The sequence below is a fragment of the Crocodylus siamensis genome, chromosome 12 (assembly GCF_052110815.1).
Source record: "Crocodylus siamensis isolate JL-2025a chromosome 12, ASM5211081v1, whole genome shotgun sequence".
Taxonomy (NCBI): domain Eukaryota; kingdom Metazoa; phylum Chordata; order Crocodylia; family Crocodylidae; genus Crocodylus; species Crocodylus siamensis.
Window position 1 is genome coordinate 50,471,572 of NC_143406.1, and position 243,793 is coordinate 50,715,364.

At 47.8% G+C, this 243,793-nt stretch overlaps 7 protein-coding genes across 9 annotated transcripts; 6 read left to right on the forward strand and 1 right to left on the reverse strand.

Annotated features, from left to right (window-relative positions):
• The first annotated feature begins 24,793 nt into the window (after window positions 1–24,793).
• KDM8 (lysine demethylase 8 (putative)) lies at window positions 24,794–33,896 on the forward strand. The gene is made up of 7 exons (XM_090023511.1): window positions 24,794–25,320; window positions 25,805–25,971; window positions 27,082–27,214; window positions 28,580–28,621; window positions 30,366–30,515; window positions 33,279–33,371; window positions 33,466–33,896. The coding sequence occupies exons 1-7, from the start codon at window positions 24,835–24,837 to the stop codon at window positions 33,628–33,630; spliced, it is 1,236 nt and encodes a 411-aa protein (XP_089879637.1). The 5' UTR covers window positions 24,794–24,834; the 3' UTR covers window positions 33,631–33,896.
• Window positions 33,897–34,863: 967 nt separating this feature from the next.
• Window positions 34,864–51,824, reverse strand: NSMCE1 (NSE1 component of SMC5/6 complex). Of its 2 annotated transcripts, XM_090023514.1 has the most exons (8): window positions 51,426–51,824; window positions 41,495–41,658; window positions 41,248–41,369; window positions 39,768–39,845; window positions 38,209–38,355; window positions 37,017–37,133; window positions 36,043–36,163; window positions 34,864–35,596 (listed from the first exon to the last, which is right to left on the reverse strand). In XM_090023514.1, the coding sequence occupies exons 2-8, from the start codon at window positions 41,580–41,582 to the stop codon at window positions 35,511–35,513; spliced, it is 759 nt and encodes a 252-aa protein (XP_089879640.1). In that variant the 5' UTR covers window positions 41,583–41,658; window positions 51,426–51,824; the 3' UTR covers window positions 34,864–35,510. The 2 variants fall into 2 exon arrangements, with proteins under 2 accessions (XP_089879640.1, XP_089879638.1); XM_090023512.1 differs by lacking the exon at window positions 41,495–41,658 and having other exon boundaries at window positions 51,426–51,821.
• A 3,845-nt stretch (window positions 51,825–55,669) lies between these two features.
• On the forward strand, window positions 55,670–78,447 carry IL4R (interleukin 4 receptor). Of its 2 annotated transcripts, none has more exons than XM_090024149.1 (10): window positions 55,670–55,758; window positions 61,941–62,050; window positions 66,476–66,617; window positions 67,344–67,513; window positions 69,930–70,084; window positions 72,409–72,565; window positions 72,983–73,082; window positions 74,242–74,320; window positions 74,449–74,522; window positions 74,617–78,447. In XM_090024149.1, the coding sequence occupies exons 2-10, from the start codon at window positions 61,990–61,992 to the stop codon at window positions 77,189–77,191; spliced, it is 3,513 nt and encodes a 1,170-aa protein (XP_089880275.1). In that variant the 5' UTR covers window positions 55,670–55,758; window positions 61,941–61,989; the 3' UTR covers window positions 77,192–78,447. The 2 variants fall into 2 exon arrangements, with proteins under 2 accessions (XP_089880275.1, XP_089880274.1); XM_090024148.1 differs by having other exon boundaries at window positions 55,681–55,971.
• Window positions 78,448–92,727: 14,280 nt separating this feature from the next.
• On the forward strand, window positions 92,728–111,348 carry IL21R (interleukin 21 receptor). Its single transcript, XM_090023737.1, has 9 exons — window positions 92,728–92,823; window positions 97,096–97,170; window positions 101,602–101,716; window positions 102,407–102,594; window positions 103,712–103,863; window positions 104,299–104,479; window positions 105,583–105,700; window positions 106,496–106,580; window positions 109,431–111,348. Exons 1-9 carry the CDS (start codon window positions 92,814–92,816, stop codon window positions 110,295–110,297), a joined length of 1,791 nt encoding a protein of 596 aa, XP_089879863.1. The 5' UTR covers window positions 92,728–92,813; the 3' UTR covers window positions 110,298–111,348.
• Window positions 111,349–115,074: 3,726 nt separating this feature from the next.
• On the forward strand, window positions 115,075–125,238 carry LOC149855198 (interleukin-9 receptor-like). Its single transcript, XM_090023200.1, has 9 exons — window positions 115,075–115,142; window positions 120,088–120,177; window positions 120,451–120,562; window positions 121,019–121,209; window positions 121,891–122,027; window positions 122,318–122,494; window positions 122,795–122,898; window positions 124,001–124,085; window positions 124,687–125,238. The coding sequence occupies exons 2-9, from the start codon at window positions 120,099–120,101 to the stop codon at window positions 125,236–125,238; spliced, it is 1,437 nt and encodes a 478-aa protein (XP_089879326.1). The 5' UTR covers window positions 115,075–115,142; window positions 120,088–120,098.
• Window positions 125,239–138,947: 13,709 nt separating this feature from the next.
• PDPK1 (3-phosphoinositide dependent protein kinase 1) lies at window positions 138,948–185,743 on the forward strand. The gene is made up of 14 exons (XM_090023635.1): window positions 138,948–139,087; window positions 156,956–157,225; window positions 161,903–161,945; window positions 162,192–162,329; window positions 163,094–163,238; window positions 165,625–165,722; window positions 166,988–167,063; window positions 168,526–168,594; window positions 169,427–169,523; window positions 170,492–170,665; window positions 173,187–173,398; window positions 176,979–177,036; window positions 179,818–179,970; window positions 180,535–185,743. Exons 1-14 carry the CDS (start codon window positions 139,064–139,066, stop codon window positions 180,640–180,642), a joined length of 1,665 nt encoding a protein of 554 aa, XP_089879761.1. The 5' UTR covers window positions 138,948–139,063; the 3' UTR covers window positions 180,643–185,743.
• Window positions 185,744–186,067: 324 nt separating this feature from the next.
• Window positions 186,068–241,873, forward strand: KCTD5 (potassium channel tetramerization domain containing 5). Its single transcript, XM_090023636.1, has 6 exons — window positions 186,068–186,347; window positions 197,999–198,107; window positions 202,495–202,586; window positions 204,398–204,493; window positions 222,736–222,861; window positions 235,201–241,873. The coding sequence occupies exons 1-6, from the start codon at window positions 186,120–186,122 to the stop codon at window positions 235,228–235,230; spliced, it is 681 nt and encodes a 226-aa protein (XP_089879762.1). The 5' UTR covers window positions 186,068–186,119; the 3' UTR covers window positions 235,231–241,873.
• Window positions 241,874–243,793: the final 1,920 nt, after the last annotated feature.

Here is a 243,793-nt window from a genome sequence, read left to right on the forward strand (position 1 = left end):
ACCGCCACGGGCTGCAAACACGCCTGCTATCGGTGAAGGTTCAAACCTTCGGGACTGCTCACAGGGCACAGAGCTACTGTGCCACTGGTAGTCACCTCCACGCCACCCCAAAGCCCTGATCTGCCCAGGGACAGGGACCATTCACGTGGGGCCCCTTGTCCTCGGCCTTGCCAGTGCCCCTTCTTTATCACCAGCACACCCAGGTGCATGCAGAGGCTGTGTGCTTCCCAAGTGATGGCAAATGTCACCGCTCACGTCACTGAAATAAGGAGGTGCCCTGGTGGGACAGGGCTGGGAGCCCGGCGTGCTTTGTTTCGCTGGAAAACCTATCCATGGGTTCCTTCTGCGGAGGCCGGCTGGAAGCGACAAGAAGCGACAGGGCCGCAGACACATAGAGCTAGTGGCCCAGGCTCCCATTTTCTACTTGGTAAAACACACTTTATTGGCCTCTAATTACATTGGAGCAAATTGCATTAATATGTTTAGCTACCTGTTTAATTAGGCTACTGGCAACCATTTCTGAGAAGTCAAATTTAATAACAACTCTGAACATCTAACGGGTGGGAAAAAATTGTAGCATTTCAGGTTTGATTGCACACAAATGTTAATGGTTAATAAATTCTCAGAGCTTATGTATTGGAATAATTTGGGTGTGCAAAAACTCATTTTCATATCAAGAAACAATATTTGCTTTAATTATGTTAGTTTAATAGTGTGTCTACAGGAAACCTCGTTAGAAATCAGCAACGGACTAAAAAACAGACCCATATCATTGCCTCGCAGCCATGTGTCTGCTGGGCACTGCTGCGGGGTCCCGTGCTCCGGGCAGCTGAGGCTGAGCAGCAAGGCAGGCTGGGCGGCGGGCGAGGGATGGGGGGGACCGGGGCTGGGAGCAGGCGCCGGCTACCCCAGCCTCACGCAGAGGCGAGGGAGCACCTCGGACCTGGCTGCCAGTGCTGCGCTCAACCCGGCGCCCAGCATCGCCCAGCATCGCCCCGCGGGGAAGGACCAGCTCCGGCAGGCGTTCGCTGCGCCCATCCCAGTGCTCCAAGCAGCAGCTTTGCCAGCCAGCTTGCTTCATGGCAGCACATGAGCTGTGACACCGGCCCAGGACCCCTTGCACCCCTCAGGCCAGGGCTGTGGGTGCTTGTTGCAGGAACACCCAGATCCGGCGGCCCCTGCCAGGGTCCAGCCCGTGATGAGGACGGCCGCAGAGCTCCCCTCTCCCTCCCAGCCGAGGACTCAGGCGGGGGCTCAGGCCGCCTATTCATGGCTGAGCCAGGCCCCGAATCAGTCCCACAGGTGCTGGGGAGGATGCACGTCGATGCAGAGGACAGGCCGCAGAATCAGCAGGAGCCCAAACCCCTGGGCCGAAACGCCCGGGCCGGGCCCGTGCTGCAGAGCCTGAGGCCCGTCAGGTCTGGGCTCCGGGCACCGTCTCTGCCTTGCTGGCTTGGTCCCGGCCTCGCTGGCTCCAGGGCCGTGTCCTTCCCTCCCCTCTGCTGCTGCGCCGGGCAGTCTTGGGATGTCGGAGGAGGCCGGTTCGGGAACAATCTTCCACGACACGTTGCCATGCGTCATGCTGTACTGCGCCGCGAGGACCACGGCACAACAGGCCTGTTTTCACGATCAAATCAGGAATTGTCACTGCTAGCTGCCCTCGTCCCTGCCGCCTGGTCACCCTGGCAGAAAGGCTGCAGCAAAGCCGGCTGTCGCCGAGAGCCGGGTGGGTGCAGGAAGAGGGGATGCAGGGGCATCTCAACCAGCAGCAGTGGAGTCATACCCCTGGGCATCCGTGTCGCCCCACAGCCACGAGCAAGGAACCGGCTGCCTCCGCGCATCCGTATTCGATTTCCAGAACGGAAGAACTGAGCTGAGAGCAGCGTATTGATCTGGAGAGGGTGACAGCAGCCCGACCACGCTGCCGCACGATGACACGGGGAGCTCCCAGATGTCTTTACCGCCAGTCACAGCGTTTCATTTGATTTCCCCAACCGAGATCTCTCGTTAATCTGTGTCGCGTGGTGAAGGAATCATCCCGCTCAGAAGGGACCGGGTTCACGGAGGACCGCGTCAGCCATTTCATCCTCCAGTCGAGTGAGCGAGGCCGAGCGCACGGAGTGGGAAGTCTGACAGCGCCAGCGCCGCTCTGCGGCCTCGCAGACACCCCTGCCCGGCTGGCCGTGGCACTGGAGACAGAGGTCATCCTCGCACGTGAAATGACGCAACCCTTAGGTCAAATAGCTACAAAACTTAATAGTCAAAGTCCCAGTGGTGAAAGCCCAGAGAAGAGAGGGGCTCACCAAAATGCAAAGCACCAACGCAGGGAACCACAGCGCCAGTATCCAGAACGCAGGCCCGCGGTGCCTCGCGCTTCTGGACCTAGCGTGCGAGCCCAGCGCCCCGGGCCCCGCTCCCGTCTCCGAGACGAGAGCACCCGAACGAGTCTGCAGACCCTGGAGGCAGCGTTTAAGCATTCAGGTGGCAAAGAGGCACGGCGCAGCCTTGCCAGAATGTCGATTACCAGCCGCCCTTCATGCTTTGGAGGTTATTTAAAATAAAGCAGAAAGGCACACAGGGGTGGGTGTTTTCTCATTAATAAACACGCCTCTGCATCTGCAAGGCAGGGGCATGAGCTTTCTGGCCTGAAAAGGCCGACGGCATTTGTGTGCCGGTTGCTCTGGAGCAAGAGGCGGGAGCGACCTGCTGGCGGAGCGTGCCTGCCCCACTCTGCCCAGGCGCCGGCCTGGGCGCGGCGAAGCGGATAGAGCGGGGCTGCGGGGCAGGGTCTGGAGAGGACTGGGGGTCTGCGGAGCCGCGGCGTGGCGGCAGCAGGAGCAGGAACAGGGGATTCCCACAAAGAGCCGTGCCTGCAAGACACATCTGGGCTCGCGGCACTTCCCCTGCTGCCATCTGGAAGCCCCCAGCCAGAAAACCAAGAGCTGTGGAGAGGCCTGGGGATCAGCAGCAATACCGTTTTGTGTGGCTGCTTTAAGCTAGAAACGCTGGTTTCCCAGTGCATAAAACCACAGGCCGTGCAGGATTTCCTCTCAGAGAAGGCAGCTGCTTCAGTTCTGATTCTCCCCCAACATGAGCGCGAGAAGCAAAGCCCAGGACACTTTATTTCTTTAGGCACCAGCAGCAGCAGCCCTGGATTTTTAACTCATTATTCAGCCCTGACCTGCTGCAGGAAGCAGGGAGAGTGGAGCTCGCTCGGTGTCTTTATGAGACTCCCACTTATTAGCTGCACAGGCCTTAGCATGCAAAGCACATAGGCCAGGAACAAACGATCCTGGCTGAGAGGAAAGCAGCCGATACGCCTATAATGAAAATCCAATGTTTAAAAAATGCCTTGAAATTGTTTTCTTTTTTTCCTGCTTACGCTAAGAATCATTATTTTTATTACCAGCCATTTGATTTAATTTTAAAAATTGATTATAGAACTGAGAATAGTGGCAGTGTCATGTTACCTTCCCCCAGGTGGGCAGCAGGGATGGAGAGCTGCTCTTTTAGTTAACAAGACTGCCGCCGCTCGCAGCTCGCCGCAGAAACGCAGGGCGGCTTCAGGCAGAGGCCGGGTGGGCACGGCGGCGAATAGAGCCGGGCAGCGCTCAGGCTGCGTGCTGCCACGGTGCCGAGCTCCTCTTCCCTCTGCTCCAGCCCCAGCTCCGAAGACAACGGCGTCACAAGCAAGAGCTCCTGTACCCATTGCTCGCGCCAGGGCAGTGAGAGGAGAGCCAGCGCCGGGCTCCTTCTGGGCCGAGGTTGGCTGGGCCCTAACTGCAGACAGGGCAGTCTGGGGGGCAATGACGGGCACTGTGCATGAGAGCAAGCACGGAGCAAAGGCGCAGCTTTCCGAGCCGCACAAGGAGAGCCGGAGCCACGTTTCCTGAGCGAGACCCACGCGTTTCCCTGCAGTTACTGTCCCACAGAACAGGGCTGTGCCCGAGCCCCGTCGCACCGAGCCCGCCGTGCCAGCAGCGCAGACACGTGGCCCCGTCTTGCCCCGTGGAGCACAGAAGCTGCGAGGGGGAAACGGAGCCTGGTGGGGTCGGACCGTCCCCCTCCCCGTCCAGTCCCAGCTCTGTGCAGGTGTGAGGGGCCTCATCTCAGCTGACACAGCACATTTTTCTCCCGTTAAAAACCAGGCAGAAGCTTCACCCACGGGCCGGGGGCCAGGGGCTGCGTGATTCATTTGAGACCGAGGCAGAAACAAAAAGAAGTGCCTGGCCCTGCTGCTGGGACCCTGCGCGCGAGCAGGCGAGAAAGGCCTCTGGGATTCTCCCGTGCCCCGTGGCAAGCGGCCAGCTCCTGCACCCAGCACCTCTCCCCCACAGGGCACAGAGCGCGGCAACGCAGGCCTGGCACGGCTGCCAGTGACAGCCCCTGCCGTGGGGGGACCCAGGCACCCCCAGAAGAGGCGCTCCTTCTCCCTTGTCTTTTTTGGGAAGAAACTAAAGAAACTCTTCTCAAGTAATAAAAGCACTCGTGCGAGGGCCGTGCTCAAGCACCTGCCCCGCAGCAGGGCCACCCCGCCTGGCTGCCCCAACACGGCACTTTCTGCTCTGGCATAGCCCACGTGCCGCCTGGCAAGCAGAGGCAGAACGGGCCTGCCGCCGGGTTAACGCTGCTGTGGAGCCTGCGTTTGAGCTGCGCAGCCAGCGGGCTCCGCGACGCAGCGCCTGCGCGTGGCAGACACGGGAGCCAGCGGCTTCGGGAGAAGGTGCAGACGGAGCTGCGGCGAGTGGGTCGGTTCACCTGGGCGGCTGCGCCGGGTTTCTGCTTCATGGGAACCTGTAATGTGAGAGCTGGACGCTCCTGGCTCCTGCAGAACGGCTCTTTGTGGGGTGAGCTGCAGCTAAGCCTGACACCAATAGAGAGCAAACATGGAAGACCATAAAACAGGGAGGAAAATGCATGAGGGGGAGCTCAGCTGTGGGCTCCTTCCAGTTCCCCTCTGCTTGGCCTGTTTGCTGGAGAGGAGCAGGCCGGGCAGACGGCGCATACTGAGCTGTGGCAGCTGCAATCATTTTCATGTCAGAGGCAGCTCGTGGCGAGGTAGGAAACTGCTGGTGAAAGGGATATTTCCCTGTCGTTGGAGGAATGGTGGATAACTCTGTTTGCCCAACCCAGGCGTCTTATCACAGAGCCAAGAGTTTTACTACCGATTCCTTCAATGCTCTTTTACATTTCACTAGCTCTGCCTTGGACATGGCCGGAATATAAAGTAACCTGCCATGCGAGGCAGCATCAGCTAATCCACACTGCCCTCTTCAGGAGCCGGAGCCGATCCAGCCGGCGTACGGCATCCTCCCGGCTTTGGGATGCCCACAGGTGGATGCCCGAGCCTGGAGCATCCGAGGCTGAGCTCCGGCAAGGAAGAAAAACCATCCTTCCCTTGGCGAAGACACAAGCCGGCCCCTGACATGCTCCTTAGCCGCAAGCACTCCTGAAGCCACATCCCTGGCACCACTGCACTGCCCAAAGTCGAGCAGGGGGACGGCTGGAGCCTGGTGCCAGGCTAAGCTGTAGCAGGGAGGTTGTGGCTGAGGATGTGGCTGCTCCTTCATTTCTAGTGCCTGCGAGGGAGGCCGAGCTTCTCAAAGCGCATCACGCCCAGAGCACAGAAGAGCTGCAGCGCCATATCCACGTGCCTGGGAGACCGGAGGTGCAAAAGGCAGCGCCCAAGCGGGCACCCGCCCCTGGAGCACGCTCTGACCAAGTGTGGGAAGGGCATGGAGGAGACCCTGGGGCGAAAGAAGGGAGTCCCCACTACAGACTCCCGCAGCTAGAGACCGGCCAGGACCGCGTGCTCTGCTCCCTGCGTTGTGGGGGACGATGGTGCAATCCAGGTCCAGCCGACGTGGAAGGGGCTGAGGTCCGCACAGCAGAGACCGTTTCCCCAGAAGCAGCGGCAGGAGTCAGATCCCAGCGTGCAGAGGGAGGGAGGTGGCAGGAGCACTCGCATGCACAGGCCCAGGATGGCAGGAGAATCCCAGGGGCCAGCCCATGCCCGTGTCCCTGCCCCGGGAGAGGAGAGCCGGGAACAGTGGATGAGCCCTCCCGCAGGGCTGGAGCTGAGGTACAGGAGGGGGAGAAGGGAGAAGATCCCTGCAAGCTTTGACTAACCAGACTGCACTGAGCAGCTTCAAACGACACAGCCTGGAGCGTGTGGAAAGGAGCCAGTACAGCAGGCAGGGAAGGGAGGCAGAGCTGCATGCGACGGGCGAGCACCCCCATCTTGTGGCACGGGGCTGGTTGCTTGCCCCTGGCCTGCTCCAGCCCGCATCTGCCCCCGAGGTCCTGAGGCGCGGAGTCTGACTTGGTGACGGCCTGCCCATGGCTCCTGCCAAGCCTCCCGGAGCCCGTGTCTTGTGATGAGCGGTAATAATATTCATCCCTCCTAGTCCCTGGTCCCCGCCCCGTCTACCTCCCGGGGACACCTTTGCATTTTATCCTTATTTATCTCCCAGCGTCTTCTCTGCTTTCCGTCCACAGAGCCCGGTGACTGGCGCTCCCTTGTTTTTCATTCCGACAGCATTATCCACATTGAACTCATTTGTGCCTAACATAGACGTAAGATGTACTTCCTCAGGAATTCAGATGTTATTTAAAGTTACTTTCCAATATCTCATTTGCCATTTATTTATTTAGGGAGTTATTGCGGCAGGAACCTTGCTGCTGAGACACCACAACTTGTTTACCATGAGGGTCTTGGAGGTGGCTGGGAGCCCAGAGTGCCAGTCAGACAGCGACGTCGCAGATTAAAGAAGTAATTACAACAGAGAATACAGCATTAAATAAAAGAGAAAACACCAAAGACAGGGGAGGAAAAGGAAACATAAATTAGGAACAATACAATTATCTACCAGCACTTATGATAATCACAGCCGAGTGACTGCAGTGTCCTCATTAGCAAGTGCTTCTCCCCCAGGCTCCAGCGCACGGCGCTCCGTGTGTGCCTGGCAGGCGGGTGCCCAAGCGCCGGCAGGGCTGTGCACGCTCCGCGGGCTCTTGGGCAAGGGCACGTTCACCGCGGCAGGGACACGGGCTGGGCAACGGCTCCGGCAGCAGAGCTGGTGGCTGCTGGGCAGGACGTGGGGCCCCACACTGAGCCAGTGCCGTACGCCGTCATCCCACTGGCTCCAGCAGAGCTCGGGCGATGGGCACCAGGAGCCTGATTAGTCCGGGGCTCCAGTTGCCAGCGGATATGGACCCACGCCTGCATCTCGGTCTGCCCGAGCAGCCTCCCGTGGCGGGAGCAGAGGGCTCCGTCCGTGGCCCGTGCGCGTGACCCTGTGCCGAGCCAGCACCAACCTGCCTCTGCTGCACACACCTGGAGGCCCCGCTGTGCACAAGTGCCGCCAGGTTCCCAGGGTCACGCAGACCGGGACTCCCCTCGGCGCATGCATGGGGCCTTTCCCAAGCACGGGCTCTGAATCCCCGCTCACCAAGGCGCTGAGGAGCCAGGTCTCCTTAGCGCTGTGGCATGAGACCGGGCCCAGACCAGGCCACAGCAGCTGCTAACTGTTCTCCCGCGAGTGGCACTGGGTCTCCCTCCCGGCTCGTTTAATGGGAAGTAGATGGCGAAGTGCCTGAACGCTGGAACCTGCAAATCCCCCCACAGCAGGGAATATCCATTATTTACCCATAAAAATATTTCAAGGGTTATTAACATGTAAACTGTGATTAATTAAATTCAGATAAATTGTTTCTGATGCATGTAAATGAGGAGGCTCCCGTGGAGCAAGCCAGGATCCAGCTCCTTCCCCATCAGCAGCACAGCAGAGGGGGAGGGGGACGCACCCAACTCCCATCCCCTTTGCATTTCCTGGCACCGCCTGCCCTGCCACATGCGAGGAAGCAGGACGGGCAGCGCATGAGGCAGCCCCATGGAGACCGCTCAGCGGCCGGACTCCATCAGGGACACGTGCTCCTCGGCCTGGGGACGGCCCCACTCCTTGCAGGGGAGCCGGGCCCCGGCAAAGTGTTACTTTGCTGTGTGGCCACGGCTGGCGAGTGGCGCGCACAGAGTGTCACACAGGAGTGCCTAGACACTAAAAAGAGCAGAGAGCAGCAGTTTCAGGCATGTGTGAAGGGGCAGGGATGGGACCAAGAAAACAGACACATGACAGAAGCCCAGCTTGCGATGGGGGAGAGTCAGGTAGCCAGGTGCTGCAGGCAACGCCACGCGTCACACGCAGGGACCTGAGGCATGGCACCAGGCCCAGGAGAGTGTGGGCAATGCACGCAGACAGACGGCAGGCCCAGAGCACCTGAGGTGGGAGATGTGGCTCAAGAAGCCTCATGAAGATGGCCACAAGGGAGAAATCATGGAAGTGAAGGGGGCCCTGGACGAGGCCCCGAGGCAGCCCAGGGCGGAAGTGGAGAGAGGGGCTGCTTTCCAGCTGCAGCCACGTGGGAGCACCACGCGGGCTCCTTCCCACGGACTGACCCAGCGTCTCACGTGGGCTTTGCAGCCTGCACGGAGCTTACACTGCTGGAGCGGCTCTCATGGGAGCCCCTGAGCTAGCCGGGTCTGGTGGGTCTGCAGGAGCCTACAGGCACAACTGCGTCCACGCTGTGGACGTATCCCCTCTGCAAAGAGCCAGCGCTGTCCACACTTTGCTCTCTCCACGGTTTCCCAGCTGAACGGCACTGAGGACTGTGCAACATGGAAAATCTCTCCCCGAATGCTAGTGCTGCCAGTATGAAAGGGCAACCTCCTGCGTGATGAGGCGCCGCAACCTGCTCCAAGCCACACAAATGAGCCGCACAGCTCTCCACTGAACAGAACGTGTCTGATGGGCTCCTTGTGTCCCTGGCTAGCGGCTGGAGGGCTGGGAAGAGATCCAAGCCCAGCACCCCTGAATGCTAATGGCCCTTCTTTCTGCACGTCACCGGGCCAGGAGCAGCAGGGATTAGGAGCCTCCAGGTCGATCAAGAGCCATTTGTCATACATGTTGCTTAATTCCTGATAGAGAAGAAGCTGGAAGAGTGTAGGACGCAGCATCATTTTAAATTCCAGATGATGACAGATCAGCCAGAGCATTTAACAACTGAAATATACTTTACCGACAGTAATGGATACTGTTGAAGTGCTACCGGCATGTGGATTACCGAAAGCATAGTCTATCGATTTTTATTTTTGTATTGAAGTTGTTTTTTCCGTCTGTTGAAAACGCCTTTTTTGTGATTTCATAGGGCATTACATTTTATGCGTCTCATTTGCTACACCCAGAGGAATTGCACTCTGCTACATTAAAAATACCCTGGGATGCAGGCTGAGCTTTTAACTTTGCAGAACACGCTGTTCCCTTTCCCCCTCCGTCCCCACATTGCCTTTCTTCCTGCTTGTTTTTCAGATACATGTAATGCACCAGTCACGTTGCCTTTGCCACAGTGATGCGGCGCCGGCTTGGGTCCCTGTGTGCCAGCCCCGCCGTTACTCGCGGGTTCGTCATGTGCTCAGATCTGGAGCGAGCTCGGCATCTCTGCAGAGAGCTCGGCATCTCTGCAGAGAGCTGGGCTCTGGCATGTGCTTTCCTGTGGCACCTTGAAGCCTCTTGGGACTGCTTGCTGCCAAGGGAAGAACCTGCTTTATGTCCACTCACTCACTCTTGTTTGCTGCTTCTCCTGCCGATCTACCTGCAGCTCATTAGCTCGTCTCACTGAACGCACACGGCTGTGTGTGTATTGGGATGGGGGTAGTAAGCAGCCAAATCCCATGCCCATGACTACTGTCCACGAGTGCCAGTACCAGCACCACAGCTAACGCACACGTCTTCCTTCCCTCCCCTAAGCAAGGTCGCCGTCACTGCTAGGAGTGCCCGTGGGCTCCTGCCTCTCTCCCAAGCCCCATGCTGGTCCCTTTCCTCCCTGTCAGGAGCCGACATCCTGCCAAGCAGAAATCCTGCAGCTCGATCCTTCTGCCCACAACAAGGCTCAGACCCAGCCAGCAGCATCCAAAGTGCGATACCTTGCCACAAAGCAATTTCAGGGGAAGGGTGAGAGCACTGCTGCATCCAAGCTTGCACAAAGCTTCCCCCGGCTGCATTATTACTTCAAGCAGCCATTAGTGGAACCGATGAACTAGCGCAATATATGGCCTGAGCCGGCTGCCCAGAGCGCCCTGGGGAAGGAGGGCAGGAGGCCAGCAGCACACAGCTGTGCAATTTGTCAGGCTGTCTTCATAGAGCACAGTATGGTTTCAAAACACAAGCTGAGTCTAAAGCACGCCCCAGATTACTCACTGTGAAACGCAGCCCGTTCCCAGCATAAGGCGAATATTAACCCGGGACCTCGGTTTAAACCGTTACAGAGAGAGATTCCCGGACAGAGGAGAGCAGGGGAAGCTGCGTGGCACCTCCACGTTATTTGCAGACAGAGCAGATCAGGAGCCCAGGCTGTGCCTCGTTCCTCGGCCGCTGCAGCGAGGACGGCTTTTCCCCAGGGCAGCTGCACAGGCGGCCCAGGCAACAGCTCACGAGCCACGGAGGAGGTTCCTTCTCGAAGCAGAGGAGTGTCTCAAGCCCCAAGCCATTTCCATAGCTGTCTACGGCCGGTTACTCAGGTCTAGAGCACAGCGGTGCTGGGCATCGGGTTGCGGGGCGCTCAGCTCTGTCCTGACTCTGCAAGCCCGATGCAGCGAGCCTCACATCTCACGCCGGCCCGCGGCTCTGGTGCTGCAGTTGCCCAGATGAAGACAAGAACCTCCATGGTCCCGGTCAGGTCTGAAGGACGCGGGACCACACAGGGAGGGTGGAGGCCAGTGAGCATCCCCCGGGCATGAGGGGTCCCATGAGCGGGACGTCCTGCCAGGGCAGGAGAGCGCCGGCTGGGCTCAGGACCATGCTTTCCCCGGGACCCCAGGAAGGAGGGAGTGGCTATGGGGTCCCGCTCCGAGCATCAGCCGAGCAGCCGGCTCCACCAGCCAGCAGCACGAGAGCAAGGCGCGATGCGATGCAGGGCAGCGTGGGCGTGCACTGGAGGGGCCAAAGCGGCACGAAGCTCTTGGCACAGGGAGGCAGCTAGAAGCAGCCCTGGGGGGAGAGGGGAGGAGAGCAGAGGGCATTTTGCCAGGGCCTGGGGAGGAAGCAGGGTCGGGGGGGCACGTGCTGGGCCTGCGGCAAGGGTGAGGAATCTGGATTTTATGCATTTCTTCCCTGAACGCTCTGCATTTCTCTCAACTCCAATATTATTATAGTGACGCACAACACCAGAGAATATAATTGCTGTAGTGATTACTTACAGCCATTACATTAAGCTTTAAAATGCTCCTTTCAAATTGAACAATGTTTTTTCAAAGTCAACAGCTGGTTCGCAGCTTGAAAGCAACAGTTAAGATAAATTAAATAAAAAGGGTAATAAAATCACAGCCTAAATTTAATTTCCGAAGCTCATGCAAACTCCAGCAAAGCCTTTAAAACATCTTTAAAATACAGCCAGAGAATCAAAAGTCAATACACCGAATGATTATATTGTGTTCATTAACATGGCTGCGCTGTCCGGACACAAATAACAGTGTATACTTTTACATGGACGTCCAGCAAGGCACAGAAACAGGTGCAGGGCGAGACGCTCAGTCTGGACCCGGCTCTGAGAGGAGCAGGAACTGAGTGGGAGGAGAAGGGCCCTGGGACCCGGCTACTGGAAATGGCGCTTTCGCCCCTCGGCTCAACATGTAGCTTAAAACATCCCCGAGCCCAGCCTGGTCTCAGCATCCCTGAAACCCTCAAAACGGCCTCGCCACGCTCGCAGCCCCTGGCTCACGTGTCAAGACCATGCAACGTCTTTAAATGCCAGGGAACTTTCCAGGGATTTTCTCGCCTCCATCCGGTCTGCCCCGACCATGCAGGCTGCTCCTGCCCGGCTGGAAGAGAGACCTGACGGCTGGAGGCAGGCGAGGAGCTCTGTGCTGGGCCACTCGCGCTCTTCTGTTGATGAAGCTGTGCACATCCCACACCTTCCTGGCAGGTGGGCAGACACGCGCTCCTCGAGTTGCTCCTCGGCCCCTGGGCACCTGCTGAGCACTTTGAAGCCTGCTGCGCTTTGGACAGAAGTGACGCTGGAGTCGGAGCCACACGTTCCACCCTGGCTTGTGGCTCCTTTTTAATGCCTTTATTTTTCACGTCTCTCCAGCAATGGTATTTCTCATCTGTGCCGGCAGCTAAAAGGAATTCCCCAGACCTGCTTTCTTCATGACTCAATCTAATGGACTGGCTCCCTTGGTGCTGCAGTTTTACAATACAATCCATTAATAAGAGAACGGCGCCTTGCTGGGACGTGTCAAGAGGCGAATGCCACGCAGACAGGCAAGTCACTAACACGGTTCTGCAGACACCCTGCTTGAGGGTCCTGGCAGGTCCGGGCAGCCGGGAGAGACTGGCCAGGGCACTAAATGTTGCACTTTCACACTCAGCCCAGGCCTGACCTTCCCTCCGTGCCTGCGTTTTCCAGTGACGTGATCTCCAGTTCACTCCAGGTGACACACACACTGCCCGGCACATGCCCTCATAGGTGCCATGTGTTTCATGTGCCGTGGTGCAACCTGAAACAGCTGCACACCAGTGGGGAGAGCTTAGAAAGAGCTTACACAGAGTGTTACAGCTTTTACACCTACAATATGGCATTAGCAACATTAACATCCCTTGGTGCTTCTTGCAAGAGTAGGACCCTTAGGTGAGTATCTAAACTGCAACTTGGATAATTAAGTTCTAGCATTCAAAACTTTTCCCTGCAGTTTCTGTGGTTATTTTTCACTACCCGCTGTAAACTGCTGCACGGCGTTGCTGTGCTCTGTGAAGTAGCTGCTGTGATCCACCCCAGAGGTAGCCGTGTCCTGCTAGGAGGCAAAGTGATCCCTCTCCATTTGCCTAGACAGGCTCTGCGCAGAGATGAACTGTTGCTGTTCCCTGACCCTCCACCACATTCATCGCCCAGCATCGTGCTCCCTCCTTCTCTCTACTGCAGGCGGGCACGCAATCCCGGGTGGCTATTGCAATGCACCAGGCCAGGTCTGTCCCAAACAGGGGGCTCTGCTTTGTGTTGCACCCCCCATTGCATGCTGTGCCCCAGATGGGTCCTTTGCAGCTGCCTGGAGGAGATGCTGGACGCCTGTCTGACGGGCCATTGCGGAGCCGCCACCATGGAGCAGATGGGACCCGTGGACTCCGATTCCCCCCGCGTGCTGGCCCAGCCCACAGAAGAAGATTTCCAGCGCAGGGTGTCAGTGCCTCACGCAGGGCACGCAGCCACCCGAGGGGTGAGGGATGGGACAGAAGGGAAAGAGAGTGCAGGAGGGGCACAGGCCTGCCCGGAGCCTAGCAAACCTCAGGGGTGTCAGGCAGTGGAGATTCCTGCAGCTCCCCAGCACTTGTGAAGGGTGACGTGCCTGTGGTTCAGGGATGTCGGGGTTAGACCAGTGCTCCTGGCCGTTTCCTCCCTGACGTACCCAATCAGGCAGTACCGAATCAGGAATCAGGTCTGGCCTGCAGGCTCCTTGGCTCTGGGGTGTTGCCACCAACATGGACAGGACGCACCTTGGATTGCCAGTGCTTTGCCAACACAGAAGGAGGGTTTGAGTCAGTGTGGCGACTGAAGACCCCGAGTCCTAGATGCTGCCTGCGTGTGGCGGCCAGAAGGGTTACCTGCTTTTCGGGGTTCCTCCCTCTCTCCACAGGACAGGCAAAGACAGCAACTCTGCGCAATAAAATGTAGTGCTTCCTCCTTTCTTTGGAATGGTTTTGTAACCACACCATTCAGCTCCCTTTTCTTTCAGGCTTACTTCTGCTAATAACAGGTTTTAGCCTGTAACCCTCTGATTTTGTCAGACACTTTTTTAAAGGACACGTCAAAATACATGAATGAAAGCATCCAACCTTTCAATCACTAAAACCATTTGAAATAAAAGGTGCAGAAGCTCTTACTTGTGATAAACAATTACTTGGCAATCTAGAGCAATACTGGACGTTACCCTTCTTTCCTCTTTCTAAGGCTAATGCTATTTTGCAATAAAAGATTAAAAACTATCACAAAAGCTGCATATTATGTAAATCCACTTGTGAAACGGGAGGGAGGCAGGCACCTCCTGGAGCGTCACATAAATACTGCCCCAGGCTCCCACCCACAGAGCTGGTGCTGCAGGGCCTCCACGGACAACGTCGGGACCACAGGGAACACGAGGACAGCACTGGGGAGAGCCACCCTGGCCTTGGTGGCCCATTCATTGAAGGAACCCAGAAGCTTGTCCTTTCAGACCCTTCACACACACAACAGCCGGGATGCACCCAGCTACAAGCTACAGTTAAAGAGCAGGGGAGCCAAGGGCTCTGCCAGTGCTGTGCCAGGTACTTAGGGTAAAACCTGCTCGGATGATCACCTGTCTCCTCTGAGAAAGCCTCAGCCAGGGAACAACGCAGCAGGGCACAACAGATGAGCTCCACAGCGCAGCCAAGCCCAGCAGGCTTCCTGCTGCCCCCAAGAGTGATGCTGATGTCTCAGGGCAGACCCACGGGTCCATGCGACAGCACAGGGCACCTCTGCAGCTGCGTGAACGCTGGGAGTTAATAAGTCACTTTATGCACTGGAGATTATGTAGTACGATGATGGCTCTTGCTGTGTATGACCGGGAACGAAAGTGGTGGGGAACTGTACCTTCAAGAGGCCCTGGCGGTTGGCGCATGTGCAGAACATTGCATTACGCAGTCTCATCCCTTACGACTCAGGATCCTGCTAAAGCAGACCACTGTCAGGCTCCTTGGCTCCAAGTGATTTCTGAACACAGCAAAGAGGTCTTCAGTGGTAAGTTAATAGACAGGGCACCTATTGCCTGGCCACCTACAGACCACAAAATCCAATAAATAAAGTGTCATAAATCACCTGATCTGCCGTCTGGTAAACAGCTCAGTGACAGATATTCTCCGCAAGGCTCCGGAAACTGAGAGGCAGTAAATACTGCTGCAAAGATTTCTTGCTTCTTTTGAAGAAGCTGCATCAACATGTTTGCAAATACCAAGAAATCACCGAGCGAATTTGAACTGAAATAAACAAAGCAAGAGACAGCTAGTCAGCTAAACGGTAATAATAATTTTTAGTTTTCTCGCCCAACAAAGGCACTTGAGGTCTCACTTATGCAAGCAACATTAAAACATCAGCAATCCACACGACTTGCTCACCTAAAAACAGCACAGCAAAACAGCAGCAACAAAAAGGCTGTGTAGAGGGAAGATGCCTCCTGCCTGATGTTAGAGAAATGTTTTGGCAAAGTGGGTTTCACGTGATGTCGGGGAGTGGGACTGGAGAGGTTGGGACAGGAGGCTCCGTTTGCAGGGAGCGAGCGTCCTGTGTCCTCCGCGCACGGCAACCAAATGCATTCCAAGCGCCAAGCTAATGTCACCTTATCTCTGTTAAAGTTATTCCATCTAGTAATATGAGAGAAATTATGACAATATGTTGTTCTACATGAAAGTACATGACAGAGCTATTTGTGAGACCTGGCAGCTGCCACTCTCAGCAGAGCAGATGGCAGTGATAAAAACACAATGCAGGGAACAGGTTGATAAAGACATCTCCGTCATTACACTTTCACTTTACAATTACACTCGACTGCGAGATACAATTGAAATACATGGCTCTGTCACTCTCAAGCAGGAGGAACTTGCTTATCTGTGGAAAATCACTCTGGTGTGACAATTAATTCCGTACATATTATTAATCAATATCATCCATCTCCTGTCCACGGGAGCGGGAAGAGGCAGCCGGCAAAGACATATGGGATCTTCAAAGTGAGCAGAGCTATCTCCTCGTCCTCTTGCTCCTTCACTGGGAAAGAGACCATCATTTGACATCAGCAGCAAAGAACCAAGGTCGGGGACGGTAACAAACCCAGGCACCTGCAACAACGATCATGTCATGCTTCTGCACTGTGAGACGTGCGCGAGGTCCCTTCCCCTGCTGGGCTCGCGCTTTCAGCTTTCCTGGTCTTTTAATGCAATTAGTGCTGGTGGAAGGTACCAGCTGGCAGCCTTGAGGACAGACGCTCTATATCGCCTCTGAAGTGCAGACAGCCGGGCAGGCTCCCACACGAACCCCAGTGGATCAGACCTGGCCACGGCAGAGCGAGAGGGGAACGCTCTGACGGGGGCCCGCAGACAAGCAGGCCAGTACCGAGCGGGCTTCCTGACCTGGGCTCCTGCCTAGGCAGAGCAGCCTTCAGACTCCCATTTCCTTCGCGCAGGGTGAAAGAGGGACCCCCCACCCCTGCCCTGCAGGAAAGAGCATCCCACCCCTCTCGGCCTGAGGACTCGTTGGCCCATCTGTGGGAGTCACCGCAAGGACGGTGACTCTCCACTGCAGACTGTCACAGCGCTGACATCCAGCTAAGATGTCTTTGCAGGTATTTGCAGCGAGTCATCACAAGCCACCGCTGCCTAGAAAGCATCACTGGAAACTCTGAGTGGAAGAGCGAGGGAGGGGGTTTCCCAGACAGCTGCACGAGCACACACAAAAGTCCCAAGCAGCATGTGCCGGGTTTGCAGCATGGGGTAGGGCTGAAGGAGCTGGCACCTGAGGAGCGAGCCACAGGCAGTTCGTTAAGGGAGGCGCAGAAGAAGCCTGCCTGAGCACTGCCCGTTTCATAGTTTCTAGGGTCGGAAGGGACCTGAGCAGATCATCTAGTCCGAACCACTCTGCCTTGCCAGGAGGTCCTGCAGGGAAGGAGCAGCTGCGGGAGCTGAGCGACAACCTGAGAAGCAGCAGGGAAGGGCAGAGATGTGGCATGGAGGTGGTAGGGTGGGGGCGTCACGGTAGAAGTGACTCAGTAGAATAGTATGACCTTCAAAAAAACAGTTTCAATCTAGATCTCTTAGTGTTGGTCAGAAAGCTGAAAAGTAGCAGTGGAAAATCCAGACTACAGAGCACATCACACCTGGGACAAGGCGTTCAGAGGAACCCATTTGCCCCAGTACAGGAAATCATGGAGCCATAGGAAGGAGAGGCCGGTGGGCTGCATCCAGTCCAGCCCTGGCTCAAGGAAGGATCAGCCCAGCCAAGTGCGTGTCTGACCTGCTCTTGAAAATGCCCAGAGATGGTGACTCCTCACCCTTCCTGGTTAGCCCGCTCCAATGCCAAACCACCCTCAGAGTGCGAAACTTCTTCCTAATATTCAACCTACATTTCTTACACCGCAATGTAAGATCATTTCCCCTTGTCCTGTCCCCTGCAGCCCCAGGGACTCATCTACAACTACCCCCTTCAGAGGCTTGAAGACCAGTATCAAAACCTATTCTTCTTCCAGTATTTCCCCATTAGACACATTTCCTAGACTTCTGATCATTCAAACATCCCGTGTCAGGTTGTCTCCAGTGCAAAACAATATGCAGCATGCGCCCCACTCCATATTTCCGCAGTATCGTTGTTCTGTGCTCCAGCAAACCACTCAGCCGAGGCGAGCGCGGCTCCCTGCGGATGCTGTTAAGCAACAGCGTGGTCAGGCCAACTGCTGTGGGCGATACAGGGTTCGGCGCCGTGCACTGTTTGGAAACTCGGTGCGTTCTTCTGAGGGCGAGGAGGGGAGACTGCTTCTCTCTGATATGAATTCTAGATATCTCCAACCCATCTCATATAATTTTGCCAATCAACAGTTCAAGTAATTTACAAGTCCCTTCTTGGGTTTATATATTTGGGGCATCTGTTTAGTTTTTATTACTTCTGGCCTTGGCTTCCACACTCCTTCACAGATCAAATAACTGCTTCCCCCACTTGCTAATTCAAACAGCTGGTTATTACTCACCAAGCTCCTGCTATAATCGCCTGGGGAAGAATTATAAATAAATGTGTACAAGCAAACAGATGCTGTCATTTTAAAAATCGATCCATCTAGTAAAAATGCCCCACTTAGGACTTAAGTGGTGAATTGCTGAGCATGTGTCTCGATGTCATTTTAAAAAATCCAAACCCAATGGCAGAGCTTCGTTGATTAATTCAGATCCATAAATGAGGAAAGACTGTTTTAAAGGAAAAGATGACTACAGATGAGGACTCAAACCCTGAAAGCGCTGGAAACATGCATGAAGCCAATGGGGGCTGCAGCACAGAGCACACACCCTTCAGACATTTGGCCCAGCTTACACACGTTTTCCACACCTGAGTAACCATGTCAAGTAACAGCAGTCCCCAGATTCCTGGCTGACAAGAGGAACTAGAAGGAAAGGAGGCTTATTGGAGTTTTAGTTTGTTCCTTTGCGACCACTTACCCCTTTTTCTAATAAATACATTCCTCAGGAATTTCACTGCAGGTGCAAGGTGAAATCCCTGGCAAACAGGCCTGCCTGCAGAACAAGAACAACACAGACAACTCAGCAAGAGGCTCCAAACGCTGACTCTCCTGTGGGCATCAGCCCTGTTTTACAAAGACTACTTCTCTGCGCAGCTTTGGCCGTTCAGTTTCCGTGACCATTAAAACCTTGTCTCCTTCACTGAATATAGCCCAGCCCTTGTCACAGTGGCACCAGTCCACAAGAAACTGGACAGAGTTGCACAGCAAATTACCCCCGGCTGCCCGACCGCCATCAGCCGGTACCAATGGCCTTTGTGGACTGACGACCTGGGTGGGAATTGTGTCGCGGACTTGCGAGAGCAAGTGTGCTCCTCCTGGATCAGACAACTGGCACAGCAAACAGTTGCGTTTGCTATCAGATGGAAAGACTTTATGACTCAGCCTTGCAAGTCCATTTGTTTCCACCAAAATCACTCTCACCCAGATCATTAGCTATCGGACAACACTACAAGCTGTTAAGAGTTATTATTTCTAAATCAAAGGCCAAAAAGCACCACAGCAAAATAAAAGCAGATTTTTAACCATACGTTTTATGATATGTAACTTAGAGATCTAGTCAAATACTTGAATATTTCAGGATTTACCAATAAATGTCCATCGAATGCATGCCCAGTAAGGCAAACTAAGTACCTGTGCTCTCTCTTTCATAGCTCCTCTGTATCAATACTTTCATTAGCATGTAAAGTCTATGCCTCACTAGCTCTTCACTTACATAACAATTTAACAAGCTCTCCAAGGTTTTAATACCCTGACATTCTTCTAGAGACTGCATGAACAGAACATGGTGTTATTTGGCAAGGGAAAATAGGAAATCCAAATCTTTCAATGCAACATTTGATTTGTGGGGAGATTTCTGAGAATAATATTTAAGCTTTGGGAAACATAATGGCTGAATGAGAATCAGATTCTGTCAGCTTCAAGAGATGTAAAAGTTCATCCAGATGGCAAAACCAATTTGAAAGTCCATAAAAGCAAAACTTGCAGCATTTGTTTGAATCATAAATATTAAATATTGATAAATATGATCTAACAAAAGGTCTTTTTCCAGTGCAATTCATTCTGATACAGAAGCACAAAATTAACAATTCAGGTCTGAGAAGGAAAGGATGAATTCTAGATAAATGGGTCAGGACAAAGGAAAAGTGATAGCTCCAAACAACGGAGAAGACTCCTAGGAGGGGACAAAAAGGGCCAGCAATGCAACGTCAGAATGGGGGGAAAAGCAGAATTGTGAAAACCAGGAGAGCACTTTGAGTTAGATCTTGTAAATGGACAGGGACCCAGGTGGGGTAGCAGCGCTGAGGAATGAAGGGGCAGCCAGCAACTGCTTGAGCAGTCGCTCCCAGTGCTAGCAAAGATACCTGCATGAGCTTCTTCAAGAAAACCACGCTATGTAAACACTTGAGCCTAAAGGAGCTTGTTGACAACAAGGAAAATAATTATTTTCTCAGTTTTAGAGACTCTGGCCATACCTTTTTTATTTCTTTTTTGATAAACACCCCCTATTAGACCGTGGCCACGTCAAGTCACAGAATGCATGCCATCCAATCTGGGAGAACATGCTTCGCAAGGTATTAATAACCACTCCTCAGACTGCCAACATCTCAGCACTGCAGACTAATTAGTGTAAACAAAATGTTTTATTGTAACGATGGCAATCTATTTGGTTTTAACAAATAAAGTTAGGCCTATGAGAAGTTATCCTAGCCCCTTGCCCAAGGCAGGATCATTCCTGCCCAGATTCTAAAGGATCCTAACCAATTGTTCATGCAACGTGCACTTAAAAACATCCAGTGCAGAAGTTCACTCCCATAACCTCTCTCACTAATCCACTCCAGCGCTCAACGGCCCTCAGTTCTTCCTGCTATCCAGATGGTATCTCCCTGGTTGGAATGTAATAGCTTCACTTCTTTTCCCGTCCCCTGTGGACACACAAAAGAGTCTATCACCCTTCTCTTTATAACTAGTTTTTGTATTTGAAGATTTTTACCAAATCCCCTCTCAAGCTTCTCTCTTCCAGACTTCTGTTATTACATCCCAGTATGCTATTGGCTTTTTGTAGCTGCAGCAATAGCAACAGCACACTGTTGACTCATCTTCACACAGCTCCCAGATCCTTTTCTGCAGTATTGCAATTTAAGTGTTCTCCAATTTATATTTGGGCATTTGATTGTTCAGACCTAAGCACAGCACTTTGCCTTTGTTCTTATTGTACTTCATCTGATTTACACTGTGTTTTGAGAGAATACAGGTCTCTCCTTATTCAGTCCCTACTCAAAGACTTAATGAAAATCTGGAGTGAAAAAATATAAAATCTGTCCACGTAAAGTTACGATAATCTCCCTAGTACCTGCTGAGGCCAAAGGAAGAAAAGCAGCAAAACAACCAAACAAGCAAAGCAAAAACAACCAAAACAAGAGCTCCATCTCTGAGATGCCATGAGGAGTCACCATCATCCAGCAGCGCCCACCATCCTGAAACCCCCACGGAGTATCCAAGAGTCGCTCCTTACATAAACGGTGCTAGTTGTGCCAGTGTGCTAGTTTCAAACCCCGTTAGCCCCTCATCTGCTAAAACCCGTGTCACATCATGATTTTTAGCAGAAGTTTTCTCAACACCTTCAGATTATGGGTCAGATTAAATCGGTGGAAAGGCTTGGCTCACAACAAAATGGTACTAGGTGGAAACGTCTCAAAGAAAGTGCAAATGAGCAGATACCCCATATCAAGCCCTGCCTTGATACTTGTGCCTCTAAGCATGCAGTTTTGAATGTGCAATTCCTTCAGCAGACAAAGTGTTGTCTCCACTGCAGACCATGCTTTGCTTAACATCACATATTAAACACGGCTGCTATGCAAGCTCCCTTTCCCTTCAAGCTAAGCAGGATTTTGTCACCGCACAAAACTGCCATCAGCGCTGGGGGCCTTTGCTACGGGTGGGAGAATACAGTAAACTCCCTGAATGAGTGTGACAATGGTTTTGCAAGCAAACTCCTAGGGACGAGGGTTAATATGGTCAGTCAGCTGACAGATATGAGACTTCTATCAGTTTTCTGTGGTTAGATCCAGCTAAGCACACTTCTCACATTTGTGAAACATTTTGTTTCAGTGGTTGCTGTAGCAGTTTCCATGCTGAAATGGAGGTGAGCGGTAGTCTAGGGACAGGGTTCACCCATCTTTTACCATAACAAGACAGGCTACTGTGTTCCAAGAACAAGTCCAGTGTAAAAACCGTTTCCCCTCACAGATGGGTTTAATGACATTGTGGAAAATTGTCAATTCCACCCCGCAATCTCTGCTGCAACTTTTCTCCTATTATTTACAATACAGCGTGCTGGCTTTTTACCCCACATATTATTTTTTTAACAGAAAACATACCTTGTTCACTTAGCAAATATTTGGTTTTCCCAATGGTGATTTGTTAAATGCTAGAATAGGTACCGTGGTGTGAGGGAGATGGAGATGCATGCAGCTGCAGCGTGGTTGTAATCCAGCTCCCACAGGGACTGCCCCCACATACAGCTTATCCAGTGGGTGCTGAGCACCCCGCAGGGACCATGACAAAAGAGCTGTGTTTGCTGCATTTTCTAATCTGTTTCATACATACGACTACCCCAAGAGAAAAGAAAGAGCTCATCATGTGTTGAATTGAACATGTTACGGTGAGTCCAATGGAGCAAGGATGTCTGCAAACAGGCAAGAAACAGTGCCTGGGACCGAGGAGCGGATCAACAGCCAGGGGCCAGCGGACCTTGCCAATGCCTATCCCCCCCCCCCGACACGATACAGAAGAGGAAAGTTCGTCAGGGACCTGACGCATTTCTCTCTCCTTTTCTGGCCTATCTCCAAGTCTTTCTGTGGCGAGGTGCACGCAGCCACTGGTATTTAAAGTATAACGGTTTCCACATCTGATATACATTGTTTAGCTTCAGCTCTCCGGCGACAGCAGCAAATGGCCTTTGTTGCTAAATTATAGTTTTACGTTCAATGTCCTTTCGCAAAGCCTAAAACTCCCTTATATTGTGTTTGCACAGACTAATGGCCAATTTTGCAGCTTTCAGAAACCGGATGCTCACACCAGTAATGTGGTTAAAAACAAATGCTTCTAGACAAAACCCATCGTTAAAACTTCATTTTTTCCCCTAAAAATAAAACATGGAAATGAAAATAATCCTTAGTTAGCATTTTAAGCCATTTTAACTTGAATGTTAAATGTTAACAACCTGAACAAGTTGTTTTTCACACAAAATTGAAGCTTTCAAAGGTAATTTGTAAATGGCTATGTAACATTCCTAATGGACACAGGAAAAATTATGCTCCTAAATAATTCCACCTAGCTTTTTGTGCAGTTGTAAAGAAAAAATCCATTAGCCTCTACATGGCTGGCGCAAATTGGCTAAGAGCCCTGGCTCTCAGACATCCCACCACCATGTAATGCACGCTGGAAGCTGCAAATCCAAGATCCATATGGATAAATAATACATGTTTATTGTTCTGACTACAACAGGTTTAGTTCTCCACTCCCGTGCTGCAGTTGACCATAAAATACATGTTTAAAGATAATATGTTATAGAGCTACACCTTTCATTAGGAAATACTGTCAGGCAGGTACAAGATAAAACCTGTAATGAATTTAAGTCCAAGCATATACTGCGCTCCTCCCATGTTCAGGGGAGGCCAGGATTTGATTGCATCAGGGGCCAAACCCAGGTGCATAGCAGGCAAGCTGTGTGCAAGCTTCTCCTAAACATCAAGATGCCCATCAGGGCAGACCTGTATCGAACCCATCTCTTCCCATCCGAGAACCAGTACAGCTGGACCAATATTTCTTAGTCCTGACCCCACTATTTTGTATTATTGCTCTGTCAAAATCCCTCCACAATGACAATGAATGCCTCACAGCCATTAATGCCCCTGAATCCTGAGCAGTAAATCCGAGTAAAATAAGATAAGGCCTGAGTGGATTACACATGGAAAAAAACCCAAAGAAACCAAGCAGAGATATTGGCAGGACAAATCTGAAGAAAAACTCGGGCAGCGACAGAATGAGAAGGCATCTTTGGTGAAAATAGTTTAAGCAAATTCTCACGTGAAGGTGACAATGCAGGATGCTTCAATGGGAAAAGGGAGCTTTGAAGATTCAGAATCCCAGTAAAAATACCAATGGAAGTCGAGCAGGCTGGGAGCGGGCGGGGGACTTGGAAACGTAACATAGTTAAATCAGGCGAGTTGTCTTTCTTGCCTGGTGCAGGGGTCTGGACACAGTGACCTTCCCAGGTCCCTTCCAGCCTACGAATGAATCTATGAAAAAGATGTTTTCTGACATGTTCAGCATATTCACTTGTTTTGCCAGTGATTTTTAAGAAGGCACGAACTGGGGAGGTACCATCAAATGGCAGTACAAAAACTCAGTATGTTCAAAGCAAGAAGGAAGTGTCTTGTCAAACAGCCCCTTGTTGCCTTGTTAATTTGAACACCGCTTTAGCAAAGTAATGGAAGATGTATTATTTTTAAAAACTCACTAAATATCTGAAAGGTAAAAACCCATGAAGCATAAACAGCACTGGGAGGTTATAAAATATAAATCTCCCCAGACAAGTGTGATTGCATTTTTCCCCCCTTGTAGTATTACAAAAATTAATGGATGAAAGGATCACAGTTAAATGTAATATATTTGGATGTTAGTGAAGGATTTGAGAACTGCCTCATAAAATCTTAATAGAAAAACTAACTGGACTCTGCTTGCACGTTACACAGGCGGGAGGACTCAAAACTGACAGAAGAAACGTAAACACAGAAAGAAACTGGCAATGACGCCGGTTGGGGCAGCTCTGGGGCCTCTCCGCAGAAACGTGCCAGGTCCTGTCTGCAACATCCCGCGGGCGAGTTGAAGTAACCGGGGACGAGCTGCACCTCGCGGCCTGCGCCAGGGGCGAGCGACGACCCGGGGACGTCGGAAACCCTGGCTGGACGAGCGACCGACTTCCCCAAGGAGACGCATGTGGCTACAGGTTTTTGGCTTAGAAAGAGGGTGAGGGAGGGCGTGTTTGCAAAGGCCGAAGGGCGCAGGAAGCAGCGCGCGGGGGCCGCGCACTCCCCCTAGGCGCAGCGCCAGGGACAGGCCCTGCCCGAGCGCAGGCAACAGCCGGCGAGGACGACGGCCGAGCCGAGCGCCGCTCCTGCCCGCGGCCCGCGCGAGCGCGCGCAAAAGTTCCTGTCTCTATAGCGCTAGATCGATATCGGTACGTCTCTCTGCCTGCCTGTCTCCGTCTGCCTGCCTGCCCGTCTGTCTATCGCGCGCGCGTGTCTTCCGCCCCGCCCCCGCCCCCGCCCCCGCCCCCGCCCCGTAAACGGCGCGCGCGCAGCTAGGCGCGGGCTTAAATCGTCGCCGGGAGGGGCGTGGCCAGCCGCGGGGGGCGTGGCGGCGCGGCCCGCGGCACTTCCGGAAGAGGCGTGGTCGGCGGCAGTCGGGCGTTTCCGGCTTCCGGCGCACGTGGGATGGCGGCTGTGGGCGCCGAGGCGCTGTGGGGCGAGGCGCGGACACTGCTGCCGGGGCCGGAGGCGGCGCTGGCGGCGGCGCTGGCGGCGCTGGGGCCGGAGGCGGGGCCGGTGCCGGGCCCGGTGCTAGCGCTACTGCAACGCGCGCGGGCGCTCCTGTACGAAGGCGGCGCGCCGCGGGCCCGGCCGCCGCCCGCCCGGGAGCTGCAGGCGCTGCGGCGCGCGGCCGAGGCGGCGGCGGACTACGCGTGGGAGCGGCTGCAGGCGCGCGCGTGGCGGGATGTGGAGCCGGGCTGGCGCCGGGCCTTCGCCTTCGCCTGCCTCTTCCGTGCTTTCGCCCTGCTCGCCCAGCCCGCCCGCGCCCTGCGCGCCTGCGACCGCGGCCTGCTGCTGGGCGCCGCCGTCCTCGACGGGGCCCTCGCCCGCCTCGCGCGCCTACTGCAGCGCCGCCTGCCCCGCGCCCCCGCCCCGCCCCCGCCCCCCAAGGTACCCCCCGTGCAGGACCAGCCGAAACATCTCTTCTCTGCCCAAGGGTCGGTGTTGCCAGTGGGTGTCTGTGTGGCACCGCACGGTTGTTCGAGGGCAGGCAGTGCGGAGCAGGCCCCTTCCTGGGGCGCACCCCACGGTGTTTTGGGCAGATGCTGCGGGTGGCTGAGGAGCTGGTCTCCTCCACACTCACTGGCCTTCCTGTCTTGTGGCAGAGCAGGCGGTTTCCACATCTTTGGTGAGGCAGGAGTTCGTCTATACCTGGGCAGAAAATTACTTCGGGCGGAGAGCCGCTTACTGAGTTTTGCCAAGCCATCGAGGGCTGCGTGACAGCAGCCAGGGGCAGATAAATAATTACTTTTCTAAATTTTTTAGGGGCCTGTGTGCCGGATAGAATGGCCTGACAGGCCGCATGTGGCCCTCAGGCCGTATTTTGGCCACCCCGGTCTATGCATCTGGGTGCTAAACCAGCGTTTCGTTGCAGAGAATTCGGAGTGACGACCGTTCAGTTCCAGATCTCGCGTTGGAACCTGCCGTTCCTCGGGTTCGCTGCCCTTCTCTGGAGCATTTCAGGGAGAACTATTTCATCCCACAAAAGCCTGTTGTGTTGGAGGGGGTTGTTGACCACTGGCCATGTATGAGAAAATGGAGGTGAGGAATTGAAGCTTGTCCTGATTAGCAGCAGTTTGTGCATCGGTTAGTTCCAGCCCGAACTCATCCGACTCCCTGAGGAATGAAGCATGGTACTAACTCCAGCAATACACGTGGGAAGTATCATCTTCCTACGCTGTTTGCTCCATTTCCTATTGCTAATAGGACTCCAGCATAATAGATGCAGTTTAGCAACTTGCATCCTAATAGCTCACAGTTTACTAATCACAGAATATAGAAATCAGATGTTGGAGCAGATTATTCATCCAGGCCATCCCTGCAGGGGCCAGTCAGGGAATTTCTTGGTGCAAATGTTAGTGGTTTACTCTATTTAATTTTAAACAGGAGCTGCATATATACCACCAAGGACTCGGTGGGCATATGGTTGAATTTTCTCGACCACATCCATGACCGTTACTTATTTAGGTATTCTTGTGAACATGACTTACTAATATTTAACACGAATTTCAGTTTCAAAGCTATATGTACAAGTAGTATTGGAAACCACTTTTTTCATTCAAAAATGCAAATATTGCAGCCACATTCGGAGAAACTTACCCAGTTTAAGGTAGAGGTTATACTGTGCAGCTCATCAGACCGCTGGCAACTAAAATTTCCAGTGTTGAGTATTGCATCTGTACAGCAAAATGTTTGTGATGAATACACAGGGTAAAATTTGCAAAACAAAAACCCCTCGGACTTGAGGAAACCATCCGGTTGCCAATATTTCAGAAGTACAGGGAAAAGCCATGTCCACTGAATAAACTGCAGCTCATTGTTCAGCTCTTCTAAGTTGGCAACACATTTTTTAAAAATGAAGAAAGCTTGTAGTATTTTGATGCAGGCCAGTGTGGCTGCCTGTCCCCTTGCTGTTGGCATCTTTAGCCTTGCTGGGGGTACAGGCCTTTCACGATTGCATGCTACTGGAATAGTCGGGATGTTTCTGTATTCCTCCTAAGGAGTTAAACTATCCAAGATAGCTGCCTTGTGTGTTGAACATTAGCACTGCATAAACCCCCCTCTGAAAACTGATTTCCTAGCTAGATTTAAAGTAGATAAAAACAAGGATGTTATATGAAATCTAAAAGTAATGAACCTGCTTTGTTTCAGTGTGGATTACCTCCGTGAAATTGCTGGGTGGCGCACAGTGCCCGTAGAGCTAGGTTTGCGATACACAGATGAAGAATGGTCTCAGGAACTCATGACTGTGGATGACTTCATCAGTCAGTATATTGTGAACAAGGTCTGTTGCTTCCACATGGTTTTATCTCCACAAATGTGGCAGTAGCCTACTGGACTGAAGGATTTCTCCCATAGTGGTCTGGCCAGAGCTTATTAGAACAGTTAGCTGCTTGTAGAGGATCTTGAGTGAGCTTGGGGTTTATAAACAGGTCTATGAATTACTGTACCAGTTACACTTTCAGGCTGATTGCAGCAGTGACTGCTTGCTCCTTGTTTAGGCCTGAATGTGCAGCATCAGAAGTTTCAGGAGTTTTCCAAGAGCCAGATGTAACACCAGTCCTGTGCTGGGGAGTACTGTGCTACACATACCTATTACTCTGCCTCTTTAAGGGGTGGAGTGGGGCTGCCCATGGGGGGATTTACCGCTCAGGTGGTTTTGAACATTGCACAGTCAGTCAGGAGACTCATGCGATGAATATTCGTTGCAGTCTCTACAGTGGACCTGCTTTCTGCATTTGCATCTCTGCAACAGAGATGCTGGTGTGACTAGAAACCAAACTCTTCTCACCACTTTTAGGGTTGTTATGAAAAAGATGGGCGTGCAGTTGCAGAGGCCTCAGCTCTCCTGCTGCTTAAATCTGGTGCTGTTGCAGGCAAAATGGGGATGTTCTCCTACTGAAAGATCATTTGAATTTTTCTTTGCCCTAGCTAGTGTCTGTTTTTATGTGGCCTGACCCTGAAACAGCGGAGTCTTCTGCAGGTCAGGAACATCAGGCCAGCTCCGTAGCCATAGCCAGCAGTATTATTCCTCTGGTCGATGTGTAGGGTTTTATGAGTTCTAAGACTAAGTTCCGACATTACTGCATATCAATCATGGGCAGTGAAGAAACGAGACGGCTGATGGGCGACACAGCAATCTGTACTGTGGATGTCAGCTGAGAAGCTTCCTGGTTCCTTAGCCTTCTATTTGGAGGATCGTATTCCCCTTCCCCCTTCTAGTTGGATAATAGTCCCCTTCCCCCTTCTAGTTGGAGGATAATAGCAGTATATTTGGTTTGCAGACTGCACTGTAGTGTAGAGGCACCCAAACCTGCTAGCATGGGTGCAGGGTGCTGCCTGGCTGCAGGAGCAGCAAGTTGTGTGTGGGCAAACTTACCTGGCTTTTTATTATGGTATATTGGCCCCTGCCTCTGTCTGCAGTCCCTGATCAGCTCAGGTCTGTCCACGCAACAGTGCATGCACAGTGGAGTCTTACCCTCTGCCCAAGTGAAAGGGACCTGCTTCCAGCCAAAGCAGGCGAGAAGTGGGTTCATTCTAGTGTTTTGAAATAACAGCTGTCAGAAATTGACTTTACCTGGAAGTGATGGGGAGCCCAGGCTCTATGAATCACAATTCATTCCTTTTTGTTTTCTCATCGTCATTCCAGAACAACGTTGGATACCTTGCCCAGCACCAGCTGTTTGATCAGGTAAATCTAAGCATGGATATTCAACTGGCCATAGTTGCTTTTTTCCCTTGCAGCAGTGGGTCCTGCCTGGGGTCTCGATCACAATGTGGACTCTGTTCAGTGGAAGAACACTGTGTGTTGTCCAGAGTGTTTTAGTGTTTGTCCCCTGTGCTGTGACTTGGAGCTTCTGGCTCTGTTTTTATTCTGCTCTGGCTAGCGTGCAGCTTCTCCTAGGCAGTGGGGCGATTTGGCTTGCAATGTTTTGGCACCATGTAATGTCACTTGCTTGCACAAGCTGGACAGCAGCACTGCTCCTAGGAATTAAATCTGTCAGAATAAGATTTGGACAGACACCAATCTTCCTTGGAGAGGAGCTCAGCTGCTCCACAGCTGACAAACAGGCATTTTCTCACCTGCTACCTCCTTTCTATTTAAATAAATAGAGCTGGTAATGTGATGCAGTTGTGTTGCATAGTGACACTATTGGCATGACCATCCTGTGTACAGCTATTTTTCATGGCTCTCAGAGAGGCAAGACAGCAGAGCAGAATGGTCACAAACTGTCCTCTGATGTGCAGCCAAGGATTGTCTCTTTTGTACTGTTGATCAGAGCTCCCTGATTGCTGTCGCTGCAGTGAGACAGGTGAGTCTCTTTCTGGAACTGCGACAACTGCACCCTCTGCCTGTCTCCCCTCTCTGTGTGTAGTAACCGCTGAGCTTTCACACCAGTTCACTGCGGGAGTAGGTTGGGTTGACATGAGGGATCAGAAGGAAGGTTAAGGGCTGCCTGATTCATTCTTGAAATTCTTGTGCTCTGGCTTCCTCTGTCTCCCTTGTTTTGTTGTCCCTTGCCTTGTCCTGCCTCTGCCAACAGACAGCTTCTGGCAGGGGCGGTTGGTATACTTGTACAGTGCCCAACACAGGCTTTGATTCTCCCTGAGGCCTGTGGGTAAAAATAATAAGCAAGCAAGGCTTTTGAGCAGAAATGCATCTAGTACTGATTCAGCAGGGCAGCTGATGGAACAGGAAAAGGAGGAGTAATCAATAGAAGTAGAAATATTTAACTGCCTGTGAACGGGTGGGGAGAAAAAGTAAACCATCAGCCTGCCTTGGTTAAGTATTTGGAGACATTCCAGTGCTGTTACAGGGATGGGCATAGTATGCAAACCTAGACACAGCAGGAAAAACAGAGGCAAGTCAGTCACCACTGTGGTTACAAGACAACAAAAAAGAATGGCAATTTCTTTTTTAAAGAGTGGATTAAATGCATTAATTTTATTTTGTTACGTCATGGCTATTTAGATCCAAAAAATGTATTAAAGAATTAGATCAGCATTCTAATATCATATATTATTAGTGAATTGCTTGAACTTTCATGAGGATGTGATGCTAGGTTTTGAGTTTGAGTGCAGAAAGCAAAAATTTCTTTGCAGAATCTAAAAAAAGAAAAAGTCCTTACAGATGTCTGGCTTTAAATTTCAGCAGCAGGGTGACATTTCCCACCGCTCCTCAGTGGCCTTCCCTGGCCCTTTTGGACAATCCAACCTTTATGGTTTATTCACCAGCTGGTTTATAACTTTATTCCAGCTTGTACCTGCTGCCTATATTATACTGGTTTGAGTGACACGTATGCTCCTTTGGCTAGGTCCTGATCGTTTGCTCTGCATATATCATCCAGGTGTGTACTACCCTGTACATTGTCCTGCCTGAGCTAACATAGGTACCCTCTTAATGTGTGTGTACTGTTTTTGATTACTGCTAGTAGATCCCAGAATTGAAGGAGGATATTAACATCCCTGATTATTGCTGTCTGGGGGAAGGGGAAGAAGACCACATCACCATTAATGCCTGGTTTGGCCCAGAAGGAACCATCTCACCTCTTCATCAAGATCCACAGCAAAATTTCTTAGTCCAGGTCTGTACTCTACTTTCATGACTGCTTAACCCCACTGTTACTTTAACAATACTGTTCATAACTACTGGGTACAAGGGCAGCCCCAGACTTGATTGAGAAGTCAGAAGAGTTCTTGCAAACATTTTATGATTTCTCCATTACATTCATCACCTTTGCATGGGCCCATGACAAACATTTAATACATTGATGTTCTCAGCCTTCTCCCAGTGAAGTAGGGAAGTAGCAATTATTCCCATTTTACAGGTGAGGAACTGAGATGCAGAAAAGAAGTCACTTTTCCAAGAGAAGAGGGGAGTCTGGGACAGGAGGAGCCCATTTTTTTCAGCTTTCTACGTACAGCATTAGCCTTGCCCCTTGCCAAGGTGTGACAAAACTGTGGACAGATGTATAGCCCCATAGTACATACCATGCCCTTAATTATCTGATGAATTAGCCATTTGCACATACCTTTTAATCTCTGTTACATAGTCTCACCATGATCAAGTTAGTAGGACACAGTACACTATGTCACAAGACTGATTGATTACAAACTCTAGGTACTGCACAAACACTCCCAGCCAGACTGTGCGCACTCTAAAATGTTCAGCAGTGAGTTCCTTATTGGCTGGAGACCTCCAAATTGCTCCCTTTGAGCCCTGACTGAGGTTTGTATTCAGAGTTCAAAGTCAAATGCAACTACTGCAGTTTCCCATGTGTCTTCTACCTGAGCCATTAAACTGAAGCCTGAGCTGCACATGTTTGTTTGTATGGGGGTATCAGCCCTGTTGTTCTGGTCCCTTGTCACCCTGCACTTTCAGCTGGAGATCTCATCCTTTGCCACTTAATCTGCCCAAATGACTGTTTTGAATTGTCATGCAGGTGAACAGCTGCTGCCTCCTACCTAAGGTGGGAAGAGTTCCCCAACGTGAGCAGTTTCTTGCTATTTTGCTGCATGAAAGGCTATTATCTGTCGTTGAGGGGATGATACAGCCAGCTGTGTGCCCTTCTACCCAGGAGGCCACATCTGGAGTCCTGTGTCCTGTTTTGGGCCCCCCATTACAGGAAGCATGTGGACAAATTGGAGAGTCCAGTGGAGGGCAATGAAATTGGTTCAGGGACTGGGAGATATGACTGATAAGGAGAGGCTGAGGGAACTGGGTTTGTTTAGTCTGGAGAAGAGAAGACGGGGCTTTGATAGCAGCCTTCAGCTCCCTGCAGGGGGGTTGCAAAGAGGATGGAGCTGGGCTGATCTCAGTAGGGGCAGATGACAGGAGAAGGAGCAATGGGCTCCAGTTGCAGCAAGGGAAGTTGAGGTTGGATACCAGGAAAAACTCACGAGGGTAATAAAACACTGGAACAGGCTCCCCAAAGCGGTGGGGGAAGTCTCTATCCTTGGAGGTTTTTAAGGCTCAGCTCGACCACAGCCCTGGCTGGGATGATGTAGTTGGAGCTGGTCCTGCTTTGAGCAGGGGCTTGGACTAGATGTGACCTCCTGAGGTCCCTTCCAAACCTGATTTTTCTGTGATTCTGCCTCAAAAAGGAAGAGTCCTCAGTTGCTGGTGCAAAGGCTGAGGGAGGTGAACAAAAGGAGTTAACATGCCAGTGTTAACCCAGTGTCCCCAATATTTGCTAAGGAAAATATTAGTCCCTATAGCAAAAATAGATTCAGGCCTGTTCTAAAAAAGGAAAATCCAGGAAACCAGCAGTAGTACTGTGACTAAGCAGCCTTAGTAGTTTGCTTTCATGCTGACTAAATGGGAATATCACTTGACAAGCAGTGTCAGTCACCATAACCCCTCTGAGGTGAAGAAGCCCTCTTGCCCGTTTACATATGGGGAAATGGAGGCATCAAGCAGCTGTGTGCAGCGGAAAAGGGGGAGTCAGAGCAGAGAGTGTGGGGACACAGAGTTTTTTGGGGTGGTTCCCACAGTGTCAGTCTAGGGCGTTGTCAGCTGTCAATCAGGCAGAATGCCGGTCTTGCTCTTATTTTTATCAGCGCAGCAGATTCAGGTGGGGTGGATGCCATCCTAATTCAGTGTTACTTATGACTGTCTAGGGCATCCTGGCATCAACAGGACTGATCACTTCCTCCTGCACATATATGTGCAGGGAATTTCTATTGCTAGCAGAGAGCTCAGGAATCAGCGCAACTTAAATTAAGCAGTAAGCTAAGTGATGGTATTGCCTAAATTGGCTTCTGCTTCAAGAAGTTCAGGTCAGTCATTCCAGTTGCCACCTTAATTTTTCTGTCCCAGCTGAAGATTACAATGGAGAGAACAAATTTCACGGTGATAGAAAGCAGAGACCTTATGGAGTGCCAGCAAGCTTGTCTGTACTTGTTGATGCATTGAAGTCCCCTGGCTGGTGTCTTGAATGTCCTGCCTAGGGACTGGAGCAGTGCTAGACTTGATGGTTTTAATTCACTCTCTTGCTGACGTGGCCACCTGGTTCAACAGCACTGTAGAGACTGGGTGTCACAACACTGAATTCAAAGAGGAAGAGCTGCTCTCTCCCTTCCCCTAAAAGCATTTCCCTGCTAGTTTGGACTTTTACCTGTTTAGCATCTGCTTTGTTTGATCTCATTCAGTTCATTATAGGAAGTACTTCTTCCTCAGCAGCAAAATCTTGATCTGTTATGCAGCTGTATTTTACTGTTAACTGCTTGTCATGGCCCTGAGGGGAAGTCTGTTAGTTTGAGTACTAATTAACTGAAGTTAGGCCTTATTTCAGCAGGTAACGTACAGACTAATGACAGATGGAACATTTATATCCTAACACCTGTAGGTAATCGGAAGAAAATATATCCGTCTGTATTCTCCACAAGAATCAGAAAACCTGTATCCACATGAAAACCAAATGCTTCACAACACCAGCCAGGTAAATTGCTATTTGAAATCTAAAGCCTGATTCTTCCCACTTAAATTCCCAGGCTATCTTTGGAGATTAAAACAAATTGTATTTGTTTTTGTAGGTGGATGTGGAAGATCCTGATTTAGTTAAGTTCCCCAAGTTTGAAAAGGCTGCCTTTCAGTCTTGTATTCTGACACCTGGACAGATTCTGTTTATTCCAGTTAAATATTGGCACTATGTCCAATCCCTTGATATCAGCTTCTCTGTCAGTTTCTGGTGGTCATAACTATGACTGGGTGTGGATAGAATCTCTAAAGCTAAGATAATAAAAAGTACAGCCTGCTTGCTTAAAAAATCCTCAAAGAGAATTGTCTTTCTAAGAAATTGTTCTTGTTTTCTGCCCAAAGCATAGAGCTGAAATAGAAACCTGAATTTCTTGCTTCAGGATCTGTGAGAAATCTAAGTTTTAAAAAAAGAAAGTAGCAGCTACAACAGTCTGTTTGGTTTGTGGATGTTTCTAGTGCATATTCCTAATAAAGAGCATGTATCCGATCATCCCGTCCTATGTATATGCAGTGAAAACAAGACTATATACGGGCATCAAGACACTGGGCCCCAAACAGGCGTTTCCCAGACTGGAAAGAAAGGAGCATGTGATGAAGTTAAGTTTACCCCCGTGTGTGGATTTAGTCAAAGCAGGGCTGTTCTTATGATGGATAATAAGTTTCTACAAAACCTGAGTAAATAAAAGAGTTGCCAACCTAAAACAAGGTGATATTTCTCCGTGCAGTACAAACTACTTATAGGAAGGCCTGGAAGTACAGTCCATTGTTGACAATTCAGTTAAGAGTGCAGCTGCACCGCTAATGCTTTGCCTCTCTATGAAAAATGGATTATATTCCTCACGTGGTAATGGATCGTTTCCTAGTGAACACCGTCTCTATTGCAGTTCACAGAATAGTAGGACCGGAAGGGACCTGTAAGATCTTGTCCCTGTCTGCACCAGTGTCAAAGAAAACAGACCATTATAATACAATTTTTAACTACAGCCACAGGAAAAGTATTCATATTTAAAATATGAGCACTTCAGTCACCTCTTCTCTGCTGATCTAACAAAAATCCCATTTGCTCAAGGAGTGGTTGGTGGACTATGGACTGAAGATATAATTTTATTAAAGCTCTGATACTACTAATAATTACAGATGTCTAGTTATCACTGTGTTATGCAAACCTGAAGTGCACGTTTGCTTAGAATGACGTTTCAGCATGAACTCTGACATGCTGAATCGGTGAGGGAGCCTGGGGTTGTTCCTCCTTCTGGAGTTCTCCCATTACACACCTGCTTCCACCCTACACAGATTTCTGGGGTATTATGTGAAAAAATGTAAGAGAAGGAGCAGTAAACAACTTCCAGTCCCTGGCACACTGAGATGAGAAGACCACTTACATGTGGCTCTTCCCCAAGAAGCTGTAAGGCTGCAGGAAGGTTAAGATCAAAGAAAAGAAGATGCAGCAAAAGTGCGTGTCTTGCAATTTATTATAACCAGAAAATATCAGGACATTGAGAGATTGAAAAAAAAAAAACTTAAAACAAGTTCCTAAACCTTGAGAAATCCCAATCTGTGCACCCTGTCAGGTTTGTAGCAGTTAAGGAGTGCAGGAAATAGGGAGATTGGGAGTGAAAGGCCCTGGAGTGAAGGGTTGGAATTCAGAAGTAGATGCACTAGCCCTGCCAGGGACATAGACAGCATTTCACAAACAAAGTGCCTGGATTTCACCTACTTCAGAACAGTTACAGCGTGTGTGCAGCATAAGCATGGAGCCCAGCTTGGGAGATCTGCACAGAACATGCTGCTGCAGGTCCATGCCACTTGACTGGACAAGGCTCCCCATTCAGGCTAAAAGGACTCAGCCTCCAGTCTTCTTCTCTTCCCCAGACACAGGGCCCTCACCAACAGCCATGTGGCTACGGGTGCTTAACAAGAGCTGCACTGGTGCTAGCACCGAGCTGGACCGTGGAACAGGGAGGCCAAAGTGGAAGTTTTATTTTCAAACTCTGGCAAGGTTTTTTACAGAATAAAATCTATAAAGCAGCAGCTGCCTTTGTCCCACAGGCATTCCTGCTTGCAGAATGACATCGTCATGCTAAAGCAATAGTTGCTCTTTCTAACGCCGCCTTGTTCCTGAGGATGAGACTCTCCTTCTCTCCCCAGGGGAGTTGGAGGGCAGGTGGGAATCTGTCCAATTTATCTCTGTTGAGAAAAATAAATTGCAAAGTTAGTGAGCAAAAAAGTAGATTGTTGTAGACTTGAATGTTTCCCTGACAATGCCCTTGTGTGACCTCCAAACTCTCAAATGCTTGGAAATATGCTGGTGCTTAGCTGCTCATGGTTCCATTTCATTGGTTAAACAGAGGGATCCTGCTGATTCTTTTTACATCATTCAAGATCTTTTCCATTTAACATGCTGCTGGCAGCAGGGGACATGAGGCCCTAGCCATTAGTGAGGACAGGGCACAGCCCTGACCCTTACAGTTGTCTAAGAAACAGCCACTTGCTGAAGCTTTTAAAGTTTCTAGTCAGTATGAACCTTCAACCACAGACACTTCATCATGAGTACTATCACTTAACACTGCTATTAAATACCACAGTCCACTCCAGTGTCATTGTACGAAATTTTCAAATGAGTAGCTTGATACCTGGAATTTCATGAGGCCAGAAATCATTACATTGGGGACAGCGTGGCTCAGTCTGAGCTTTGAAATATTTTCCAGCACAAGGTAAGTGCATTCTAATTCCACAGGTTTCACATTCTTGACTCTGAAATCAGAAAGCTTTTTTAGTCTCCCTCAGTATCGCATAGCACAGTCTTTGGAAAGAGCTGAAGATCAGTCTTTCCTCCAAAACAGAAGAGCTTTAGCTCAAACAATGTTACTTAGCTTCCAGCTAGAGAATGCCTGCAAGCAGAAGCTGGCAAGCACAACAGGGAAAAAGCCACGTGGAGGCTCAGAGAGGGACATTTCTTGGGGTGAAAGAATCGTGTAAGGACGCGAGAGCCACAGGATGTTGGGGCATGTGCCTGGGAAAGACTGGCCTGGGAGAGGAGCAGTAGCTGCAGGAGGTGGGCACAGACTAGCAGGGGCTTAGCAGCTGTAAAAAAAGGAAGCTGGGCCCCAGCCACTTATCACAGAAACCTTGACTGCATGCTTGTGGGGTGCCACTGCGTGCCATCTCCATGCAGTTTGTGGAGCAAGTGTACTTATGCCCTGGGACAGTCAACTCCAGCATTTCCACCACAAGCAAGACAGCTGCATGCACCAGCCTGGGAATTGTTATTTACAGAGGCTAGGAACAGTTGAAGACCTTTTGCCCATTTAAGGATAAGAAAGGTTAACTCCAGTCTCATCCAGCTTTGGGAAATAAATCAGTGTAGTAGATGCAGGCGTCTTGCTGGGTGAGCTCACTTTCACCAAGTTCAAACAGTATCTTCCCAATGATAGAAAACCAACAAAAATATCATTGTGTTGGTGTAGGTACTTATAGACTGTGGACTCTATCATTAAGTTACAACAGCAATTCTAGAAGTTTAAACAGGAAAAATGCTCAGAAAGAAAAATACATGCTTTAGCTAAGAATGTCCAGGATGTCTAACAAGCCCAGTCAGATTTGTTACCTGAATAGCAAGGCTGTGACAGATGTTACACTTTCTTGCCATGCTTTGGTAGTTGTTAAGTATGTATTGCTCCATCTCCATTATGCAGCGAGTGTGCAAAGTGTACTCCCCTTCTCTCTAAGGACGCAACAACAGTACATGAGACTTACAATTCACTTTCCCTTTTCATGAACTCACTCCACCTAGCATAATTTTGGCATCCCCTTATTTCCAGGCATCTGTACCAGTTGGGTACTGCCAAAAGTCTGGTTAAATGGTAGCATCTAATATGCATAAACCATCGGGAAAAAGCTGCATCATCTCTAACGTATGTGGCCCTCAGAGCTTAAGAGTCCCCAGAATACGTACTCATCCAAAGACCCCAGAAGAGGCTCACCATTGTATGTTAGGCCACTAAACTTAAGGTAGGACTCTGTGCTAGGTACTTTTTCAAGTGGGGTTTTCTTTACCACAGCATTAAGATACTAAGAAATATGGGAGGAAATCTGGCAACAATTTTTTATATACATTATAGGCCAGGTTTCCTCCCAACACAAAGGGATAAAGGAGGAGAGATTTTTCAAAAGCACAAGTAAGGCTCCCTGAGATTCTGAAAGTCAGGCACATGATCACACTTTTTTTTTGTCTTTGGGAACCTCTCCGGCTGTCCCAGCACAAGGAAGCCTTGGATTGAGGACAGTTGAGAAATTGAAGGTGCAGTGGCTCCAGAAGCAAGAGGGGCACAACATCTATGTACAGTTCAGCTCTGCAGGCCAACATGAGGGCAGAATCACCACTCTGGGGCTGGCACCAGCAGTGATAAGCTGGAACTCATCAGTCTGTCCTGCAGTCAAGAGCAACATACATGCAGTACCCCATGCACAGGGACTGTGGGCATGGTTCAGCATATTTCCCAGTTCTACTCGGTTATACCCATATGTTGCGATTTGCAGTGTAACTGGGAGTACTGGCTTGCAATGTCTTCTACTGGGTGAACATACTGGAGAAGAGCTCTGCCTGGATCTCAAATCTTAGACAGCCTGTGGTGCTGCCAGTCATGAGGAACAGTCTTTGCTTGTACAGAGACAAATACACTCACACAATACCATATCAGTCATTCTTTAGAGTACAGATCCACTTTCAGCTGTTGAACTCACGAGAAAAGAACAGTCAAAACCATTGAAATGCAAACTCTATGCAATCAAACAGTTACCTCAGAAAGCCACTTATCTTGCACCAAGTTTTTCAGCACTTGCTCTGCTTCCTTTTTCTTCATTTTCTTTGTTTGAAGTTCGTCAACAAGGTTCAGAATGTCTGTGGAAGATGCAAAGCCATTTGCTGAGCAGATAATCAGATCCATCTACAGAAATAAAAATGTATTGATATGGGGAAAAAAATCAGCACATAAATATGTAAAAAAAAATACAACATCCTGTTAGTGCACATAAAAGACAAGCATCAAAACTCAAATCAGGAAACTAAAACTCACTTGTCTGGGAAGACAGTTCCACAAACAGGACTCCATGATATAAGCCTTCAGGAAGCAGCATTCAAAGACCTCCTAAACGTACTGTAGTGGACATGAATCTATCGTGCCCCTTCTGCATCAGAGAAGAATCTACACTGCAAGGTCACCAGTCCCACTGGCCTCTGCAGTACAGCTGAATCTAACTGACTTTCTTCACCTCTGTGAATATTGTCAGTGTTTGAAAATTAGCCAGGCAGGAGATTAGTAGGGATCCTGCTGACAGCAACACGGGGAGCACTAGTGTAGGAAGGGGGTGGACATTTGTGACCACTGTGCTTTGCACAGCTCTAGACAACAATGGCAGCAGCCTGTGCCCTGATCTACCCCGCCGCCAAAACAGGGAAGTGGCACAAGTCCCAGACCTGCCATGGAACAATTCTGGAAGCTGTTGGTGTGGACAGGACATGGGGCACTGACAGGGCTTGAACAAATGCCATGATTATAGAAGTGAAGATCTTGAAGGCAAGCAACATACCATCCCTCAGCTGGCTATAACAAACAGCTATCATTTTCATGTCAAAAATCCAAAAAGATAAACAATCCCCAATTGGGCAGAGACACCACACCAAACTCTATGAACAGAACAAAACATTACAACAAGAAACCAGCCAAAAGCACAAGATGCTGAACTCTCGTTACAGCTTGTGCTAAAGACAATCCAGGCGATGCTAGACACTGCATATCTTGAGTCCAGAGAATAGATCTGGAACTCTGGAAAGTGTTCAGGGGCTGTAAGCCATTATTTTTAGATAGCAATTCACAGTGCTGCCTATTATTGCAAAGAATTCATTGGCTAAACCAGCAAAAATATTATATCTACTTCACAGAAAGCTTTAAATCTAAGCACTAGGTTATTCATATCAAAATCTAATGTAGGTTAAGGGGGTCCTGAAACCAATTATGATGAGGGTGCTTCTCTCCCCAGACAGGACTCAACAGTCATTGCTGGGAATGCTGAGAGAAAGAGCTGCTGAAGAAAGAAAATTATTAAACTAAAGTAGGTCTGCCGATTTTCTAGCCCTAAGAAGCACTCCTTCACAAGTCATTTTGATTTAACAGTAACTTATGCCCAACAGGGTATTTATACCACACTGTTTTTTTGCTTGATTTATGGTGCAATTAACCATTTTAAACTAAAACAAAATGGCAGCTGATTCTTCAGGATGTCAGGGACAATTTTTTTTATTTTAAAAAGGACACTTTTCCCCAATAGTCTTGATTTGCTAATGAGATGACATACTTACAGTTTTTCTGAACAATTCCAATTCATTTTCTGCATAGTCAGATGCCATTTTAGTTATTTCAGTTTCTGCCAGATTAACCTATAAAAAAAGTTACAATAAAGTAAAGCTGCCTTTGAATTTACATCCGAACAAAGCAACATGTTCCTGGTTCAAAACGCTGTCACACAAAGTCACTTCCTACAGCCATGAGAAGATGGCAATACTTTTTATTGTAAAGGCCCCTCTCTGTGCTGCCCTTGGATCACCTCTCTAGCTCTACCCCTTGGTCCCCACACCTGCCCTGCCAGTGCACTTCAGTCCTGGCCTGAACTGTTCTCTGTTTTCCAGCCACAGGCCTCTCCATGTGCTGGCTCTGATGTATATGTGTGTGAATTGACGTGAACTTGTCCTGCACGCTCAGCCAGTACCTGAGGTGATGGGTTAGATTCTGAAGGGAGGTGATAGGACATGAGATACAATACAGCAGCACTCCAAACACGCTGTACCAGACTGTAATGATGAGTGATTAATAATGATTTTTTATGATCAGCAGACAGCCTTACTGCAGTATGGAAAACCACAACTATTCATTCATAGTCCTTTTATACCTTCCACCATTATGCATTATTAGCTCCATTTTACAGATTGGAAAGGAAGCAGAGAAAGGGACCGACATTGACAAAGATCACAGGGATTCCCCAACCCCATGCAATCACCAAACAGTGCTTTCCACCTGCTGCTTACAATCCAGAACCTGCACGGCCATTATTTGTACATTATTTCTTATCTGATCTTTTCCACTGGAAGGATTTTTGATTAGCAGAAGAAAACCACCCATGCTGGAGAACTCTGGGAGCTTTCCAACTGGAAGCTCTCTTGAAAATGAAAGGTTCCTTTAAAAATTGTCGTTCAGCACCAAATCTTAAACAATATTTATGCAAAATACATCAGACACTAATACAGTCCTTGCTGCCATGTTCCATTCCCACGCACCTATCGTGTTGACAGTTTATCCTCCCACTTCCCTGTTCTACATGTAGATCCTATAGCAGCTGTCAGCATCAGATTGGAGGAGCCCAGCAAAAAGAAAACAAGACAGTGCTAAGTGTGAGAAGCCTGCTGGCAGATGCATCCCTCATTTGTAAGAGTCTGTATGTTTGCTCTAAATAGTATTCCTATTATAATCTTTTGTTACAGCGTTTCTATAGATAACTCCAACTGCATGGCAGCCAAAGATGGCATCTGGAGCCTGGAGAGAAATTATAAATTACATTTGTTCCATGCTGGCAAGATTGTGGTCCCTGCTCACAGGAGCTACTAATGTGAAAATGGAAGGATGAATGCATTTTTCATTGGCCTGTTCCCCACAATAATTAATTTTATGTCCAATAATCAGGTAACTCTCCCCGCTCCCTGGTACACCTCTGAAATGCAGCGTGTTGTGAGCAGGAACTTCTGGTTAATGCGAAATCCACAAGATGGCAGCACGTCACATACTCACCAGCGCGTAATAGGTTCTCCCATCATCTTCAGATATTCCTTTCCGGATCTGCATAAACAGAGGCTGCAGACAGGTGTTTATAATATTGATGAAGTCATCCAATTTATCATGAGCATAGTAGACTGGAAATTTAAAAAAAATCTGGTTATCTAATGAGACAGGCAATCTTATACTTCACGCACAGAAAAACCAGCCTTGGGCAAGAGGACTTTTGTCAAAGACAGTTTGTAACATGCAGTGTGTGTACCTGGCACATATTTTTCCTGTGCTCCTCTTATATCATTGTTGACTGCAAAGCCATACCAGCTGGCAGAAAAATCCAGCTCTTTGGACATCAGTAGCTATATTCAGGGACCCCGTGTTTGTTGCTTGACTCTTCAGGGGTCCACAACATTAGTCCATTCCAAGTGGCTGGTTTGAACATGGTAAATTGAATGAAATGAAAAATTACCATGTAAGCTTAATTCTTGTGTTAAATGCAACAGTAACTTTGCTCTCTTCCTTTTCCCATGCTCTCTGTTTCCCAATCTGTCAGCTTTCCTGGTATTAAATTCTGGCCTCACATAGCTGTCAGGTTGCATTTTGAGCCACATCCTGTGTGTAAGAAACTTGGTTATAGGAGCTACATCAGTGAAATGGGCTTTCAGATGATACTGTAGCAGTCTGTAGGAGGCAAGGATTTTTCAGGGGTGATATCTTTTATTGGACCAAGTGCATGGTTAGGACTCAGACCTGATGAATGAGGCTTTGCATTCAGAACTTGTCTAACTTTATCCTACCCAACAAAAGACATCGCCCTAAAAAAATCGTTGCCTCGCGCTTAATTCCTGGACCATCACAGCTACCTCACTCCACGCTACCACACCACAGAAGAAGGCATTGCAAGCATTCCTGGTGCCAAGACAGAACTCGCACAAGCTCTCAACAAAGGACTCTGTCCACACTGAAATCGCAGCTTGTTCCACCAAATTCAACAAAACTCCTATTTACGTCTTCAGAGTCAGGATTTCACCCTAAGTGTTTAGAAGCAACATTAAATAACTTCCAATATTCTTTTTGCCAAATGTCTCAAAAGCACATATGTGGGAACCAACTAGAATTTCTTCTCTCTCCTGTAGGCAAACGATCCCTAGCCCTGAACGTGCCACTAGTGTGTATGCAGACAAGAACGGGTGGCAGCATTAGAAGCTGAGCTCATTATGCACAGGCTGAAGTCAGTGCAGTAGAGAATTTCTTTAGTAGAAATTGTTAGCTCAAGGATAGTTGACAGACCAGCATAGTAAATAAATTGAATACTGTCATGTTTTCCAAATCTCATTTTAAGCCTGAGATAAGTTTTTAACACTAAACCATTTGGCATGTAAGTGAACTGGACCACTGGCCATGACAAACCAGAGATTCCCTTGGGAGCCAAGAACCATGTCTGTACTGAAGTCCCTCTGCCCACATAGATTGTGAGCAACAGAGCAAGCAAACTGCTGCTTTGCCTTTTGATTAATGACCACTTTAATGCAAATACCATCTCAAAGTAGTAGCAAAAATATAACAGGGACAAAGACCCAGGGATCGTTATCCCTAACCTGCAGCTAGGGCAAAAAAGGTGGGGGGGAGTGTTAGTAAGGGCTTCAAGGAACAAGTCAATCTCTGTATTTATATGTCTCACTTAAAATCCAGACATGTGGCATAGTCGTAAAAGTGTATGAACTTATTCTTCACTTATCCACTATGTAGAAGTTGGTTTTGCATGGGCAAGATGAAAGGCAGTTCTACTCTGAAAACCTGACTCTTCTACTAGCATTTTCTTATTCTAACCTCTTCCCACTTCAACACCAGACAGATGTACTGTCAAACTCACTGTGAAACAACAGTGATGTAGTATTTACAGTCTGCTTTCAGAGTACAACTGCATTAAGGAAAATGAACTGCGTGTTGAAGATTATTGTACAGGTGTCATCAGCTTTCAAGGGTTAGCACTAAACAACATAAAAATCAGAATTCATTGTGCAGAATGAAGCATGATATGACTTTGGGTTTAAAAGCAGTGGCATTCAAGTTTAGATCTCACCACAGCCTGGCCAAAAGGAAGATGACCTTCAGTAAGAAAAGCCTGTTTTCCACTTCATCATTTTCCTAATACAAACTGAAAAAGGTTTTCTATGAAAAGCTCCCTATTTAGACTTAAAGATCTTGCCAAATAATTTAATCCATTTTTAAATGTAGAAAAGAATGAAACTTCAAATTTCACAGGTAACAATTGCATTTCTGATACTGGCTTATTCACAAGGCCGTCCCTAAGAACACTTTTCAGTAACTTCCTTGCATTTTCCAGGTTTGGCCTTCACGCATGCAAAGATCAAACTACATCAGTGGGTATTTATCATTTTCATCTGATTTTTAAGTTATCATTTTTATTACATCAGCGACTAGGAACCAACCAAAAACGCCTCTCATTTTGCTAAGAGTACATAGAACAAGAGACAAAGAGTGAACTTCTGCTTCAGTCTGAATCAACTTCACCATGGATTTGCTTTGAATATGAATCCTATCTTTTATTATTAATAACTAATATTATGAACTTAGCACTTCACCACACAGCTGTGTAGTACTAGCTTCATCCTACAGACTGAGGGCCACGGGGAGACAGACCAGGGTGCTGTGTTGGATAGTACACAGCAACACAGCAGTACAGAACAAGAACAGGAGGAAGCAAGGGAGGCAAAACATAACTGCTCAGTTTTGAATTTGGCCAAACACCCAGAGTTAACCTGCTTACAAAAGTGCCTTCACATCTGTAACAAGAACAAGCTGCCAGGACTTTGGTTTTGCTTTGTAACCGAAGGCAATACCCATCACACCCTAGCCCTAAGCCAGTTGCGACCAAGAGGGAAACATCATCACCAGTCCCTCAATATGAGGATGAGTCGTCCAGTAAATAAGGAACTTATCAGCAAGTCTGGAGACGACTAAAGAGACTGATCCAAAATCCACATTTCAACTGCAGACATGGCCAATAGTTCTAAGAGGAATAAGTAAATCCTGGTGATGGCTCTTTCCCTTTGTCTCTCTCATCTACCCATCTCCATAGTAAGGCAAGCTTGCTCAAAATTATAACTGCGTTGTCACACATCACAGCATGATTGGTGACAGTTCGGTGCACAAGTCTCCCCCTTTAAATCTCTTTTTGGGCCCTTCCAGAGTGGCAACCAGCAGTGAGTTGAGAGTGGAGAACCCGTTTTGAGAGCTTGGTAGACAGGCATCCTTATGAGATGTCCTATCCAACTGAGCTGGTGCCATATAAACATGGCTTTGATGCTGGTGGTGTTTGCTTGAGCCAGAATGCTGGCATTCGTTTTTTCCTGCCACTTGATACTGAGGATTTTCCAAAGATATCACTCATGGTAACTTTCCAAAGCTTTCAGTTATTTCCGATATGTTGTCCAAGTTTTACACTCATACAACTGGGTAGAGAGGACAACAGCCTGGTAGAGAAGTTTGGTCTGGGTACTGGTGTCATGATTTCAAAAGGCATAGAAAGGCAGTCTTGGCAAATTTTATCTGGTGTTCAATATCATTGTCTACGTTTACTTTTTGGAAAGATGGCTACCTTTTCCAATGCTCAATATTTTTCAAAGCCTGCCTCTAATTGTAATATGTGGAGGAGCACCTGGTTGATAAAAGATCCCATTTCTCGTGATCATTACAAAACAGCTGCAATAGAGCTGGAAAAGCGTTGGTAAAATCATGCATCCCTGCTTGACCGGTTCTAATGAGGAAGGGGTCTATTTCAATGCCATTGCTTAGGACAGTTGCTGTCATTTTGTTGTGAAGAAGTCTGATAATGGAAACAAATTTTGGCAGGCATCCAGCCTCATCAAGATTTTCCATACGGCCTCTTTGTTGATTGAATCAAAGGCCTCAGTCAGGTCAATGAAGGCCATGTAAAAGCTTAGTGTTGCTTGCAGTACTTCTCGTGAAGCTGTTTAGCAACAAAGGTCATATCTGTTGTACCTCTGAGTGGTCTGAAACCACTTGGGTAGAGTCTCCTTGTCAAGGAGAGGGAGACTACTCAGGAGTGCAATACCATGGTAATTGCTGCAGTCTGATCCATCTCCTTTCTTGATTATGGTAATAATTCTGGCATCCAGTCACTGGGAATGTTCATGTTTCCAGAATAACTATGTGTAGTTGGCAAGAGAGCTCTTTTCCACCTTTTGTTAAGTGTCAGCTGGTATTCCATCAGGACCACGTGCTTTATTGTTGTTCATTTGCTTAATGGCTTCCAAGGCATCTTGATAAGGTGGTGGATCTGCAAGGCAGTCCTTAATGGGGTGTTGTAAAATGGCTCTTCTGGCATGGTCTTCAACATTAGAATTTCAACAAGAGCTCTTGAAAGAGCTCCTTCCACCACGTATGGATGGTGGACTTGTCTTTAAAGAGTGTTCTTCCATCTTTTGGCCTCAAAGGGACAGGACTTCATGTGCTTGGTCCATACAGTGTTTTGGTTGCACTGGAACTATGCATGTCTTAGCTGTCAGCAAATTTTTACATCTCTTTTGCTTTGTTGTCCACTTGTTCTTTCATTCTCAATATGGGAATGTACACCTACTCAATCACTATTAAAAGTGGAAATGAGACAGATTATTTTAACAATTGAGCTAGTTGACTACTAGAATAGCTTCTCAAGTGATAGGGTAAATTTTCTACCACTAAGAACCTTTAAAGCAAGTCTGGATGGCTGCCTCTGTAAGATACGTTCTAGTTCAACCACAACTCATCCGACTTGAAGCAGGAACCACTGGGTGGAATCTATGGCCCCTGATATGCACAGCCACCAAACAGATTGTCACAGAGATCTGTTCTATCCTTAAACTCTGTGAACCTGTAGATAGTCTGCCTTGAAAATAAGATGGCCTCTAGATAGACAACGCTAAAACAATTAGTCATGGGCCACAGCATGACTCAAATAAGGGGAAGAAAAGCAGTGGTTCTCTAGTCACTATGCCCCCCATCCCCTTAATCAGATCCTTCTTTGAGACCCCCTTTCCCTGCAGTACCACTAAGAAATGACTCACAAGCATTTATATTATTTGTAACTTAAAAAAACCCAAACATTTGGAAACCAGTGCTGAACACCAGGCACTACTGAAGAACTGCTTGCTGAAAGTACTTTCTTCTCTAGCCTCTCCCTAGCACTTCATGTTGCCGTATCTAAAAATGGCTAGTTCTTTGTGGCTGGGACGATATATGTTTGTAAGGCATCTACCATGATTTCAGGTACTGTAAAGTGATATACCATAATAACACAACAGACAGGGTATTTTATCTTCTACACAGGTACAACTCTGAGGATATAAAACTTAGACTTCAAACAGATGGCTATTTACAAATTCCACCACAAATTAAAAAAAAATTCCCCATAACTGTAACTAAACTTTGCAGGCAAGATATTAACACAATTAGCACAATATGTCACATGCAGAAACACATGCTGGGGCTTTTTCCTAGAACACCACATTTAAAATAGCACAAAGGGCAGTAAAGCAAAAATGCTTCAGAAATGGAAGGTTTGAATCCACTCTTTTATATAAATTCCTTACGGCACAATAAGTCTCTCTGCAAATCTAGCACCAAATTTCTTGTACCCAAGAAACAAAGAGCTAAACAACAACACTTGCTATTATGGTTGTTTCTTTTGAGCCCCAGCCACCAAGTCTAGTTAAACAAAACAAGTTTAGTATAATCAACATGAGTCTCTTTTTAACCCAAGATACTTCCTTTTGAGCATCAAGCAGAAAAAAAGCAATTTTCTATAACCTTCGCTTTTGTCTATTATCAAGGGTCCTTCATGGGCATTTATCAAAGCCTTTTTATATTAAACATAAGGGTAAGTCAGTATATAGTTACTTATTTTCTATAATGCATTCCGGAACACTGCATAGGGCAGCTGTTTATTAGCACCTGTCTTTGGAAGTTTACTTGTAGATTTGTCAGAAGTAAAATGGAAAAAGGGGAAGCTGAAAACTCTTCTGTCCCTGCAGTTAGTCACTCAATTTAAAAGGGTCTAACAGAAGAAATATTCATGACTGCACAAGTCTTTAGAAGATAAGGAAGGAGTCAGTATAGTACACCCACATATATTCTGAGTACACATCAAATTCAAATATATTAAAGCACAGAAAATGCAGGTTTCATGGGCCATGAATCTAGGCAGGAGAAAGCAAGTACTCTTATAGAGAAAGCTGTCTTTTCCAGGGGGCTGGGAGATTTAGGGTCTTTCCAGCTAAAATTGGAGAAGATTAAAAACACTGTGGTATCTGCATCTCCCACCTGTTAAGGAAGTGCAGGAACCATGAGAAGGCAAGAAAAAAGGACAGGGTAAACTATATTATCTTTGCTCCGTTTTCTGATTTGGGGCAGCTGGAAGGATCATAGTTCTTGTCACAAAATGAAGCTGTTCCACCCATTCTCCTGGCAAAGTCAGCACCTTGATACAGGTTCACAGCTGATCCCACATACCTGCTAGCAGCATGGTAATATATGTAGATATACTAGTTGGTACAACTGAGGTCACCATCCCTAGTCAAGGCTCCCCCAGGAAGGTGCTGAGGACGCTGGACAACAAGAGGAAGGCAGAGTGCTGTGGGTGTCTAGTCTTGCTCTAGTTTGCAATGATATGCTTTATGCACTGGAGGGGTCATACCACTAGTTACGGCTTTAACAAAATATAAAACACAAAACCAAAACATCTTGAGCTATCCTGCATATTTGAGTTATAACTGAAGTGTTAGTTGTTAAATACTTCTCAGCAACACATGGCTTCTAGGAGCGTTGCCTTCAGAGGTACATCAGTATAAGCACTTTATTGCAGTTTTATGGATGAACATATAGGGGCATTATGCACTTATATTCATATCCGTGCTGAAAACCTATTCAGGATCAGAGCCCCTTCTGACAGGTACACTGCACAACACACAGGAAGATGGTCACTGACCCAAAAGGCTTACAAATTTGAAATGTTTAGAACAAGCAAATACGATGACCATTAGGAAGAACCATGGTCTCATAATTTAGCCCAGAAGCTACACAAATTAATTATTCCAAATCTTAGTTCCAAGTTATCTGAAAAAGTGTTTTTGTTCTCTTGAACTTAATAAAGCCATTTTTTTAGCTATGTCACAGCCCTCAGAATACTGTGCTCTAATGACATATAGATACAAGAGGGGTAGTCAGGTATTCATTCATTCAGTTAAACTTCTTTAGCACATATCCTTGTAATTTCATCAGAACTAATTATTCTCATGCACTGGCTTAGGTGCATCTGGCCTCAGTAAAGGCTGTATGCAGGAATACAGAGAATGTAGAACTGAGACACTGCACAGCTGAGGCTTCAGCAGCAGCACTCCAATAATAGGTACACATGGACTGGGTTTCTTCATAGACTACCTAGCAATATCGCAATAGGAAAGAGCATCAGCACATCTTTGCCATCAGCAGCGCAGCTCTGACATCATTACTCCATTTGTTCACGACATGACTACAGAGAAAATAAAAGTGTGTTCTAGTTTATGAGTGACATTCAAGGTCCTTTACTCCTCAGAATCTCCTGACTTGACATGTGGCCTTTAAGGCAGAGGATTTAATACAGTTATAATATTTAAGCTCTCACACTATCTGAATAATTTCACAAACTGGTTCGTTCCATATTAGAACACGCCATATAAGTAGACTAAATACAGAGTACTTTGAAGGAAAGGAGTTTCATGACTGCCACACAGTTTTCAGGAAATCTTCCTGTTAGATGATCCCTCCTGATAGCTGTTTGATTAGCCCTTACCACCATGTAGCTCGCTGGCCCAAGCTCCCATAATGTTCCAAGTTACTTGATCCAGGCCCCAGTTTGGCCAGCTGTACTCTTTACTGTATGATCCTTTACCAAACATGGCACAATGACTTGCTTAGGTGTCTCCACTGTAAAAAAACTTTAACTCTCTTCCAGTCATAAACCACTGAGAAACCAAACTGGAAGCATGCACAGATGTTCAACTGGGCTCCTTTGTCCCAGCTCCCATTCAGAGGGGTGTCATTACGCCTGCGGACTCTCTCAGGCTCATTCTGATGAAGGAAGATAAATAAGAAGGGTTATTTCCTAAACGGTACCCTGTCTGTAACAACAAAGAGATGTAGTTCCCAGTAGACTATGCAGATACGTGAACTCTCCCTGTCCTGGCTCACATGAGGAATGCAATGTTTGTCGACGGTGACACCTGAATTCTTTTCATTGGGCAGGGTGCTCTGAACAGGATGGTTTACCCAGCTAGCAGTGATCTTTCCAGGCTCCCTACAGACTTGTGTAGATATTTCTGCATTGGTTATACTCAGTTCACCAACTTGAGGCTTTCTTCGCAGTCATTATCAGCTGAATATATGTATTTTTAAGTAAAAAGGTGAGATACTGGGAAACAAAAGGATACCTTAAGGGAAGCGCTGGTAAATTATAGTACCACGTAGCAAGTCAACGTAAGCTAGGAATTAGGTCACTCGATATTTTGAGCAATTTGTCTTTCAACTTTATTAACATTATTTATTGTATCCGTATTTGAAGATTTTCCTCATAAATAAAACACAAAAATCACCTTTAATATACAGTTTTTCCAACTAAAGATGACTTATCTTGAAAATATTTTAAAAGTTGCCTTAGGGTCCAATCCTACAAATACTTTACTTACATGTCATACAGTTAATCACACACAGAAGTGTTGGCAGGGCTGAGCCCGCAGATATTTCCAAACTAAGTCCTTGCCAATTTCAGTTTTGTTCAGAAATATGTACAAGATGAAAATATCTGAAACTCTGATGTTTTCAGAGGTGGTTTTATAAGCAGCAACTGAGTTTCTGTTTTGTATTTTATCAGGTTATATCAATTACCATTGAAAGCTAAAAATTACTAATGAGCACTAAGAAGTTGCTCATTTCATCTTTATTACACTTTGTTCCCACCACATTTTCAAAATTAGTGAATGTCATACAGATAACAAGCTGTTCTTGCTAAAACATCATAACTGAATTGATTACACATGTCTGTACCATTTACCCTTGAAAATGAGCTTCAGTTAAAAAAAAAAAAAAGGCACACACAGCCAAAGTTCCTGTTCAATACTCTGTAAAATGCAATGTATTTATGCAAAGGGAGTAACCTCAATGCAACTTCCCTATAAAAGAAACTTAGCAAGAAAAGATAAAGTATAAAATTACTTTAATCTTCCTAAAATACAAAAGGTGTTCATTACAAAAGTAAATCAACCTTAAAATACATCATTCTAAAGATAGCACTTCTGCTAAAAGTCCCCGACATAATTGGTCTGGGGGGTCTGAAGTGGATTTTTAGCTGTCCTTCGAGCTGCGGTGGCAGTGTCACCTGCGCAGCTAGCTTGATTTTAATATAATTTTCTATGAGGCACGTAACCGTCTACAACCATTTGTTCACTAGAGCGCCCCAAGGGATGACTAGATCGAACAGTCACAAACTCCTGCAAGACCGTTTCAGGCTGGACATAAGGAAGAATTTCTTTACTGTCCGAGCCCCCAAGGTCTGGAACAGTCTGCCAGCGGAGGTGGTTCAAGCACCTACATTGAACACCTTCAAGAGTAAATTGGATGCTTATCTTGCTGGGATCCTATGACCCCAGCTGACTTCCTGCCCTTTGGGCAGGGGGCTGGACTCGATGATCTCCCGAGGTCCCTTCCAGCCCTGATGTCTATAAAATCTATGAAACCGCAGCTGTTTATAAAGTGAGGCTGATGCACATGGCAGGGACACGGACAGATTTCATGTTGCAGTCCTGAGCAAGGGAAATGTCACTTGGAGAAAGATGCGCTTGGTCGTCAAGATTACAGATCTCCCCGACCTATTGTGACCTACAGGCGACACGATAACACCTGGGATTCCTGTCATCCACAGACCTGACAGCGCGGTTCTGCTGTGTGTGCATTTACGGTCAGGTTGCTTGGCCTGTCTCAGGCTCGCCCCTGCCCTCCTGTGCAAGCGCCGCGCGAGGTGACCTGGCGCCCAGGCCGCCCGCAGCAAACCAGCCCCGGGGCAGGGTGTGGCAAGGCGGGGCACGCGCACCCCGAGGTGACCGCGCACGGGGGGGACGGATGCCTGGTGCGACAGGACTGACCTTTGTGCACTTCGCAGCAGCGCCTATGCAGCCTTCTCGCCTCCGACCCCTCCACGATCCCATGCGACATCAGCGCCTGCAGGAAGCGGCGGTGCCCGTCGCTCATCGCTGAAGCCATGGCGCTGCAGCGCAGCGGACACAGCGCGGGCTCAGCCCGAGCCCGCCCCGCGCTGCTCCCAAACCCGCCACACGCCTGAGGGGACCGCTCCGCGAGCGGGGGGGCAGCGGGGCCCAAACGCGCCAAGAGGCCTAACTGGGGGGTGGGAATGATCGGGACAAGCCTACGCGTGCCCGGACACCGGAAACCAGGGACCGTTACCGGGGTTGGGGGAAGGGGGCCGCCTGCAACAGCTACGGCGGCCGGGCCGGGCAGGGCCTGGAACGCGCAACCGCCACGCCCCTCACGCCGTCCGGCGGGAATCGAGGATTCGGCGCTCACCCGCCCAGCCCAGGCCAGCCGATCGAGGCGCGCGGCGCTCCCCGGATGTGCGCCTCAACGCCAGCGGAAGACGCGCGCGGCCGGGCACGTGTGCACGCCCGCTCCAACGCGCCCTTGCTGCTTTTAAAGCGCCTTAAAGTGTGATGTGAACCAGCCGCCTGTAAAGCAAGCGAATGTGCTCTGAGCAGCATGTAAAAAGCCAGCTCTTTCCTGTGAAGACAGGCAGGATTGTCTAGGGAGTGTGCTGTCCCTGGGGGCGGTGCACTGAGGCACAGGCTGCCAAGCAGAGAGCCTTGCAGGCAGGGGGCAAAGCAGCCTGCGGCGCCCTCCCCAAAAGCCCTGGCACGGCAGAACGGGTGGTAGCAAAGAGCTGCCCGTACTGCAGCTACAGCTCCACCTGGCTCTGCGTGCCCCCAGTGCGTGGCGCTGGGGTGATTGCCCCAGTTTGCAGCACAGTAATTGCCACTTCCAGCAGACTCACTTAATCTGGGGATTATCACGGAGATTAACTGAGTCTGGTTCCATGTGTTGGGCCAAGGGGCCAGACCTAATGTGCATTAACTAAAGTTCATTAATGCATCTGTAGTGCTAATTACCAGGAGCAGATTGGAATTTTTTCCAGTCTGCCATCATACTTCTCATCCACCCATCACTAAAACATGTGATTATCAAACTGACTTTGTGAGGACAACTAGTTTTAGGGCAGAGCTTCTATAGTCTTTCTCTGCAGACAGTATCAAATGTCACAATCAGTCAAAGACAGTGCTCTGCTCTCTGCATTTCTCTGGTAATTTCTTTACAACAAAGACACATTCTGTTGCTCCTGGCTTCTCAGAAACCATGCCAGCTGACAGACAAAAAATCCTCAGCTGCATGGTAAGTAAAGTAGATGAGCATGAGTCCTGCAAGAGCCTTGGCAGCAATCACTAGTAGGGAGATTCCCTGATGACAAAAAATAGAACCATTTACCATCTATAGCTATATCTATCTCTATATATAGATATATATGTATATGTGTACATAAAAATATGTATACACACACATCTATATGCATGCATGCAACACACGCATAAAATGCTTCAGTTGCTTCTCTCTCTCTCCATCTATATATATATAAGGTTAATGGTTTAAGTATCTTTGTATTTGTGACAGATCTGTCCATTATACCACATAACCAAAAGATTATGGAGATGTATTGGATCAAGTGTCTGCCCCACTTAGAGCCCAGCCACAATGGTATTAGAGCCAGATCGATTGCCATTTGAGAGTCATGCTGTCACGTTTTCATTCCCTGAGATAGTAAATTTAGTAGCAAGAATTTCACTGATGGCATAGAAAGGTAGCTGATCAATAGCCTCTTTGCTGATGCTGGATGCCACATTAAGCAGCTTTTTAAAGCAGTAAGCCTAGCAGCCCTTTAGAATTCAGTTCTTTTCAGTCAGAAAGATTTATACAAGATAAAGAGAAGCCAAGGGTGTTTGTATCTGGATTTATAACAGGTGGTGGAGCCACTGGGGTGACCCTTATGCCCTGTTTCAAGAGTGTTGCGAAAATTCTCCATGCCGTTTGCGTCAGTGTTGCTGTAGCTCATTTGCTTTCTTGCTCCACCAGATATGCACAGTTCTTCATTTAGACTGAAGTGTTACACATTGTAAAACATGGTTGTCGTGGGATGCTGATGTCATCCACGCAGTATGGAATGTTTCTCATTAAGCAATCTCTTTACATACCCAGCATTCTCATCCAGCCAATCTTAAGTTTTCCAGCTATCAGGGGCTGTGTAGATAGCTTCCTTACAGCACTGCCTCTCAATTTTACTGTCATCAGAGGGTCTTTCAGCAATATTCAGCTGGCTTTCCAGTGCTTTGCATAGCTCTTCTTAAACAGTACCATCCTTTGAGCTGTTGAGATTTCACTTCTTCAGAAGCTCTTTTGTCTTAAGTCTGGTAGGTGGCTAGACATGGGTGTTGAACTTTAAGACAAGATGAAGGTCTGTTCAGCAAACGGCTCTTTTCATGGAACTGGTGATCCCAACACCATTGATATCTTTTTGTGTGATGAGGCTGGAATCAGTTGCATGCCAGTGTCTGGAATGGCAGTGTATCCAGATAGATTGGTTTGCTAGGTGGAAGCTGGAAGATGGTGTTTGTAATTATAAGATTTAATATATTAGACCAAGTCTATCTTGCAAGAAGAACCTCCTTTCTGTGAGTGCTTCCAGTGGTCAAGAAGTCCTAAACCTTTCCCATAGCACTGGTCTTTGAGTCATCTGTCAATCTTCTTTATTTTGCCATGCCTTCACCCTCCTTCTCCATGGACCAGAAGGTTTCCATTGATCACTTACGCCTCCATTTCTTCTGCAAACATCATCTCCCATGAGTCACTCTTCTCATCTACCAGGCTTTCCTTCCAGGGTCTCTTGTTTGTCAGACATCTGTAAATCCTAAATAGTCTCTGTAGCCTCCATCATATTTGGAATCCTCTTTTCATCTTCACCATCAACTCTGGCTGTATCTCTAGGCCTTAGCTGTTCTCTTTCATGAGTTACATCAAGTGACATTTCATACAACAACAGCTTCTCCCACATGCACACACAAGGAGTACATATTTCCAGCAGTTTCTGAATCCAGTTACCTTCAATCTCTCTCTCCCTGCCCCTACTCTTTGGGTCACTTGTAGTGCTGCCTCAGTTGCCATTATCATCTTTTCTTCCTAGGAACTATCTTACCTTTAAACAAAAAAAAAAGGACAAAAATCCCCCAAACTCTAAGTTTACCTGCTCCTTGTTTGCTGACTTGTCTGTTGCTGAACTTCCAGGTGTTTGGAAAATGACCAGTACACTATAGATACTAATTCAAGTAAACAACGTGATTAAAAGATGACAGGTGTCCATGTAATAAAATCAGACATCACAGCTTAGGGTTAGGCTTAGGGTGTTAGCAGAAGGGTCAAGGCCAGCGTGAACCACAGGAACTGGCTTCCCACACACCCCTAAAGAGGGCCCCTCCAGTTCAGATTTTAGACAATACTGAACATGTCTTCACTGCAGAGCTAATTCCAGATATTTGCACATAACTTATTGCTCTCACTGTAATAATCTGCAAAGTAACACTTGAATTGCTGTTTCCACAGTGCTGGTCAACTCATTCACATGTGGCACTCAGACTTCAGGGGAATTCACTACTTAGTGCTGCAGTGAGCTAAATTGCACTCAAGTCTTTCTAGGTAACTGTGGGAAATTTTGTCTGTTCTTTCTCAGCACACAGGGCATTTCGGGAAGGGCAGTAGTGAATCCTGTACAGCTAATATCATGCTGCAGCTGTCTGTGGAGAACCAGATTTTTGTCAAACTTTCTAATAAATATCTTGGGGCTGAGAACATACATGAGAGAGTTCAACACAAAATAGCAGTTACAGACCAAAGAAGAGAGAGGATTGGAATGGAAGGTGCTGTCTCTGATTTAATAAAAGAATAAGTTAATTCCAGCTGGAATGGAAATTGCAAAGCCTGATGTGATGAGTGCTAAATGTGGTCACTTATCCAAATGATATCTCAAAAAAGCTGAAGTTGCTTAACATCCACAAAGCCTCACTGAAGCCACACAGTTCCACGCACCTTTCTGAGGTTAATTTCCAGAGCTCTAATTGTAAATAAAACTGAGATGTCATGGGCCTGTGGCCATAAGTTTAAAATGACAAAAGATAAGATTCATTGCTAGCACTGGCAATAGCTAAGTCCAATGTGGGGAGGAGAATGAAGAGAAGGAAGTTACATGCTCTGTGGGTGTTTCCATTTAGTCACAAATTATTTCCTTCTGCTCACTTGGTAGTCTCACTTCTGGGAACTGTGTCAGGCAGAGTGTACAATGTAGAAGAAGGTGTTTGTTTGCCGAAGGTAAATGAGTGGGCTGAGCATGCAAATTTACTCTGTTAGTGAGTGCATGTGATAAGGAAATATGCAGTAATGTTTACCCATTGAAAGAAAGGAGTTCTCACAATGCCTGCTGTGAAAGTGAAGAACAGAACAGATCTTCCCACTCTCTGTTTGGGACAAAGTTACCTGATAATGAGATTCATTCTCCAGCTCTGAAAATGTGATTTGGATCAGGCAAGTTATACAAGAGGGGTACCATCCCTCCCACCATTTCTCTCTGTGTCTGTCTGTCTCTTGTATCTTAAATTTAGCTGAAGAATGTTTTATACTTGTCTCACTACTTACTGGGGAGAGCTTTTTGTGAACCGCATCTTCTACAAGGTTGATATTATATATATATATGCACTCATCTTCACTGAAAATATTTTTACTGAATGTATAGCCTCATAATGTTAGTTGGAGGAAAGAATATTTTGTTTTGCTGTAGCTGGAACAGTTCGGAGTTATGCTCACTTGTTACTGGATAGAAATAGACCAGGAAAGCACAAGTGAAATTCCAGTTATTCCTACTGAACTTTCCCTCATCTTTCCTGGAAAGTTGTAATAGTTCTTGTCACGTCTGAGAACCGGAGATCCATTGGAATGTGAAAGGTATAAATCTGGTTGAGTAGTTGTAGATCGCTTCTGGGGAAGGTACATGCAGAGTTAATGCTGAAAACCTCTCTCTTGTTAGTGCAGTTCAGCTTTAACTTCAACTCCTACTGTAATTAAATTATTTTGGAAGAAGGTTGAGAAGCTAAATTTCATACATCAGAACAAAATTTGCCATTGGCAGAAATCCATTTCTTCCCTAGGACTATTTAATTCAGGGAAGCCTGTTGAAATATTTCTGTTCCATGATTTGTCATAAAATTCACAAAAAAAACCCTATCACTACAGGAACTCCCCCACAATGCATGTACAAGCCGTTAGTCCCCCTGTTTGTACTCATGTCTGAGGCCGGGTTAGCCAGTCCGCAGTATATTTCACAATCATGCCATTTGGCACTGAGTTCATTCCAGCATGCAGAACTGGTCTCCACAGCCTCAGGATTTTACTCTTAAAACAGAATTATATCTTAGTGTTTATGATTTGGAAGAAAACTTAAAAAGGTAAACTGAAGGTAAACTAATGCCTATTCTGAGTCCACAAAACCCCCGAGTTAGTAGCAGCAAGAGGACAATGCTGTTCTAGTCATTTTGGCCTGGGACCTTGGAAGACTTGGGATTGTGTACAAGTGGTATATACGGTTTTACCAAGATACCACAGAACTAAATTCAGCATTTTTGCTGAGGACTGAATCAGAACCAGGAGGACGCACGTGTAGGAGTATAGGAGGGATGGGAATAAAAGATAATTGATGGAAACATAGTAACATTACAGAAAGCGCTCATACATTCTGTGGAATAATATGGTCTGCCGTGCTACATGTGGCAATAGGCTCCGGTATCCTAAATGCCTGTATCTCTCACCTATGCCCTTGAAGTCATTTCTCAATTGAGTAAAGTACAGATAAAAAGCAAAGATAAGCACCTGCAGATTCTTTCAGACTAGGTTATGCAAGAAAATCCCTTATTGCCTGCAGACAAAGGACGCCAGATATTTTATACCTGTTGGTGCCATATGTGCCTTAGGTATAAATGATGATCGTAGCAGAGGCAAAATGGGGCAGCGGCGGGTGCTGCGCTGCTGATGGCAATGGCAATGGCAGCTGTAGCAGCAGCTGTTTTTGCGCTCCCCAACCCCGCAAGAGGTGGGAGCTGCTGTCCCCATTGCCTCCCTCACTTACATGGCTGTGTCATAGCACCCGTAGCTTTTCTTCTCGTTTGCAAAGGTTCATCCTGGAGTGCACAGACCTGATCCTGTTTGCCATCTTCATCCAATCAACAACAAAACAACTTGTTTGTATTTTTCTGATCCGCTTTTGATAGGAAGCATCTGTGCCCAATGTATTAAATATATATCTATATATCCATGTGGGTATTTTCCTGTGCCTGAGACATACACATCTTTTTTTTTTTTGCAGTCTTGCTGAAGGACACTTAACAATCAGGGCGTAAAGTGTTGTGCTGTGCTGTGCTGTGCTGTGCTGTGCTGTGTTGTGTGAATGGGCCATGCTATTGAAAGGAATCCACACAAAGGTGGCACTGAAGGAGCAGACAGGAATGATTCACTTGCAAAGAGCATGTGATCAGCCAGTCTGAAGTAAAATGTCTTCTTCCTTCCTCTCAATATCAGGCTTAGCATGAGGAGGGAACTATTATTATTTCCAGTGTACTGCAGATGTGGATTGCCCTTTACAGAACAAAAAAAGACACACCTCTGCCCTGGGCAGCCTACAATCGAGGGCCTGATCCTGCACCTAAGTGCAGTAGTGCAGCCTCCTGGCAGTCACAGCAAACAGACACGGTGCAAGGGGGGACAAATCAGGTGACAAAACAAAGGGAGAGGAGAAAAGAGCTTAAGGGATACAGATGTATTTGGCTTTGGATGCCACAAGGTAGGAGGTGGGGGGCTGATAATCTGCGTTATCATTTCATGTTTCATAGAAATAGTAAATGAGGGGGAATTGAGGTCTCCCCTTTGTTCTGCAGAATTCCCCTCACACATGCACTCACTCTTTACATCCCACCCTTCACTTGGCTGGTGTGATCAGTGCCACCGGTTCCCAGTCCTAAACATATATCTTCCTGTACTTTCCACTTCTGATCCTAATGCACAAAACTCCCTCCCTTGTGTAATGCAAATTCCTCCAAAAAATAACTTCTTCCAAGAGGCCTGCACCCACTGGCTTATGTCTGTATTGTGCAATCATCTGCCATATAACACCCTTCCCATCCAGACACGAACACTAGAATTTCTCTGCGACTTACAGATCTTCTCTGGGTCCCCTCTCTGTACAGGCATTTAGCAGAAAACTTGTTTAAAAATAACAATAATAATAAAGCAGTGCACCAAATCTATTTCCTGCGGGTTTTTTCATATTTGTATATCAAATGAATTGGCTACGAGGATTTTATTCAACTGCTCAATGGATGATAAGCGAGGTTTGGCTCTACTATAATTGTTTTTTCTGTACTGTCATTTGATTTTAGGCTTTAAGTTACAACAGGCTAAAGGATGAGACAAGTTGTTCTTTAAAATTGTAAGGCTCAGTTTTTAAACAAGTTAGGTGCCCTTTACATGCATTACATTACATTGCAAATGAAAATTGGGCACTTTTGTGTGGAAATAACCATAATTAATCATTTGCATTTGCAGTTAGTTGTTATGTGTAACAGCCATTCTAACTGCACATGTACGTTGGATATAAACTTGTTCATCTAATTTACTTATACGCCAGGATTCTATTTGTTATTGATTCACTTAATATTAAGAAAAATGTCTGCCATCACATCACCACTTTTCCAGTGGTCTAAGCATTGAACCTAGACCCAAGAATCTCTGACTGCTACTCCCAGCCCTGACTTTCCTCCACTGTCTTGAGAAAGTCACTCAGAGCCTTTGTGCTTTATTTCCACTACATATAAACCAAAATATTGGTGTTCACTTGGTGGGGGGAGAGGGTTAGTGTTTGTAAAGCATTTTGAAAATATAATTTGTATATTTATTTTCTTATTATTAGCTGGTTCTATGAAAAGATGTCAGAGGATGTGGGACAGCTTTTGAGATTTAGATAAACTTTTCTTAGCCCATGAGCTTAGTGTCATAACCTACTGCTTCTATTAAAAGTTAAAGGGAGAAAAAAAATGCCGTTTTATTAGAGTAGCAGATTGCATCCATTTTCTTCAAAGCACAGACGTCTTTCTTGCGAGGGAGATATTTTTGCTTGGGGGCCTGCCAACTTATACATATGTTTGCAATACAAGATTCTTTGCCAAATCTGGTTAGAGTTTCTTGGAACACTGGTCATGAGACACTATTACTCAGCAGTAAACTGGAAATCTGCCATTTCCTGTCTTGAGAATGCCAGTAAAAGGAGGAGAGAAAGAGGAATTCATATCTTGGAATAGTTTGTCTTACTTTTCAGCTGCAGAAAAATCCATTCAAATCCAAAGGCATGTGTGTACTTTTGTCATTTTCTGTTATTCTTCATTCACTCATGTTTTGCTTCTTTTCACATGTTGATCATTCTATTCCAGACTCACAGTTCCCATGTCAAATAGATAGAAACGCATGCCCTTTATACTCAGATAGACAATAACTGCTATAGTTAGGACCATAAAACAGTTTCTATTCTAGCTATTTTTCAGTCACTCATACTCTCTGAACCTTTAACCTTTAACATGAAAATTTCCCATGTTTATTCTGAAGAAAGATAATCTTGTTTAAAGTCTGAGCAAAGATCTTTACTTTTTTATTGCATATGAAACAAGTGGGAAAATTATTATAAAAAATCATGATTTTTGAACAGCTGAACAACATGGCAAAGGAGAAGATGAGCACAGTGCAGCCTATCCTATAGTGGGGTGCAACTTTTGCCAAAATAAGTAACAGTTCTTATTGTAATGAGTCTAGATGTAATGAGTGCCAAAGATGTGGTTTTCTTTACAGAGAGAAAGAGATTGTTTTTTCCTTTTGTGGGACTAGGGACCTTACTTACCTGCAAAGGATGAAGAACGTCACATGTACTGAATTCCCTGAAATGGACGGCAAACAAAGCACTAATCACATTTGCAAACCTTCCCAGCACTTGATAAAGCCAGTGCTTGGCAGAACCTGGCTGCAGCCAGCCTCACCTTTAAAGCTAGATACACATGTACACGCATGTATACTGGCACGCTTCTAAAATATACAGGAAAATAATTTCTTAACTATGGCAATCATTTAATGAGTTAATTCTAAAGCAGAATTGTGGCTCTCTCAGGCAGCTTGTTCTTGTCTTGTGCTGTTGATGAAACTCAACCCCAGTTTATTCTACTTTGGCAGTGACATGAACAAGAGAGGATACTGAACTATCAGCATCAAAAATGATTCCCTTGTCGTCCTAACTTCTAACTCAAAGAACCCTTGCAAAATAAACCTCCCCCACCAAATGATTTATTCAAAGAAATTCTCTTCCCGCAAACATGTCACGCAATGGAAAGCAGGAGACTAGGAACAGAAATAACCTGCCAACTATGGCTTTTGCAGTTGTCAACAGGGCAGCTGCAACGCACAAATAGAAAATGTAAGAACATAAAAAGCACAATATTCAATCAGCCTTCAAGTTCAGTATCCTGTCTGTGCCAAATGCATCTGATCGAAAGGACAAGGATTTATTCTCAAGCAACTAACATGACGTTGAACACAACTTGTCCCTCTGTGTACCAACTGCAAAGTCATGGTCAACACTATGTTAGTTAACATGATTCCTCATGACTCTGCTCATACTCTGATGAAAACAAGTCCTCACCATTTCTAATCCAGAGCAAGACCTTCTACTCCACAGACTTAATTCCTGAGCAGCGTCTTGAAGGATTTGTAAAAGGCTTTTTGAAAGTCCCAATAAATGATGTCACCTACTATTTAATTTATAACCCTGTAGAATTATAACATTTTCAGAAGGCATGTTTTTCCTTTTCAGAAATGGTGCTGTTTTGTACCTATCAAATCACGATCAGGTGTTTAATAATGCTATACTTAATTGTTGTTTCAATCAATTGCCTGATACTGAAGCCAGAGTCAGTGGGCTGTAATTCCTGGGATCAGTCCTGACCCTTTTTTATAGACTAGTGTGATAATTGCTTGCTTGCAGTTCTCTCAGTTAGTAGTGGATTTGCATGTTTTTGTAGGTAGATCTGCCATTTATATTCTTAAATCCTTTCAGGACTCTGGCTTGAACCATGTAGCCCTGTAGACTTGTTTATCTTCAGTGCACTGGCTTATTTCAGTATACTCTCTTTTGACACTTTGGTTTCAAACATTGCCTCCTTTTTAGTACCTGAAAAGAGCCAGCCCTCTGTAGAAATATCTCCTACAACTCTGTGGCAAAAACTTTTGCAGAAAAAAACAAAACAAAACTCTTGAGCATTATGTTTGTCATCCTATTTTGCTGCCTTTTATACAAAACAGCAGAAGACAAGGAACACGCTGGGTGTGCTAAAATCTAACACCAGGATAAAGGTAGAAAGAATTGACCGCTTTTTAAACTTAACTAAACTTTTATTGTTCTATTTTGGCAGCGTCCCAGAGCTGATCCTCCTTCTGGACAGGATCTGACCAGTGGTAACTATGGCTAAAAACTTGAATGCTGCAGTTTGGACCCTTTTCTTGTCATGTGCAGCATATAATGGTATGTTTGCCAGTATTGTTACTTAATGCATTTTAGAGTAATTTATCTATCAATAGTATTTAAAAGTGAGTAAAAAGAATTAGCAAGCATATTATCACCACAGATCAGTGGCATAACAATTAAATAATCAAAGTCTTAATAAAATGCCTGATTGCACGTATTAGCAACATTTATAGGTTAGAATAGATTCCCAGGTCTTGTGCATTTTTCTTCTAAAATTTTCAGTATGCAAAGAACAAACTCAGGAACTTAGGGCAGAAATAGAGGTTTGAGTGGCCGCTGTTTTAGTTCCCCTGTTATTGCAACTGCCTTGCTGATCTAATCCGTCGTGTGTGTTACGTATGGTGCTCGCATTCCTGCAGTCTGAATCTCCACAACATTGTCCCCTGCTGGCCCAAGGATAACTTCATGGAGATCTGCTCCAGAGAGAGATGGCTTTAAACTCCCGACGAGTTCTCTCCTGACGAGGATGGCTCAGCGTGTGACAATGCAGCCTGCCACCAGCAGCACAAATTTAGAGGCAGATGTACTGACCAGGAGGAGAGGGAGCCAACAGCCCCTGCCTAGCACAGCGGCTTCAGATTATGTCTGAGGTTCCAAACTGGGCGGTTGTGACCTTCCTCACAGCTTCTGTTTGGGGGAAATATCTCTTTTCAGTGCTGCCCAGCTCAGCCCAGCTGGTGTTACTTGAGGAAGGATAACCTAACCCCAAGTACAAGACGTGTCCGTTGTGTCCTAAACTCTTAGTGCTGCTCCCTGCTTGGTGATTACCCACCTAAGATCCTGTCTGCTTCCACAAAGGTCCAGTTGACCGAAGAGGAGGTGAATTGGCCCTATTGGTGCAAGTGTTCTTCTTCTAGATATCCGTTCTGTTATTTCACTGGGGACTGGAGTTGAACTGAAGAGCAGATTGTTGTCAGGAGCACACCTTTAATTCTCTTTAAAATCAGTGCCAGGTTTTGCTTTCAGTACAATTTTTTAGTAGCTCCACAGTTATCCATGATTTTAAAATACCTTTCTGTGGTACAAAAATTTCATTAGCTAACTTCTGTGATATCCATGGGGCCGCCTGCCAATGATATCAGTGGGAGTTTTGCCATTGAACTGAAAAGAATGATCAAACCCCAGAAGTGCATATTCTCTATGCCATATAATTGGAATAATCTGAGAATTATTTTATTTTTTTGTATCTTGGTTTTCCCGCTCTTTTTCAATGTTTAGTTTTTACAGATTTTTTCCTTTTAATTACCTTCATGTTTCAAGCTTCTTCATTATATTTTTTCTGGTTGAGGATGAAAAAAGAAGTTCAGTATCTCAGTTCCCTTTTTCAATTTTATGAACTGAAAGTAAACTTTGTACTGTATGTGGTTTCAAAAGGAAATTCTAAAAGATCTGAGGTTTTTTAAAAAAATGAACAAAAGATGGAAAAGGGGGAAGGTAACAAGAAAAGAATATGGACAGTATGTTGAGAGTTATAGGGAAACAGTAAGTATGGCAAAAGACCAATGACTCAATGCTGTTAGGCAAAGCATTTTAAGATAATAGGAAAGCTTTTTTACAACTCAAAAATGAAAATAAGCCCATTTAACATAAGTGGAGAATTAAGTTAATGAGAGTAAAACATGAGAATAAAAATACAGTTGCGACAGTGAATCCTTCTTTTAAAATTCTTTCTTTTAGAGGATAAAGAAAACAATTTAGACAATAAAAATGAAAGAAAATCCTGTAAATTATCAATAAGGTAAGGAGTAGGTAAAGAGTATTTTTAAAATCTAAACCTGTGCAAATGAAATAATATCACTTTAGGGACAGGAAGGAAATTTCTATATTTCTGATATAGTTGTTTGTGGAGAATCATCGACAGCGCAGAAATAACTGACGACAACAGGGTCGTGAGTGTGACACCGATGTTCAGAAAAGGAGGGGAAAGAGTCTAGCGATCATTTATCCATAAGACAGCTTCTACCCCAGTGCAATGAAACAAAGCGTTCTTTAGGCACTTAGAGAATGGGGCCGTGGACAGGAAGCAGTTGTGGGGTTTATAGAGCAGTGGTCTCCAAAGTGGGGTTCGCAAGACGAGCCATTGGGGTGCAGGAAGAAGATATTAGAACTTCTATTTATATTTATTTTTTGTCTAAAAAAATAAGAAAGAAATTAAGCTTTACTAATATTTAATACATGGATTGACACTGGCGCCCTCACTCGGTCCGTATGTCAAATAAATAAATATACATATACTGGGGGTGCATGCTCAAAAATTTTTTACTGATAGGGGTGCGCGATCAAAAAAGTTTGGAGACCACTGTTAGAGAGAATTAATTTTGCCAGACAAGTGAGATTACTAATTAAGTTACTATCTGTATTGAGTTAAAAAAGCAGTTCTGGATATTGTAATCCTCGCTGATTTGAGTGGTTCTGTTCAAATGAGTGATTCCCACTAAATTAAGTAGAATTACTCAAGTGATTAAAGACAGCCTTAATAATTAACACTTGAAAGACTGCACTTTTAGGAGAGGAAGTGAAAATGACAGATATGTGGATTTTAATGAATATGTAAGAACATACACCACCAGTAGTAAGAAACAGCAGAGCACCTAACTGGGTTATGTTTCCAATGAAGTACAGCAGAGTTCAGGGTTAGAGTCTTTAGCATCTTTGTTACAAATGACAAGCATGTTCATGAAATCTGAAGATTATACTAAATAAGGAAGAAGTGGGATTACTAGTTATGGCAGCAAAATAATACAGGGGGGCCTAGAGAGATTAGAAGCATGGGAAGGACATCAAGAAATGAAATTCATCTTGGAAGAATGAAACTAATCTCTGAGAGACACAATCCAGAACCCAGTCCAAGGGAGGAGTGACTGAAAGAGCCCTAGAACGTGAGAGAGGGTGACAGATTCATCCTGATTTGCAATGTGATGTAGCAGCAAGAAAAGGGTCAGTAATGTTTTGGGCTGCAAATGCCTCATGTCCTGCATGAAGGAGAAATCGCCTGTCTCTCAAACCCTTGCGAGAATACAGCTGGAATAGTTCCAGCAGGCACTGTCCTAGGAACCTCATTACCAGAAAAACTTCTGAAAAGTGGGCGAAGTTCAGAGAGCATCAGTAACAGCAATCAGGGGTCTGGAAGGGACACGTACTCAGAGTAAGGCCTGGAAGCTATATTGATATAGTGCATGTAAAAGATGACTGGAAGGATGTGATAAGTGTCTAGAAATATCAGAAAGGTCAAGTACCAAGGAAAGTGATGAATTACCTGAGGAAATTCAAGGGTGTGGCATTTACTGACTTGTTTGTCACATTTGCAAACTTCAGGTCATACATCCTGTTAGTCTTCAGGGTTACACAATCTCATGGACACGCTTGTCCTCCCAACACCTCCACGTTTTCTGTGTTCCATTCATGTAAAGCATCTCGGTTCACAGTAGACCGTTAATCTCTTTGGAGTAAGAACTATGTCCTGCTATGTGTTTTCAACACCTAACAGCACAGGTCCAGTCAAGAGCTTTGAGCACTACCACAATAAAATAATCAGTATTTATAAGAGGCATAACTAAGGAAAATGGAATTAAATTAAGAAAAATATTGTCCAGGGAAACTTCTTGCCAGGGAAGTTTTATAGTTTCATAGTTGGTAATGTTGGAAGGGACCTGAGCAGATCATCAAGTCCAACCCCCTGCCATGGCAGGAAAGAGTACTGGGGTCAAACGACCCTGGCCAGGTGTTCATCCAGCCCCCTTTTAAAGACCCCCAGGGTAGGAGCCAGCACCACTTCTCTTGGAAGTCGGTTCCAGGTCCTAGCCGCCCTGACCGTTAAGTCGTGCCTGAATCTGCCCTCTGCCAGCTTGTGACCGTTATTTCTGGTCACTCCTGGTGGTGCTTGGGGGAACAGGGACTCCCCCAGTGCCTGCTGCTCCAAAGTCAGAGGGAGCAATGAAAGACCCCTTGGTTGGGATGTTTAAAACTAGACTGCACAAAATACTGGAAGGCTTCCTGTAGGCAGTAACCTTGTTTTGACTCACAGGGAATTATCTGCATTCTGACCTGATTGATCTTGTCCATTGCTAATGTTTATAAGTTTGTTATACTGTGATCAACCTTTGATAACATGAGGCTAATCTTGTAACAATCAAACTTTAAGTTTCAGGGCCTGAAATTAAGTGAGCTGTGAGTCATTTGGAAGCCTCTGACCAATATTTCTATTGCACTGCCTTTTCTGTGGGTCTCAGAGGATCTAGAGATTCAAGAGGTCTAAGCTTTGTGAAATCTCTTTCCATTTAATCAGAAAAAAGGAGAGCCACTTTCATGCCCTTCAAATTATTCTTTTTACAAAGAAGGATTTTATATTACTGGGTACCAGACTTTGTTAATGTTTATTTATTCCGAGTGCTCCCACTACTCGGTGTTTTGTTGTCTTCCTAGTTATAGCAACAGGAGTCATACAGGGATTCGAGTGCTTCACTGACTACGCCAAAGAGCTGGTTTGTCAGTGGGGGGTACACGCCCAAGTGAACTGCTCCGAGGTGTTTCTCCTCTACTACCAGAATGAAGATTCTACATCGCTGTGAGTATTGATGGACTGATCTGTGACTGTTGCTGAAACATTACATGTGCTGTCACCAGGAGCCACTCTGCCTCATTCTCCATGGGCACAAGGCACTGGGGACACCGCAGAATCAACCTTCCTGTGTTGGACATTCCCCAACCTCCACCTGATGCACACACACCTGCAAATGACTGGACTAAGATGCCAGGGTGCATCCCTGGGGGAGTAGATTGCCCCCTACCCCAACCCTAGATCCCATCGGCTCTCCTGTGTGTACAGCCAGTGTTCCCAGGACCCAATCCTTGCTCCTACACGTGCAGCATCCCTGGTCCTCTTGTACAGAGTGTCACTTCCCCAAGTAAGGCACCATTTCCAGGCTGTTCCTCACCATCCAATTTCTCCCTGGAGGCACCCAAGTGACCTTGCTTTAGGCAGGTTGAGTGACCTACCTAAAGGCCTTTCACGACATGCATGCTCTCTCCAACACAGAAGAGCAAGGGAAATGCACTTCCAGTGCTCATGCTTCCTCTAAGAACCAGTCTGTACATTTCTGTGTTTGGTTTTTGCTGGGAGGGGCAGGGAGCTGAGTGTTTCTCACTCAGTGTGTTCTGAAAAGCATTCAGCTTCTTTATCTTTTAGGTCCCTTCACCCCGGGAGCCTTAGCCAATGATACTGAACGTGGCTTGCATGTTTGCAGTGCTGAATGCGATGTAAAGATCTTATCATTTCCTGCCTGTTTTTCAGAAAACAGGAGTGTGTCCCTAAGAATGGAGAAGACAGCCGCAGGAGCTCCACCTCCAATTGCACTTGTACAATTCTGCCTGAGTATTTTGCATTCAGCTTAAGATACAAGTTAGAACTGGAGTTTAACAGGAGGGTGGTGTGGAACAACACCATTCAACCTGCATTCATTGGTGAGACAGTTTTTTTTTAAGTTTATCATGGGTATATTCCATTCATAAGAATGTAAGAACATTAGAAGTGCCATCCTACGTTAGACCAATGGTCCCTCTAAGACCAGCCTCCTCTCCCCAACAGTGACAGTAGTGGATGCTATACAGGGAGAACATCAAACCAGGTATCTGGTATCACTAGAGTGAGCTAGTCCCTATTCAGTGCCCTCCCTGGCATCAAACATTTATTGAGTTAGAGGTGCCAGAGGAAACATCTCCAACCTTTGTGTCCAGGAGCCGTTACTATGTCTGTCATCCATGAATTTTCCTAGTCCCTTTGTGAGCCTGGCTCTGCTCTCTCTCTCCACCACCTCCTCTGGCAATGAATTCCACATGTGAACAACGCACTGTGCAAAAAAAAATGTACTTTCTCTTTGTAGCAGGACACCGAGGTGCCTGCTGCTTGTGGAGCTGTAAGTGAGGAGCCCAGCTGCGGGTTGTCAGGGTAACCGGTTGGAGTCAGCTGACAGGAAGGGGCAGGGCCTGGCTCCCATATAACTCCCAGGCTGAAGCCAGGCAGGCGGTTGCCTGCAGCAGCCATAGGGGTAGGAGCTCTGCCGGAGTGAGAAAAAGGGCGAGTCTAGAACGCACAGGCAGTTGTTCGGGTGAGAGATGGAGAAACCCGGTGACAGACTTGAAGGTGATTATGGCCAGATGGCTTAGGTTTGTGTTATAGCCAAAGGGCTTGAATTTGCGTTGACGGTTTATGACCGGAGGACCGGGTGAGGCTATAAGAGGATGGAGGAGGCCTCATAGGGGAGTCACGGCTGTGTGGAGACCCCAGAGAAGCCCCAGAGAGGGGGCAGCGAGAAGCCCCAGAGGGGGGGCAGCGAGAAGCCCCAGAAAGGGGGCTGCAGAAAGCCATAGCGCCTGTGGGGCACGTGTCCGAGACAAGGCTGCGGAAGCTGGAGCACCGGTGAGGCGCGGCTGACAGACAAGGCTGCGGAGAGCCCAAGCACCAGAGAAGGCGCAGAGAGTGAAATAGACCAAACAACGTCTGGTACATCTGCGAGGCTTGGGGCGTGGTACAGGGGTGGTTGGAGCCACGTATAGCCCATAAGGCTGGGGTGTTCGGAACCCCATTGTATAAGCAAGGATCGGGGTAGCAGGAACCGTGACCAGGAGGACGAGAGGCAGCCTCCCGTTAACTTTCGTAAGATCAAGACGTGGCGGGCCAGAACAAGGGTGCGTTAACGCAAACTTGGCATGGTAGGGGGTGCTAGGAGAGAGCACGGCAACCCTAGGATATTTCCCCCCGCCTGGTACACTCTTGTTAGTTTTAAATGTGTCACCTACTAATTTCAGCAGGTACCCCCTAGTTCCGGGAATCTGGGACTCAGAGAACAGCAGTTCCCTGTTCATTTGGTCCATTGCCTTCATGATTTCATAGACTTCTGTCACACCCCGCTCAGCCTCCTCTTTTCCAAAGTGAAGAGTCCCAGCCTTTTTGGTCTTTCCTGGTATGGCAACTGCTCAGTGCTCCTGACTATTTTGGTTGCCCTTCCATACTTCACATTCCCCAACCAGCCACCTCACCGACATTTCTCTAGTGTTTCCACTCAACTGACTTGTCTCCCTGCTGTTGCCAGATATCTATATTTGTCTTCATTTCTGTGACAAGAAAACTCTAGAAAAATATCTTTCAAATTCTTATTAGCAGTCTTTGACAGAAACTAAAAAAAATCTTCTGAGTCTTCAAGAATCACACTGAGCAGAACAACTATTATCTTCTCTGGAATACAAAGTAAAATAAAGTATCTCATATTTAAACAGCTAATGCTCATCATATTAACAAAATTCAGTCCACTCCAAACAAAATGTAGTGGAGTGAACACACCAAAATCCCTAAACAACCTGATATTTGAAGAATCCCTATAAAAGTTCGTTTTACAATCTGTATGTGAGTAAACAACTAAATTAATTAACATCCTTAACATTTTGAAAAGCAAGAGGTCCAATAGGAAAATTTATAGAAATTCTGTAGGGCTACAGAGTTTGTCTACAAACCCCCTCCCACCTCCCACAGCTCTAAAAATAGAGATAAAGCTACAAAAGTGGAAATACTGTATTATCCATTCAGCATTTTCTCATCCTCTCAGAGAAGTGTACATATAATTGAGCTGTTACGTGGAAATGGCATTTTGGGTGAAGTGGAATACCCCACTTCACATTTCTGAGAGGAACACAGAGGACCCTGCTCAGGATTTGTGGCCCCTGCACATCTCATCAGCATTTAAGCCCCATGCTAAGTGTGTGAATGCATGGCCCAGGTCATGTGTACAGAGTGGTCTGTGAATACCCCTTCTTCTGCCCACTCTCCTGGGTCAAGGTTCTCACTTTACAGTGCTCTCCCCAACATTTTTCTTTAACAATGCAGTTAAACCAAGAGCCCCAAAACTGCTTGAGGTACAGCAGTGCAAGAACAAGAACTTCAACCTGAGTTGGGAGAACAGTTATAGTACAGAAAACCTGCTCTATGGAGTATCGGTGACTTATGAAGTTAAATATTGGATAAAACAACATCCAGAAGAGGTAGGAACTTCCTGTTTCTTTGCTTTCTGTCTCTTGAGCTTGAATCCAGCAGGGGATGAGTGAGTGCTGTCCCATCAGTTTCCTACAGAAGAGCAGTAATATACAATGGTAACCCTTGCTTCAGTGATATCAGTGGGAGCTCAAATGGGGAACTAAAAGGCATGGTTCTCATCTGAGCACTGCATGGAGGATAAGCCATGTCTGTGCAAACTGTCAAAGCAAGAAGCCACTCAGAGCAGATGGGAGTGAGGATTGTCATAGGCTTGCTCTGGCTGTGTGGGCATGATGAAGCTTGACCCTGCCCTGGGCTCTGTGTCTTTGGTGAGGCTCAGCTGTGTAGCCAGTGGCTCCTGGGCTAGGGACAAGTAATAAGTATTGGCATCTCCTGAGCAGTAGCTCCTGATGGCACCAAAAGGCAGCCTCACAGAGAAAGATTGCTGTGGCGGAGCACCAGCAAGGTGCTCGCCACTTGTGGGCTGTCGCAGGCAGTGAGGGAGCCTGCTTTGTGAGCAGCAGGGAAAGCCTCCCCTAGGAACCATTTTAAGGGGGAAGGTGGATGATAGAGCACCTTTGGTGTATGCCACTTTAATGAGGAGAACAGACATCCACCAGGTGCAGGCCAGCCCTGACGAGGTGGCCATTTTACAATCCTGGCTCTCAGGGCGGTGGCAGCAGTTTGCTCCCAGCAGCCGATGGAGCAACAACACCCATCTGAGCTGCTACTCATGGAACATCTTGGAGGTAAGGGCTGGAGCTAAGGGGATGGGAGGAGGCTCCTAGTCCTGGCATGACTGAAAACTGCACCCTGCCAGGGAAGGGAGGCCTGGTGGGACTGGCTGTGGAAGGACAGTCCCTCAGAAATGCGGAGCCAGTTACCTCCCAGGTGCAAGGTGAGTAAGAGCACCTTAAAACCAAAGCCCAACCGCCCAATGAGTTATTAACATTGGAGGGGAGTAGGGCCAGGCATGCCCAGAGAGGACACCTGAGCCCAGAGTGGGTATTGGAGCCAGGTGCGCCTATCAGGAGGCACCTGAGCCTGTAGAGGTGGAAGACCCTGGAGACTAGTGGAGTATGTTACCCAGTGAGGGGCCAGGGGTGGAGTTAGTCCAGTGTCTGGTAAATTGCCCAGCTACCGTGCAGGTAAGTGTTGTGGGAGAAGCCCAAAAGGCTGTGCCAGGGCTGGCCAAGGAGTTCAGAGACAAGCCTGATGGTCTACATGATCACTCAACAGAGCAGGGCAGGGAGAATCTGGGCATGAATGCAAGAGCCCTGGTAAGAGCAGGTAGAGTGGTAGAGGTCCCAGTGACAGGGGGGTGATATGTGTGAGGCCCCAAACAGGGCAGCATGAGAGAGGCCTAACAACGTGCTGAGTTGGGCTCAGCCTCAAGCCGGAGCATAACATAACTGACAGATGTCTTCTGCAAGGCATGGGACACGATAAGGGAAGGCTGGAGTTGTGTGTGTACCACCCTTTGACATCAGGAAGCTCAAAGGGCAGCCTCCCACCTAATTAACATCCTAATTATTTAGCAAAAAGGCATGGCGGGCAAGTAAGGTAGGCGGCTTGCCCAAAGACAGGTGGTCAGGCCAGCACTGTGACTGGGCCTGGGAGTTTGCCCCTGTCACAATTGCACAGATCTGTGTGCCCCTGCCCTTCCCCATGTCAGTACTGGAATAGTTAATAATAGTGCTGTTTAAATAAGCACCATCAGGCACCACTCTTAAAGGTGCATAGGTCAGTTCTGCCCCTCCCAGCTCCTTCCCAGGCTCTCTGCAGCCTCAGGAAGATGTTGCAGAGTTGCATTTGAGTTTTGTTTTTGGCATTTTCCTCACAATGTGGAACAGCCAGAGCTCCTATTTGTTTAAAATGAAAGTTAAGATGTAGCCCAGGGTGGTGACTTCAGAGAGGTGCCAAGGCACTGTACCATTGCAGACTGGCCCAGTGCAAGTCCTGAATACCCCTGAATTGATGTTTCACTAAATTCAGAGTTTTAATGACATGCCTAGAGTATTGCAGTTCAACAGTAATAGGCTTAGGTTTCAGAATGAATCAGGTTCAGTTTGCTTTTTTTAAATCATTCAAATAAAATATGTGTGGGTGTGTCAATAGCTTTAACTCACTTGAAATTGTAAAGCAAATAATTGTATTTCTCTTCAAATGTATCTCAGTCTTTGGTTCACCAGCACATAGTAGTAAGATGGTTACAGCAGTCAAATCAGTGTCCTACACTCACAAAACTTGATACCCTGCTTGGGACTGTCGAAAACTAAACACATATTATTCCATGGTCTCCAGCAAAGTGTGTTTCCTTGCTGTTTTCCAGGCAACTGTAGAATGTTTTAGCTACCAAACAACAAGTTTTGAAATCTCTGCAATCCGGCTAAAACGAGGGCTCATCTATGTTGTAAGCATACGATGTAAATATCCAGACTACTCAGAAACTTGGAGCGAATGGAGCAACGTTGCTGAATTTCAGAGTGGTGAGTAGTAGTGACAGCAGAACCCAGCAGAAAGGTACTGCAGGAGTTACAAACTGCATGGAATGCATCCCATTGCATTCATTCCTTCTGTGTAACTCAGCACAGCATAACCAGTAAGCCGTGGGGGCTGCTAACGCAAAGATCACTGTCAGTGTTTATGGTCCAGCATTATGTATGTAGCCCAAAAGTGGCACAGACTGAGAAGAAAGATGACCCAGCTCACATTGACCTATTGCCTTCACAAAAACCCTGAGTACCATGGCCATAGATCCTCATGCATTCAGTGCCTGCATGTGGGCTTTGTTTCAAGATGGCATTATGTTAGGGTGTATAAAAGAATATTGTCCTTGATTCTTATCAGCTGTGCTTACATATTTTCATATATGTAATGTGTGTGTATATGTGTTTATTTCACAGATAATGAGATAACTTTAGAAGGCTATCTGCAGATGGTTGTTCCCATATCCTGCTCACTGATCATGGCTCTGATTTTAATGTGCTACTTCTGTTTCTCCAGGTATGTATCATTCTGCACGCAGGTTTGCAGAACCACAGCTTGCACAGATATACAGAAAAATGTCATGCACAGTAGCATGGTACCCCAACACTTTATAATAAAGAAGTACCTGCTACCTGAGCATCAACAAGGAAGCTTTTCACAAATATGAAGTAAACTTTATGTGACCTTTCAGAACTAGTAATGAATATGTACTGTTGGTTGGATTCAAACAGGGTGCATGAGTGTGGCCTCAGTAAAAAGCTATATTCTGAAAAAAATATTACCTCCTTTTACAGAAAGGAAAACTGGAATACTGAGAGGTCAAAAGGAGCTGGACAGAGCCTGGGATAGGAGCTCTGCACTCCTGTAATCACTTTACATGGCCCCTCTCCACTCACCTACCTCTGCTGTTGTTTGGTGAGCTGAGCTTCATAGGAACCTTTTGAAGCTTGTAAGAGTATTCAAAACAACCTGAAATCCTGCATGAAAGACTGACATGACTGTGAGAGAGGCCATTCACCACATTAGTCTGAAGTAAGGCAGAAAGTGGCACCCTATAAACTAACCTGTTCAGAGAGGCATGAGCTTTTGTGGTCTACAGCCTCCTTCATCAGAAGCTGATTTTATGTGATTTTAAAGGGCAATATCTGAGCTCTCAGGCTTCCTTGTCCATGCTCAGGATAAATCCTCTGCAAAACCCTCAAGATTTGGTCTGTAGACACTAAAAACAGCAAGGGCAGGCAATATAAAGTCACGGCATTATCAGAGAGAACCTCCTCATCTGTGAAAGTATCCTCCATGTCAGAAGACTATTTTTTGTCTGGGGGTACCATCTTTGTTAGTTTATCAATGGTGTTAATCTCTATTAATCTGTAGCATTAATTACACTTTATGAATCCTTTATTTGTGAAGATTATGGATTTACCTGTTTTCTCACCATATCAAACAATGTGCAACTGTGGTTGCAGGGACCAGTTAAACATTGAAATAAGCCAACATGTTTACACTGGTTTGCTGGCAAACAGTCACTCTTGGATTACATAGAATAAGTATTTCCTGCTGCTGGAACATGCAAACAGCTTGGGGAAAAAGCAAGTCATGCAGGATTTGCTTTGTGTGCATGGGTGGGACCAAGGGTGAAGGCAACTAAGAGCAAACTCTGGTTCTTGCTTTGCAGAATTAAGAAGGAATGGTGGGATCAAATCCCGAATCCGGCCAAGAGCCATTTGGTCGTAAAGAAAGTCAAGGGGGCTCAGGTATGAGATCAAAGTGTGTTACAGAAACACTGTTTCCTGTTTGTTTAAAGAATAGAAGATATAGCACAGTCTAATATTGACTGTGGTGCAGAGGAGTACGAAGATTAAGTCTATTGTGTCTGTATTAGTTTTCAGTCTTGAAGACAGTGCGCAGCATTGATGAAATTAAGGCACCTTTCCCTGACATGAAACAGAGTCACTTGTAAGTAAGATCAAGAAATTGTCTCTGCCTCACAACATAACATGGTCTCCTGTTACATAAATAGTAATTGCATTTTCCTTTTCTTCACCCAAAGCACAAGTTGTAAGAATTGTCTGACTCGAGGTCCTTCGCAACAAAGCTTTAAGGGAACAGACACTATCGGGAATACTGAGAAATCCTGCATCTGTCTAAATAAGCCTGAAGAATGGTTCCCAAAAGGATACAATGCTGTTTTAACTCCTGAGACCACTGTGGTTGAAGAGTCTCTTGAAATCTCTGAGTACTCAACAGGCACCAAGATAGAGAGCCCAGAGGAGGATGAAGATCAGAAACTGCTATCCCAGTCATGGGAAAGCAGTGCCAGCAGTTTCACAGGGCACATTGTACATGACAGTATGTTGGAAGATATGTTTATTGCCGTTTGCAGCACCAATACACATGATACTCAAGTCCCAGACTTCAGCATAGTGGAGCTTCCAACCTTTGAGAATAGCAAATTGGATAACTCATCACAACAAACTGCAGACAATAGTGAGGTCCATGACCAGCTGTCCTGTGACCCTTTCTGTGGTCTTTCCTCTTCCACTGCAATCCCACAGGATGAGTACAACTGCAGTGCAGTGAGCCACATGTCCATGCGGTCAGAAGACTCCTGTGAATCTGGTTATCAGAGCTCTAGCACAGACACGGCTTCTCCCCGGGCAAAGAGTCCTCCCAACGGGCTGCATCAAAGCCACAGTCCTGGCAGTTCTGACCCCTGGCACCACGTGTTGGTCTCAAATCAAACATTGCCAACTGTCCCTGTCCCTGAGATCACACAAGGCCCAGCCTACAAGACCTTTAGCAGCCTCCTGGCCACAGCCACGGAGCCATGTAACCCAGCCTACAAGAGCTTTGGCAACCTCCTGGCCACGATCACAGAGTCGTGTAACCCAGCCTACAAAACCTTCAGCAGCCTCCTGGCCCCAGACATGGAGCTGTGTAACCCAGCCTACAAGAGCTTCAGCAGCCTCCTGGCCACGACCACAGAACCATGTAACACAGGCTACAAGAGCTTTGGCAGCCTCTTGGCAACAACCATGGAGCTGTGTAACCCAGACTACAAAACCTTCAGCAGCCTCCTGGCCCCAGACATGGAGCCATGTAATCCAGCCTACAAGAGCTTCAGCAGCCTCCTGGCCACGACCACAGAGCCATGTGACACAGCCTACAAGAGCTTTGGCAGCCTTCTGGCTCCAGACACAGAGCAATGTAATCCAGTTTACAAGAGCTTCAACAGCCTGCTGGCCCCAGGCACGGAGCCATGTAATCCAGCCTACAAGAGCTTCAGCAGCCTCCTGCCTCCAGACACAGAGCCATATAACCCAGACTACAAGAGCTTCAGCAGCCTCCTGCCTCCAGACACAGAGCCATATAACCCAGACTACAAGAGCTTCGGCAGCCTCCTGGCCCAGCACACAGAGCTGTATAACCCAGCCTACAAGAGCTTCAACAGCCTCCTTGCTCACTCCCCCACCAGTGATCACCTGGTTCCAAGCATGGAAGCCAGGAACTCATCATTGTCCATGGAAGAAGCAGCCCATCACATCCTTGGTGACCAAGAATGTGGCACCAGCCACAAGCCTAATTTTGACAACACCTGTTCAGAAAACATGGACTTCCCATGTCCTCAGGCTCACACAGGTGACAGGCCTTTGCCTTTCCTGCCAGCAACAGAAAAGTACAAGCAATTCACAAGCCAAAATGTTCCACGCAAAACAGATATGATTTCCTCCTCCCCTAGATCTAATCCCTCTAGTTACCAGCTTTCTGACATCACCACCAGGCACAGTAACGCCAACTGTGACAATGACAGCAAGGCAATGCTTGAACCACCTTATAAACCCTTTACTAGCCTTTTGCACAGCAACCTCAAAGAAACACTTCCAGGAATCATGGCTTGTGACTCTGACCTGGAGAGAGGGGAGGGCACACATCATACCTTACGCAGTATTGACTCAGATGTTACTGTGAGCTTTGCCACTGGTCTGAATTCCAGAGAGGATCTCGCACAAGACAGCAGGAGCAGCCCTTGGATGATCAGTTCCAGTGAATCTTCTCCACATGGCGAACATGAAGACAGTGTGGAAGAAAAAACATTCTTACATTCTTTGGGTTCCGGCTGTCATGGCTGCAAAAGCACAGGGACAAGCACAGAGGAGACAGAAAGTGGTCCTGCTGACTCTACGGGTGAAGAGGTGCCAGAAAGCAGCAATAACATGTATCCTACTCCTAGGTGCCTCAAACATGGCCATTTAAGGAAGCCAGGAAATGCAGGAGAAAGTAGAGAGATGTTCCCGAACGCTGTGAGCGTGAGCTGTAGCTGTTCAGTTAACACAGAAGAAGAATCACTGAATAACAGAAATGTACCTAAGTCACCCTTAGAAAGAAATCAAACTGCAGAGCTCCTGGAACTCCAGAGCCCAAGAGAGTTCATACTACGTAGCCTTTCTGTGGATGGCTTCTGTCCAGATTTTGGTTGCCTTCACCTGGAGCCGTCCACAATGACACCTCTTGTTAAAAGAGCTCAGATGGAACTCATGAGCAAGGGCACCAGCATGGACCAGGAAATGGTGAAACTTGCACAAGCCCTTGCCCAGGAAGGCAATTGCTATATGAAGGTAGCCTAGACAAGCATAGCAAGGCAACAGCCAAGTTAGCTGTTGGGAATAAACTGGGGGGCAAATGCTTGTGTGGGCTGCCATGTCCACACCTGCTCAAAAGTTGGTCACCTGCTGGCTTGGGCTGTTGAAGATAGCTAGTTCACAACCCTCCCAGGAAATAATGACAACACAACAGAGACTGAGTGAGAGTCTGCCAGGCCTGATCCTGACCCTACAAGTAGCAGCTGCATGGGCTACAAGCTCCTGTTCAGTTTAGCTACTGCAAGACTATTCTGGCCCTGTATGCTTGCATGGGAACCATGGACACTGCAGCGCAGATTCAGATGTGGCTGGAAAATGGTTTCATGTGCAGAAGAGCTACAAGAATATGCAGTTAAAGTAGGGGGTCACTACCTTTCACTGATACATTCAAATACCCTCTGATTATCTGATTTGCAGGGGACGCAGAGGGATTGTGGCTGACCCAGCATGGAAAAGATGCCCATAGAAGTATCCTCTCATGCTCTGATGCTGTGGCTGGTGCTCTCTAGCCTCAAGCGATGATAGCAATGAGCTGGGTTCTGATCATGGAGGTGGCGGGGTCACTCCACAGTCACTCTGCTGAAGTCCATGGAGTTGCTTCTTTAACCAAACATCTTTAAATGACACGTGCAGGAAGCTGGCCCAGAGTGGGATCCAAGCTTCCTCAGCTCCATGTGTTCCACCAGCTTTGTGTACCCTGGAAATGACACTTGTAACTGAGATGGCATATGCCCCCTGCTAGATAATGATTCCCAGAGCTTCAGCTTGGACTGTGACCTCTGTCAGTGCTGTGGTATTACTGTAAATTGCACTGTACATTCCACAGGAAGGACTTTGCCATGGGGACAGTGATACAAAATAGTTCATGAGCTGCAGCAAACTATTTTTTATCTCGAGCCAGCTCATGTTGCTCAAAAATCCTGTTCCTACTCCCTCTGTAAACAGAAAGGGCAAGCCAGCTCAAAGAACATACCTGCTGTCACTGTTTAACTCTTCTCTGGAAGCACCTCGTCCTTTGGCATCCTCGGCAAACCTCAGGCAAGGTTGCCAGTGCCCCAGCTACATCTCTGCTGTGATGATAGGGGGGAGCACAGACTCAGGAGGGCACTTCCCAGTGAGGTGCACGTACTCAGATGTCTGTGTTTGTGCAGGCATCACTACTCAGACAGCCGCCTGGAAGGGAACGAATGTCACTGCTCATTGTTAACATGGTGAGGGCACATTAAAGGTCTTGACCAGAATTCCCAGGTAGACGCTGTCCTTTCACTCGATAGCTTTAATTGTGTGTGAAGTATTCTATACGTCCACCACGGGTTGAGTACAGCCCGTGTGCTGCCATAGGACATGATACCAACAAGCATTTCAGCTCATTTCTGTGCTTCAGAGATCTGTTGCCAGAAAGCCTTGGGGGTGGGAGGAAGTGCTCTGTCTCCCTCAGCCTTCCCAGAGCAACCGGGTTTGGAGCTGGCAACGAGTTCTGCCCTTGTCGAAAAAAATGGAAGTGGTTTTGTATCCTGTGCTGGGTTGGTTTCACATGCTGAACATAAAGCAAGGAAGAGAGTGTTTTTCAGGCTGTGTTCTGCTTCCCAGCATGTGAAAATTGTAAACGCACGTCTTTTTTGGTTCATTTGTGTGTTTTTGCTGCTCTAAATCAACACATCTTGCTAAAAAGGAGGCTTATACCCAATGGAAAGAAGGGGTCATCACCAGGGAGGGCTATTCTGTAGTTGCTCGGGGATGTAGGGGGGCAGTTAGGAAGGCCAGGGCAGAGATGGAACTGGGACTAGCTTCCCAGATTAAGGACAATAAGAAGTCTTTTTTTAAATACATAGGGGGTAAAAAGAAGGTTCCGGGTAATGTGGGGCCCTTGCAGGACGACATGGGTAACTTGGTCGTCACACCAGACGGCAAAGCTAACATGTTTAACGATTTCTTTGCCTCCGTCTTCCTAAGTAGGGACCAGAACAGCCACCTCCCTGCTGGGCCCCCCTCGGGCCCCGGGGGAGGCACACCTGGGCCACGGGTTAGCAAGGATTTAGTTAGGGAGCTTCTGGAGGGGTTGGACGTATTCAAGTCAGCCGGCCCGGACGATCTCCAACTGGCCGGCGTCATTGCCAGTCCCCTGGCACAACTTTAGGAGCACTCGTGGTGCTCTGGTGAGGTACCGGAGGACTGGAAGAGGGCCAACATGGTCCCCATCTTCAAAAAAGGGAGGAAGGAGGACCCAGGAAACTATAGGCCGGTTAGTCTCACCTCGATCCTAGGCAAGCTGTTTGAGAAAATTATGCTGGCACACATCCAGGAGGGGCCAGCAGGGGACTGCAGGCTTAGGGGCAACCAACATGGGTTCATCAGTGGCAGGTCCTGTCAGACCAACCTGGTGGCCTTTTACGATCAGATCACCAGATCATTAGACGCAGGGGTAGCAGTGGACATCGTCTTCCTGGACTTCCAGAAGGCTTTTGACACTGTCTCTTACCCTGTTCTCATTAAGAAACTGGGGGGCTGTGGTGTAGACAGCCACACAGTCAAATGGGTCGCCAACTGGCGGGAGGGCCGCACCCAGAGAGTGGTGGTGGATGGGTCCTTCTCAACCTGGAAGGACGTGGGCAGTGGGGTCCCGCAGGGCTCGGTCCTCGGGCCCGCACTGTTCAACATCTTCATCAGCAATTTGGACGAGGAGGTAAAAAGCACCCTGTTCAAATTTGCTGATGACACTAAGATGCGGGGGGACGTGGGCACACTGGAAGGATGCAACAGGCTACAATCAGACCTGGACAGGTTACAAGGGTGGGCGGACGAGAATAGGATGGGTTTCAGCACAGACAAGTGCAAGGTGATGCACCTGGGGAGGAACAACCGGCACCATACCTACAGGTTTGGGAACTCCCCTCTTATCAGCACGGAGGCGGAAAGAGATCTGGGGGTCATCACTGATGCCAAGATGAACATGGGCCGGCAGTGTGGAGAGCCAGTTAGGAAGGCCAACCGCACCTTGTCGTGCATCCACAGATGCATCTTGAGCTGGTCCAAGGAGGTGACCCTCCCCCTCTATGCGGCACTGGTCAGGCCACAGCTGGAGTACTGCGTCCAATTTTGGGTGCCGCAGTTCAAGAGGGATGTGGACAGCATGGAGAGGGTCCAGAGGAGGCCACTCGTATGATCAGGGGACAGCAGAGCAGGCCCTATGAGGACAGGCTGCGGGACCTGAACCTGTTCAGCCTCCACAAGAGAAGGCTGAGGGGGGATCTTGTGGCCTGTTATAAACTAGTCAGGGGGGATCAGCAGGCATTGGGGGAGTCCCTGTTTCCCCGAGCACAACCAGGAGTGACCAGGAATAACGGTCACAAGCTGGCAGAGGGTAGATTTAGGTTAGCTATCAGGAGGCGCTACTTCATGGTCAGGGCGGCTAGGGTCTGGAACCAGCTTCCAAGAGAAATGGTGCAGGCTCCTAGCCTGGGGGTGTTTAAGAGGAGGTTAGATGAACAGCTTGCTGGGGTCATTTGACCCAAGTACTCTTTCCTGCCATGGGCAGGGGGTCGGACTAGATGATTTCATAGATTTCATAGACATTAGGGCTGGAAGGGACCTCGGGAGATCATCGAGTCCAGCCCCCTGCCCAAAGGGCAGGAAGTTAGCTGGGGTCATAGGATCCCAGCAAGATAAGCATCCAATTTACTCTTGATCTGCTCAGGTCCCTTCCGACCCTACAAACTATGAAACTATGAAACTATCTCTTTGGATGGCAGCACTCAGAACTGGTCCCACACTACCGGACTTTCCCCCATGGGGTCATAAAATGCCATTAGCCCCATCTCACAGAAGGGGAGACTGGGGGAGGAAATGACCTGCAGGAGATGGTACAGCAGCTCTGTGGCTGAACTGAGGTTTCCTGCCACTGGGAGACTGCACTCATACATGGTTTTATTTGCACATACAGTACAAATAACTGTCACGTGAAGCACGTCTTTCCCCATTAGCTGTTAGTGGCTCCAGGTAGTTTGTGTGCCCAGCACTGCAGTGACACTTCCAGAGCTCCGCACAGCTTATGGGCTTGGTGTCAAGACGACTGGGCAGGATGGAGGGGACAAAGACCTTGGAGCAGCTGCCGTTTGGGCCACAGCACAAGGACAAGAGTCCTGTGGAGCTGCACACGGGGGCCAAATCATTTTCAGTTTCTTTGACCCCACAGGAGGTCCTGGTGTTTTCTAGTTGCTGCAGTTGGAGGTCCTGTCCTGCAGATGGGCTGGACTTTTCTGCTTGCTGTACTTTGCCCAGTCACAGGCAGGGGACAGAATGGCTCCAAACTCCACCCAGAGGCAGAGTCCTCCCGCCCGTCCTTGCCAGAGAAGGCAGGATTGTCACGTAGGCTGTGCAGACAGCTCTGCTCCACTCCTTCATCCAACGCGCAACCTGTTACACACAGCCTCAACTGCTGCCTGTGGGCAGGGTGGAGAGCGGGCATGCAGCTTGGCTGGTGCACTGAAAAAGGGCTCTGAGCAAGCGTTGCTGCTGCATGGCAGACACTGCTTGGTTTCTGTCTGGGACTGACTGGCACAGAGCTATGACTTCCTCCTTTGCAGTATTTTGCAATGACTTTCACTGGTATTCGGTGGGCTGGCTGCATTGCAACTGTTGGAGCTATACTGGTGCCAGTGTCCCCAGTCGACCAGTCTAAAGGATCGGGGGACAAAGTTACTGCGTTCCCAGCGCTGGTGATAGCAGCACGAGTGTGTTTGAATCAAGCAACTACAAGCACTGCTCCAGCAGCGCTGTCTCTCATCCTGGTACCAGGTCTGGCGTCACGCCAAGCGCAAGCAGCAGCCCCTAACAACAGCTGAGTGGCGGTGGAAATATCCCCCCAGCCAGAGGCTTTCTTCTCAAATTGGAGTGGCCCAGAGGACAGCAACTAAAACTGTCAGAGGCTGAAAGAAATGCGGGTTATTTAGTTTAGAGAAAAGACTGAGAGGCAATTTGATAAGTCTTCAAATACAAGAATTGTTATAAAGAGAATGGCCACCAACTTCTCTGCATGTCCACAGAGGACAGGAGAAGTAATGGGCTCAGGCTGCTGCCAGGGAGATGTGGTCGGAGCTTCCTATGAGGGGACTTGGCACTGGCAGAAGTGGGGACTCCTGCCCTCCTCTGCCCCATTGCCCGGGGCAGGAACTGGGGCTAGGAGCCAGACGGGACGGCCCCGGGCCAGGGCCTCAGCCAGTCCAAGCATCTGCCCCCATGCTGGCTGCACTGCCTCTGCCTGCACTGAGGGCCGGTTTGCTCCAGTCCCTCCCTCCGCCTTGTCCATGCCTGCCTCTTCCCTTCCCACCCAAATTAACCAGCTGGAGGAGCTCCCAGAGGTGCTGGCGCAGCGCTGAGTGGGACGTCCTGAGGGGTGGCTTGGTCCCATGCCCGCCAGCCCCCATGGTGGGGTGGGCTTCTCAGGGAGCGGCTGGCTGTAGCACTCAGCCTCGCCTTTGCAAAGGCGACCCACGGGCCCCTTGCTTCTGTTTGAGGACACTGCTCGGGAGGGGCACAGGCGACCTGCCTGCTCACGCCCATGTTGAACACCTGCGGCAGCCTCACAGGTCGCAGCTCGTATTCTTTTCCTAGGAAAGAAGTCATTCATGGCAGAAACTGAATACAAAAAAACCCCAAAAGGAGCTGCAGAAATGTAGGCCGAAACCATAAGTCACACCCGCCCCAGCCCTAGCCGTGCCATCCTTAGTTTCTTTCATTGCTTGTGACAGCCTTGGTTTTTTTCATCGCTTGTGACCTGGAGCGGTGCTGAATATCTGACGCCGGAGGTCCTTACAAGCAGTTCAAGCAGGCACTCGGCTGGAACGGGTCAGACAGTGATGATCCTGCCCTGAGCAAGGGCTGGGCTAAAGGAGCTCCCAGGACCCCATCCACCTGCTTCTCTGTCGTTCTGTACCGGCGAAGTGCTTGAGCCTGCTCAAGACAACCTCCTGCACCCGACTGTGGAAAAGCCACGTCAGTCAGACGCACCCACTCACTCCATCAGGCGCTGCCTGCACGTGCAGATCCCACGCAGTGATTACTCAACGCCATCCAAGAGGACAGGTGACAGTTCCTCTTCATTCGGTTTCTTACTGAATGTGCTGTGCTTGTCTGGGGACTCCAGCCATTTAAAGCGCATCCACACAAAGGGCTCACACGGGCTTAACACTGGTCTAGGAAAGGAGGTGCAGCTCCGGAGGGCAGGCCAGGCCAGAGGAACAGCTGCACAGGCCGGCAGAGGCACCACACAACGGTTTGCTGAAATAGGGGAACTGGAGTGGGAAGACCGAACTTGACCCACGCACCCTCTGGGGTCAGCTTTAGGGAAGTGACTTAGTCTGCCAGGCGCAGGCTCACAGCAGGGCCCTGCAGACACGAGCAACAGCTTCTCTGCACGCGGCCTGGCAGCACCAGAGTGGCAAGGCAAACCGTGGCAGTGAGGAGCCAGGTGCTGCCGCTCCTCCTGCCCTCCTCTGCCCCATTGCCCGGGGCAGGAACTGGGGCTAGGAGCCAGACGGGACGGCCCCGGGCCAGGGCCTCAGCCAGTCCAAGCATCTGCCCCCATGCTGGCTGCACTGCCTCTGCCTGCACTGAGGGCCGGTTTGCTCCAGTCCCTCCCTCCGCCTTGTCCATGCCTGCCTCTTCCCTTCCCACCCAAATTAACCAGCTGGAGGAGCTCCCAGAGGTGCTGGCGCAGCGCTGAGTGGGACGTCCTGAGGGGTGGCTTGGTCCCATGCCCGCCAGCCCCCATGGTGGGGTGGGCTTCTCAGGGAGCGGCTGGCTGTAGCACTCAGCCTCGCCTTTGCAAAGGCGACCCACGGGCCCCTTGCTTCTGTTTGAGGACACTGCTCGGGAGGGGCACAGGCGACCTGCCTGCTCACGCCCATGTTGAACACCTGCGGCAGCCTCACAGGTCGCAGCTCGTATTCTTTTCCTAGGAAAGAAGTCGTTCATGCCAGAAACTGAATACAAAAAAACCCCAAAAGGAGGCTGCAGAAATGCAGGCCAAAACCATAAGTCGCACCCACCCCAGCCGTAGCCGTGCCATCCTCGTTTCTTTTCATCGCTTGACAGCCTATTCTGCTGAGTCTGCAGCATCACTCCTAGCGCAGCAGAGACGGGCTGCATGGACAGGACAACAAAGGGCAAGGTGCCAGCGGACCTCAGCCTGCTCGAGAGCCCCGTGGGGTCTCCTCACAGACTCCTTCTGCCTAGCACGGTCACGTTCAGGCATCCCCAGGCCCTACTGCTGCTGCCTGTCAGCTGGCGCTTCACTGCCTGCTACGGCAGCAGGCCCAGGAGAAGTCCTCCACAAATGTCTGTGATGCTAAAATTGTGCTGTAGTGTGAATGTCGCACCTGGGAGTTTTCCTGTCCACAAACAGTCCCAGCGCTCACTGTTCACAGCTGTTCTGCTACGAGCAGGGTAGCCTTTCCTTTCTTTTCCTTTCCGGGCCCATTCCAGTTTCTATGATTGCCCAGGAGGTTCCAGCGGATGCCAGACCGCACCATCCTTGCTATCCCCTGTACCCAAGTTGGTCTGCTAAGTTCGGGGTGCGGCTGTAAGGCAGGATTGGCCCCAGAGCATCTGCTGGCCTCTCTGCTTTCAGGCTCCCCTGAGGAGACCAGAGGACAACCGCTCCACACAGGAGAGTGCAGGGGATCAGGAGGCCCTGAAAGGACTGAGACCTCTGCGAGGTGTGTGGCAGCCAGCACATTGGAGCAGATGCGAACAGAGCCAGGACTGTGGGCTGGGAGCTGAGCGCCCCAAGTGCGCCTTCAGGTTTTTCTCTGCCAGCTAGCGGGGGCTTGTCTGGTTTGCCGTCCGAGGGGCCCTCTACTTACCTGCCCAACCCTCAGCCCTGCTCCTGGCACCAGACAAATACTGGCCCTGGCCAGGACACAGGTCCCGCACCTTCCTCTGCCTCCCTCTCTGCCTCTCTGCACAGCAGAGCTCCCTCGACTTCGGGACCAGAACACGTGTGCACACACGCTCATGCAGACATGCATGTGCACACATGTGCACATGCACTTACATACACATGCATGCACACACACATGTGCACATGCACATGCATACACCCGAAGCCCAAAGGAGGCCTTGGTCCAGGCAGGTTGGATGCAGAGGCCGTGCCCCGCAGCCACAGCGGTAGTGGCCAGGTAGGAGACACTGCCGGTGGCAAGCAGGGCGCGTGCCCCTGGCCCGGGCTGGCTTCCTGCAGGCCCTGGAGCAGTGGTGGGTGCATGGCCACAGGACAGGGGCCGTCCTGCACAGCCTGAGCGGGGGTTTCTGTTTCAGCACCAGTGGCTTTAGCAGCTCAGTCATTCCTGTTTCTGTTTACTGCCCTGTGGCTGGTGCTTTCCTGAGAGAAAGCAAAAGCCTCTGAGCCAGATCCCCAACGGCACTGCCCGAGGAGGACAGGGAGAGCAGTGCTGCTTCACTGAGAGCAAGGTAAGCCCCTCTCCTGCCAGCCTGCACCCGCTGGGAGCCACCCCTCTGCCCAGGGGAGTGCACACGGGCCTCGCAGTGCCAGGTGCAGGCTGGTTCAGGGCAGGGCAGGGGCAGCCGTGCCCTGTGCTGAGTTCTCCAGGGTGTTGGCAGCAGAAAGGTAGGCGTGGGGCACAGGGTGGGCAGGCTGCAGGGGACAACCCTGCCCTGCCACCACTCAGGCCCCTCCATCACTGTGGCTCTGTGGCCAGGAGGCTACCGAGCCACCCCGGACATCTGTGCGCCCCTGTGGTCACAGCCAGAGGCTCAGCTCCGACACTTTCTCCCTTGTTGGACCCTGCTCCACCGCGCTTGGCTGCAGAGTTCCCTGCAAACCGGAACCCCCCCAGAGCCCTTTGCTTTGCCTCTGCTCCTTCCCGCTCCTGGCAGCCCTGGCATCGCCTGCTGCTTTGTCTCTGCTCGGGTTTGCTGACTAACACCTCCACATTCTGCCAAGCTCATTCATATTTAACCCAGTTTCCTGGACCTTGAAGTGGTTTCTTCTCTTGCTTTGCTTTCCGGTGGCAGCATGCTACTCAAGTCTCAGCTGCTCTGCGGTCATTTTGCCTTGTTATTTTTGGTAAATGTGATTATTTCCCTGATAAAGATCTGGGTCCAGTAGAAGTGGGCCGACTCCTGGGATGTAGCATGGTGAAATGCAATGGCTGGCGAGCAAATTGTTTCAGGCAGTAAATATGGAGACAGCATTGCTTTTCTACATCATGAACTTAATAATCATGAATGCTAATTAGCAGACCATTGTAGAGCAGAAAGCTGTCAAGCCTGTGATTGCACGGTTGGTGTGCGCGTGTTCTGGAGCAGGGATGTGCAGAAACAGCTGCTGGTTTCCCGTGCAGGAGGCCTTGGCTGTGACTTCACAAACAGTGATTTTCCCAGCACAGATCTTGAACCCTGAGAGCTGGGGCTGGGGCTGGGGCTGGGACTGGGGCCAGGGCAGGCATGTTTTCATTTCTTGGACCCACGCCAGCACTAATCTAATCAATAGCCGGGAAGCCACATCCTGTGGAGTTTGCGTTTTGCACTGTGACGCCCTCATTCACCCTTTGGAGAGTGACTGTGACTGTGACTGTGACTGTGACTGGAAAGTCTGATGTCACTGGGACAGAGGAGGCAGCGCAGCCCACCCGAGATGGGGATTTGCTCCAGAACGGCACGTGCGGTTGCGGCGTCTGTGGGACAGGGGCAGCGCCGCAGACAGGCGCAGTGACCATTTCCCCCAGCACTTGCCTAGCCCAGGCTGGGCGAAGGTGCGTGCAGGGCTGGGCCTGGATGTCAGAGCTGCTCTGCTCCCGGGGGGTGGAGGGGAGGGCCTGAGTCCTCACCACGCAGATGGACACGTGTGCATGGAGCCACATCTGCTCGAGCCCAGACACTTCTGTGAGTGTTGTCTGTGCGTGCCCAGCCCTGGGCGCGTCAGACAAAACCACAGAGCCTCGAAGCTAATGCTGAGAGCAGCTGTCTGCTATCCCTGCCCCAGGTGCTACCCACTCCCTGCCAGCGTTGTTCCCTTCCCTGCCCCAGTCTCTACCCCCTTATGTCCCAGCCACTGAACCCACCACCAAGCAGCCAAGGCAGGCAGACGTCTTGCCCTCGGCAGCCTAGGGCATGTGGACACGCAGGCCCTGCTCATGCTCTTGGGCACCGTATGGACAGGGTTAGCAGTGGCATTGCACAGGGCACCAAACCGCACCTGCCCCTCTCAGCACAAGCTCAGGAAATACAGCCTTTTCCACACAACTGGTTCCCAGGGACGGGTCTCTCCCAGCACCCTTCCTGAGCCCAAGCAGGCCGGATGCAGGAGGTGAGGCAAGGGAGGGAAGGAGGGAGGGCCGCGCACCTCCGCGGCGTCGGCCTGCCCCAGCACCCTCAGGCCTCAGGCAGTCGGAGCCGCCAGGTGTCCGAAGCCAACAGGACTCCTCCGTGGAGCAAGCCCGGTCCCTCCACCTGCGCCCAAGAAAGACCGGGAAGGCAGTGCAGGGCCCTCAGCACAGACTGCTCCTAGGTTTGAAGGGCAGACGGGAGTTTGTAGTCATCTGAGCTGACCCCTGCATCCCGCAGGCCAGGACACTTCTTGCAGGGGTGCCTGAGCCCAAAACGGAGCTCCCTGGTTGCGCTGGATGGATCCGGGAGACCGGCACCTCCAGCCTTGCCTGAAAGTCCCCCAGGGTGGAGAGTCCAATGCATCCCAGAGTGAGCCGTTCCCAGGCTCTTGCTGCTGAATGCCCTGCATGAGCTCAGCTCCAGGCTCCAGCCAGGGACCTCCCCTGCTGCATTAAAGACCTTTCCGCTGCCAGAAAGGAAACATTTGCAGACTGCAGCCAAGCCAACTCCCAACCCTCTCTTCAGAGAGCCGGACAGGTTTCCTGCCGGAGGGCAGGCTGTCCCGGCCTCGTCCATCCAGCCGGGCGGACAGCCCCGCGTGATGCAGTCGGCCTCGCGGGGCAGGCACAGTGCTTCCGAAGCATCAGATCAGCATTTTTTGGAACAGTTTGTTTTGTAGGAGAGTCCCAGGATTTGGCCTCTCGCCCCAACCCATGAAACGTGTTGGTGGGCATCTCCAGTCTTGCTCTGCCTCCCGATCCCAACATCGGACCCGCTGCAGGGTTCATTTCAAGGAAGACGGAGGCCCCGGGTCAGGAGGAGGCAGCAGCTCTGCCGCCCACGTGCCGCTGCGCGCAGAGCTGAGGGCGAGGCCACGAACCTGAGGTCGGAGGCCAGAAGGGGCTGTCAGACAACGCAGTCTGACCTCTTCTCTTGTCACTTCCCGTTATGCCATCGCCCGGTGACTTGGGTTTGGTCAAGTATTCTTCAGGGAGCCGTCCAGCTGTGCTGCAAAGACAAGGAGCCCCTTCCCTCGGTAACCCGTTCCAGCATATCCCTTGCTCACTTTTATGGCATATTTCCAGATGAATTTGTCTGGCTTCAGCTCACAACCGATGAACCAGACAATGGTTCTTACGATGTCTTCCTCCACTAGATCGAAGGGCCTGTGGTGCCTGCCTGGTGCTTTCTCCCTGGGAAAGTATTCGCACCACCTCTGCTCCCACATCAACCACCTCTGTCTAAACTGGAAGAGCTCCTGCGCTCTCCCGCTGGCAAACCTTTTCTCCAGCCTTTGACCCAGGCTCTTGCCTTCGCTGTCCCGGGATGCAGACACCAGAGCCATAGGCCATGCTCCCGCGCCAGCCTCATCGGTGCCGTGTACTCCCATCCCCGCTGCTTGGACAGTCCCGGCTGTTCCCTATTAGCCGTTTTCGCCACGGCCTTGCACCTGGAGCTGCAGTCAGTTGCTTGGCCTCTGTGACCTCAGGTCACTGCTTTCCAGGAGTCTCCTGTTCGGTGAGTTTCCCTTCTCTCAGGTGCATCCAGGACTCATGGCAGAGGCAATACCTTTTATTAGACCAACTAGATTTTTGCAAAAAAATTCTTTAATTCCAAGCGTTCAGGTGCAAACACCCTTCAGCAGGCATCGGAGAAAAGATTGTAGACGTTCTCCTGGGTAGAAATGAAAGTTCATATTTCATAGGGGATTTGAAGCTAGTAAAATCTCCTGTTCAGAAAAGTTCATTTTATATGCAGATTAGACTCAGAGAAAAGTTGGACCAGTCTCTTTACCTCAAAGTTGTTTCTTGCAAAGCAGGATGTAGTCATATTTCTTTCTGGTCCTGGTGGTTCATATTTCACAGAGGAGTCAGTGGATGGGATTCTCCTCCAGGCAGGAATTTCTTATCCTTCTCTAAGATGCGTACTTTTGCATTTGGCCGGGTCTCTGCCCATTTCGTCTGCACGGACCTCGGAGGCCAGGCAACCCAGATCACTCTGGAGGGCTGCCCCATCCTTGTCCTTGTCCTCCCTAATGGCTCTGCTGATTTCTGGCAGCAGCCCATTGAATCCATGGTGCTGCGTGTTGACTTTGAATTGCTGGCGCTAGGGGCAGACAGGGCTGTGCCCCATGCCAGCATTGCTGGCAATGCCCACGGACGGCTGCTTCCTGACACCCATCAGTCAGCCTGTGCCAGGCTTGCTGGCTCGGTGCCGGTGTTTTGGCCAGAGATGGAGGATGTCAGGCCGGGCAGCCTGCAGTGACCCACTTCATTGTGCACGCTCGCCATCTTCGGATGCCAGCAGGCTCCCTGCCCTCGTACAGCCCCTGGACGTCCTCCAGCAGGCCGTGATCCATTTCAAATTAACATCATTGGGCCAGAGGTTTCATAGTTTCATAGTTTCTAGGGTCGGAAGGGACCTGAGCAGATCATCTAGTCCGACCCCCTGCCATGGCAGGAAAGAGTACTGGGGTCAAACAACTCCAGCAAGGTGTTCATCTAACCTCCTCTTAAACACCCCCAGGGTAGCAGCCTGCACCACTTCTCTTGGAAGTTGTTTCCAGACCCTAGCCACCCTGACCGTGAAGTAGTGCCTCCTGATATCTAGCCTAAACCTACCCTCTGCCAGCTTGTGACCGTTATTCCTGGTCACCCCTGGCGGTGCTCGGGGGAACAGTGACTCCCCCAATGCCTGCTGATCCCCCCTGACTAGTTTATAACAGGCCACAAGATCCCCCCTCAGCCTTCTCTTGTGGAGGCTGAACAGGTTCAGGTCCCGTCGCCTCTCCTCATAGGGCCTGCCCTGCTGTCCCTGACCATGCGAGTGGCCTCCTCTGGACCCTCTCGCTGCTGTCCACATCCCTCCTGAAGCGCGGTGCCCAGAACTGGACGCAGGACTCCAGCTGCGGCCTGACCAGTGCCGCATAGAGGGGGAGGATCACCTCCCTGGACCTGCTCGAGATGCATCTGTGGATGCAGGACAAGGTGTGGTTGGCCTTCCTGACTGCGTCCCCACACTGCCGGCCCATGTTCATCTTGGCATCAGTGATGACCCCCAGATCTCTTTCCGCCTCCGTGCTGATAAGAGGGGAGTTCCCAAACCTGTAGGTATGGTGCCGGTTGTTCCTCCCCAGGTGCATCACCTTGCACTTGTCGGTGTTGAAACCCATCCTATTCTCGTCCGCCCACCCTTGTAACCTGTCCAGGTCTGATTGTAGCCTGTTGCATCCTTCCAATGTACCCACATCCCCCCACATCTTAGTGTCATCAGCAAATTTGAACAGGTGCTTTTAACCCCCTCATCCAAATCACTGATGAAGATGTTGAACAGCGCGGGCCTGAGGACCGAGCCTTGCGGGACCCCACTGCCCACGTCCTTCCAGGCTGAGAAGGACCCATCCACTACCACCCTCTGGGTGCGGCCCTCCAGCCAGTTGGCGACCCATTTGACTGTGTGGCTGTCTACACCACAGCCCCCCAGTTTCTTAATGAGAACAGGGTGAGAGACAGTGTCAAAAGCCTTCCGGAAGTCCAGGAAGACGATGTCCACTGCTACCCCTGCGTCTAATGATCTGGTGATCTGATCGTAAAAGGCCACCAGGTTGGTCTGACAGGACCTGCCACTGATGAACCCGTGCTGGTTGCCCCTAAGCATGCAGTCTCCTGCTGGCCCCTCCTGGATGTGTGCCAGCATAATTTTCTCAAACAGCTTGGCTAGGATCGAGGTGAGACTAACCGGCCTATAGTTTCCTGGGTCCTCCTTCCTCCCTTTTTTGAATATGGGGACTACGTTGGCCCTCTTCCAGTCCTCTGGGACCACACCAGAGCACCACGAGTGCTCGTAAAGCCGTGCCAGGGGACTGGCAATGACCTTGGCCAATTCCTTTAGAACTCCAGGGTGGAGATCATCCAGGCCGGCTGACTTGAATACGTCCAGCCCCTCCAGAAGCTCCCTAGCTAGTTCCTCACTAACCCATGGCCCAGGTGTGCCTCCCCGGGGCCCGAGGGGGCCCAGCAGGGAGGTGGCTGTTCTGGTCCCTACTTAGGAAGACAGAGGGAAAGAAATCGTTAAACATGTTAGCGTTGCCGTCTCAGACGGCCCTTTGGGCCTCCTGGGTGCAGCTGAGCTAGGCCTGCGATTTCAAGGTGTTTGTTCTTAGTAGATGTCATTTCACATCCTCCTTAGTTATTAATGGGCTGGGAAATAATCAATTCTCTCCAGGTGGTACAAGAGCATTGCCCTGATTGCCCGCAAGGCCCCTCGGTGTGCGTCGGGACGCCCCGCAGGACGCGTGCATGCCCGGGGAGAGGTGCTGGGCCTGTTCCACTGGGAGGGGTGTAAGAGGGGGCCCGTTTGGTCCCCACCCTGCCCAGTCCCCCTGGTCCCCACAGTCCTTGCAGCACCTCCTGCCTCCACTTGCCCGCTCCCTCTGCCACCCCCATGCCGACCCCATCCTTCCCCTGGCTCGGCTAGCCCAGCTCAGGGGCTCTCCCGGGCCACCCCCAGCCTGGCGGGCCAGGAGGAAGCAGGGTCCGCACTGCTCTGGGCTGCCCTGCACCGGCCATGGCCTGTGCCCCGCTGGCGGCCGCTCAGCTGAGTCAGGCCACAGGCTCGCTCCTCTCTGCCTGGACAGTGTCCAGACCACGCTCGCTTCTGCTTGCACTAAACCTCTGCCCTGTGGTCTGAGGTCTTTGGCTCCCTGTGTCCACGCCTCCCAGGGATCCTTCCCCACGGTTGTGCCGGCCAGCTCTCAGGCCATGGCCGGGCAGGTGGATGGTGCAATTTGAACCATTTATTATAACCCATTCTCTGGTGTCCTGGCAGGGAGCCCATCCCCAGCACCTTCTGACTGATGAACTCACTGGCATTACACACCCACTTCCAATAACCCTTCAGAGGCCTGGCCTGGTGGGTTTTTATTTGCTCTCCCACCCTTTTCTCACATAGAAAAGCAGACAGCAGAGCAAGGAGTAGTGTGGGTGTCAGAGCTCATTCACTGCCTTTCATGCCCTCACCACATCCTCCTGTATCTGCACAGTAATACTGAGACGAGGCTGACGTCAGCCACCGTTTGCCGTGTGGATTCCAGAACTGCCGCCCTGCCGCGCGCGCTGCTTTTTTGGTTTTTACTCAGTTGGTGCTGATGAGCTTCACCTGATTTGCAGCTCCTGTGCGCTCAGTCGCTGCCACAACTCTGGCCCTGTCCCCAGTCGGGCCCGATGGACTCTCTGGGAGGCTGCCAGGGACGGCTGCGAGCATGAGGCAAGGTAATGTCAATGTTTCTACCAGTTCCCACCGAGCTTGGCTGCCAGCTGGAAGCAGCGTGCCGATGCCTGGTCTCTTGGCTGCATTTTGAATCTGTCTCGTAGCTGACACTGTGCTCATGCCCTGCCTACATGCACGCTGGCCTGCGCTGGACAGACCACGGGTCACTCTGCCTCCTGGGTGCCTGACCTGTTGCTTTAACTGCATGGCCCGGGCTCTTCATCATCGCAGCACATGCTGGTCTCAAAGCTCAATGCTTGGGGGAGAATCTTTGCCTGGTTGTTTCCCTGGGTCACTTTTCACTGCCCTCTCCTCCCCGCCTCCTGTCACCTTCCTGGGTTTTGTGCTAACAGAAATTATTTTCTCTGTGCCTGGGGATTTTAGATTCCCTTCCTCTTTTCTTCTGAGTGTTTATAACTGACATTTTTTGTGAGGCTTCTTTGGAGAGCAGGGAGAAACACACGTCCACACAGCGCAGATGGCCATTTCCAAATACAGCAGACTCAAGCCCAGTGGAGGTGGCTTCTCCATGTCTCCCAGCTCAACACCAGGTATTGCTGACCGTGCCCCACTCATGTAGGCTCACGCCCACCCAGCTCCCGGCATGGAAGATCCATCCATATCTTACTCCCCATCTCTGACAGGGAAACCGAAATGGTGAAAGGAAGTGCTTTGCCCAAGGTCACGCGGTAACTCAGTGGCAGAGTGAGGAAGCAAGCCCCTGGCTTCTTACCAGTTGATCCATGCCATGCCATCCCTCCAGCTCAGCACAGAAGTGGGTGGCAGGCGGAGAGGCGTGGGGAAAGGCAAGGCTGTGTAGGAGGTTAGGAATCGGGTGGAAAGGCAACACCAGAGAGAGTGGGCAAAGGCTCCCCCAGGGTGTAGTGCCGCAGCATGCTGGGAGCAAGCGGGCTCCGGGCAGCAGCTGCCTCTGTGGAAGTCATGAGCTGGTCCAGCCACTAGCGCTGCAGGGACCCCCGGAGCTGCTCCCGCCCGAGCTCGTCCGCTTTTGGAGCGGAGTCTGTGCCCCGGGGAGACGGACCATGGCTGTGGCCCTGGCTGGCAGCCCTGCCCTGGCTCCAGGGGAGCACCGAGCCCCTCCGCCAGCTGTGCCAGGCAAGAGGCTCTGGGCACAAGGGGGCTTGGGGTGACGCGGACCTGAGGCTGTTCCAGGCGAGGACCCTTCGCCTCCGTGCTGGGACATTTTTCAGATATTCAGGCTTTCCTTTTCTTAGTCGTGTCCCATCACTGTCATCCAGGCAGGGCCCCTGAATTCCCTTCCTCAGGGTTGAGCCCTTGCACCGTCTGCACAGCACCTGTCCCCCTGTCCCCATGCCTGTCCTCTGTTGGCCCAGGGGCTTGGCGCACTGACTCCTCCCCGCAGCCCCGTGTCCTCGATGACGCTTCTCTCTGGAAGCTGGGGGCTCGCAGCACAGGACAGAGTGTCTCGCATGGGCAGCTGGGAGTGCAGCTCCTTGCACTGGCCGGGCAGAGGAGGGAGCACCCAGGCTGCAGGGCCTGGAGAGCAGCAACAGGATCTGGGGTGAGGAGAGCAGCTGGAGGGGGGACGTGACCTGTGCTGCACCTGCCCGCACACCTGAGAGGGCAAGAACAGCCAGGTACGCTGGAGGCTGGGACTGGCCAGCCATTGGGAAGCGCCTGCTGCCCCGGTCAAGACAAGAGGGACGGCAGCCAGGGGTGGTGTAAGCGGCCAAGGCAGGGCAGGAGTTTGCCTGGGCATGGGGGCAAGCTGGAGATCTGAGGAGGGGGCTGCTGCGGGTGGCCATAAGACGGCAGCAGGAGGCTGAGCCAGGCCAGGCACTGATGCAGTCACAGGGTCAGCAGCTGGAGGCCTGTGTGCAGCTGGAGGCACCAGGCCCTGGCATCATAGGGGAGATTTGCAAGAGGGAGAAGGAAGCCATGGAGGAGAGGAGAGAGCCACAACCCTGGATCAGGGCCTCTGAGCGAGCGCCCTCGGAGGCAGGGGCCTGCTTGTTGGCAGAGCTCCCCAGCTCCTGTGACCTCTCTGCATTACAGGGTCTGGGCCCCGGTGCTGGCACAGTCCGGCCCAGCCTATGGCTGTAGCACCCACAGCTGCAGGGGCCAGAGACCTGCCCAGAGCCACAGAGTAGTCGGGGGCTCCCACGGCTATAGTCATGTCCAGGGAAGAGGAAGCAAAAGGAGCCTGCAGTGGCCAGCAGAGAAGGGACTTCTCTCCCAGAGGAAGGGTCTGCACACCCAGCTGGCCGCTGGCTCCCTGTGCTGCCCCAGGGGCTGGGGGGTGCGAAGGGCTGAGCTGTGGTCTAGCTTTGGAGAACTGGGGAAAGTACCAGTAGAAACAGCACCTGCAGCAGTGACCGCTCTGTGAGGAGCTGAGAAGGAACCAGCACCCGAGGGGTGTTTTCCTGGGGGCAGCGGGTGCATGAAGGGCCAGGTGCAGGGGGAGCAGCTTGGGGAGTTCAGGCAACCTCCGCTGAGCATCAGGCAGCCCCAGTGCTGACAGTGCACGGGCCGGTCCCTGGAGCAGGGCCTGGCCAAGGGGTGCCAGCTCCCTGAGCCCGGGGGGCACCACCAGGATGGGATGGGATTTGCCCAGCTGGGGCAGGTCGCTGCTGGGAGCGGGGTCTGGTGCCACGGTTCAGCAACAGACCGTCTCAGCCCAGCTTGGGGCCAAAGGGGCTTTTCAGCAGCTGCTAAAATGATTTTGCTTTCACGGGTTGAGTAAGCTGGGAAGTTTTGACACCACGCAAATATTCCCCTGATGAGAAGTTGCTGCTGAGAGGTCGTGGGGGCTGGGAGTGGTGGGGGAGGATGGCAGGGGGGCAGGTGGTCTCAGCCTCCTCGCCTCTGCTGAGGCCCCAGGGGAAGACGGGAGCAGCTGCATCCTGTGGGGTCTGCACGACCCAGCCACGGAGCTGCAGGCTGCCCGAGCCTGCTCCTCTCCGATAGGGAGGTGGGGCCGGCTGACGCACCGCCCTGGCCCCCTGGGACCCTGTGGGCAGTCCCACGCCCACGCCTTCCCGTGGAGGTCCCAGCAGCGCAAGCTCAGAGCATGGGTCCACCAGGGCCAGGGTCCTGCCTCTCCAAGGTCTTCCTAGCACAATGTGACCCTGCACGGCGCCTTCCCCGGCACATGTCACCATGCAGCGCGGTGTGACAGGGCTGGGCAAGCGCTCCAGCGAGGCCACGCATGCTCTGGCTCCCAGCACCGCCCAGCCACAGTCCCTCGCGGTCCGTGTCAAGGGCAGGTGCAGGCAGGAGCGAGCCTGTCGCAGGCTTTGGCCGGCAGGGTAGCAGCAGCCCCAGCCCTGCGGGGATTTGAGCATGAGCACTTTCCATGTAAATGTCTGCATTTGCATAACGAGCAATGTTAAACATGCAAAAAGTCCAGGCTAAGGATGAATAGGGTAACTGGTTTGGCGGGCTAGCAGAAACATGTGTGTGTCATGCAGTGTCATGTCACACATGTTCAGAAACGATCTGATCAGCCTTCTTGGTCCTTGCTATCCACCACTGTAGACTCTCATCCAAACCCATCACAAGAGCCTTTCAAGGATTAACCCACATCCTGCAGGAGACGCTGCCTTTGGGTCTGGACAGATGGCACGGGGAAGGGCCTTGCTGTGTTTGAGCTGAATCACTGTAACTGGTTTGTCTGTCCGCTGTACCCCACGATACGTAGAATCCAAGCAGGCAACTTATCTTGGAATAACACACGGTTACATGACAGCAGCCTGGCATCGCTTGCTGCAGAAGGGAGCAGAGAGCAGAGCACGCTCAGCAGATGAGCTGATGCCCATGCGCAAGCACAAAGCCTCATCTCAGAGGAGCAGAGCTGCTTGTCTGTCCGAACGCTTCGCTTTGTTCTTGTGTGCTCTTCACCAGCTCCCCTCCCCTTGCCAAAGGTCCAGCATGCATCCCCGGGGGCCCTTGTCTGGTGTTTCAATGCACAGAGACAGGGAGAGACCCTGGTGGGCTGAATCGCCAGATTCCTCCGCTGCCCCATCGGGACATTTGTGCCATCTGCGTACCTGGCTCTGTACCCATGCAAGCACCTGCATCGGTTGCAGCAGTGTTGTTGCTCACTCTTCAAAGGCATTTCTACCCACAGGAACTCAGCAAGCAGCAAGGCCTTGGGTGTAGCTGAGAGCGGGTCCTGCACCATGGCTATCTGCTCACTCCCTGAGCCGCAGGGCAAGTCAGCGCGCACCTTGCTGCCATGTAAGACTTGCACTGTGTGGCAGTGGGGTTGAGGCTGTGTCTCCTTGTTTCAGGGCAGCCACCGGGGATCGTTATGAGGAACGTGCTGTGGCTCCCAGCTGTTGCCTTCTTCTTCTTCCTGCAGCACAGTAAGTTCCCAGCTCTCCCCCGGCTGTCACGCCCCGGAGGCCTCACATCTGACCAAGCATTGTGTCAAGGCTGGTGCCAAGCAGCGAGTGGCCCAGGCTCTGGGCTGGAGCTGGGGCTTGCTGGGTGAAGGCCTGGGCTGGGCGTTATGCTGCCCCCACCCGCTTGCCCCCTGTGTAGGCTGGGCCCCCGGCGGGGCTTGGGGGACTTGCAGGAGAAATGGTTCTTCCCCCAGGAGCGACTTCAAACCACCCCCTGGCATCCCGGCTGCAGGGCAGGACCAGGACCTGCCAGTGCTGCACCTCTGGAGCAACCTGCCAGGGTCTTCAGCTGTGCCCCAGTTTTGGGCACCTGGGTACCCACTCCCCCATGGTACGGGTCCCCAGGCAGCTGGGCCAGGGCTGACTCGCTGAGAGCATCAGCTCAGAGAGCAGCCGGCGGCACAAGGGGCTCTTCAGGAAACCGCTGCACACCGCCCCACCGCCCCCCGCCTCTCACTAGAGCCTTGGGCTTGTTTCAGACCTGAGCTAGAGCATCCATGGGTCTACGAGCCGCCCTTCCCTGCCCAGCCAGCTCCAGGGCCCAGTTACAGCCTGGGGCAGCCCCCAGCCAGAGTCCTGCTCCCCCCACCTAATGAGCATCTTCCTGGGAGAGAGCGTGCCGGTGGTCTGCCTTTGGTAGGGGGTGGCTCGCCCCCCACCCTGCTGCTCAGCTCTGTCCTCCAGCACCCGCCGTGGCAGCATCCAGCAGCTGCACAGGCCCGCAGCTTGAATCAGGGCCGTGCACTGGTCAGCTGCTCCCTGCCTCCCCTGCCCCTGGGGTTGGGCTGGGGGAGTTGCAGGAGCCAAACAGCACTGATAGTCAGTGCTGTGGTGGCATCACAGGGCTCAGAGCCCTGCTCTCCACGAGAGGCTCTGCGTGTGTGTGCATACATACGCAGCAGAGGTGGGCCCCAGGCCCCTGCTGCCGAAGGGGCAGCAAGTGGATGAAATGTGAGGAGAGCACAAGGACGTCAGGCAGCAGCAGCCAGCCTAGATTCACAGGTCGCGAGGCCGGAAGGCCCTTCTGTCAAGTCTGACCCTACTGGACACAGGCCTGGAGCGAATTCCCGGCTGAGCTCTGAATGCGGCACCCACTGGTTCCAGACCAGGTGCGGGAAGCCCCGTGCCCACTGCCTTTGTGACAATGGCTCCATTGTCCCCCACCGAGGCCTGCGTCCGGCTGCGAGGAAACAGCAGCATTCCCTCAGACAGGAGCTTCGACAGAGATGCCTTGTAGCAGGGCACCGTGCTGCGCCTGCCACTTGAAGGGGAGAAGCTGAGCAAGGACAGAAGGCAAGGCACAGAGCTGGCCAACCCAGAGATGGGAGCTGCGCAGGGCGCAGAGGAGTCCCCAGCCCAGAGGGAGCTGCTTGAGGGGCCAGAGACAGAGGGCAGAGGGACCCAGAGGGTCTGAGAGTCCCAAGAGAGGCTGAGGCAAGTAAGTGGTAATGCGTGCGAGGCATGGGTTGTGGTGTAGGGGAGGAGCAGACCACACAATCTGTCCTTCAGGCTGCAGGGACGCCGCCAGGCCAAACGAGCCTATTTAGCATGAAGGGTGCTTGAGACTAGCAGGGTCTGGGAGGGACCAATTGATGAGTTGGTAGGACTCAGGCTTTCTCAGGCCCATGGGCAGCCTCCCTTCAGTAACAACAAGGCACGGCAGGAAAGCAGTCAGGGGAGGGCATATTAGAGATAGAGCCAGGCAGGAGCCACACAGCTACCAGGGGCATCATGGCCACCCATGGCTTGAACCTGTCAAGATCCTCCTTTCTAGCACGGACCAAGTCCATGCACTGTGCAGGGAGCAGCAGTCTCCACACAGTGCCTGTTGCTGTGGGGCCACACACCCTTGGAAGAAGGCTCATCTCTGCTCCCCTCTGGAGACAGTGGTCCTCCCGCGGCTTTCTCAGGACCTGCTCACACACTGGTGCTGATGGCTCTGGAAAGGGTCACATCACTTGGAACAGCAGTGCTGCTCTGCAGGACTGTGACAATGCAGTTCGTGCTCACTCGTCTGCTGCGGTCCCTGGAAAGTCTGGCCTGAAACCCGGCTCTGCCCTTGTTGCTTCCCCAAGGCATGGCCACTCTGCTGTGATGGCATCAGATGAATACTTCAGCACCGGGAGAGGCCAACGGACATGGACTGCAAGTGGCTGCCCCAGACCCACTGACACAGCATGGCCTCAGCTGGTGCAGGGTTACCTGGGGGCAGTCTGGATGGGCCCAGCTCCAAACTGAAACCAAATGGGAGAGCAGGCGTGGGACGCTGACACTGAAACCAGAGGGGAAACTCAGACTGAAAGCCCAGGGCTGAAAGAAACAAAAATGACATGAACAAGAAACCTAGAGTGAGATTCTAAAGTCAGAATGAAACACCCAAGTTGGAGTGAAGTCAGACATGCAGCAACTTATCCACATCACTCCAAATGTGCCCAGGCCATGGTCTTGCCAGGGCTGTCCCGGTTTCACAAATGAACTGACTTATGAAGAACTGATGCTCCCCAGTCCATCGGAAAGGGCTCATCCGACTTGAGGCTGGCTCCCAGTCCTGGGCTCAAGCTGTGAGGTTGCGGTTTCTCCCTTGGTGTGTCCCCTCTAGGTGCTGGGCCTGGAGCTGGAGGTGCGTGATGACTTATGGATGGTTGTGTCTTCACTGGTGGCTGCTCTGAGTGCACCATCCACTCTTCTCCTGCCAACCCTGATGGCTATTTAGGGTCTCCCTGGCTATAAGCTGGTAGGAGAAAACAGACTGAAGAAGGAAATCAGCAGAGCAAAGTCTGTGGGAAACCTTGGACTCCATTGTTGTGTGAGCTTTTTCTTCTCCATCACAAGCTCCAGCCTCCGTCAGCTGCGGCAGCCCAGGCTCTGTTGCCCTAAGCCCTGAGCTGCTCTTGGAGGGGTTGTGCCACCCTGGAGGGCTCCTGGCTGCTGTGGCACACACAGCACAAATGCACAGGCCACTCTCCCCATTGACTGGCCTGGGGAGCAGCTGTCATGTCGTTCACACCGGTAACCCTCAATGACACCAATCCTGTGGTTGCCTTGTGATCACTTCACACCTGCACCACCCGCCCTGCCATGGGCAAGGTGAGAGGAGGCAGGGAGCCCATTCCTGCCTGAGGGGAAATGCCTGTCTGCGCTTTCCGTGGTGCTGGGATTGCCTGGGCTGACATGAGGAGCCTTTCTGGCTCCTCTATGAAGGAGATGGTGAAGCAGCCCACACTCAGGGCCACTGGCAAGGCATGAGGCTCTTGCAGCAGCTGCAGTTGCACTTGCCCATCGAGTGTCATGTTTCCTCTGTCGTTTATATCTATTTTATGACCTGCCTGAAGGCCCAGACAGATTGGGACCCCCTTAGACTGGGGCTGCACAAAGGCAGAGGAGGAGGCAGCCCTGCCCAGAGGAGCTCACAGCCCAACGGGCCCCGCTCCCTCAGCATAGACACGGAGCTTCCTTCCTTCCCATAGCCCAGCCAGGGCTGCACACTGCTGAGCACAGTGCTGCTGAGCACAGCACTGGTGTCCCCGCTGCCACCACCCTCGCCTGCACGGACCAGCGCTGGCGTGTGAACAGAGCAGTCAGCAGAGCCAGAGGAGGAGGCATCTAGGGCAGTTTTATGGCAGTTTTCAGCTACAAATAATTGCTGTAACAAACCTGAGCCAGTAACTGCTGTGACCTCCCCTGAGCGCCTGCTCACAAACTCACCCCTATTGTTCTCAGGCTTATAGGCTGTGCGGATCCCGTCCACCTCTGGACATCTGGCACTAGTTGTAAGAAGGAAAGAACTAAAGCATCCTTGTGCCAGGATTGCAGAAAAGCTTGTTGGAGAGCCCTGGAGCTGGGTTGGGGGGAGTCACCAAGATGTGAATGTCATTAATGGAGGGTGCAAAGGGATGACTAAACTGCCCCTTTTCTAAAAAAAGTAAGTCTTGGAAATGCCGCAGGAGACGCGTGCAAGACTGTTTCAGTTGCAAACCCCAGCACTCGATGTTAGGAAACGCTGAGCTGAGGCAGCTCAGTGTGCAGATGTTTCCAGCTCTGCCCTGACTCAAACACAGCCCTTGCAGAAGCAGCAGTAAGCGGCCGTGTGTCACGCAGCCTACATGGAAGAAGGTAGAGTTAAGGCTGCACGTTCAGCCCTCGCTGGGCTTTCCTCACATTTCAGGGCCTACGTGCAGCCTTGGCCAGCTGTGATAGACGGCTGTGAGAAAACCTTCTGGCTTCAAGCGAGTCACTGACCGGGGAACCCCGGTACAGGGGAAGCACAGGGCAGGGAAAGCACGCTGGGGAGCTGGCATGGAGAGCCTGGGGCCCACTGCTGCATGGTGATGGGCAGGGCTGTTCCCTGCAGCCTTGCAGCTGCTGCATCATTTTCCCTTTTTGCCCTTACAGGTGCCAGTTGCACCAACCTTTCTTGTTTTGTGGACTACGCAGAGACGCTCTCCTGCTTCCTGAAAACTAACCTCAGCACCACCAGCGGGACCTCATATAACCTCACAGCAACATGGTACGTGTGTGCAGAGGAGGCAAAGCCGGCCACAGCTCACTGGTGGGCTCTGGGGCTTGCACGACTCCCGTCACGGGCCACCCGCAGCTGCAGCCTGCCACAGCTCCCATCTCCCTGAGGCTGTTGCTCCTCTCCCCACAAAGCTCAGCTGTGCCCTCAAGGCTGAGGCAGGGTCTGCTGGTGGCTGGCGATGGACTTCATTGGTAACAGGAGGTAGATCCATGCTCGTAGGATGTTGGCTGCCCCTTCCCCTCACCAGCACCTGGATTTGCCTCTGGCCAGGCCTGCGACCCTGCAGCACCCGGCCCTCCTCTGCCTTCTCGCCTGGCGAGGTCTCGCTTACAGGGATTTCCCAGGGGGAAAGCGGCCACACAACCCCTGCCAGGCTGCACATTATCCTGGGTTCCCCTCTCCACCACCTCCCTACACGTGCCAGCACCTCAGCGCTGGCTTCCTGCTTGTTTCAGCAACAGGTTCCTTCTCCCAACCCTGCTCAGGGTGCAGTCAATGGAGCCTGCAGGTTTTCCTGCAGGTATTTATTTGAGTTCAGAAGTGAATTTCCCTGTGGACATGTCTTTGCCCCCCTTGCTTTCCCCGAGTGCCTCTGCTGCCTTGTTCTTTAGCTGCATAGAGCAAGCCAGGGACTGGCCCCGCTGCAACACAACATGTTTGTGCACTTGGTTTCTGAAGGGACAAAGACAACATCTCCTGGAGCCTGGCAGAGCTCTCCAGAAACAGCACCCATGTGCAATACGTGTGCTACGAGGACCAGACGCATTTCTTCATTGACGACACATTCACGGTGTGCGTGGCCAAGCCGGCCAAGGGGCAGCATGCAGCTTCGAAGAGCTGCAGCAAGTTTCTCCTGGGTGATAGCAGTGAGTGCAAGCATGGATGAGTCTGGTGTTTGGGAACTGCATCCGTGTGCCTATGTGTGTGAAGCTGCGAGCCTCTGCTGCGTGCATGGCAGCATCTGAGGGGTGCGTGTCCTCCTGGCTACCCCAGGCTGGTCCTGACAGGTTCTGGCTCAGACCTGACGCCGGCCGGCGGGGGAGCGTACCAGGAGGCAAGCAAGCCCCGTGTCCTTGCTGTCACAGTCCCTCGCTGTCTCTTCTTCGTGCGGTAGCAAGGAACCGTTCTCACTCGGGGCTGCTCCGTATCTGAGCAAAGCCAGAGTGGGCTTTTTAGCCAGGACCAAAAGTGACAGAGGGATGTCACGCACAGAGTGTGCCATGGACTTCCCCCTGCAAGCCTCAGCAGCCTTTCCTGTGGGGCAGCAAAGAGGAACGTGACGCCATTGCCACAGACGGGGCACTGCAGTCACACAGGCAGGCAGACCCCCTCCCCTGCTGGAGCAGGCTCTTGCTGGGGCCGCTCGTCCTCGTGCCAAGGAGGAGGGGGAGGCCGGGCTGTGTTGCCAGTTCACCTCGGAGGCAGCTTGGCTGCAAGGCCAGCGGGTGCCCAGCAGCCAGGCAGCTCTGGTATATCAGGCACATGTTGCACGTAGGCCTGGAGCTGGTAGGGTTTCAATGCCTGTGTTGTTCTGGAAAGGAAACTGGGTGATGAGTGCAGGCTGCCAGCTAGTGTCACATGCACACACATGTGGAGGCATGGGCTTGCGTGCTTGAAGTGGGATAGCGGTCTGTTTTGCTGGGCGCTCGTGATGAGGAGTTTGCACTGACCCCCTGGCCCAGCATTGCTCCATTGCACCCGGGCAGGCAGGCAGGAGCTGACCTGGGAGCCCTGCCCCGCACCTGTGGGGGCACAGGGCCATTGCACTGGGTGAGGTGCCAGGCTCCCCCTCTCCGCTGCAAGCAGGGAGGCCCAGCCGCCGTCCCCGATCCCCTCAAACGCCGGGGCCGGGTGTCAGCGGGACCCTTGCCACCATGCTGCTGGGGGTGGATTGCAGGGGAGGGGGCAGCTCTGGCATTTGCTGTGTCCTTGGGGTCATCTCAGCACGAGGCCTCAGCCTGCCTTGCTGTGCTTCCTCCACAGTTAAGCCCTCCCCACCCTTCAACCTGACGGCCACGATCTCCGACACATACAATATCTCTTGGGAAACCATCTACCAGCACCCGGACTATTACCTCCTGGGTGACGAGCTGGAGTATGAGCTGCGGTACAAGAAGAAGAGTGACCCCTGGGAGGTAGGAGGGGAGTGAGGATGCCCGCGGCACGGCCCAGGCCAGCACCCCTGCTCTGACGGGAGGGGCAGGGAGGAGACGCAATGTCCTCCGGGCATGGGCAGTGGTTTCATTCACTGGCCTCGGCCGGAAACGCTGGAAGGGGCAGGACCCGCGGGCACTGGGGCAAGGGGTCCCTGTGTCGGAAAGGAGCTGGGTTTGGGGGAAGGCTCCTGGCTCGCTTGTCTCGGGCTCTGGCCTGACTGTCACCAGACGGATGCTCCCCCAGCTAGTGCTGTGGCCCACCACACCCCTCAGAGAAGTGACTGAGCAAAGGCAGAGAGAAGCAGTCTCTCCCTCCCCTCCTGCTCCCCGTGACGCTTGCCCCCAGCGGGGCTGGCACGGGCAGCAGCCGTGCCCCACGGCAGCCCTGACGCTCCGGCACTTTCCCTTGCACAGAACCAGAAGACGAAGACGATACCTGAGGACAAGCGGAGCCTGGTGCTCCTGCCCTTCGAATTCGAGGGGGGCACCGAGTATGAGCTGCAGGTGCGAGCCAGGCCCCAGGCCAACGGGGACTTGTACCACGGCATATGGAGCGAGTGGAGCCCCACGCTGAGACTGACAACCAGCCCCCGGGGTAAATACACCCCCCCAGCCCGTGCTGCTTTTCTGCTCGTCCCTGCATCTGTCTGATGCTAGCAAGCACTTTCCAGAAATACAGTAAAACCACTTGAGAAAAGTGGTAGGTTAGCAAAACCATTCGGTGTCACTGACAGGAAAGAGCTGAACCCACGCAGGCCACGGTCACGCGGTTCACATCCCCTGCACGGGCCTCAGGCCAGGGCCCCTCAGCGCTCGTGCAGGGACGAGGAGCCATGGAGGCAGCTGCGGGGCATGCAGAAAAGCCTGCTGTATGGGGGCAACTGGGAGGGCTGGGGGGTGCAGTGGGTCTGGATAACGAGGTGCTGCTGCTGCCTGGGTGCTTTGCATGGGTTTGCTGATATATAAAGGGTGCACGGCAAGGATAGCAGACCTGGTTACTGCCAGATCTTCTTGGTCCCACTGCCTGCCCCTGGGACGCTCTAGGACAAGCAGGCCCCAGCACCAGTGCTCAGGACCCGTGTCCAGATCCCTGGGTGGAGATGGGCCTGCTCACAGCTCAAGCTCCAGGTGCTTCCCTGGCCATGCAGTTCAACGAGCTGGCAGCCCAGTGCCAAGCGCGTGGAGCTGGCTCGCTCCCAGAGTTGCTGCCAGAGCTCAGAGCCGTTGGAGGAGCCTTTGTGCAGGACTCTGCGGTCTGGTGCCTGTGAGCAGAGGCTGGGCTCCGTGACCCACCTGGCCCCTGGCAGCCTCATGCCCTGGGGGTGCTTCCCGCGGTGTTACAGAGCTGGGACATCAGCCCAGTCCATAGGACACATCTGTGCTCCCCAGGCTGCTCCCATCTCTCAGCCCATTCCCCTTTCCCTGGAGGCCTGGGCAGCTGGGAAGGAGGAGAGCCCAGGACAGCGGGGCCACGAGGCTTTGCTCTGACTCCCGCCGGAGTTCTGCTGTTTGCAGCATGGCATCCCCAGGACATGGCTGGGCATGTGGGACTTGGCGCTGCCTGAGGCCCTGCTCCAGGTGGGCCCCTGTCTCCAGAGAGCCGGCCCCTCCTGGGAGAAACCCAGGGCTTCTCCAGCCCGTCCTTTCCTGCTTGTTCCTGCCCAAGCCGCCCCCTGACCCTGCCTGTTCTTCCCTCAGTTGCTCAGACAAGGGGACCAGGATCGGAATCAGGATCAGGATCAGGGTGGCTGCTGCTGCTGGGCATCGTCCTGGTGGCCGCTGTCTCCATCGCGCTGCTGCTGACCAAGCACCGCAGGTGAGAGCATGGGGCTGGGGGCCCTGCCCCTCTGACCTGGCCTCGGGCCCCCTCCAATTCTGTGGGTCTTGGGATGCCAATGAACCCGGGATGTCCAAGGCACAGGCTGCAGCCCCCCCACCGCAGCAGCACAGCATGGGGAGGCTCCTTTCCAGGCAGCCTGATCTCCTCTGCAAAGCCCAGCCTGGCCCTGCCCTGCGAGCTGGGGCTTTGCTGGAGCCGGGCTCTGTTCTCGGGCACGCTCTGCCCTCTGCTGGAGGCTGCTCCCGGGCAGCCGACACTGCCGGGCTGCCGAGCGCAGCCGGGGTGAGGTGGGCACCGCTGCCGGAGCAGGGCCCAGCACCTGTCTTGGGCTCTGCAACCCACACCAGGCCGGGCTGACATGAGGGCCTCGGGCGCCCGGGCTCTGGGAAACTGTGGCAGGTCCTGGCACCACATCCAGCAGTGGAGTTGGGGAGACCACATTTCTTCTGGGGGCAGCAACTGCGACTTCTGGGGGTGGCCCCCTCCCAGCCTGGGTCCCATCAGCTTGGGGCACAAAGACATGTGTTCCCAAGGGGCTGGGGCCTGAGTGCCGGGGAGCGCGGGGCCAGCCCAAGCACATGGCGAGGGATGGCTGAGGTCACCCTTTCTGCCCTGCGGAGCATGAGCCTGGCCCCTTCCACGGTGTCTGTCCCAGGGCTCCCGCAGTGAGGCTGGCATGCCTGGCCCGTTGATGCCAGCAGCCAGACCCTGGGGCGTGGGGCGCTGGGTGACACCTGCTCAAAACTGAACTTGTGCTCTCTGCTGCTCCAGCCTGCAGGAGAAGATGAAGATTTTCATCCCGAACCCGGCTCCCTTCTTCAAGCCGCTTTACATGGTGCACAATGGCGATTTCAAGGTATGCCATGCCTGAGCTGGTGGGCATGTCACCGCTCCGGGGGTTTCCAGAGGAAAGCGGTGGGTGGGGAGAATGTCAAGCGGTGCGTGGGTGAGGACGGGGCCTTATCACGACCCTCCAGCTTGCAGGTTCAGGGGTGCAGAGGAGGCCAAGGGAAGCTCAAGTGCGATGTTAAGTGCCGAAGCCAGAGCAAGCCCTGCAGAGTCGTGGGCGAATGGGAGCTGTGCTGGCATCTGAATGCAGATGTCTTGCTATCTCTTTCCTGCGCAATTTCCTGTTGTTACAGCAGCTCTTATCAGGGACACTTTATGCATCTCTTGTTTCTGCTGTTTTTCTGCTTCTTTTTGGAGAAACACCTGCTCCCCCAGCAGGGTTCGTGTTTCCTTGTACTGAGCATACAGGCTTTAGCCCACCCCAAAGAGACGGTTGGGGTAACGTTTCACATCTCACGCTCTGGGCTTGTACAGCCTGCTCACAGCCAGGTTTCGGCTCTCTTGCAGGTGCCCCCAGCTCTGTATATCAGGCCTTTTGCTCTCCTCTTGCCTCCTTTACTGCTGATAACCCGAAACGGCCGCCTGCACCTCCGTGCTTCTCTGGAAGGTGGGTCAGGCCAGGGGCTGTGCTGGGATGGCTCTGGGACATACTTGCTACTGGGACTGGACAGGTGGGGCCCTGCGCACCCCCTTCCCTCTCTCAGAAGTGAGGGGCAGACATTCAGGACGTGCGCACACGGTATGTGCCACTTAAGGACACACAGATGCCTTGCTCTGCTCAGACCACAGGTCCATGCAGCCCAGCATCCTGTCTGCCACAGAGGCAGGGATTGGGTGCTGAGGGGTGGGTGCACAGGGCATGTCCAGATCTCTACCCCTGCCCCCCCATGCAGGTCCCAGCACTCACCCCAAGGTTCAGGAAGTCTTGATTCAGAGGCTGCCTCTGTCGAGCAAGCTCAACACCCACTGATGGGCCTTTCCTCCCCTTCTGATCTGGTTGAACTAGGTGAGGAAAGGCAGCACCTGTGAAGGAAGGGCAAGGGGGGTCCAGCCTCTCCTGCAAACAGCTGGTGCTGACCACTCAGAGCTGGACGCTGCGCTGCTTGGGCCCCCTGCCGGGGACTCCGAGGAGCTGAAGGAGCCATGAGCAAGCTGTTATGGTGGAGACAAATCCTCCTGCTGCCACGAGCTCTGGTCCTCCCAGAGGGCCCGCAGCCACAGCCTGGGGTGGAGCACTGCAGCCCTTCTGCCCCTGCTTGGGCTGCCCCTGCTGCGGGAGGTGGTGAGCCAGCCACTCCGTTCTCAGTCCCACCCTGGCTGAAGCTGAGGTGCTTCTGGGAAGTTAATGAATGTGCAGAGCAAAGGCAAAGTCGCCCACGCAGCACAGCTCTGGCTGCGCAGGCACAGGCTTCGGAGAGGATGTGGTGACCTTGCTAGCACCTGAGCAGGAACTTTACCGGCTGGTGCAATGCACCTGCTTTAGGGCTTGGCCAGCCACAGTCTGTAGCACATGCAGGTTGCCAAAGCATTCCTGCAGGTACGGAAGGAGGCATCTCCTGGCTGTGCAGGGGGAAAGGCGGCAACAGGGCCTGGGACTTGGCAGGTAGCGAACATGAGACTCCCGTCACCCAGCGCTGACGGTGCCTTTGGAGACTGAGTTGCAGTGACAAAGAAGTGGAAGTGGAGCAGCGCTGCCTGCTCTCTGCGCTCTGCGGTGCTAGCCCTGGGGGATAGGCAGAGATTGCTGTCAGGGAGAGGTGGGAATGTCTCCAGGCCTGGCCGAGCAGGTGGGAGAACCTCCTTGCACCCACTTATCAATAGATTAACACAAGCCAGGCACTTTCCTCTGCAAGGGAGACTTTCCCCATGGCTAGAAACACACCAGTCTGTTTCCCAGCACTGCCCCAGGTGCCTCGCTCTCCATGCAATGGGAAGCAGCTTGAGCCCAGCACTCCCCAGATGCCAGCCGGACACCTAGCATAGTGCGGTTGGTACGGCAGTAACGCCTGGCCCTGGCACAGCTCTTCCTAGCAGCAGTTATCAAAGCCCTTGACTGCAGAGGGCAGTGTCCTTGCCCCACTGGCTGATGCACAGAGACAGAAAAACTTTGTCTCAAGTTGCCCAGCAGGACAGTGGCCGAAGCGAGGACAGACCCCAGCTGTCCTCCTTCCCAGCCCTGTGTACAGCTCCTGGCTCTGCTGGCTCCCTAATACAGTGGATGCAAGCCAGGCAGGGCCATATTGCATCTCCCTGCCTTCAGACTAAGAGCATGGATTGTCACAGGCTTGCGGGAGCAATGCCCGAGGTCTGCTGTAGTTGAAAGAGTATTTTTGGTTTGGTGTCAGGAGCAGCAAGGCACCTCTCAGACCAGAGGTGTGCGCCTGGTCCTGAGGGGCTCACACACAAGGACTTACATGCAACACAACCCACAGGGACCTGAGCAGAGCGGAGGGGACCAGCTGAGGCTGGGCCCTGCCACGGGGAGCAGGCCCAGAGAAGGCTCAGTCTGCCTGATGCCAAGCAGAGCCAGGCCCAGCGCTGGCTGGAAAAGCCAAGTGCTTGGCCAGAAAAAGCAGGGGGCATTGGCTGCCCAGAGCCCAAAGGGCAGAGGGGAGAATGCAAAACCAGGGGGCCGAAAGCTTTATAGCGCTCTGTCCACGAATGCAGCACGAGTGCCGCCAGGGCTGCAGCGCAGTTGTCGCGGCCCTGGATCCCCGCTGCTCCCAGGGACTTAGGGCACTTGTGTGCAGGGCCCTTGCTCAGCCCTGCAGCCCCTGCCCAGCACAGTGGGGTGCCAGCTCCCGCTCGGCCAAGCGCAGCAGTAGTAACCTGTGTGTGTGCATGTGTTTTTGTACAGAAATGGGTCGGTGTGTCCTGCACCAAGGTGACCCTGGATTTATTTGACTGGGGCACTGTTCTCCCTGAAGTGCTGGAAGTCTACAGCAAGCACCTGTCCAGCGATGTCCCCAAGGAGGAGAAGAGATTGCTGAGGAAGGACCCCCCTGGCAAGTCCTGTGGGTCCGGCCTGGCAGTGTGTGGCCCAGACAGCCTGTCCCTGCTGTCCAGTCTGAACAGCAGCCCGGGGACCCCAGACCGGTCCTACGGCCACCTCTCCATCGACACCGTCACTGTGGCCGATGAGTTCATGCCATGTTCTTCCCAGTGCCGCTGTCACAGTGCGTCCCGGGGTCACGAGCCATTGGGTGATGAAGGCGCTGGCAACGGAGAGGATGGCTACCCCAAGCTGGACCTCGATGGCGACGGCAGAGACAGCTCCAGCGCAATGGTGGCAGCTGACCTGAGCACCCAGGACAAGGTTGTTGCCGCAGGCTCCGTGTCCATGGACTTCTTGCAGGGGGAAGGGGTGGGCAGTATCTTGGGAGCCCTTTGTCTCCATCCCAATGACTGGGACTTGGGCAGCCCCACTTGTCTGCCTTCCCCTGGGGGTGACAGCACATCCGACATGGAGGGCTATGGCTTCCCGCGCAGTGAGAGGACCAGCGATGGGTACCCAACCGTCTGCCTGGACTTGGACACTATTGACAGTGGCTTTGTGGACTCCGACTGTGGCAGCCCCGTGGACTGTGAGTTTGAGAGGAGCAGTCAGACTGACCCGGGGTCCGTCTCGCTGGACAAGGAAGTCTCGGACTTCCCACGGAGCTACGTCAAACAGTGGGTCTCCTGCCGTCCTGCCACCCCAGTCGCCGGGACACCACCAGGCTGAGTACCAGGCACGTGCTCGGGGCTGCAGTGCTGTTCCCCACACAGCTCCCAGGCAAGGACTGACCAGGGCTCAACAACACCATCAGAGCAGAACAAAGTGCATTTGGTGCGAACGGTGATGTGAGTTGGCAGACCCACAGAGATCAGCCTTTTCCTGGGGTTGTGTCACATCAGCTTAAACTCACTCAGGGGTCTGGCAGCTTCCCGAGTCCAGCTCCTGCCCATGGAGCTGTGGACCCAGTCCAGGAAAAGCAGGCATATCTCAGGACCTGCCTTTCACTGAAGCAAATGCACAGTACGTTTTGAGCCTGGCTTGTAGAGACAATGAGACTTTAAACTGACCATTCCCCGCTGTTCCCCATGAATGACAGTGGGGGCAGCTGCTGCTCCCTTGTACATGGGCTCTGCAAGTCCCCCTTGGCATGTGGCTGCTGTGATAGCTCCCACCCTTGGCCCTTAACTCCCTCAGTAGCAGCTCATACTTTTAGCTGTAGAGGCCCCGAATCACGTCCTTTTGTCAGTGAGGCTGGAGTCACTCTGCGTGGCCTTCACCCTAACTGTAGTATGCAAGGAGCTGAACACAGCCTGGGGCTCTCTAGGGCTCGGCAGCTGCTGCCCTGGGCCCTCTCCTGCTTCCAGACGCGTCCCCACCACCTCCCAAACTCCTTAGATATGTCCTGCTCAGTGTGACGTGTCCGTGGCCTTTGGATTCATACAAGCCTTCGTGGGCTGGTCGTTCGGAGGGGCTGCACTCACACAGCTTGTGCACCTTGGCTTGGCTTGGTGGGGCCCGTGGACACTGCTCTAGCGTTAACTGCGCGGGATGGCCCCTGGGCTGCTCCTGCCTGCAGCACAGGATGGATGCATCCCCTGGTGCCCAGGCAGCTGCTGGTGTGTTGCTTGGGGCACCTGTGCTTACTGCTAACGTGACGGTGCTAACGAGTGTGAGGGCCTGCTCCTGCAGTGCCTGCTGGGCACCAGTGGCATATGGACTGGCAGGAGCTGCAGGAACAGCCCCGATCGCTGTCTTTTCATCAGGGTGCACATCCTGAGTGAGGCAGGGTCACCTCCTCACGGGGTGCAAATAAATTCCTTCCTGTCTCTCCTGTGCTGGTCTCCTGCAATGTCCCGGCCCCAGGGCAGAGATGGGGCCTTAAGCCACTGTGCATGGTGTAACGCGTGATGATGGGGGAGCAGGGCCCCAGGCCTGAGACCACCCAAGCCCCCAGGGATGCCTTGGCTGAGGACCTGCCTGCCAGGGGCAGCTGCCTGGCCTGAGCTCATCAGTGCCTGGCATCAGACAAGTTTCATAGTTTCTAGGGTCGGAAGGGACCTGGGCAGATCATCGGGTCCGTCCCCTGCCATGGCAGCAAAGAGTACTGGGGTCAAACGACCCCGGCAAGGTGTTCATCCAGCCTCCTCTTAAAGACCCCCAGGGTAGGAGCCAGCACCACTTCTCTTGGAAGTTGGTCCCAGACCCTAACCGCCCTGACCGTGAAGTCGCGCCTCCTGATAGCTAGCCTGAATCTCCCCTCTGCCAGCTTGTGACCGTTATTCCTGGTCACTCCTGGCGGTGCTCGGGGAAACAGTGACTCCCCCAATGCCTGCTGGTCCCCCCTGACTAGTTTATAACAGGCCACTAGATCCCCCTCAGCCTCCTCTTGTGGAGGCTGAACAGGTTCAGGTCCCGTCGCCTCTCCTCATAGGGCCTGCCCTGTTGTCCCCTGACCATGCGAGTGGCCTCCTCTGGACCCTCTCCATGCTGTCCACATCCCTCCTGACGTGCGGCGCCCAGAACTGGACGCAGTACCCCAGCTGCGGCCTGACCAGTGCCGCATAGAGGGGGAGGATCACCTCCCTGGACCTGCTCGAGATGCATCTGTGGATGCATGACAGGGTACGGTTGGCCTTCCTGACCGCGTCCCCACACTGCCGGCCCATGTTCATGTTGGCATCAATGATGACTCCAAGATCCTTTTCTGCCTCTGCCCTGACGAGAAGGGAGTTCCCCAGCCTGTAGGTATGGTGCCGGTTCTTCCTCCCCAGGTGCAGCACCTTGTACTTGTCGGTGTTGAATCCCATCCTGTTCTCATCCGCCCACCCCTGTCACCTGTCCAGGTCCGATTGCAGCCTATTCCTCCCTTCTAGCGTGCCCACATCCCTCATGCCTGAGCGGGAAGGGGCCTTTCTGCAGGCCCTGCAGCCTGGCTTGTGCCCGACACAGAGCAGGGAACAGCCGTGTCGCTGCCCTCGGCCCTGGTGCTGGGTCTTGCTGACTGCTGCAGCAACCAGACTCTGTGGCAGCTTAGTGTTGGCCACATTGGGAGCCCCCGGTCCCCATGTCTTCCTGGGCACAGCTCATGGCTGCCCAGCTGCAGCCTTTCTGGATCCCCCTCCTCCTCTCCTCTGCCTCCTCCCTTGCCCGTGGGAAGCTGTGCCAGGAGGGCATTGCCTGGACAGGCTGCCACGCTGACCCGTGCCACAGGCTGTGGTGCCTCATGTGCCCTCGGGGAGGCAGCAGAGGCGCAGGCACATGGCTCCATCCCCTTGTCAGAGCCAGGGTCTGGCTGGCAGTCGGCACGCCTGCAAGGCCCTGCGGTGTGGTGCATAGCCTGCTCCTGGCCCATGCCAGGGACCTGCTGGCCATGCCCGCCCTGGACATTCGTGCTGCAGAGCTGTGCGGTGCCCACATCTGCTGGGCATCACCGTTAGCCCCAGGGCTGCAGACTTGACATGCCCCCTTCCCTTCCCCTCCCTGGCACGGCTGCCTGGATCCAGCGTCCGCCAGCATCCTACCGGGTGTGACCGGGACGCGGCGCCCAGCTGGGTCGGCTGCTGCTCGGGGCTGGCTCAGCCCTTGGCGGGCACCCCCAGAGAGAGCCGGTGCTGTGGGGTCTGGGCCTAGTGAGAGTCCGACCCCAGTGCCCCAGAGTGGTGCTCAGGGCTGGAAGCGCTGCCTGGCTGTCAGGCCCTGGCAGCGGTTCAGGGTCACTGAGTGTGGAGCAGCCCTGTGAACCCTGGGATCTGGGGACATGGCCCTTGCAGGGAGGCCCCGAGCAGCACGGGCCCTGCAGGGTGACGCGAGGGATCTCCCCAGGGTGGCAGCCCCAGGCAAGCTCCCAGGAAGGGCCTCAGGGCTGTCCTGCCAGGGGAGGCCGGCAGGCTCCAGGGGGAGAGCGGGAGCCAGGGGCAATGCCCAGGTGTGGCTGGAAGCTGCAGCCAGCCGGACGGCACGGGGAGAAGTTCAGCTGAGGCTGGGAAGGAGAACTGCCGTGTGCATCTGACAGCTGCGTGGGCACTGCAGAGCCCGGCGGGGCGGCCCTGGGCCACGGCTGCAGGCGGGTCCCTGGAGGCGTGGGCGGGCGGTTTGCCGCGTCTCTCCTGCACGGAGAGGCAGGACAGGCCAAGGGACTTGGCTGGGTCCCAGCGCCGTGGGGATACGATGGGGCTCTGCCCACAACAGCCCACAGCGTCTGGTGCCGGTGCCCTGCGTCTCCACCAGACGCGCCCACGCGCTGTGTGCAGGCCCGCTCCTTCTCTGCTGCTCCGCGCCCCTGGGGCTACCCACAGGCGGGGCCGGGCCGGGGCCGGGCAGGGCCTTGTGGCTGGCCAGGCTGGCGGAGACAGGTGCGGGGCTCCAAGGAGCCTGGGCAAAGCAACAGCTCCTGCTGGGCCAGGCTGCTCGGGCCTGTGTGGGGCCGCCGGCAAATCTCCTGCTCCCAGACTCCTCGGCCTGGGGCTGCAGACACTCGGCAGGCGTCCTGCTGCAGCCCAGAGGCCTGCGGTTCGGACGCCTCCTGGTTCAGGCACCACAGAAGCAGGGCTTGGTCCCGGCCCAGCCCACGTGTGCCACGGCTCCGTCGCCAGCCCTGCGGTCAGGTCCCAGGCCGCAGCGATGGGCAGGGGCCGAGGCGCGTTCCTGGTCTCCCTGCCCCAGGGCCCCGGCTGCCCCGGCCCGAGCATGCAGGTCCTTTCTCAGACAGCCCGGGCCACAGCTCCCCTTCCGGGGCACTGGCTCAGGTCTGTGCAGTAAGCGTGAGAGCGTGATCTCCTGGGGGCCGGCTGCTCCTTCACGCCCGCGGCGGGTCTCTGAGGGGCTTTGCGGGAGCCGGCAGCATGAGGCAAGCCCGGCCCTTCCTGCCGCTCCTTCGCACAGGGGCTAACGCTGACCAACTGCCCGTCCATGCTCCTCCGGCCTTGCCCCGCTCTGCCCCCGCCCCGGCTCTTCGAGGCTGCTCGGGCAGCGCCGCGCGTGACTGCGGGGTGCTGCGAGCCGAGTGTGCCAGGACGCCGCTGTTCTCGCCACCTTCCCCAGGCACGGGAGACCGCGGGAAGGCAGCGCCGTCTCTCGCAGTCATCGTCCTTTGCACCGTGCCCGGGCGCGTTGGGTGGGATGGTTCCTGGCAGCTTCAGCGAGTGGGCGTATGCGGAGATGAGACGAGCTGAGCACGGGCACAGCACGGTGGCGGTCGTGCTTCTCACATTCACACCAAGCTAGGAAGTGTTTTTAGGCCACTTATAAAAACCTTGTGTGTGTGTACGTGTGTGTGCGCGGCTCTAAAGTGATATTTGACCTTCAGAAAATAGGTGAGTCCTTGCTTGTTAACCCCTTTGCACCAGCTCCGCAGCTGCTCCAGCGCGCGTGAGTTATTGCAAATGTGGCTATTTCATATCGGCCTGATAACCTCAGAGTAGATTTTCATTGGTTATTGCGCCTATCTTTAAAATCAAGTACGGCAAGCCCTGCTTTATTATACCAGAACTGCCACTGTCTGATGAGCAAACCACACCACCTCAACTATCAAGGAACAGAGGAGGCGTGAAGGCTGAAGTTTATTCTGAGCTGGTAAGGAAGCTTAATCTATTTCTGTGCTCCATCTTTCACCTCCTCGCAGGTTTAGGCTACTAGTTCAACTGCAGCCTTAACCAGCAGCAGATAGTGGGAGGCATGGACCACGGCCACGTTTCTCACCCTGTGGGTCCATCAGGATGCTGTGGACAGAGAAGGGTCGCTGCAGTTTTGTGCCATTAGATCCCATAACAAGGAGCCACGTTTAGCGGTGCTAGGTTTGCTACCAAGCCAAGTGCAGGTTGCTCAGTGAGAGGATCTCCACAGAGGCTTCACCCCGCAGAGGGCCATGCTCAAAAGAATCCTCATCCCTAACAGTGCCATGCGGGGAGCCCCGGCTACATGAACCTTGAGGAGGGCCAGTGAATGCTTGTGCTGTCAGTGCGATGCGGGCATGCGAGACAGTATTGCTGGGGGTGGTGATTGTTTTGCTTGCACTTTTCACCCATGAAAAGAGGTTTTGCATAGCTGTAAACTCTGGGGCTTAAGGCTGTCAGATTTACTGTAGCACAACTCTCCTGTCAGACGCTGGGAACATAGCCCCACAAGGCTGACAGGACGAAAAGGCTGGCTGCTGTGTGGTCTGCTGTAATCTGTGATACTTTTCCAGTAATCTCCTGCCCCTACCAGGAGACAGGCTCACCCATCACAGGTTGGGATGTGTGTACTCCACGTGTCTGTTATATTGTGCATGTGTGCTCCATGGTGTAGGTACAGGTACATAGCAGGTAGGAATTACTCACTGAACTGTTACACCTTGGTATTAATTATCATGCCTGCCACATGTCTGGGCTACACATGGGCCAGGATGAGCAGAGGAGATTACGGTTTAATCCTATGGGGAGCAGAGCCACTGCCACCCTGCAGGGGAATGGAGCTGGGCCACACGTGCTGTGTATGTGGAAGCATGTTTTGAGATGAACATGTCTGTAGGTGAACATCTGCGTGGCGGCTGATCATGACACGGGGATCCTGAGCACAGGAGCAGCCCTGCGTGCGCAGCCCCGTGCCCCCTCTGCCCTCTGCTCTCGGGCAGGACCGAGGCACTGGGTGGAGGTGGCTCTTGAAGATGCTCACGCAGGAGCAGGCGGTTGTGCTCAGGGGTGTGTGACCCACTTACAGCTGATGTCAGCACGTGGGGAAGGAACGCAGTTCCAGGAACTAGAGCTCTGTCGCCTGCTCACACTAGGTTCCCCGGCATTGTGCACGGGGCCTCTGCTGACGTGAGTCGACCAGCAACAGATGGAAAGAAGGGAGTCCGTGCCTGCAGAAAAGCGAAGGGACGCAGACATAGGTGCATGTCAATGTCTTGTTAATATGGCAGGCAGAAGCATGGCTGGCAATAGGAAGCAAGCATCCCAGCTCCCAGCACCCATCCCATGCAGATCTTTGCCTTCCCCAGCTCTTGAGCTCATGCCCCTACATGTGCTAGGGGAGCTGGCATTTCACGGGTCCTCACACCCATGCTTCCTGCTCTTGTCTGTGCTCTCATCGCGGCAGGTCTTTGGACATCCATCCTGCCTGGGGCGTTCTTCACACCTCCCACTCCCACTGTGTCACCTCACCTCGGCCCCCATTGCACAAAGCATCACATCTGCCACCCTCCCTGTGCTCTGCTCCCAGGAGCGGGGCCAGAGCCCGAGGGCACACAGCACCGCACAGCAGCCTGGTGCCCTCTCGTGAGCCAGATCCTGCCTCAGGCAGCACGCAGCCATCCCCCGCTGTACAGAGCCAGCCTGTCTCTTATGCTGTAGAGAGCTGCTATTCTCCCTCCCCAAAAACATAGATGTGAAAGCTAGAAGGGAACGGCTGGTCTCCTGGTCTGACATCAGGCCCAGCACAGGGTGCTCAGTGTGCTCCCCACAGCTTCTAATCCAGCCAGAACAGCGCACGGTCTTCAGGGAGTGGCCGTGCTTCTGCCATTGGCACAGCGGGTGGGTGCAGAGTATGCGTCATGGTGGCACCCATGACAGCAACCGGCACGTGGCTTCAGTCTTGCCCTGCGAGACAGATTTCCCAGGCACGAGCCATCCCCATAGCTCTTTTCCAAGCCCTTTGCAACTGGGTGGACTCTAGAAGTGTCTGGAAGTGGACCAGCCACGTGTCCCTACTGGGGCGGCACTGACAATACCACCCTTGCTTCCACTCGTCTGTGCCCAGCGACTCATCCAAGGTTTGTTTTAGCTCTTACCGTGGCCCCTGCAGGAGGCCTGCGTTCATCTGGTGTCCACACAAGAGTGACCAAGAAGCCAGGTTTGCTTGGTGATGGCTCTTACTGGCCTGACTGTAGTTTGGAGACATCAGATGAGCACCTGAGCACAACATGCCTTTCCTCTGGGTGCAGGAAAGAGGCAGATATGGCCTAAGCTAAACACCAGGTACACTGACTTTTGCATGGCCTTGCCTTTAGCTGTGTTAAAACCCACTGTGCAGGTGAGCCTGGGCTACCACACACTGTGTGACCATAGCTCACAAATCAGAGCTCACTTGAGAACCTCTGCAATGTCGAGTCGACCGGCAACACCCTGGCAGAGTTTCTGCTTTAATTAGCAAGGGCTGCATGGCCCTGACTGGGGCCCTGAGCATGTCCATAGGTGCACACGTGTGCCTCACTGTGTGCGTGCCTTCATGCATCTCTCTCTATTTCATATTTAGTCACTTGCTGCATTTATCACTGGCATCATTAGCAGCCCTGATAGAATGATAAGGAAGAGGCCTTTGCGCCTCCCTCTGCTGAAGCTGGTTAATTGACATTTCCCCTCTGCAGCCCCCGCTCAAAACACATCATCAGCAGAGCTGGATCTTTACTGTGAACCTGTGGGTGGAGGGTATGTGGGTTCACGGGGGCGAAGCCCACCCACCGTTCAGCCAGCCGCACTGCAGTGCTGGCACAGGGGGTGCCTGAAGCAGGCAGGGTGTCAGAGTTTCTAGGGTCAGAAGGGACCTGAGCAGATCATCGAGTCCGACCCCCTGCCATGGCAGGAAAGAGTACTGGGATCAAACAACCCCGGCAAGGTGTCTCTCTAGCCTCCTTTTGAAGACCCCCAGGGTAGGAGCCAGCACCACTTCTCTTGGAAGTTGGTTCCAGATCCTAGCCGCCCTGACCGTGAGGTCGTGCCTCCTGATGTCTAGCCTGAACCTGCTCTCTGTCAACTTATGGCCATCATTCCTCGTTACTCCCGGTAGTGCTTGGGGGAACAGGGACTCTCTCTCTCCCATTGCCTGCTGGTCCCCCTTGGCCAGTTTATAGATGGCTGCCAGATCCCCTCTCAGCCTTCTCCTGTGGAGGCTGAATAGGTTCAGGTCCTGTAGCCTCTCCTCGTAGGATCTGCTGTTGCTACAAGATGAACACAATTTCTTGTAAATTCTGATTTGGGGCAGGGTGTACTATCTTTTGGTTGCATCTTTGTACCATACAACAATTCTCAGCGAGGGAGCCAGGGCATGCAGGGATGCCATGATATCATTTTAAAGGATGTGGTGCAGTGACAGCGTTATTAGATGTGCAAACACTTAGACGTGATTCATAAGATAAACCCAGAGATTTTAAATAGGAATCCACAGCATCAAAATCATTCTGACCTGTTGTGGTCTTCGAGTTCTTTGCAACAGAAAAGTGTCTCCGTTATAGAAAGAAGCACAGGGAGAGGCTGGAGCTGCTCCACTTGGTTTCCTTGTTTGGGACACGGGACTGACAGGACAGTTCTGGGCCCTTGGGTCCTGCCCCTGCAACGGCAGGCAGCCACATCGCGTCACCCCCTGCACGCACTGGCCCAGCGGCATCTCGCACCTCGGCAGGTCCCTGGTCCCACTCCAGCACCGCACCGCTGGCGGAGTTGGGAATCACCTCATCTCCAGCCTGAATTTATTTGGAGCCGGTGTCCCTGTTTGTCTCATGCCAGCGCTGTCCTTTCGCTTAAACCGCTCTTCTCCCTCACGGGCATTGACCCCTTGCGGCCTGCTCTCACAGGGCCAGATCTCCATCCTTCGTCCTGGGCCTCCTCTTTCGCTTTCAGCGGGGTGACGGGGCAGCACAAACCTGCTCCTCCGCTACCCCTCATGGCTTTGGTGGAGCTGCTGTCAGCTCCCTGGATCTGCTACCGATGCACTGGCTGCTCAGAACAGCGCAGGGTGGTGCCGGATCCTCTGCTTGGCCACAGAGACATGGGGGGCCCTTCTGTAAACATGGGGGCGTCCCAAAAACACCAGCAGTTCCTGACTGGAACTGGCTGGGATGTTTCACTTGAGCTCTCAGCATTGCCTGCGAGGAATAGGGCCGCTGTCCCTGCTGCTACCTGGGCCTCAGCCAGAGCCACATCCAGTTTGGGGCATCCCTGGGTAAGTAGGGTGTAAAGGAGCTGGAGAGGATCCAGGGACAAGTGGTGAAGGTGGTGAAAGGGCTGGGAAATGGGCCTGCCAGGGGAGGCTGAAGGAGCCAGGTGAGCTTCCTGCAGCGGGAAAGGACATCAAGGAGGTGGAGACATGATGGCAGCTGAAAGGCTGCTGTGAAGGAGGAAACCCTTCTCTTTCTGCAAAAGGCAGGACAGGTGGCCATGGGCGTAAACAGCAGTAAAGCAGATCCACAGCCGGGTGGAGAAAAGACTTCCCAGCCCCAAGGAGGGTTGGCCAGCGGCTGCCACGCGGAGCGGCAGGTGCTGTTCATTGGTGGCTACCACCGCATGCGGCCATTTGCAGGCCTGGCTCCAGCCGTGGCTGGCGGGGCAGGCAGGGCCAGAAGGGATGAAACGCATCGCTCAACGGCAGGTGGGACCCGGGGCACGGCGCGCACCCTGGGTGCTCGCGGCAAGGTGGAGAGCAGGTGCCACCAGGGGCCAGCGACAGGCCCTGCGTGGAGCCCTTCAGGGGCGGGGGGACAGCCAGGGCCCAGCCGGGCCGGCAGGTGGAGGGAGCTGGTCTTTTCCAGAGGCATCTTGTATTTCAGACCCCTCTGCCATGGGCCAGGACACCCAGTGTACCTACCTCCAGCTGTGCCTTGCTGCCCTTGCACTCGCCAGAGAAGGGGAAGGGACAGGTGAGGGAAGCATGGGGGCACCCACTCGTGAGCCGCTGCTCGTGCTCTTGCCCACGGCCCTGGGCGCGTCTCCCGAGAACGTGCGGTGCTCGACCGCACCGGGGCGGCACAGGAGGGAGCGTGTCCCCACGGTAGGGGAGGCGCGGGGAGGAGGGGAGCTGGTCCCCGCAGTCGGCAAGGGTGCAGTGGACTTTCTGGGGCAGGGGCGGGGGCCGGGTCTGAGCCCTGGCCACGGCCGCTGACCAACAGGACTTCTCTGGCCTCCCCCTGCAGAGGAGCTTCCGGGCAACCTGAGCTGCCTGAACAACTACGAGACCCGGGCAGACTGCACGTGGGTGACGGAGGGGCCCGTGGGGGACGGGCCCTTCTACCTGAATTTCACCAAGTAAGGCCCACGCGCGGTAGGGTCCCTGCCCGGGGCAGCAGGCTCGGCCGAGGATGGGGGGCGCATTTCCTGCACAGCTTCTAGCCACGACCCCATCAGGCCCAGCTCCCTGCTCCCAGGCCCTCACATCGGCGGGTCTGCAAAGGGGTGTGAGCAAGTCTCTGCCAGCCCCTGGCACGTGGCAGCCAAGCCTGCCTCAGCCTCAGCCGGGTAGGGCTGTGCCACCAGCCTCCCGTGCTCACCTGCTCTGCTACCTGCCCACAGCCAGCTGGAGCAGGGCGGTGGGGCTTCCCTGTGCCGTCTGCACTGGTGTGGGGTGGGGGCAACCGACCCTGAGCCTAGGCTGCTCCTGGCCAGCCTGCCCTCCACCCGGCACGGGTACAGACAGCAGAGGTTGCAAAGCCCCCGCGCGCACAACCATGGCACGGAGACAGGTTCAGCCTCTGCTTATTGCAGCGTGATGCCCAAGGAGACCACCATCTGCATGCTGACTGCCAGCGAGGACTTGCCACACTGGCATCACGGCGCCATCCATGTGTTGTATCGCTTTAACGAGTTGGACTGCTTCCAAGTGTCTCTGCACGGTGGCTTCTCCGAGGGCAATCGCACATACATCGCCTTCCAGGAGTACAAGCCCCGGCTGTACAGTGAGTCGGGGGCCTCCGGCCTGGGCCCGCCAGGCACCTGCGGAGGGGGAAGCCCGAGGGAGATGGGGCCCGAGCAGCCTGGCCTGCCCAGTTACCAGGAAGGGAGCCTCACCCAGCTAATGCTGGGGTTGGGGCAGCCACAGCCCCTCCAGCAGCCCTGCCGGGCCTGAGGGCTCTCGCTACCCTGCTCCTCTTTGCCCCGGGGAGTGAGGCCATGTCCCCTCCACACCTCTAGTCTGGGCATGGCTCCCCACAGCATGGAAGCACTGCTGGTTGGGACAGAGGAGTCCCAGGCCTGGGGACTGTGCCCAGAGGAGCACGCGGCTGCCTGACAGGGCCACGGGGATGCCCCGCGGTGGAAGCCGTCTCACACAGTCTCCTCTGCTCGCTGTCCTGCAGCTCAGGGGTCTCTGCGTGTGCAGGCAGGGCTGGAGCATGGTGCATGTGGTCACCGGCTGACAAGGCACTCCTGCCAGGACCCTTCTTTCCAGATGAGCCCCCTTCCCCTGGTGATGCTCTGACCTGCTCTGGGGGCTGAGCCAGTGTCCTGCTAGCCCCAGGATTAGGAGATGCTGAGAGCCTCCTCCACCTCCTGTGCCTGCAGCCAGCTGAGGAACATACCCTCTCCCCGTGGCTGCCATGTAAGGAAGCACTGGGAATAATGCATTTCTCTTCTTGCAGTTAAGTGTGATCCCCCCTCCAGCCTGCAGAGCAACTTCAGTGCTGACAAGTGCCAGCTCCAGTGGAGCGTGCCTGCCTTCCTGGAGCCGATTCTGCAGTATGAGCTGGAGTTCAAGGAGCAGAACGAGTCCTGGGAGGTAACTACACCAGCCTCCACTGGCAGGAGTGGTGCACAACCCCTGCCCCTGGCTTTGATGGACACCCCTGGCACTGGTATTTGGGGTTGCCTGGGCACCTGGCATCCCAGGAGGAGGTTGATGGATACCTTACAAGGTACTGACACTTCAGACAGGGGAGTGTCCCCCGCCTGAACCCCACCTGCCCCCCATAAGGTGGAGTCCACCTAGATGCAGCTAAGGAGGTAGGGTCGAGTAGAGTCTCAGCCTCTGCCATGCACTAATTGAGCTTTTCCTGTCATAACTTCCAGCAAGCCTTGCACAAAAACCTGTTCAACTCAGCAACAAGAGTCGAAATTGAGGCCACAGAGTTTCGAGCTGGCATCACTTACATTGCAAGAGTTCGCTGCAAAACTTCCCGACAGCTGACATCTTATAAGAGTCAGTGGAGTGAGTGGAGCCAGACGACAGCATTTCAGAGAGCTGCTGTCCCAGGTGCGGAGAGCGTTTTGTCCTGTTTCACTTCCTCTGATCTTGAAAGTCACTTTATTGAAAAGAGAGCGAGAGAGGGAGAAACATTGGGAACAGAAAGGCTGTGGGGACAGATTCATGAATCTGAATGGATATCTTTCCATCCTTTATACCCGTGTTGCTTTCTCCCAAGGTTTTAGCAGCTTGTTTTGTTTGCATGGGTTCTTGAAAGTATCTGGATGCATTGCAGTCTTTTTATGGATCATTTGTGAGCTGATTCTACTAACGGAATAATTTCTTTCCCAGATTTGGTACAGCTGCCTGAAGAGCTGTTTAGCACCCGTGTGTTGCAGTTTCTGTTCATTCCCATAGGTCTTAGCGTTATCCTCTACCTAGTGTTTAGCTGCAAGTTTCCCTCCAGGTATGTTTCAGACTCTCATGCAAGGTCCTGTTGCCTTTACTAATTTAAGTATAAATCACATATCCGTGTATTAGGGCCATGTCTCCCCTTCAAGACTCCAGTCTGTGAATACCTTGGGTTTAGAGGAGGGTGCTGTGCAAAGACTCCAGGACCATCTGTCTCTACATGCTTGAGATATAGCCCCCTTCCCTGGGTCTGTCTTCATTAGCTAAGTGCCTTGCAGGGAACCCAAATGAAGCCAAGGAGCTGGGTTGTGTCTCTTAAGGATACAAGAACTATTCTGAATAGGTTTTAAATGCTGGTGAAGTGGATAGCTTAGGGACGACTGGTGTGGAACAGTCGGTGAGCTCTGAGGGATCTGTCTGACAGCTGTTGAGGCTTTCCCCAGACACCAGCCACTGGGATCTGCAATAGTCAAGTGCTGAAACTCCAGAGCAGTCAGGCTCAGTGACGCAGATCCCGTTCCTGGGCTCTGGGCTGAGCTCAGGACCAGAGCAGGGAACACAGCTCGAAGCTCTGGCAAAACCCGCTAGAAGCCCCAGAAAGTCTCACAACGGCCAACAAGCCCCCAGATGGGCAGAGCAAAGCCGAGCCTGCCCCACACTCCCTGCACAGAGAGGCCAGCAGGCATCGTGCATGGGAGCAGTGGTGCGGGCAGCATCTGGAGGGGGGGATGCGGAGCTTATTGTGACCCATGCTAGATGGCAAGAGGAACAGGGCAGGTTTCTGCTACCTAAATATCAGGAGCCCCTGGCCCCCGCTCCTGGAAGGGCATGAGCTCAATGCCTACATGTGGAAGCAGCCCCGGCAGTTGTCTAATGTGGTTAAGCTGCAGTACACTGGGTCTCAGAAGACTTAGACACACCTGCAGAGAGGACTTGAAACCATAGACTTCAGCCATCAGAAATCTGGCTGTCTCCCAGCATGCTGTGCTGCCTGTTCACAAGGCACGACACACACCCCCTCGCAGTCACTCAGCCATGCACACAGACAGCGGGAGCCGTGGGAAAGGGCCTTGTGTAGGTGACCCTGCAAGCTGTTGGTACAATACACGGGGCGTTTCTGTGGATTTGAGGTAGGAAGTGTTGCTTTCTCTCCCCAGGGCAAAGAGCATCACCTGCCAGAGCATTCCCACCCCTGCTGCTTTCTTCCAGCCCCTCTACACCCTGCACAATGGGAACTTCAAGGTAACAGAAAATTCCCTTCCTTCCTCACGACCTGTCACACCATGTGGGAAGGTGGTTTGTAGGATCAGTCACTCCTGCTCCTGGCAGACAGCGAGGGGCTGGTCAGATGCCCCCAAGATGCTGACTGACCCTTGTGCCCAGCACAGAGCCCGCTTCTGGAGAGGGCTGCAGAGTCCGACTGCAGAGAGCGAGGATCGGGGCCAGCCCCTGGGAACTGCAGAAGCAAAGCACATGGGGCACAGCAGCCTCCTCACTAGTGTAGCTGCCTCCAGCCTTGTTCCCTCAGCCCCTGGCTTCCCTCGCACTCGCTGCAGGCACTGCTCCCTGCGTCCACGCAGCTCAGGCAGCAGAGCCACCCGCAGCACAGCTCAGGGCTGAAGTGGGAGGCCTGGTGGATAACACCTTCCCCTAAGGGGATCAGGGACCTGAATTCTCACTTTGCTATTCAGGGCTGGCTCTGTGGAGGTTCGGATGAGCGGCCAATTTGGGCTCTGCTGTCCACTGCCAAACCCAGCTGGAAGGAAGGGCTTAAGAGCCCCTGTGCAGGGTCTGCAGCCTGCCTCTAAGCAGGGTGTCCTGTATTTATCACTCCTTGCTCTAGGACTGGGTTGGCCCCAAGGAGGAATGTGGCCAGGTCAGAAGACATGAAGCTAGTGACCTCAGCAAAGTGTCTGCAGAGGCCGTGGCTGATCCAAGTGCTCATGAAGTGATCTCTCAGATCTCCTTAAAGTCACTGGCAAAGACCAGTGTGGCTCTTCAAGAGGATGGCTGCGCCCTTGCCTCAAGCCCAGCACAGCAATACATGGGTGCAAAAGAGGCAGCAGTGGGGCTGGCAGCATTGCTTCCACATGACCACGTGGAAGCAGGGGCCCTGGCCCCCTTGGAGGGAAGCGAGATGGAAGATGGCAGCCCTGACATGGAGGGGGGCCCTTTGCTCTACTTACAGCAGGGCGAGGCTGACCTGTACGTGCTGCAGAGGTCTTTGGAGCTGGAAAGCTTGTCCTTCTGCAGCAATGACTACTGTACCTTGTGCGATGGTGATGCTGCGGGGAGCTCGATCCCTGCTGAATGGCTGCAGCTCCTGGAAGGGGGAAGTCTGCCCAAGCATCCACCCAGCGGGGTTGACGCTGCCCTGCTGGGTCACCAGGTCTGAGGCACCCACCACCTGGCTCACCTCAGTCCCTGCTAACGTCCCGCTAGGTGCCAAAGATCCTGCTGAGGAGCAGACTGTGCCCAGCCCCTGCACAGAGGAGGGGGTCTCATGGCACCGCCTTGCTTTCCACCCACTCTGTGCAGGGGCTGAGCACGATCCCAGTTCTGTCACACGGTGGGCCAGGCACATGCCAGACCTGGGCACACACTCACCAAGGGCATCTCTCACACTAGCTCGTGGTGTCCAGCTGGGCCACGCCATGGTGCTGCGCGCATGCTGCCTCCTGAGCCAGAAGCACTGTAGCCACGTGCAGCCGAGCCAAGCAGGTCAGCTCAGCACGGCGCGAAGGCGGCTGTCACATTCTGCGCAGCAGGCAGGGCACGTGGAGCAGTGCCGTCTCTGCCAGCCCAGGAAGCCTCCGCACCCACTAGCAGGTGAAGCAGCAGGGAGGTCCCACGATGCTCCTGCGCTACAAGGCAGCTCTGCCCTGCTCCCAGCACAGGAGCACCCTGCCTGCAGCCCCTTGCAAGCCAGCTCTGTGTGGTCAAGAGCAGGGCAAGGTCGGTCAGGCCACTAAGCCGTGCACACCACTCAGTTCACAGCCTCGCTCCGAGCCAGTTATGGTGCTTCATAAAGACAGTGCCCTTGTAACACAGCTGGTAACAAGGTGCTGAGTTTTCTGCTCCTTAGCAGGATGCTGATCATGTTACACAGCACATGGTTTCACAGGAATGCCTGGTTCCAGTACTTGAACAGCTTTCAATGCTGCATTTTGCTGTTTTGAGCCTGGATGGCACTAACTTTCCAGCTCAGATTAGCTAAACTTGGAGTGTTGCTTCTAACTTTAGGGCAGATTGTTTCAGGGCACTCGGACCTGATTGCCAGCTGCAGATGGTAAAATCACAGCCCAGACAATGGCACGGCTTGGGGCTTTCTTGGTCACTAAAGGGTGACAACAAATTAGAGCCACCCAAGTCAATCTCGCTGCCCTTCCTGAATGAGCCTGGCTCCCTTCGCCTTCAGGCTTTCTGCTGGGCAGGTGCAGGAGTCCCCTCAACCCTGGGGCTCCCCGCTCCCTTTCCAGACGTGACTTCCTAAAGGGCATGCACATGTGCCTGCAACCACAGCTCCTAGAGGGGAAGGTCGCCGGGGCGGTAACAGACGTGCTGAGACAGTTGTGCACCCAGGCCAGCCACCATTGCCCACCTCCTTCCCCTCTCTGCAGCGTGTGGCTTTGCCTGGGGCTGCCCAGCTGGCCTGCATTCACACACCCAGTGTTTGCTAACAGCACTGAAAACACAAGGCTTTTGCAGCCATCCCAGCCAGCTCTTTGCTGAGAGGCCTTCATCTGGTGGGGAAAGCAGCACGAGCATTCAGACTCCATGGCCCACCTGGTTCTTGGCCTCTCTTCTGAAACAGCTGCAGAAGGAGCCACTTGAGCCTGGTTTTAGAGCTCCTGTCTCTGATGAGAAATTAGCATGCCCTGTGGGCCCTTGGCTGGTGGTCAGATTTTTCTTCTCTCCTTTATAAAAGAGCAGAAGGGGATGCCTTTTATAGCTTGCAGCTGCTCACCATGCAGGGACAGAGGGGAATTTGCAGTCCTTATGCTCTGCTCAGATGGCTTCTTCTGGGGGTTGTAACAGATAGAGGGAGACCTATAGAGCAAGGGTGTTAGCATGACTGATTCTTCATGTTTTGCAGTGTCCGTCCCATAATCCAGCTTGACACATTGTCCCAAAACTCAGGTATCAAGGGAAGAGTCAGAGAGACTTTGCCAGAGGCTGGCTGAGCCCACAGAGGCTCTCGGTTGGATCAGCTGAACAGCTCTTGGTTATAGCTGCATAAGAAACTTGCAGCAATGTAATGCAATGGTCCCTCAACCAGCTTAGCTTACTTCAGTGAGGAATCACTATGAGGCATTCTTCAGCTGAATCGCCCCTCCACAGAGGGTCTTCACCCACCTGGTTCAACCTGTTTCTGAAGGAGTTTGGTTAAGGGAGCACAGCGGTAGATCCCAGGAGGGCCCTGCCTCAGGGTGGGACATCTGTGGGGCCTGGGTCTTAAGGAGAAGGCAGCTTGCTGAAGCAGGGCAGTCTGGGGATGGAGCAGGCAACAGGCCTTCCAAGCTGGTATCATCAGGGGCAACATGGGATGGCAGGGGACAGCCGCAAGCCTTGAGGCAAGAGGGAGCAAGCAGGGAGCAGCAAAGCTGTGAAGGGGAGAGCAAGCCTAGATCTAACAGGATGGAAGCAGGGAGGCCGTGCAGAGACTGGGAACTGGCAGCTATGAGGAAGAGAGGGCAGCCACGTGCACCAGGCAGGCAAGGTGCAGAGGTCGTGGGAGCCTGGAGCTGGTGTGAGCTGCAGACACTAAGGGCTGCCCTGCCATCAGCGCTGTCTGGCACTGCGGCCCTCCGCGGGCACTCTTGCAGCACCGAGGCCACAGGATGTTTCCCTGGAGCCTGGGGGACAGACCTAAAATGTAAGAGCCAGTCACAAAGTGAGTGGGGGGGACGGGGGAAGGGGTAGGTGACTTTAACTTTTTTGCTTGGGGAAAAAGACACCAACATTTTCTATTTGGTCTTTGGCTAAGAAATCATGGGTGTTCTGGGTCTTCCAATGAAAAATTAAGAATTTTTAGAGGAAGTGCACGTACCTCCTGCAAAATTGGTCATTTAATTAAAAAAGAAAGAAAAAGCCCAAAACAAAACTTTGTCAAAAACCTGTGGATGGAAAAATGTTAAAACACACAGCCAGTCATACTGAATGGGCCGATACAGTTGGACTATACTTGAATCCTGCTCTTCTGTTGAGATACCCTGAGACTGCTGCAGGTTATTCTATTACTGATGATGTGTGAATTAAGAGCTATTAGAAACCTCTGCAGGATGACTGTGAGCAGCGTAGCTGTTTTCCATGGAGTGAGAAGTACCACAAAGCCCAGAGTAACCTCCAAAGGGGCTTGGCTACTTTTGGTTTGCTGTCTCCTCTGTTTTTCTTCGTTTGCTGCTGCACAGAATGGGAGAAGATCTCAGGCCATGGTGTTGCTTAGATTGTATTCATGTGAGCTAGTCCTACATTTGCCTTTGCCTGTGTAATGCATCACCTGCCGGGGGGCGGTGGGAAGCCTTACCCACCAATGGGGCTCTCCATCTGATCCAGCTTCCCCAACCTCAGGAGAACTTAAAACTGCCTACCAAGGCTGACTCCAGCCTCAGGCTGAATTAACCACCACTACACACTGTCCTCTGGATCAGAACAGAGCAAGTAGTTTCTTCACCTTCTCTGGGACGTGCATGAGCTCGCTCTCTGTGTTTTATGGGGAGAATGACTTGATAAAATGCATGGTTTGTAAGCAGTGGAGAATGTTGTGGTGTAACACTGGGAACATTAGCCATGAAGAAACAAAGCTTTTTTCTGTAACTTGCATTTTTTTTTCCTTGCATGCTTAAATAAATAAAGTAGAGCTAACATCTGCATGTGGTTATTGAGAAGCCAGAGCCCAAGAACATCCAAAAGATGCTTTGAAACAATACATCCAGGCTGCAAGACCACAGTGGGGCAGAAAGGAAAGGTTAGATTCTGGAAATGTCATGGTGGCAGCAGCATGTGAGGATAGGACAGTAGGTCACCTACATCTCCCTAATACCAGTTACATTTTAAGACTGGTTGGTGAGATGGTTTCTAATCCATCTAATGCTTGTCTTGTTAATTCCACATAATATACTAATATGATCTCAACATAGCTGTCAAAAGCAACAAGAGCAACACACTTCCCCAGTACTCACATTCACTCGCAGCAATCCCACTACCTGAACAGAAATCCCAGGTGATGCTACCAGTGTCTCTTGCTTGTTTCCCATTATTTCAGCCTACGTAACCCCCATGGTCTCCATGACCAGTGTCACTTCACTAGGAGCTACTTGACAACAGAGTCAATTTTGCAGCCACTACCATGAAATAGTAATCTCCCAAGTCTGTGATGGGAGGAAAAACTGTAACTGAGCACTGCGGTGTTCAGTCATCTGTGTGTTCATTTCAGAAGAGCGTGAGATGTCTTGAATCAGCATGTTCGTCCAGCATCAGGAACACAGGCTCATGCCAAAAGAAGAGTAGGCGTCTGCCTTGACGCAGAGGCAGAGGGGTTCAGCCAAGCTGCTGTATCCTCTGATGTCTTCTCTTTGCAATATGGCCTCTATCTTTTAATGCATCATTAACTTCAAGAATCAGATATTGGTGCTCAACTTTCTGAAGGCAGGGCCATATTAACCCTTCAGTGGGCCCTAGGCAAACAAATGCTTGGGCCCCTACTTTTTTCATTTTATAATTATAATATGTAAAATAAGCACAGCTGGGCCCCTTCTTTACTTAGCCAGACTAGGCATATGTCTAGGGCCCTATGTGTTAATCTGGCCCTGTCTGAAGATGTCCTAGAAAGGAGTCTCCCCATTCCACTTCCAAGAAGTAAAAGCCTGACCTGCAGCCACTTCCATTGCTTCTTCCCTGTTGTTGCCTTAGGACAGTGCCTAAAGGCAGGGCCCGTTCAGGCTGAGACAGGCAGGAGAAATCACTGGTCCTCTCCTGGCTAAGCCAGAATTGTAGAGGGGAGTGTTCTGTAAGTAGAAGAGAAGTCCCTTTTTCTTAATTTGAAGATTATAAAAGCAAAAGACAGAGAGAGCTGGCTAGTGGGACACTGGCCAGTACCAGACAGTACCGAACTGCTCCTCATGCAGGCCTGCCATGTGCCTCAGTTCTCAGGCTCTCTCTGTAATTCTGCTCAGGTGGCTCAATAATCCCCTTTCCCACCCACCCCCATCTCCAGCTCTGCTAAACCCCTCAGCTCTCCCACAGCACCTCAGTCCTGACTGGCAGTCCCTGCTCTCTTCCAGCCTGGGGGCTCCATGCTCCTCACTCCCATGTGAGCCCTTCTAGATAATGAAGTCACTGAATGTTAAAAATAGTTTACCTTAATCTTCAGTCATTAAATCTTCTCTAAAGATCTATTCGTGCTAGAGTCACTATGGCATTTCTGAACAGAGATAAGCATTAATCAGGTGAAGAGATCTAAGCTAGCTATCTGTTCTGAAAGTGCAGGCAGTGCTATCTGATGGTGTACACATTCCTGTACTGGCAGTGGCTAACAAGTGATCTGCTGGTGCTAGCAAAGAGGGTGAGCACAAGGGTTTGTAAGACATGGCTAGCCAGGGTCAAGGTTGCAACACCAAATCCAGCGTTTGTATTAACTTCTTGCTGCCCCTAGACCCAGCAAAGGCATCACCTGGAAAAATTCTCAGGGTTGCCAGGCTCAGTTCCAGAAGGGTGATCCAGAAATGAGACAGAAAGGGGGAGACCTAGAAGGAGAAAAGGGCATGAGGGAAATGTCTGGGGTGGCAGGGAAGACTGAGAGCTACTTTCTCATAGGCCTGTGCGAGTCGGCAGCTATTCGATCCTGCTTCGGATCTGGCCGCTTCAAATGGCCACGACCCGATTCAGAGCTTCAGACCGGGTTCCTGCTTCGATCCGGCTGAAGCAGCTCCGAAGCTTTGGAGCCACCTCGGATCCAGCCATAGGGTATAAGGGGGGAATCAATGAAATATCTATAACTTTGTTTTTTGTCTGATTTTGGATGAAACTTGCAGGGGTGGTAGCCTCTTCTAAGAGCATGAAGCCTGCCAAGTTTCAAGAAGATCAGTGCAGGGGTTTGGGAGGAACTGTACCCCAAACTTGAAAGCAAAACTCATGTCACTTGTATGTGTTACACCACAGGGGGCTGAAACCCACAGGGCTGGTAGCTCTTACTGAGGCCACAAAGCCTGCCAAGTTTCAAGATTGGAGCAGGGGTTTGGGGGGAACTGCACCTTAAGCTGCAGACGAGCAAAACTGGTGCCATGGGTGACCCTGTGTGTGTTAAGGCGCAGCAGGGTGACAGCTGCAGGGGTGGTGGCCCCTGCTGTGGCCACAACGCCTGCCAGCTGTGGAGGAGATCGGTGCAGGGCTTCTGGCTTCTGGGGCCCTGCACCCCGAGCTGCTGACAGACAAAACTGGTGCCACGGGTGCTTGTGGGACTGACTGTGTCCGTCTTGGGGCAGTTGTCTGTATTGACTCTTTCCTCTCCTTAGTCTGTTGTTTTGTATGTGTTAATCGTTACTAAATAACTGGTTACATTAGTTAGCAACTGTATATTGAGCTGGTCCCTGAGTGAATCATGATTGATTGGTAACTGGTGACACAGTAGCCTAGCTGCCAGGCCTGCAGTAATTTACGCCCCTCCCCCTACCCCAAGATAGACACGGTCAGTCCCACAGGCCCCCATGGCACCAGTTTTGTCTGTCAGCAGCTCGGGGTGCAGGGCCCCAAGACCCCCCTGCACCAATCTCCTCCACACCTGGCAGCATCACAGCAGGGGCCACCATCCCTGCAGCTGTCACCCCGCCGCGCCTTAACACACGCAGTGTCACCCACGTCACGAGTTTTGCTTGTCCGCAGCTTGAGGGGCAGTTCCCCCCAAACCCCTGCACTGATCTCCTTGAACCTTGGCAGGTGTCATGGCCTCACCAGGGGCCACCACCCTGGCAGTTTTCACCCCCCTGTAGTGTAGCACATAACTTGACGTGAGTTTTCCTTCAAGAAATTGGGGTGCAGTTCCCTCTGAACTCCTGCACCAATCTTCTTGAAACTTGGCAGGTTTCATGCTCTTAGCAGAGGCTACCAGGCCTGCAAGTTTCATCTAAATCAGACAAAAAACAACAAAGTTATAGATATTTCATTGATTCCCCATTATACCCTATGGCCAGATCTCTAAGGCGGCGCTGAAGTTTTTCTGAACCGCTTTGGAAAGTCTAACGAAGCCAGTGCTTCGATCCGGGCATGCTGCTTCGGACACAGAAGCATCCAAAGCTTCTCCGGATCTGAAGCACAGTCCGAAGCCTCGCACAGCCCTACTTTCTCAGTCTCCATCAGCTACTATCTGCTGCAGACACAGGCACCAGGGACCTGCCACACCTCACTCACACCTATGTCATTCAGGTGCCAGCTTTGGTATTTTTATCCTGAATGGTTTTTTTAAGCCCCAGCTTCTGGGGCCACAGGGTGGTCTGAAAAGCTCAGCTGTCATTGGCTAGCTTTCTTCTTTCAGGGAAAAGCATGAAACAAATTTCTCCTAATTGACTACAGGCTCAGAAACCACAAGGAAAACAACATGATGCACTTTGGCTTTCTAAATCTCATTATCTGAAGGGTCCTGATGCTCTGTTATGAATGCTTGGGGTTGGCTCACAAAGCTAGGAAGGGCCTTGCTGGCAGACCTATGGACCACCAAGTCATGCATTTCAAGGACAGAATGGACCATCATAACCATCTAGTCCGACCTCCTGCCATAGAAATGCCAGACCCCGGCATGGGTGCCAGAGCATGGCACACGTAGGCATTTTGGTTGGCATGTGTGCCCTGGTGCAGATGCTGGGGAAGGGACTGGGCTGCACTGCCACAACAAAGATCAGGCCCCCCGCAGCTCCCCTGACATCCACCCCTGGCATGCCAACATCTTGCAGGTCAAGGTTGTGGATGTTTTGGGCACTCTGCCCACAAACGTTGCTGACCCCTGCACCAGAGGATTTCACCCATTGGCTCCCACATCAGGGTGCAAGAATAATATGTATTTTAAGACAATAGTTTTGATTTGAGGAGGCCAAGGTGGGGAGTTACTGCAGTTCATGGTAAAGGGTTCCAGCAGTTAGTCAAGCTCTCTGTTAAAAATGAACATTTCATTTCTTGTCTGATCCTCTTTTAACTTCAGCTTCTGGCCATTGGGTGTTGTTTTGTCCTTGTTTGGTAAATTAAAAGCCCCACTAGTCTAATATCCTGCCGCTGATCATATCTGGCACTGGATGATTCAGATGAAAGCGTTAGCAATCACTAAATAAGCAGATTTGGGGTAATCTGTCTATGCTGAAATTTAACCCTAATCTTAAGTATCTGGAGATTAGTTTATGCTTCAGAGAGTGAGGTTTTATATCACTTGCAAAAAATGTTTTAGCATTAATGATCACAACTGGATTTTCTTGTTATCCATGTAGATCACAAACCCTTCTTTGAATTATGCTGAAGCCCTTGCCCCACTGTCATCCGGAGCCAGTGAGTGTCACAGTCTGCTTGCTCATTATATAAGAACGCGTTTCCCTTTTTGAGGTTTTGAATCAAACAATTTCAGATTAACTGAGCATTCCCTCCGTCTTGTGTTTTGAGACATGGAGAAGAGAAGCTTTTCTTCATTAATGTGTATGCTTTCATGGTGGCTTGGGGTCCTCTCCTTTCTGCAGTGAAAATCTGACCCTGCTCAATCTCTCTTTGTGTGGGAGTTCTTCCATACCCCTAACCATTCTTGTTGCTGGCCACTGAACTGCCTCACATTCTGCAACACCCTTGTAGAGATGGAGTGACTAGTCCTGCACAGTTGCTTTATGTGATGTATTTATTGTACTTTCTCTACTACTCTGCATTTCAGCCCTTAAGCATTCTAGTATCGTTTGCCTTTTGGCCAGAGCTGCCCACTGAGCAAAGTCTTCATGGGGCTGCCCATGCAGATGCCGGAGTCCAGCCCCTTTCCCATCAGAACCTTGTAAAGGGAACGAGCATGGAGAGAGAGCGGAGTCAACAGGGAGCAGCTTGCTTGGGGCCCTTTGCTCTGCACTATTTTTGGTTCACTGGCCCCACCTAGACAGCATGAAGATACTTACTTTCTGGTCAGGCCTCTGCCCCAGCATCTCAACTGCTTGGTACTTGAAACACCTGTAACTGGTTTGGGGAAAGGTGGTACTGAGAGGAGGAATTACTCCCTTTTTCAGAGACCTCCCAAAACAGAAGAGAGGGACTCAGTCATTCGAGTGAAATGAATGCTTCCCGGCTCCTGGGGAAGTATGTTGTAGGGGGGTTCTCCTCTCCAGGTCATGTTCAAAGACAGCTCTGTGTCCTGGTGGCACCCTGCTGCCCTCTGCTGGAAAATCTCCATTTTCACAGATTTCCCCTCAATCCAGATGCAGTAAGACCAGTCGGCCCCTCGGGCTCCCTGAAAACAGGCAGCACTCTATCTAATCCGCTGTGGCCCTTTGCACTGCCTGTTGGGGGTCTCAGTGCTTATCACCTTGCCTTTGCCAGGTGTGTGCTCAGCAAAGAGCCAGCTAGAATTCATCTATAATGAGTGGCTGTGCACTTCTGAGGATCAGGAAGATAAAGCTCCAGAACATCTGTAAGTGAATACACAAGGCAATATCTTTTCATATTGTCCTAGATGACAGGCATTCTTTGACACCGACTGCCTTCTGAGTACTGGGTACATTTCTGGTCTCCCGTGACCAAGATGAACAATTTAGGTCCAGAGAAGGGCTAAGAACGATCCCCTGTCTTATGAAGGGGAGATGAAAGGAGTTTGGCTTGTTTAATTTAGCAAAGGAAGGCTGAGATGGGGTATGGTTGCTCTATAAAGGCATCCCGTAGCTGAGTACCAGAGTGGGAGAAGAGCTCTTTGAACTGAAGGGCAACACTGGTCCAAGAACAAATTAAACCGCCATGAATAAGTTTAGTCTTGAGATGTGGTTTGTAACTGTTAACAACGATGTTCTGGAACAGCCTTCTCTTAGGAGTAATGCGGGCCAAAACCCCAGCCAGTTTAAGGTGCAGTGACATCAGCATGTGACAGAGTTATATATTTATATGGCTTGATTACCTGCAGTAGCAGGGGACTGGACTTGGTGAGCCTGCAGGTCCTTTCCATGCCTATGCCCCTATGTGCTTACTCATGAAGAATCCAGCTCTGTATTGTATGAAAGGGCTCAGCACCACACAACTGGAAGATACACTTTTTTGCAAGCATTAATATAACTATTGTGGAGAAACTGAAGCCCAGTGTAATGCTGACTTGGGGCTTGGAGCATGGAAATATATTCCAACTACAGTAGGTGGGGGTGGTTTCTCCTGTTCCTCACTAGCCAAGTAAGGGTTTGGGGACTTGCATGGGATTTAGGTGATTCGCAGATGGATTAGGTTGTCACAAAGCATATGTGAAGGTAAATACCTTGGTGGAGGCCCTTTGAGCACATCTACCTCCACTAAAGTGGAGATGCCCAAGGAACGTGAATAGCCTGGGAGCTGTGCATGGGGTAGAGCAGTTTCACGGTTAGTGTGCTAGAAGTGTACCTGGAAGCCACGTAAGTGCCTTTTGGAGGAGGGGCAGGATTTGGCTCTAAACATTATGGATCCAAGGTAGCTGGTCCTTTAAGGGAGTCCTGTGGCTAGGTTACCTGCCAGCTCATGTGAGCCAGCAGGCAACCAGGAAGCCAGACCTGCTTGGTAATATAAGGGCACCTGGGCTCAACTAAGGAAGGAGTTGAGGGGTAGTAAGGTTGTGTGAGCAGTGTTAGAAGGAAGATCTGGGCAGGAGCAAGCCTGAGCTTGTGGAAGGTTTGTGCTGGTTTGGTTAGCTCAGGCAGCAGCAGAACTTGATACCACATCAGGTAAGGCCCTGTTCCTGGTGTAATGCCTCTACAACCACAGAGTGCTTTGGGCATGCTGCTATACTGTATGCAAGTCACTAGGGATTGTGTGCAATAAGTGTAGGCAGAGCCTTGTGCTCCAAAACATGAGTCCCTTGAGCTAAAGGGAAATCACATGGCAATCTTGTGGCAGGGTCCCCAGTACCAATGGAGATGTTCTAATTATTGTTGCTAGAGCAGAGTGATGTGCATCAATACCAGTAGTAAGCAAGTGATTTGTGTTTGTTTGTGGTGTTTTGTTTTGTTTTTTTATTTAAACCCCCAGATGCATAAAGTGCTCCAGAGCACAATTCACTGCCAGGGATCTGGTCTGGAAGAGCTCACCATGCGATTTAAATGTTATATGACTGAGAGTAATAACTGCAGCGAAGAGAAAGGAATGAGGAAGGAGAGGCTTATAATAAACAAGATCACAAGTTTACTCAATTAAGGCATATGCACATCAAAATGGCTCTGCAAAACAAACTCACTTCCTCATTAAGGTAGTGCTGACTCAGAAAGAGGAGCATCGGCTTCCTAATTGCTGGCACCTCTGTCTGCAGCTCTTGGAGGAAAGACCCATGTCTGAGCATGGACTAAGCTCAGCCTTTCTTAGCATGTATGAGCTGCTGGACGCTCAGTCACCAGGTGACAGCTGCACTATAAGGAATCAGAACTCATGGTAGAGGTGATATTGTTTACCAGACCAACTGGATGTTTTCAAAAAAGTCTTTATTTGTAAGCTTTCAGGCACACTCACCCTTATTCAGGCATAGAATGCTAAAATTGTAAAATTTCTTCTAGGTGGAAAGCGAAATTTGTATTTCACAGGAGAGCTGAAGGTGGTGTAAGATCTCCTGGTTGGGAAAAGTTCACTTTGTGCAAATTAGGCTCAGATAGGTGACAGCACAGTCCATTTACCTCAAAGTTGTCTAATGGCAAGAAGGATGTTGAATTATTTTTTCTTCTGGCTATGATGCTCCATATTTTACAGGAGCATGGGTAGGTGGAAGGCTCTCCTGGGCAAGGAACTGCTCTTGTGTTGAGGCAGCTTGGTGCTCTGTGAACATGCAAATTTAATTTGAAACAAAAGGCAGAAGCAAGGGTGTTGGCTTTCAGGTTCCAGGATGTTTGAATTTAGCTTCCTTCTTCTAAAATTATGAAGCTTTCATTTAAAAAACAACTAATTTCAATGTCTACCACAGTTTTACGGACACAGGTTGTGGCCCTATTGGTCTACAGGCAAAAGGAATCCGGACTCAAGGTAGAGGTGATGTGTTTTGTTAGACCAACTATAAAGAACGTTCCCTGGGGTCTGCCTGTGTCAGAGACACTGATCAGAGGATGTGAGGTTTTCTTCTCCTGTACAGAACAGTGGCTTCAGGACAGATGCAGAGCAGTACAAAGGATGTTTTGTGAAACACCTGAAACAGGTGTTTAATTTCAAATTAAAAAAGAAGAAAAACCCAAAACAAACCCAAGGCCTTAAGTCTATGACGGCTTCTGCGGCTGGGCTCTGAGGTCAGTTGCTAATTATTCTGTAAACTGAAGCTGCTGCTGAAGCATCTCATTAAGTATCACTAGGGACATTACAAACTCAGTTGTATGAAAGAGATGGGCTTGCAAGCCAGAACAGGGCAGTCTGCATCGCAAGGACTCTGCTGGCAGATGCTATATCCTCAGAGAAGCCACTGGAGCATCTGTGCTTGACAGCTCTGCTGCAGCAGCAGCCTTGCCAATAGGATGCGCGATGGACCTGGTCAGTTGGTCAGTGTACTACTGGCAACCGGAGCAGGCCGAGCTGCCGGCAGAATGCACAGGCCTGGTTCTGTGCTGGCCAAAAGGGTTTTGCTGCCACAAGGGAACTGAATGTGTGCACATACTTGGGGTATTGTTTGTAGGACCTGAATCTTGTTCACCATTGCTCAAAGTTTGGTTGGTTGTTTTGGTTTTTTTTTTAAAGAAAATTTCTTAAAGCCCACACCTTTATAAACAGCAAAGGGAAAAATATTGCTAATTAGAAAGTAAAAATTGGGTCAAGTCTTTTAAGGAACCAAAGGTTCAGAGTTGTAAGGAGGCATTCTTGGAAAAAAAAGTGCACACGACTGAACAAGTCTTATGTGTGCTCTGCGTCCCAGGTGTTCCCCACTCTGTCACCGACACCGGCTGCAAGATGGTGATAGCCCTGGTAGTTCAAGTCACAGAACAAGTTCATATAAAAAGATGGGGGTGGTGTGTGGTCAGGGTCTATGTTTGCTGCCTCCAGAGTCTGGTCCAGTGTGAGGTTGGTTTTTCCTATTCTTGATCATTAATATCTTGCCATAACTGCACAAAGTCTAACTTGGTATTAGCAGGTATTAAAGAAAGGTTTCCTAGGAATTGTACACACTAACGCTTCTCAAGCTGTCGGGGTCTGGAGAAAGGAAAAAAAAACGCCTTCATCTGAACCAATTTTGACCAAATCCAGTAAAAACCCACTAGGGTAAATGACCCAATTAAAAGTTAAAGGAAAACACAAATGGGAAACATAGCACAGGGCGGTACCGGGGCCGGCTTGCAGCTGTCCGCGAGCACGGGGCGGGCGAGGGAGCCGCGAACCCTGCGCAAATGTCTGGGGGAAGCCCTGGAGGCTCGGGCGGCCCCGGGGAAAGCAAACACAGCCCGCTCCCGTAGGAGGACGTGGGGAGCAAGGGCGCACCGCGACCCCAGGGCAACGCCAGGTCGGGCAAGCCGGGGTAGGGCCCTGCCAGCATACCGGGCGACGAAGGACCGAGACCGGGTCGCCGCCGGGAGCTCTGCGGGCAAAAACCCGACAGGCTGCGCACTGTATGCTGGGGGCGCGCGCTAAACCCACGTGAGCCGCTTCGGACCCGCCCCCGCCGCTAACGCGGAAATGGGCGAAGCAGCGCGGCCGGAGCCCGCCGTGGGGCCGTGCCCGGAAGTGACGATTGGCGTGATGTTGACACGGGCTCCGCTTGGCCTCTGAATGGGTTCTGGCCGGAAGTGAGGGCATCGGCATCGGTGTGGCGGCTGCGCATGCTCAAAATATTCACGCATGCGCTGTGCTAGCAAGGAAGCTGGAAAATGGTGAGGGGCCGCTTCCGGCTCTACGCGTGAGCGGCAAGTAGCGAAGCCAACGGCAAGGCAGGACGAGCGGAAGTCCCGCCCTTGCTAGAGGGGGGGCGCATTGTTGTGGTGACGTCACGGCGGAGGATGCGGGCGCCCCATTGGAGCGGGCTCCGCCGCCGCGAGTTGCGCTGATAAAGGGCGCTGGGAGCCGGAGCCGGAGTGGCGGGGCCCATGGCCAGCACCAGCAGCCCTCTGGTGAGTGTGCTTCCCCGGCCCGGCAGGCAGCGGTGCTAGGCCTCGGCGCCGGGAAGGCGGGGGCCGGGCCAGGGCGCGCCTTCTGTGCCCGCTGCGCTCCTCCCCGCTCCGCGCGGGCCGGGCCCACACTGCTCGCTGGCGCCCGGAGGGGCCTGGTCGCGCCCCTGCCTCTCGTGACCTTTCCCCGGCCGGGCCCCCTCGAGCGCAGCGGCCGCCGTTGCCACGATACTCCCCCGCCCCGCGGAGAATAGTGAATAGACAGAATGGTGACACGTACCAGTACAGACTGGCCTGGCTACAGTACTACAGAGGGGGAGCTAGGGGTCCCTGGGGAATGCTGGCATGCAAGGCGGTGTGGGGCGATCCTCGCAGAGGGAACCAGGAGGGGGTTGTGCAGGTCCTGATCCTGGTCAGGTATAGGCAACCCTGTTTCACTCATTGGGCCTGTGGGACCAAAAAGTTAAGCACCTCTACAGTACACCATAAGCTGAATATGAGCCAGAAGTCTGCTCTTGTTGCAAAAGAGCCAGCACATTCTGGGTTGTGCTCCCAGAAGTGTCATTTGCACATTGAAGGGAAACAATTCTTCTGTCCTATTCAGCAGTGGTGAGGCCTCACCTGAGTTGTTGTCCAGGTTTGAGCCCCACACTTCAAGAAGGGTGTGCACAAATTGGAAAGAGTCTGGCTCAGAACAAAGATGATTAGAGACCTGGGGAGCATGACTCATGAGGAAGAAGGGCTGAAAGAGCTAGGGTTATTTAGTCTGAAGTGGGGGGAACTATTGATCAGTCTTCAAATACCTGAAAGGAAATTTTTAGTGTGTGTGCTGGTGGGCACTTATCTGTGACTGTAGGGGGCAGGACTGGTAGCAATGGCCTCAAGCTGCAGCAGAGGAAATGTAGGTTGAAGATAGGGAGGAACTTTCTGACAATGAAGGTAGTCAAGCACTGGAACAAGTTGCCTAGAGAAGTTGTGGAGTTTCTATCGTTGGAAGTTTTAAACAGTGGGTTGGACAGATGCTTGGCTGGGATGGTTCATCAGGGATGATCCTACCTTGAACAGGGGGTTGGACTAGATGACCTTATGACGTCCCTTCCAGCCCTACTATCCTGTGATCCTAATTGCTATGAACTGGGAAGGATGGGGAGAGGCAGGAGAGAGACTCAGTGTTGTATTTTTCCAGTGCCCTGCTGCTTCCTCAGCACAACCACAGGTAATCTGTTAGAGTGGCTCCTCTTTTGATGCTTTCAGCTGAGGGGCACAGTTGATGTTTTCTGCCAGAGGAAAGCTTATTATTTCTTTCTCTTTCTCTGTTCCCTCTGTTTAGGCAACCAGACTTGCAGTGTCAGAACACAGGTATAACTGATGGATCTGGGCATTTTTGCCAGCTAATCCTGGTGTAATTCTGGTTGTGTCAAATAAGGGAAGTCACTTTATTTAATTTAAAAAGTTCAGATGTGCCCCATATGAAAGATGTTATCAAAGCTTCTGTGACACAGAATTGTAGCATTTGTGGGAGATGTGGTTGTTTAGCAACAGGAACCCAAATATGTGAGGAAAATGGGGCAAATGCTTCCTTTGTAGAAGATAATAAATTTGTGTGGTGCAGAAATTATTAATGCTGTCATGTTTAAATTGGTCCTTATTAATCCCTTTGTTGTCAATACATTAGATCTCAGTATTATCAATAATTACCCCTTCCTAGTTAAAGTAAACAAACTAAAAATAAACCGTGTGTGTTTTACCGATAGTTTTGCTGGTATAGATTTCATAGACATTAGGGCTGGAAGGGACCTCGGAAGATCATCAAGTCTAGCCCCCCCGCCCAAAGGGCAGGAAGTCAGCTGGGGTCATAGGATCCCAGCAAGATAAGCATCCAATTTGCTCTTGAAGATTTTCAATGTAGGTGCTTGAACCACCTCCAATGGCAGGCTGTTCCAGATGTTGGGGCTCAGACAGTAAAGAAATTCTTCCTTATGTCCAGCCTGAAACAGCCTTGTAGTAGTTTATGACCATTCGACCTCGTCATCCTTTGGGGCGCTCTGGTGAACAAACATACCCCCAGATCCTGGTGGTCATGGTGGTCAGTTTTGCTTAGGGCTGTGTCACCTTTTGCAACAGTTCTTTAGCTACACAACAGCTTTTTTGAGCAGTTCGACCAACTTTTTCTGGGATAGTTTATTTTGCTTGGGGGACTGGTATAATATGTATTTGAGGGGGTGGGAAGCACTTTTTGCCAGAGTAAACTACATTTACACAAGGAGTGTTTGTTCCTATAGCTATACTGGCAGACTTCTAAGTTTCAATGTCATGGTTAGTTTCACTGAGAGCTATTGCAGGTATAAAACTTCTGGGCAGATGTTATTCTTCAAGTCTACAGTGTCTATTTTGGGCCCTCAATGCTGTCTTCCTCAATAGGCAGCTGTGTGTATATCACTGACCCAGCAGTCTTTATTAACTTTCTGATTGGTAAAAGATTTAGAGAAATGACCTCCACCTAGGTTCTGTATGAAAAACATAGTGAAATGATGGAGTCCTGGAGAGTTGTTATAGCGATAAGATGAATAATATAGACAACTACACAAATAAGTAAAGAATAATATGTACAAATGCTATACTTTTTATTCCTATTTAAAAGGCAGTAAAGCAGAGAACAGCTGGTTGAGAGAGTACCTTTCAACTAAACAATGCACCTGCTATGTGGAGGTGGATTATTTTTTTTTTTTAACCAAATGCTATTCTTGTTCAGATGAGTATATCGCATCTAATGTTAAGAGAGGTAATAATACTTTCACATAGCTTGTGTGACTCTCTACAGCTGGATTACTTGCATTTTTCTACTTCTGCCCTCCCCCCCAAGACCTGTAAGCTAGCTGTATAGGAGACATTAATAAACCATCCAAAGCAGGTCAACAGGAATAGAGATCATGCCTTACAAAGAGAGATTGAGTGAAATAGATAGCTGTGTACAGCTTGGGAAAGATGTTAGTTATTTAAGTACTTAAGGAGGTTTTAATAAATGGAGTGCTAAATTATTCAGAGTAATTAGAAGGGCCTGAAACTAGAAGTACAGATGTTCTGTTGAACTAGGAGAAAGTCTTAAAGGTGACTTGCAGCAGTACCAAAATAGGACTGATTTATAAGGTCTAAAATTTTAAGTCTGCTATTTTTTACTTGGATCTTTTCTGCTGTCTTTTCAGGAAGCTTTGTGGAAGATTATATAGCTAGTTCATGACATCAGAGGAACCTTTCAAGTGAGAACTGAATGAATGAGAAATTGTTTGTTTATGTCTTTATTTTAAATAGGCTAGTAAAAAGCTTTTACTGCTTTAACAGTTTCTTGTCCATTTCTAAATCCTCTGCATATGTTTGAACAATATCAGGGAATTCAAGCCTTTGATATTTAGAAAGGGAAAAAAAAAGCATTTTCAGAGGTGGCAAACTTATAGTCACTTTATATATAACAGTGCTTACAATAATGGCACCCCTCAGAAAATGCCAGCTCTTAGTTTTTCACTTACTTTTTGTCTACAGAAAAATAATAAAACTATTTTTTCTTTTGCAAAGAACTTGGAAAGACCACAAGCAGTCAAGAATCCATAGTGTTAAAAACATTCTATTTGAAATATCCAGGTTTATTTTATGAATCATATTTGTACTCCTAGCAGTGCTAACATTATATAGCACCCAGTGGCACCCCTGAAAGGATGTAAAGACATCCTGGTTATGAATCGCTAATGTGGTTGTGCCTTTTGCTGGATTTACAATTTTATTGTTGTAATTTCTTTTTAGATACCTCTTACCTAAGAAAACTTACCTGAAATTGAGATCCAGTTGTTTGTATACAAGTGGACTGAATGCAAATTTTCAGCATGTAATATAGAGAAGTGCTTGATCAGGAGGCCTGTATCAGCCTTAGTGGATCCCTGCCAAGAGTACAGTAAGCATCAAATGGCTTTGGTGTATGATTAAATGCCAAAGCAAAGTTGAGACTTGCTGGCTGGTTAAAAGACATAATAAATGTTACTTGGCTAAATAATAAATTCTTTATGGTGGGAACTAGCAAGGATTAAGTTATCATGTTCTTTTTAGAATACTGTATTACATTTGATAGGAAGTTTCTTAGTAGTTGTTCCTGTAAGAATGCAGTTGACAAAACTAATAATACAGCTACCACAGATTGTAGAAGATAGGGAGAATCTAGAAACAAACTGATCCAGTGAAACCCACCAGAGAACTAAGACGGATTCAGCTAGAGACTGAATGCAGGTGATTTGAGATGCCAGTCCCCTCCTCCATCAGATCGATTGTGTGTGCACATTTAAAACATAAAAGCTCGCACCCAGGCAACTTGAATATCGATTCTGGACTTGGCACATTTTGTATTACCTCTGACCATGCTAGGAAGCACTGCTTTGTAAACACAATCCACTTGGTTGGCTCCTGCTTTGCTGGCCCCAATGCTGAAAAACTGCGTGACGTAGCTGTTGTTTGACCCATGGTCAGCACTGCTGTCTTGAGCTTGCTTGTTGTTGCACCCAGCAGTAGTTAAACCGTAATGACAGCTACCGTTCTTGGCATTAGGTGAGGATGGGGGTGGGACCAAGTGATGGGGACCATGTTTTCATGGCAGTGTTTCCTAGCATGGCTGGAGGTGGTATTCTTTTGCTTAGTAGGTTAGAACGTAAGTACCTGCTATACAGATTCTCACAAATCTGTTCCTTGGCTTTAATCCTTACCTGAATTTGGAGTTGGAATCCTGGAAATTCACAGCAAGGAATAGCACATCTGTCTGTGCAGTAGTCCAGTTTAGAAATGTGCATTTGTACTAGCTAAAGTGTGAGAGTTTCTGAATGTGAATACTGTATCCTACATGATTACAGCATGAACAAAAACCCAATATTGCTGGTAAAACCCCTTAATTTTCTCCATCTGAGATTATTATTTTTTTAATGATTTAACAAATGTTTCCGAAGTCAGCAGCAGCGCAACTGGTAGGAAAGAGTGATTTTTGCTTTATTTGACAGTAAATACCGAAAAAGCTAACAAAGCTGACAGTCAATGGTGAATGTGATTATTATGGAAATGCTTGTTATGGTGCTGTAGCTGAGGTCAAGTAAGCTTTTTGTTCTTAAGACAAGAGTTGTATAAGAATGCATCGTTCTCCCAAGCTTGTCCACATTTTCTCACGTACAACATGCTCTGGAATAAGGCAGAATCAAGGGAAAAAACATATTTCCTTGTAATAAATAACTGAGTAGCAGCAGTTAGGAACAGAGTTTACTCATTGATCTGTTTGTTCCCTGTGGATTCTGTGCCGAATTACTTTCACTTTTGCTTGAACAGAAGAAACTGCTGTTACCATATCTCCTTGTTTATAATATGCACCCCAGTTTCCAGCAGCTGTTTTTAAGGTGCATCTTGTATGCAAGAAAAGACAGTGTACCCGTTATTTTTTCAATATAAAATGGATTTTCTAAGAATTTACCCATTTAATTTAAAGGTTTTATTTGTATTATTAAAATTAATTTAAAAACTGATCCTGAAGAAATTTAGTGCTTAGTGTTTTGTGTTTGTTTGTGGTTTGGGTTTTTTTTAGTCAACTGGATGTTTAAAGGCTTAAAAATAAGAAAGTAAACTGAAATGAAGATTCAGATTCTTGTGTAGAACAATAAATTACTTGGATGTCTGTGAGTGGATTTCATTTTGTAAATGCTTTCAGTACTTGTGTTTTCAAACATGCCTTCAGAGCCCCTGATTACTTTGAGCAGAATGGTATCTATGGGAAGGAGGTGCTTGAGTATTCATTACTATTGATGCCACTAAGGATTAAAGTATAATATCAGGGTATTAGTCACTTAATTAAGTTGATGTGGTCACTCTCAGTTTTATCTTGCTGTATATTTTTATAGGATTGTGGCCCCAACCCAGTTAAGCACTTTGGTGCGTGCCTAGCTTTAGAGCCTGAGAGTTGTTCTAGTTGAATCAGTGGAGTTACTTACATGCCTAAAGTTAATCATAGGTTGAAGTGTTGGTATTTGAATCCTGTGAAAATTACTTTTGGTGGATGTCTGTCATAAAGGTCTGTACAAATGAACTTGGTTACGTAATTCAGGCCCTTGGAGAGATGCATAGTTTATTCCCTAGTTTTTGTCTGGAGGACAAGTTTATTTTTTGACAGTTTTGAGGTTTTGCAATTTTTTGTTCCAGATTGGAATGAAAACAAGCTTTTCAGATGTTTTCATGAAATGGGTTGGTTGAAGTGGCTGGTATTTGTGGGGTGCTTAACACTTTAAGCCCTCAATTAATTTAACTTTGGTCAAAAGTGACCACAGGGTCCTGGCTCTCGAGAACCATTCCAATAGAATTGCTTCTCAGCAAAATTATTCACTTTTGATCTAAACGTACTCTGAGAAGATCTGCTCTTTGCTCTTGTATTAGGTCCCCATTATATTAGGAAGTAAGTTCTTAAGGCTTCAACTCTCTGATGTATGGATTTAAAAGAGAATCTGATGTGCCTGTAGTTGCTGAGAGTCTTGAAAGACAGCTTTATCTTACCTGAGCATGAATATTTCTCATGCTCTGTAATGAGACTACTTGCATAACTATTGCTTTATATCCTTAAAAGTGTTCAATATCTCAAGCCAATTGGAACAGATTTTGAAAGTATTTATTGGAGCTTCTAGAACTACTAGATAGCAAAAATAATAAAGATCATTATAAAACTGACCTTTTAAAAAAGGGAAGGGGGCTTCTTTTATGTTTCATATGAAATTAAATTATTTTTGTAGACCTATACCTGTGATTCCCAGAGGGTGTCAGCTGGACCATCCCAGCAGATCAGTGAGTAAAGTGTCCTGACCAGTTTTAATTCAGAAAGTCTGCCTCAAGTATCAACAGTTTGGGAAACTCTGTATAAAGCACTAGGAGACTATATCACTTTAAGTCTGTACATCAAAATAAGCATTGTTTCAGAAGATGCCATGGCTGAAACAGATGGTAGATATCTGATGCAGAGCTTGCTTCATGAAATCTGGTGACATGTCATGTAGTGGGTTAAACTAAATGAGCATTGTGTGTGTGTGGGGGGAATTGTTTTCCTGGTTTTTAATATCTATGAAACAATATTTTGTATGGATGATCCAGGGAGGGGAGAGGGGGTTACATTCCTGTAACATTACTCACTAGATTGGAAACTTCTCTAGGCTTACAGTGTTCAGTTTTGTTTAGATGGGAGCATGGGAAAATTACTCTTTTGCTTGCTCTTACCTGACTGCTGCTCTGATTCTCCTTTAAGGCTTTCTGATTCATCACTCATTTGAGGTCCATTGTTCATTCTGTATCTCTAAGGTTTGTTTATCAAGGTCTGAACTGCTGAAGCTAATATTCAGTTAACTTGTGCTATTTCAGTATTAAATTCATTTTTATCTTCATGATTAGCTGTTTAGTAAGATGGCCAAATTACTAAATTTCTTGGTTCTTGAGCCGTAGAAGGCTTCCATCACGAAGCTTTTCAGACAAGAGGTTTAAAACAGAATCATAGAAGTCAGGTTGAAGCAGAAGATTCTTGTAGATCTTCAAGTCTGACCCCCTGCCTGGGCAGGAGAAAAAACTGGGCTCAAATGATCCTAGCTAGGTAGGCATCAAGCCTCCTCTTAAAGACCCCCAGGGTAGAAGCCAGCACCACTTCCCTTGGAAGTTGATTCCAGATCCTAGCCGCCCTCACTGTGAAGTAGTTCTTGCGGATGTCTAATCTAAACCTCCTCTCCAACAACTTGTGTCCATTATTCCTTGTTACGCGGGGGGGGCGCTTGGGGAAACCAGGTCTCTCCCAACCCTTCTGGTCTCCCCTAGTGAGTTTATAGACGGTCACCAGGTCCCCCCTCAGCCTTCTCTTGTGAAGGCTGAACAGGTTCAGGTCCTGCAGTCTCTCACTGTAGGGTCTGCCCTGTTGTCCCTGGATCGTGCGGGTGGCCTCCTCTGGACCCTCTCCATGTTGTCCACATCCCTCTTGAAGTGCGGCGCCCAGAACTGGATGCAGTACTCCAACTTCGGCCTGACCAGTGCCGCACAGAGAGGAATATCACCTCCTTGGGCCTGCTCAAGGTGCATCTGTGGATGCATGCCAAGGTGCGGTTGGCCTTCCTGACTGCCTCCCCACACTGCCGGCCCATGTTCATCTTGGAGTCAATGATGACTCCAAGATTCCTTTCTGCCTCCGTGCTCTCAAGAATGATTTAGCAAATTGAATATAACAGTCTACTTTCAGCTAAGGGCCAGAGCCCAGGTAGAGAGCAAGAAGATAAACAGGAGTCGGTATGCAGGGGAGTGGTGTGAAGCTTATTTGACCCTTGCTTCTCACTGTCACAATTGTTTGTGGCAGCGTGCTTTTACTGCAGTTATCTTGGGGTAGCAATACTGGGAATGTGTTTAAAGGAAGACCAATGATTAAGCCCGAATAAAATCTTCACCAAAGTGAAAACAAACTGCATCAGTGCAGATGCCAGGCAGTCACTGTGTTCCTGCAACCCACTGTCAGAAGGGATCTAAGCCTGGAGACCTGGTTCTGTCGAAAAGCAACACCACTATTGAAGACTCTGCTAGAGGAAGGAGCTTGGGTTGGCTTTCATTCTTTTAAATCTTTTCTGTATTTTCAGTGTGTGTCTTTAATCTGAGCTAGGCTTTGCTTTTCTTGGATTTTCCTGTAGGTGTCAGATGTGTGGTCTTCTGGGTTCATGGTCGTAGGGAGGTCATGATCTAGATGCCGTTGTCTTGAATTACATTCAGCTGCATAACAATATGAAGGCAGATACTTGCCCCAAACCAAAAAGTAATTAACAAAAAGAAATAGCTCAGGCAGGGAATAGTAGTCCTTATGCGAGTGCTGCTTAAAGTAAATAAATGAACCCTATATTGTGCCCTGAGGGTTGCCAGGTTGTTGGACAAAGAGGAGAAAAGTTCCACAGCTTGAACCCCCTTCTGTGCCACTGCTGCAGACCATTCTTCCTTTTGTAGTCGTCTTGGTATAAGATTCAAATTATTTTGCTGACCATAATGGTAGTGGCCTGTGGCAGTAGAGGATAGGTGGTCTCATACTTCCAAATGACATGGGATATGGCTATAACAGATTCATAGAAGTTATGTTCAGAAGGGACCTCAGTAGGTCATCCAGTCTGACCCCCCTGTCCTGGGCAGGAAAGAGCTTGTCCAGTCTCCTCATGAAGACCCCCAAGATAGGAGAGACCATCACCTCCATTGGAAGCCCATTCCCAATTCTGACAGCCCTTACCATAAAGAAGTTCTTTCTAATGTTCAACTTAAATCTGCTCTCTCTGTTTGTGGCCATCATTCCTAGTTACTCCAGGGAGTTCCCTAGTGAATAGAGCATCTCTTCAGCCTGGCAGAGTGCAGGCTCAGGGGGGACCTGGTGGCTGCCTATAAGTACATAAGGGGTGTACATCAGGATTTGGGAGAATATCTGTTCACCAGAGCACCCCAAGGTAAAACAAGGATCAATGGTCACAAACTCCTCCAAGACCATTTCAGGCTGGACATAAGAAAACATTTCTTTACTATCCGAGCCCCCAAGACCTGGAACGGATTCCCTCCAGAAGTGGTGCAGGCACCTACGTTGGACTCTTTCAAGAAATGTTTGGATGCTGGGATCCTTTGACCCTAGCTGACTTCCTGACCCTGGGGCAGGGGGCTGGACTTGATTATCTTCTAGGTCCCTTCCACCCCTGACATCTATGAATCGGTGAATTCCCTGCTGCCCTCCCTTGATGAATTTATAGGCAGCCACGAAATCACCTCTCAGCCTTCTCTTGAAAGCTGATGAGATCCAGGTCCCTCAGTCTCTCCTCATAGGGCCTTGCCTACAGGCCTCTGACCATATGAGCGGCCTCCTCTGAACCCTCTCAAGATTCTCCGCATCCCTCTTGAAGTGCGGTGTCCAAAACTGGATGCAGTACTCCAGCTGTGGCCTGACCAGTGCTGCATAGAGGGGAAGCATCACCTCCCTGGACCTGTTTGTCATGCATCTGCTAGTGCAGTTAGCCTTGTTGATCACTTCATCACATTGACGACTCACGGCTGACTCCAAGATGAACATGAGTCCAAGATCCCTTTCCATTGCTGAAAAACAATTGGAATCATAGAAAATGAGGTTGGAAGGGTCCTCAGGAGGCCATCTAGTCCAACCTGTTGCCCGAAGCAGGACTGTCCCTAACAGTATCACCCCAGCCAAGGTTTTGTCTAGCTGGATCTTGGGAAAACCTCCAAGAGTGGAGACTCCATGTTCTCTTTGGGTAGCCTGTTTCAGTGTTTCGCTACTTTCCTAATGGGAAAGGTCTTCCTAATATGTACCCTAACCTTCCCTTGCTGCAACTTAAGCCCATTGCTTCTTGTTCTGTCATCTGCCACCACTGATCACAGACCAGCTCCATCCTCTTTGGAACCACCCTGCAGGGAGTTGAAGGCTGCTGTTTAATCTCCTGTCTTCTCTTCTCTGGATTAAATAAGACCAGTTCCCTCAGCCTCTCCTTGCAAGTCATTTGTCCCAGCCCCTGAACCATTTTTGTTGCCTTCCACTGGACTCTCTTCAGTTTGTTTACATTCTTTCTGTAAAGAAAAGCAGGAGGTACAAAACTGGACCTGGGACTCCAGATGTGTCCTCACCAGTGGGGAATAAAGGGAAAAAATCACTTCCTTCCATCTGGTAATGCTCCTACTCATGCAGCCCAGTATGTTGTTAGCTTTCTTGGCAAGAAGGGCACACTGTTGGCTCATATTCAGCTCGGGTGTGGCTGGTGAACTCAGACTGGTGGGGCAGTGCATCCCCACCATTGTTCCTAGTTACTCGATTTTTTTTTAAAATTGTTCATTTCCCCACCCCCTGCGCCTCTGGCCAAGCAGCAGACCTCCCAAGATGACAGGTCAGGCCAGCAGATGGATGCCTCTATCCCCACAGAAGGAAGTCTCCAACCTGTCACTGCTTCTTGGTGGCAGTGGTCTTGATCCTCGCAACATTGGCATTGTCTGGCCAGACCTTCTCCATGAATAGAACGTGCTACTCCTCCTTTTGCTAGGGCTCCTTAGACTCAACCCACCAATGAAAAGGCAGCCTATGCAGATCCCAGAGAAGCAGTGTACTGTGCTCCCTGTATCACTCATTAAGCAAGCTCTATCACCTTCAGCTTCTGGATTGATTTAACAAATTCATACACTCTGCTGCTGTCAAGACAAATTATAATTTATTCTGAGCTCATGCATAACAACATTTAAAACTTGCACTATTATAATATATTAATTCATTATCAAGACATGTTTGCTGCTTTGTCCTTGAGTGGAGAAGAATTGAGGGGGAGATTCCTGTAGTCTTTTATCAAACACCATGAATATGGCCATTTTCACTACACCTTTACCTGCTGTAAACCAAAATCCAAACATCATTTTTGAATACATGCATTTTATGCTAAAATGCTCTCAAATGAAGCATGGTAGAACCTGTGTGTCATTGCATGTACCCTTTTATATTTGTTCCATAACTGTAAATAAAGTTGCGAATACATACCTCGTTCACAAGTGTCCTCTGTCTCTGCAGACCTTTACAGAGGCCTGTTCTATGGCTGTTCAGATCAGTTTAACAAGATTCCCAACCTCCTCCTCCTCTTCTATCCCAAGTCTTTCTCTTTGCTTTCACGAAGGCTACATGAAACATAGCACGTGGCTATTGGGAAGGGCAGGTTATTTATTTATTTTTTTTATCGGCCTTTAGCCTTAACATCAGGAACTTTCATCTTACTCTCTTTTTCCAAATGTACATTCCATAGTCATTATGCAGCTGCTCACGGTATAGTTAAACAGCTCTTTGCTTGTTTGTGAGTCTGGTAAAAGGCAGAGAGTAATCTGAGTCTTATGGAATGAGTGCAGAAAATGTTTACAGGATGGGTGGTATTTTTATTTTATTGATTTTAAAATTGTGTCATACAGACCTTGTCAAAGTACCCTGTATCAATAAAAGTGATACTTCTTGTGATCAACTAGTTCTAGCAGCACTGTGGAGAAAATACCCCTTTCTGTTGATGAACTTTAAGGCCTAATGCAGGGACAAAGTATCTATAGGTATCCTGGCCTCAGTATAGTTTGGGGATTTTGAGCCATTTAGCATTCATGGGCAATGCATTGCCGAGCCTTATGATCCAAAGGAAAGTTGTAGCCATATGCATTTCCAGTGTGACAGCCCTCATGGATAATCTTAACTTCAAATCAACTAGCTGGCAGTAGGTAGCAAGTTTCATTATAGCAAAAGCCACATACTTTTCCACACAGCTGGGAGTGCTTTTGAAGGTAGTCTGCTGCTACAGCATGGGCCAAGGTCTGCCCATATTTCTTGGAAAATGGTTTCTGCTGCTGCAGCTGCTCATTCTGTGTCTGCTGTTGCGCAAGTTGTACATGTGCAGGTTGTGTGGGAAACTTTCTTTTAAGGAAGGTGGTTTACCAACTGTAATATGTAACAGAATTAGAAAGGACCCTGCAGAAGTTAATGGGCCTAATTCATCTGTCACCTGTTTTCTGCATGTTGAGTCCTAGTGCCCAAGATTTGGATGAGCCCAGCCTACATTTCTTGCAGATAAGAGAGGTTTTTTTTTTCATGTTTAAAAAGCAAACAACAAAAACTGTTCATCTTTCCCCTGACTACTCTGCTGAGAGTTGATGCAAATGATGTTTTGAGCTGTAATGTTATCTTGAATTTGGAAAGCTTGCTTTTTTGAGAGTCATAATTTAACTGAAAAGAGCTGGAGTAGTCAGTCTTCCTATATACTTCTTAGAGTACAAAATTGGCAACTCAATTCATTTTTTCCATTTTGGAATGAATCTTTTAATTCCAAATACCAGACTGAATGCAGGTAGGTTTTTTTCCTCTGAAGTGCATTCCTGATAAAATCCAAAGTCCTGTTGAGAGCCACATTCAAATAGAAAGACTCTGGTGCAACTGCAGAACTGAAACCTGTGAGATGGAAAATCCTGTCTTCTGTAAAACTGCAAAGCCTGTTTTCAGTGTCAACAGGAAAGATTATGATGAGAGAATTGATGAGAAGTACATGTTGTATCTGTTTGTTGCCTTGGTAGAGCTGCCCAACAAGCTGCCCTTAAGGTACTCTGGTCTGTGAATTTAAAAACTGTTTGCCTTATTACTTTTCAAAAAATCCTGTGCTTCATTACCTAATGTAGTTCATTCGTCCAGGTACCTGCACTGAAAAGGGTCTGCACCCTCTACGTGCTTGGATAGCTACAAATACGTACAGCAGAAATGTGACAGATTAACAGTAGTATGGCACTGATAGGAAAGCTAGAGTGGAAGTAGTCTCCTCTACTATGTTTCATTTTGGGAATTTAATACAAAAGTAACATTATCTAGCAGTTTTTGTTTGTGCTTTTTTTTTCCTATCTAGATTACAAAACTCAGGTTTTGTTGAAGTTTCTTGTTCTTACTTTTTTCAGTGCCGTAACTGTCTTTTAACTTTGTTTTGGAATTAAGATATTTCCTTATTACTATATTTGGAATTTAAGTATTGGAAGTTTCCTTCTGGTGGGAAGAAGCTATAAAATAGGGCATGGATCAAAAACTGTCAAGTAGGTTAGAAGGTTGAATTTCTCTTCTGCTGTTTTGCTTCCTGTGCTCTTGTATATTGATCCTTTTGTCCCTTACCCAAAAAAATCTCTATTTGAAGAGAGAGACCACCAAAAGATGGGGCTTGCATTCACATTTTAAAAGGGTGAAATACTACCCATACAAGAGCAAATAAATGTGTGTGTAGGTTTTAATAGGTTGATTTTTTGCCTTGTATGGATCTCCACAGCTTAGAGCTTTGAGCTATGACGTGCCTAGAAAGCTGCAGTTCAGGGAACTGCTGTGGACCAGGCTGCTGTTTGGTGGGGTTTACCTTCCCTTATTCATCAACTGACATCTCTAGTTTAGCTGCATGAAGTTAAGTTTAATGTTCAAAGTAACTTGCCACAGTTACTACCTTTGAAATTTTGATGCGTCAGTATTAGGATGCTTTTTTCTATAAAGGAGGGCCTTGAAAATAGTGCAAGTCGAGGTGAATGCCTTTGGATTGTTGGCTTTATTAATATGTTTGATGATGTACGTATCATTGAGGTATGCCCCAGTGAAGCTAATGGTAATTTAACTAGTTTCTCAGCCCTTTTTCTTTTTTTAATTAGGCAAGATTGTCCTTATTCAGCTTGAGATAACAGTATAACAGTAATCAGTGGCCTGAAAGAAGTATAGACTCTGTACTTTTAGGATGTGGACATAATTTCTTACGGAGCTGCACATTAGAGTCCTGTATGGGTCTTGCTGGAATAAGCTGTTTGGGGGTGTCTAAAGGGAGTTACAGTTTTTTCTCTGTACTGCCTGGTTCAGTGGTTCTGCAAAATCCTGTGATGCTGGCAGGGGCTGGTGCAAGGTGTATGTAGTAGCGGGGCAAGGGAAGGGGAAAGGGATCCTTTATTACCCAGGATAGAGGGGATGCCTCTGGATTTGTTAAGGTAGTTCCCACAGATGTTTTTAATCTCTGTGGTGGTAGAGTAAATTACTTGTAGCAGGGTGCATGGTGTTCCTGTTCCGCTAGCCTAAATATTTCACAATTATACGCTGTTGCAACATCTCTTTTACAGAGAAATTGATTTTGACATCTAATGTGGGCTGCATGGCATTATGTTCTACAGGTGCAAAAGAAATCTTGATCGTTATAGATGTATTTCAGTCTAAATCCTGTGCTGCATAAAGATTGTTCTTCTATCCAGAGCCTTTAAAAGATCTCTCTTGAATTAAACTCTTTACTACGGGGGGGGAGTTTGGTTTCCCTTGTAGTGCTTGCACTTCTCTCAAGGCCAGTAGTAGAGTTAATCTGGTCTGATTATCCACAACCAGGTGAGCCTTTCATAGCTCCGTTCAGAAGCTAATTTGCATGCAGGTTGAGTTTGCCTCCTGTTAGCTTTTGAAAAGATGAGGGTCAAACATCTGCTATAAGGATTTTAAGGAATAGCTTCCCAATAGGAATAGTTTATCACTTTCACCAGTCAATTGGAAATTAAGGACTCCTGCTTGAGGGAGGGAGTGGGGAAGAGGTAGGACTGTTTCAGTGCTTGGAGTAAAGTGGAACTTGGATTGGTAACAGCATAGCAGGTGTAGGATCCTGGTATCCATCTTAAATGGTGTAGGAGTCATGTTATGGTATGTCGAACCAGCTGGAACTTCCTTTCCTCTGTGGTGTGCATTCATTGCATCCAGCCATAGGTTTTAGGCTGCTGGTTACTTTGGTCCCATCTACGTTGATTTGGATAAGGTGGAATTTCCTTGCAAAGGGTGCATTGTTGGGTTTCTGACTTTTTGTTGTTATGGAGCTCTTGGGGCTTGGCCTTGTGTGGCTTTTGGGAAATCTGAGCAAGACCACTTCAACAGTTTTACGTCTGTGAAACTAAATACTTTGCTCACATATATCTGTGTAAAAATAAAACCCCACTTTTGATCATGGCTGCAACAAAAATGGCTGGAGTTTGCTCTGGCTGGAGTTATGTACACAACAGTTGTATTAATTCCTGTTCTTTCTTTTTGTCTGTGCCACTGCTGCTTCTGTCTTGTTTTTTGCTCCAGCTTTTATTCCATGCAGATCCATCAGCTTCCCAACGAACACATGTACATCTTCCTTGCGTCTTCCAGAGGACTTTGTAAACCTCCTTGTTCTGTGATGCATTCAGTCTCCAGTGACCCTGTGTCTCTGCGTAATTCTGTTTCAACTTGTACTCCTACACCACAATATTTTAGTAGCAAAGAATGCTATTCCATTATATTGTACAGTGATATATGAATAACTAAGACTTGAAGGTTGGCCTAACCTTTAGGAAAGAGTTCAAACTTTGCTACTTGCAGTGGACGAATCTGGGAGGTGGGGAGCGAATCCTGATCGAAATATTCTTGCTTAGCATGTTTGTGAGTGTCTAAAATGAGTGTTAAACATAGTCAGCAGGCCGGATCTAGGCCATGAAGCTGTACGCTCCAGCCTGTGGATTGCTGGACTGGCTCTGTGCTTACCCCTCCACCCTTGTCATATGGTGCACAGGCTACACACAGCACGGGGGGCCAGTATGGGGCACTAAATGCAGCCTGCACCCAGGATCCCCCATGTTGTGTGCAGTGCTGGGTCCAGCCCATGTGCCACAGGCAGCAGCACAACTCTCCATGCTGGCCCTAGGTGCACAGCAGGCTGGTGCGTTCTGCATGCTAGGCTGTGCATGCTGTAGGCAGCACACGGCAGGCTCTGGGCCGATGTGTGCTGCATGCCAGGTCAGTGGAGGGGTTGATCCAGTCTTAACCCTAGCTAGGCAGTGGATTTGGGGTTATTTTTGTTTGTTTTTTCATGAGTTTGCATTGCTATACTCCTTCAGTCTTTTTAAAATCAATTTTAAAGCTCTTTTTTAAAGTTTGGTATCAATTCAGCTACTCAAGTGCATTACAGTACTACTCAAGTGCATTACATTACTAAAGACAAACGGGAACAAAAGTTCATAAACTGGCTGCACGCTAGGAATGAAGGACTTAACACTGACATTGGCTTTATGGCAGATTATAACCTATATGACTCCTGAATGCTTCAAGGTGGTCACGACCCTCTCTCCCTTTTGATAGGCCTTGATCTCCCAGTAATCAGCTTTTCTTCTGCTAACTTGTTTGTCTGCTACTCCTGGGAATTCCTTCCCTTTCCCTTCCCTGTTTCTTATTATAGCTGTTCTGGCTTCTAAAGCTTGTCTAACTCTATTTCAGCTATGCAGTTGGTCCAATAAAAGATAGCACCCCAAAAAGTCCTAGTGTCTCTGATAATTCCTGGGTTGTTGCAGCCACACCATCACTCTAACTCTACCTTAAATTACTGTCTGGCATTTCACAGAATCATAGGAAACAAGGGTTGGAAGCAACCCCAGGATGTCATCTAGTGATTCTAGTACTGTTCTTTTGATGTACTAGTATCGTATATTTAGTGTGGAAAGTTAAAATATAAAATTGTAGAAATAAAAATCACCAAAAGTCTATTTAAATTGGCTGTATTTTTCAATCCAGCTAGGTTACTGCTTTATAGTTGAAACCCAGAGTTCTTTCGTCTTTATAATTGCCTATTAAGTAAACACTTAGAGGTTGACACATCCATCATAATGGTTTTTTTGTTTTGTTTTGTTTAAGTAATTTGAAACTGCAGACTTTGTGTAGCTTTCAGTTCATTTGGCAAAAGAAAGACAGTCATTTTAGGGTGTGAGAAATGATGTTTGGGATCACTTTTTTTATTTGGGGGCTGGGAGTGGTTGTCTGGTATCACTTAAGGCAGACTCAACATTTCCACTGGCAGCAAAACTTTTAGTTGGAAAGAATGATGGATGACAAGCCTTAGAAACCTGAAGCATTTGGCAGGATAGAGTTAAGGTTGTTTGGATGGTTGCCATGACTGTTTGCTGTCAGATCATAACTTACTGAGATTTTTTTTTTAAATATGCTTTATTTAAGTTTCTCTTGTCTGTTTCCTGCTTACTTCCATACGAACTTCCACTTTGACTAGCTTCTCCATCAGTATTTACCAGCTTCCTCTCCAAAAAATAGAGCACTCCTGAAGACTCATCAGTTTTGCTCATCACTCCAGATCTGCTTTTGTTGCATATTGTAACTTCTAGTAAATTTATACTGCAGGTTTTGGCAGTAAGAAGTCTGCATTGTGGCCTATTTTCACTTTGCTTTGTCATTTTCATTTGTGGCACTTACTTAACTCTCTGATCATGAATGTAGCTGACTATATTACCATTTTTTTTTTCCAGTATGATGCTGTTCCAATCCAGTCTAGTGTGGTTTTATGTTCCTGCCCATCCCCATCAATGGTGAGGAACCAGACGGATTCCAGCACTCCACCTGTCATTTCCACCTGTGGCAGCAGACAGGGATCTAATATGGAGAGTACTGCAGCTGAATCAAGGTCTAGTTCAAACTCTCTACAGCAACGTTCAGGACAACAGCCTCCACAGCCGCGAAAGAAACGACCTGAAGACTTCAGATTTGGAAAAATTTTGGGTGAAGGATCTTTCTCAACAGTGAGTAATTTAGCTGTTTTCAGGTCCTCAACCTTTGCAAGTTTAGTGTGAGATGCATCATGGAAATCATTTAAAAAATAAAATAGAGCTGGAAGAGACCTCAGGAGCTCATGTAATCCAGTCCCCTGCTCAAGGTAGGATCATCCATGTCTAAACCATTCTAGACAAGTGTTTGTCTAACTTGTTTTTAAAAATGTCCAAGGATGGTGTTTCTACAAACTGTCTAGGTCAAGGGTGTCATACTCAGCTTGCGCCCCAGGCTGGTATCAGACCGTGGAGTTCATTGTGGGCTGGATCCAGCCTGGGGAATGCGGCACTAGCAATTTCAGCTCTGACCCTAGGGCATGTGGTTGTGGCAGCGGCAGCTTCAATTCTGGCATAGGACATGCGATACAGCTTCAACTCTGGCATAGGATATGCTTAACGATCCCCATAGTTAGGATGTTCTTCCTAATAACCTACCTAAATTTCCTTTGTTGCAATGTAAGACTGTTACTTTTTGTGTTGTCTCTTATGGCCAAAGAGACTAGTCTATCACCATCCTTTTTATAACTACCCTTCAGGTATTTAAAGACTATTATTAAATGCTTACTCAGCCTTTTCCTCTCCAGAAAAATAATACCATTTCTTCAAACCTTTACTAGTCCTCTGAATGTAATTGCTCCTGGCTGGGCAGTTTCCAGTTTGTTCCAGTTTTCCAATTTGCATCTTTTTTGAAGTGCCATGCCCAAAACTGGACACTTTATTGCAAATGAGGCCTCACCAGTGCTTGATGGAATGGAAGTCACAACTCAGTGTGCTATTGGCTTTTTGCAACAAGAGCCCACTGGTTCATATTCAGCTTATGGTCCATTATAACCACCAGGTCCTTTTTTTGCAGTTATTTTGGTCACTGTAAGTCTAAGACAGTACTTCCTGGAAGTGGGTGTTTTTACATATTGGTGTGTTGCAGCCAGTTTGTACTATTTTCTTGTCCATAATTGACTAAAGAATAGAAAACTGAAGTATCTTCTGCCAGTTTGACTTTCTGATCATTATATTTAATTATTGCAGAAACATAGTGCAGGGAGTTGCAATGAAAACAGTTTCACAGTCTGTTTATTTAGGTTTTAATACTGCACTTATCACTGGTTGTTTCACAGCATTGAAACAATATTTGGCCTGTTTTTGTTTTTCCTAAAGTTACCCTTTACTTTGCACAAAACTCCATTAGGAGAACGTTGAAACTTAAATTGCATATGTAAATATGATTGAGGGATATCTCTTCAACCAAGTTGGGGGAAAAACACTATTATTTAACCAGTTTAACATTACATGGGTTTGGTTATAAGTATGCAATGGAAGTCTCATTCAGTCCTAGTATTACACTTAAAAATCTACAGTATATGCATGCTGTTTTTGTAGACCTACCCTTGAATGCATGCAGAAGGCTCCATTCTGCCTTAAGACGTGAAGCTTAAGGGCATTTTTATACATGCAAGTGCCAGGTGCTTTGAAAAGCGCCCACTGCTGTCTCGCTTGCAGTTGTGTAAGTGGCAAAATGTGTCAGTGCTGAGAAAATGGCAGCGGTGTGCTTTTGAACTAAAACATATTGGAGGTGTTTTAGTTCAAAAGCTCCCCGCTGCCATTTTCTTCACACTGATGCACATTTTGCCACTTACACAACTGCACATGGTGCAGCCCAGTTTGCATCAGCTCGCATGCGGAACAGACTTGATTAATCAAATCTGCTCCAAAGCAGCGGATCTCCAGCGCGTCACGGGACAAAAAGGTATGTATATAAATGCCTTAAGTTTTTAGAACATATTACCTTCCAACATATGATTTTAGCACCTTAATGTTTATGCTGCTGTAGGGTAGTAGAATCTCTAATGCTATCACAGATATTTTAAGATGACTTTTTAAAGGTAGTCATCTGAAGGATTTGAACTGGATTAGAGTTTTCTGTCACTGAGAATTAAACATGCTTCAAAACCTTATGCTTGTGGTAAGTGGAAGCTAGACTGGGGTAGTTTGGTTTTTTTTTTCCTTGATGAAACAAGGCTGTTATCACAATATAGGTTTCACGGACCACAGGGTACATGGGTAGTTATTGTGGATCGGTTGATGTGACGTGAATCCTCACCCTTCCAGGTTATTCATTTGGCCAGGCTAAAAGAGTTGTGTTCTTTTCACCAATGCAGTACTTGATTATTCTTAAAAGCCTTTTATGGCCATCTATGTGTTTTATCTGTTTGTTTCTCTCTCTCTCTCTCTTTGAATTGAAGGTAAGCATCATTGTTCAGGCAGGGACTGGATGCAGTGCTCGAATTAAGGAATTTAGTGTAAATCCAAATTTTGCCAACACTTATGCACATGAGTAGTCTAATAAGCTCAGCAGTGTCACTGACATGCATAGTGTTACCACTATGTGCAAGTACAGGATCAAAGTTTTGTTTTGTTTTTAGTAATGCTTGTGGACTATAGGCATGAGTCACATACGACAAACATAAAAATACTTATTCCCTAAAATACAGTAAGCTAGGTGTAATAGACTGCTGCCGGAGGCAGTTCAAGCACCCACTTTGAACGTCTTCAGGACACATTTGGATGCTTATCTTGCTGGGATCCTATGACCCCTGCTGACTTCCTGCCCCTGGGGCAGGGGGCTGGACTTGATGATCCTCTGGGGTCCCTTCTAGCCCAAATGTCTATGAAATTGGTTTCATATCATTGATGCCAAGATGAACATAGGCCGGTAGTGTGGAGATGCAGTCAGGAAACCCAACTGCACCTTGTCCTGCATCCACAGATGCATCTCAAACAGGTCCAAGGAGGTGATACTCCCCCTCTATGCGGCACTGGTCAGGCTGCAGCTGGAGTACTGCCTCCAGTTCTGGGCACCGCACTTTAGGAGGGGTGTGGACAACATGGAGAGGGTCCAGAGGAGGGCCACTTGCATGATCAGGGGGCAGCAGGCAGGTCTTATGAGGAGAGGCTATGGGACCTGAACCTGTTCAGCCTCCAGAAGAGCAGGCTGAGGCGGGGATCTAGTGGCCTGTTACAAACTAGTCAGAGGAGATTAGCAGGCACTGGGGGAGTCCCTGTTCCCCGAGCACTGCCAGGAGTGACCAGGAATAATGGTCACAAGCTGGCAGAGGGTAAATTCAGATTAGACATCAGGAGGCGCGACTTCACTGTCAGGGTGGCTAGGATCTGGAACCAACTTCCAAGTGAAGTGGTGCTGGCTCTTACCCTGGGGGTCTTTAAGAGGAAGCTAGACAATCACCTTGCTGGGGTCATTTGACCCCAGTACTCTTTCCTGCCATGGCAGGAGGTCGGGCTCTGCTCAAGTCCCTTCCAACCCTAATAATTCTGAAACTATGGAATCCAGGCCTGTTGGTATATTAAGTAACTGATCTTGAGAAAATCTGATCTGGAAAACTTCAAATGTTGAAATTATGACAGCATTGGAGTGATCCTATTATAATTGATGAGATTAAAAAAAACAAAACAAAACAAAAAGGCATTATGGCCCCTCAGGTTTCTTAATGGAGAATTCAGTTTTCTAGAAAATGACTGTTCTGGAACAGTGTAACTCTGCTTGCTTAAATGCATTCAACCTGGAAGATTTCTTCTTAACTTCAAGAAGGCACTTAAGAAATGTAGCCGTAGAGTCTTTGATGCTGTCACTTCATCTCACTGAGAAATGGTTACGCTGCTGTGGCATCTTGCTATCTCTGAACTTTTTGCAACAGTGAGCAAGCCTCGTATGGTGGTAAAAACTAATTCAGTGCAGAATTTTGAGAGCGCGTCATGTTGTATCCATTTATCCAACACAAATGTGAAAAAGAAAAACTTACTGGTACTTGATAGGTCAGATACTAAAGCAGAGAAAATCTTGAATTCAGGCAAAAACACGTGCTGTATGTTCTAGTTCTTAGGTTCTGTGTTGCATTCTGTGTTCATCTGATCAAACAATTCCCTTTTATTAAACTTCCTTCCCCAGAATGGCAACAAGTAAACTCACATTCTTCTAACATGCTGCTTTTGAAACTTGTTTCTCTCCACACAAAAAAGTAAACTTTGTGGTGTAAAAGGCTTTTTTCCCCCTGCTATTTCGAACTGTTTCACTCCAATTCACCAGTGAACTAATTTCTCCTCTCAAACTGTTGGGTACTGAGAGCCTTTTGACCTTAATCTTGTGAATAAACTTGATTAAAGTCATCAGGGACACTGTATATCACACCAAAAGGTAATGGTGCATTCAGTTTATGAAGACCTCAAAGCAATTGTTGGCTTCTTAAGGAAGATAATCACTGATAATTTTGACACATTATATTGTAACCAACACAATTTTTTGAAGAGGAGAATAAGACCTAATTCATTGGTTATGTGATGGTGCATATAACCCCTGCTTCAGCAATGCACCTAAATATGGGCTGAACTCTAAATGTGTGCTGGAGTCCCATTGACATTGTTGAAATACAAATGCATATATGATGTTCAACACATGCTTAATTGCTTTTCTGCTTTGAGGGTACAGTAGTGTTTATGGTAAGGAGTTCACTCTGTCTACTGGTCCAAAGCTTAGGAGGTTAATGAGAAAAATCACTGCTTTGGAATGAAGACCATTATGGCTTCCTTGCATATCTTTTTAATGAACAGTTACATTGTGGGTTCTTCCTCCTAAACCAGGTTGTCTTGGCTCGAGAATTGGCAACTTCCAGAGAATATGCCAGTAAGTAATGATTCCTTCCATTTAAGTGTTTTAAACATAACATTGAAATAGGAATCTGTAAGTATATTCTAATTATGAAGTTTGGAGATCTCCTACCCCTCTAACAATGGGAGGGAGACAAAGAACAACTGCTCATCAGGAAAGTTCAGCTTTTTTTTTTAGAATTTTAGTTGCATCTAACAAATGGCTAACGTTTTATAGTTTTGGAAGTCACTTGCATTTTCATTGTTTATCTTTTTCTCCAAGTTAAAATTTTAGAGAAACGTCATATCATAAAAGAAAACAAGGTACCGTATGTGACCAGAGAAAGAGATGTAATGTCCCGTCTGGATCACCCTTTCTTTGTGAAACTCTACTTCACCTTTCAGGATGATGACAAGCTGTGTATCCTTTAAATTAAGAGTTTATTGCAATGCTTTGGGAAAAAGCCAAAGAAATATTTCATTGCAACATTCACTTTTTTTACTGTCACAAAAAGATGGGAGTGAATTTAGTAGCAGTTTCTTAAAAATGGTAGTTTTTAGCTTTTAAGCAATGAGATTTTCACCTGAATTCTTGACTAGATACTAAACTACAAATATGTTAAATATTTTTAAATGGCAAGTATCACATTCTGTTTATGTAATAGCATATTGATAAGTACCAGTTTCAATAGATCTAGTTTAAGCCCCAAATATGATATCCCTTAACATTAACATCTGACATGAATGTTTTCAAGAAACTGTTTTTATGGGTGCTTTTTTAAATAAAGGACCTACCATATTATGGTTCAATTTGGAACTAACCAGAAGGTAGAACAAAAATAATTGACTTTTTTCCCAAACTCTTCTTCCATCACTGGTACCATAACACAAATTAAAAAGCTAAACTAACACAGTTCTGCTATTTAAGAGAAAGGAAAAAAAAATGTTTACTGTATGGACAATGACACCATGGGGGTGGGGGAATAGTTTAGCTATCTTTTAGTAAGTAAATGATCGAATAAACAAGGAGACAAGTATCTGAAAATATCTCCTCTGATGGTTGTGAGGAAATTAAGCTTCATGTTGCTGCCTTACTTTGAAGACAATAACAAAAATAAACCAGAACTAAGTTTGTGTTGTGAAGTTTTAAAATATCCCAATGATACTCCTTAACTTTAGGTGCAGACTTTGGCCTTAGCTATGCCAAAAATGGAGAGCTTCTGAAATACATTCGGAAAATTGGCTCATTTGATGAGACTTGCACCAGATTTTATACTGCTGAAATTGTATCAGCATTAGAGTACTTGCATGGGAAGGGGATTATTCACAGGTAATGCACTAATTAGGTGATCTGTAATGGAGGGGAGAGTGTTCTTTTTTGAGACAGCCTTGATGTAATTTAAACCGAATATGTGATTTATTTTTTTCTAAGAAACCTACTAAGAATATAATGTAATTGGCTTTTTTTGGAGAATTTACATATTCTGTAGTAGTATGACCCAAACAAAGCAACTTGTGTGTGTGGATTGCAGCATGTGGTAGTCTATAAACAAAATGAAAAAAAATAGCTTAGTCCAGTTTCACTTTGTTTATCTCTTGCATGTCTATTCAATTGGACACAGAGCACAGATGGTAAATAGACTGTTTAAAGTAGACTGAATTTTCTAAAGTTGCAATGACAATGCAGTTCAAGATGCACTTCAATATTTATCTGAAGTCCCTATTTAAAAATGACCCTTTCAATGCTGAATCTTCTCACATACAACATGCACCTTTTCATCAAAATCCAGCTGTTGGAAATGAGAGTGCATGTTGCGCGCGCACACAATAGCGAGAGCAGGTCTCATTTACTTCAGGTGCAACTGAACTGGCAATCTCTGGTGATACTCAGGGAGCAGCCTTGGCTCCCTAGCTGCTGCTACTCAGTTACGTACTACAAGAAAAGATCTTTTTTCTACCTTTCAAAAACAAGGTTTGTTGTAGTATGTGACAGGCTGAATATGAGATGATACAGGAATCAAAATCCAGAGGTTTTTAGTAGAATGTTTAATAAGCTCTTGTCGAAAGAAGGACATTGTTGCATGAATGAGAATCCTCTGCCATGGAAAATGAAATAGTTTGCTAAACTTAGATGGATAAAAACCTTATTTGGTACTGTATGCAAGTGAGCAAGGGTTCTTGAGAGGATGAAGACTAAGCTGTAGAAGTGCAGTTGAGGAGAGACCTATAATGGCCAGAGGTTCCCAAACAGTGGTGTATGGAACACTCTGATGGTCTGCAGAGAGCTTGCTAATCACCTGGTGCTGGTTCTTCTCTTGGTTCCCCTTGCTTAAACAATCATTGTTTTTCTATTTTAAACAGTTGTGAATGGGGAATGGTGAGCAAGAGGAAATAAGTTCATTTGACAATGAGACAATCCACACTATGAAAATGTTCAGGGATTTGTACTTTCCTTGTCAGGGCATAGTTGGTATTGTGTAGTAGGTAGATTTTGTAAAGGTTGCTGTGTTCGAGCTGTGTATAAGGGGCTTCTTTGCAATCAGAAAATTGTTTAACGTTGAGTGGGCAATTGATCCTTCTAGCAGCTCTAAACTGCTGCACTGTTAGTAGCCATCAAATTGATTATATGCTGTCATGTTCAAGGTAACCCTTAGAGGTAAGGCTCACCAAATAACACTATGACACGCCCTAAAAAGATTTGAAGGCTTGAGCACTTGCTTTGAGTAGCATTAATGACCTATGAAAAACAGCTTTCTGTGGATGCTAAAATAATTTTAAATGGTGCCTTTAATATTGGAATCAGTTGGATTTGCAAATAGCTAGTTCCATTTGCACAATATAAATGGGTGCCCACCTTGCTTGCAGGTGTCTTAAGTGACTTATACAGCACTAGATAATTGCTTAGGACTGGATAGTGAGATGTTAAGATCAGAGAAAAGTGTCAATCATTGTAATACTGACAGGATACAACAGCCATAGTAAGGTACCTGGAAGCTGTTTTTTGGTTTTCTAATTTACTAAGAAATAGGAGACCAAATAACTAAGTGTCTTAGAGTGGTAGTACCATGAAAAGGGAACTATGTAAAAATAGAACCTCCTGTCTTGAAAATCAGTTTTTTTTGTATATTCAGTCAGCTCTTACTACTTTTGGCTCTGAACAGTTAGAATACCTATGGAACAATGAATTGGACTGTCTTCTTGGTTATGCATCATTAATAGAATTATTTATTTCTGATTGCAACCTATGTAGGCCCATAGACTTCCAGTTCTGCTCACAGTTGTTCTAGGCTGTTCAAGTTATAGAAACATAGAAAATGAGGGTTGGAAGAGACTCTGGAGAGCAGCCCCCTGCTCAAAGCAGGACCATCCCCAACTATATCATCCCAGCCAAAGCTTTGCCTAGCCAGGTCTTAAAAAATTCTTGTGGGGTGGTCATTATTGAGCTTATGCTATTTCAGACTGGGTGAAATTTTGTATGAATAATCCTGGTAACCATCTGTCAGATGTTGGTTACACTTTAAAGTTTGCAATCCATATACTTTTTAGTGGATTTTGTTGAACAAGCGGTATGGGGACTGACTGACTCTGTTTTTATGATCAACTCCTTGTAATTGCTTTAGGTCTTCTAGGAAGATTTTAACAAAATGAACAGGCTAAATAAAATCTTGTAGCCTGAGTCTGTTTTAATTTTAACTTTGAGAATCCACCTTTTTCAGGGACCTTAAGCCAGAGAATATTTTGCTAAATGAAGATATGCACATTCAAATAACAGACTTTGGAACAGCAAAAGTATTATCAGCAGATAGTAAACAAGGTATGCAGTTGTTAGTCTGTTATCCTATGTCTTGTTTAATTACTTTAAATATGATGAGCTCCCTGGAAATGTAAATCTCTCAAACTTGATAAATTGTCCTCTGCTTTGACCATCGCAGTTTTCTTGGTCTGAATATGTTTTCATCAGCTAGTTTAAAAATGTTATTCCAAGTTTCTGCTCAGATTGGGTAACAAATATATGAAGTTAGGAAAAAGTAAAGTTTTGTTTTTGGAGCACTGAAACACCAAGGTATGTACCAGGTGTCAAAACCTTCAACTGATCTTGAAACAGAATAGTTTTTGTTCTGGTTCATTCTATAGGCAAAAGGAGACTAAAGTATTTCTTCAAGGTTTCTGGCAAAAGTATCCTTAAGACACTAAAATAGTGTCCTTAAGACTTTCAGTAAAATCTCTGGTCTTTTTCCAATTATAATTCCTTGGATGAAAGAAAAATTAAACGTTTTTAGGAGAGTGCAGGGGTCTATATTGTCCTTAGACCAACACAGCCACATAATCAGACAAGATTCTTTGGGTAAATCTGATATCTCTTATTCAACCAACTCACATAGTTGGAAAAATTATTATTTTCAAGCTTTTGGATATAAATACCCTTTGTCAGGCTGAGAGAGCATTTGCAGTTGGTGTGGAATGAATAGTAAAGAAGCCAGGGGCTGGTCTGCAGCAAGACGAGCAGTTAGTGAAGATGAAAATTGAGGAGTCAGCAGGTGAGAGACAGGCTGGGGGGGGAAGGGGAATGAATGTAGCTGGTAAATACTGGAGAGGTACCTGGGGAGTCGGATGTTAGGCAGGTTATAATGTGTCATTAAATCCAATGCCTATATTTAGCTGAGAGGGCAGGCATTTTGGAGAAATTAACAATTGTAGTTACTGAGAACAGGTTGTTAAGATTTAAAATGTACTAAAACCACACTTCAGGAAGTTTAAACTATATAACTGGAATTCCTCTTTCTTTGGTGGCAAATATTGCTATACTTGAGAAGGTATTTGGATGTGTCCGCTATTTGGTCATTTAATTTATATTACTAATTAAGGAATCTCTCATACACTGCTCAAGTTTGCCACACTAGTGTGTGTGACACTTCAGAAATGGAAGGGAATCTTGGATATCAGTTTTAAAAAATTACTTTCCAATTGTTACTTTCATGTCTGTTTTGACAATTTGTTGAATGTACTTTGCTTTTTAGTAGAGTTAAAAGTAAGGATTATGTAAGATATAGGTTATGATAAACTTTTTTGTTCCCTCAGCACGGGCAAACTCATTTGTAGGGACAGCACAGTACGTTTCTCCAGAGCTGCTGACGGAGAAATCTGCCTGTAAAAGGTAAGTAGTCTTTATTGTGTCTGTAGAGAATTTTACTAACTTCTGTCTAGACCGACAATTTTGTGTAAATGCTTTTAAGGAGGAAAAATGTTTACTGTTTTAAGTATCTTTTAACGTCTTTATAGTTTAGCATCTCAGATTTCTAACTGATTTTTTTTTTTTTTTTTTATCTTAACAAATGTTGCTCCATGCCTCATCCCTGATTTTGTTTGCTTATTCATGAGTTCTGGGGTCTGCTGATAGACTAACCAATTCATGGATGATAAGTCTATCAGTAGCTGTTGAACAGAATGGCTGGGGATGTTTCCTCTAGCTTCTCTCAACCCATAATGGTGGATGCCAGGGCAGGTAATGAATAGGGATAGATCACTCGACTTATATCTGGTTCAGTGCTCTCTTCCCCTAAAGCATGCATCGCTGCTGCTGTCAGAGATGGTATACTGGGCTAGAGGGACCATTAGTCTGACCTTGTATGGCACTTCCTATGCAGGACCTGAAATTTTTACCATGATAAGAAAGACAGGAGAGGGAAGTCTCAGGTGAAAAGGTTGGATGTCCAGAAAACAGAATACTAAGCAAATGCACTATTTTTTTTCTTGTACCTAAGTAACCAATACCAAGTTACAAGTGGGGATAGGAAGTGGAAGGTAATCGCAGGTAAGCTAGGTGAACTGCTCAGTTTAAGCTTGCTTCTTGCTTCTACTTATTGTGGGACAGGAGTAGTCACAAAGCAGTTGTTGCAGTAAGTTGTTATATTGCTTCCTCTCTTTCCTCCCCTCATTTTTTAACTTAGTATAATTTTACTCACTTATCTTAACCTCAAATACAGTAGACACAAATGTAAAGTGATCAATAGGCAAGTTTAAAGTCAGCTTTTAGAAGTCTTTCAGATATTGCTTAGGTTTTTGGATGTGAATGAAAGGTATGTTTTGTGTTCATAAGAGTTTTGTCTGAATTATATGGGGAAGAGGGAATTCATTCTTGAGTGTCTCACACAGATGCATCTTAAATCAGTATCTTGTTGCTACATTTAGATGCTTTGCTGTTTCCTTTCTGGACATATACATTGTGTTGGCTGGCAGCGCTTTAGGAGACAAGCTCAGATACATGCCTGAGTTAAGTAATGCAGGCTGGTTACTGTTACCTTTCATAAATGTATGTGTATATACATGTGTGTGCACATGCACACATCTATATGGAAGGTAACAGTAACCAGCTTACAGTACTTGACTTTTATTTGTATATAATTGCTAGCTGGCTCCTTTTTGCACTGAATGCTGTGTGTACATATAGTGTACAAATCATGCTGCATGGAAACTCATCGGTATCCTGACTGTTAGAAATAGAAAATAAGGTATGCTTATCTGACTCCAGTTTTATAGCTTTACCTAATAGAGACATTAACCAGTTTGTTTTTGTTTTTGTTCTTTTCTTCCCCTTCTCGTTCCTTCAACTTTTAAAGTTCTGATCTCTGGGCTCTTGGATGTATAATTTATCAGCTTGTAGCTGGATTGCCTCCATTTAGAGCTGGGTAAGAGACCTCGGATCATATTTTATGATTTGTATACAGTTTCATTGGAAGTTTTTTTCAGTTTTCACTATATATCGCACAGTTTTAAAGTAAAATTTATCTCGGTGCTCCTTGGGTGTTATTGCAACACTTGATTTTAATCACTGTTCAATTAACTGACATGATTCATTGCTTAAAGCTAGATTGAGTCCTTAGTACATCCACAAGAGTGCATAGGGGACCTGCAGGCCCTGGAATCCACAAATGCCTCTTGGGGTTCCCATGCAACTCGCATTACTCTGGTAGCCACTTTATCCCTGAACAAGGTTTCAAACACCCCCCCCTCCAACAAGAGATCAGTTTTGCCCTCATGACCCTCCCTGCCCTGCCATTTAATCCAAGGGGCACAAAGTTCATGAAAAAATAGAACTGGAAGGCATCTTAAACAGCCGTCTTGTCCAGCCTCTGCTAAAGGCAAGATTTATCCCTATCTAAACCATCCAGGATAGAAGTGTTCTAATCTGCACTTAACTTCTAGTGATGGAGGTTCCACAGCCTCTGTAGGTAAACTGACTGTCCCAATGTTTCACTAGGAAGAATTAGGAAGAATTTTCAGACTAGCCTAGCTAATCTCTCTTGTTGAAATGGCAGCCCATAGTAGAGGTTTACTGTCCTTTTGAGCATCACCAGGGAGGCTGGGGTTGAACTTGACCCTTATATAAGCTTTTAAAACGGCTTTTAAAAGCCGTTATTCTTAAAAATTCAGTATTTCTTATTCAGCTCATTTTAATATATTGGTAAAGGTACTATAGGGAACAGATGATAACTGGACTGAATATTCTTTTTCTTGCAGAAATGAATATCTTATATTTCAGAAGATAATTAAGTTGGAATATGACTTCCCTGAAAAATTCTTCCCCAAGGCCAAAGACCTTGTAGAAAAGCTCTTGGTAAATATTCAGGTGTTATTATTGTTAGATGAATAAATAGCATAGGCCAGGGGCTGGCAGCCTATGGCTCATGGGCCAGATTTGGTTCACAGACTAATTTTATCCAGCCCACAAAGCTGAGGGGGGGGGAGGGAGGGGGTTGCCTTGTATGAGGGTTGGGCAGCGGGGAGAAATAGTGACTGTGGCACTGGGGGGCTAGGAGAGTAAGCAGTGACTGGCAGTGGCACAGGCCAGGCTGGTAGTAGCCTGAGCTTAGATATGAGCTCTGTAAAGTGTCCCCAAGCTTCAAAAAATTGCTAGCCCTCCACATAGGCTCTCCAGTATATACTGAATTGATTCATTTCCCTAACTTTGTATCCAAATTGTTACAAACCCTTAAACTGATTTTACTCTACTAAGAGTCCTTAACATTCCTGACTGTGTAGAGGGAGAACTCATCATCTGGAAAATTGTCATCTATTATTAAACAGCTCTTTTAAGACCCCATGAAGAAGCTGTGTGAACATGAAGTACATCTGTTACTGAAATGGAAAAAAATGATTGTAAATAATTATGCAGTACCGACAATACAAATTTGTAGGCAGATGTTTTCAGCTATTGAACAGAAGTATCTTTGTTATTTGTAAAATATAAATTAATTTGCATTGTATTTCCGAGTACTTGCTCCATATTTCACTGCACTATTATAACAGTAGCTAAAAAAAAATTACTATATAAAATGTTACTTGTGCAGAGAGAAAAAATATCCGATTTAATGAGTATTCAGTCAGAAGTGAAACAAAATTTTGTAGAAATTCTTTACCCTTTATTTAGTAACATTTTGTTAAAGCTGAATAGGCTAACAGTAACAGAATGAAAATCAGAAAGGGATTAGCATTGGGCTGTTATAAAGTTAACATTCACTTTGAAACTAATTTTCATTATTATAGAGAAGTGTTAAGTAAGTTAAGTAACTTTAACTCCTTCAGGTTCTAGATGCTACAAAACGATTAGGCTGTGAAGAAATGGGAGGGTATGAACCTCTGAAGGCTCATCCATTCTTTGAATCAGTCTCGTGGGAGAATCTGCATCTTCAGACACCCCCAAAGCTCACAGCATATTTGCCAGCGATGTCTGAAGACGATGAAGATTGCTATGGAAATGTATGTGTCAATTTTGCTATATTCAACTCTATCACAACTCCAGATTTTTCTGAACAGTAATTATTGCCAAGCAAATGCTTCTGCTGAATCAGTTTTGGTGACAGGTCAGGGACAAAAAAACCCTGGAGCTTGACTAAGTTAATTTCTCTAGAAAGCAGGTATTTGTTTTTAACAAAGAAGAGTATTATGTTCTGCTTGACAACTAACCTATTTTAATTTGCTTCATGTCGCATGGGTAGTCCAGCTTCCCTGGCTGGATTGCAGCTTCTATGATGGACTGCCTTCACTTTGCAGCAAAGGAGACAGTATTACGTTACGGGTCTTGCTGCTTTGCTCTCAAAGAACCCACAGTATCAAGTAAACATAAACCACTTTGTGTCACCTGAACAAGCCATTTTGATGCCTTATGTCTTCAAAGTTCAAGCAGCGATGGAGAGCATCTTTTGTCCTACCATGAATAACTGCTCAGTGTTCTAGAACTTGCATAACTCTGTGCTCAGGCTGAAGATCTTTATCTAAAAATGAACAATCCCATCAAACAACTGAACTGTAGAGTAAAGCTTAAAGTTCCATTCACCTAAGCAAAAATCCATGACTTCTTTTAAGGACTTGACAGGTCATAACGTGCTACACAGTCTCACTTCCCATGAGACTGTAGAACTTGCACTCGACAAAGATTATTCTGACTGTTTCATTATCTCAGCAATAATATCTACCAATCTAATGCTAAAACACTGGGGTGAGAGTCTAACTCTTCTGGGTGCTTTACTGAAATTAATTCTATTGATGGTATTACCACAAAACAAAATGGGAACATTTTATGAGCTGATGAAAATGACAAGTTGTCTTTGTAGATTAAAATTCTTTTTGAAGTCGAGAGTACACCAGCATGTAACATCTTTCCTTTGGCTTTTGGATAACAATGTTGTAATACCAGACCAGAGAAATAGAGCAGTCTGTTTGTATTGAAGTGCAGAGAGACCAAGTTTTACAGGTGATAACAAGAAGTCAGCATTATACTGATTACATTGCAATTACAGTGAGAGTGTGTAGCATTCACCATCAAATCTGTTGTTCTTTTTTTATTTTTGAGTTTTCCCCCCTTTAAGAGTCCTACCTCTTAATTTCGGAAACTAAATAGTTGGAATGACCATTATAATTTGTCTTCCTCCTCCCTGGATCGTTTCTCTAATTCAGTTGCCATAACCTCCACCTTTTAACATGCACTTGCCATTTTGTGTTAAGCAAGTGTATACCTTCACTGAAAACACTAGGAGTTGAAGTAGTTTAGTTTCCACATTGGTGGCTGTTCTTGACAAACAATAGTTGTGCAACTGCGTTCAGTTGAGTTGCTCCAAAAGTGGTGGTGTTTAATAGAAATCAGGAATGCACGAATCCTACTTATGACATAGAATGGGGTTAGTCTTTTTGTTTCTAAAATCTTCATGCCTTCGTTTCTTGGTTCCCTCTTATTCCCTGACCAGAAGTTACTGATGGTCCCCTTTTAATTATTTATTAATTCAAAGACCATGTCTTTTCTCCTTGGGCCTCCTTGCTGTGGAACTTTCTACCTTTTACTAGGCAGCAGCAGCGTGCCTGATGCTTTCTAAGAGCAGCGTGGAGTGACATGACAAACTTGCTCTGTCTGTCATACTCTCCAGTCTGAGGGATGATAGGGACCTGCATTCCACAGCGGGAACATTAAAACATTGTGCAACCCAGAGTTCTGCATTGTGAAAGGGAATGTCTCTTGGGGGTGTTATGTCCATTCTTCAGTTTTGCAGTGCACTGAGTATACCACATAGCAAACTGGAAGGCGAGAAAAGTTGGAGGGAGCAAAAGGGTGAACTTGGCAATAGAAAACTTAGTTGAAGGACATTTATTGTAAGGAAATAATCCTTAAAAGTGTATTTGAGTATGGAATAGTCTTGGAAGCTGCGGAAGGACCGTTCCTGGGACAGCTGAACGAAACAGACTTGTTGAAAAGGGATAAATTAGATGATGTAAACTGATTTACTCCTCTTTGTAAAATGCTTTGAGACCTATTCAAATCTATATAAGAGCTAAGTGTTAATTTCGTGTTGGATGCAATGCAAACATAAAAGCTAGAGACAGAAAAAATCTGAATATGACGTTTCAATGCCATGCCTAAAATTAAGGCACCAGTACTTGCAAGTATTTAAACTGTTGATTTGTTTTGATTTTTTACATAAGAGATGAAACACTGCCAAATTGTGATTGACTTAATGTATACACATAAGGCATAAATGACCTAATTTCTTCTTCTGCTTTTGCTTTAGATATTGGTATCTTATTTAGCTTTTTATGTGTCCTGTTACAGTCGTAAGTTACTTCTAGCTTTAATTTTTTTCAAGTATATCAGTATAAATAAGTATCTGGTAAAGTTTCAGAATTAAAAGCAACTGAACTCCTTATATTGAAATGTTGAATAGATCTTTTTATTAAAAAAAACAAAAAAGACTCTAAAATTTGTTTTTGCTATATTTTTTTCCTTTCTTAGTATGACAATCTCCTGAGTCAGTTTGGTTGTATGCAAGTTTCTGGTTCTTCGCCCTCGCTGTCTGGTCCAGAAATGAGTCCACCACAAACGTCAGGTGGTAACATTGAACAGTACATTCATGATCTTGACAGTAATTCCTTTGAACTGGACTTGCAATTTTCTGAAGAAGAGAAGAGGTTACTTCTGGCAAAACAAGCTGGTGGAAACCCATGGTAAGGTGTTTAAAATGCAGTTAATCTGTGATTTTATTTATTTATTTATTTATTTTTTCCTCCAATTAGGAATCCGTAGCACAATAAACCCGCTGTTCTTGCTTCAGTTCAGGTTAATTTTTGCAATAGAAGTCCAACAGCTGAGTGGTTAAAAACTTAATTAGTGAGGATGCGTTTCTTGAATTAAACTGGTAGCATAAATCTTTACATAACAGCTCTGTGAGTTTTTGGAGTCTGAGATCTAGTGTAATTCTTCCTTTGTCACAAGGGGGCCCCCAATAATAGGTTCTTCAAACTGGATCAATCTGTTTCACTATCAGAACCTCCTTGACATCAGATTTTGCCCTTGATAATACTTTGGCATGACTATTAGTCCTCATTCCTAATAGTTATTAAGGTGCATATAAATCTATCTAGTTCATAGATTTCATAGACATTAGGGCTGGAAGGGACCTCGGGAGATCGAGTCCAGCCCCCTGCCCAAAGGGCAGGAAGTCAGCTGGGGTCATAGGATCCCAGCAAGATAAGCATCCAATTTACTCTTGAAGGTGTTCAATGTAGGCGCTTGAACCACCTCCGCTGGCAGACTGTTCCAGACCTTGGGGGCTCGGACAGTAAAGAAGTTCTTCCTTATGTCCAGCCTGAAACGGTCTTGCAGGAATTTGTGACCGTTCGACCCGGTCATCCCTTGGGGCGCTCTGGTGAACAAACGTTCCCCCAGATCCTGGTGGTCACCCCTGAGAAACTTATAGGTGGCCATCAGATCACCCCTGAGCCTACGCTTTTCCAGGCTAAAGAGTCCCATGGCTCTCAGCCTGTCATCGTAAGTTCTGTTTTGCTGACCTCTGATCATGCGCGTGGCTCTCCTCTGGACTCTCTCAAGCTTCTCCGCATCCTTTTTGAATTGTGGAGCCCAAAACTGGACGCAGTACTCCAGCCGCGGCCTCACCAAGGCCGAGTACAAGGGGAGAATGACGTCCCGGGATTTGCTCAAGAAGCATCTATGGATGCAAGCCAGCATTTTGGTCGCTTTATTAGCCGCAGCGTCGCATTGCAGGCTCATGTTCATCTTGTGGTCAATGATGACTCCCAAGTCTCTTTCTTCTGTAGTGCTAACCAACGTAGCACTGCCGAGCCTATAAGGGTGCTGCAGGTTTTTCCTCCCAAGGTGGAGAACCTTGCATTTTTCGGTGTTAAACACCATCAGGTTCTCGTCTGCCCATTTGCTGAGCTTGTCCAGGTCAGTCTGGATCACCCGCCTATCTTCTGGCGTGGATGCTTTGCCCCAAAGTTCGGTGTCATCGGCAAACTTGGCCAGTCCACTCCTGACTCCAGTGTCCACATAGTTAATGAAGATGTTGAACAGTATGGGTCCAAGGACAGAGCCTTGAGGGACCCCACTGGTCACAGGGCACCACGATGAGCGACTGCCATCAATCACAACCCTCTGGGTCCGACCACAGAGCCAATTTCCCAGCCAGCAGATCGTGGTGGAGCTAAGGCCACAACTGGCCAGTTTGGCCAAGAGGTGATCATGGGATACTAGATCAAAAGCTTTTTTGAAGTCAAGATATATGACATCAATCTGTTCTCCCTTGTCCAGATGATAAGTCACCTGGTCATAGAAGGAAATGAGATTGGTCAAACAAGACCTACCCGCAACAAACCCATGCTGGCTATCCCTTAGAATGTTAGCCTGGGCCAGTCCATCAAGGATGGCCTCCTTAATAAACTTTTCTAAGATCTTCCCCAGGATAGAAGTCAGGCTAATGGGCCTGTAGTTAGCCGGATCCACTCTCCTCCCTTTCTTGAAGATCGGCACCACATTGGCCTTCTTCCAGTCTTCGGGCACTACACCAGAGCGCCAGGAGTTTTCAAAGATCCGTGCCAGGGGCTGGGCTATGACGCTCGCCAGCTCCTTGAGTACCCTGGGGTGCAGGTTGTCAGGGCCGGCTGACTTGAAGGTGTCCAGCTTCTCAAGGTGTTCCTTCATTAGGTCAGCATTTATGGAGGGTAGGGGATCCCCATCACCCAGATCTCCCTGTCCCATAGCAGCCATGGGCGTCCCATGGGCCTGATGAAAGACTGACGCAAAGTACCTATTTAATAGGTTGGCTTTTTCCTGGGCGTCAGTTGTCAGTTGCCCCATCTGGTTTAGCGGGGGTCCAACATTGTCCGTGCTTTTCCTCCGGCTCCCCACATATCTGAAAAAGGACTTTTTGTTGTCCTTGATGCCTGAAGCTAGTTGGAGTTCAGTTGCAGCCTTGGCTTTCCTGGTTTGCTCCCTGCAGGACTGGACCAGTGCAGAATAATCCTCCTTGGAGGTGAATCCCGTCCTCCATCCTTTGTAGGCTTTCCTTTTTAGCCGCAGGAGGTCTGCTAGGTCCCTGGAGAGCCAGGAGGGCTGCTGTGCCTTCTTGCTGCCTTTCCTCCGTGTTGGAATAGATTTAGCTTGTGCCTTGAGGATCACTTCCTTGAGAAGCAACCACTCTTCTTGAACTCCCATCTCCCTGGGGTCACGGTCCCTGAGGGCCTGACTGACAAGCCTCTTGAGCTTGTCAAAGTCGGCTTTTCTGAAGTCAAGGACTTCTGTGTTGCTGACTGACTTGCCAGCTTTATGGCGGATGGTGAAGGTGATCAGCTCATGGTTGCTGTCACCCAACTTCCCATCGATCACTGGGTCGCCGATTAGGTCGTCCCCCGTAGCCAGTACTAGGTCGAGCCGCGCTTTGCCTCTCGTTGGCCCATTGACTTCTTGAGTCAGGTAGAGGTCATCCACACATGAGATGGACAGGGGGCTGGACTCGATGATCTCCCGAAGTCCCTTCCAGCCCTAATGTCTATGAAATCTATGAAATGTCTGGGTAATTGAAGTCACCCATGACAACCAAGGTCCTGGAGCAAGCGGCTTCAGTCCGTTCCCGGGCGAACTCCTGGTCAAACTCAGGACTTTGAGTGGGAGGTCTGTAGTAGACTCCCACCGTTGTCTCCGCTGTGCCGTATTCCCCACGAATTTTTATGCAGAGGGTCTCTAGCTGTCCATGCTGGTTGCCAACATCAGCTTGCAGGGATATGTAGCTTTCCTTCACATAGAGAGCTACACCCCCGCCCTTTTTGTCAACACGATCCCTCCTGTACAGGGTATAGCCCTCTATACCCGTGGTCCAGTCATGGGTGGAGTCCCACCAGGTCTCCGTTATCCCAATGACATCATAATTCTTTAGTTATCGTAAGCAAGTAACAGTTTGGGGTATGGTGGAGAGGAGGCAGAAGTTCACCTAATATTTAAAGTTAAATTTGTGGTTAATGGGGGTGGGGGAGGTGCACTGTGTAGAGAGATGCTGCAAATAATTTTTTCCAACTATTTCAGTTGGCCTAATAAACAATGCCATATTTACCAAAGGAAACTTGCCTGCCTATGTAGAGAGAAGAAGTTTTTAAAGATTCCAAGGCAGTATAGATACTGAGAAATTTCTAAGATAAATGAGGGTGAGAAATAAAATGATTAGTAGGACAGTGTTGATTACTTCCTGTGGAGGGGTTCTGGAATGACAGTGGCTTGTTCTTTTTCTCTTGTTAGGCATCAATTTGTAGAAAATAACTTAATACTAAAAATGGGTCCAGTAGACAAAAGAAAGGTAAGTCTTGATTTTCTTCTAGAAAGGTTTCAAATTATACTGCTTTTGTAGAGTTGTGAATCTGTGAGGAAACTTTCTTTAAAGTCTCTGATATTTAGGGGTTTGTAGGCTACCTCCCAGTTGCAAGATGTAGCATTTCCCAACAAACAGATCTTTCACAAATTTAATATTGTTAAGGGTGCCTGTACACAAGTGCGATGCAGCACATCGGAGCAGCCAGTTACAGTGCATCAGAACAGACGGGACTAATCGAGTCTGCTGGGGCATAGCAATTCTGCACTCCAGCAGCCTCCTGCGGCTTATGTATCAGTGTCCCCATGCTTCAAAAAGGCAGGGGAGCTTGAACTAAAGCTCATCTGATGAGCTTTAGCTCAAGCGCCTCCACCCCCTTTTTGAAGCATGGGGACACTGATGTATGAAATTCTGCAGTGCTTTAACTAGAGCGGCTTTTGGAGCAGCTCTAATTAAAGTGCCCTCCCCCCCCCCCAAACACCTGGAGCACATGTAAAAGTGCCCTAAGGTTTTTTTGTTTGTTTGTTTTTAAATGGAGTAGTCTTTAGGGCTGCGTGATGTTTCGGTCCTTGATTCGATTCAACAGAGATTTGGCCCAATTTGGTGGCTGAATCTCCAAATCTGAATCAAATCAGAGGACCCTTTAATATCTCCAAATAGATTCGGAATCCTCTGAATCGATTCAGAAAGATTTGGAAGATTTGGTGATTCAGACATAGACACGGCTTCAAATGTTTTCTCTACATACCTCGAGGTAGCAGTGGGTCATGAATGCTGTGGTGCTGGGGCACGTGGAACATCCCACAGGAGCATGGGGGCTCCCAGCATGCTCAGCAGCAGACCTGGAAATGGACTAGAAGTACTTCCAGTCCACTGGGGAGTGTGCTGGGGTGTGCCACCCTCTGCCCCCGGCTCAGTGACTGGTGCCTCCTGGATCCGGGGGGGCACCTGGGGTCCCCCCACAGGCGATCACTGAGCTCCCATGGGATGCTCCATCCACCCTAGCATCACAGCAATCACGAGCCACGCTGGTACCTCAAGGTATGTAGACAAAACATTTAAAGCTCTGCCTATGGCCAAATCACTGATTCTCCAAATTTGGCATCAAATCTTCAGATTCGGATTTGGCCGAATCAGACTGGGGACAGTGATCCACTCAACGAATTGAATCACTCTTCCTGATTTGGGCTGAATCCAAATCAGATAGGGCCCCTAGTAGTCTTTTGAGTTGGAGGAATGTTGTAATCCAGGTTTCCTAGAAGTTTTCAACTCATAAACAGCATTGAATGTAAATACCTGTCAACCCTCTCTATCAGTGTGAGTTGTTGAAATATTCTGCAAAGTTTCAGTTTTTCGGATAGATATCAATATCTAGGACTAGGGTTTAGACCATCATTGGGCCAAAGTGGAAGGTAGACTGAAATAAGCTGCCATTATAATAGTAGCTCTTCTTTCCTTCCTCTTCTGCATGTGATTTAGATTATCTACAGGGAAACGGGTGGCCTTAGGATCATAGAGTTAGAAGGAAGCTCCAGAGTTGTACAGTCACTCAGCTGCCCCCATTTTATTGTCACCACCTGCCTCCCACGTGCCCAAGTTTCTCTTCATCTTAATTGCTTTTTGTTTACTTCACCCTCTGTGTTCTTCAGAAGTCTGTTGCTTTGATTGCTGACTTTACAGAGAATAAGAGGCTTTAAAAAGTAGCTTACTATCACAATGTCTATATGATTAGCTGCTTTTTTTCCCTAAAAGTCCTGTAGAAAATTTGATACGTATCTGGGCTGATGGTAGTTTTACTAAGAGGTTAGATTATGGATTTGTACAGGGACAGGGATGACCCTGCCTCAGGCTCAGTCTTGGTCTAGATGATCTATGGATGTTCCTTCCAGCCCTACTTGCATTTTAAGTAGTCACTCATAAAAAAACAAAACAAAACAAAAAAACAAAAACAAACGACTAGTTGTATGCATGCTGCTTCGGAAATGTGTTGAGGCAAAAATGGTTAAGAATAAGAAATTGCTGTATAAAGTGCTAGCCAATTTTCAGAGACAGACTGGGTCCTTGCCTAAACTGCTTATGGTATACATTGTTTGTGACCTAGAGAAAGTGAACAGAGGGAAAATGGGTGAGGAAAGCACAAACTTGATCCAAAATGTTAATGAAGTTATTTGTTTTAATTGTCATCCTCTGTTTATGGTGATACTTATTTTGGGGAGAAGGGGTTAAAACATTTCTAAAGCAAGGTATTTAGTAATGAATGCTAGTGTAAAAAGTGATAAAGATTGCAGATGCACACCAGTGGCTTGTAGGTATTACCTTTTTTAAACATGCTCTAGAAATAACAAATAAACCAAACAACACTTAGAAACACCAGGCAAATAAGATATTTACTGGATGCTCCAGTCTCTGAACTTAATCAGGTTGTATTCATTCAGTTTCCACTGGGATGCCTTGAGAACCTTAAACTTCTAAAAACTTATCCATGTGGGAATTTTTTTTATCAATGGCCAAATAATTTAGTATCCATTAATTATCTGATGATTGGGTTGTCTGACACTTGCATGTAAAAGGATTTGAAAAATTCCTGATTAGATAAACAGTACATTGATGAAGAGTATCGCAGACTCTCCTGGATCAAAGCTATGATGAAAAGTATGTAGGCAATTGCTAAAGTCCCACTGAAGTCAATGTGAATTATGCACATGCTTTAGAAAATAGATCATTTGATAATACATAGCTTGTTCTTTGTATTACTGCTACTCTTGTCAGGGATTGTTTGCTCGTCGGCGCCAGTTACTCCTCACAGAAGGGCCCCATTTGTATTATGTGGATCCTGTCAACAAGGTTCTGAAAGGAGAGATTCCATGGTCACTAGAGCTGCGACCAGAAGCCAAGAATTTTAAGACTTTTTTTGTTCACACGGTAAGTAAATATCCTTTTAATTTTTTCAGAAGCCTTAAAATAACTTTAAACACCACACATGTATTAAACTATTGGAATTAGAATTGAATTGAAATTGTGAATAAGAATTGAATTGGAATTAGAATTGAATTGTGCAAATTGAGCTGTGGGTGTTTATACCTTTTTATGGCTAGGAAGCAGTGAAGTGTCTAGGTCTCGTTTTGTTTTGCTTTCATTAAAGAAATAGAAACTTACATGGATTGTGTGATCCAAAAAGAACTGCATAAAGAATTTTGTCTTGCTCTATTTACAGTTGAGTCCAAGCACTCTTGCATATTGCAGCTCACCAGACTTGTCAGCCTACTGTATCAGTTACTCTACATATGTACATCCACCAGTAGCACCATTTTTCAGGGATAATGCATGAAGTTGCTTTTAATTGCTAGTCAATTTAATGTGTTCTTGAAGATTTTTTTAATACATTCTGAATGATTGATTTCTTACCAGTAGCAGAATATTTATTGCTTTTCAGTTTCTTGTCTCATCTGTTCTTGGAATAGTCATTAAACTGTTATTTACTTGTAGCCTAACAGGACATATTACCTGATGGACCCAAGTGGGAATGCTCATAAATGGTGCAAAAAGATACATGAAGTTTGGCGGCACAGATACCATCAGAATGCTGCTAACTAGTAAAGCTCATCCAAAATATCCCAGCCTCCCTACTTGCTGCTAGAACTCCACGTGCAGCCGATCAGAGGAATCTTCCCAACCCACCTGTTTATCCATCTCAAGGGGAAGCATATGTCTGAAATATTTTGTTGTTTTTTTTAAAAAAAACAAACACAAATGGAATTCAGGGTCGCTTTGCTCGCTCTTTGTGCTTCTGTTGAGGCTTCCACATGCATATCGTTGCAGTGAAGATCTTGCTTTTGTGCACTTCAGCTCAATTTCTGCTGCAAACTAGTAGATAGACCTTGCATTACCAGCTTCACTTAAGACCAGTTAAAACCAATCCACACGCACACACCCCAAATTGTATACCAGCCCTGTATTTTATGGGGCTGGTTATTTTTGTGACTTTCAGATTATCATTAAACTGTATTTCATCAGGGAGCTTCTAAATGCCTCCACTGAGGTATAACTATTACCTCTCTTCCTCTCCCCCCTCCAGTCTCTGTTGCACCGCCGCCCCCCTTCTTTTCCCTAGGCTTACTGGTGTATGGCATTTGCAGTCAGGTCAGTTGCACCCTTGCATAACTCCTAATATAGTTCTGGTTGCAGGATTTCCGTGGTACTTAATTATAATTATGTGAGTGAATCAGATACATGTGTCTGGCAGGCAGACTCTGATGATACAGGTTGTAAGAGTAAAACGCTGAATTGGGCACTGAAAAAATGCGTATAAAGTTTTAAAGATGAAATTTTAATTTTAATTTGATGCATTTACATGTTTAATCAAGGGACAATAAATTTACCAGCATGCTTTTAACTAATACTAACTAAAAATGAACTTTTTAGTAAAAAAACAAAAAAATGTTACTATTGAAGTAGTAAATAGACTTCACCTTTTCAGGAGATGAGGGCAAGTAGCTTTCTTTCCAGGGTGTGCATGTATTGTGCATTTTAGTGGGGCCAACCTATTTACTTGGGTAGAGAAGGAAGAGTGAAAATTTTGTACAATAGATGACTTTTGATTTATTTGTCTTTGTATAATGAGATGTACAAATATTCCTGTCTTGGTCCTTAGCCAAACATCTCAGACCTTTTAGCAATTCTGAAAATATTTTAAACAATTTAAATATATTAGGCCCTTATATTGACTTTAAAAAATGTCAATACAGAGAACATTTATGGTACTTGAGGCATATCTATATAATGAAAATATTTTGTCCATATCGGCCGACTTCATCCTTTTCAAATTAAGTTTTTTGTGGTCAAACATTTCCTGTAACATAGCAAAGACTTCATTTCTACACATTAAAAATAACTTCTCATGGTTTTTCCCCATGTATTTGTGCTTCTGGGAATCTGGGACCCCCTGGAAAGGGTAAATCCAGGCCTGGAAAGGCATTTCTCCTTCATGTTTTATGCAGTATAAATACCACACCCACTTGTTCGTTTGCAAAGAAGTGCCTCATCTTTGCTCCTTTGCCTCTTAAATTCTTTTAGTACAATATACATCTCCTGCTCTCTTAAGGAAGAAAGTCCTGTGGTAGTGTTACGATCATAGTCGGACTCCATTTTTGTGGTTAGCCAGAATGCCCCAGAAGCAATTGGGCAATGCTAGATGTACTTAGAGAGGGTTATTGTGGGCATTAGGAGTGATGTATCACTTGCCTTGGAGGAGATAGTTCAGGATCTGTTTCCAGAACCTTAAAAAAAAAAAAATTGTGATTTACTGCATTCTTCATAATTTTTGTTCTGGAGGAAGAACTAGTATGTAGTAGGATTCTGTACCGACAAGTCTGTGCAAATACTGACAAGTTCACTACTTGTATTGTCATGTTTGAGAGGAGCTACAGTGCCTCTAAAGTTCCTAACAAAAGGCAAAAGTAAAAGATAGATCTCTTGTTACAATCAGGCTAGTTTGAAAGTAGCTTCACCCCTGCTCAAAAGGCAAAATTGCTTACTACTGAAATCTGAGTATTACAGTGCTCTTGCATCTACACCTGCATTAAGCCCCACAGACATTATCATGACCAAGACATGATATTGTACTTCAGAGTTTGTTGCTGTAGTGTCAAATAATGCCAAAGCTGTCAAGCTCCACTTGCATGTTGGCTCTCTCTGAGGTCAGTGCCACAGGTTCTGGATTAAAGGTCTTTTAGCACTGAGCTGTAGCTGGATAATATTGCTTTCTTTGGAAGACACTGATAAGGATGGGATTAAACAGAATCTCAATATATGCATTGCTGTTACTCAGTATGAAACAGTGTTGCCAAGTGGGGCATAGGTGAGAGTAACCTCCACAAATTAATCTAGGTGATGCATATGCCTTTCACTGCCCTTTCAATGGGGGCGTAGTGGTGGAAAGATTGACCATAGGGAGAAAAATGCACTTAACGTGAGAAATAGTGTCCACTGGTTTGCTGGCAGCTTAGCTACATATTGGGAAGAACTGTGTATGATAGAGGCCTGGATCCTACATGTGATAGGTACATCTCGGGGAGAATTGGGGCTCAGCAGTTAATGCCAATGCATGGAGGAGAATGCAAATTGAAGGCATCTCTAGGGCATCTCCCTTAGTGGTAGGTGGCCACTAGCAGCTTTTGCACACTCCTCGCTACAAGTATCTTCAAGAGCAGAATCTGCTCGTTCATTTTGCTTTCTACCCTAAACGCTTGCTATTTCCAGAAGATTGTGGGGGAAACGGTGTGAATCACACCAGCAGATGTTTAGCTTGACATTCTGACTCCAGAAATATGTTCAACTCCACTGATGAGTCTACTTTTTCTGTTGGATGGAATCTGATGGAAAGAAAGCAGGGATATTGCTGCTATATAGTATACTTGAGCCATCCCTTTACTATCCCTTTATTTGTTCAGTCTTTCTGCACAAGTTCAAAACTGTTTGGCTAACCTGAAAGGCTGTTTTTAGCACTGCTAACCTCTATGTCCTAAGCACAGTTCTGAGCTTGGTTAATTTTAACAAGATCATAGTAGCATCACTTTCTTAACTGTAACACAGCTCTTGTCTGTCATGAGTAGTTCAACACAACTGTGTGGGTTTTATGATTTGTTGTGAAACCAGTGGGAGTCTCAGGACCTTGTAAACTATCTAGTGTTGCTGTTATTCCCCTTAGCACATGAACCATCTGCTATGTATAATTCCCCAAAACCTCCTTTGGTCTGGATAAAAGTGTTATGCCCATGCATAATACAGACTTAAGTATTACACTTGCAAGCTGAAAAGATGTAATTTCTTCTACTAGTTTTGATGACTGGGTATGGTTTAACTTTTTTTTTCCCCATAAATGTTCCCCAGTTTTGAAATGACACTGACACCTTGTATGGTATGTCACCTGCAACCTGTAATATAACAAGCACTGAAAATTGTGTTTGCATGCATCTGGGATGGAGGGTCTTATATGAAGTCAATGCTAGGATGATCTGTGGCAGTATGGGGCAATATTACACTTATCTATTTCTGTTTTGATGAGCCATGTAAAAGTGGAGATGGGTGTTCTTGGCTCAGAAACATTGTCTATGAGGATGGTGGTAGCTACACCAGTAAAGTACAGTTCTGTCTTGCCCCTAACCCCAACTGAGAGCTGTCTTCCTACTTCAGCACACGTGCTGCACTTCTGCTTACCTCTGAATAAGGGAAATGGAGAGAGTTTCAGAGCTTTGGACTCTTAAAACTAGATGGTACTAAACCCTAGACCATATGTAAAAGGGAAAGACTGTTTCCATTGACTTTTGACAGAAGAGGAAGGTGGGACATAATGGAGGTCTTTTACTTCAGTCTTGTGAGATTTTGCTTGGCATCTTTTTATAGTTACCAGGAGAGGAAAATCAGAAATACCAACACTGCTACATACCAAGAGATAAGTGAAATGGTTTCATGAATGAAAATGATCTCAAAGAGGGATAAATTGCCTTTACCAAATTTTTGGCCCCTGTTAACTTATGGAGGCAGAGAGGGACTCTCAGTTTTAGGCCCTTAGATGGAGGAAAGGGCTTACATGTAAGTAGCTTGCTAACGATGTGCATGACATAGTCCTACTCCTCCTCTTGTCAAGGCTGGGCTTTTTAAAAAAAACCATAACCCTGAAGTTTTAACAAATTGGTGTGGTATTTATATCACTTTGAAGCATTTGGTGAATGCCTCAAGTATTTTATTTCTAGGCAGATATTTTACTATTCAAATTAGGAATCACTCCTGCAAGGCCTCATGGTCCAAAGGTCATCTGGCTCTGCTTTGACTGAGCTTGCAGGTGAGTAATTCTGTTTTCAGCTAAAATGGTGGCCATAATGAAACTCAAATTTAGCCATAAACCTATGTTTCCCATGGCCTTGTTTCCTCTGTTTTGGAAGCAATGCGACTCTATAGAATGAACATCTTTGACAAGGAAAAAACCAATTGGCGAACATCCCGTGGTCCAGTCTGTCTGTCTGTCTGAATGACAATGAATGGGGATAGTTGCTGTTTAGAAAGCATCCTATGACCATATACTAAGTTTGATTGGATGAGGCAGAGTGTACTAAATTGTGGCAGGATTTACAACTGCTGTATCTGTTTGACAACAACAATTGGGAACTATAATCAGTTTTGATAGTCGTCTGTTAGCTGTCTTTCAGGTTGGTGGCAGTCAGTTATAATGTGTGTACTATTCTCTACCTGGTTTGTAGCTGTGACTGTGATGTACAGGCAAAGCAAAAACTAAAGACCTTACAAAACAGAAGCAAATAATGCAATGATATTAGGATACACACTTTTGTATTTTTATTCTTATAAGGTTATTTGCTGGCTCTCAGTGGCCCCTAGTTTAGTCTGTGTTATTTAAATTCTAATATATGAATTATTTGGATTGAATTCATGTTCGGGGCCATGGTGTTGTATGTATTGATGTACAGCCTTGAATGTGAATAATTATTGTAAACTATATTTACATCTTTTCTGGCTTTATTATATAAATTTTCTATTGGTCGATGATTTAATCATATCTCATAATTTAATGACTCTGTTTATCCTCCCTCGACAGATCTGTGCCGTAGCCGTAGTTAGTGACTGGATGATGGATTTTCACTTATGCTCGATAGTCTTGTAATAAAAGCATGTAGGGTCCAAGGCCCGGCTCCCGCCTCCTCTTTCCGCGCCGGTCCGGTTGCGGGCGGGGACCGGGGTTGCGGGGTGCGGCGGAACTTCCGGCGGGGACACGAGTCCGACGGGCACTTCCGGCGGGGGGGGGGGAATTGCAAATCCGGGCTGACGCTTCCGGAGGGAGGAGCCGGCGCGCGGGCTGCCCGGAGCGGGTGGGGTGGTGTCCGCTCGCTGAGCTAGGCCCTTCGCCGCGACGGGGGCTGCCTGGGCCGGCGGGCAGAGCACGCTTCCGGCAGGGAGGGGCAGACCGGGCTGCGATCGCTGCCGGGCACTTCCGGCGGGCGGGGCGGGGCGGGGCGGGGCGCGGGGGCCGGATCGGGGACGGGCCTTCCGGCGGGCTGAGGATGGCGGCGGAGAACCACTGCGATTTCCCGGGTCCTGGCGGTGGCCCCGGCCCGGGCGGGCCCTGCCGGCGTTGCAGCTCCGGAGCCCCCGGCGGCGTCCCGGGCAAGTGGGTGCGGCTGAACGTGGGCGGCACCTGCTTTCTCACCACGCGGCAGACGCTGTGCCGGGACCCCAAGTCCTTCCTCTTCCGCCTCTGCCAGGCCGATCCCGACTTGGACTCGGACAAGGTGAGGTCGAGCGCGGGACGGTGCGGGCTCTGAGCTGGGCTTTGGGGGCGGGGCGCAAGCCTGGAGTTGTTCCTATGGTTCAGCACCTCTGCCTCCCACCTGGGCCAGCCTGCGTGTCGCGGGGATCCTGTTGCGGTCATCACCTTCCCCCCGAGGTCCAGCCGCAGCCGCTGCGCCTGCCTCGCTGTTCAGCTTGTTATGAAAAGAGGAAGCAGTGGCGCAGTCCTAGGAAAGGAGTCCCGCGTTGCACGTGGCCGTAGCTGGGGACTTATCTCCAATGGGGTGAATCTCCTTGGTCCCATGTGGAGCAGAGCAACCTGCTCTAGCGCGGTCTCGATCGCAGCGTGCACGGGTTGCATGGCGTTTTCAGGCTAAGCAGGTTCTCCAACTGGGGCTCGTAGGTGTTCGTGGAGGACGCAGACTGGCAGAATGGTGAAGATAGGTCAGTCGTGGAGAGTGATTGCATTTGCTCGGTAAACTAACTGCGGTTAACATGAGCTATAAATAAATTCCTCGTTTGCATCGTTCTGGGCAGAAAGGCTTAAGCATCGTGCTCAGAGGGGGGTTTTTTAAGTCGCAGAATCACCAACTGTGAGGGCTGGAAGGGAGCTCAGGAGTCGCATCCAATCCAGCCCCCTGCTCAGAGCAGGACCAGGCCCAAGCCCAACTACATCATCCCAGCCAGGGCTTTGTCTACCTGGGTCTTAAACATCTCCAAGGATGGAGACTCCACCACCTCTCTGGGTGACCTGTCCCAGTGCTTCACCACCCTCGTCTTGAGAGAGTTTTTCTTAATATCCAGCGTTGGCCTCCCTGGCTGCACCCTGAGCCTGTTGCTCTGTCTAGTCATCCTTGTATCGAGGGGTCACTGCTGCTGCCGACAAGTTGCTCTTTCTGCTTCTGGGTCTACAGAACTTCCAGGCTGAGCCCTTTTGTCTGACGTCCCTTTCTTGGGGAGTGGACTGCACAATCCAACCCTCTGGGACCTTGGAACCAGCGCCTGGTACTTCCCCAGCTTGTAGAGGCACTCTGAGCTTATAAATTCATCCCTTCAGGAATAATTTGACATGAAAGGAAGGAAGCACAGACTTTTGCAAAAGAATTTCCTAACTAATGACTTTACTGCAAAAGCAATTGAGTTACAGACAGGGTGGATAAAAATCAATGATTAAAAACAAAATTCAAAATCAGATTTTTATTTAAAACATTTTTGATGTAATCACATTTTAATTTCTTTCAAGGTGCTTTAAAAAAAATAGACCTATGTAAAGATGGTTTTAATTGAAGATATGTTAAAGCTCAAAGATATCATGGAGTAGGGATTAGAACTTCTAATTATAAGCTATTTGTGTTAATACATTCATGTAACCTTTTTAGAAAAGCTTTATAAATAGGTCACAACAGGCCATGGACTATGTTAGGGGCCCAATCTTATGGGGTTCCCAGAGGCTTCTCTAAAGATTAGTCAAGACTTAAGAAAACCACTCTACCCAATGGGACTCAGTGTTCAGTCTAGAAGATCCCATTAAGCATCTCTGTGATGCTTAGTTTCAGTTCTCAACTTGTGTCTCCAGAGGGAACATCTTTCTTAATAGCAGTATATGGGGATGAGAGGTAACGGCCCCGATTACCCACCCATCAGCCCTCTTGCAAGTTTGCGTACACACAGTAAAGCCCTTAACTCTCTCTGAAAGTTCAAAGTTTCAAGAAGTTAAATGAATAAAGGATATCAAAAAAGAATGCACTTTTTGTAGAAAAGTGATTAAATCAAGGCTTCCTGGCCAGTGATTTAAATTGCAATTATAATCATAATTTAAGCCAATTTGATTTAAATCAAATCCACCCTGGTTACACATCCTTGAAATGTAGCAGAAGTTTTGACACACTATCCCCGAGTCTGATCTTGCCCTTCCCCCGAGTTCTGCGTGGGTCAGTATTTCAAGCCGGGCAGGGAGCTTTCTGTCCTCTTCTATGGTTGACTCCTTCACCACCTTTCACAGTAGAACCCCCTCTCTTAAATACAGTGTCTTGCCTTTTGCCACGTGCTGCAAAGGGATCCTCCAGTTCCTTTCCTCAGGCATGCGTGTCCCACGAGCAGGTCACGCTATAGGAGAAATGTAGTATTCCATGGATGTAGGCCAACAGGTGGGACTATCAAAGCTGATGGCCCTGGACTGTCTTGCTGGCTTTCTGATGGTCCTTCAGTGAGGTGTCAGGTTTGTGCTCCTGGTTGGGCCTCCATCCACGGGGTCTACAGTGATGTGCCCTGGGCAAGTTTAGACATGTTCAGTGTGTAATGCAGAGCAGTATTCCTAATGCAAAATGGAGTTCACAGCTGTCAGACATTTCACTCTCACAAGCACTGTCTGCACTGGTATTACCAATGGTTTCTCAAAAGAAGAGCTCTTGAGTGTCTTGGAGGCAGGCAAACAATGCTGGTCTTTGGTTTTCCATTAATCTGCCAGGTCACTTATTTGAAATCTTGAGAAAAAAGTCAGAAATAGAGCTGTTTCTCTAAAATACCATCTAGGCAAGAACAGCTCTAACATCAGGAATGGGGGGGGAAAAAAAAGACTACCAAACTGGACCAAGGTTACCTGGAGTCAGCAAACTGGGAGAAGTGAAGTTAACCATCCTGGAAAGACGTTATAAAGTGGCAGAAAATAGTAATAGAGTGAATTATTAGGAATGGGGATAGAAAAAAATTACGAACATGCTCCAGAGTGTAAAGTGAATTATATGATCACAGATGTTTTTGTTTTTGTTAGTTACATATGTAATTGTCTCCTGGATTTAAACTATACCGTACTCTCAAATCTAGAGTTCCACTGTATGTGCTGTTCACTATGTGTTGAAATCCCAGGCATTTCTCTCCGTGAAATGCGATTAGGTAGCTTCCTAAAATTCCATTTTGTGCCATGTATAATTCTTCCTCTTTTAAGCATATTTATAAGCTGATTTGTAGGTCTTCGGATTCTTTTTTCTATTGGCCGTTCTTCATTTTGAATGTTGAACTACAGATTTCAGTTCTGTATTGTGCATCCCTGGTAGTTGTTCCCCACCTTCCTTTATACTGTAAACTGTGATTTGGTATCCAATCAGAATACCTTTTTTTCCCCCCCCCCACAAGCTTCAAGACCTGTGTCATTACTACTGGAGGATTACAAGCTTCCGGAAGAGGCAGGAATTAATGTTTATATCAGGTTTAAATTATTTGTAACTATCATGGTATTGAGCAAGTTATAATAGAAAGCCAGCTTAACCTTACCACATCCTGTACGAAATCTGGTCCCATATGGAAGAGGCTCAAAATACATTGTTTCCGTGTTTTCCAGGGTAACATTTACAATGTGCTTCATCCCTTTGCATTTAGGACTGAAAGCCAAGGACCACATTTCAGCAAATTAAACAGTGGCAATAATCCTCTTCACAATTCACAATAGTTTCTAGGGTCGGAAGGGACCTGAGTAGATCATCTAGTCCGACACCCTGCCATGGCAGGAAAGAGTACTGGGGTCAAACGACCCCAGCAAGGTGTTCATCTAACCTCCTCTTAAAAACCCCCAGGGTAGGAGCCAGCACCACTTCTCTTGGAAGTTGGTTCCATATCCTAGCCGCCCAGACCGTGAAGTCGCGCCTCCTGATGTCTAGCCTAAATCTCCCCTCTGCCAGCTTTTGACCGTTATTCCTGGTTACTCCTGGTGGTGCTCGGGGGAACAGTGACTCCCCCAATGCCCGCTGATCCCCCCTGACTAGTTTATAACAGGCCACTAGATCCCCCCATAGCCTTCTCTTGTGGAGGCTGAATAGGTTCTGTCTTCATTAGAATCTCGGTTCAAGAGCTCTTGAAAGTGTTCGTTCCACTGCTCTTTTATGGTGGAGCTGTCTTTAAAGAGTTAAATTGAATACCTGTCCCCAACTAACATGTGCACACAAGTGTGCAAACCAGTGTGTCCGATTTGCAACACATCTTAGCAATACTAATGAATGTTTGTGGTTGTGTTTAGTTCTGAAGATTGTGTCCTGTGTTGAAGTGTCTCTTCGAGAAAGTTGTGTTCAATCTCTTTGCAAAGGAAATGCTTGCAGGTTGTAGGGTAATGTGATGTCTTAGTTTATCAAAGCATTTGTGGATCAGGCCTGAAGGATTACACACACTCTAAACATCACCACCATTATACATTTAAATGGCCTACAAACAGCCAATCGAGCTGTATTTAGTCAGTTAATAATAAAAGTACTTTTTGAGACTGCTGCAGGACAGTATAGATTGTCATGCTTGTATTAGCAAGTGTGCTGTACGTAGCTCTCTGAATGACACTTCCTTAGAGTTTACGCTGGGGTCCTAAATTTCTGTCTGTCGCAGGTTTTCTCATTTGGTGAATGCTGGATTGAATGAAGTAAAATTCTACCTGAACTTCGCTAATGGAGGTGCAGAGAATAACACCAGCTCGTGGTTCTGACCACATCAGCTCATGCTGTAAGACTCTATTGATGGTGCTCTTAGCTTCACAGCTTGCCTTTGCATTGCAGTCCTAACCCATCTAGCAAACTATAACTTATCAGGATCTTGGGCTCTGCCTTCTTACCACCGTTCTTGACCTGTGTCACAGACTAGTCAGCCCCTGTGAAGCCTGGATGCCTTGCCCCTCATGCATGTGGGCTTTTAATACTGAATTTTTCTTATGTTCCCTCAGATCTGTCCTGAAGACTCGCCTCTGCCATGTTGCCTGCCAAACCCAGCCAGTTGACGGGTTGCAGATAATGAGCTGGGATTATCTTTCTTTTTTAACCTTCCACTCTCTAACTCTTAACTCATATTCAGCAGCAGGTCTTGTAACCAACAAAACTCTGCCAGACCTTCATGCATATTTGCTTCCTGGGGTAACCCTACTTCCCCCTCCTCTTTCTCTGTCTGACAGCCACACCTGACAGGGTGTAGTCACTCTGCATGTGCCTCACCTGGCTCTGTGGGCATCCAATCTCAGTGGGGCCTTTTGGCTCTACTATAATATCAGTATATACTTCTAATAATTATTATGGCTTCTGAAATACTTTAAATGTCTACAGATATCCCCTGCAGTCAGATATCTTTGTAATTAGATCAGTGCCAAGCATTTCTGTATCTACTTATACAGGCAATGCTTACATTTTACTGGTGAGTGGAAAGCTGCTTTCTTTTTTTCCTTTCCCTGTTTGAGCTCACTTTATCATATTGTATTTGTGCTAATCAGTAGACTTCTTCCAAAGCACTTTTCTGCAATTAAAAGAATGTCTAGGCTGCAGTCCAAAGGTTTGGCTGCAATATGTATAGCTATATGCTAGCTAGCTTTAAACTGGTAGCAGTCCAACTGCAGTAGAATGGGCTTTATCATGAACTGTCTAAACCTGGATAGAGGACCCTAACTGTGTAGTTGGCAGTTAAAGCAGTCTTCTTGGTGGTATGGGCAATCAATACTCAAACTATTGAGTTTGAAGCTGGGTTAGGTACCAATATATCTGTGTGAGCTGTAGCCACAGCTTTGAACTGGAGTGCAGACATAACTCTAACCCTAGTTTTGCCTCTTATCTTTACAGTATGGCAGGAGGCAGGCCAGAATGCCACCTTATAAACCAACTGCCTTGTACCTAACTTGAGACTGACATGGTTATCTGCCTCTCTCTACAGTATGGTAAAACTGCTTTATTTGAGAAGGAGAAGCTCTGGGAACTGTGTGTTCAGATGAACTAGTCCTGTGGGAGAACATATGGCTTTTTTCATTGCAGTTTAGAAGAATCCAGCCCAGATTTAGAATCCTAATGGCTGGGAGTTGGAGCAGCTGACTTGCAGGATTGCTATGTCTGCATTTACTGGGTTTATGGTTATGTAAATATCTTTAAAGCTCTGCTATAAGCTGCTTTCCTTTTTTTAAAGCAGTGATCTCAACATCCAAGTGCTTGCTTTATCTTTAAGTGAATTAGAAAATAGCTTCTGAAGAAGGTGTGAAAGTGCCTCTGCACAATATTGAAGGACAAAAAGATAGCTCAACTGTCATTTAGAGTAAGAAGGCCTTTGCAATGTAAATACGCTTAGAGCTTCCATTTTACATCGTATTTCAGCACTACTTACAGCATAGTGACACGATACTCTCCTCTTCCCATCTACTATCCTGTGGTCGGCATTTTATATCTTGGCTTGTTAGGCACCTTTAAGCAGGACTTACCTGAGCCCAAGCCTGATTGTGCATAGATTAAAGTCCAAGATGCACGTACCTTTTAGATGAAGCTTTTCCCCAAAAAGACCACCCAGCAATACATTTATTACATTTCACACCTTTGTAGTCCAGTGGGGAGAAAGTGTGTTGCACAGGATTCTTCAGCCTCTTCATGACTCACTGAAGCATTTATACAGTAAAGTGATGGCTGCCTGGTTGAGAGATTTTTGGGTAGCCATCCATTTGAATTCAAGCAGCTCTCTCTCATCATAATCACAACTGCTGGCAAAGCTTAATTCTTGGAAAGTTTTGTACCTGTGTATTTGTGTCTGTCTCACTTTGAATATTTGTTCATGTGCCACCTTGGTGCGTGCACCTAATGACAGGCACGGGGAGGCTTTGTGCAACCTCAGACAGGGACCCCAATCACTCCGGAGAGAGCCCCAGAACTCGCCTGCCATGACTTTGAATGTTTCTCTAGTGGTTGGGTCTCCCGTGGGCAGTCCCTTGAGATTGGTTGTTCTTTCTGATGGATATTTGTGGGGCTCCACCTCCCCTACACCCCCGCCATATGCCAGCCTCTGACGGGCCACCTGATCTTGATGCAGCTAGCCCTCCGGTCATGATGGTACTTACTCATTGCCTACCTTCAAGTCTCAGGTCTTCAGGTACCTCGGTGGACTACGGGACCATTGGGTGTTCCTCTCTCCTACAGGTCTCTCTCATAGTTTCATAGTTTTTAGGGTCGGAAGGGACCTGAGTAGATCATCTAGTCTGACCCCGTACCATGGCAGGAAGGAGTACTGGGGTCAAACAACCCCAGCAAGGTGTACATCTAATCTCCTCTTAAAGACCCCCAGGGTAGGAGCCTGCACCACTTCTCTTGGAAGTTGGTTCCAGACCCTAGCCGCCCTGACCGTGAAGTAGTGCCTCCTGATATCTAGCCTAAATCTACCCTCTGCCAGCTTGTGTTATTCCCGGTCACTCCTGGAAGTGCTCAGGGGAACAGGGACTTCCCCAGTGCCTGCTGATCTCCCCCTGACTAGATCCCCCCTCAGCTTTCTCTTGTGGAGGCTGAACAGGTTCAGGTCCTGTAGCCTCTCCTCATAGGGCCTGCCCTGCTGCCCCCTGATCATGCAAGTGGCCCTCCTCTGGACCCTCTCCATGTTGGCCACATCCCTCTTGAAGTGCAGCGCCCAGAACTGGATGCAGTACTCCAACTTCGGCCTGACCAGTGCCGCACAGAGAGGAATATCACCTCCTTGGGCCTGCTCAAGGTGCATCTGTGGATGCATGCCAAGGTGCGGTTGGCCTTCCTGACTGCCTCCCCACACTGCCGGCCCATGTTCATCTTGGAGTCAATGATGACTCCAAGATCCTTTTCTGCCTCTGTACTGACAAGAGGGGAGTTCCCCTGCCTGTAGGTATGGTGCTGGTTCTTCCTCCCCAGGTGCAACACTTTGCACTTGTCTGTGTTGAATCCCATCCTATTCTTATCCGCCCACTCCTGTAACTTGTCTAGGTCTGATTGCAACCTATTCCTCCCTTGTAGCGTGCCCACATCCCCCCACATCTTAATGTCATCAGCAAATTTGAACAGGGTGCTTTTTACCTCCTCGTCCAAGTCACTGATGAAGATGTTGAACAGTGCAGGCCTGAGGACTGAGCCCTGGGGGACCCCACTGCCCACATCCCTCCAGGCCCAAAATGACCCATCCACCACCAGTGCCAGCCGCTTGTCAGTTCTTGTGAGTGGCTCCTGAGATTCAGTTGTTGTACGGACCCCTCAGCACTGAGATAGCAAAGAATTAAAAATAAACCAACAGACAAAGAAAATGACAAAAGAAGAATATGCACAGGCCAGATGGTAGTGAACGGATGGACATGCAAAAGGAACATAAAGGCTGGTAAAGAAAAACAAAGAGATCAGACTGGACTGCCTTGATATATTGCCTGCACTAGAGCCTGTGCTTGGCAGTTTCCACCAACACTGTCCTGCCCTCTACCTTGGCTGTGCTCCCTCCACTTTTCTCGGGGTCAGCTCTTCTCCCCTGGCCCAGTCTCTGAGCACCCATCGCTGGGAGTCTCTTCCATCCATGGACTTCTCCCTGCTCTTTCCTGAGCGGCATTTCCTCCCACAGGCTGGTACTGCCTGTGACCGGCGTGGAGGCTTGTTGCGGCTGCCGCTGCCTGGGGCATCCCTGTCCGCTCCGGACTTCCCCCTTCTTGCCAGCGCTGTCTGCTGCTGGCATGGAGAGCCTTTGCAGCTTCCGCTGCCCCTCCCACCCTTCCCGGCTCTCAGCTTTTACCAACTTTTATCTTCGCTGGCTGGTGCTTGTCAGTGACGTCACCCGCCGGCTTCTGTATATAGGCGCAGCTGATGAACTGCACAGCTTTCTTCTGTTGGCATTGCTCGTCTGGACTCCGGCTTCCTAGAGTGAGTGAGTATTCTTGGGTTTCGGGGCTGCTTCTTTAGGGTTGCATGGCCCCCGTGTTTATACCCTTGGGTCAGTATTCAAATAGTGTAGTTTATGCTGTTTCCAACATGAGTTTTCTGTTAAAAAAAAAAAAAAAAAAAAAAAGACATGGTCTATTATTGCCAACAGACCATGAAATATAAAATTAGTCTTAACTTTAAAGGAAGACCATAGATGTCTGGGGGGAGTGGAGAGGACCAGTGTTACACAGTAAAGAACTTGTAGCTGTCCTGTCTGCCTTGAGCACTTCTTGCAATTTCCAGGCGATCCTTAGGTGAAGGTAATAAGGTGATGAGAATAAGATGGGGTTTAACACTGATAAGTGCAAGGTGTTGCACATGGGGAGGAAGAACCGGCACCACACTTACAGGTTGGGGAACTCTCCTCTTGCCAGCACGGAGACGGAAAAGGATCTTGGAGTCGTCATTGACTCCACGATGAACATGGACCGGCAGTGTGGGGAGGCAGTCAAGAAGGCCAATCGTACCCTATCATGCATCCACAGATGCATCTCGAGCAGGTCCAGGGAGGTGATCCTCCCCCTCTATGCGGCACTGGTCAGGCCGCAGCTGGAGTACTGCGTCCAGTTCTGGGCGCCACACTTCAAGAGGGACGTGGACAATATGGAAAGAGTTCAGAGGAGGGCCACTCGTATGATCAGGGGTCAGCAGGGCAGGCCTTATGAGGATAGGCTACGGGACCTGAACCTGTTTAGCCTCCACAAGAGAAGGCTAAGGGGGGACCTTGTGGCCTGCTACAAACTGGTCAGGGGGGATCAGCAGGTATTGGGGGAGTCCCTGTTCCCCCGTGCGCTGCCAGGAGTGACCAGGAATAACGGTCACAAACTGGCGGAGGGTAAGTTTAGATTAGATATTAGGAGGCGCTACTTCACAGTCAGGGTGGCTAGGGCCTGGAACCAGCTTCCAGGGGAAGTGGTGCAGGCTCCTAGCCTGGGGATTTTTAAAAGGAAGTTAGATGAGCACCTTGCCGGGGTCATCTGACCCCGGTGCTCTTTCCTGCTAAGGCAGGGGGTCGGACTAGATGATCTACCTAGGTCCCTTCCGACTCTAGCTACTATGAAACTATGAAACTATGAAACTATAAACTTAATGGGTTTGAAGAGAGGAGAGGACAGTGCGAGTCACTAATGGAAAGCAGTGGAGAGAAGAGGTGAAAGAAACCAAAAGCTTGAAAGATCATCTTGGTGTCAGTAAAAGGGTTTGAAAGTATAGAAAATAAGGACAGGACATGGTGATGAGCATAATGCACAGGAGTCGATGCAGCTGAAAATCATCAGGGGTGTCAGGGCAGGGGACACTAGGAAATGTGCAATGGAAACTAGAACAATGCATTTAGATGGTACCACAGGCTGTCTGAGCCAAGGGAGAGAGCTTGGAGAGGCCTATTCTTTCTTCCACCAATGTTAACACAGCTTGCTGATTAAAATTTTGGGGAGTATATAATACCCACTGGGTTGGATGGAATTCAGGATACTGAAGTCCATCTTCGTAAGGAATGTGGTTCTGAGTACCATTCTGTATAAGGGATTAACAGAATAGTGTATATGTTAATATCTGTAAGGTATACAGCCATAACTGTAGGAGGCTTTGAATTCAGAGAAACTGTCAATCCCAAGCCAGAAAACAAAGCTGCCTATATGTGCAAATAACAGGGATATAGGAGTTGTTGTACGGGGCAGATAGGTAGACTGGCCAGCACCCAGTCTCTCTGGTCAGTACTAGTTACGTTATTTACTTGCATAATAGCCACGCTTTTTCCGTAAATGTTGCTGCCATGAGGGTGGGGACTCTAGAGTGTGACAGAGGAGGTATTGGCGCTAAGGCTAGACACAGACGTTGCCAAATGGAGCAGTACAATTGTGCCATGATGTGTTGGGGCAATGCTGATTCCCTTTGCTGAGCAAAACTTACATTGTCTTTCGTCCTGCCCTTGATGGTGTGGATCAAGGGGCGACATGATCTCCCTGACCTATGCTGTGGGTCTGGGGCAGCAGGGAGAAGTGCGTTCTGCTCGGCCAGCCCGGCAGGGCTGAGGCAGTGGGGAATGACAGGTGTTCTGCCTCCGTTGTGGGTCTGGGACAGGCTGAGCGGGGCAAGCACCACAAGGTAATAGAGATCCTTCTCGGTAAAGCTGTAGAGTCTATTTTTACCTTCTGTTTCACCACTGAGTTTCCTGTTGTGGCGGAACAAAGGGTAAGGACATCTATTTGCTAAGCATTTGTGTTGCCTTGAAAAGATGTTGAGATGACACAAATAAGAAATCTGAGGACGTCTGTTTCCACCCTCAGTGACGGCTGGAATTGCATGTTTGATTGGCCAGCTGTATCCCCCTTGCACAGTTTTACAGGTGAGGCTGAAAGCAGGTCAGGGCCAGTTTGCTGTGTGATCAGAGTTTCCTTCATGCGTGTACTCCACTCCTTGACAAAATCACAGCTTTTAAGAGAGGTGTCTTTGAATCTGTTTCTTCAGAAATATGGGTGCCGCAAGACTCTTGGATGTTGCAAGTGGGAAACATTTGCTCTTCTAGACTCTGTCAGTCCTGGTGATCAAAGAGATGAATATTCTTTCAGGCTACCCATCCTTCAAGCCCCCCTTTTTGAGTCATGGTTCCCTGTGACTGGTTTCAGTCCCAAGTATGAGAAAAGTTAAATTGACTTAATTATTGAATTTACTGTAGGTGTGAAACATAACTCTTTTTTAATGTTTTTTTCTGTGTTTAATCTTCAGTCACAAAGTTCCCTTTTTGTGAAGGTATAGAGACTGTCCTGAGGGGGGCAAGTCCCTAATATAACCATCATAAATAAAGGTGGGGGCCTCTAGTTCCTCTAAGATGTCAAAGGCAGATGAACAAAACTTCAGCTTTCTTTTTATTTAATGGGTGTGCCTGTGTGTGAACACCCACTTGATTGAACATTTACTTCAATACACTATCTCAACTACTGTTTTGTTTTTTTTCTTTGCAGGATGAAACAGGTGCCTACTTAATAGACAGAGACCCGACCTACTTTGGGCCAGTGCTGAACTATCTCAGACATGGAAAACTGGTTATTAACAAGGACCTTGCAGAGGAAGGTAGGACTTCTACCAAATCTCTCATTTTCTTTCATCTTTCTCTGCATTGTCAGTGCTTTGAAAACTACAAAGGAGAGCTCAGTTTCTCTTTTTAAGGGATGCTTAATTAAATCAATTTGTTTTCATCTTTGAGGTACATTGCAGGCAACTCTCTACAGCATTCTGCTCTGCCTGAGATTAAACTGAGTCACTCAAGTCTGGTTAGTGCTGTGTGCTTTCACTGGAAACATGAGTCTGATTCTTGATCTCACTTGGAACAAATGGCTACGCTGCAGTACTGTAGAAGAGGACCTGGGGATTCTAGTGGACGGCAAGGTGGATGAATCAACAGTCCTCTTGTTGCAATTTTTTTTTAAGTCAGTTTATAACATATTTCACATAGCGGTAACAAACTCAAATGGGTTGGTCCATATCCAGACCATAGGGCTTCTTGTGGGCTAGATCCAAACTACAGGTCAAATGACCTACCTCTGGATCCAGATCATGGAGCTTCTTGCTATAGCTGCTGGCACTGTTGTATCAATGTTGATAGTCAAGGAGTTAACGCCATTGCCTGAACTACAAGGAAGTCAGATGAAAAGACACAGTAAAATACCTACCCAATGTAAGAAGTTTGTCTTCTAATTCTGGAAATTAATGTAGGAAAATATGTAGGTCATCCTTTCTGTCTTCATTAGAGGCCAATTTTGGATTGTTCTGTCTTCCTTCTCTGGCTTTATCCAGTCAGGTTGTTCAGAGGCAGAAATGAGAGAGCACTCCACAGGGTGTGGAGAGCACCCTGTTCAAGTTTGCTGATGACACCAAGCTGTGGGGTAAAGTGAATACACCAGCAGGCAGAGACCACATCCAGGCAGCCTTATGAGGAGAAGCTGAGGGACCTGAATCTCTTCAGTCTCTGCAGGAGGAGACTGAGGGAGGATCTTGTGGCTGCCTACAACCTTATCAGGGGCTGCCAGCAGGGACTCGGGGAAGTCTGTTCACCAGGGCCCCCCTTGGAGTCACCAGGAACAATGGCCACAAGCTGAGGGAGGATAGGTTTAGGTTAGATATTAGGAAGAACTACTTCACAGTAAGGGTGGCCAGAGCCTGGAATAGGCTTCCCAGAGAGGTGGTGCTCTCACCTTCCTGGAGATCTTCAAGAGGAGACTGGATAGGTACCTGGCTGGGGTCTTATGACCCCTGCCACCCCCAGTGCTCCTTCCTGCCCGTGGCAGGGGGTTGGACTAGATGATCTGTCTAGGTTCCTTCCGACTCATTGATTCTATGATTCTGTGAATTGATTAAAGTTAATCAACCAAGGGTGGCCTGCCTGCCTTCTCTCTTGGCTACTTTAATAAACAACAAAATTGTTCCAAGGTTGTTTCAACAACTTGAATGTAAAAGGGCTTTGTTTGCATAAATGCTAACCAAACATCACCAGCCAGGAAATGCAAAGAAGAATGGAAGGCAAAAACTTCCTTACTATTTTTTTTTCTCCTGTTACCTTCTCTCTGGGATCACAGCACACAGTGGAAAGCAATCCTGTTTATATTAAAAGTATGTTATCCATATAAGTGTTTTTATAGCTTAGGAAACAGAGGGAACCTTTCAAAGGTTCCCTCTTTTGTCCTGGATACCCAGAGAACTAGACCAAACCAGTTCTTCAGTGGTCCTTGGAAGGTGTCCTTTTAGCAAGATTTGCTACTCAGAAATATCTAGTTCCTAAAATTTTTATCTCTGAACCTGGACTGTTAATTTTCATAAGCTCTTCAATTACTTCTTTTTCTTTTATATAGCACATTTATGTGTTTTGCATTTTCACACGTTCATTAACATTACAGTTAAATTTATACTTAACGTTTACTAAACATAATATAATTAAGGTATGGCATATACTTTCTCTATGATTTCGATTGTCCCTTTTTTGTAACAGTGATTCTCAACCTAGGTGCCACAATCCTCTTCCAGGAGTGCTGTGACTTGAGTGCTGCCATGGCCAGGTTGAAATGCCCCATGCATCTCGTGCAGAGGCAGATTGGGAAACAGCTGCAGCTGGAGACCACACTATTCATGCAGCTCCTCCCAGAAACAGCAGTGCCAGGGAGGTGGGACCATCCTGTGCCCTCTGGGGCTAGCATGCAGGGTTGGACTGGAAAGGGCTATGGCAGCAGTGCATACTCTGGCTTTGCATTGTGTGTCCCAAGGAGTCAGGCTGAGCTTCAGCAACCTTTGCATGGCTCAGCCAGAGGAGTCCTGCTGTGCAGGAGCAGCCATTTGCCCAGCTGGAGATGCTAGGTTCAGGGACACCCAGGGCCTGTTAGAACACCCTCATTTCCCCCCTGCCCTTCCCTTGTGGGCACACACGCATATCTTCCCCCTCCAGTGGCTCAGGGGAGTCTTGACCAAGGCACAGTTCATTAGCTATGCCTCTGCTTCTGCCTGGTTTAGGTTTATCAGAAAACCTGGACAGGCAAGAGTGCATGGAAGCACTCAGGTAAGTGGTGGCTGTAGAACAGTAGTTCTCAACCAGGGGTGCTGCCGAATTCAAAAAACTGTGGCAAGTGCCCTGACTTTGAAAAGGTCTCTGAGAACCCCTGGCCTGTGTGTCTTAAGATCCTCAAGAAGTGAGGCTTCCACCACATCCCTGGGAAGGCTAACATGCCCTCTTGATTTTTCATCCAGTCAATTTTACTTAGTGTCTTTTGTAATAGTACTTACACTTAGAGCCCAGAAGAGCCTTTCTGCCTCATTGTCTACTTGCCTGCTATCACATCACAGATCCCTTGCATGAAATGATCAGTTCTGTCTTAAAACTCCTATATTGCTTTTCCTCTTTCAGTCAGCTTTTCAGGAACCTCACTTCTCTGGTGAAGTTTAATCTTCAATTTAAGTTTATTTGTCGCTGGATTATGCTCATCTGTTTTTGTACCAATGTTGTCCTTAGTTTACATCAGTCCTCTCCCTCTCTGGTGCGTATACTGAAAGCAGTCATAGCTCCTCTCAGCCTTCACTCAGCAAAGCTAATCAAGACAAGTTCTTCTGCTCCAGGGTTTGGCAACTTATGGCCATGGGCCAGATCTGGCCTACCAAGTGGTTTCATCCAGCCCACAAATTTTGGGTATCAGAAGCAATTCAGCAGGGGGTCATTTGGCAGCATTTTGATGATAGAGGGCTTATGCTGTTGATCGCATTCATATTGGCGGCAGTGGCAGGGAGAGATGATGGTAGCTGGGTTGGAAGCACTGACCTATCTCAGACCATGCTGCATTATTTCAGCCCACTGTTCTTGTTGTGAGCAAAGTTCTCTGTTTTTCCCAATCATCCTCATGGCCCTTCTCTGCACCTCTTCTGGTTTGCACTTTTTTCCTGAATGAGCGGTGACCAGAAATGTATGAAGTACTCCAAATGAGGTCTTGACAGTGCCTTGTACAATGACATTAATACCTTCCTCAGCTGATACAGCCTAGTTTCAGGTCTACTTTTTTCATGGCTGTGTAACACTGGTGGCTTATAATCATCCTGTGATTAATTCTCTTGGGTCTTTCTCTTCTAGTGTCATTTCCAACTGATGAACCCCAAGCTTATAGACAAAAACCTTTTTATTAGTTCCTAAAAGCATTGTTTAATTTAATCTGATTTCTCCAGTCTTCAAGGTCACCCAGTTTTTCCTATATGATATTCTAGTTCTGCTTTATATTGACAATACCTCCCAACTTTGTGTCATCAACAAATTTCATTATTACATTCCTCCTTTTCGTATTAAGCTCCTTAATGAAATTAAGATCAGTCCTAAAGCAGATCCTTTACTATTAATCTTCCTCCATTTTGTTAAATCCCCTCTCAGCACAACCTTTCTTCTCCTTTTTAACCAGTTCATTACTGCCTTAAGTTTCATGCCCTAATTCTCATATTCTCTACCATAATTCATAATATTTCATGTGGCAGGGTCAAATGCCTTACTGGGGTCCAGTAGATTAGACTTAACATATAGCTGCTTTTCTCAGCAGGGTGGCTATGTGATTAAAGAAAGATAACAGTTACAGATTTAGACATTTCTATGCATGTTGGTACTCTAGTAAAAATGCATCTGTGGGGTTTTGTATTGTCAACAGTTTTGGTAAACTCAAGTCTATTACTTACGTGTGAGCGAAGAAAAAACCCTCAGAAATGGTCTCATAGAGCTTTTCAGATTTGGATCTAGGTCAGCTCTTTGTGATGAGTAAACCCTGAATTATATAGAAGTGAAGGTGAGGGCAGGATCCTTTGGCTCACTTAAGCAGCAGTTCACAAGGCAAAACTGACTGCTTCCCATTGCATTAAAGGAGATCTTCCCAGAACTGTCTGTTGTTCTTGGCCTATAAACTTTGTTTACACTACCTTTTTCAAGCAAAAATGTTTCTTGTGCCAGGTGTACTGGAAGAAGCTGAATTCTACAACATCACATCACTAATAAAACTTGTAAAGGACAAAATAAGAGAAAGAGACAGCAAAATCTCACAGGTGAGGCCTTTACCTAATGTACTTTTATGATTCTGACCAAAGGGACATGGTTCTGTTTCATGTCAGTAACTTGTTGTGTTCTTCTGGACAAAGTATGAGTCCACTGGCACAGAGAGTACTACTGAATGCTAACACATTTTTGTTGTTTTCAAATGTTGGATACTTGAGAAATGGTGCAGAACATACAACTGGATGTTGTTGCTTGAGAAACCTATTTATTCACAGTATTTGAACACTGTGGGGATAATTATATTAGAAAATTATAAAGAGCTGGCCGGGGCAGCAGATTTTCTACTTATGGATTTAAATACTCCACCTACAAGGTGGTGAGAGTCTGTGGCTGTGAGATAACAGTCTGAATTCTTAACCTGGGTAGGAATGGATAAGCACAGTGACCGGAGTATCCTTATCTAATCTAAAGGCAGATCCTTATCTAATCTCCTTCCATTAAAAGAAGCCATATTTCATCAGCTTCCTAAGAGAAGCAAGTGTTGTTTTAAAATTTTAGACCACAATTGAGCCAGAAGCAGCAGATAGGATGAAATGTAACTGATAAACTTTTCTTTATTACTGATCAATCCTTGCTTTTTGTAATGGCATGCTAAATACTATGCTACAGGCCATGGCTTTCTGCTATCAAGACTTAGTTTCTTAAGTCACTGCTGTTAAAACGTGGATGATTATTTTTTTGATTATTTTCCAGAATCCCTTCTGATTTTTTCCTATTTTTTTACCCTGTACCTGTAGGAAGAGATTCTTGTCCTTCTCAAATCAGTTTGTGAACCTTTTTTCATAAAAATAAACGTGACATAGAGATACTGTTAATTTGGGGAAAATGTATTCAGATTTGCTGTGAGTGCAGTATCTCCATGGAGCTGGTATTATTAAGATGTTCTGATAACTGGCTCTCCATGGAGCTAGAACTTGTGACCTTCTGCTGCAGCCGTATCTTCTTGAGACTGGGACACAGAATGTCGGTTTTGTTTTCTTGACCCTTTGTGCTAGTTGGAACCTTTTAGGGAAATGATGATGGATTCCTGCTTATTTGTTACAGTAGTGAAGCTCTGACCTGGCTATGAGATGGAAACTACTCTCTGGCATGAGAGGGTGTAAGACTGGGTCTGTTGTCAGGCTGGAATAACTCTTAGGTTGTGAACCATAATGCTGTTATTCCTGGAGAGGAACCTGACTGAAATATTGTGATAAGTGTGTTTTTTAACAAGCTATGCCCTAAAAAAGTGGTGGGATTTGACCCTGGACAGGCAGTATGTCTGAACTGTGTGGAGCAGCATGGGAAGCTAGCTTTGTAAAGGTAGGTAATGGATTCAAATTGCTGTTACTACCAGACTTCCAGGAGTCAGTATTATTTTCAAGGCCCACAAATTTATATCATTTCAAGGGTTTCAGCCACTGAAATGTTTGTGAAATATTTCAGATCTTTGTACAGTCATCCTGAAAAGGGAGAGTAGACAGAAAATGAACAGTAGAATTCATGGGTCACTCCCAAGAAGTATTCCTGGCTGCAGGTAACGTAAGAGTAAGCTTTGGGGGGTTAGGGTCACAGCCCTTCTGTGCCACTGCTTGAACATGGTGATCCCAGTTAAGAAGTGAAAGTTACAAACAGCATAATTAGATTACAAAAATACTAAGCCATATGAATTAACTGGAGACCTAGAGGTCACTGATCCTGTGGTGTTAAAGTATCTATTGCTTAACATTTATATATATTTAAAATGTGGGAGAAACCCAGAGATAACACAGATGTCTTTATTTCACTTGCGATATTTCAAGTTTGTTGTTTTTTCCTGAAGGTGCCGGTCAAACATGTATACAGGGTGCTGCAGTGCCAGGAGGAGGAACTCACTCAAATGGTCTCCACAATGTCTGACGGCTGGAAATTTGAGCAGGTAATAAGATTAACAAAAAAATTCAGTTTGTTGTTTTGTGAGTATCACTGGGTTGTTTAAAAGTTTTATTCACGAATACTGAAATGTATAGAGAACAGTTGCCAAATGCAGTTGTTATTGAAGATTAGATGGGTCAAGAGAAAAGGAATGAAATTCGTGTCTTGAACATCAACATGCCAGTTTGGCAGGCGCTTAAAATCTGTCATCTCATTCCAGTTCCTCTCTCTACAATTATCCACGTCATAAGAGCCACTGTCATTCTCACAGGCAGCCTCAGCTGAGAGTGTAAAGGTTGAAGGGAGCAGAGGAGACTGACTTCTCCTCTTCAACATTTATGTTGGTGCTCAACCTGATACAAAGGCCTGTGAGTGAAAGGAAGGAAATGTCCTGGAGACAAGGTGTTTGTTATGTCCTAATAGTGACTTACCCAGAATAGGACTGAGATGCACCTGAGGGGTTGTTATGAGGGAAGACTTTGCTGCCGCTATCTGGTCATTACTACTTCTCTGGATAAATTGACAACTTTGGGAACCAATGCCCCACTATGGCACTTGTTTTGAACATTCAAACGGTTTACCAGGTCAATGTGCTAAAAGTTATCAGTGCATTCTAGTTTTTTTAGTTTAGGAAGTCAAAATTCCAGACATAGATTTGATAGTGCACCTTGCTTTGATATCCAAACTGTTTCCAAGTTTATATGAAGCACACTATTAGTGCCTAATCAATCAATATAGTTCTGCAGAAAAATAGGTGTGAACTCCATGGGTATGTTCTGTTCTTGTTCTTCCTCTTTCAGGTGAGGACAAATGATCTTTATTTACATGTTATACACAGCCCTGTTTGTAGTGTAGTTTGGATTCAAGAATATGTTTAAGGTTGCAGTGAATGCATTTGATAATCTTTGTGAACATGAACATACCAAAGGGAAGCTCCTTATCCTTCCCGATTGTAACCTGTTGTGACATCTGTGTTGCATGTGATCAGTCTGGCTGTCAACTGCAGAGGGAGGCTTGGGTGCTTAGGTCCTGAAACATGAGGAGGGTGAGATGAGTTATCTTGTATTTGCTGTATGGATAGTAAAGTGTTTAGATCGCCCAGAGATTGCCCCAGGATCTGAGAACCAAGATCACATTGCATGGGAAACTTCTCCTGCTTGGAAATAAGCTATATTTTTACCTGATCCAGGTGACTGTTCTTTGACGGGCAAACTAGGCAAGTTCTGTTTGAAGGAAGCTGATTTCTTCTTTTTCACAGAGGGTCTTTCCTTTTTAAAGGAGGGAGGGGACCCTACAGCTTCCATATAATCTAGGACTGCCTATTCTTTAGGAGTAGCATGTCTGAGCATTGACACTAACTACAAAGTGCATTAAAGTACAGTACTAGGATTTCCTTCAGAATTTATCTGTTTTAGGAAAAATTCCATTAGTTTTCCTTGAGCACTACCCCAAAGTCACAGTGCTTTGTCTAGGACATATGGTTTGAAGTTGACGGACACCAGATGTTTGATCTGGCACTGTGGTTTAGCTTGCCCTCCACTATATATTTGGCCTTGGGCAGGATCTACTTGCTTAGTTGTATCGTAGGTGCCATCCAGTTGTAATGTGATTGTCATGTTCTTGGCAATTAAGCTTAAGTCATTCCTTAAGCTTAATTGCCAAGAACAGGAATACGGTGATGTGGTGTGATGTTTAATTTTTGGAGAAATCCCTTTTAACTTGCAGTTCACCCTCTTAAAGGCATTCTCCTATAGAATGATGCTGCATATTGTGATGGGTGTCTCTTATGGGATACAATAAAATCCATTGACTTTTCCAAGGCAGTAATGGTTGCATAGGTTAGGAACCAATCTAGTTTAGCACAGGTTAAAAGTCTCCTTTTGGCAAATAAGTAAAAACTGCTTCCTTTAAAAATTGAAACATGAAACACTTGAAACTGGAAGAATTATCTTAAACTGAACCTGATGGTTGTAATCAAAGCGAGGGAAAGTCAGACTTTTGGCCCATTACAAGGACTGGTGTCTCAAAGACAGTAGTTTTCAATGTTTTTTCATTTGCTATGACCCCTAAAACATCTTGAATGGAGGTGTGGACCCCTTTGAATTGTAACTGTATTCACATACTTCTAATTGACCATAGTCATCTTTTGCGAACCCCTTTAGACGCAGTCTGTGTACCCCCAGGGGTCCGTGGACCACAGTTTGAAAACCACTGCTCTAGGAGAAACAAGTGGTAAAAGCTGTACCAACAAGCCATCAGTTCACATTCCACAAAAAGTCCTGGGATTGTGCTCTTTAGTAAAGTAAAACTCTTGGAAATTGTTGTGCCACTGCACTTTGTGCCCTGTCTTTGACAAAAGTAGTTTCTTCACATTGAAACCTTTGATCTGTTTGGCAAGTTGTAAATTTGTCCCTGTCTGGATCTTTAAATGGACCATTTTCCAAAGCTGAGGCGTTGAGTTTCTCTTGTAATTTGTCCTAGGGGGAAATGTTATTTCAAATGCAGAATGTCCCCAGTCATAAATTTCCTAGTTCTCCTTTAGCGCACAAGTAATGTTTTTTGTGATGTTTTATTAACTTTGTGTTCCTTTAAAGAACTTGATTTAAGCTTTCATTACTATTCTGAAATCAAATATTTATTAAGTTCAGCTCCGAATGCAAAACTTTATAACAACAAATTTGCGTTGTCCATTGTATTTTTTGTTCAAAGCCCATGTCCGTCCTACACGTTGATGATAAATATAGCCTGAATCTGATCCAGTAACACTGCCTTAAATAGATTGGCTAGGCAAAGCCAGTACTTAACTGATGCGCTCAAAATTATATGCCTAATGATAATAGTATGTAATTATTTTAACAGTTTGTGAAGCATCATTTTTACCAGCATTTCTCACTAGTGATAATCTTAAATGATTATTTAATCTGAATAGGAAGCTGTTTATCTCACAGCAGCCTTTATCTATCTCTTCATATTTAATCATAAAATCTAATCCTTCTCAAAGCACACAGACATACATATGCTTTCATGTGGTTTAGGCATTACAGAGTACTGTCAAGGTTATTCAGTGAATGAGAAATTACAGAATATACTGGGAATTTGAACCTCAAGATTATTGCATTTCTGTTATCTAATCCTTGGTATTGTCTCCCATGGGAACTAGATTGGACCTGGAGTGGGAATGAACACTGTCTAGATGCTTTGTAAAATCCCCTCTTGTAAAACTGCCTAGGATAGTCTTGGCTCTTTTCACATAATTGACTTTCTATAGTTCTTGGGGTTCATTTTTGGACTCAGTAATACAAATTGGGGTTTTGGATTACCAACACTGTTTCCTGAAAACAAGATACATTTATCTCCTAACTTTCATTTCCATGCCCCAAAGGGGAAAGGAGAACAATGCTATCACATTGCTCATAATGCAGCAACCTTTTCCTAGGTAATCCAAAATAATTGGCAGATATTGCTGGTGATAAGTCATCTGCCTTGCCATTACAGTTCAACTTTATAAGAAACTAGAGTTGGCCTTCAAATCAGAAAAGACTTTTTAACCACCTGCATGGATTTTAAGATGCACAGCATCCATTGCTTAGGATTCTGATTTGAATGCTAAAACAATTACAGCTGGCATGTTTTAAAACAATAAAAGTCATTGCAATATGTCCTAGTGGCAGTTGAACACTGGTTTCTCACCCCAGAGCCCATCTGTTGTTTGTATGGTTCGGATGACACTTTTACACTTCGGCTTTACAAAGGTTTCTTTTTGTGTTTTGCTCTGATTGGTTATTGCAGCTTGTCAGTATAGGTTCCCCATATGCCTCTGGCCGGGCCCAGCAGTCAGAGTTTCTGCTGATAGTAGCACGGGAAATGAGAGGGGAGGAGAGACGCCTCCAGAAATGCTGCAGTGAGGTGTGTCATACCATTCTTTTTACCCTCACGCCAACGTGCATGGCTGTCTTGCATTTCTGCTGTTTTCAAATCATTCCACTTTCTTCCTGGGGATACAGGACCTGGTAGTTCTGTGTTTAGTTGTTGTGAATGGCTTTTATTTATATCCGTGACACTTCATTACATGTTATAAATGTTCATCTTGTACAAAGCTGTAACAGCTACTTAAATTCAGACAATTGTCTTATTTGATAAAAGAAGTTTTGCTGCTACTTTTTTTCTTTCGCATTTAGTATCCCCTGTGTTATACTCGCTAAGTAAAATATAATCAGAGTCATGTTAACACCAGGAACTTGGCACAAAATCCAAACTACTTTATTAAAATTAAAGTGCATTCAAAATGTAACCTCTTATAACTCATTTATCCCAAGTTGATTTTGTATCATCCACCCAAGTAGCAAGACAAGTTTTGGTTCCAGAATCTCATATTCATGAAAACTTAGAAAATATGCAGCTTGTTTTTCATGTGAGTAGTTTAAGTGTTCTGTGTGAACAGCACAAAATGATTTGTTTTACTCTGAAAATTCTGACGCCGAACAATAATTGATCATTTCACTCATCTTCTTTTTTTTTTCTCTGTAGTAAAATCTGCTTTTACCGAATATAATTTAATTCTACACTCTTTTCTCATACCTACATGGTGGGGAAGGGTCTGGTTCATTACTCTGTATACAGTCATTCATTTTTAATTGTGCTGTTGTTTAATTGTTAAACTAAAATTATAGTAAAGTGCTTTATTTGAGATAAATGAAACCTGGTGTATGAGATTATATGGCTGCAGCTCTTGTCACATAATTCCAGATTACTTTTACATTTGCCTGACTAGGCTCTTGAATCTGTTACCAAATATGAAAGCACTTTAGCTCTTGTCATTATAAAGATAAGTTTCAGTAAGTGAAATGAATGTAAACTATGTAAAATAGTGCATTGATGTCTGCCTGAGTGTGAAGACGGTCTGAAACAACTCTGAGGGTATCCATGATCTTTTGGTAATGGTACTCTGGGAGTATACTAGATGCATTTTAAAAGAGGTAAATATGGTATATAACTGTCAGTTAGTTAAAAAAATTAAAATACCAGATGTGATGGTGGCGGGAACGAGGCCAGGGATGATATTTGTAAGGGGCTGCAGATGCATGAAACTTCCTTTTCTTCTTGACATTTTTGAAATATGAGAGTTTTTAAATGTCAGCCTCAGTGGGCGTGACTGTGTGTGAATGACACCTGTCTAAACTTACATTAAGGTGATTTAGGCATGCATCTACATGTGCATGCCTTAAGGCATCTTAACGTGGCTCACTGGGCAAATGCATTTGCAGCCTACCCTGGACAGCCCCCCCCACACAGGCATGCTGAGGCCTGTGGTGGGTACCACGCTGGGAAAGTGGCTGGGGACAGCGCGAACAATGACCATGTTCCTGGTCAGGGAGCACAGAGAAAAGGTGCAGGGTGTGTCCAGGGGCCACAGTGTCTGTCAGCGACATGTGCAGAGCCAGGGCTACTGGACCACAGCCAGAGGCAGCTTGGCTCCAAGCAAGCAGGGGGTATGCCTGAGCCACCAGGTTGTGTCTAGTGACTTGAGGCAGCTGCACCTAGCACTGGGCCTGGCTGCGGGGTACTGAGTGGCCACAGGTGCCCCGAGCCCACGACAGTGTAGCCGGGCAGTGCGGCTCTGGCTCTAACCCTCTCCCCAGTGTCAGTCAGGAGCAGGCCAGAGCCAAGCCCATGAGGTCCCGTGCTACCTCTAGGTGCCACCAAGAAGAAGTGGCAGGTGCTGTTCTCCAAGGCGCAGATACTGGAGCTGGAGTGGCAGTTCTGGCAGCAGTGGCAGTACCTGTCAGTTTGCCAACTGACTTGGGGCTTCAGCTCCAGCATCTGCATGTTCTTGGAAGCGCCCGGTGGCAGCCTGGGGTCCCTCAGGATCAGCTCTGGCCCACTCAGTTGACATACGTAGCATTAAGGTGCCTTAAGGCATCTACACGTCCCTTAAGGTGCCTTAACTATTTGCACCTAAATTTGATACCTGCTTTATGCAGGTATCAAATTTAGGCATGGTTAGCCTAAAATTGCCATTTTTAAGGTGCATTAAGGGCATGCACCTGTAGACTTGCACCCTTAATGTACCTTAAAGATGGCTAAAGTGCCCTAAATTAGCATGTGTAGACATGCCCAGTAGGAACATAAAACTAATGTATGGGAAAATAGGAATGGGAGGCACCTCCCATGGTCATCTAGCCCAGCTCCCTTTTCAAGGCAGGAATCATCCCTGACTAAATCATCCCAGTCAAGTGTTTCTTAAGAGCAGCCAATGTGCTCTTAAAAATTTCCAGGGGTGGAGAGTCCATAATTTCTCTAGGCAGCCTGTTCACTCCTCGTAATCAGAAAGTTCCTGTTGATTATCCAACCTAAATTTTCCCTGCTCTAGCTCGAGTCCATTGCTCCTAGTCTAGTCAAGAGTAAATTGGATGCTTATCTTGCCGGGATCCTATGACCCCAGCTGACTTCCTGCCCTTTGGGCAGGGAGCTGGACTCGATGATCTCCCGAGGTCCCTTCCAGCCCTAATGTCTATGAAATCTATGAAATAGTCCCCTACAGACAAAGAGAAAAGCCCATCGCCAGCCTCTCCACAATCGCCCTTCAGGTATTTGAAGACTTATCAAATCCCACCCCTTCAGTCTTCTCTTCTCCAGAATAAATAGCCGGAGTTCTTTCAGGCTTACCTCATACATTTTACTTCTCAGGCCTCTGATAATTTTTGTTGCTCTGGACTGAAGTCTTTCCAATCTATCCACTGCCTGCTTGAAGCGTGGGGCCTTAAACTGGCCGCAGATCTCAAGGTGAGGCCTCACCAGTACTGAACAGAGTGGAAGACCCACTTCCCTTGATTTGCAGGTGACCCTCTGATACACCCTACTACACTGTTGGCCATTTGTGAAACAAAAGCACACTGTTGGCTGCATGTTTAACAGAATCTCTTGGGATGGATGAAAGCACCATAAAATAATGACACAAGAAACTGCATTTATTCTGAGTGACTTCAGTGAGTTTACCCCGGAAATGAAGATGATCCAATACCCAGTAGTGTCTGTGAGAAACAGCTATATGATTCTTCTGCTTACATCAAGTTGGATCTTTCAAATTGATGGAATCGGGAGATCATCACAGAGAACTCACTTCATCTGTTAGAAAAATAACTAAAGCCAGAATATCTTAAACTTACAATATTTTCAGTCAGCTATACTACCATCCCCAATCTTTCTTTTCAGTACATTTCAGGTTATAGTGGGTAGTTTGTGCACCTTCAGATGTCAGCTGGCAGACAGAGTTTGATTACAGGCTCTGTTCATTGTTTAAAATAATGAAATATTGTTACCATGGTGGGAGAACCACTGTGGTCTGTGACTATGATAAGCCAGTACTAAGAGAACATAGAAGGTCAAATTGTGGAGGAGAGTCTAGTGGGAACGAAAGTAGTTCTCTAAGATGATTTTTAAAAGCAGTAATCCAGTCCATGTGATTTTTCTTTCTTTCTGACTACTAAAGCTCCAGAAAAATTATCTAAGGGCGCTTGTCCATGTTATACCTCTCCTGTTACCATGTGACACTTTTCCTGTGTCCACATGACAAAAATCACCATTAAGCTAGCTAAACATCTGTGTATCCACATCAGCTGATTTTATCATTTTAGATTTTTTTTATCGTGGTAATTTAAAACACCTCTGGCACATTTTATTTTTAGCTCCTGAATTTCTTCCATGAGGGTTTTTTTAAATTGTTTTACATTTTCAGCGTGGCTCTGATGTATGCCCAAACACATGATTTTCCCTACTTTGCAACTATTACACCACCAGGTGCTGCATGGGTTCACTTGGTAATCCACGAAAATACATTGAATTTCTATTGCAGTACTTCAGCAAGACTCCAGGTGCTAATCTTGCAGTTTTTACTGGTGAATTAGTTCAAGGTTCAGCGTAATGAAAAATACAGCTTTTTTGGATTCCGACAAAAATTGTTCTGTGTGTTCGCATGCACTTTGTGGCAAAGATCAAATTGTTATGTGTCTGGCAGTTCAAGACTCAGGTTAATTAAAATTACTTTTTGTTCAACTGGGTTTTTGGTTTGGCAGGGCTGAGTGGGGGGGTTAGGGCTAACCTGGGTGGTACTCAGATGAGGTACCCCCTCTCCACTTGGAGGGATTTAGCAGATGTTAACGTATTATCAGAGGGGTAGCTGCTTATGGTGGAGCAGCTGTCCTCCTATCCCCTGTAGAGTAGAGCCAAGACCAATTGGAACTTAACCATGTATGGGTTTAATAGGGAAAGAATGGGGTGGAATATAACACACAGGTGGGGGGCAAGGGGACCCTGGGAGATAAAGGTACACCCCCTCCCCCCCCCCGGGCACCTGTGGGGAGGGGAGGAACCAAGGGAGCAGAGGGATTTTAGGAGAACATGCATGTATAACAGACAAATCAGCAACAAACTTGAGGTGCTGGGTTTCCAAAAATATGACATGCAGGCACTCCGGTGGGGTGGGGTAACACAGGTGAGGGGAACCCTGCTGTCCTGTGAGGGTTCCCTTTTGTAGGCACCTCAACCCACTGGTGCCCTGGCTAGGATTCAAACCCAGGTCTCCCACATGGCAGGCAAAAGTTGCACTACTGGACTACTGATGTGTGGGCAGCTGGCTTCAGCTCCTGGCTCCAGTGCTTGTGGGATCCTCCATGTGCCATCTGCACACCAAGCTGCCCAGCTTCATGCTGGAGGGGGGTCAGAAAGAATCCAAGCTGCCATCTACAGCTCAGGGCTTTGGTCCCTCCAGGACCCACTGCACACTGCTCCTAGAAATGTAGGGGGCTGCGGATCAGGAGTGAAGGGCCCTTGCAGTGAGTATGGTGGGGGCTATGCTAAACTACTGTATGTTGGCGTTGCACCCAGCTCTGGGGTATATTTCAGCCCTCCCCATGCACTGTTATATGCAGCTGTTACTCCCCAGAGCTGGGCATATATCTGTTATTCCCATGCACTGTTATATGCGGTTATTACACCGCAGAGCTAGGGTTATCCCATGCCATGCCTCTGTGGCACTGGGGGGATCTCTTGGACCAGGGGCTTCATGCCTTGTCTGTCAGCGTTACTGGGATGCTGGTTTTAGGGTGACTACACTGGTTACACAGCCAGTTCCCTCATTGCCAGGACAGCTCCCCCTGACATGAACCACAGTAGCAGACCATAGTACTGTCTCCTTATCTCTCTGGACACAACTGTGTCGACCCAGGACTAACCCAGGTGTGCCCAGCTCTGGAGTGTAATGTCCATGTATAACAGTGTAGGGTGAGGGCTGTGATGAAATGTTATATGTGGCTGTTGCACCCAGCTCTGGGGTGTCTCTCAGCCCTTCCCATACACTGTTATGTGTAGCCATTACAACCCAGAGGCAGGGTCACCCCATGCCATGTCTCTGGCGCTGGGGACTCTCCTGGACACCCTTGACCATGTGGACTGGCCCAGGAAGGATTTCCAGCTGTCATCCCAGTCCAAAAACCAGTTCCTTATTCAAGTCTATATACTGAGTCTGTATGGAAAAAAAATTGCTTAGTCAAAGAGTGTGGTCACTGATTTGTCACGCTTTGGGGTACCTCTCACTCCCACCCTGCAGCCCTTGCCCCTGGTGCCCTCATCCAGGGCCCCAGCCAAAAAGCAGCTTCATTGGAACACTATTAATGCAGACAAAACAACTCAAAGGGGGTGACTGCTCCAGGATTCGGCCAGAGTCACTCAACTGGTTTTACAGGTTCTGTTGAAGAATCTTAAGGTAATGGTCTGAGGGTGGGGTGGGAAATGGTCCTCTCCAGTTCTACAGGAGGCACAATATACAACAATCGCACAGAAAATGTGGTCGTGCCTACAGCCAAGCCACTGTCCCCCCAGCCTGCTTGTGTCCCTCACTCCCAACCTGAAGGCCCTGCCCCAGTAGCCCTGCCAGTGCCTCTCGTTCCTAGCTAACCTGCAGCCCTCCAGCCCAGCTGGTGCCCCTCACTCCTGACCCACAGCCCGCTGCACTCCCAGAAAGAAGCAGCTGTATGACTGTCAGGCAGAGCAATGGCAAACAGAGGGTGGTCAAAGAGGACAGGGACATGCTGCTGGGGACAAAAATAGGTTTAGAAGGAACAGGGGTACCAGAGAAGAGAGGCAAGCTTAGGGGGTAGAGGACAGGAAGGGGGAGCAAGTGTTGAAGGGATTTGGTTGTAGGCTGGGGGGATATGACTGCAGGGGATGATGACCTGCCAACGCAGCAGTTAAAAGATTGACAAGCAAATAGACTAAGTGATTAGAGAATACCTCTCGTTGAGCTTGGGCTGTTTCTTTCTTCACCTCAACCCACACCATGCCCCTGCTGTGTGGGGGGGTGGGGGTGTTAGATCATGCTGGCCACTGTGTGGTGATCGCAAGGGGAGGGGGAATTGGAGTACACGGATTGTGGCCCCCCAACCGCATTTTGGGGGAAGCTGTCTTGGGCATGGGGATCCCTGGTACTCAAAGAATCTTAATCAACTTCAATAAGAACTCCAACCACCCCCACACTGGTTCCCAGCTTTGGAAAAAGTCTTGCTTTTTGATGCGAGGGTACAAACAACAGGAGACACAGGATTCTTTCTGTTTTACACAAAAATTCCTGTAGTAATGTTTCCATTCAGGCTTTAGCCTGGGTACATGATACCCAGATGCCAGCACACCGGGGGGGACAAGGGGGGTGGGGACAGCCAGACACTTTGGGTACCCCTAAGTGTACCCAGCGTGCAGAAAAAGTGGCCGGGGGGGGCAGAACTGCTTTGAGACCAGGCTTGGGCGGGATGGCAGCCCCTTTGGGAGGCTTGCAGTACAGACCCCCGATGCCACTCCGGACTTGTGAGGGGGAGGTAGGCAGGCTCACTCCTGCAGACTGTTGCATGAAAAGATTTCCCGCCCCAACCAGCAGCGCCCCGTGGAACAAGCAGCCAGAAGAAAGAGGGAGGCTTTGCAAGGGAGGTGGGCAGCACTGCTTATTGAATTCAACGCCACTGCCCCTCCCCCCCCCAAAAAAAAACAAACAAACCCGTGGCTCTCAAGCAAAGCCTCCAACAATTCCCCCCGAAAAAGGAACTCAGCATGACCCAAGAAAATAAACCAACCAAAATATCAAATCTTGTCCTAAAATGCCACCTGGCAGTAAAGTAGTACTGAAAGGGCAGGAGGTTAAAATTGTTCTGACGTGTCCCCTAGTGCATTTTACTAATTATAGCATAATAAGTCATGGTAAATCACATCCATGTTACTGAATTAGTCGTCATTAACTAAGAAGGGAAAATTAAACCAGGAACATTTTTAGCGGGTAAATGCCAATTAGGTGAACAAGCGCCCTAAGATGCCTTAAATTTTGTTAGGACAAATGAAGGGAAGAAAGTCCTTCCTGGGAGTGAATGGTCTTTATCATCAAAGGCACTGCACACTTCCTTAGCAGGACTTCATCGCGGCGTCAGTCATTGAGAATCAGGTGTTTCATGATTAAACTATTTTTTCTGAACATTTTTACAAATATAACTTAGTCTTGACTATTTCTATACACACATTTTAATAACACTTGTAATCACAGTTCTGAAACAATACATAAAAAGGCACCATTCTCTTTCTAAGAGTCACAACATGGATTTCATGACTGTTAGGAATTTCATGTTTTCTTTCTCTTTCAAACTTAAAAGGTTTTAGGAACCTACCTTTCTTTAATATATACTATAATAAAAAAGAAAAAATACATTATTTAGAACCTATTACACTTTGGAAAAAAATGTTAGCAGTAGCAGCAATTAGAGATTAAATAGATTCTTTTTTATTATAAGTAAACTCTTCCACACTACATGAATACACCTCAGAAGGCCCATTTCTTGTAAAACAAAAACATCTAAGGCTCATTTTACAGATAACTTACTGTATCTTATTTGTAAGAGAAGCAAGGTTTTTTGATACCGTTTATTGGACCAACTGCATAATTGAGAGCTGCTGGACAAGATTTCAAGCATCAAGTGCATTTCCTCAGGCCTCTTATTTGACATGGTTAATCTTTTGTAACTTCAGGTGGAATTTTGCTCTAAGATATGCACATATGCAACTCTCACTGAATGCAATAGCAGCAATATTAGATTCACACAAGGAAATGAACTTACATTTGTAATGTTAGTCCGCATAGTCCCCATCTGAACTGGGTGAGTTCTCTTAAGGGCTGGCATACAAGGTTTTTGTCTCCTACTATATCATATCAGTTTAGGTCAGACTAATAACTGAAATCGTGTAACTCCCTAATTTAGGTGCATGTAGTTATACCAGTATGGAGGTGCTTATATCAGTATAGCATCGTGCCATAAATTTATTGGATGGGGCTGGGTAGGGCAGCCATAGGGGTGTCTTCCGCAGCTCCTCCAGCTTTGCCTGCCTTTTCCTGACTGGGGGAGCTGCAGGGGTCTACCCTGCTGCCGCTTGCCCAGCCATCTGGAGTTGGGGGACAGTGCAGGCATAGCTTGTTCCACGAGGCAGCAGGGCAGAACCCCTGCTCCCAGCTCTGCCACGCCTGCATCCCATGCCCCCTACCCCGCCCCCCCGAGTAACACTCCCCCCCACCCTGGCTGGGCAGCTTGTTGGAGCCCCAATCCCTCCCTCCCCCATGCCTCTTCCCTCCCTGTCCCCAACCCCAACAGACTTACCAGCTGGAGGCAACTGTCAGGTGCCTGTTTAGTCTATGGCCGAATCTTTTTCCCATGCTTTTCATAATTGATTCGGATACTTCAAATCGATTCGGAGCTTTTACTTGGTCTCCTGATTTGATTTGGAGATTCGGTCCCCGAATTGAGCCGAATCTCCTCCAAATCAAATCAGTTATCGAAGCTTCACACAGCCCTAATATGTAGTCTTTTTGATTCACATGTACAGATTAAGTCTAGAAAACAGCAATACAATCATGTACTCTGATCTTCTAATAGCCCAGGGCCAAAAAATTTCACCCACTCATGAAAGTTCTTGCATCAAGTCCAGCAACTCATAGCTGACTTGCAGAGACACCCAGCTTTGTGTGAGGAATCTACCAGATCCCTGAGGAATCTTTTGTAGCAGTTAAGCAAATGCAGGGGGTTGTGTGCTCCCAGGAGCTTTCATAGTCTGTCCTTGCCCAGCCTCTTGTCTTTTTATACCTCGTAGGACATTGGCTTCAGCTTCTGGTCCTGTCATCAGTATCAGGCCTCATCACCCATTTGTTATGTTTTCAAACACTTTCTCCTGTGCTACCCCCAGGCATGGGAAGGGCTTCTGACAGACATCATGGAACCTATGTCATTGTCGTCCTTCAAATCCCTCTTTAACTCTTTTGCCATGTTGCCTGCAAGAAACCTGATGGTGACTAGACAGCAGAATATTGTGACCACTGCTTTTCACGCTGAACATTGACTTTATGGCACCACCTGTTCACCCAGTTTTAAGCTCTGAGATGGTGAGCTACCATCTTCTAACATGTCCATCTAGTGTCTAATGTGTCCATCTAGTGTCTTGTGTGGTGAAACTGTACGCCCAAGGGACCTAGGGGCACTGCTGCAGTGCAAACAATACTATATTTTCTCAGGTATAACCCACCCCCTCCCCCCCAGACCCAGCCGTGGAAAATTGGGATGCACATTATATGCAAGGAAAAAGGCTTTCCACAGATTGGCAAATTTGGCAGGGAGAGGGGGGCTGGGGGTAGAGCAGTGGCAGCAGTAAATATAATGACTGGTCATGTGTTTGGCAAAATGTAGCTCCTCTGTCTTGCACGATGTTTGCTCTCTAGTGCTAGAGTACTGCACTGGGGCTAGCATTAGCATGGTGCTAGTATAGTTTGGCAGTGATATAATAGGAAACCTCCAAATACGTTTAGTTCTGGAAAAATAAAAATGTTCCATCCTGTTCTGCCTACTTTTCTTTCCCTTCTCCCCCTCCCCCCGGGGAGAAAGAGTAGAGGGCAGCAGGATGCTGAAAACCAGTAGGCCATTTCTTGTAAAAAAAACAAAAAATAAACCCCAAAATAAACCAAACAAAAAACAAAAAAACACTTCAACAAGAGACGCAACAGAGTCTAGGTCTCTGTTACGTTACTGCTATTCTGTCAATGCTGTGCTTTCCTACCTACTCCATACCATTCCTGGAACAACGCTGGTGGCCTTGCTGAAACATGTCAAGGGATACACACACAGTGGGAAAGCACAATCTACCTTACCTTTCCTTTAATGTTGCCAACACAAATGCTAATAGATTTAATAGCAGCTATTCATTTTTCGTTTTCATGTTAATCCCTGTAGAAGGTTTTAGTGTTTATAAGTCCTAACTTGCACCACCAGGAAACGTTTGTGTTTACTTAAGCTGTGCTATTTTAATATCTGATATTGAACATTTTATCAATGGATGCTGAAGGCTCTCTGTCACTTCAGAATTTAAATCAAGACCAGTTATCTTTATAAAAGATGTCTCGGCTGATCCAAGACATTATGGGTTTTATGGAACCTCTTAGTGAAATTCTGTGGTTTATCTTATACATGATGTCATCATATCCCTTCCAGCCATAAAGTCCATTAAGTGGTCTGCCCCTGAGCTGATTTCCCAGAGTTATCAACAGAGGACATATGTCTCTTCACATGACATAATCAGGGAGCAAACTCTCAGCATTACAACACTAAACATTTTTGTCTTGGATTGGAATTCTTTTGTCACACTGATGCACTGACTTGCTGTTATTTTGTGCTGGTAATGTTGATAGGCCAGGCCCTGTAGAGTTTCCTCTTGTGGATTCATCTTGGTGCATAAAAACAAATGGCTAAAAGTAGTGAGCCTAACTTGATGGTATAGGGAACAGCCTATATCAGGGGTTCCCAAAGTTTTATGCTGTGGCCTGGAAGTGGCCGCAGCCCAGCAGTCACAGCCGACTGCGACCGGAAGACAGGTGAGGATATTCCCACCCCCTGGGCTGGGAGTGGGCCAAACCCTGCAGAAGGAGCTGCGGCCCCTCCTCCTGGTTCTCAGCCACTTCTGGTTTGGCAGCCAACCCACTGTGGGCCAGGTATTGAGAACCCCTGGCCTTTATAATACAGTCCTCTAGGGCCACTGTAGATAAATCAGACTGAGGAGAGATCATTGAAGTTGAAATAGGCAAGAGAAGAGTGTGCTTTTAAAAGGGTAAATTGTAAAACCAGCCACGAGAGGCCTGAAGAGGAGCATCTTTCCTGACTGTGAAAATGCACACACAAATAGAGCCCTGCTTTGAAACTGTAAATGCTAACTGAAAGTTTTTTTATTTCAATTTGAAGATGCTGACCTATATATAACCTGTGTAAAAAAAAGTTTGAAGAAACAGTGCTGAAAAGTGAGCTGTGTAGGAATGGCTAGAAACCTGTTGTTAACACATGCATGCTCATAAGCAGCACAGGGCAGGGCAGGCACAGCAGAAATTCAGTTCCTTGCAGGAGGAGAGACTGAGTGCTAATACACACGGAAGGCTTACAAATCCAATGAGGTCGCTAGACCAGTTTCATTTGTAAAATAGGCTCTGGACTGAAACCTTGAGCATGCCATCGCGCCTGAATAGGCAGTGTGTTGTCAGTAGCATGTCCGTGAACAGATTTTCTTGAATGAGCTGTGGAAGAAATCAAACGTCGCGTTGTGGTTGAATCAGAACCGACAGAGCCAGCTATTCTTTATTTAGGGCTATACTGTGATCACAGGGAGAATTCCATACAGCAAGGGGAATCCCCCACTTGTCTGTTTCAAAGGATTTCTTGGACTCTCTAAGTTTACAAGCATATTTATACTTAAGACAGAGAGAGAGAAAAAAATACGACCTTGGACAGTAAATCACTGATCTAAAACACACACAGACATATAGGCAGTTTACTTAAAGAAGAGTGAAACATTGTGCTTATAGAAATAGTTATCAGTTTCCGGTTTCTCAGAGAGAAAAATAAACTTAACATCTGTGCACAGGGTAATATATCAAGACAAAGCAAGGCATGCAGGATTCCTTATCTCAGAACATTTAACTGAAATAAGCAGTATCAGCACTTCTGGTCTCTTGTCTGTTTTTCTAGTCAAGTAGGCCAGAAGCCCAACTAAATTTACTACCACAGAGCCCTTTGCAAGGCTTTAGTATGGGCCAGCTATAAAGAATCCATGTTTATTTAACATTACAAAAGAGCCTATATCTGAAACTTAGGAAATGTCCAGCTGATCAGTAGCATGATGACTACTCACCCAGGCTTATCATGCCCAACAAAATGATTGCCAGCAGTCGCATGAACACATCGCTGCCTTTAAATTGCTATTGTCACACAAGAGGCTGAAGATTCAGGGGTGTATGAACTGAAGCACAGCTGTTTTCAGAGCTATTACTCTTTTGGCAGAGTAATAGTGGTAGGTGTTAGTTTAGCTGCTCTCGGGTCAGACTTACTATTTTGTGGAGCATGAAGGCAGTCAGCTGTTCACAGAACTCAACTGCAATTTGTGTTTTATGCTGTAAGTCTGTTGGGGAGTTGTATCAAACCAGCTGAATGCATTTGTATTTTCAAAGTCGAACTGTTTAAGCTGATTTTAAAGGACTTAAAAGACTCCATTTTTGTTGTGTTTACATTTCAAAGACTTACTTTTACACCACTTGAGCTGTACATATTATTCAGTTTGGGGGTTTGGTCTAAAACGTTTTAAGTAGCTTCTTCCAAAGGCACGGTCTGGCTGACCTGAAACAGGTTAGTGGTCACTAGCATGTGCATGGAGTTCTCTCCAGTGCCCGCACGGCTTCTGAACTCTTCTTTGTAAGGCAGGGCAGACTTCTCCAACTCATCCTCCATGGCTCAGTAGCCAAGTTAGCCTATGACTCCTCTTGTGCAAATGATTCCTATTGTGGAGATAAGTAGCACTGTTAGGCTCTCCAGAGGGGCCTGTTTGTGTTTCTAAGAGACTATTTTGATGGCTTCAGTAGACTTTTTTGATGGAAACGGTGGTAACTTCTTTATTTTGTGTTTTATTTTTTTTCTGGCTGTAGCTGTTGATACCTCTGCCACCCATAGTCAAGTGATTTAGAAATCTGTATTGGTCCACTCGGATAATGAAATATAATGTTTTTTTAGACAATAACTTTTAGCCGTTTCCAATGTGGCTAAAGAACAGCAAACTTGAACCTCTGTCACTGGCCAGTATTGGAGGCTTTTTGGGAACTGAATAGAAAATGATCTTATAGGTAAATTACTTTGGGTATTTTTTAATGGAAAATCAGGATACTGAGAGAGGCTTTCATACATCTGTGACAGCACAGCTGATGGCTTTGGTGTAGTTGTTATGACATTTGGTAAATAGAGGATCTGTCCAGGAGGTTGGTTTGCTGATCCCATTACAGTATCAGAAACTGTCATCTTCTCCGTGGGCTAAAACCCTACCATCCTTTTTTTTCTTATTCTTTTAATATACATTCTGGTTAACTCAGTGGCTTGGTGAGGCTGGATGTGTGAATCCTTTACCCCTGGGTAAGTGGATGGTTGAAGCAGGGAGGGACCTGCTTCAGGCAGGGGGTTGGACTAGCTGGCCTTTGGAGGTCCCTTCCAGCCCTGTTTTCTGTAATTGCAAATGACACGTGGAAGGAAGGAAATACCAGAGTTCCATGAGCAATGTAGCCCACTGCACCCAGGGACCAGTGGTCCTTATTCCATGATGGGACTTCTAGCAGCTTGTCATGGCATTTCATTACATAAAGCCTCCACTTGCAGTGCTGCCTAACCCAGCTTCCCTGTAAGAATACACCTGAGTTTGGAATGCTAGTCCTGAAGTCTCACTACTGTTTGTCATTTTGTTTTCCACTTGAATGCTAACTTTGGCCTCCTACTCTGGATTATGTCCATTCCAAATAAAGGCATAGGGTTATTCTGTGAATAAAATCACGTGTCTGTCCAGGCTAAAGCACTGCCTGCATGGGGCTACATGCTTATCTAAACCAAACCACATGCAGATATTTTTTAATTACCTTTGAAGAAGAGGGAGGTCTCCAGCTACTGCTTCTCATTGACCTGCCTTTGTAACCATTTGTGTAGGCAATTCCACCCTCAGATCAGTAGATTCTTAAATCCTGAAATGGAACTGGTGTGCTTTGACATCAGATTGGTGGCATTGATATTTATTTGCATTCGTGTTGGAGCTCAGGGAGCTGAGAAAAGGCAATATGAATGATTTTGTACAGACATGCCCCTGAGACTTTGTTTTCTTTTTCAGTTGGTCAGTATTGGTTCTTCCTATAACTACGGAAATGAAGATCAGGCTGAATTTCTGTGTGTTGTCTCAAAGGAGCTGCATAATACACCCTATGGCACAACGAGCGAGCCCAGTGAAAAAGCAAAGGTAAGTTTACTGAGCACTGGAGGAAGGAAACAGAAGATGCAAAAGCATGTAGATGGGGCCTGATACTCCAAAAGAAAGTTTGGCAGACTTTGTTAAATATCCGTATTTCCCCCAAGACTGGTTACAATTCTGTTTCCATTGTGCAAGGCTATAAACCATACCGGTTAAAATAAAGGAGTCGCCCCACCCAACAGCCAGCATGTGTCTCATGTTACAGAGCAAGAAATGTAAATGGAATATTTGTACTAGCCCTGACTTGCATACTGCCCTATCTGAGCCTTGGTGAATGTCTTCTGTTTTCAGTGGAGATTCTGAGATACCGTGCAGAAGAGCAATATTTCACCCTGGCCGGAATGTTCTTTCAAATGAGAGTGAGGATGTAGCATATTGCACCTGAAGAACATGGTCACTTGCAAGAAGCTATAAAAGTATTTTCCCAAGTGAAGATGCTTGCTTGCAGGGCAGTAGTTAGCTCACATCTCTCAGAGTTCCATTCAGTCCTCATTCCTCTGGATAATCAGCTCCAAAGAGAGGTGGTAGCAGGTCTCAGATGCATGGTTAGTTGGCTTCCAGAGGTAATAGTGATGGATGACACAACTGGATCATAGTTAGCCCTGCCCAAACAAAAAATGAACATACCGTTCCTCCTCTTTGTGTGCGCTGAACTATTTACATGGCACTAGGAAGACTCTAGGCTGGGAGATAGTTACACAAAAACCGGCTAGGTAAGCTAATCATCTTCTTCCAACAAAGTTTGTCATTCGAGTAAACATATTTACAGTTTCAACTGAGAACAACCAGTAAAACACCAAGCTTTAATATTTGGCTTTCAGGAAATACACAGGAAGGAAAAAAATCCCACAAAACTGGTCTGGGACTTTCACTGCCAGTTGTGACCTGCTTACATTGTTCATTGTAAGCTCCTGTCTTCTGCATTTATTACCATGTTCTCATGTTTCTGTGGCTTGATATCTTTAGTCATGCATGGCAGAAGACAGTGCTTTGGTGTGCAGAAATGCAGTGTGGCAATGTAGGATTCAAGTGAGACTTCAGTACATAAAATTTTCAGCATATTAAAACTATTTTTGGTTAATTTAGTAAAATGAGTGACTTCTGTTTAAATGCATCTCTGGCACAAGAGACACAAAAGAAGTTAGAGACAGTTAACATAGCCACAGAAAAATAGCAAACATGATTTAAATTTTAAGACCCTATACATGAGTCATCCTCCCTGAACAGATCTGCATGGCCAGAGCCACCTTTTTGCATTAAAGAAAATGAAACCCTCTGGATATGGGGTGGTGTGGTACTTAGGCAGCACATGCAGAGATTGATGTAAAATGTGTTGTGCATTCTGACCCTCGCTTTCCATCCGTTACCGTAGTTTGAGCTTTTCAGTACAGGAACTTAAATGTTGGTGTGTGCCACCATGAAAAAAATAGTAAAGTGGAACTCCTGAACACAGTGAAGATCTCTGCATGGCTTTTCATTGATACTTCTGCAGCAGCATGCTTCTGTAGGGCCCAGGGCTTGACTGGACTCAATAAAGAATATCTAAAAGATTGAAGCAGACAGCCATTGGCTTCACCAGTGAGAGAGTCTAGAATTGGTGCAGTGCAGCTCTTGCACTCAGACATTTGAGAGATGCCAAAATTTGCGCCCTGTTTTGAAATGAACAAGTTAGTAGATGGGCCCTGAGGAATTCTGTTGCTTCTTTAATGCTGAGGAATCTTGATTCACAGGGGAGCCCTGCACTGTGTGAAATGAGCAGAATGGGAAGTAGTTTGAGAACAGAATCAGGCAGGTTTAGACCTGATCTGTGGCCACAAATGCACAGGAAGCCTTCTGCACTGAGTGCACACGCGTCTTGTTAGACAGCTGACAGATCTCTGTGGTTCCAAGCAAAGTCATTTCAGAAAGCAGGTGGGTGAAAGAATGCCAATACAAGCAGAGCTCCGTTCTTACGTACTGACTAATGCACATCAAGCTGGAGTTTGTCAGGATAGGAGAGCTGGGAGATTGCCAAAATGCAGCAGTAAGTTTGAAGATGAAATAAACTAGAATCCTTGGTATGTTCAATGTGTGGCCTGTGCAGATGCAAAGAGGGGATATTTTTTCAAAGGCATGTTGTGAATAGAGGAATGGGGTGGGTTGTTCTTTTAATATTTCTTTTAAAATACATTGTGCTTTGTTGAAGGGATGATGTATTTTGGTGAAGGGGTAGAGTTGCCTTAAACAAATAGTCTTGGGTTTGGAAGGTATTGGGCATTTCTGATCATTTTAAATCATAACTAGTCCTTCGGGCCTGTTATCTTGAGAGAGATTTTTCTCAGGTCCGTAATCTGCTAAATCAGTGGTGGCCAAACTTTTTGGCAGGTGCACAGCAAGTTATGCTCCCCCACCTCTGGTGCTGCTCTGATTGCTGGGCCCAGAGGTGTATCTGATAGTTTTTTGCCCTGGGCTGGAGGAGTGAAGGCTGGGGTTGAGCCTTGGGCTTGGCAGAATGCTGCTGCAAGACCACAGCATTCCCTGAACTGAATGCCTGTAGCTCATGTGCCACACCGAAGCTCCCTGTGTTACTGTGGCATGTGTGTTACAGGTTGGCCATCTCTGCACTAAATAGTGTCTGGCTTGACCTTCAACATGTTGTCACTCCATTAAAACATGAACGCGTTGTCTGTCTGTACCAGCAGTTGTTAGGTGACTGACAGGAACTCTTGTGTCAAGGCTTTGAAAACTACTTATGTCAGTGCAGCCATGAAAGGGGCACCAAAATCTTGAATAATAGTGTTAATTCACAATGCAAAAAATCGTATCTTAGGTGCAACACCAGCTAATTTAACTTCTCCACCTTTTTTCCTTCCTGGAGGTTTTTTATCTAGTGTTTTCTTCACACTCGGCATGGGTTATCTAGTTTGGGTAGAACAGGAAATAATAGCTTCCAAAGACATGAAAAAGGTTCCCGAGTGACATGTATTGTAAAGTGTTAACTTTTTTCTAAAGTGACACATTCTGCCCTTTGGGCAGGGGGCTGGACTCGATGATCTCCCGAGGTCCCTTCCAGCCCTAATGTCTATGAAACATTGCTAATACTGATCAGTACCCTGGGACCTCCAAGACGCAAAAGTGTCGTAAGGGAAGATTTGCTGACACGTAAACTGTCGTAGTTAAATACCACACAGCATGCTTCATTATGAGATGTTGGACAGTGCTAGCGTATAGAAAACCTACAAAATCTTGTAATCTGAGATAGCTTTCACTAAGTGAACCTAGCATGTCAGAGCAGCCATCTCTTGCCTGCCCCCACCCCTCTGCCCACCATCTAGCAGAACGTGTCACCACTGGGACTTTGAACACACAAATTCGGTAGCAGGCCCTGCCCTTGCTCACCCTGCTGTCAAATTCCCAGCACCAGCAGGACTGCCCCCCCAGCCAAGTGAATAGGCTCCATGGGTTGGATCTGGCCTGTGGGCTGTATCTTGGACACCCCTGGCCTAGGTCAGAGAAGCTAAGGAAGGAAAACAGTCTCCAAGGGCTCTGGCCATGGGTATTTGCATTTTTTTAAATACAGTTTATATATTTTTTGCCATTTGGCGTTTGAGTTAGATTTCTGCCTAAGCTCAGTTTTACTCTGATTTCTGCCAGTTATAACTAGTTGAATAAATTCCTCAGCTTTCAAGTGAAATGTAATAATGTGCAAATTCGGAATAACAGCTGACCGTCCTGAGGAAAGCAGCCTCCCTACCAGCTTCTGGGTGTGTTGAGGAAGAGGTAGACAAGGCTATTTGGGTCCATCTGGTATCTTTTTATTAGACCAACTAAAATAGTTGGGAAAAAACAATTTAAGCAAGCTTTTGGGTTCAAAAACTCTTTGTCAGGCCAAGGAAATGTCAGCAGTCGGTGTGTGCTCTTCCTGGATGGAATGAAAAGTAAAGAAACCAGAGGCTGGGCTGGGCTGCATACAAGACAGGCAGTCAGTGAAGATGTAGATTGAGAAGTCAATGGGTGAGAGACAGGCTGGGGGGGAGGGAAGGGGGATGAAGAGGTGCCACTTAACCGCTGTGTCATAGCTCCGATGCCCCGGTAACTTTTAATGTAGTTCAGGGAAGTGAAGTAACCTTTGAGGTGATGGTATCACTATTTCAGTGGCATTAATGATAGCCATGGTACAAAGGCAGATTGTTTCAAAGAATTCTCCATTCCCAAATCCCATTCTTTTCCACACCCACTTTCTTAACCTGCCTCTGGAGAAGATGTCTAGATCCTATTCCTGATGTTTGCCTCCAGAGCTAGGTTTCCAGGTGCTAAGAGTGCACGCACACATGAAGCTGCTACAGAGCTCTCAGATTTCTGGTACCAGTTGTAGTGCTTTTGAAAAAACTGTCTCAGCACATACTGTGCCTTTTCATTGCGTTGAATGACGGCTGTACTGAGTAGCACCATTAAGAGCTCCCCACTGATACATAGGACAGATAGGAAAATGGGTTTTCCTGCTGCTTATCTTTGTTCCTGCTTGAGATTGTCTGACTGATGTGTGGATGATGGGGTCAACTTAAAAAAAGCCTCAAGTACTTCAAACAAGTACTTCAAGTATAAGTGGATTGTACTTTGCCTTGGCTCTGACTCACTTGTAACTTTTCTTTTCCCTTCCTTTCTTTACACTTGCTGCATGCTGCATGCCGCTCAGAGCGAGGATGAAGAGACGGATTACGATATGAATGACTCAGATTAAGTGTAAATGTGATGGTGAGCACTAGCTGCTTTAGGACTTTACCCACATGCTTTCCACTGTCCCATCCAACCCCTACGCCCCACCAGTAACATCCTTTGGCTAGCCCTGGTGTACTTGTCCCGTGATCGTAGTTGCTTTTTTACCTAGTATCAGGTGAAAAATAGTAATAGGTCTAGAGTAGCATCTGTTGCATAGATGGTGATAACGTAAGATGACCCCTTCTGGCTTTCGTGCTTTCTGTGATAAGTAACACTTCTATTACCAGTTGCACTGATGGGTTCTGTTTTTTTCTCAAAGCTATTCTGGGACACGGAAAGTGTCTTATTTCCACTCTAGTGGCAAATATTTTTGGACAGAAATTGTTCTCTGCAGTTTCTTAATTACACTTCCTGAAGGTTTTTTTGGTCAACTATTTTGTATTACAGCAGTGTTTAACAGAAACACATAGTACCATACCTTCACTAAATGTCTGGGTTGGCAATATATTAACAGACTCATCCTTCTGAAATTTAAATCAGCAAAGATAGTCTTAACAAAATGCAAGATGGAGTTGAAAGCTCTGTATTCTGTACTGGCTTAAGCCCCCTATGAATACAGGCAGGTCATGTGGTCATTGTGCTCCGGTCACTACGTGTATAAAAGGGAAGAACCCACCTGGGTACCGGTCATCTTGTATTACTGTTTGGCGATCCTCCTGTAGAACGGGCTGTTAAAGTTCACATCACTTGTGAGAATGACGAAGGAGCAAACTTAGAGTTCTTAAAGCCGCGATCTGGAAGGACAACAAAGGTTTCTGCAGGAAATGGTCCCTTGGTCTGGTATTAGCTACGTCTGTTCTGCTGCAAAGCTTCTGTTAGAGACTGGATTCCCAGGTAACGCAAACTATAGTGAAAACACTGAAATCAATGGAAGTTAAAGATGTTCATCTCATGGGATCATACTCCAACTTCTCATCTGTACAGCTAGAAATACAGTCTTTATGCCAATTCCTTCAGTGCTGCTTGCACATAAATTAGAAAAGCTGTTTATCTTGAGGTGCTAAAATGTTCCAGAAGCAGACACAGTGTCACAGTAGCTGCTGCCAAGGTAGGAGAAATCTGCTCACCAGTTGCTTCTGATACAGTCATCTGCTTCAGGAGAATCTAATCCTTATGCTTAAATAAATAAATAGGCTTTATTGTCATAAAGAATATTCCAGATGTACATGAGCATGCACTCATGGACTCTGTCCACAGATGGCTCCAGTGCCCTGCTGCTTCATGAAGCTTCTCCAAGAGTGAAAGTGGCAAAGCATCTTTGCTTTCACACCTGTTCAGAATGCTTTGTGCAGCAGGAAACACAACAGGTATATTACTGCCCAGCCACGGTTTCAGGCCAGCGGTAGATACGAAAATGGAGTCACTGAGCAGGGACAGAAACGTAATAGGAATCCCAACCTAATAGCAAGGAGGAAGATGGTGGCTGCCTCAGGCAGTTCCTTTCCTCCTACCCATGTAAGTCTAGAGGTTTAATCCTTTGGAAATCAGGTGCCTAGTAAATTTCCAGGCCCTGTTAATGAGGGAAGGTGAGGCTTGAGAGGGCAGGGAAATGATATGGGAAGAGAGCAAGAGAGTGGTGACGTAAGATGGGGAAGATGCACACTGCTGCAGGAAACAGAAGATGAAGTGAAGCCAGGAAGAAAATGGCAAAAGCAAGAGAAGTAAGTGTGGACTGTACGGTGCCCTGGTTTGGAATTGCACATTCTGAAGAAGGTTGTCCTTGGGTTGCCTCTCCATGTCCCGGCTGTGGGATGCATTGTCTCATAGATTGCTAGGCGCTGGAAGGGACCTCATAGATCATCAGGTCCTGGCCCCCTTCACTAGGCAGGAAAAGACAACTGGGGTCAAATGACCCCAGCGAGGTGACTGTCCTGTCTCAGTGCAGCTCTGAGGTATGGCCAGTATGTATGTGGTAACTTCAAAAGTGGAGGGGCTGCCACCTGGGAGCATGCAGTAGCTCTTCTAGAGCCAGCGTGCCTTCAGCAACAGGCCTTAGATGCATCCTAGTTGCAGAACTCGGTCAGGCTGCTGATGGAGCACCATGTGCACTTCTGTGCAGTGTTGTTCTGTACCTGTCTTCAAGATCTGAGGCCCAGTTTGACAAAGCACTCAGGTCCCTTTTCACTGGAATTCCTCATCCCACCTTCCTGAATGAGACGCCTGTGGCAGAAGTTGGCCTATGCAGAGGCTCCTCAAAGGAGAAAGGACTTGGATTTGAAGAGCTAGTGGAAGGACTTCAGGTAGCCAGGTGCAGGCCCCTTTGTCCCCTCACCCTGGGGGTGTTCAGAAGTGATGAGGAAGGACGTGGCAGTGGAAGAGTAGTGGTGAGGGACCCCGTGGTCTAGGTGCAGCTGTCTGACTAGTACTTGGGCAGTGCACTTCAGGAGTGGGAATATGCAGAGTCCATTTCGAGGAGTCTCAGTTACAAGGAAGCTTTTTTCCAGGGTGATGTAATTTGCCCACACAAGCTAAACTAATAAAAACCAGAATGAATGAACGAACTCAATCAACCTTTGTTTGCAGATGCTCCAGGCTGGAAGTATGATGTTAAATAGATTAAACAAGTTCATTACTACATCTTTAAAGGGATGCCACTCCTGTGCAGAAATGAACTCTAGAATTCATCACATGGTTTAGTCAGCTGCTTTGGGGCTGGGGGGTATGACATCACAGGTGGTTGCATAGCACTTAGTAAGTATATGGTGGTGATGTTTCCTGGATAATATAGCTAAGGCACACATTTGCTGCCATATGATTAGCTTGAGTAGTAAGATGCATGCTTCTGAGATTCACTTAACATGTTGTACTGTGCTCAGAGTAGGGGTGGTCTTCTGTGTTTGGAAAGCTCCCACACATTATGGGCACTACTATAATATATGTGGGCACGGGTGATTGACTATATTACAATTAAATAGAGCAGTTAATTATTTCTTAGTTGGAAGGGTAAGTTGTGAGATCCGTGGCAGCACAGGCATTCTTCCCCAGTCCCTTTGTTAACAATTTTCAGTATTTTTTTTTTTTTTTAAAGAAAGGGCTGGCATACTCAGATTTCACTTGTGTTTTTGTCTGCAATTTCTCACTCAGTGCTTTTAATTAACAGCCTAGAGTGCTGAGGTTTATTAATGATGAAGTACAACAAGTACTGTTTGACTGAGAGGTGTTCTAAATATTTATTAAAAGCTATCTAAAAATCTTTGCTTAGACATTCATAGACCCACTAATTATGCTGTTATCTGCTCTCCTAATCTAGAAAGGATCTGACCACCAAATAAAATCCAGGTGCCACCAGCAGTACTGTTGGCGAGTCAATAGGTGGAACCCCTCTGTTAAAATCGTTCTGAACCAGGACCCCAGTGCAGACCTAGGAAGCACTGTGCTCCTGCAGTTAAATACTTCAGAGTAAAGCATACACCTGAGGGCCCTTAAGAACTGTGGTCCTGGTAGATTTCTCAGCACATACACAGCAGGACAGATGCTATCCTAGGTGACTACAACCACTTTACCCCTTGTTTTGTTTTGTTTTTTAAAGAAAAAGAAAATCAACCAGCAAAACAGAAACACACCCAGGAAAAGCATAGTTTTATATTGCACGAACTCACCCCTAAGTATATGCCAAACTTCTCTTAAAACAGGTATTTCCTTTTAAACCTCAGGTGTGAAGCCACTGGGCTGTTATACCTCTGAAAATGGAAGCTGTTTATAGTGCTGTGATGTGTTTCCAGGTGTTAATGTCAGCTGATGATGAGCTGGACTGTGCTGCAGATTCCACTGGAAGGATTCCTTAGCACAGGGGTAGGCAAAATGCAGCCTGGGGCCCACATGCAGCCTGCCGGCCATTCTATCAGGCCCGCAGGGCCCCTAAAAAATTTAGAAAATTAATATTTATCTGCCCCTGGCTGCCTGTCATGCGGCCCTCAATGGCTTGCCAAACTCAGTAAGCGGCCCTCCGCCCAAAATAATTGCCTGTCCCTGCCTTAGCATGTCTAGCTTCCGACATCCTTTTTGCTGGTGATGGGAGCCGTGTGCCTTTCCTGGCACCACAAGGGTGAGGTATCAGTTGGGCCTATTTCCACTGACTGCTCTGTAAATACTGCTCTGTATTTGTGTGCCCTGCACGTTCAGCACTTTGTTGCATCGTCTTTTCTGCAATCAGTGCTTGCCCCTTCACTTGTTCATAGGTTTCCTGCAGAGCCAGACTGGAACTAATTTGCCATGTCACCGTGCTCCTCATTACACTTGCCTATTGCATTTAAGGCCCCCCGAGACTAGGAATGTTAAGCACTCAGATACCAGAGAACAGAAACCAGGAGCCCTTTCCTGAGGGAAGGAGGCAAAAACAATTTGTGGCAAAAAAGGTCCAAACCATCAGTAGGAAGCTGGGGGCAAGCAGAGGAGAAGTGGGCTCCCTGTGAACAGATGGCACAGGGTGGAGTCACCAGATGTTTCAGGGGCACAAGCTCAAATGCTGTTTTCTCCTGAAAAAAATATTTTAAACCCCACCTTTCCAAAACCTAATTTCTGAATTGAATAATTTTGCAAACAGGCTTCTCTTGGCAAAAATGGGCATCTGCCCCTTGCCCTCACAGGGGGAGGACAGGCTCAGCTCTCATGGCTGGGTGTCACAGAGTGGGGCCCGCAAGCGGCCATGAGCTTGCTAGCACCCCCTGCCATGTCAATTAAGGTGGTCCAGCACCCTCTACTCGCCCGCCACGTCTTTGTTCTTAAGTTCAGTTATGGAAGGCTGCCTACTTCCACCTTGACACCTCACTGGTATTACCTCCGTTCCACGTGGGGTACCCCCAACACCCCCACCCTTATGGGCAAATGCATGCCTCCTACCTCCCCTTCAGCATGCCCCAAGCCTTGCAGCTGTTCCTGGATGTTTATTCTGTCCTTGCCCTCCGACGCCTTCTCTGGCGCCCCTTGGGCTCATCCTGCCTTGGTGCCCCTCTCTGACACCCCCGGGCCTGCCACCCACCTGGCGCCCCTGGGGCTTGTCATGCCCCAGCACCCATCTCCAATCTACCTGGGCTGGTTAAACAACCTGCACCCTGCTACCGGCGCCCCTGGGCTGGTTAAACAACCTGCACCCTGCTACCGGCGCCCCTGGGCTTGCCTTGCCCAGGCTTTGCCCCACTGGGCCTGTCTTGCGGTTCTTCCACCGCTCCTCGCCCCACTCTGGGGCCTCTGCCACACCTCTCACGCCCGTTGCCCCACTCTGGGGCCTCTGCCACACCTCTCACGCCCGTTGCCCCACTCTGGGGCCTCTGCCACACCTCTCACGCCCGTTGCCCCACTCTGGGGCCTCTGCCACACCTCTCACGCCCGTTGCCCCACTCTGGGGCCTCTGCCACACCTCTCACGCCCGTTGCCCCACTCTGGGGCCTCTGCCACACCTCTCACGCCCGTTGCCCCACTCTGGGGCCTCTGCCACACCTCTCACGCCCGTTGCCCCACTCTGGGGCCTCTGCCACACCTCTCACGCCTCTTCAGCACTCCTCGTGCTGTGCCCACCATGGCACTACTCACTGGGCCCCTGCTGGGCACCAGGAACCCCCAAGCTACTGGGGAGCCCCCATGAGGGCTCCTCACACCCCAACAGCCCCAACCAGTCCTCCGGTATAAGGATGACTAAACCATGAAGCCAAATGGCTCTAACCCACACCAGAAGCCAACCGGCTTACAACAGAATCATAAGCCCCAAGCTTATGAACCCAGCTCCTCTCAATGCTGGCTCTTTCCCATACCTCTTGCATCTTTGCAGCTGGCCAAACCACCACCATTGACTCTGCTGCTCCACTCTCCCACAGAGCTCCTGCAGCTGCCAGAGGGAAACTGCTACCCTAGCCCCGGCCTGGGCAGTTTATAAAGGCCTGGCCCTGCCCCCTTCTGGTCACCTGACCTGTCTGGTTGTTGCGGCAACCAGCACCTGAGCTGCCTCTGGAGATTGGCAGCTCCTTAACCCTGTATTAGTCACAGGACATCTCCCTGATCCTGGGAAAGAGTGCAACAGAAGGGGTTTGATATATGAACTGGTAGTTCATTTACTGAGGCAGATTTGTACCAGATACCTGGTTAGCAGAGCAGGGTTGGAGTGATGGGTCTGCAAGTGTCTGTAGGCTCTGCCTGCAAACGTAGAGTCTTGCAGCTGTGACACTGAGCTAATTGAATCCTATGGAAAAGTAGTTCTTGGTGTCTGTCTGTGGTTGGAGCCCACTCACTGTGAAGTTTAAAGCCACTTAAGTGCCTGCCTTTTATGGTGAAAAACAGAGTACTGGGCAGGTAGCATGTGGAAACTGGAGCCCCACAGAGTGTAAGGACCAGAATGCTTTGCAGGCATAAAGGGACTTGCACGAGCTGATACGTTACATGAAAATATAATAAACACAAATATTACTGAGTGATCGAGCAATTAAAAGAAATAATACATCAGCCAACAGGTAGCATTCGTGAAGCCTACCAAATTGTTCTATGGAGAGAGCAGCCTCACCTTTGAATTTGCCATATACATTGTGCCCTGGGTTGCTTTAGGAATCGGGTCAGATGTGGCAACTATGAATAACCTGTTCCGTACAGACACTGGCCTCACTCATATAAACTCTTAGGGCAGTTTTACATGTGCATCGGAGCAGACTCAATTAATCCCACTATTGCTGTGTTTCCATCAGGTTTGCTGAGCACATCTTGTATTGCTTTTGCACTTTTTCATGCTGTTCTAACTGACAGAGGTTGCAGCTGAAACAAAGTTCAAGAAATGTTACAAGAGCAAGGATAATTAAATACATGTGATTAATGGAGTCTGCTGGAGTCTTCTCATTGGAACGCTCCAGTGTACTGCAGCGCTATGTGTTCAGTGTCCCACGTTTCAAAATGATGGTGGGGATGCTTTGACCAAAGCCAATTGAATGAGCTTTAGTTAAAGTGCTCCCACCACCGTCTTGTACTGCGGGATGCTGAACTCATGAGGCGCTGCGGGTGGTTTAATTAGAGTGGCTCTAATGAAAATGCCCCACCCTGGAGAGCATGTATAATCAGCTTTAAGCACTTGATTTCCAACATTATCCATCTGCAGGTTCTTTCCCACTATCACTGTGTCCGTGCCAGGTTTGCTGGGCACATCTTGTGTTGCTTGTGCGCTTTTTCATGCTGTTCTAAGTGACAGAGGTTGTAGCTGAAACAAAATTCAAGAAATGTTATGAGAGCAAGGATAATTAATGAAATAGAAGTCCAGACAGCAGGTGAGCTCCCTTCCCCAGTCACAAGTAGGTGACAACAACATTGTCCTCAGAGAAGCTGGCCCAGTCCACGTACCTACTGTTCCTGCAGCTTTCCTCTTGCTCATGTGATTTGCGTGACTCATGGTGACCTGTTCATTGAGGTGATTGACACCAGGCAGCCAGTTTTTGCTCTTCTGTGTTAAGGCATCTGTGTCAGGAAAGTCCATAAACTGCCTCTTTGTGATGTTACCACCCAACTGAACCACGGTGACTTTTCCTCTGTGGTGCCCAGGCTTTGGGTGTGATATTTGGGGAATTTTCACTTATGTGATTTTTTAACTATCTCTTCCAGATTTTGCAAGAGCGAGGTTCCAGGATGTGAAGACAGTATTGAACACTGAAGATTTTTTTCCTCTTTTATTCCAAGATGCAGTGAATTGTCACATGGAAGAGGCTTGGCTGTGAAAAGAAGAGATCTGGTTTAGACAATTTTCTGTTGTTCTGGGTTGAACCATTTTTGCCTATAAGCTGGTATAAACTGGCTGAAAGCACTGCAAGATTACTGAATGGGAATAGATTCTGTGAGAGAGTGTGTTAAGTTTTGGTTCTAGTGCATGGTTGTACTCTCTCATGGGCTGACTAATACTGGTCACATGGAAAGAAACCATCATGCACTCCTGTTTTCCTATGAGACATGTGGCACTTACACCTGGTGCTGGCTGACCCAATGTTGATCAGTTTGAAGTGGTTTTGGTATTAATCATGAAAACAATTAAAGGACAATGTACTTGGTGCTACATATATATTACAGCCCGTAAATGCAAATATTTGGGCCTACATTGTTTCAGAATCAATGGCAGCCCCAGTTTACTGTCTTACACTGCACATTCCTTATGGCTCTGTGACATGCTCTCTTATGTAAGAATGGTGCAGGAGATCAACTGAAACTAGCATGTAAAAAATTACATTCCAGGCAGAGGTCCCATAGGAGAGGAAGGGTGCACATCATGACTGGAGAGATGGCTTATTTTAATATACAAAGGGAAGACTAAACTCAGAGAAAATGTCCCTTGTCTGAGTCATTCCTCCTGTCAAAACTTCCTCCTGGAATAGTTAAGCTCCAGTCTTAGCCAGATGTTCGAAAAGAGAATCAGTAATTTTTAAAAATGAATTTTACACCTGAACATCTGGTCTATTTTTTCCAAGTGTCTGTTTCTACCCAAATGTATGTACTTCTTAAATTGCCTGTAAGTGTTGAGTTCCTCTTGGGTGTCATTAGGTATTTTTGAGAGCTGGCGCTTGTATGGATACATAGCCCATTAGTGCTAGATTCCCATCTCTTTTGAGTGGGTTTAAAATTGCCCTGAAGTGTGAACATGAACTCACCCAATTAAAAATTGGAATTAATTGCTTTGAATATTCAGGATGTTTACAAGTCCATCTCTATGTTGTTTCAACTATGCAGTTCTTTCTGATTTTTTCTAAGAACGCTGTGTGCAAACATGTGACTCAGTTTTTTTGGGACAGGCCTGTGGTAACTTAATATGTAAGTCTGGAGCTTTTGTTTTAAACAAAACCATTACCATGATCTTTGATTTTGATGGAACCAAATTGACAGTAGGAAAGCTCTCAGTTCTTGCAGCTTCACTGGCCTACACAGCTTCAGATGGAGCAGCTTAAAAAGGCTTGTCAGAGACTGTCTGGAATTCTAAAAGCATTTCAGCCTGTTTAATGAAACAACCTCAGCATCTGTGCGTGTACCATATCTTCTGCCACTGAAGCGTGTCATGCTTCACGTGAAACCAGACTTGCAAGCGCCTAGTGTCCACCTGTAGTTTTTTTTAAACTGTTGTACGCTGGGAAAAGTATGCCTGGAACTGTTTGTAAAACCATTTCTACTAAGTAGGGCAAGCAATGGGCTCAGTGTCCGTCCGTGCATTGAATGCTTGAAAGGGTTTGATACGTGTTCTGCCCCGTGGGCATGGCCTGCACAGGAGGCTGCTGCCCCTCTGCGGTACCACATACAATGCTTGTCTTTCTTTAAGGTGTTAAAACATAATTGAATTTACTAAAATGGAATTATTCTGCAGGGGAGATGTTTATACTTTTATACTTTTTTAGGCATCCATATTTTATCAGGTTAGAGTTAATGCCTAAATTTCCCCTAGATAGTAATAAGTAAATCGTATGTATCTGAAGATAAGCATAATAGTTGTTTGTTTCAAACTGCATATTAAAGCACTTCCTCAGCTGCAATAGCCACTGTGTTTCAAGAAGCTTGACATGACCCATGTTCTTCGGCCTTGGTGGCTCGTGGAATTGTAGCCTGTCAGGATTCTTCATCTATTCCTGCTGTGCTCTACAGAGGAAACTCGGCATTAGACTAAAGGGTTTTTAATGTCGGCAAATAACCCAAACATTCTGTTGATATTCCAAAATCTGCATTTGTGTTTTCTGTTTCATTGTTTAGTACGCAAAAGCAGAAGTTTTGGTTTTCATAAATTAGCTGAAATCCTCAAGGATGACGGCAGCAAAACACAAGTAACAAACAGAGCAAATTGAACAAACTTGAAATTATTTATCAAAGGGGTCACTTTTAGAGAGGCTTTTTTCACTGGAATATTTACCATTTAAAGGGTTTGCATTTTTTAGTGGGATTATCTGCAGCCTGGTTTACATTGGACACCTCTTATAGCAAAAATTGGGGGAAGGGGGGAAGTTCTAATCATTTTGCACTTTCTATGTCTGATACCTCACAGAGTTGTTGTCTGTCTTTTACTTCAGCAAAAAAAGAAAAAAAACCCAAAACGAATAGTCAATTATAAACGACGTTGCAAGGTATCATAGCAAACCACCACAGCTACTCCTCTGTTCTTGCTGTTACTGTTATTAGCTTCAGACTTTTGAACATCTGAAGTTTTCTCTAAGGTGCAGGTACTATCAAAAGACTCTCCAGGGGACCAGTATTTTCCCCTAAAGTTTTGGGGGTTTTGCATTTGAAACTGAAAACTTCAGAACATTTTGCTGTGCTAATGAGATACTCAAGTCTAGGTCTACATGAGGGTTTTAACAGCAAAGTTGCGTGGGTTGGGAGTTGGGGGTGGGAAATTGTTGAGATGCTGCCAAGAGTCCTTTGAGTTGAGCTACCCTGAAAATGCCTTCAGCCCAGTATAAGCTACGTCCTCACCGTGGGTTTCTGGTGGCAGTTATGGTGAAGCTTTTTGCCATGTAGCCGAAACTAAACTCTTCACATTTGGACAGATTCGCTTTATCCCTGAGGCAAAACAGTATTGCAGGCCAAGGTGTAATATCCTGAGCATGGGTAGATTATTGAGCAAAAGAATGAAGCAAAAGGGACACATGACACAATGGAGCAATCATGGTAGTTTTTTGTACAAGAGAGAATTTGTCTGGCTGGTTATCAACATATGTAACAATTGTATCAGTACCAGCTATCCTGATGCAGCTGTTACATCTGCATGATTCTGTAGCAATCAAGGGATAGCAAAACTGTTCCAACCTTTAACCTTGCTTCGTTCAAGGTCAAGAGTGATTTAGCACCCACATGTCACCACAGGGTTGGATACGCCGATGCGTGCTCCTGAGCAGCAGCAGTTCCCCCAGCTAAAATGTTTCTGTCTGTGCCAGTCTGTATTGTGTGCAAAGCCCAGTTTCCTGTCCTCACTGTCCAAGCGTCTTCCCTGTCCATGTACTTGAGTCCTTTGGAGTTCCCTGCGTGGACTGAGGGGCTATAAGAATTGGCCCTTGCCTGTGTTGCAAGGTGTGTCACGGGGAAGCGTAAAAGGACCACGCCTTCTAGCTGACATTGTTCGGCAGCAAAACCTGTAGTGTGGACCCGACTGTGCTAGCATAGCTGCTCGTTCGAGGAAGCAGGCGTAGTCCTGACACCACAGCAACTCCTGCCAGCAGAGCTGTGGCCACACAGGAAGATGTGGCTGCCTCAGTGTTGTCCCTGTTGTAAGCAGCAGCAGCCCTTTGGTGTCGGCGTGCCCCTGGACTGATGTTCACTGCGATTCTTTAAGTGATTTTAAAAGTGGCACAGATGTTTTGTAACCACCCTCCCCCTTTTCTTTAAACCTGAGTTTAAAACTCGTAAAAAACCTTGATTTTACCACAGACATCTCTTTACACTTAAACCAGGGAAAAGCCAGCATTTGGGATTTGGTTTTGTCGAGGCCTGTTATTTGGTGTTGGAGAGGGAAAGGGACTGGAAATAAAATGTGCATACCTGTCACCTTTTCTCAAGCAATGGTGACTGAATTTAATTGTATTTCCATAAATAGTCTTACCCAACTCAATCTAATCATATCTAGAAGCCTAGACTCTCAAATTGAAGTCTCCGCTATTGAATTTCCAGTTCTCTGTGACCTAGGATCATGTTCTCAGGTGTCTGCTTCACCTGCAAACTCAGCCCGGCCTTTGCAAACCAAGTGAGCTGCTTTCATCTTTCAACACCAATCAACAATTCTGCTAGAAAAAAATTAAGGATAATTATATCTGTGCACCGTCATTGTCTTGGTTTTTGTCCTGGGTGACAGAAAGTGTTTGCACAGATATAACTGACTGGAAGTTAGGAAACTGCTCTTGATGAAAATCACAATAAAAGGCTGCTCTTTCTTCCCTAGCTGCATTGATTTTCAGGGCTAAAAGTAAAGCTTTCTTATTTTGACAGGTCCGATTCTGCTTGTGTTCAGGGAAAGGAGCAGGTTGGCTTGGCGAGAGGGGTGGTGTTTTCACAAAACCATTCTTCAGACTAGAATAGCACTTCCAAGCTTAGAGAGGGGCTGGCGGGCTGTGCAGGCACAGGGAAGCACTGTAGAGAGCTACTCCTAGCAAACAGACCTATGCAAGCTCTTGGGGAACCTCTGCTGGGCACGAAGCAGCATCACAAAAGAATGAATTTGAAGTGCAAATAGCAAGTTCTGGCTGAAGTAAATGAAAACAGATTAATCCACCTTTTGTTCTGGCATGTGGTGACAGTCACAGCTCCCTGAGGAGTGCTAAGAGGGTGTCAGAGAGGACACAGGCTTTTCATCCAAGCAGAAAGTGAGAGAGAGAGCCTGGAGTGGCAGCATAGAGCTTATTTGGTGGAAGTGTGGAAGGACGGGGAAGAACCTTTTACCTCTGTCTGGTTCTCTTCTTTCATACTGCAGACTTGCCCTTTCACCAGATCTGAACACAGGTCTCTCAAACAATGCTACTCTTTCAGTTGGTCCCAGGAGCTGCTCTCCTTGGAACATGTCATCCCCCAAGAAACATCCCTGTTGGCTCTGAGACCGCCTCTGGTTTCCCATCCCATTGTTTCAATATTTGAAAAACATTTTTGAAATGTGTATCACCTGACGCTGCTCTCCCAGTCTGTTTGATACCTGTTTAGATTGCATCTGTTTCAAGCTTTCAGGTTCCCAGTTAGTTACATACCCAGATCTCAGAAACAGGCAGAATCCCATAAATATTCACTTAAATTATGTGGGACCCTTTCCAAACTCCTTGTATGGTTCCTTCTAGTATCTTGTGGCTTGCTGCAACAGGCAACTGTCTTTAAAGGCTTACTGCCAAACTGAGGCTTTAAAGGGCTAAATCTACTATGCTTTATTATTCAGTTTGCCTAGCATAACTGTCAGATCAAAGGAACTCATTATTTTGAATACTGAAATGCTAAGGGCTACAACACTTCCCAGGGCTAGTCTGAAGGTCCAGTTGCAATTAGACATTGTGCATAAATCATTTTGAAAGAGCAGCTTTTACATTTTTCTACAACTTGCAAATTCTGAAAATACTTGCTAGAAAAACTGAGCTGATTGCAAATAATAGATTTTATTCATGTGTGTTTGATTTTGTTGCTCTGCAGCCTCTATTGTTTTGGGGCAGCAAGTAGACACAGCACAACTGTCCATCCCTTTATTTTTTGGAAATGTTGAAACTGAAGAACTGTTGGTGGAACTAGGAATATGGGGACTTGGGGAAGATCCTCTTTCCTCAAGGACAGTTGCTGGAGATCCCTTTTCAGGTTAGCTTCCTTTGACTTTAGCCGGGCCTACCAAGGAATAAACTGCTGTAAGACTCAGCCATTAAGTTCTATTGTGAATGCGGCTGCCGTTGAATGTTGAAAGGGCTCTTACTAGGGTATAGATGATGCTTAAAAGTGACCACCGTGAAGAGTGGAATCTGTTACGGTGTAAACGGTCACCGTCCTACTTCCAGGTGGTTTCACTTCCCTTTTTCTTTAAGCTGTAACACACACAGCTGTCCCTCTCATAGGCTGTTAAACCTAAATTGTCAGCACCTTAACAACAATCACATCTGGTTCATGCCCCATTTTAAGAATTTTTGTTAAAGTTTATGCACAACTTAAGTTGAACTTGGCCCAAGTAAGTTTGTTAGGAGAAAGTGAGTCCACATGAACTGTCAGCCAAATTGCACCAATCCACCGACTTGGAACCAAGTCAGAACATCTGAGTGTTCCTTGCGGATTGCTGAACAGGTACCTGACGCAGCCATTCTCAGGCCCCATTGGCTTGGGCCTGATACACACACAGTATGAAAATCTTCCTTTCCCATGGGCTGGCCAGGCCTTCCTACTCAGTTCAGTTTTGTTGGGCTGGCAGAAAGTTATGCATTAGCTGTTAGTGTTGGGGCCCAGGAGGACACACTTTTGCAGCATTTTATTTCCTGGATAGTGGATTAGCAATAACAGTTTCCTTTTGTGCCAGTTCATTATCTCTGAAGTGTTCTTATTGCAGCAAAGTTTGGATTCTGACATGGCTTTAATGCTTTTGCATTAGCCAAGATTATTAGCACAGAAATGGATGTTGAGTTGAATCCGGGCAGTGTCCCTGGATGAACATCTAGTAGGGCTTCCCAACTTGTTTTAAGATGGTTACAGTTAGCCATCATTTTTAGAACAAATATACAACTAAGACGTGTGGGTGTTTTTTAACTTCCTTTTCATAACACTAGCTTATTGTAAATTGCATGAAATAAACCTGTTTCCCCTTTTAAAATATTGTCTGATGTTTGAAATCTTTTTTCCCTCTTAAATTCCTGTGGTGGTGAACACTTAAGAAAATATCATACTTGCCCTCCCACCCCCAAATTTCACATGCTTGATTTCAAAGTAGTCAGTAGTTAATGTTTATCCCGTGATCGACAGTGGGTGGTGGGTTGGTTTGTTTAGGGAACAAGCTCCGCACTGCCTCAAGCCTTGCTCAATAATGGCTATAGGCACTCTTTAAATATTCAGTGGAGAATTAGGAGACTCATGTTTTATTCACTGCCTAAATAATATTTGGCACTAACCAGTCCATTTGTGTAATTTCCCCCCATGGCTGCACTATTAGAAACCTCCATTCCATCCACTGAGCTAGTGGATAGCTGGTAAAGCAGGGGCCAGAAATCAACACAGATGAAAAATTGGGTTTTCTTAGCTCAGTTTAATTGCATTTTTCTTTAGACCTATTTTAAAAGCAACAAACAATATCAAGGATGAGATTTACTGTAATCAAGTAAAATAACTTTAAATAATAAATATTAATTCAGTACACATTTGCTGCCCAAGTTTTATGGACCGTTTAAACAACTGATCCAGGGAAGTCACTGGCTAAGTACCTAAAAACAAAAGTGTACTGAAATGATAAAAATCACTCTTTTGACAACTCTTCTGGAGGCAAAGCAAAAATGTTTCTTCATTTCAGTTTACTCAGTTCAGTCCAACTCAATTACTAGATTATTCAGGTCAAGAATTGGAAGTTAAAAAGTAGGTAAGACTGTTTTCTTCTTTCAATCTATGAATAAACAGACCAACTGGTTCTAACACCTAGGACAAAATCACCAGAACAATCCATTCAGTTCACTATCTATACTATCCAGTACTTCCTTGGCTGAATAAATCAGTTACTTTTAAATGCAAAACATGTTTTGATAAACTCTTTTTCTTATGTATCCAGCATATTTAATGTAGTTTTACTTAACTAATTAAAGAAATGTGAAATGCTAGTTTTCTGCATTTAATTGAATCCCAATCTCCATACGTTGCAAGTAAAAACTAAATAGGAAATGGCATATACCATTTTTCTGACATAAAATATAAATATTGAGAATCCAAAAAATGTTCTATAGCTATGTACCTGCTTCAGAGCATACTGAGTATATCCTGATTTACACTAATTTGGAACATACTTCCTAGTCTATATTTAGCTGAATACCTACACGTCTTAATCAGCAAATGTGAAACTTCCCTTAGGAAAATAACCAGTGTACACATTCAGAACTGTAGCCAATAGTTTCTAGTGTCGGAAGGGACCTGAGTAGATCATCTAGTCTGACCCCCTGCCATGGCAGGAAAGATTACTGGGGTCAAACAACCTCAACAAGGTGTTCATCTAACCTGCTCTTAAAGACCCCCAGGGTAGAAGCCAGCACTTCTCTTGGAAGTTGGTTCCAGATCCTAGCCACCCTGACCGTGAAGTAGTGCCTCCTGATATCTAGCCTAAACCTACCCTCTGCCAGCTTGTGACCGTTATTCCTGGTCACCCCTGGCGGTGCTCGGGGGAACAGTGACTCCCCCAATGCCTGCTGATCCCCCCTGACTAGTTTATAACAGGCCACAAGATCCCCCCCTCAGCCTTCTCTTCTGGAGGCTGAACAGGTTCAGGTCCTGTAGCCTCTCCTCAATGAATTATTTAAACAAAAAACGTCTTGCTTACTGACTAAAATTCCAATTTGAGCCTTTTGATTTTAAATTGAACCACCCCAGCACAAATCATGGATACCAGTCATAGCAACTGCTCAGTGTATCTACAGATTATATGAAGTACTGAATTGTTCCCATAACATAAAGCATATAAATAAAATGTAGAGAATAAGCATCAAGGGAGAATCTTTGTGCAATGTTTAATTAAGCTTTGAATCTTGGTGTGGTAAGA

Coding starts and splice junctions, on each gene's coding strand:
- KDM8 (XM_090023511.1), top strand. CDS start 24,835: ATGGCGGCTGTGGGCGCCGAGGCGCTGTGGGGCGAGGCGCGGACACTG. Junction 25,321..25,804: donor CCCCGCCCCCGCCCCCCAAG/GTACCCCCCGTG, acceptor GTTTCGTTGCAG/AGAATTCGGAGTGACGACCG. Junction 33,372..33,465: donor TGCTTCACAACACCAGCCAG/GTAAATTGCTAT, acceptor TTGTTTTTGTAG/GTGGATGTGGAAGATCCTGA.
- PDPK1 (XM_090023635.1), top strand. CDS start 139,064: ATGGCCAGCACCAGCAGCCCTCTG. Junction 157,226..161,902: donor GTGAAGGATCTTTCTCAACA/GTGAGTAATTTA, acceptor CTCCTAAACCAG/GTTGTCTTGGCTCGAGAATT. Junction 163,239..165,624: donor GGGAAGGGGATTATTCACAG/GTAATGCACTAA, acceptor CACCTTTTTCAG/GGACCTTAAGCCAGAGAATA.
- NSMCE1 (XM_090023512.1), bottom strand. CDS start 51,543: ATGGCTTCAGCGATGAGCGACGGGCACCGCCGCTTCCTGCAGGCGCTG. Junction 39,846..41,247: donor GGAGAACCTATTACGCGCTG/GTGAGTATGTGA, acceptor CTTTTTTTATAG/GTTAATCTGGCAGAAACTGA. Junction 38,356..39,767: donor TGGAATTGTTCAGAAAAACT/GTAAGTATGTCA, acceptor TTATTTCTGTAG/ATGGATCTGATTATCTGCTC.
- KCTD5 (XM_090023636.1), top strand. CDS start 186,120: ATGGCGGCGGAGAACCACTGCGATTTCCCGGGTCCTGGCGGTGGCCCC. Junction 204,494..222,735: donor ACGGCTGGAAATTTGAGCAG/GTAATAAGATTA, acceptor TTTCTTTTTCAG/TTGGTCAGTATTGGTTCTTC. Junction 222,862..235,200: donor AGCCCAGTGAAAAAGCAAAG/GTAAGTTTACTG, acceptor TATCTCTTCCAG/ATTTTGCAAGAGCGAGGTTC.
- IL21R (XM_090023737.1), top strand. Junction 101,717..102,406: donor TATAACCTCACAGCAACATG/GTACGTGTGTGC, acceptor TGGTTTCTGAAG/GGACAAAGACAACATCTCCT. Junction 102,595..103,711: donor GTTTCTCCTGGGTGATAGCA/GTGAGTGCAAGC, acceptor CTTCCTCCACAG/TTAAGCCCTCCCCACCCTTC.
- LOC149855198 (XM_090023200.1), top strand. CDS start 120,099: ATGGGCCAGGACACCCAGTGTACCTACCTCCAGCTGTGCCTTGCTGCC. Junction 121,210..121,890: donor GTACAAGCCCCGGCTGTACA/GTGAGTCGGGGG, acceptor CTCTTCTTGCAG/TTAAGTGTGATCCCCCCTCC. Junction 122,028..122,317: donor AGCAGAACGAGTCCTGGGAG/GTAACTACACCA, acceptor CATAACTTCCAG/CAAGCCTTGCACAAAAACCT.
- IL4R (XM_090024149.1), top strand. CDS start 61,990: ATGGCTAAAAACTTGAATGCTGCAGTTTGGACCCTTTTCTTGTCATGT. Junction 70,085..72,408: donor TAAAACAACATCCAGAAGAG/GTAGGAACTTCC, acceptor GCTGTTTTCCAG/GCAACTGTAGAATGTTTTAG. Junction 72,566..72,982: donor CGTTGCTGAATTTCAGAGTG/GTGAGTAGTAGT, acceptor TTTATTTCACAG/ATAATGAGATAACTTTAGAA.